The sequence below is a fragment of the Diceros bicornis genome, chromosome 5 (genome assembly GCF_020826845.1).
Source record: "Diceros bicornis minor isolate mBicDic1 chromosome 5, mDicBic1.mat.cur, whole genome shotgun sequence".
In the NCBI taxonomy this organism is placed as follows: Eukaryota; Metazoa; Chordata; class Mammalia; order Perissodactyla; family Rhinocerotidae; genus Diceros; species Diceros bicornis.
In genome coordinates this window covers 37,468,414-37,731,243 of record NC_080744.1, presented here as the reverse complement: position 1 = coordinate 37,731,243, position 262,830 = coordinate 37,468,414, and the positions used below count along the sequence as shown (strand labels likewise).

Sequence of the window (262,830 nt, the reverse complement as noted above, 5' to 3'; positions counted from 1 at the left end):
TTGAGAGATGTATGCTGAAGGCTGTCATTTCTTCTGCCATTATATTGTCTTTTTAATCTGATGAAGCTACTGGAGGTTAACAAAATGAGGGTGTCAACCATGAAAGAGGATGATGTGCAGTCCAAGAAACAGGGAACTCACTTAGGATATAAGCCAAGGAAACTCCTAGGATAAGAGTAGAAGAAAATCCCAGGATGGTGTGCAGTAGGCCTAAGAACAACCAATCCAGAGAGAAGGAGAGTGGAATTCTTTAGGAAGGGTGTCTCCAAGAAAAGAAAGTAACTGATAGATTACTTGTTGCTATTGACCTGGTGCAGAGAGGCCTTTTGGGGGGTATGGGAAGAATTAGCACTGGGTACAAGGAGAACTAAATAAAGGAAACAATGAGGCAATTGTTAACTTCAGGAAAAGCAAAAGGTAAGAGAGGAACTACAATTAATAATAGATTGTAATTTTTAGTGGTGAATAATATTTGCATGCGCATATCAATGTAAACACTGAACGTTGATTTAATAAAAAATTATAATGATATTGGGAAGGTAGGAGGAGAAGTAGAGGCGATAATTGTGCAAGAGAGCAATATCCTCATCTACCGTGACAAGATGCAATCAAAGTATGTCCGAAGTGGATGATGCAAAGGAGAGTAGAATACACATATTATTCAGAAACATGGAGATGTGTGAGTGCCAGAAGAGACGGCTAAAATTACTGCAGGTCCTTGTCTCTGAGACTGTTTTTGTTTGTTTATTTTATGTCTTTTTGTTATATTTTGAAACAATATACACGTACAGACAAAAATCAAATTAACTTAAAAAAGCTTCTGAATTTTGCAATGTACCTTCAGATTCAACAAAGGAACAAATAAGAAACAATATGTAGCATTATAGGAAATTGAGAAAATAAGGCTATTTAGGCTTTCAGGGGCAGAGTAACCGATGGCTTTTTGCTGATATGCTCAAGTGATGTCAATTTACTCAGATCATTTCTTTGCTTTGGCTGTATGAACCAGGCAATTGTAGGATGTTCTGAATTCTATTTATTCCCCAATATCTTCTCAGTAAGCAAGAAGAAATATTTCTTCTTTATTTTTTTGTATATTTATTAAAGCACTTTTAAGAATTATTGCTACTTTTTAAGAGTAAGTTTAATTTAAATAATGCTAGTTTGCTTCAGAAATTAATTTTGAAATCACATAATATTTTAGATAAATATGTATAAAAATATTGAGTTTAACAAATTATACTATCCTAGAATTTATTTATTTATAATTTATGTTCCTATCTACTTAAAAACATATCTAAAGTGAATGCAATATAAATACCTTTGCATTAACTACTTCAAGTCATTAGAATATTATTTAGAAGACCTTAATTAATTTTAATTTGTAATACTCTCTGCCTTAAAGTTTATTCCCTTGGTAGCATTTGGCTTCTCGTGCCTGCTTTGTATTTGCATAGGATGTTCCACTGGAGGATGTTAAATCACAGCCCACAGACTTTCTGTAGGAAAGGATATGATCTCTATTTTGCAGATGGGGAAACTAGAGGCACAGATGGCCACGTCATTAGCCCTAAGAGATGAAGCAAGTTAGAGCAGAGCTAAAAACAGTACAGATGGCATTAAGGCCCAATTCTTCCACTGCACCCTCCAAAGTACTGATGATCGTTATTGTCTATCGTTATTATGACTATTTTTTGAATACCCATTTGGCACATATTATTAAATTGTACTGGGGACTAAATTAAAATCCTTAATGCCTGGCAGCTGTTTTTCTCCATGTTATTTCCCACATTTCCTTCTGCTTCATGATTTCCCCTGGATCGTTGTAGAGGCATTCAGTTCAGAGTGAATATTAAGAAACTCTTAATGGAATGCCAAGATTGAGGCTGCTCGGCTGAGAGTACTCACGGGCATTGCTTCTGCCTCATGTCCTCCTCGTTAGTTCTGCACCATGTTTACCCTGAGTTTAATTTAAGAGTCATTGCCATCAAATCACTCTCACCCATTGCCCACACTCCCACAGGGGCACTTGATACTCTTCCCTGCAAATATATGAAATATTAAGAAGATTCATTCATTCATAACAGTAAATATTGTTGCATTTAGTACACACTATTATAATGGAGCATGAAGTGTTCAAGATATAGTCCCTGCCCTCTAGACAGTTTAGAGGAGAAAAAAAACCCCATAGGAGACAGCAGTAAATGATTAGGTACTGACAAGAAATGCTGAAGGAAAAGGCAAGTTATGTTTCATTGAGAGTGTGCATCTTCCTCAATAATTTTGTTCGACGGATGGCAAGGTTTTTCTTTAAATCTAGGAAATTTCTTTCTCCATAAAATGCCCATTTATTTCATATAGTCATAGCACTTAGAATTTGGAGGATCTTAGCCTAGTTATATACCACCTCTATAGTTGAATATGAAGAAATTGAGGCCCAGAGATTAAGTGATTTTTTCAAGACCTTGAACCAGAACTCATGATTTAAAAAAATGCCTAACCCATAAGCAAGATGTGGGGAGCAGAAACCAGTGCTTTTAAATGTCTTTTTCTTGATGAAATTTAAGTAATTCAATAGATAGTAGGTTGAGAAGATGAAAAAATATTTTCTTAACTCAAGTAAAGCCTTCCATTTTCTTCCAGCTAGTTATTGTGAATAGATAGATAACTACTACATAGTTAGCAGTCAGAAATCCCCCTTACTCCTGGCACTTGCTGTCTAAAATGAGTGGAGGTGAGGAGTTGGAGATTCATGTGACCATCGAGCTTCTGCCCCTGTCCAGATCTCTGGGCAACTACGCATGATTAGAGAAAGGCTGAAAAACTTACTTGTCCAGAAAGAGCTTGCTAGAGGATTGGACTCAGAGTAAGTGACCAATGAAAGGTAGACAAATGAATGCATGAATGCAAGTATGCCACCTGAATACTAAATTCCCATAAATTTGGGCCAAGGTAATGATCTTTAGATTCATAACAAAAAATAGTTGGCAATTTTCACAAAAATACCAAGTCATCTATAGTAAAACATAATTGAATCTGATAATTAACCTTTTTTTCATTCTCCTTCATAGATTGGAAGGCTGCTTTTATTTAAAATAAAAGTACTCATTTTATTAACAATTGCATTGTGAAACATTGTGAAACATTCAATATAGAATCTCAAGAACATTTTAATTTCTCTATTTCTACAAAGTAAGGAAAAGTGCTTGGGAGTTATCTTTCCATTATTTAATAGATGAGCTGGTACACTGGAGCCTGGAGAAGTGAAGAGGCTTGTCCTTCTAGAATCAACAATAGAGGGGGATGCGAACCCAAATCTCATAAAACCTAAACCAATTTTCAATTCATTCTATTGTATTGTGATGTAAAAAATAGGGCACACCTATTGTGGTTTTGCTTTGTTTAATTCTTTGTAGATAGCAGAAGACAAGACAGATAGCTGTTACCATTGTCCAGATGTTTCTAAACAGGCATTCGTGTTGCCCAGCCTGTTGAGCAGGTGCGTTTTACACCGATATGAATATTGTTGCAATTCAGGCTGGAACACATGAGCAGGTTGTTTCCAGAGAGAGCCAAGCCTGCTTAAACTGGATGATCACAGAGGCTCAGAGCTGAAAGCAAGCTTAGAAACCTTTATCCAGCCCTTTATTTTACTAGATGAAGAAATAGATTGAGAGAGGTTAAGAGATCAGGCCCAGGTCAGCTTTTTACAGAGACCAAATGAGAAACCAGGGTTGCACAATTTAAAATGGTTTGTGTGTCAGTGTGTGAGTTACATAACACATTTGGAGCCAAATTAGAATATTAATTCCAGTTTGTCTGTTAGGATAAAATGAAGGGAAGATAAGCCAGCCTGCTAAATAAGGAGTTCGGATGATCAACGAAGAAAAAGATTTAAACAGGAAAGCCAATAGTCATCAAAATGATGACTCATTCCTAGTCTAATAAATACATTGTATGTTCAGATAGAAACATTACTTTGAATTTGGACTAAGAAAAAAGATGTGTAAGAAGTACATGAGATGCTAAGGCGGCCAGGCTGACAGCCTGACTGCTGACTGCTGAACAACCCCCAATGGTTTTTACCTATTTCTTCTTTATCTCTGAGATGTTAACTCGGAGAAAAATCATTTATCTGCGTTGCTGCTTAAGACCCTTCAAGTTGGGTCTGAGTACATTTCTAATATGCTATGTGAATTGCTTTTACCTTCCTTTCCTTTGTGTTAAAATAAATATAAAGGTTTACATCATAATAAAGATTTACATAATTAAATACTAAAAATGCATTTTAATACATAGATCAGGAGACCCAATTTAAAAGAGAAAACAAACAAAAAATGCCCTAGAGGATCAGCTCAATACAGACGTTATGGTTTGGAATAAAAGTGCACTCAGTGCACAGTGTTCAGAAACTGTGGGTTTCAGTCCAGGATTGATTGTTGAAATGAAATTACTAAATTTCTCTTCAGCCATTTCCGCAAGCAGTGCCTCGTCCATCCCTCTGGCACAGTGAAATGCCAGTAGTAGAACTCTGTAATCTCAACTGGTGTCCAGCAACGGAAACTGCAGCTCAGCCTTGGGAAGTTTCTGGCAACTCTTTAATTCTTTACAGGTAGAGAATTGCCGCAGGCGACCAAATTTTAGAGCCAGCAAAATAACGGAGCTTAGTGGTCTGTTACAGTGAGGGAATTCTCTTAGAAAAGAGGAGAAACAGATCTCTCTCTTTCTGGAGAGAATGACTCACTGGGCAGAGCTGATCTCTTGAGGGCAGAACTAAGGCGACCAAAAAAAAAAAAATCATTCTGGATTTTAGAAGATATCTTCATTTTCTTTGATTTACTTTACTGTCTTTTAAAAAACAAACCTCTATTAGATTTCTGGGTCATAAACTGCCCTGTTTATGCCCAAACCCAAAGCTCCACTGTGTGTGTGTGTGTTTGTTTGTGTCACACATGCTTGCAATGATTTTTATGCATCTCCACAGTCTCTGGCACAGTTGGCACAGTTATAATTTTTCCACACTGATATTCGTATCACTTGAACAAGTTAAACACGGTCACATGACAATGCCTGGGCTAACTGCTTTCACTTAAAAAATTCAGAGGGTATCATTATGTGTTTGGGCTAATTGATATTGAGAAGTAGCAAGATTTTTCCCCCTGGTTTTTTAAAATGGGGACATCCTGTGACTAGCACTCAATTCTTTGTAGCAGTCCACAACAGACAGGAAGAAGAAGAAAAGGGTGCAGAATCAAGGAAGTGGAAAGGGAGATTTTTCAGTTTCTAGCTCACTACTTACAAAGGAAGGACTGGGTATCTCTGTTCAGAGCCAGGGGTCTGCTCCAGGGGTCTCTGTGGTGCCTCTCAGAGCAGTGACCTCTTTACTATCTACCCTTTAAAACACAAACTGGAAGTCAGTGTTTTTCAGAGCATGCTCGGGTTCTACAGCACCAGAATCACCAAGGTGCTTGTTAAAATGCAGATTCCTGGGATGGATCCCAAACCTACTAAATCAGGGAATAGGGACTAAAATCAACATTTTATTTTATTTATTTATTTTCAAAGAGTTTTTTTTTTTTTTTTGTGGTAACATTGGTTTATAACATTGTGTAAATTTCAGGTGTACATCATTATACTTCTATTTCTGCATAGATTACATCGTTCTCATGTTCATCACCCAAATACTAATTAGAATCCATCACCACACACATGTGCCTAATCATCCCTTTCACCCTCCTCCCTCTCCCCTTCCCCTCTGGTAACCACCAATCCAATCTCTGTCTCTATGTGTTTGTTTGTTGTTGTTTTTATCTATACTTATGAGTGAGATCATACAGTATTAAAATCAACATTTTAAATAACACCTGAAATGATCCTTACAAACAACAAAATCTGAGAACCCATTTTTAGCAGATTTATTTCACAGCTTTTAAGTACTAAAAGATGTACTAAGCACTAAACACATGCTAAACTTATAGTGCATTCTACTTTGAAAAAAATAGGATTACCTGTTCCAGACCTTGCTTTTTTGTTCTTTAAAACTTTATTTACTTCCCTGTTCATGCCTCTTGATTATATGGACGGCACTGTAGCCAGGCCGGATTGGGAGGCATGGGAGGGAGCGCAGTTGGTAAGAGGTAAATGAAATAAAACATGTACTTCTTTTTAAGTCTGCAGATTTTATATAAATACAAATGTATGAGAAAAAATGAAGTGAGAACTTTGCTCTGTCAAAGTCACCAATGGTTATCTGATATTAGGTATTTATCATATGTACCAAGATATTTTTAAAAATCCATTCTTTTTTTTTGAGATCTAATTTTCACTTTTCTATTTAGATGGCTATTTAGAGATGTACCTAAGCACAGTTCAAACATATAGGATATTTCAGTTCAGTGGTTTCTTGAATCACACCTAAAATCCAAGGAAAGTGAGAGTTTCTGAAAGAGCGTGTGCAGTTTTGTTTTTAACAGAAGACAATCAGCACCATCTAGTGGATACAAATCACCTCTTTTCTTGAATTCAGTCCAGCGAGGAGGTAAGGAGACCAGGCTTTGGAACTGGGTTGGAATCCCGGTACCGGTTAGTTCCTAAATGACCTTGGAAAAATTACTTAACCTCTCTGTGTACTACTTCTCAACTATAAATCTGGGTAATAATAGTGCTGCCTCACAGGATGTTATGAAGTGAAGTGAAATGAGGCATCTAAGGCGTTCCTACTCAGTAAATGCTATTTTTTAATAACGCTAAGCCATAGACTCACAGGAGGTAGGAACTGTCCAGTGGCACACACTTTTAAGTGCTCTTCAAAAAAAATGGCTATTTAATCTAGTTTGTAGAATCTATGATATGAGGCTTAATGAGGTTCCTCTCCTAGTATGTTGTTACATTTGGCTGAAGCTTATGGTGAGAAAAGGGAAGTTGGGGCGACAAGGCTGGAATGGTAGTTGGATCCCAGATGGAATGCAATGTGGGCTCTTTCTCATTCATTCAAATCTGACTCTGCTCAGAAGGAGAATGTCAAGAGTAGAGAGAGACTGAAAACGAAAACAAAACCAACTCTGAAATCAACACTGCCATATGTCACCAACCTGGAACAAGACCAGGGAAATTTTAGCTTAAAATATCTTGACTCTAGAAGAAATCTTTATGAATTATTTTGAAAGGCACACTACTTTCTAGAATATGTTTAGGGTTTTTGAACACAGCACTTCAGAAAACACAGCATAGAAAAATGTGGTGCTCTCTGACATATCTGAATACTAATTGTTTTGAGGGTGTCACCTGCAATGGTGTCACCTATGTCACCTAAAATAGCTGACATAGTCAGGAAATTAAAAACAAAGACAATTTATTGTGTGCTAATACACAACAAATACAATTTATTAAAGTTTGCCCTCAACGCACATACAGCCTCTCAGCAGTTTGCAAAATGGAAACAGTGGGAGGTGAATAAAGTGAGAATGACAGAAAACAATTCAAAATGAGATGAGTTTTATGCAAAATGTAATCATTGGGGACTTAGTTTGGAAAGGTTACGAACAATGAAGAGACACTAAATTCCTATTGAACCTGAATTTTTTTCACTTGCTATATATGTATCTTGTATATATTTTAAAAGCAACAGTTAAATGAAAACACCAGTTAATCATGGTCACTGGTCAAAGTCCTGCTTTTTCTTACTTGTTTTTTTCCCCCACATCCCCAAGAAATCTGAAATAAATTGTTCTCTTAATGAGCCTCCTTAGTTGCCAAAAATAAAAATGGAAAGAATGGCCTTTCTTCATGGAATATTAGAATTGTGTTGACATTTGGAGATTATTTAGTCTCTGGCTACTCCGAGAGTGGTCACTGGACCAGAAGCATTGGCATCACCTGGGAGCCTGTTAGAGCCTTGGCTCCCACCTGACACTGAATCAGCATGTTGAACAAGATCTCCAGGTGATTTATCTGCACACTTAAGTTTGAGAAGCCCTAGAGTTTCAGGTTCATTTGCTCTCAGATACAGCCCTAGGATCAGTGGTGCATGAAATCTCCCCCAGGTGATTCTAATGCAGTAGAGTTAAGAACTGTAAAAGTAGTAGTCCAGCTGCATTTTTCAAATGAGAAAATTATAGCCCACAGAAGTTTATAGAGTTACCCAAGATCACTCAGCTATTTAGTATCAGAATCCAAATAATGGCATTTCTTCTCCTTATATGAAAATAAAGCAGTCAAGGGAACAGAGGGTACAGAGTTCGAAGATGGGGATGTTGGGGAAGAGGGAGAATCCCCCTCTGCCCTTTCCCTTAAGGTTCTTATGGCTGGCCAAATAATTAAAAGACAGGTTAGCAGAAGAAAATAATACCAAGTTTAATTACATGTATACATGCAAGAAACCAGGGAAACTGAGTTTCTCGACAAAATGGCAGAGATTCTCATCTTAAATACTATCTTCAGCTAAAGACAAACGCAGATGTTGGGGGTGGGGGGTTTGGGATCTCAGAGGGGAAGAAGACAATTCACATGGAGGGGGAAATATAAATGTTTGCCAGACAATTCTTTGCAGGGCCACCTATAGAGAATGTGGTGGGAGAGACAGAAATTATAGTAATCAAGAGTATGTAAATTTAAGTCCTCTTCTTCTGTCCTGATAAGAGTTTCCAGAGATAAGGTCATCGCCCACCTCTTCCCAGTACACAGAGGGAGATACCTTTACAAATGTAAATGTTTGGTAAACAGAATCTTGAAAAGAATGGGCTTAGCGACCCGGCCAGTCTGTCCATACCCAGAGTTAAATTCCCTTAGACAGTTAGTGGGCGAGGTCAAATGTCTGTCAGAGAAAACAATCAAGGTCAAGAGACATATTTCAGGGTGGCCAATTTTGATCTCCCACAGGGATTATTATTTTATATAGGGTGGTTAGGAAAGGCCCGCCTGAGGAAACAGACACCTGAGGGAAGGGAGGAAATGAGCCTGACAGATAACTGGGGACCTGTATTCCAGGCAGAGAAAGCAGCGGGCTGGGGTGTGTGTTTTTTGTGTGTGTGTATGTGGGGGGACTTATTCCTATTGGAGGAACAACAATGAGTAGTGTTTCCAAATTCCCAACAGATATTAATCTTTGGAATACAGACACAAGAAATCATAACTGCTGGGAGTTCTCAAAATCTTAAGTGATTCTTAAAATACTTCCAACCTTCTTCATAGTCTTTACTCGTTATCATGCTATCTGAAGCATTTGTTTAAAAAATAACTATTAAATTTAGAAGTCTTTACAAGAGCCGTAACCTCAATATTCAAATACTGGAGAACACAAAGAACATTATTGGGTACCATGTGAATCATGTAACATACAAATCTCCAAGCAAGGTTAACAGCACTTCACAGAATCATGGATTGGAAATTGCCAATTAAAGGACTTACTCTGAATCAAAACTTATTTCTTGAAACACGACTCATAGAATTTGTATAAAGTGTACAATGAGTATCAACTTATTAATACTTATTTTGTTTGCAAGAATGACACACTGTTAGCAGCAGACAGGGCCAGGAACACAACGCTTACAATATGGCACCAGCTCTAAGCAAGATGGGCCAATCAGATTGTGACCACGTCTCTCCCAGGTGCTCCCCTGCTTCCCGGAATGTTGACCTCAACTTCTGACTCAGAGCCTCAGCATTGCTTGCTTGATATCGGTATCAGTGGATTTCTTCAGTAACATTTCTCTGTTGATTGCTAAGGTTTAATTCTCACAGGAGAATTAGAATACTTTCTACAATTTTCCTGATTTCTCCACTCATTTTTTTTTTTTTTTGAATTTGGAAAAACATAAATTTCCTGAGAAATTCCTGCCCAGAAACACTAACGAAGCAGACAGTGAGGCTGCAGCGGTCGCCAGGGAGAGGGTGGTAGGACTGCAGGTTGCAGAGAGAACGGAGGGCCTGGTCATTTAGGACCTGTGGGCATCGTTAGGACTCTACATGAAATGGGGAGCCACGGAGAGATCTGAGCAGACGAGTGACATGGGTTGACGTAGGTTTTGAAAGCATCATTCAGGCCGCCATTTGAAAGTAGTAGTGGCAAGGAAGGCAACAGTTAGGAGGTTATCACAAAAATCTAGGTGAGAGATGATGGCAGTAGGGATCTGAATGGAAGCCCTGAAGGTGGTGAGAAGTGGTTGGACTCCGGATATGTGCTGAATGTAGAGCCAAGAGGATTTAAATTGTAGAGTGGGAGAGGAAGCGGAATTGAGGATGACTTCAAGGTTTTTGGTCTAAGCCTGGCAGGATGGAGTTACCAATTACTGAGATGGATAAGAGGGAGGGGAGAACTGTGGAGAAGTTTGTTTTTGACATGTTGTTTGAGATGCTTCTTACATCTAAGTGGGGATGTCTGAGTGGAGATGTTACATAGTCAGACAAGAGGGTGGACTTTAGGAGAGAAGTCTGGGCTGGTGATAGAAATGCAGGCTTTAGCAGTAGATGGATAGCATTTACAACCAGGTTTTTACACCCAGCACTGCCCTAGATTGTGGCTGTGGTTCCTTGAGCATCTCACTTAACCTTTGTCTATTTGCTCCACTGAAAAACATTGAAAGAATACACATCCTACGTACCTAAAACAACGAGGCTAAAGGGGCCATGTATACGAAAATGCCTTGTAAATTGAAAAGTGCTGTTCGGACTGGAAAGAAGCAGATGTTTGATGGTATTGGGGATGAGGAAAATCAGTTTGGGGACCCAGGAAAATAGTCTCCATGCTCTGAGAATTCGAGAAACCACAAATAAAAGAAAGCGCAAACAGCAATTATTACCCTTTTTGGACGGTAGCCCAATCTGTGCAAAACTAGTATTTTTTATTTACATAGCATCCAAAATTTACCCAAACCTTCACATACATGATCTTTTTGAGCTGCACAACAATCCCGTGAGCAAGAAATTATTACCCCCATCTTACAGAGGAGGAAACTGAGCTCACAGAGAATCGCGGACCTGCAGGGCATCATATTAATAGTGAGGGACAGAACCATACAAGCATCCGGACATCCTCATTCCAAGTTCAACCCAAATACGAACAAACCATTCCCCACCCACACCGCCTCCCGGGAAGACGGAGACAGCACGACTGCCCAACACCCGGGGCTCAGTCAGTGTTCTTCGCCGCCAGTGGCCTCCACATCTCGTTTCCAGATGGTACAGCCCCTTCCACCTATCGCGAGGCTGGAAGCGTCGAGCTTCTGGTTGCCAGGGGAACAGCCTTCCTGGAGGCAGGAGGGCTTTGCACAGGCAGTTCCCTCCAGCTCCCGAAAAGCTGTGGTGGCAAGAAAGACCCCTCCCCTTTGGGGGACAGTGGGTGACGCTGCGAGTGTCAGCAGTGCGCTTCTGCGCCCATCAGTGCTCTTACGACTCGCGACTAGTTCCCAGCGTTTCTACGGGAAGGTGAGGCACAGGCTAGGAGCCGGGCTCCACCGCCGCACGACAAGCCAGTGCGTGAGCGGGGAGCAGTCGTGTCAGGCTGCTGGGCCCGGAGATGGGCTGTCAGGGAGAGGGGCAGGCCAATGAGAGGGCGGGGCGGAGTCGTGTCAGGCTCCTGGGCCCCGGCTGGCTGTTAGGGAGAGGAGGCAGGGCTCATGAGAGGGCAGGCCCAGCAGCGGGCGGTCTCGGTCCCCGGGGCGGGTTCCGCAGGGGTCGGGCCGGGACTGGGAGGGCGCTGGCGGTCTGACTCTCCCGGAGGCTTCTGCCTTTGCGAGGAGTGTGCCGCCAGGATTTCCTGGACCGGGCGGCAAACGTTCCTGACGCTAGGAGCTGGTACCAAGGACTCCCAGCGTCTTGTGCCTTCTGGCCCCTAAGATCTAGAACTGATAGTAAAAATTAATCACCAACCATTTAAAATAGACGACAAATGGCAAAGGATGCAAATAGGCATTTCACAGAAAAAGTAAAAATAAAAGGTGGCCAGAAAACCTCTGACTAGAGACTCAACTTCGCTTGTAATTAAAGAAATGCAAATCAAACTCTCAGATACCTTTTGACGCTTATCACATTGACAAAGATGAAAAAGCTTTGCCGATAACCAGATTGACTCCAGGCCCGTTTGGGGAAACTGGTAATAGCATAATTTGGTACAACCTTTTCGGAGGACAATTTGGCGGACTACCAAAATTTGAAACGCAAGTGTTTTTTGACTCAGAAATTCTAATTTATCTTCTGGATATATAAATATAACTAAACAAAGATTTGTACAAAGAGGTTAACTTAAAATTGAGGTATTCCTTACATATGGTAAAATTCACCCCTTTAATGTGCAGTTCTATGAGCTTTGACAAATGCATAGTTATGTAATTACCACCGCAATCAAGATACAGAACAGTTTCATCATTCCCCCCAAATCCCCTGCTACCCTTTTATAGTTAACTCCTCCCCACCCCCAGCCCTGGCAACCACTCATCCATCTTCTGTCCTTCCAGAATGTCCTATAATTGGAAGCAAACACTATGGAGCCTTTTGAATCTGGCTTCTTTCAACTTAGCATAATGCGGTTGAGATTCTCATGTTTTGTATCAGTAGTTTGTTCCCTTATATTGCTGAGTAGTATTCCAGTGCATGGATATACCACAGTTTGTGTATCCATTCCTTAGGTGAGGGACATTTGAATTGTTTCCAGTTTTTGGCAATTATTAATGAAGCTGCTATAAACATTCATGTACAGGTTTTTGTGTGAGTGTCACTTTTCATTTCTTGGGTAAATATCTAGGAATGAGATTGTGGAGTCATATGGTAATTGTATGTTTATAAGAAACTGCCAAGCAGCTTTGCAACACAGCTATCCCATTTTGCATTCTCACCAGCAGTATATGCAAGTTCCAGTTGCTCCTCAACTTGTTAGCACTTGGTATTGTTAGTTTTTTTAAAAAATTAATTTTCACCATTCAAATGTGTAGTGGTATCTTATTGTGGTTTTAATTCACATTTTTCTGATGACTAATAATGTTGAACATCTTCTCATGTGCTGGTTTGCCATCCATACATTTTTGGTGATGTGTCTGATCAGATCTTTTGTTTTACTATTGTTGAATCTTGATACTTCTTTATATATTCTGGATAGAAGTCCTTTTGCAAATATTTTAATTTTTTATGTTAATTCAAGTTTTGCAATTATTTTCTCCCAGTATTTGGCTTTGGTTTTCCTTTTCTTGTTTTTTTAAATTTTTATTTATTTATTTTTTTCCTCCGAAAGCCCCAGTAGATAGTTGTATGTCATAGCTGCACATCCTTCTAGTTGCTGTATGTGGGACGCCACCTCAGCATGGCCGGAGAAGCAGTGTGTCAGTGCGTGCCCGGATCCAAACGCGGGCCGCCAGCAGCGGAGCGCGAGCACTCAACCGCTAAGCCACGGGGCCGGCCCAGTTTTCCTTTTCTTAACAATGTCTTTTGAAGAGCAGCAGTTTTAAATTTGGATGCATTCCAATTTATCAAGATTTTCTTTTATGAATCATGCTTTTGATGTTGTACCTAAGAAACCTTTGTCTAACCCACAATCACACATATTTTATAGAAATTTTATAGTTTTAGGTCTATGATCCATTGTGAGTAAATTTTTGAATTGCTTTTAATAGCAAATACTCCATATACACCTAAAGGAGCTGCTTTAAGGGCCAGCCCCGTGGCTTAGCGGTTAAGTGTGCGTGCTCCGCTGCTGGCGGCCCGGCTTCAGATCCCGGGCGTGCACTGACGCACCACTTCTCTGGCCATGCTGAGGCTGTGTCCCACATACAGCAACTAGAAGGATGTGCAACTATGACATACAACTATCTACTGGGGCTTTGGGGGAAAAATAAATAAATAAATAAAATTAAGGAGCTGATTTAAAAAAATGCTATGTCTATGCAGTGGAATACTATGCCATCGTTTGAAAGTATGAATTATATCTGTATGTAGTGATGTAGAAAAATCTCCTAAATATATTAAGTGTGAAAAAGCAAGTTGCAAAGCCCCATGCCATTTATCTGTGTTTGTGTTGGGTAGGAGTAGGAAGGTATAAAGGATAGAAAGTTTGCATATGCCTAAAAAAAATGAGACCTACAAAAATCTGTTAACAGTGGTTCTTGGGTGAGGGGAATTTTAACTTTAAAAAAACTTTTACAGGGGCTGGCCCGGTGGCACAAGCAGTTAAGTTCACGCTCTCCGCTGCGGCGGCCCGGGGTTTGCTGGTTCGGATCCCGGGTGTGCACCAACGCACCGCTTGTCAAGCCATGCTGTGGCAGCGTCCCATATAAAGTAGAGGAAGACGGGCATGAATGTTAGCCCAGGGCCAGTCTTCCTCAGCAAAAAGAGGAGGATTGGCAGATGTTAGCTCAGGGCCGATCTTCCTCACAAAAAAAAAAAAACTTTTACATTCTTTTGTATTATTTGATTTTCTTCCATCCCATGGGCAAGTATTTCTTACATAATAAATATGTAAAGTAAAAAAAATCTACAATAAAATAATTTTTAGACATTAAAATTCTGAACATAAATGCAATTCCACTTTTTCTTTAAGACTGGCTATTCATTATTACTAAACAAAAGAGGATTCATTTTCTTTTGATTATTTCAGTCATTCAAAAATATCAAATTACAGCAGCCATGTGTCCCTATTTTGGTTTTAAACCATCCACGGTGGTTGCATTTCTCATAAGCCTGTATGAAAAAGTTTAAATTAGTCTTGTTTGAAATGAATGTTATAAAAAGTGGGTATGCATTAGTAATGATTTGTTACAATTTAGAATCTGGTCATATATCCATCTATATAATGGACTATCATGAAGTAAATAAAATTCTATTTTTTGAGTGTCTTTAATGTAATAAGAAAATGCCCATCATATGATGTTAAGTGAGAAATATACAAGTCCAATTTTGTTGAAAAGACATAGAGCAAAGATGGAAAAGAAATATGCCAACATTGTTTAGCTGAGGATGGTGAATATTGAGTGATTTTTATTTATTTTTGAATATACTTTAATATATTCTGGAAATTTTTCCACAACAAATACATTCTTTAATTATGAATTCAAGATATACTTAATAGAAAACCAGAAAATACACATAAGCAAAAGGTAAAAACCGGACACAAGAAATCCGTGAATCCAATCCAGAACCCACCTCTGTTACTTCCTTGACTTGCAATTGTCTTTCAGGTTCCTTTCTGTATATTCCTTTAATTAGAGGAATTAGACATTTTTTTAAGCAAGACATTGATAATTTGTCTTTCTTTTTCTCTTTCTTTCTTTCTCTTTTCTTTTTTGACAGTTTTTGGCTTCATGTACTTGTATGTCTGGTTCCTTCCCCATGTTTGGGAAGTTCTCAGCTATTATTTCTTTGAAGGAGCTCTCTGCTCCTTTCTCCATCTCTTCTCCCTCTGGGGTACCCATAATCCTTATGTTACTTTTCCTAATTGAGTCAGATATTTCTTGAAGATTTTCTTCATTCTTTTTGAATCTTAGTTCTCTCTCCTCCACCTGGAGCATTTCTAGGTTTCTGTCTTCAAGGTCACTAATTCTCTCCTCCATAAGGTCTGCTCTATTTTTTATGCTTTCTACATTATTTTTTATCTTGTTAATTGAGTTCTTCATATACAGAATTTCTGTTTCTTTTTTTTAGAGCTTCAGTCTCTTTGGTGAAGTATTCCTTCTGTTCATTCATTTTATTCCTGAGCTCATTGAACAGTCTTCCTGAGTTTTCTTGTAACTCCATGAGTTTCTTTATGATAGCTATTTGGAATTCTCTGTCAGTTAGATTGTAGTCTTCTGTGACTTCAGGTTTGGTTTCTGGAGAGTTGTCATTTTCCTTCTGTTCTGCAGTGTTACTGTAGTTCTTCTTGGTGTTTGATGAATTGATCCTTTGCCAGTGCATTTGTGGTAGTAATCACCGTTTCTTGTTTGGATACAACTTTGGTTACTTTGGTTCTGGTCACCCGGGTCTTGTGTTCCTCCACTGGCTCTCCCTGGGCTTGGATGCTGCTGTCCCGTGCACCACCTGTGCTGCTGTTCTCAGGTTGTCTTGGGGTGCTGGTTGCACTGCTGCCAGGGGTGCTGGGTTCATGGATGTCACTGTCGCTAGTGGGGGCCTGGGGACCCAGGGACTTTTATATGAACCCTGCTGCTGGTGGAGCTGGTGTTGGGGTTGCTGCCTCTGGGGGCTGGGTCGTGAGTTCTGCTGTTGTTCCTGTTTGCAGTTTCCATCTGCCACTGTTGGGTGGGGCAGGGGCGTTTTTTCCTGTTCCTGCTCCATCTGCTCAAGGTTGTGCCGGTTGCTGCTCTGCATTCGTGCCAGCAGGACGGCAGCCACTGGGCAGGGTGCCTTCATGTGGGCCTGGCTGCTGCCTTGCTGCTGCCTCTAGGTGTGGGTGGGGACACTGCTCGGTGGGATGCCTTCATGTAGGCTGAGGTGCCACCACTCAGTGGGGAATGTTTATGCAGGCAGGGTTGCTGTGGCCCAGTGGACACTCCTGCAGGCCGTGCTACCACAGCTCCACAAGCGTTCCTGGGCGGCCAGGGCTGCCCCCGTCTCCACTCACAGTTGCCCTGGCTGCTGTGTGAGGATCTGCGACCTGGATTGCTGCTGCTGGGGAGGGGGAGGTGTTGGCTCACCTAGTTCCACTGCTTCCCAGGACTCCAGTCCACCCACCTTCAGATGTATGGCTGTGTGGATCTCTCAGGCATCATGTTGTGCTGTATGGGGAGTCTTCTGTTGGTTAATGGATGTCTGTTTAGTTGTAACTTAGAGAGGGGAGACAAAGGGAACAGATCACTCTGCCACGATGCTGACGTCACCTTTTCTTGCTCTCTTTTTTTTTGGTATGTGAATTCCTTGTTTATGCCCTTAGCCAGGTTTCTATTGGGATGCTTCTTTTTTTATTGATTGGTAAGAGTCTTTTAAATCTGTAAACTTATTAACCTTTTGTGTATTATCTATGTTGCATATATTTTCCCTAGTTTCTCAGGTGCCTTTTGATTTAATTTAGAGTTCTTTTTGTTTGTTTGACACTCAAGAGCATTAAATGTTATGTAATCAAATCTATTAGTCTCTTACTTTTTGATTTATGCTCTTGGTGTCACATTTAATAAGTCATTAACCTCATTATATGAATGATCTTTATATTTCCTTCTAGTCCCTTGGAGATTTCATATTTTAATTCATTTATTATTTTTGAAATTAGTTTTTACTTTTATTAAAATAATATAGTCAAAAATGTCAAACTGTACTATAACGTTTACAATGGGAAGAAAAAAGAAGTAAACCCTAGTCTCACTCTCTACAGGCAACTATCTTAAACTCGTAAATATTATGCTTGTCTAACCATTGTTTGGCTTTATCATGTTTTGGACATTCTCTTTGATTTCCTATTATGACAGATTAGATTTCTTATACTATCTCTTCTTTTACATACTCCTCCCCACATACCCTCAGTATAATTAAGGTGCAGTATTTGGTTAAATCAACATTCAGTGCTTATGTAATTATAAGTATTTATCATTCAATTGCTTTCTTTCTTGTATGATGCTTTATTTTTCTCGTGGAATCTCTACGTGGCTATTGAGATTTCTTCTCAAACACTCAAATACATCTATATGATCCTAAATCAGTGTCCTTTATCCATACTTTTTTCTACATGGCCAAATTCATAAGATTGTTAATTACATCCCCACCCACCCTGGGAACTGTATTTTATTTAATTTATTATTTTCAGGAACAAACATAATAGGACAGACCTATTTCTAAAGCAAATTGGAAGATTTCTGCAGCCTTTTAGCTGATCTGTGTCCCTGACGGTTCCCTGTGCCTCTCCCTTTATTGACATGTATTATACTGGCTCTGCACATGTTTCCATCTCATTGTTCCCTCTGTAAGCTGCAGTAAGCTTCCCTTGACAGGCTGCTTAGGGCATTTACAAGACATTTGGCCTTTTGGTGACTTATGCTTTTTGATTGTGATGTGATGGGCCAAGGTGATCCATCATCCCACAATAATAATGTCAGTGCCCTCCTGAGTGAACCCAAACCCTTTTGCAGAGTTTGAATAATATTGAGATCAATGCCTTTTTCATTTGCTGAGATGGAAAGAGTTGACCTACTGGTCCCCTAAGCATCAGCTTTGGCACACTGAATGGTTGGAGGCCAAATCATGTTATCTCTCTGTGTGCCTTGGAGGAGCATTGGGTTTATGTTTGTGCTTCCTCCTGTGTCTAAAACTTCCCTGAACTCTGCCTCTGCTGTTCAAGAAAAGAAAGAAAGATGAGTCATTTTGTAGGGTAAGAAAAGGACATTTTTATACTCTATGGGCAAGAGGCAACTGCCTTGCTTCCTTCTGTTATAAGAGAAATGGTTTAATTCATAAATGATAGGAATTTAGGAAAGGATTTGTTGGGAGATATCCATTCACATGTAAAGCTAAGTATCAAGAAGGCAAAATCTGGAATTCTTCCTGTTGCTTCCGTTTTACTCAGCATGCATGATACCTTAACATTACTGAAGACATCTGGAATGGTCCTGATCAAGGGCACAGTTTGGAAGGATCAATCTGCCTACAATGCCTAAGTTCTCCCCCTAGTTTAAACCACCCTGCTTAATATTTCCTGCCTCTGAAAACAGCACAGGGAATAGAGCAGCCAGAGTGATGAGAGGCCTGTGGATGGTGTCATACACAAAATAAAGACATTGGCTGTGTAGCCAGATAATGAAAGTCTGTCCTCTAGTAGAGAAAGTAGGTTTTGTTCCCTGTTGTTTCAGAGGGCAGAAGTTGAATCATGGGTTTTATTTTATTTTTTTGTGAGGAGATCAGCCCTGTGCTAACATCTGCCAATCCTCCTCTTTTTTTGCTGAGGAAGACTGTCCCTGGGCTAACATCCATGCCCATCTTCCTCTACTTTACCTGGGCTAACATCCATGCCCATCTTCCTCTACTTTATATGGGACGCCGCCACAGCATGGCTTGCCAAGCACTGCGTCGATGCGCGCCCGGGATCCGAACTGGCAAACCCTGGGCCGCCACAGCAGAGTGCGCGCACTTAGCCGCTTGCGCCACTGGGCTGGCCCCAGAATCATGGGTTTTAGACAGGGAGGGTTGATTGAAAAAGAGCAGTAACTTGGAGATAGTTACTCTATGAAAATGTGGCACCAAGGAGGAGAGGAGAAATCAGAGCTGAGGGGAAGCCCAGGCTGAAGGCTGAGCTAGAATGGGAAGGGCTAGAATAAGGAAGGCCAAGCCGGAAGAAACTAGAGGCCTTAGCAAATCATAACCATGAAGCAGAAATCTTGCTTGGTTGAGAGGCATGGTGCTCCATGAGTGTCTTTTCAGGCCAAGGACACAGTAAATGTTTCTCTTGGAGGCACAGAAGCCATTGAGATGTCATTCACTCTGCATTCTTTTTAAGCCACTTTCAGAATCTAACATCCTGGGCAGCATGTTTTTCACCTATGGGGACATAAGATTTAATGATGCAAGGACACAGATGCAAGGACCCCAATGATGAAATTGGGGTACTGTGACTTTGGTAGCCACATAATCCGTATAACAAAGGCTCTGAGTTAACTGCATGTTAACGCTAATGAAACATTTAAACATACAAGTCATAACTTGCTTAAACTTTTTTTTGTTTGTTTCAGGATATCAATGGATGTTATAAAGGGAAGCTTAGATGGAATTTCAAAACCAGCCTCAAGTTCAAGAACACGTCCTGGGAGCAGAGGTTCAAATTCTTCTTTGGAGGTACTCTCACCAGAACCAGCGTTTTTCAAGGTAAACTTTGCTGTTTAGAAATGCTTTAAACTCCTTCTGCTGACTTCTAGCAATTGATAAACCAAGGCTGCTGTTAACATCCCATGTTGTTGCATGTATCAATAGTTCATTTCTTTTTATTGGTGAGTAGTGTTCCATTGTGTGGGTGTACCACAATTTATTTATCCATTCCCCAGTTGAGGAACATTTGGGTTGTTTGCAGGTTTTGGTGATTATGAATAAAACTGTTATAAATATTTGCATGCTGAATTTTTTTTTTGGGGGGGGAAAATAGGTTTTTATTTCCCCTGGGTAAATACCTAGGAGTGGGACTGCTGGGTTGTATGGTAAGTGTATATTTAACTATAAGAAACTGTCAAACTGTTTTCTATTTCCATCAGAAATGTATGACAGTCACAGCTGTTTTGTATCCTCACCAACAGTTGATATTGTCAGTTTTTTAAAAAAAGCCATTCTAATAGGTATACAGTAGTATCTCGTTGTGGTTTTAACTTGCCTTTGCCTGGTGATGAATAATGTTGAGTATGTTTTCATGTGCTTTTTTGCAATCCACATATCTTTTTTGGAAACTGTATGTTCAAATTTTTTGCCTAACTTGTTTTTATTGTGTTTGTTTTCTCATTGTTGATTTTTGAGAATTCTTTATTTATTCTAGATAGAGTCTTTTGTCAGATTTATGATTCGCAAATATTTTTCCCCAGTCTGTAGCTTGACTTTTCATTCTTTGCGTCTTTTGAAGAGCAAATATTTTTAATTTTTTTAAGTGCAATTTATCATTTTTTTTTTCTTTTGGGAATTGTGGGTTTTTTTTTTTTTTTTTGGTACCTAAGAACTCTTTGTCTAACCCAAAGTCCCAAAGATTTTCTCCTATGTTTTCTTCTGAGAGTTTTATATTTCACATTTAGGTGCTTGTGGCCTCTCTCGTTGCCCATGAGAAGGCTTTTATAAGCCTAGTATTCATTCTAGTGTGGGTTGTCTAGCTTACATATTTTTCTCTGGTTCCTTTAATTTTTTTCTCTTTGTCTTTGCTATCTACTATTATTCACCTAGGTATGGATTTATTTAATTTATCCTTCTGGAGACTAGTACTTCTTCATTCTAAGGATTTGTGTGTTTTGTTTATTTTGAAAAATTCTCAGCCATTCTGTTTTCATATTTCAAATATTACCTACATTTTTTCCTGTTTCGTCATCCTGAAAGTCATATTAAGTGTGTGTTGAATCTTTCTCTTCTATGCTTCATGTCTCTCATCTTCTTTTTAATATTTTCTATTCATTTATTTCTCTGTGCTTCATCCTGGGGAATTTTTAACATACATTTTCTAATTTTTGAATTCTTTCGTATACTATGTCAAATCTGTTCTTTAATCAGTTCATTGAATCTTTTAATTTAATGATATACTTTTAATTTCTGGAAGTTCTTTTTAGTTTATTTTCAAATCCATCTGTCCTTTACAGTATCTTGATCTCATATTTTTTTATTCTTTTTTATACCAATTAAAATATTTATATGATTATCTTTATCAGCCCTTTAATATATTAAGTTCTTTTGTTTATTGTGATTCTTGCTTATTGTTGGTCATATATTCATGGCTTTTGAAGTTTTGGAATGTGAGCTTTAATTTGGGAATTTTATGGAGCCTGATTTGAAACTATGTCTTCCAGAGCAAGTTTCTGTTTGCTTCTACCAGATATGTCTGGGATATCACTGGCGTGAATCTTTTTTTGCTAGTTTTTCAGCTTTAAGCATCACAGAGCACAAGAATAATATAAATTAGAACCCCAGCTTACATGAAGCATGACCTTGTGGTTGCAAATTCTCAGGGAAGACTTTTTCCCACTTGTAACCCAGGCACATTTTTTATTCTTTCCCTATGCTTTTGGATTGATTTGTTTTTCTAGTCTACCCTCTCATGGAGGATGTGCGTCTATGAAGGATCCAGCTTTATGGAGCAGAAGAGGGAGGGTTCCTTTCTATCTCCTTGTCTTGCTTGGGCCAAGGCCTAGTCTACTCCTGCATGGGGGTTAAAACCCAACCCCACAGCTTTCTGAGGCCAGCACATCCTTGTTTGCCTCTGCTTGTTGCTCCTATTCCTACCTCCAACCAGGGCTTTAAGGATTTGCAAGGTTCCTGTTCTAGTTTTCAGTTTCCTTTTAATTTCTCTCCACTGGCAATTTTCCTAATGTTCTCATGAGCTCATCGATGCATTTCTAAGTAGATGGAGGATTTCAGTTTATTCAGTTTTCCATATAGCTCAAACTGGAATCTAAAAACAATTTTAGATTCTTTAGTCTCAAGCATAGTGATAGAAGCCTAAACTCTGGAGTCATGGGTTCAAATTAGAGCTCTGCTGACCACATTTTATGTGATTTTGGGCAAATTACTTCGCCTCTCTGTGCTGGTTTCCTCATCTGTTCAAAGGGGTAATAATAGTAGCCACCTCATGGGCATGTTTTGAGGATAAAATGAGATAAAATATCTACAGTTCTTAGAACAGTGACTAGCACCCAGTAAATATTCAATACTAACTCAGTTGGGCAGTCCTTCCTGTGTTAGTCACAGCATTGCGTGTAAAGTCTGGCACGTATAGTATGTATTCACAAAATATGTGTTCAATAAATTCAGAGTGAGGATTTTCCCTTTTTACATAGGTAGGATAATACACAAAGACCTGACAAATTTTAGAGTACCATAGAATTAGTATTTCTCCTTACATATTCCTGGATGATGATTTTTTAAAAATGACTTCACAATATTGACATACATGTTTTAATACATAGGTTAATATTGCTTCATTCAAGACTTATTTAAAAGAAAAATATCAGCGATGACTTCAAGTCGGATTTTATTTGAACTCACTAAGCTATAGGTCAAACTGTACCGTATTTATTAGCCAACAGGGACTTTGATGATATTTATATCAAAAGCTAAGCCTCCTAAAAGTTGTGATTTGTGTTAATAAAGTTCATGGAAAGTCAGGTTGGGGAAGAGATGCCACAGGTACACTGAATGTTGACTGCTGATTGCAAATGATTCAATGTCTGTAAAACTCTATATATTGTCTGAATAATAAATCCTAGAATTTTGATTAGTTTTATTGCTCAAATTTGTCTTTTATTAATTTCTTACCAAAAATTTCTATATGGCATAAATTGAGTTTAAAATGCTAGAGTTTTAATGAAATTTCCGTAGTAATAATACATTTCTCATTCTAAAAATTTTGGTTTATTTTTGCTTATGAATATTATTTTGAAAAATCCAATAGTTGTAATTTGTGTAAAATCTCATGACTTTCAGGTAGGAATCTAATTTTTAGGAAGAGTTTTTATAGGGCATTTACCTTTTCTGAGACTAATATGGAGGTATGAAGTGGGGGTTATGGGGCAATGAAAAATGGAGGTGGAATGTGGCTTTGAGAATGAAGAAGAGAGAAAAATCATACACATAGGCCACAGAGTAGAAGAGCAGGAGGGTTAGGAACAGAGGCCTGGGGACAATGGGATGGGGAAGATGGTCGGTGCTAGTGGGGTGGGGAACTGTGGGTAAAATGAGCAAACTATGGGTGAAATGGGCAAAGTTTACCTTTTGTTCTCCATTTCATCTTTTTGCCTTATTGCTTCCTGCTCATTATAAGAGTTAGGATCATATAGAATGATGTATGTGAAAGGTCTTTGTGTGTCCTGAAGTGTGCTATCCAAGTATGTTGCTAATGTCTAGCTATGTTTTGCATATTCTATATTCCCCCATATAAAAACTCATTCTCAGGGAAAGGTCAGCCACATTCATTTATGCCAAGATATAAGTGACTGACAGGGTTCATGTGACCTCTGCCAGCAATTTCAGCATTTTCACAGAACTATATAGCCTTAAGGATTTACTGGATATTATGGAACTTCAGGCTTTACCCGGCTTTTGACAAGTATGTTTTTGAACAGGGAGCCCTCTTTGACTCCTCCAAGGGTACATAGAGTAGGCATTGTTTATAAATTGAGCCTCACTAGTTTTATTTTTTACTGGATTTGTTTCTTCTCTGTTAAATCGGGATAGTAATGCCTATACCATAGGGTGGTTGTAGGGAGTGAACGAGGCAGCGTGTGTAAAGTACTTAGCACGGGGCCTGGCCAATAGGAATTCCTCAGTAAATGTTGGCTATGATGATTATACCACTGACTCAGCTCAGTTCTGCTGGGGCTTAGGTCCTAGTTCAGGCAAACAGAGATGCTTGTGCAGTCCTGCATCCCTGGCAGTTTAATTCTCAGCATTACCTGCCTTCTGCCCTGGAGGTTCACAAAGGGGCGCAGATTACCGTGGCAGAGAGTTGACCATGTGGCTGCAGTGAGAGCATAAAACCCTCCCAGAGCTGAGTCCTGCAGACAGTTCCTCCCTTGGAGGGGAAAGGTGCTCCTCTCAGAAGTGGCTGACTGTCTCTCTCTCTGAGGTTTTGCCTCTCCCTTGGGCTGTGTTCCCTTCCACCATGACTCTCACTGCCATGAGCAGCCCCCAGGGCCCTCTGATGCCTGTTTTTCCCTGATGCAGCCGTGAAAGTCTTTTTTTGTTCTCTCTCAGGAAAACACATCTGCACCAAACTGGTGTTTTCAAAATGAACTTTGCTAAAATGGGAAGAGAAACCAAAATGAGATAGAACAACTATGTATAGCATAAAAATAACTTAATTACCAAAGCACATGGTTCTGACTTGAAGAATCTCATTAGAAGCACATCTCAATTTGGACTATTCACTTTTCAACTGCTCGGTAGCCACGTGTGGCTAGTAGCTCTCGTATTGGACAGCACAGCTCTAGACCTGTCACTCTCCCTCTGTGTGTTAGCTCAGGGAGCAGGGACCGCCATGCCTCATCCTCTGAGCCTGGCAGAGAGCGGTTCTTTTCAGGAGTGATTCCTGGCCCTTCTCCATTGCTAGAAATTGCTGGAGAATGGTGCATATTTCTTTGGTGCAAATGTTATTAAATTTAATTGTGTAGTTAAATTCTATTTAATTATAAAGTGTTATATTTCTAGAATAATGCTAGTGTATGTATGTCCTCACATATTTACATTAGTGTTAAAATAGTCTAGAAACGTACAGTTTTTAAAAAATACATTATTTTTGAAAACTGTTTCTTTGGAAATAATTTTTAGGTTGATACAGCAATCAAGTTGCACTCTGGTAAAGAGGGCCACTCAGAAAGCAGTAACACAGAGGAAAGTAGAAACGATAATGATGATAAAGGGGGAAACTACTCTGAGAAAATAAAATTGGCTGAAGAGGGGTCAGATGAAGATCTGTTGGTTCAACATCAGATAATCTCTGAATATTCAGGTGGGATAATTACTACCTAGTGACGGCTAATGATAATTACAGATGTTGCAGTTAAAATATTAGAATTACATGTTTTTTAATCAGCTAAGTAGAAATAATAATAATAATGATAAAAATAATTGCTTTTTGTGAGCAAGCAACCACCAGTTTTTATTTGGAAAAATATTAAGAGTCCTTAAATACACTTAGAAAAATAATAAAGTATGTCATTTCATAAAATTGTTATTGTTGTCATTTTACATTAATCAAGCAGAAAGTATTTCTGCATTGTATCACATGATTTATTGATCTTTTTGATGACTAAAATTGTACAATAGAATGTATCCTGTAATTTATAAATGCCTTTTTAGGGATAATCCTACTTAATCTTAATAATTTTTGGATTTTACAAGACTCTTTTTTTCATGATTATTAAATTAATACTGGTCCGAGTGAATTAGAACAACAGTTCTCAAAATGTGGTCTGCAGAGCCCTGGGGGTCTCTGAGACCCTTTCAGGAGCTCTGCAAAGCAAAAACTACTTTCGTCATAATACTGATATATCAGTAATATAACTCATAATAATAGTGAAATAATGCTATTTGCCTTTTGCCCGCTGAATGTACATGTGCACTGATGGTACAACAGCAATGGTGGGTAAAATTGCTGGTGCTTTAGCATGAATCAAGGCAATGACACCAAATTGTACTAGTAGTCACTGTATTCTTCACGACCAGGCACTGGCGGAAAAAAAATAGCCAGTGTCACTCAAGAATGTCCTTGATGGAGCAGTAAAAATTATTAATTTTGTTAAATCTTGACCTTTGAATACACATCTTTTTAATATCCTGTGTGGTAAAATGGGAGGTACATATAAAGCAGTTCTGTATACTAAAATGTGAAATTGTGTTAAGGAAAAGGACTTGATGATAGTTTAAGTTGAGAGCTGAACTGGCCACTTTTTTGATGGAACACCTTTTATATTTGAAAGAATGTGACTGATAGACAAACTATTATTGTTCAGACTTCGGTATTTGGCAGATTTTTTTTTTTTTTAAATGAAATGAGCTTGTTACTTCAAGGAAAACAACTGACAGTATTTTTTGTCAAGGATAAAATTTGAGTTTTCAAGTGAAAATTAGAATTTTGGAAAACTTGTATATTCACTTTGGGTGTGACAGCTTCCCAATACTTAGACTTTTCTGGTAAAAATGGTGGCAATATTAACAAATGTGAGTTTTTGATATTGTATACTGAAATGTGTTAACATTTGGAAGGTCTGCATAATTCAGTGAACCACTGTTTTCCAGACGACCAGTGCAGGGTAAAATATCCATCCAACATGAAAGATAGATCCATGGATTTTAATGGAACAAATACAAAAAGGTTGCTGATATGGTTACAGATTTCACATTATCCCTTGTCGAGTTTTGATGTAGTATCAAAGAAGAATATCCACAATCATGTAAAAAGGCTATTAAATTTCTCCTTCCCTTTCCAACTATATGTCTATGTGAGACCAAATTTTCTTCATATACTTTATCTGAAACAACAGATTGCAATAGATTGACTGTAAAAGCAGATATGAGAATCCAGCTGTCTTCTATCAAGCCAGATATTAAAAATTTAAAACAATGCCATTCTTCTCATTAATTTTTTTTTGAAAATATAGTTATTTGTTATAAAAATGTTATATTTATGTTAACATGTAATTGGTAATAACATGTTTATTATTTTAAAATGAATAAATAAATATTAACAATATTTTTCAGTTTTAATTTCTAATATGGTAATTATCAATACATATAACTCACATAAACAAAAGCTACTTTGGGTTCTTGATAATGTTTAAGGCGGTAAAGGGAAGCTGAGATCATAAACTTTGGGAAGTGCTGGTTTAGAATATGTTTGGGGTGAGGTCAGCTCTCAAAGTTAGGCCAGGTGACTCAGGATTACAGTATTAATCCTGTGTTTTAGTTGGTATTAGCTATCAGCCCAGTTTACATTGTATTTATGTTGTTTCGGTACTGCATGGGTTACTTCAAAATGCCTGCTGTACAGACCACCTGTGTACCTGAAGCGTGAGAATGCTAGGGTTGGCAGTTGGGGATTAGAACTAGAGACTGTTGCATTTGAAGTACATAAGCAATAAGATTTGCAGAGCCTCCTTGTTAATAAGATCAGTATTCTTTTTGGGTAAGCTTATTCCCTCTAAAATATCTCCTTTTCCTTAAAGAGGAAATGATATACAGTATGGGGAAACATCACTGGACTCTTTGGCCTTTCAAAAGTTGTAAAATTTGGCCTTTTTTAGCATAGTATGCCATTCTAATGATCTACCCTGAGGAGGCTGAGACTTTCGTATTTGAGCATTTATAAGCAATTGCCAGCTTGTCATCTTTCATCAGACTTCACAGAGGAAGTATTGCCTGCTGGTGAAGAGCTTTGGCTCTGGAGTCAAACAGATCTGGGTGGAAATTGACTCTGCCATTTACTAATTATGTTATCTTGGACATGTATGTAACTCAGTTACAAATTAGCCTCAGTTTACTAATTTGTAAAATGGGGACAATAATTATACCACTTCACAGGGTTATGATGGGGATTAAATGAGATAATGAATATAAATAAAGCACTTAATACTGTGCCTATCAGGAAACTCTATAAATGTTAGCTGCTGTTGTTAACATTATCATTAATCATGGGTTAAAAGTTGGATGATGAAAGTTCTAAAGAGTCCCTAATTTCAGATAAGTTACTATTAATTATCCACAACTAAGGAGCATTTTGAGGTACTTCAAAGAAATTCAACAATGGAAGGGGCATAGATAAAAGGAGTCTAATTATATGGAGTACTTTTCTGAGTTTGTTTCTATATATTGGAATGACTCTGTGTCACTTATGCTACATTTTACTGTAGCTATTTGTATACGTGCCTTCTCCTTCAGTTAATCTGAAGCAGCTTTGGGATAGGGTCTTAGTCCTTATTTCTTGTTTGTTAGTTATGAATATAGAAGGTATAGCAGAATGAAGGAGAAAGAATTTGGGATTTAAAATCATATGAGACCCACTTCTGAGTTCAGTGCTATAATTTATTAGCTGTTTGAAAGAACCCAGTTATCTCAATTGTAAAATAGAGATACGTGTCTATTTCACAGGGTTGTTTGATAATTACATGAAAAAAATACGTGTGAAAGCACTTTGTAAATCAAGACACGTGTCACCAATGTTAGTTATTACCATCAGCCATGAACGATTGTTGAATGAAAGAACAAATAGTTAAAACAAACAAAACAAAGCTTTATGGTTTTATTAAACTTCAAGCTCATTCTTACTTTCAACACAATATAGATGAACCCGAATTGAAAGAATTAGATTCTCAACTTCAAGATGCTATTCAGAAGATGAAGCGGCTTGATAAGATATTGGTGAAGAGACAATACAGAGAAAGAGAAATTAAGAGGCAAGGTGTAGAAATGAGAATAAAACTGTGGGAAAAACTTAAGGTAAGAATTGTATAACTGTATGCTGACATGTAAGAAACAATTTCCTTGAAGATGAATAAGAAAAGCATGGACTGTGGTAGTGTTAATGTGCTCTGCCTGTATTGATTTGTTTTGTGGAGGTGGAGCAGTGGTGTGTGTATGTGTATATGGGGGTTGGGGAGGGAGATAGGTTTCTGGAACTGGAGAAGATAACTTTGCAGCATTACAGATTGAGGCACTGCACTGGAGTGTTCATTCCCTGTGGACAGTGGACAGCGCCATAGGCCTCTCTTACTAGTGTCAGGCTGGGGCTCCTCATCTCTGGAACAGAAAGGGATGTGGTATCTGCTTTCATCGAGTATGCCAGTCTGCTTTTTCTTCAGCAACCTTATAGTTTGGAGATAAATATACAAATACACAAAAACTTAACCCCCTGGTTACTGTTATTATATGAGTAAGCTTTGTGACCGACAGGGGGAGTTCACTGTTATACGCTGGTCAAGATCTCTTTGGGAAGCTGTAAAGTGCTTGGGGTCTGGGACCATGCTCTATTTGCTTCTGTCTCAATACATTTCTAGTGCTTGATTAACTTTCCTTGGCCTTCTTGGACCTTTTATTCTCTGTGGTATTGAGGGGTGGATGTTGACCTGATGTGGGCCCTGACTTGATGTATAGCTATTGGCTCATATTTGAACTTTGCCCCTCATAGGAGAATGCTTTTAAGGTAAGGAAAATTATAATAACAGATTGGTTGTTTTTGATAAATTCCTCCTTGATCAGTTGACTGACTTCTAAGTAAATTTCCTAGATGATAATATGAATTAATAGTGAAGTAATTAAGAATACATTTTTACAAGGTTCCTAGGAAGACCACTGGCATGGAAAGAAAGCAACATGCAAAATGTGGTGCTTTAAAGTAGAGAAATAATATGTGTAAATTTGAGCAGAAAAAGTTAGCCTATCACTTATTTCCGTTGAATCTCAAAGAAAATTTTTGTTTGCTTGTAATTAAGAATTATAAATAGAAACATAATAAAATACAGTATCAATCTTGAAATGTCTGTAATTATAATTTGATGATATTCCTTTAGGTTACTCATTAGTTATAGAAATATTAAATAGAAACTCAAGAAACTTTAAGCAAGGTAGTTATCATATAATGATAGACATATATTCCAACTCTATCTGGGAATACTCCTTGACAGAATTTTGTGGGAGCTGGAAACATGAACAGATTTCCTAATTAAAGGAATAGAAATGACCTGACCCTTCTTGTTTGTATGTACACAATTGGAAACCACGCTGAAATTTTAAAAAATATCAATGAGTATAGTTGCCTTCTCTTCCTATGTTTAAACTTTTATTTCTCTTGTATTAGTCTGCAAAAACTAGTGAAGCTTTGCAAAGTAATGAGGAGACGGAAAATACAAAAACGTTTCTGGCTTTGACTACTGCATCAGAAGAAACTGTTGGTGAGTAAAATTTATTCATCTTTATCTCAGAGTCACTGACTATTTGGATTAAAGTAAAATTCCCAATTCAGTTATTTTTTCTTTTTCTTTGTGAGTTTAACTCTTCTTTAGGGGAAATGATCACATTTGGTAGGATTATATGGAACACCCTGAATTTAGGTATGTTTCAGTCTTTTAGCATTTGTATCTGCTCCGGGGTGAGGGGGACAGGGCAGGGAAAAATCAGGAAATAGACAAGGCATGTCTTTGCCTTTACTTCCTATGCCTCTTAGATGCCTCTAGATGCCTAGTTGATGCAGACAGTCCCCTAACTGCCTAGAATCCTCCCACGAGGTGTCTCACTCAGGCCTCTGCAGCCTCTTTCATTAACTTCCATTACTGATTTGTCCTATTTCCTGTTCTCTCACAGTCTTGCTTTTGAGACCAGCCAATTAATTCTGAACTATGTTTCTACTTCCCCCGCTTGTGTGTATGTATATTTGTGATTCTTCTTCCCCTCCTCCCTCCCCTTTCCCTCTTGTCTCCTCCTCCTTTTCCTTTCCCTCTTCTTCCCCCCTCCTCCTCTTCCTCTCCCTTCCTCTTCTTTCTCCTTCTTCTTATTCTACTCCTCCTCCTACAGAAGTATTATGGAGTCATGTAACCTTTAACCTACTTATATAGCAGTAAATATTTTAGGGATTGGGAGGTGGTTGGTATGTTTTGGCAGGACACTTTTGAAATCCTTTAACCTACATCACATAAGTGGTCATCTAGTACTGCTTGGGCATTAGACTGACTCTAAGCAGGGGCCTCTGATTTCTCTGAGAATCTTGGGATTCATTTTTCTTTTACTAAGTGAATGTCTAACATTGTAGAACCCCGAGAAATTGGTTCAGGCTACTGCAGCTGTTGAGCATGAGCTTTGATGTGGATGAAATTCCTTCAGGTTTGTTTCTTTCTGGACCCAGCATTGAGAGCCCAGAAGCTGCTTGGGACAGAGGGATTTGGGTTTAGAATGCACCAAATGTTTCTCCTCAAGAAGGTGGTGCCCCATCTGGGTTGCCCTTTGTATGACTAAGGACTTGTAAAAAAATGAATCTTTCTGAGTTTCTATTGGATAGATCTTTGTCTAAATTCGCCTTATTGAAATATCGTAATTGAAACACCAAAAAATATTTGCTTGTTAAAATCATAGATCATTTACTGTCTACTTCTTCTGTGTTGTTACAGAAGTAACACGTGTAATCTATATTAGAAAATATTGGTAAACGAGAAGAAAAAAATTACAATCACCTACATTCTCAACTTGTAGAGATAATCACTATTAATATTTTGGTTTACTCTTTATCTTTTGAGACATTTTTAGTGCAAATATCCATATATATTTTTAAAAATAAAAATGAGATCAAATTATATGTATGGTGTTTTGTAACCTGTTTTTCACTAATTTGTAGCTCATGAGCACCTTTACTTATCAATCAGAACAGATCTGTGTGGTAGCTTGTTTCCATGATGGCTGCCATCAATTCCTTCCCTCTATGTATGTTCATTTCACTCCTCATTTAGAGATGGAGTCTATTTCTCCCTGTTTTTTCAGTCTGGGCTGGCCTACGAATACTTTGACCAATATATTACAGCTGAAGTAATACTACACCAGTTCCAGACCTAGCCAGTAAGAAGACTGGCAGTTTCTGCTTCTCTTCTCGGAAGCAGAGGACAGCGGGCCATCACGTAAGAGGTCAGACTACTCTGAAGCTGCCATGCCATGAGAAAGTCCAGCCAAGCCATATGGAGAGGGTGTGCAGAAAGAGAGTGATGCTGGCTGGTTCCCACCTGTAGTGAGTTGAGTAGTGTCCCACAAAAATTCATGTCCACCAGGAACCTTAGGATGTGACCTTTTTTGGAAATAAGATCTTTGCAGATGTAATTAGTTAAGATGATGTCATACTGGATTAGGGTGGGCCATCAATCCAATATTTGGTATCCTTATACGAAGAGAAGACACATGGAAACACAGAGACACAATGACACAGGGTAGAAGGCCATGTGAAGATAGAGGTAGAGATTAGAGTGATGTAGCTACAAGCCAAGGAACGCCAAGGATTGCCGGGAGCCACCAGAAGCTAGGAAGAGGCAAGGAAGGATTCTGCCCTAGAGACTTCAGAGGGAGTGTGGTCCTGCTGACACCTTGATTTCAGGTGTCTAGCTTCCAGAACTGTGAGAGAATGAATTTCTGTTGCTTTCAGGCATCCATTCCATAGTAATTTGTACAGCAGCCCTCAGAAACGTTATATTGACTATTCCAGCTATCTCAGTGCAGCACCAGAGATGTGAGTGACGGAGCAAGCTTGGACATTTCATTCCTAGCAAACATCATGTAGACAATACCCAAGGCTAGACATATGGCTCCAGTTGAGCTGGTCCAGACGTCAGCAGCCAAATGCAGCCACCCCAGCTTAGGCCCCATTCATGGTGGAGCTGAGACAAATTATTTCTGTCATGTCCCTAAAATTACTGACCCGCAGAATCATGAGCATAATAAAATGGTCACTGTTTTATGCCAAGTTTTGTTTTTTACTTTTTATTTTGAAATAATTTTAAAATTACAGAAAAGTTGCAAAATAATACAGAGTTCCTATATGCTCTTCACCCAGCTTCCCCTAATGTTAGCATCTTGTATAACCATAGTACAATGATCAAAACTAAGAAATTAAAATATTACAATACTACTAGTTAAACTGCAGACCTTCTTAACATTTCACCAGTTTTTCCGCTAATATCCTTTTTATTTTCTAGTATCCAATCTAGGATCCCATATTGCATGTAGTTGTAATGTCTCCTTAGTCTTCTCCAATTTGTGACAGTTCCTCATTCTTTCCTTGTCTTTCAGAATCTTGACACGTTTGGAGAGTACTGGTCAGTTATATTGTAAAATATCCTTTAATTTCAGTTTGTCTGATGTTTTCTCTTGGTTAGATGGAGGTTATGCATTTTTGGCAAGAATACCCCAGAAGTTATGTGCTCTCAGTCAGCCACACTCAGGGTACCTGATGTTGATATATCTTATTACTGGTGATATTAACCTTGAAAACTTGGTTAAGGTGGTGTCTGCCAGCTTTCTCTACTGTAAAGTTGCTATTTTTCCTTTAGCAATTAATAAGTATTTTGGGGGAGCTACTTTAAGACTATTCAAATATCCTGTTTCTCCTCAAAATTTTGCCCACTAATTTTAGCATCCATCAGTAGATCTTGCCTGCAATAATTATTACTATGTGCCACTAAATTTTGGGTGATTTTTTCACATGTAACAATGGATAACTGGAATGTTTTGCATCAGCATTATTATTTTTTTTTTTTTTTTTTTTTTTTTTTTGTGAGGAGATCAGCCCTGAGCTAACATCCGCCAATCCTCCTCTTTTTTTGCTGAGGAAGACGGCCCTGGGCTAACATCTGTGCCTATCTTCCTCCACTTTACATGGGACACCGCCACAGCATGGCTTACCAAGCAGTGCGTCTGTGCGCGCCCGGGATCCGAACCAGCGAACCCCGGGCCGCCGCAGCGGAGCGCGCGCACTTAACCGCTTGCGCCACCGGGCCGGCCCCTGCATCAGCATTATTTTTAATGACTGTATATTCACTATATGGATGTACCATCATTTGTTTAACTAATACCCTGGTATTAAACATTTTGATTATTTCCTTTGTTTTTCAATTTTTTACTTATATTTAATGCTGCAATAACATCCTTAGGCAATTATTCCATTGTTATCTTCTGTGGTAGACCAAAAAAATGGCCCCCCAAGAGATATCTGCATCAAATTCCTAGAAGCTATGAATGTTACCTTGTTTGGAAAAAAGGTCTTTGCACATATGATTAAGTTACAGATCTTAAGACGAGAAGACAATCCTGCAATATGGAGGTGGGCCCTAAATGCCATCATAAGTATCCTTATAAGAGGGAGGCAGAGGGAGAAGAGGTACACAGAAGAGGAGAAGGCAATATGAAGATGGAAGCAGAGATTGGGGTGATGTGGCCTCAAGCCAAGGAATGCTGGCAGCCGCTAGCAGTTGGAAGAGTCAAGAAATGCAGTCTTACCTAGAGCCCTGGAGGGAGTGGGGCCCTACTGACGCCTTGATTTTGGACTTCTGGCCGCCAGAACTGTGGGACAATAAATTCCTATTGTTTTAAGCAACCAAGTTTGTGTTAATTTGTGACAGAAGCTACAGGAAACTAATATACCTTTGAATAAATTCCTACAAGAGAAATAACTTAGTCAAAGGGGTTGGACTTTTTAAAGATTTTTATCCAAATTGACTTATTGAAAGGTTATACCAATTTAGACTCCCACCAACATTGTAGCTGAATATTGTTTTCCTATACCCCCAACAACAATGGATTTTGTAATTGTTTTAAAGCTTTGTTTATTTAAAATAAAGTCACAATAATTTGTATCTCTCTGGTAATCAGAGAGCTTGAATATTTATTCTTTTGTTTAGCCATTTTGTGAATTACTTGTTCTTTTATAAAGTGAGATGTTCCTTTTTATTGATTTGAAGGACTCCTTTACATATTAAGGATACTAATTCTTTGATTGTTGTAAATATCAAAAACATTTTTTCTAACTTATTTTTCTTTAATTTTGTGGTATTTCTTGCTTTAACAAAGTTAACATGTTTTATTTAATTAAATCAGTCCTTTATATTATTAATTGTTGCTCTGCCTAAAAAGGCCTTTTCCAATTTAAGATAATATAAAAATGTACCTGTATTTTCCTTTGGTATAGTTATTATTTTATGAAACAATTTTAAATGCTAGTCTACTTGGAATTTGTTTTGGTGTCATTTATAAGGTAGAGAGTTGATCTAGTTTTTTTTTTCCTTCAATTTGATAGCTGTTTATCTCAAGACCTTTCACTGAATAATCCATTATTTCCCCACTTATTTGAAATGCTAACTTTATCATGCACTAATTGGGTCCATTTCCAAATTTTCTATTCTATTCCATTAATGTTTCTGTCAGTGCTGATGTTAGTATTGCACTGTTTTGATTATTGTAGCTTCATAATACATTTTATTAGGGCAGATATGTTGTTGTCTTTTTAAAAAGTGTTTTGGAATAACATGTTTTTCTCAAGCCTGTTTTTCTCTTTGAGAATTGTTTAGCAATGACTACATTATGTAAGAAAAAAGACTGCAAAGTACCTCTAAACCTATAGCTTATAAAATGCTTTTTTAGTAACTTAAATGTCTAAGGACTATTGTATGAAGATAATCTGTCTTGAAAAGTACTACTTCTTATATTTTCTTTCATGTCTATCAGTAATTCTACACCTTCACAGAATTGAGACTACACTCCTTATTCCAAATAAAAAACATGGGCAGTGTCAGGAATGTGATGCTGGATGTGATAGTATCTCAGTATCTATATTTTAGAAAGCAGGAGCCAAATGCTGATTTCTCTAATGGAAGCGCCATTGCTAAGAGGCCACACCTGCTTGTGGTTGACTCTGCAGCAAGGACTGTAAGACGGGCTAGTCTGTAAGGGGATCCCTGGTGGCCTTTTGACATTAACATTTTCAGTCACAGAGTTCACTACCGAGTGAACTTTTGGCCCTGAGGGGCAAGACTTTTGTTTTCAGTTGCCCTTTCTTCAAAATCAAATCAGAACTATCAAATAGATGTAATTTTTAAAGCTCGTGGCGTGTATATTTGGCTTAAACTAGAGCTCACTGTTGTATCTCTGGAGTCGTGTGACTTCCGCAGGCTCTGTAGACATTTACAGTAATATTAGATTAGCATGAATTTTCTACGGTGGAAACCAGTTGGACTTAATGAGCTGAAAACTGGAGTGACCAGGGGCTTGAAAGCTTTGTTCAGAGATAATCATTGCTTTAAACATTATCATATTAGAGTTTCAATTTTCAGATTTCGAATTCCTAGTCAATGCTTGTGTTTTAGCAGTATTTATTGTGTGCAAAGCAGATAAGATGCAAAAATAGAGTTGATGTTAAAGGAAATGGAAATAAAAGACAACATCAGGTGAACAGAATGTCTGTTGCCCTGTGCTCTTGCTACCGTCTATCTTGATTAGCTCACACTTGACCCGTTCACCAGAGTGAAGAGACAACGTTATTGTATTCCCGGTTCTTCAGATTTAATTATTTTTTTTTTGATGACTGGTCTTTTATAAAAGGCGAATTCCTTAATGAAATTTTCTGCTGGCTCTTTATATTATAGGCACGTATTTAACAACAACACATATCTGAATTTTAAAAATCTTAAAAACCAAAAGAGGTAGTATTTACTTTAGACTACATTGTTAGCCTAATTACACATTTTTTTTTTTTTTACATTTTACATAAAATAATTAGTACCTTATTTCAAAAGAGGAAACTTTTGGATTCTTCAGTTTAAGAAAGGTATTATTAGCAGAGTATTTTCACTGCATGTATGAAAGAAATGAATAGAAATGCAAGAGTCCAATTTGAGCACATAGCACTGATTTTTGAAAGTCTCATATTCCTACTATTACAACATAGCTGCATACTGTAGAATAGTGTGAAACTGCATATGTCTGTTCCATTCTGAGATTGGTTTCTTTCCCATGTTACTCACTGAACTTCGACTACTTCTCTTAATTAAAAATATAAAAAATTATTTTGATCAGCCTATATATTACCATAGGTTTTAAAGTAAAATGTTCCTATAAGGCTTATTATGAAAACAGAAATCTTTTGCCCTTTTTCCCTCCATGATCATTTTTTCTTTGTTCCCAGGAAAGTGCAAAGTCCTTGTAAATTGTCCAGTAGGTGGCAGCATCTAGTTAAAATACATACTTTAAAAAGGATCTCAAAGAATTTGGAGCCAGATTTATTTGAACTTGAACTTTAAACACACACCTATGAACATACCCAAACCTACTTTCTACCTTTTTTCTTATTTTTTGTTTAAAAAAAGGGAGAAATTCTTAGGATGAGTATTCTTCCTTTTCTCTCCCAGTCATTTCCTTAACCTCTTATTTAGGAGTAGCTTGAGGGACTTTGGGCTGGTGGCAGAATGGCAATTTCCAGCCTGTTTTCCAGCCCCCCAAACACAAAAGATATCCTAGTCTCCTTCTAACATCACAAATAACTAACAGCAAAAAAAGAGAGAAAAGATACTTGTTATTGAGTTGTGTATTTAGTTTCATTTATAGGTACTAAATACAAATGGAGCCTTGACTCCAAGAGAAAGGTAAAAACGACATTAAATTGATTTTTACCGTGTTTTGACTTTACAATTCAGAGATAATAACCTGAAATTTAAATACTGAGATTTTGAAGTAGACAATATTGCACTCGCTAGAGATCTCAGAAATATTTTAAAAATCTGTCCCACTCCATTTTTGAGGGATTACTTTTAAGTTTTTTTGGGGAAATGTTGTGAAAATCAACGCTCTTTGTCATACCAGTTTTCCCTTAATTTTCAGCATTTATCTGATGGATAGAGATAGAATTCAGTACTCTGTGGGAAAATCTGTATAGTGATGGGATTGTTTGTTATTAATGTTTTGATGGAGTTTATTCTTTTTTGCCTTTGTCACATTTGCCTCTTGTGACTCCAGCTCCAAATTTGTAAGTGGGTATAAGCACAAAACAGTGACATCTTAATTAGGCTTCTCAAAATTTGTGAATACCTCTTTTGAAGTGCTTTTCTGTGAAATTCAGGTATGTGATACTTCTGCTCTTGGAGGTTAAGATCAAGATTCCAAGAACATCTGGTAGTCTTTTTCTGCTCTGATTGTAGAGGACTGAAGGAGAAAATCACATAACTGTGCTGACTGATACAGCTAAGGATTTTTGGTCTTTAACCTCTGTTTGGATTCTCAGTATGGCTTAGCAATTTCTTTTGCATTCTCCAAAATGGCTATTCCAGATTGTTACTGTGTGCTTAACCTCCTGTCCTCTTCTGCAAGTCCTTCACTCTGGCAGTCTTACTGTCCAGAGAAAATGGAACAAATGAGTGGGAATCCCTTCCACATTCTTTCTTTCTGTCTCTAAATTGCACTCTGACTGTTCTCCTCCATTCTCCTTCCCTCTTACCTTAGATGGAGGGAAGGTGCTCTTCTTCTCCAAGGCCAAAGTCAGTAACATCCCATTCCTTTCACTCTGCCTGTAGCTCCTGGTCCATCAATCGTTCTGTGTTTCACCTAGAGCTTCAGTCTTTCTTGTCTCTTCTGGCTCCTTTCCTTCAGTTTGCCATGTTTAAATCTTCTGGTCCTAAGACAGAATTGAAGAGTTGTAAAACCAACCAAACATACAAATAAAACCTCTTCCCTCAGTTCTTCACCCTACTCCCAAATAGGTACCACTCAGTTCCCTCTTCTGCTTAAAGGTCAAACTTCTTGAAAGAATAGTCCACACCTACTGGTGCTATCTCGTCAGCTTCCACTTACTTCTCAACTTAATGGTCTGTATTTGCTCCTATCACACTGTAGAAACTACTTTATCAGTGGTCCTCCTAAATTCTAAATCTAGTGACATACTTCTAATTTTTATCCTACTTGACATCTCTGTAGCATTTGACACAGTTGACCACTCATAGAATAGTAACATCTTTATTGGATTCATTATTCCCTACTGGTTCTCCTGCCCCCCTGCCCCCTTACTTCTGTTGACCTTCAACAACTAGACAGCCAGTTATTTCTCTAGCAAAAATGGGTTTATTTGGGATCAGCAAAGAATTGCAATTTGGCGTCTGCAACCATGGTGAGCCATGTGCAAGTCTCCCTTGACAAGGAGAGGAGAAACTCTTTTACAGAGGGGAAGAAGAAATTGGGAGGGCTATTGTAAACGAAGAGTCCAATGGAGGAGACAGAGGGTTTGAAGTGTAGTGGCTTCTCATTGACTAAGTTGTGACAGTCTCTCATTGGCTGACCTGTTGCTGGGCAAGAAGAGGAAGTCTTTCTTCTTCCTGTTGGGCTCTGCAATCATAGTAGGGCATGAGAGCTCCCCATTCTGGCCTCCCATTCCATTTTAAATGAAGTTTCTGTTTATTAATTTTCATACTTCCCGTTGTTGAAACTTATTCCTCCTTTTGTATGTTTTCTCTATCTTGGTTAATGGTTTCATCATCCATCCAGTCCTTGTGATGGTTAATTTTATGTGTCAACTTGACTGGATCGTAGGATGCCCAGCTGTCTGGTTAAGATTATTTCAGGGTATATCTATGAGGGTGTTTCCTGAAGAGATTAGCATTTGAATTGGTAGACTGAGTGGAAGTGCATTACCCTCCCCAATGTGGGTAGACATCATCCAATCTGTTGAGGACCTGAATAGAACTAAAAGGTGGAGGATGGGAGGATTTGCCCTCTCTGTGCCTGACTGCTTGAGTTAGGGCATTAATCTCTGGCCCTCAGTGATAGTTAAATTACCTTATTCTAATTATCTTTAGTTGTTTGCTTTGAGTCTTGTTGGGGTATGGTCACCTGGAAATAATGTTAGTTTTTGTGTCTTTTTAATAGTTATTCCTATTCTGAGAATTTTATAAGGACTTGGTGTTCAAATTTATTGAATGCATTTCAATATCTATTTAAATTATAAAGTTTTTCTTTCTTGACAAACTCATTTAATGTTTTAAAATTACTAGATTTAAAGACTAAATGAGTCTTATATTCCTGGGTCAATATTTCTTGGTTATAGAGAATTATTCCTTTAATTTAGTGTCAGATTTGAAAGGCTGAATTTTTTCAGAATTTTTGTATCTATATTTATAAGTGAGATTAGCTCTGTGTGTGTGTGCATGTGTGTGTATGTGACTGTGTGTACTCATGTGCATGTATGTTGTGGTATTGAGGGTAGAGGTGGGTTTGGGGGCATGTGTGTGTGTGTGTATGCTTTGTTGGGCTATGTTAACTTCATAAAATGAATGGGGCTGGCTGTTCATTTATTTCTATACTTTGAAACAGTTTATATGACACGAGGATTATCTGGTCCCTAAAAATTTGAAAGATTTCACTGGAAAAACCATCTGGTTCAAATAATTTCTTGGAGGCAACTCTCTGACTCTTTTCTCATCTTCTTTCATATTTACTATTTTATTTCAGTTTACTAGTCTTCTGGAGTCAATTTTGGCAATATGGCCATGTCACTGAAATTTTAAAGAATCCATTTCACTGAGATTTAAAATTTTACTAGTAAAATTTCATGTAGTATTTTAAAATAATAATTCTCCTTCTTATTGTTTATATGTCCCATTTCTTATTTCTAATTTTGTTCTTGTTTTTCTTCTCTCTCTTTAATCTAGAAGTTTTTTTTTTAAGTCAACTTCTATTTTAGCACAGTTTTAGATTTACAGAAAAATTGTGAAGACAGTACAGAGATTTCCCATATACCTGCAACCAGTTTCCCCTGTTATTAACATTGGTATGGTACGTTTGTTACAATTAATGAACCAATCTTGATGCATTATTATTAACTAAAGTCCATACTTTATTCAGACTTTTAGTTTTTACCTAATGCCCTCTTTCTGTTCCAGGGTCACTTCTAGGACACCACATTACATTTAGTCCTCATGTCTCTTTTGGCTACTCTTGGCTGTGCACTTTCTCAGACTTTCCTTATTTTTGATGACCTTGGCAGTTTTGAGGAGTGCTGGTCAGGTATTTTGTAGAATTTGCTGCAATTTCTATTTATTCATGTTTTTCTCATGATTAGACTAGGGTTGTATGTTCTTGAGAGGAAGACCACAGAGTTCAAGTGCCATATCCATTACATCACATCATACTATCAACATAAATTATCACTGTTCATGTTAACTTTGATCACCTTGCTGAGTTTTGGTCAGATTTCTCCACTTTAAAATTTCTGTATTTTTTCCCTTTTCCATACTGTCCTCTTTGGAAGGAAGTTACTCTGTGCAGCCCATACTTGAAGAGTGGGGGGTTATGCTTCACCTCCTTGAAGGCAGAGTATTTAATAAATTATTTTGAATTATTCTGCATGGGAGATTTGTCTATTCTCCCCATTTATTTATTTATTCAATCATTTATTTAAGTATAGACTCATGAATATTTATTTTGTACTTTGAGTTTTAACCCAATATCACTTTATTTTGTTGCTGAAAATTTTTCCAGCTTTGGCCATTGGGAGCTCTTTTAGTTGACTCCTGTGTCCCTTTATTGTACCTCCAACATTGTGAGTTTTGTTTTATTGTTGTTGTTGAGCACTTTCTTACTTTCTGGCACTAGGAGATGCTCAGACTCGTATATTTCCTACCTGAGTCCTAGAACTAGCCATTTCTCCAAGGAGCCCTGGTTCCTCTGATTGGAGAATGGTACTGGAAACCAAGGTCTGGACACTAGGCGTGCTTGTTGCTACTGGGGAGTTGCTGATTTTAGGTCCTCTCAGAAAGGAAATATTTGTGTATATACTGAACTGTTATATACATATCTATAAATATTTCTATGTGTAATCATCTATATCTGTATTAAGCTACCCATGAGTTCATACTGATGTCTCTCACTTTACTCTGTTACCACATGGATCATTCTTCCCCTTGCTTATCTGTAACCTCCGCTCCAACAGTAAGAAACCCAGCTCTCACCATCAGCCCTCCATTTACTTAATTGTTTAATTCCACTATACAAGTATAATGATATCACTATTATTACCCTGTACCCCCATAGGAAACAACTGAACTGGAGTACAGTGCTCCAGTGTAGTTTCTGGTGCCTTTAGTCTTACAGACTCTATTCATTTCCAAAGTTACTTAAGATGATCACCTTTTTCCTCCACTCCCTGCAGTGAGATTGTTTAACCCCAAACAGTTAGATTGTTTTGTCACATTCTGCATTCCATCCTGGGATTCTATGACATCCTAAATAACGTTTTGAAAATTTTCACACATTAAGGTTCACTCTTTGTGCTGTGAAGTTATAGGTTTTCAAAAATGCATAGCGTCGTGTAACCACTGTTACAGTTTCATATCATACAGAATAGTTTTACCACCCTAAAAAATCCGCTGTGTGAATTCCCATTAAACCCTCCCCCCAAACTCCTAGCCACCACTGATCTTTTTACTGTCTTTATAGTTTATTTTTTCCAGAATGTTGTATAATTAGAATCATACAGTATGTAGCCTTTTCAGATTGGGTTTTCACTTAGCAATATGCATTTAGGATTTATCCATGTCTTTTTGTGGCTTGATAGCTCATTTCTTTTTGTCACTGAATAACATTTCATTCTATGGATGTACCACAGTTTATTTGTACCTTCATCTATTGAAAGATATCTTGATTGCTTCTAGTTTTTGGCAATTATGAATAAAGCTGCTTCAAATGTTTGTGTGCAGGCTTTTTTGTGGCCCTAAATTTTCAATTTATTTAGGTAAAGGTCTAGGAGCAGGATTGCTGGATCATATAGTAAGACTGTTTAACTTTGTAAGAAACTGCCTGTCTTCCAAACTGGCTATACCATTTTGCATTCCCACCAGCAAAGAATGAGCATTTTTGTCACTCTGCATCCTTGCCAGCAATTGGTATTGTCAACTTTTTGGATTTTAGCCATTCTAATAGGTATATAGTGGTATTTCGTTGTTTTAATTTGCATTTGCATTTCCCTAATGACAAATGATGTTGAATATCTTTTCAGATGCTTATTTGCCATCTGTATATTTTCTTTAGGGAGTTGCCTGTTCAGATCTTTTGCCCATTTTAAAAATTTGTTTGTTTGTTTTCTTATTGTTGAGTTTTAAGAGTTCTTTGTATATTTTGGATACAAGTCCTTTATCAGATATGTGTTTTGCAAATATTTTCTCCCAGCCTGTGGCTTGTCTTTTCATTCTCTTAACTGTCTTTTGCAGAGCAGAAGTTTTTAATTTTTATAAAGTTCAACTTGTTAATTTTTTCTTTCATGGGTCACGCTTTCGGTGTTCTGTATAAAAACTCATCACCAAACCCAAGGTCACGTAGATCTTTCTCGTATGTTTTCTTTTAGAAGCTTTAAAGTTTTGCATTTTACATTTAAGTTTATAATCCAGTTTGAGTTAATTTTTGTGAAAAGTGTAAGGTCTGTGTCTAGGTTCTTTTCTTTTATTATTTCTGATTATGGACATCCACTTGTTCCAGCACCATTTGTTGAAGAGATTATCCTCTCTCCATTGAATTGCTTTTGCTCTTGTGTTAATGATCAGTTGACTATATTTTTGTGGGTCTATTTCTGAACCCTCTATTCTGTTCCACTGATCTATGTGTCTGTTCTTTGCCCAATACCGTGCTATCTGATTTACAACTAGTGTTTCTCTTTTTAAAATTATACTTGCAGATTTTTCTTTTTATACCTTCAAGAACAAGTTTTGAATTTCTTTGCTAATTCTAGCTCTTATCTTTATTATTTCTTTTCTTGAACTTCTTTTGTTATTGTTTTCTCTAGCTTCTTCAGCTAAATTAGTTAAGCTCATTTTATTTTCTCTTAAAATATGCGTCTTAGTCTGCTAGGACTGCCATAAAAATATACTGCAGACTGGGTGGCTTAAACAGCAGAAATTTATTTTCTCTTAGTTCTGGAGGTTAGAAGTCCAAGATCAATGTGCTGGAAAATTCATTTTTTGGTGACTATCTCTCTTCCTGGCTTGCAGATGGCCACCTTCTCCCCGGGTCCTCACATGACCTTTTCTCTGTGCACAAGGGGAGGAGGGGGGGATAAAGATATCTCTGGTGTCTCTTCTTCTTCTCATAAGGACACCAGTTCTATCAGATTAGGACCCCACCCAATGACCTCATTTAAGTTTAATTACCACTTTAAAAGCCCTATCTTCAAATACAGCCACGTTGGGGGTTAGGGCTTCAACATATGAATTTTGGAGGGAGACAGTTCAGTTCATAATGATATATGATAAAAAGCATCGTTGCTATGAATTTATTTCTGAATATAGCTGTATCTCTATACTACATTTTTTGGTATGTGGTGTCGTCATTATTCTCTACAAGTTGTTATTCTTATTTCCTCATTGCTTTAATAGTTAATTAGAAAATGATGACACCTTGCCCTTGTTCTCCAGAATTTTTTATAAGCACTATATTTTAAAAGCTAATATAGAAATTTATGATATTGTGTCATTGTTTCGATATTTTGAGTTTATTGAAATTTTCTTTATTGTCTGATAGAGTGGTTCTCAATTGTAGGGGACATTTGAATATGTGCATTTTTGGTTGGCATATGATGTGGAGTGGGGGGAGGGCTTCTTCTAGTTCACGGGAGTGAGAGAGAACTTCTGGATCTCCTCCATGCCACAGACCAGCCATGGAAATTGTGTGTGTGTGTGTGTGTATGAGAGACAGAGAGAGAGAGAGAGAGAGCGAGAGGGAAGGGGGAGAGAGAGAGAGAGACAGTGAGAGAGTGAGAGAATATTTCAGGCCCCACCTCCCTCTAAACATGCCACACCACCATTGCTGCTTTGCAGCTGTCATGGGGAGGTGTGGAGCATGTATGTGGAGTCTCCTCCCCGAGTTCCAGGTGTGTGGCGAGGCAGAGCCTGCTCTGCTCTGGGTTGCCCCATTCTCTTTGAGGATCTCTATCCAATTCCGGGATTTCACCTCTGAGGGGATGTGTGCCAGGGAGCAGCCTCACGCTTGTGTCACTTGCATATACTCTACACTCATCCCCTCTGATGCTCTTCTGGGTCCTTCCCTATTGTCTGAGATGGGCATTAAGTTCTTCCCTAGGTGGCAGGCAACAAATTACATCCTGCAATCTTCCTCTTTCAGGACTCTTATTAAAAATTGTGCTCAGTCCTTCAAGCTCTGGCTCTAGATGTCTGAAGTGAGATTTTTTTTTTTTTTAAAAATAGGCCCACTCTGTTAGAGAACTTTTATTTTATTTATTTTTTTAAATTATTTATTTATTTTTTTATTTTTTCCCCCAAAGCCCCAGTAGATAGTTGTATGTCATAACTGCACATCCTTCTAGTTGCTGTATGTGGGACACGGCCTCAGCATGGCCGGTGAAGCGGTGCGTCGGTGCGCGCCTGGGATCCGAACCCCGGGCCGCCAGCAGCCGAGTGCACGCACTTAACCGCTAAGCCACGGGGCCGGCCCGAGATTTTCTTTTTCCAGAAAGATGTTTGTAGTGAGGAGAGGACTTAAAAAAATTTCCTATTAAGTTTTTTGTTTTGACATAATTTCAGACTTAAAGTCTCAAGAAAAGTACAAAGACTTCTCAAATACCCTTTATCCAAATTCTCCAGGTGTTAACGTTTTACCACACTTTCCTTTTCTTTTTCCATTTGTGTATACATATATATCTCCCCTTTGTCTCCCTCTCCACATGCTTGCACATATACACACACATACACACAAATCAGGAAATTAACATTGATACCATACTATTGTCTAATCTACAGACTTTATTCATTTTGCCAATTGTCCCACTAAAATCCTTTATAGCAAAAGAAAATCCCAGATCATGTATTGCATTTAGTTGTCATGTCTCTTTAGTCATTCTTTGTGTTTTATGACACTGGCAGTTTTGAAGACTATAGTCCTGTTATTTTGTAGACTGTTCCCCAGTTTGGGTTTGTTTATGTTTCCGCACGATTAAGTTCAGGTTATGCATTTTTGGCAGGAATCCCATAGAAGTATACTGTGTCCTTCTCCATGGATGATATCAGGAAGCACATGATGTTGATTGTCCCATTCTGGTGATGTTAACCTTGATGACTTGGTTAAAGTGGTATCTGCCAGGTTTCTCCACTGTCAAGTTACTATTTTTCCTTTTGTACTGAATATGTTATCTTGTAGGGAGATACCCTGAGGCTCTTATCTTGTTATTCTTCAGATTTTCACCCACTGTTTTTTTTTTTTTTTTTTTTTTTTTTAACTGTAAGGAAGAGCTTTCTAAAGGAGGAGTTTTAGCATTCAGAAAATGCTTTTTTTTCCTCAAGGAGTTAAGCTCCTGCAATTGAATGCCTGACTTTCAAAACTCTTGTGTTTTAAACTCAAACTGAGCTATGAGGCCTTTGTTCTAGGCTGTACCCCCTGCTGTCTGAGGCAACAAATACTACTGAGACTATGGGTGAAGAGCCACAGATTCACAAGAATGATTTTAGCCTAGGACAAGCCCCTAGGTTTAAAATCTTCAAATAGTGTCTTGCTATAATAGTTTTTATTATTGCAAGTTTTCATATTTTTGTGTCTTTATGGGTGCTTTGGTGTATAATTGAATGAAATTGCTATTAAAAAGGAATTATGGGATCAAAAATAAATATATTACCACTTTAGGTATATGACATAACTTAAACTCAGAATAAAATATTGCCAAATTGCTGACTTGCTGAGCCTGCTATAATGAATATTTAAGACCCCTAATAATAATGGTTGTAAAAAAATTAAAATTTAAAAGAACTTTAAACCTTTTTGTCTTTTGAATAGCTTACCCCTCTCCCACCAAGGCTTACACTACTAATTTGCTAGATTAACTCATAAAATATTGTACAAGGATTAAAGTTGTAATGTCAATCCCAATGATGCTGTATTATTATGAGTTCCAAATTAAGGAGTTGGAATTGATGAATTTGTTTTTACTATCAGAAGTTGTATGTGTGGAATTGGGTGATGTTTGTCTGTTGGGGTGAAAATGTCTTCTGCCTGCTTCCTTTGTCTGTATCATCTCAGAGGGGCTATTTGAACCAGGTTTGTTTCAGAGATAGGTGGTGGGTCCCGTAATACCTTCAAGACTTGTCATGTTTTCTGAAGCAAAAACATTTCTTTCTTTTTTTTTTTTTTTTAAAGATTTTATTTATTTATTTTTTCCCCCAAAGCCCCAGCAGATAGTTGTATGTCATAGCTGTACATGCTTCTAGTTGCTGTATGTGGGACGCGGCCTCAGCATGGCTGGAGAAGCGGTGCGTCGGTGCACACCCGGGATCCGAACCCGGGCCGCCAGCAGCGGAGCGTGTGCACTTAACCGCTAAGCCACCGGGCCGGCCCAGCAAAAACATTTCTGTGCCACAACCTGGCAGATTGTCTTATGTTAAGGCATAGAGAGAGAATTAAAAAAAAGGATGCTTACTTATGTTAGCAGTTTCTTGCAAATATACAGTGTCTAAATAGGAGGACATAAAATAGATTACATTAAAACAAGAAAGAGTTGAAAAACGTAATTTCCTAATTTCTTTATGAGTTTTAGCCCAAGAGAATAAATCACAAAAGAAAGCTAACTGCTGAGTCCCCTCAGTTTTCTTTTCAAATACATTCTTGTATCCTGTAGAATATATACATATAGAATCTATCTTGACCTTATATTTGAAATCATCACCTTGGGGATCTACAATAAAAAAGACAAACACAATTACAGTTAATCAGTGTACAGATTCTCTGTATTGTGAATGTTGGAATTTGGAGACTATCTCAGGAGAGTTAATGTGATATTTTAGCACATGCCTCTACATCCTCTTTGCACAGAAGTTCTAGGGAACTGCTATTTGACTATCTTGATTTCTGCTGTTTGTTTCAGTGGCTTGTGTGTACAAAGGTGATTATCATTTCTACCTGGATGTGACATTGTCTTAAGAAATACGTGTATGGAGGAGATTGAGGAATATTGCAGAGAATATAAAATCTTATTTTTTTTAAACAATTGTTCATGTAGACAATTGCTTATTTATTTCGTGTGTCTTGAACAAGTGATTTTTTAAATCAATAGATCCTTCTTGCTATGAGCATGAAGACTCAGTGTTTTTCTCAGTGTTTCACACCCAAGTCCCTCCAGAAGAATATGAAAATCGTATACAGATTATCAATCAAGGTATGTTTTAATTTGTGTGATTACACATATTGTCACAAGAAAATGCTAGCTGTATACAGAAATATTTACAGATGAAATCATTTGATGTGGTTTAATCTAGAAGTGGTGGAAATAGGTGAGGTCCTAGATGAAACAAGATTGGTCATGAGTTAACCATTGTTGAAGTTAGTTGTTTAAGGTTCATTATACCATTATTTCTACTTTTGGATGCTTGAAATTTTAGATAATAAAGAGTTAAAGAAAAGCTGGCTGCAAGTAATGGAAACCTAGCTTTAGCGAAAAAGAAAATTTATGGAAAGAATCCTGGTGGTAGACAGCTTTCTTTGATGACCAAGAGCATATTCTGTGGTTAGTCATTGAGAGGGAGATTCAATTCCAAAAATCCTGGAGAAGAGACCAACTGACCCACCTTGGGTTAGATACCTACCTCTGGACCAACCAATTTGTCCAACCCAGCAAGTGTTGGGGTCAGTATAGGAACATGGCAGCCTCTTCTGTGGATCACCACCAGGACAGAGAGGAAAAGAGGACATTTCTAGTGAGACAATTCTGGCCAGACAATCCAATGTTTTTTCCTATAATTTATTAAAGGTATATCTTAAAGAAACTCTATTATAAATGGAGATGTGAATGCATTTAATTTGGGTTATTTTAATGTCGTATTGTCTAGGAATATATGAAACTTCAACTGAATGAATAAATCTCATATTTCAACTTAAAAGACTATATGCAACTTGGATTATGGGAAAAAGTTATATCTAAGGAGGCCATTCACCAAAAAAGTCATTCATACTTTAACTATTGGTAGTTAATTTAAAAAATAATTATGTTTGGGACGGCCCAGTGGCATAGTGGTTAAGTTCGCATGCTCTGCTTTGGTGGCCCGGGGATCACAGGTTCGGATCCTGGGCATGGACCTACACACCACTTATCAAGCCATGCTGTGGCAGGTATCCCCCATATAAAGTAGAGGAAGATGGGCACGGATGTTTGCCCAGGGCCAATCTCCCTCAGCAAAAAGAAGAGGATTGGCAACAGATGTTAGCTCAGGGCTAATCTTCCTCAACAACAACAGCAGAAAATTATGTTATTGATTAAAAAATAAAACCTAATTATAAAGCACAGATTTATTTGCCTAGAAACTTATAACTTAAATTTGAGTAAAACGTTTTTTTACTGAAATTTATTTTTTGTTTGAAAAAAACTTAAATCCAGAGATCGTACTCTTTTCCTGGTTCTTTCCAGCTATTATTATCAAAATTTATTCTTTAATTTTTAAATTTGTATGCAATCTTTGGTAATTAGCTAGGCATACACCAATTGGCTAGCTGCCTTAATCCTTTTTATTGAAGTAACCTCTCTTATAAAACAAAGGTAACTTTTAAGTAAACCTTGTCTGGATTGAGCTACTGGCTGGTGTTTTTACCTTTTGGACTCTAGTGTGGCAATTTGTCCTATTTTGTAGGATAGACTCCATTTGTCATTTAAAAAGACTCTTCTTGGGCTGGCCCCATGGCTTGGCGGTTGGGTGCGCGCGCTCAGCTGCTGGCGGCCTGGGTTCGGATCCAGGCGCGTGCCGACGCACCGCTTCTCTGGCCATGCTGGGGCCGGGTCCCACGTGCAGCGGCTGGAGGGATGTGGAACTGTGACATACAACTATCTACTGGGGCTTTGGGGGGAAAAATAAATAAATAAAGTTTAAAAAAAATAAAAAATAAAAAGACTCTTCTTTATGCATATTTTTAGAGCTTTAATGAAGAGTTCACGTGGTCTTGTTTTAAATGCTTTGAATGCGACTACAGTAAAAACAAGACATTTAATAAAGGGAATAAGAGTCCACAAGTATTTTTCTTACCTTGTTTTGAGCACTCGGGGTCTGAACAACTCAGAGGGTGACGTAAGCCTCTTTTGAAAGGTTGAGAAAAACTGACAAACTGAGATGGGCTCCCGGGCTTTGTGCGGATGGGATGTAGACCATCCAGGACATTTATGCCCAGAGCTTGGTTAAAGATGGGTTTGAACAGAAAGTTTATTGTTCAGAAAGGGTGATGGCAAATTAATAGAATAGTGGTAAATGACTCTAGTCTTTAGGGAAAGTTTTGTTTCATATAGAGACTAAAATAAAATATATTTTAAAGTCCCCATAACATCAGAGATTTCTCCTTCACGTATGTCACTTGAAGTTTTTTTCATATTTCCCGTGGAAATATGAAGGAATCAACAGCAAGAAGATTGGTACATGATAATGAATAACAAAAAAAGTTTTATGAGAACTTCATAGCAAATTGTGGTAGCACATTTATCTTTTTAAGAATAAATCTCCATATATATTGGGTTTCTGGAGCTGGAATTTAGAAGTTCTTCTATGTGTATTTTATTTCTTATATATTTTAATATATGCTTAAGGTAAAATTTTAGCATAATGGACAATTATAATTATGAAAAAATTTTGAACTTTTTTAATATTAGATTTTACCTATGATGTGGAAAGAAATGAGTCGTTGATCAAAGCAGAAAAGAAACCTTTCTCAAATACAGAAAAGATTGAGCTCAGGGGTAAACACAGCCAGGATTTTATTAAACGAAACATTGAGGTACGTACTTAGAAATTTAGAAGCGAATGTCAGACTAAATGAGTTGTGTTCAGTATCTTTAAATATTTTTTTGACTATGATACATGTATATGTAATTGAAACAGTATATATAACTGAAAGAAAACTTTTATGAGCCAGTACTTTTGACTTCACTATTTTCTATTCCATCCTAACCTATCCTGTCATATCCTATCCTACCCCTTTTAAAAAATGCTAGCTGCGAGAGAAGGTCAAATACCGTATGATTTCCTTCATTAAGTAGTAGATAATAACAACAATAAACAAAAACTTAGAGACAGAGATTGGATTGGGGGTTACCAGAAGGGAAGGGGGGAGGGAGGAGGGCGAAAGGGATAGTTCGGCACACGTGTGTGGTAATGGGTTGTAATTAGTATTTGGGTGGTGAACATGATGTAATCTATGCAGAAATAGAAGTATAATGATGTACACCTGAAATTTATACAATGTTATAAACCAATGTTACTGCAATAAACAAACAAACAAACAAAAATGCTAGCTGCAACTTAATATGTTTATTTCACTACCCAGAAATGAATCTACCTCCTGCAATTTAGAAAACTTTTATTTGGATAATAGCTTTGCACAGTGTTTCCCAGATTTTAAACTGCGTATTAGTAAAATTGGTTTTTTAAATTAATGAGACTGATTTTATAGCTGGCGCATTTAGAGATTTGAATGGGAAATGCTCCTGGGAGAGCTGGAGAGGCCAATTGGTTGTCTGCCCCCTGGCTCCCTCGCCTCCCCCAGCTGAGCCTCCTGGCAGCCCATCACTTGCCTTGAGTAGCCCTCTGCTTCAGGGGCTTGTCCTGGGTCTTACAGGCTTTGCAGCTTAACTTGGTTTGTACTCAAGGCAGACTCCTGTATTAGACCAGATGCTAATTAATAATTTACAGCAAGAAATGTAAGTGTGGTGGACAGAAAGTTCGTGGCAAACCACTCAGGCAGATAAGTCACTGGAAAACTCCATTGGTAAGTGTGGAGTATTAGCAAGAGGAAAGAGTTAAACAGTTCCTCACAGTTCAAGCCTGAGGCTTTTTCCACCATTGGCACATCATTTCCAGGCCAACTAGATTCATGGGTCAGCCTGCCTCTGCCAAGACTGGCCTCGGGGACTGTCAATTTTTCTGTGCTCCTTGTTTGTATGATCGGAAGGAAACCTTCTTCTCTAACTTTATCTGATTCTTTGCGCTGGCATGCATAATATGTTGATTTATTGTTTAATTTTCTAAGAGCGGTAGCGTTTTTTCCCATATCCAAGTTCTTGCTCACACAGATGGCAACTCCAAGATAGATTTCGTTTTTCCCTTTTAATAATAGTAACTGAATCTTTATTTAAACTCCTGGTATGATATTCTTGAAATTTAAAAGTAGTTTCATTTAGTGTATATATGCCACATAGCAAGTGGCAAGAAGATTCCTTCCAAATGTCTCAGCAAATATGTTTTTGCATTGATGTATATTATATAAAGAAAGGTTTGCAAACTGCCTGTGTTTTATTGTTTTATTTTATTTTTTTAAATAAAATATTTGTTGAGATGGTAACATGAGGGCCTGCTTATAGTGGGAATATCTTCACTTGGAGAATGGACCTATGCCCAAAATTTGACATAAAATAAAATTACCTAGCAAGTGAAAAATGCCTAATCTCACAAATTTTACCTTAGTTTATCTGTACTGTCGAAGCCTCAGGTCCCATTTTTATTTTCCTGAACTATGAATTGCTTTGAGTATTTAATGTTTTCCATTAATACATTCTGTAGTTGGCCAAGAATTCAGGAAAACCGGGGGTTATGACCGACAGAGAGAAGAAAAGGCTGATTGAGCTTTTGAAGGACTTAGATGACAGAGATTCGGGACTGTCCAGTTCGGAGGTATGTAGACTCTGCTAGTTAATGACCTCTGCACTTCTTAATTTTTATTTTTTTATCAAGTTATTGATCCATTAGCACAAATTTACAATAATTTTTCAAGTTATGAGATAATATTCTTTGATTTAAAAAAATCTTCTTTTGCAAATCTATTTTTACTGAAATTTTAAAATTTATTCTTGGTCAATTCATTATTGACTCTCAAAGGATTATCTCATGTTATTATAAGAGTGACTTTGCATTGGCTATCACAATAATAACCACTGCCTGTGATGTAATGGGCTTAGTCACTGATGGCATATGAATGTGTTTCTCTGTATCCTTTTATTTTGGACTTTTCTTGTTATCCCTAAATTGGCTCTATGATATTTCAGTATAGTCTTCAGTAATAATCCTAAAGAACAGTGAACCTTGAGCATCTAGTTCCCTGAAGAGTCTGAAGGGATCACAGATGAGCCTAAGGAGGAGAACAGCATGCAATCCGGGGTATGAATGTGGGTATTTATAGGGCCCAGCATGTTGCACATGGAGTGCAGTGGCCCAGCATTTGCACGTGTTTGCATACTTACCTTATAGCACTATTCTTTAGTCCCACAAATGAAGTACACTCTCCTGTGTTCCTTACAGCCCTTATCCCTGTTATCCAGCTTTTATTTCCCTATGTTTAATAGAGACATGATGTAGTGAATGCTGCTGGCACCCTGCCCAGATCCCCTTTACCTGGCACCTGTCTATGCATCACCCCCCTGCCCGGTGCCAGGGGTGCACAGCTGCCCCTGCCCTGGAGAACTGCCCTGGGCTAACTGGGAGCTGTACAGGCCAGGAAAGCACCCCCTCCCCACCATGCCCCTCACCTCAAGATGGGATTAGCCCTGTGGTGCAGTTTGTCCTCCAGAGTTTCCCAGGGGTCAGCTGTTCTTCAGCTGAGACTGCGTCTTTGCCAGGCTCTGTTCCCTTGTCCTAGTCTGCTTCCCTCATGCCTCTTCTCCTGAAAGCACTCCCCTAATAAGTCACTTGAACAAGAATCCCTGTCTCAGGCTCTGCGTCTAGGGAACCAAACCTAAGTCACATAGATTCAGAGGGTAATTTTTGCTTTGGGTACAGAAGCAGTGCACGTGCAGCAATGCCTTTGGCCAGTGCAGGAGGACATGCCAGTCCCTGGAGCCAACACTCAGCATCAGCTGCTGCTTGGAAATCCCAGCCCAGGGCTGCCTGGATCCTCCAATTTGTCAAGAGAAGCTAGAAATTCAGATTTTATGGGAAACATTCCTTTTTTAAAAATGTTGACAACTAATTCCATTTAAAAAAGTGCTGTGTGGACAAACAAAATCTCTACCCGCTGCCTCACCCCAAACCAAAAGCAAGTCTGCAGAACATTACAGACTAAAACCACTAAATACTTTTTTCTAAGATGGTGAAGGTCTGGGGCTGGTGAGATTGTCCTGCCAATCCAGAGAGACCCTGCACCTCTTTGTATCCAGTGTGTTTCGCGAAGCAGGGGCAAGGAGTGGGTAAGACAGACTGCTAAATGCCCACATAATTCTGAGATACTTTAGCTTTGGGATTCATGGTAACTTGTTTGTTTTATTATCAAAAGCTAAGATAACAGTAATCATTAAAGGATCTTGGTCTCATGCATAGTTTTGTATTAATTATGAAGTTGGGCAAGCTGCTGCCCACGGATTCTCTGGGTACCAAACTAGGGCGTGATAGCTCTTCCTTAAGTATTCTAGGAATGCTTTAACAATGAATTTTTGTTATTAATATTCCCTTTTACATATTATTTTTGTTAATATTTGTCTTGTCTCTCTCTTTGTTTTAAACTCTGTCATTTAGGTAGAGTTTTAGATAGAAGTTTTTTTTTTGTGAGGAAGATCAGCCCTGAGCTAACATCCATGCTAATCCTCCTCTATTTTTGCTGAGGAAGACCGGCTCTGAGCTAATATCTATTGCCAATCCTCCTCCTTTTTTTCCCCAAAGCCCCAGTAGATAGTTGTATGTCATAGTTGCACATCCTTCTAGTTGCTGTATGTGGGACGGGGCCTCAGCATGGTCGGAGAAGCAGTGCGTCGGTGCGCGCCCAGGATCCGAACCCAGGCCGCCAGTAGTGGAGCGCGCACACTTAACCGCTAAGCCACGGGGCCGGCCCTTAGGTAGATCTTTTACAAATACCATATAGCTGGATTTTTATTGTTTATGTTGTGTCTTTATCTTTGGTTGTGTCTTTATCTTTTATTGTTCATTTATCTTTTGTTATTATTTCCTATTCTTTATCTTTTAATGATGATATTTAATTTATTCATATTTCTTATGACCACTGATAATTTTTGGACCTTTTCCTGACATCCTATTTTATATTTCATTTATTATATTTGTTTTTTTTTCGTAACTTTATCCCATTTTCCTCTTGTCACTTGAAAATTCAGTATCCTATTTCTTATCTGATACTGTTAACCTTCAAGTTCTTAAAATACATTAAATACTTTTCAACTTCAATAATTAATTAACCTCTAAAATCTTGTATCTTAAAAAGACAGGATCTTTGTTATGCTTTTATTTCCCTTTTCTCCCATTTCCTCTCCTCTAGAATGTATTGAAATCAACTGGAGTTTCAGTTGCAGAATATTATAAGTTTTTACTTTTAAAAATTCTTCTTGTATTTTAGGAATCTTTCAGTCTCAACAGTGGCCAGATTTTTAGCCATGTCATTAACTGTGTGTTTAGGCTCATCTAATTGTTTATTTGTACAAATTACTTTTCTTGAATTAGTCCTCTGGAACTTTTCCCCAAGAAATGATGGTGTGTAGGTATGAGTGTTTGCATATTCAAAAACTTATTTTTTCCTTATTCGAATGATGGCGTGGGTGGTAACTAAATTCTAGATGCAAACTCCTTTCTTTCTGGAAGCATGTAGGATTTTCTCTTTATTTTTGAGTTCAGAAATTTTATCAGAACATATTTATGTATGTCTTTAAAAACCTTTTTGTTCCTGCATGGCACCTTGTAGGCGCTTTCTATCTGAAGGTTCAAGTCTTTCTTCAGTTCAGAAAATTATCTTCTATTATCTCTTCCCTTCCATCATCTCTTTTCTCTGCTTTTGGGCTACCTAAAATGGGATATCAGTTGGGAACGTGATTAGCTGCAAGTAACAGAAAACTTTATAAACAGTCCCTTAAACAAGTAAGGAGTTTATTTATTTATTTTTTTGCTGAGGAAGATTCACCCTGAGCTAATATCCACTGCCAATCTTCCTCTTTTTGTATGTGAGCCGCCGCCATGGCATTGCCACCGACAGATGAGTGGTGTAGGTCTGCACCTGGGAACTGAACCCAGGCTGCTGAAGCGGAGCATGCTGAACTTAACCACTAGGCCACTGGGGCTGATCCCGAGTTTATTTTTTTTAAGTAATGAGAAATGCAGGCGTAAGCAGCTAGTGTCTTTCTGTCTTCCTGTTCCACGTTCTTAGTGTGGTTTTGTTTTTAGGTTTGCAAGATTGCTGCTATATCTGTAGGTAATGTGTCTATTTTCCAGGCAGAAAAAAAGGGGGAAGGGTAAGAGGTAAACAGACACTCCTCCAAGGCTTTGCCTTTTTATTTGGGAAGCTGTGGTGTCCCCAGGACTTCCACCTGCATCTCATTGGCCAAGCTGTGTCGCTTAGCCATTTGTTTCATACATTGCTGCAAGTGAGACTGGGGATTCAGGTATTTCACTTTCTAGTTTTTGTAGCAGAGGAAGGCAAGGAAGAAGGAAATTGGAAAAGGAGAGCAGGTCAGTCAACGTTCAAGTGTCTGCCACAGATGAATATAGAACCTCCTGGATCTCTCCTCTAGATATTAAAACATTTTTCTGATCATTCATCTTTTTTCATTTTGCTCATATGAGCTCCTTTTACAGTTTACCAAGTTGGGTTTAAACCATATCTATTCTGCTGTTTAACTATGCAGTCCTCTTTTGATATCATTGCTATTGTTTTTACAGTTATTATTGTTTTCTAAGCTAATATTTGCTGAGAGTTCTTTTTGCAAGTCCTCTGAGACTGTATTTGCTATATTCTTTCAAACTTCCATGTGCCCTTTTCTTTATGGACTGCCCCACCACTTCATCTCTGACAAATGCCTATGCGACTTAAAAAGAATGACTAAAACGATAATTATGTTTTAACTAACCAGAACTCTTGCCCTCTGGTTAATCTTTATGGTGGCGTGTTTAATTGTATGGATGTAATATTCTCTTGAATCTCTCTAGGATACTTACTTTGAATTTTTTAAAGATTTCCTCCTATGTTGGGAACTCACACTTACAAGTACTGGCTACCCGAAGACAGATGCCTCTACTGCCACCCTCCCCAGCGAAATGGGTTTTGCATCAGATCTGAAATTATTCACATCTAAGTCAGTATTGAATGAGTGAGGCCAGTTGTGGACCCTCAGTTACTGGCCTGAGTCCTAGTGTATAGGAGGGTGGTGAAGAGCATTTTCTGGGTTCTGTCTTAGGGAAGCAAGACTCCTAAAAGCTAGAAATTTCCCATACATAGCGAGGGTGTCTAGAAGGTGTTAGACGGGAAAACATGATACCATGTACTACATATTAGTATATAATTTCCTTCTGTAACTGCATAGTGCCTGAGACATTTAAATTTCTATTAAATTGATCTGATATGCCCTTTTACCTCCAGTGTCATTAAAAAATTATTCGGGGGCTGGCCCAGTGGCGTAGTGGTTAAGGTCGCGCGCTCCGCTTTGGTGGCCCTGGGGTTCACAGGTTTGGATCCCTGGCACGGACCTATGCACCACTTATCAAGCCATGCTGTGGCAGGCGTCCCACATATAAAAATGGGCATGGATGTTAGCCCAGGGCCAATCTTCCTCAGCAAAAAAAAAAAATAATTCTATTCAGACAATAATTTAAAATTTATTAACCAATATTTAGTCATTGATTCCATAGTTTTACTTTTTTGTGATTTTTTATTATTTCTCATTTAGGTCATACAGTATTTACATCCCTTTTATTTAGGAAAAATTAACCAGGGTTTCTTATTTGTGAGTAATATTATGTTTTTATAATTATGTATAACTTTCGTATACCAATTAACAAGTGTATTTAAAAAAATTTATTACTATATCGTATCTTTGTATGGATATACACAGTCTACTCACTTTATCCCTATTTTTAGACATTTGGGCTTTTGTAGTTATCCTTTATTATAAATAATATGGCAAAAAACATACCAGTCAGTGTTCTGGGTTGCAAGAAACAGAAATGGACTTTGGTTAAAAAAACAAAAAATGAATTTATTGGGAGACTTGGTTAGCTAACAGACTCATTGGGAAGTTTGGAGAACCAGGTTTGTAAACCAGGCAGATATCAAGGTAGCCAGAAACATGGCCATAGAAACTCCTCAGAAACAGGCTGGTTAGGGGCTGTACCTAGGCCACCAGACACCCCCATAGATGCTCGCTGCTGCCACCTTCATCATGGCCCATACTGGATTCTCACTGCCACTGCTGTCACTAGTAATCATTTTCCCACTTTTCCTGCATCTTTACTTCTCCTTCTCTCTCCCTCAAGAGTCAAAGTCCAGGGTGTTTGCTTCTGATTGGCTGAATCGAGGTCATTTGCTTGTCTTCTTGATGCCAGTATGTAGGGGGAGGAGTGTCTGGTGGTGACCTGTCCCCTACCAAGACTGATGCAATGTTTGGTTTCTCTGAAGCAGGAAGGGAGATTGGATGCTGAGGGACAAATATGTCTTTCTGTGTAAGTTTTTGCATGGATTTCTTCTGGTTACCATTTAGGGATTGATTCCTGGTATTAGTGTCATGAAACCAAAGTGTATGAAATTCTTAAGCTTCCTTGCCCTCCAGCTGCCCCTTTATTCTTAGTGTTCTTCATGATTCCTCTGTCCTACATACTTCCCTGTGTGACCTCGCCCATTCCCATGGTCCAAGAGTGTGAACCACTATAGATATATGGGTGAGTCCAAAATACTTATTTCCAACCCAGGTCTCTACCTTGAACTTTAGACAAATATATGTAACTCCCTAACATAACCTGGATATCCTAGGGACATCTGTGAATATCAAAAAGTGCTGAACGGAATCCATCATCATCTTCCTCCTCAAACCTACTCCGTCTCCTATATTCCCTAGTTTGGTCGATATCACCACCATCTCCTTAGTTGGCAGAATCAGGAATTTGGTTTTTGTCCTTGATCCTTATTCTTCCCTTCCATCAAATTATCTCCAGATTCTGTAAATTCTACTTCCTAAGTATCTTTGGAATCTGTCCTATATTCTGCATTCCCAGGAAACATTCTTTAGTTCAGGCACTCATCGCTTTTGTTCTAGATTATGGCTTTTTCTTCTTAACTGGGTTTTCTGCCTCTAGTCTTGCCCTCACCAGCTCCAGTTTTAAAGTCATAGCTGATCATGTTATTTCTTTGATTAAGATGTGATTGAGATTGATTATTTCCTCCAGAAAGCCTTCTCTAATCACTGTCTCCCTTCCCAATGCACAGAGGTTGGTTGACCCTCCCTGGTTCCCATGGCGCCCTGGGCTGACTAGCACTCTTCACACCTTGTTAAAATCTCTGCTGCCAAGAGACTGAGAACTCCTTCAGGGCAGAAACGTGTGAATTCATATTGAATCACCAGTGCCCAGTATAATGCCTAAACACAGTAGGCACTCAGAAGGAGATTTTTGAAAGAATGTTATGAGTGGGTTTTAACCCGTTATGAAACTAATGTTAGGTGAATAAGGATTTAGATGACCAATTAAGCTCATGAAATCCAAACAACTGAGTTTAGAGACCTTAGCTACTTTTCAGGGACAAACTTTGAAAATACCATGTCCATTATAGGGTAAATATGATTCTTCCTGTTCAGCATATCACAAACCACTTTTTCAAAGTGGAGAAATGATAATATTATGGGACTCAGACTGTGAGGCTAAGAGATTTATTCCACAGGAAAAAACCCCACAAAATGTAAGAAGATACTTTACACAGAGTTGGCAGATAATGAAACCATAAATGATTTAATTTTTTTCTTTTACTATCCCAATGTTAATGCTGTACTTTTTGTTTTGTTTTTGTTTGTTTGTTTTTGTGAAGTCCTGAGCATTGATGTAGCAGTTTGAAAGGTATGTTTTGGAAAAAATGTAGCATGAGAATGACCTGGTGACCCTTGTTTTCTCTTAGGGCGATCCGTCTGGCTGGCTGCTCCCGGGAGAAGGCTACACACTTGCAGTCACTCAGCATCAGCAGCTTGCTGAAATCGATGCCAAACTCCAAGAACTCTCAGCAGCCTCCCCAACAATTTTCAGTTTTTCTCCAAGACTTGGAAATCAGAATGATCAGGTATATTTAATTCAAGAGTGCATAGACAGTTCAGGTTTATGTGTGCTAAAGCTAGTTCACATAATTTGACAATCTGCTTGTTAACTAAAGAGGTTTCTTCCCATTTGCTTTTTCCGTGGCTACAACTGTAGTGATAGTAGTTTCCATGACAGTGTGTATTTTCCTTTGGAGACTTCCACTTCCTATTCATTTTTCTTTCAGTTGGTGATTTGCTGGGATGGGGTCACTGAAGAAATATTTATTTTAATATTATTATATCTTTATGATTTAAGCTAATTCTTGATCATGATCAAGAGAGAGGAGAAGGGAGAACGTTGATATAGTATTCAGTAGTCCTTTGGGAGCCTTATTTCTTTCTATTCCTCTGGTTCTAGGTATTAGGAATGGCAGCCGCTTGTCCCTTACTCTGCCACATTCTTCTAGCTCTTTCAATTTAACATCAAGCAGTGAAGCTCATATGTTGATAATTTCTCACCCATGAGGGTGTTGAAATAAATGTGTTTCCTCTCTCGATAGTTCCCTCAAAGATTCCTTTATAAAGCTGGTAGAATGTGTAGAAGTTGTAGTAAAACAGAAGAGTAATAGCAGCTTTGGAAAAGTAAAATTCTCTTTTCCCCTCTATATTTCAGTACCTCATAGGATCTAGTTTGGAGTTGGGTGGTGGTTTTCACCTGAAGAGAAAATGGCTGGTCTTTTGTGATTCTACTAACCCTCTACCAGTTTTGTAAACATTTCGCCAAATCATTTTCTGTACAATCTCAGATGCATGTGATTTTCTTGGTCCTTAAAAAGATTTAAATATCAGTAGTCTATAAATAATAATTCTGCTTTATAGTGTGTCTTTCTTCCAAGCTATCAATTGAAGTTTAGGGATCTGGCTTTGGGCCAGTTGAAACTACCTTGGGGGAAAGGAGCAGTGTTAAGATGTTCCAAAGAAAGTCCCGTCACTGGCAAGACCTTTATGAAGCCATCTCATCTTCCTTAGATTATGTTTCTAAGGGCCAGGCACAGCTTCTTCTGACCCCTTACACAACAGTAGTGGTGGTAGTGAAAATCACTGATTTCTGGATTGAGATCAGAGTTCTTGGGAAACAGAGAATTGGAATCTCTGTCCTCACCCAAATGTACCCCAGGGCTTTGACACTGGTTACACTACAGTTTGTGTGTGTTACTGGGTGCCATTTCCCAAAAGGAGGAAGCCCCCAGATGGGGGAATAAAATTGCTCAGGGATATTCTTTGTGCTTTTCGTGTTACAGCTCATGTTGTTTTGTTATTGTTGTTAGAGTTCATGGGTAGCTGAGATCTCGAAGCTGGATAAAGGTCCTAAAGATAGAAAATGTCTTTTTCATGGCTGTCAGATGTTATTCTTGAAAGAGAGACTGAGAATTTAGAGATTTGTTTAGCTATTAGGACTTCAAATAAAGCATGACTATGGTCAGATTCTGTCATTGTCATCTAAATCACATTTTCAGAGTTCACATTTATGGTTCAGATAAAATATTTAAAAAAATTATAAAAAGGAAAGCTAGCACATTACTTAGTTGTTACATACTGAGATTATATATTTTTATGTAAAACAGTATATATTTAGAGAGAAAAGAGGAAACTACATTTTGGGACTCCCATTAGGTATAGAAACAGAAATGTAACATTGTAGTTATTGAAAAGAAATAATTAATGCTTCTTGCATGCAAAAAAGAATATCTTATTAGCTTTTGTTCAATTTCCTCTTGGCTTTCCTCCTTTCTAACTAAAACCAGCATTGCATATTGAATTTTCAAGCCAGAAATGCTAATGTGGCAACTTATTTTATGGCTAATATTTTTGGATTGAAATTGTTTTCAATAAATACACTGAAAAGTATCTCAGATAAACCCTGCATATCTATTCAGTTGATGAATGGGCTCCAATCTATTGCTGAACCACAAATATTCATAGGGCATAGTCACATCATTTTTATTTTTAACTCTCTGCAAACCATTAACCATCAGTAATTTTTCTCCATGCTCTTTTAGAAAGAATGTCTTTTAAATGATATATAAATTTCTGTTTTTCAACAATCAATTCAACAAACATTAATCAAGTGCTCACTGCATGCAAAGAGTAATAGGGAACCTAGAGACGAGTCAGGCAAACATAGAACTGTGGGGTCAGAAAGCTTCGCTTCAAGTTCTGGCTCTTCCACTTACTAGGACTTGGGCATTAATTAGAAGCTCTCTAAACCCTAGTTTCCTCCTCTATAAAATAGTAATAATATTATTCTTTAGGGTTCTTTTAAAGGGTAGATGAGTTAATATATGTAAAGTGCTTAGCACAGTGTGTGACCCAGAACTCAACCAATAATGTTATTATCATAATGATAAGTGACTTAACGAACTTATTTCCTTATGGGAGGCACAGAATATACATAGATAACTATGGTACAAGACAGCATAGGTAACACCATAGAAGGCTATAAGCAAAGTGCTATGGTGGTTCAGAGGAGAGAGAGAAAGCACATCCAGAAGGAATATCAAGAAAGTCCATTTCCACAAGTGAGGGACAGGCAGAGGAAGAGGAACTAGTGAATGAGGCAGAAGGGGTCAGTGGCCCAGGAGAAGACTGCCATTATACAGCATGAGGTTGAAAACTGGTGGCCTGCAGGGCAAATTTGGCTCACAGATGGGTTTCCTTTAGCCCACATAAAGTTTATAATTTTTTTTGAGTCAACATTTAAAAATTGGGTGAACTCATATAAAAGTTCAAATTTCTAGTTTTTCTTGAAAAATTAGAAAATCTGGCAACATTAGGTCAGAATCCTTCCATGGCACACTACAATATTGAGCTGAGTGGCAACTGCTGCTTTATATAGAGCTCAAATTCTCCTGTTTGCTATAGTATCCACCATTCCGTATTGTAGTACAGGCCCTGAGGCCTACTTCATGCATTTATGTTACTTGCCCAGACCCTGCACAGGCCATCAAACCATCTCTGAATGCCTGCTTATTTCATAGGAGATGCTGTGGTGGTTGGTGTTGAGTATCCAGATTAGTATGTTACTTCATCTCTGACCTTAAAGCAGATTGCAGGATACTGGAGGATAGGATGTAAACATAGAACAAATTGTGGAGTGACCATACAATTAAACAAGAAGTACCACAATATGGGAACTGATCATATGAAAAGTACAGAAAGTGTATGCTGTAGGAGCACAGAGAAAGGAAAGGTTATTTGATGAAAGTATGATATTTAACAAATTCCTTTGGAGATTTGTTTATTTTGTTCAAAAAAACCAAAAAACCAGTTTCTCAAACAAGTTGAAACACACAGGCTTTCTGACTTATCTGACTACGGCAAGTTCAAGGTGCTAAGTTGATAGGTACATAAGCCTAGGATATGATAAATGTACCCGAGTCAGAGTAATTTGAGGGACTCCAGAAATGTGACTCAGAGATTAAGGAAGTATTTGTTGCTGTGAAAGGGGCAGATAAGAAGTCTTTTTTTCCTTATGAGCTTGCTGATTACGATGTTCTCATATAGATGCCCTGGCCTGGCTCTTAACTTTTTGGCAATGTTTTAAAAGCAGCATTTGGCTTTTACATATCTGATTTCCTTAGTGTAAAACAAAGCATGTGATCACATTTAAAAGAAAGAATGGCATATTACTGCTATTGCTGTGATGTGAATATTATAATGTGATTGCAGTTTTTACATCTGTTTTTTATTTTCATTTCATCTTAGCAAAAGAGAACTAATTGAAGCAATTTTTTTCTTAAGATCTGTGGTTTAACTGTGCATACCTTTCGGTATCCATCCCCTAACCCTCCAACAAATCAGTTAGTTCTTTCCATGTATTCTAAATCCCACCATAAAATTGAGTGATGTTCTATAATTTAGTTACCGTATATCTTATATGTAGCTGTGTTAGATTCCAGCTTTCTCCAGAAATATCTAAGATATAGGAGTTATGTAAGCATTCAGTTTCTTAAATCCTTAGCAACTGGATTCAATAATAAATTCTATTCAGTTTGGCACTTGTAGAGAAGTGTAATTTATTCATCTCTCATGCAGTCTTACTAAATCTAGAATTCCAGTTTATGGTTAGATTTTTTTTTTCCGGTTGGGAGAGGGTCTTCAGAAATGCCTCTCATCGACAAGAGGCATTTCTTTGTTCTAAAACCAACTAGTTAAATTGAATATAAAGCTCCTCCTTTACTTGATTTATCTTCTTGTTTTTAAAATATTGATTTAGTTGTACACAATTTGGTAAGAAAACAAAAAATTAACAAACATTTGATTTAGGAAAATTGTAGTTGTATTCATCTCTTTTCTTGTCAAGAGCATACTATTCCTGACAGCAATAATTAACTGTTTCTTAGTCTCTTCCTGTTTCAACATTAGCTAAAATTGAGGAAATATAAATGTTGTTTGACATGTATCCTGAAAAATGTTTTATTGCTGAGTCCAGGGATTTGCAGAGTTCTAATAATGGCTATGTTGTTCACTTGACATCAAGTTACTTAATATGCTGGTTGAGGGCAGGAATCTAGGAAATTTTTTTGTGTGCTAGTCACAAGCACAGAAATCTTATTGACCATCTGCTCATTTCCGAAAACCATAGAAGTATACCACAAGAGCATGGGTTTCTGGATTGAGGAATAAATAAGAAGTTACTTCAGAGGCCCTTGCCTCTAATGCTAACCTGTCAAATGTTCCCAATTAAATCTGGGGAATTATTCTTGCCACTGATGTTTTACAGATTGCTTTGAAGTTTATATTTATGTTTCTTTGTTTTCTATATTAAGCCTCCTGTGTAGTCAAGGTTTCTTTCGTTTGATGGCAATATTCAAAGATGATAAAAACAATCTGGCTGAAAGATTTTTTTCCCTACTGTTAGTACTGCCAGGCCAATGATCTATCTGATGACAGGAAATAGCAGTAGCCTATGGAAAAGTGTAGCATTAGCTTGAAAACACACGGCAAGCTGGCTTTATTTAAGCAGGTTTGTATTTTTCTGGCCGTTAACTTATGCCTTTTTGCATATCAGGTAACTTATGAAGATGTGAGTAATTTCCTCTGTCTTTGGCTTTTGTGAGTTTACTTAGCTTCAAAGACCCCTGTTGGCTCAGTCAACACCACAGATATTTTTCTAAGGATGAACTTAAAATCCCTTGGCAATCAATTATTCAAGTCAACAAATATCTATTGACTTCAGGAACAGTTCTCTGCTTGTGACTCCTTAGATATTCTGTCTTTATCATGGAGAGCTTTTATTGAACTGAATTTTACTTTTACTGAATAAAAGGATTCCTGTATGACTCAGAAACACAGAAATCATATGGATGGTCAAAGAATCTGCTCAAACATTTCTACCTTAGGAAATCGAGATATTTCCTGATGATCATGGAAACAGACAGTATTGGTTGGCACTTTGATGTGACAAACTCTCCTGGCACCACAGAGCTTCTTGAAAATGCCACTGGGCAATTTTTGCCAGAATCAATGACTACCTTTTCTTGTTCCCTCTTGGCCTCTGCTTTCATCACATGCTATCCTTCAAATATTTAAACTATATGGTTATGCTATCAGAGACCATGATTGAGGAAAGATATTAACATATCCTTGGGTCTAACTGTAGAGAATTGCAGACTCATAAGCCATTGGAGTTGGAAGAAACTTTCTCAGAAAGAATCGAGACCCAGGAGAGAAAGTGACCTGCCCAGATGTACTCAGATGATTATACCAGCAGAACTGGGGCTAAAATCTAATCTTCAGGCCAATACCTTTTGGGTACAGAGAGTCACATTGTTGGAGCAGAACAAAAATAGCCTTGATAGAATAATCTTGTTGTTTTCTTAAAAATAAAAAATGACTTTTTCTGCTTATGAAATTAATACATGTTTATTGTAGAAAATTCAGGAAATACAAAACATCAAAGAAAAATGAGATTAAATAATCAAGATTTTTACCATCAAATTTAATTTCTTTCCAGTTTATTTCTCTACAAATAACATATATACACACTCATATATACATAGTATACCAGTTAGAGTTCTGGGCAAGAAACAGGAAAAACACTCAGCTTGGATTTTGAAGATAATTAAATGAAGGAACTATTTATAGATTTAAAGAAGCCAGTAAGAGGTTTTGTGACACCCAGGGACTAGCAACAGTGGGTAGGGGGAAGAAAAAGTGTACTGGAGCTTGGGGAGAGTTAGAACTGTGGTAGAAGAATCAGCCACCCAAAGTTGTAATCATAGAGGGTGTGGACAAAGGATTAGCCAACCCTTCCCCCTTCAGCATGAGAATTTGAGCTGTGGTTAATTTCCTAATGGTTTTCCTGGCAATCTGATGAAAGTTGGAATGTCTACAATGTTTGGAGACAACTTTGCTAATGCTGAAATTGGCCCCTGGACTGGGAGAATTATATAAACCTGATGGGGAAGCCATACTTTGGGCTTGCCTAAGTGCAGCGATTCTTGTGGCTGAGCATGTCTATTGTTGGGACCCTGGACTCAGTGCCTATGCGGTCATTTCAAGAGATGATGCTCCTATGGGATATGAAGCTTTTAAGCCAGAGTAGCTTCCTTACCCCTTGTACCTGTACTGGTATGACATGGACTGCAGCAAAAACTCCCATTGAAGAGGGGTACCTGACTCTGCCCTGCTGTGTTTCTTGTCTTATATCCATCTGAGTAGACTGGCTCCAAGTGTGGCCTCTGTTTGTCTTTGTGAATATTCAGTTGAATCTAAGAAAACCCTCCTGATGGGCACCTCAGGGATACATCACTGCCAAAACCATAATGCCACAGCAGGGAAGGGAAGGGGAAAATACCCCAAGCTCTGTCTCCTCCTGCCCTCCAATCTCTTAATACTCCTTCCCCCACATTGACTAAACCTAATCACAAGACAGAGGTAAAGGAGAAAGAGTCTGATTGTCCCAGCTTGGGTCACACCTTCACCACAGTTTATTATTCTCGTGTTGATGGACATTTGGCTATGTGCATAAAGCTGCTATGAACATTTGTGTACAAGGCTTGAGTCATACATTTTCGTTTCTCTTGGATAGATTCACAGGAATGGAATTGCTGAGTCATCAGATAGATAAATGTTTACCTTTATTTTTTTTTCTTAAGGAAGATTGGCCCTGAGCTAACATCTGTTGCCAATCTTCCTCTTTTTTTTTTCTTTTTTCTCCCCAAAGCCCCAGTACGTGGTTGTAGGTCCTAGTTTTAGGTCCTTCTAGTTCTTCTATGTGGGATGCCACCTCAGCATGGCTTAATGAGTGGTGAGTAGGTCTGCGCCCAGGATCCAAACCAGCGAACCCCGGGCTGCAGAAGTGGAATGCACAAACTTAATTGCTATGTGACTGGGCCAGGCCCAAATGTTTAACTTTTTAAGAAACTGCCAGTTTTCCAAAGTGGTTGTACCATTATATACTTCTACCAGTGATGTAGGAGAGTTCTGCTTGTTCCACACCTCTCCAACATTTTGTGTTAACCAACTTTTTCATCTAGGCCGTTCTAGTGGCTGTGTAGTCAAATCTCATTGTGATTTTAATTTGCATTTCCCTGATGACTTAATGATGTGGAGGACTTTTTCTTATTTGTCATTCACATATCTTCTTTCATGGAGTATCTGTTCATGTCGTTTTAGACCTGGATTGTCTTTTTTATTATTTATTCTTGTTTATTTTATTATTGAATTGTGTAAGTGCCTTATATATATTGGATACACGTCCTTTGTCAGATTTGTGTGTTATGATATTTTTCTCTCAGTCTGTGGCTTGTCTATTTTTTTAATGGTGGCTTTGGATAAGCAAAATTTAAAAATACTGATGAAGTCTGATTTACAATATTTTTTTCCTTTCTGTCTTTTCTTTGCCTACCCCAAAGATTAAAAAAAAAATCATAGTTGTAGATTGTTAAAATGATGTCCTTTTTTTTAAAAAAGAAAAAAAATGATTTCCATTTAAAAATGAAATCTAATTCAGATATTTTTCAGATCATTATGTTCTATAGACTGAATGTTTGTGTCCCTCAAAATTTATATGTTGAAATTTAATCCCCATTGTGATGGTATTTGGAGGTGAGGCCTTTGGGAGGTCATGAGGGTAGAGCCCTCATGAATGGGATTGGTGCCCTTATAAAAGAGACCCAAAGAGCTCCCTTGCTCCTTCTGCTGTCTGAGGACACAGCAAGAAGATAACCATCTAGGAACTAGGAAGCAGGCCCTCACCAGACACTAAATCTGCCAATGCCTTGATCTTGGACTTCCCAGCCTCCAGAACTGTGAGAAATACATTTCTGTTGTTTATAAGCCACTCAATCTGTGGTATTCTGTAATAGCAGCTCAAACAGACTAAGGAGCTGTGTATCCTACTTCATAGTAGGTGTATCTTCATAAAAGTTCATGAAATGCTAAATGCTTAGAGCTATGAAGAGACCTTGATACTATCTATTCCAAACTCTTCCCTAACATTAGGTTTCCTTCTTAAAAATATTCTTGATAATAATTCACCCTCTGGATGCTTCTAGAGATTGAGAGCTACCAGAAATGGGGAAAACAAAATGTAAAAGAATCACTACTTGAAGTTGATATACTCTTTTAATAGTCTCCTCATTAGAATTTTATACTATATGAATTTCTTTGAAACATTAGTGTGATCAGAATTCTGAGAACCAAAATTACAGTCTATTGGCCAGTGCTTATACAGCTTTGGAATTATAGTTTATGTTAGGATACAGAGTGGGATCAGTTGTGGTCCCTGTCTGGGCAGTGACAGTGTGGTAAATGCAATGAGGGAACATGTGGAATGACCAAGAGAATAATTGCCCTTCCTGGGTATGTTGGGGAATATTTTATAGTGGAAATATGTTTCTGCTGGGCTCAAAAAGAATAGGAGTCTCCATGAGGAGTTGGAGGGAAGAGGCATGGAGTGGTGGAGAACTAGCAGTAGTCAATATTGCTGAGCCTTTGGGTCTGACACCCAAACAATGGGAGATGAGACTGAAGAGACAGTCAGGGCCCAGGCCGTGAAGGGGTGAGGACTCTGCTCCTTGCTCTGTGGCTTCTCTGCAAAGGATGGAATGAATGGGGAGACTGGTGGCACCAAGATCAGTTAAGAGGCTCAAGCAGTAGCTTAAGTGTATAGTTCTCAAATTCTCAAGTAGTTGTGCTTCAGGTTGTCAGTCCCCAGTCCCTGTCTTGAATCAGAATCTCTGGGGTGGAGGCTGGGCCTCTGAATATTTTCACAGGCTCTGTGGGTGAGTCTGAAGCACACTGGAGTTTGAAAACTGCTGTTTGAAGTGAATAATGAGGAGGCAGTGAGCAAAAGAGACGGGCCTTGATTAAAGAGGTATTAGAAAGTAAAATGACTATTCTTGATGACCAGCTACATGTAAGGAATGAGAATGTGGGAGGATTCTGGCTTGAGCAACTTGAAAAATGTCATTTCTGCCAGTCACCTACATGGCAAAACAGAGTAGGAGATCCGTGGGAGAAAAGATAAGGGAGTTTAGTTATAGATATAGGACCTACTTACTGTCAAGAAATACCCATTTATATCACCTAGAAGTAAGATTAACTTTGGGAGGGTATGGGTCTGTCAATTCAAATATTGCTGATAATAATGGAATACTTTCATTATATATTGCTTATTCTTTTCAGAGGACATAATCAGCTCACATTTGTTAGGCACTAAGATTTGTTGCATGCCTACTATGTACTGTGATGACATTTAGGCTAGGTCCTATTATTATTATCATTTTGCAGATAATGAAACTGCAGCTCAGAGAGGTTAGTTGATTTCCCCAAGGCTGTCTTGGTCTGGAACCAGACGGAGCCAAGATTATAAACTCCTGACTTTGCCAAGTCCAGTTCTCTTCTCACTATTACACAGCTGCCTCTGGTAACATGGATAGGCAGAGTTTTTTCTTATTATTTGTGTATGATGAACTTGAAGTCCAGAGAAAGTGTGATTTGCCCAAGATTCCAAGCTGATAAGTTCAGAGCAGGGACCAGCATCCAGGTCCCTGCTTCCGGCCACTGTTCTTTTCACCCTAATTTCCTGCTTTCCAGATGATTGAGCTTATTTCCTACATGTTTTATGTACAGTTGGACCTTTTCCCCTCAAATAGGAAGAGTTTGGAGAATTATAAATATCATTTTGAAGAGCAAAAGTATTGTTGGAGAAGCAAAGCCAGTCTTCAAGGCTCCGTTGCTTTGGAGCGGTCTGTGATGGTACCTGTTCAGCCTGTGCGTGAATTTGTTTTCTTTTTTTAATTAGGAACCTGACCTTAACAGTGACGACAGAAACACGGAAATAACTCCGGGAGAAAAGGTACTTCGGGAAACCAAAGAGCAACGGGATCAGCAAAATCGGCTGAGAGAGATAGATGAAAAGCTGAGAGAGATGAAGGAAAGTGTGGTAAGGGTTTCTTTCTTTCTTTTTTTTGTGAGGAAGATCAGCCCTGAGCTAACATCCATGCAATCCTCCTCTTTTTGCTGAGGAAGACTGGCTCTGAGCTAACATCTATTGCCAATCCTCCTCCTTTTTTCCCCTTTTTCTCCCCAAGGCCCCACTAGATAGTTGTATGTCATAGTTGCACATCCTTCTAGTTGCTGTATGTGGGACGCGGCCTCAGCATGGCTGGAGAAGTGGTACATTGGTGTGCGCCCGGGATCCGAACCTGGGCCACCAGCAGCAGAACGCGTGCACTTAACCGCTAAGCCACGGGGCCGGCCCCTAGTCTTTCTTTATTTAAAGTTTCATTGTAGCCAATGATTGTATGAAAAAAAGCTTCCAGTTTCCTTTGACTCTTATGACTGTTTTTAAATCCGGCAAGAAAACCGACCAGGGAATTTGTCAGTAAGAATTTGAATACAAACTAAAAATATGATTCATAGAACTTAAAGTAGTAGTATACTTAATTTATGTAGCATAATAAACCTGTGAAATACTATCTGAAGTCAGAATAATGATCCACATGCCTAATATTCTGTGTCTGATGGTGACATAAATGTTCTTTTTTTTGTGGAAAAATTTGGCAGTTGTTCTCCACAAAATCGTTTTTATATACTAACTTGTAGCTTAAATATTCCCACTTTTTGTTCAGAATTCGTAATATATTATTACTCATTAATTTTAATACATTCTAAATCCGTCTTGAGCCTATTTCATGTTTTAATTGCTTGCCATTTAAAGACATATCATTGCTGATGAGAGAAGGCTCTTAAATCAACTAAATGGTGAGCTGGTTGATATTCTGAATGTATGAGAAATGCTCTATAATAATATGATTTTCCAGCTACTCACAGGATGTTTCCAACTGGATATTTGGCTTTTCCCTAAGGTTAAACATGACAAGGCTGAACTTGTGATTCTCCCTACATCCTCTCTCCCAGGGCTGATCCTGTCATAATTGCCAGTGCCACCTACTTTCTGTCTTCTACTAAATCCTGTTATCTTGGGTGATCTTCAAGCCTCATTGAGTTTTAACCAGTGTGTCTAAATTGTTGCCATACTTTACCACAGTTCCTTATGACTCTTTGAAAATCTTCCCTTTTTTGTCCCTACTTGTATCACCGTTCTCTCAGCATTGGCACCTCCTGTCTAGCCACTTATAACCTGGTCACTCTCTTCTCTCATGATTCCATTTTATATGCTGCTCCATGGGAGTAAGCATCAGGTAAGTGATTCTGACTGAATTCCAGTCTCCTCAGAGCCCTGCAAGAGTGTGCACCCATCCCGCTGGAGAGTCTTCACCCCTCATGATTGCATCCAGCTGAACTGCTCTTACATTTGCCAGCCGTGGACAGCAGCACTGACTCAGAGCCTAAAGGATACCTAGGTCTGCCTAATGAGAGTCAGGCAACAGATCTAAAGGGAGTAAATGCATTGTGCTTCTCTTTATAATTTGTTTTTGTTTACTTTTCTTGGAAATTTAATGAGGATTATATTTCAAGGAGAACTCTGTTTTTATTTTCTGAGGGATTTTTTCTCCTTGAGTCTGTTGATATGGGGAAGAAGTAAAAGAAGTAGGAATGGTTAGGAAGTATAAAGGAGCTCGTGGCCAATAGTTATGGTGGTGGTGATGGGGCATTGCCAACCTGATGTGGTCAATAAAATGTTTGTGGTTTGACTGGTTTTGAAAACTATTGGCACTTCTCACCTCACACCTGCCAATTCAAGGTAGACAAAGCCTGTCATTCTCCATGATTCAATTCTCCTGATTTCTGACCACTTACCATATGCCTTGGATGTGTATCTATTCTTTTCTATCATGTCTTTATCATTATTTAATTTTTGACTCAAAACCTGGGTCTTTTAGGAAATCTTATATTTTATTCCAGTGTCATATGAAGGTTGGCTAGACTTGAAGAGATAAGATAAACATCAAGAGTTGGTTGCTATGTAAGTGGAAAAGAATAATATATAAGTAGAGAAGAGCAATTATTGTGCCAGGCACTGTTCCAAGTACTTTACAATTTATTAACTTATCTAATCTTTACAACCCCTCTATGAAGTAAACACTACTATCCTCATTTTATAAATGAAATGGAAGCATGGAGAGGTTGAGTAATTCCTCTAGGTTATATAGCTAGTGAGTGGAAGAGAGAGGATTCAAATGGTTAGCTTTTAATGAGTGTGCTATACTGCTTTTCTGGCACTTATTTGCTTTTCTTTTAATGATTAATGTTGCTTTTTGTTAATTAAAGTGTGATAAATTTGTTATAATCAGTAATATTCATGGGCAAAATATTTGGAATCTCTCATATAAATGATAATTTCACAATTTTGTGTTTTATAGTCAACACTTTCAGAAATTGGTGTCTGGTCAGTAAAGGCACATGAGTATTATCTGTATTGTCTTTTTGTTTTAATTGCTTAGTGTTTCATAATATCCTATGGATCATATTGTATACTGTGTGTACTTTTGAGGGAAGATACTGTGTCTACTTCAGACTCTGTAAAGCCCGTTTTACCTCATAGACTTCTAGGTACTTTGTGGATTGGGAATCTGGAGACCTGAGTTCTTCTTTCAATATTGTCAGTAGCCTTCTCTGTTACCTTGAATAAGTCACTTAATCTCTTAGAGAGTTGGTTTTGTTACTTTAAAATCAAGGGAATAGGGCTAGATGACCTTTGTCTTTTTGCCTGTGATTCTTGGCATACTTATTTTTGGTGAGAGACGACGTTATTTATAGTATCTAAAGCTCAGTTTGTATGTTTCCTAATTTAGTATTAATTGGTTTAGATCTTCTACTGAAAGTTACTTTTGGAAGTATTAAAGTATTTGAGAAGACTTAAGTTGTTTGTTGGTTGGTTTGGTTTCATTTTCCTTGGGTGTTATTTCTTTGGAAATATTCCGAAAAGTGGAATTATGCAGGTCAAAAATATAAATAATGTTATAGCTGTCACTGTAACCATTGACCAGTTGCTTTCCAGGGGGGGAAAAAACAGTTTAAAAAGGTACCAAAAAATGTTCAAATATTGCTGTCCCCGTCTCCACACCACTCCCACTAACATATAATTATATCACATTTATCATTGTTTTTGCTGGTCTGATAAATGTATATAGTGCAAAGCTTGTTTTAATATGATTTTAATCACTGGTAAGGCTGAACATTATTCCTTGTAATGACTCTATTTTTCTAAATGCATAAAGACCACTTATTGAGAGACAATAAGTAGGGATCTTTTGTATGCATCAATGCTTTCCATATTTTTAAACATTAATTTTGTTTACAAATGCAACATATGTATATTATGGAAAGTTGAGATATAGAGAAAATTATGAGAAATAATATAAAAATCATCCATAATCCCAACATACTTTTCCCTTTAAATCATATATGTTATAAAAAGTGAATTTCATTTTTTCACCTCCCCATCCATCCCCATCCCCACTAAAAGTAATCACTGTTAAGCATTTGCTATATATTGTTCCAGGATTTTTCTATGACTTTTTTTTCATATAAAAATGGAATCATACTGCTTACTTCTTATGCAACAAGCTCTTTTTCCTTAATAATATATCATAGACATCTTTCCAAGATACATAGATCTACCTCATTCTTTTGATAGCAGGATGGTATTCTATTATGTGTATATATATACACAGTAAGTTATGAAACCAGCTCAAAGAAGGGCTAAGGGGTCCCAGCTGATATCTGAGGTATACACATTACATTTGTTTCTTTTTTAATTTTAGTTATGGTTTCATAGGTACCACAATTCCCTTGCCTCCTTGATCGTGCACTGCAATTGCCCAGCCTCTCCTCAGCCTCTCCTCAGCCTCTCCTCACCCCTGCCTCAACTCACTACCCATTGTCTCCATTTTTGGTGGATTGCTGAGGGCTGTCAGGGAAGAGGCCAAGCCTTGCTGACTGGCTCTGTTTCATAGCTAGGGTCTCCAACCTCAGCTGGGCTGTCTTCACTGTTCATCATTGCTTTTTTCTCATCCTCGCAGGGTCTATTCCAGTCCTTTCCCACCCCGCTTCAAGACCCCATCCCCACTCTACTGTCTCATTCTGACAATATGACTTGATCTCTAATTTACAGAGTAAATAGAGGACATTCAGACATGACCTCTTTCACCTTCTCTTCATCTCTAAATCTGCCTTTCTAGGCATCCTTCCCTCCTTTCATCCTGAGTCAGAAAAAGAGCATCTTGATTCTTCTCCAAGGCTTACCCCTCCGCCTTCAATTTCACCCTCTATACTATATTCTTGCCTTCCTTATCATAAAAACAAGCTTATGTATTAAAAATGTTAATAACAACAATACTAATAATAAACATTTATATAGCACTTAAGGTGTGCCAGACCCTGTTCGAAGCACTTTATTTATAAATAATTTAATCTTCATAACAGCCTCTAACGTAGGTATTAATGAAAACTATCCCCATTCTACAGATCAAGGAACTGGAGCACAGAGAGGTTAGGAGACCTGCCCAAGATCACACAGCTAGAGTTGAGATTTATGTAATCTTAACCCATTTAATACTATAGTAGGATAATAAAAATGGCAAGTATATGGATTTTGTCAATGAAGAACTTTTAGTTGGAAATGGGCGATACAAAACATAAAAATAAAAATTCTAGATAGATTGTAAGTATCAACTATATGTAATGTGCAAGTACATATACTGACAACAATCTGAAGGGAAATAGAATATAAATGTTAATAGCTTGGCTTTATTATTTTCCACTTTCTATTAAATTGCCTTTATGCCTCAAGAAAGGGGAGTCATAATTGAGGCAATTTTATTATTTCATTGTTTTATTTATGTACATTTTAACCCTTTAACATAAAGATGGACTTATTGAGTAATTTAAATAAATAATAAGAATAATTCATGTTTGGTCTAATTTTTCTGAGGTATTGAGTGTTCCATTGTGATAATAAGACTGAGGGGAATTTTGTTTTTTAAATAAAGAACATCTTTAACTTCTAGAATTAGGTAAAAATGCCTTTAACGAAGTTGCACTATAATTCTAGCTTTCATAAATCAAAAGAATTCAATTTTAGGTTTTGCATTTTGCAAGGAAGAATCATCAATCTGATTTCATCTCATGGACTCTGTTAATGATAAAATATTCTCAAAGATGTTTTGTTAGTATTGTTAGGAAGAGCTTTCCACGGTTCCAATCATTCTAAATGCATTGACCACACTTTTTAGGTTTGTGTTGTGTCTCTTTTTGATTCTCAGTTTGAACTTCCTTCATTTTTTCCATCATTTGAAGTCTACTATTTCTTCCCACATTCTTTCCCTTTTCGGTTTCCTGGAAACCACTGAGCTGGGCCTTGTTTGGTGAACTGCATTGTCATTATTGCATCAAAATGTTTAGCACTCTAAGCCTTGTTGCTGAGCATTGTGGATAAGAATGTGGTTCACAAAGGATGATAAATCCTTGTGTTCTGATTCTTATTTCGACATGCTTCTGCCATTTAACCTAGTATAAGAATACATGGACCCCAATCAGAAGACTGGAGGGTTTCTTCTGCTCGGTGAATGGATGGAGGGTTTACCTTCAGTTGCTAAACATGCCATAGGATCAGAATTATAGAATGTGAGAGCTGAAGGGTCCTTAGAGGTCACGTGGGCCAGTTCCCTGGATTAGAAACCAGAGTCTTGAATGGCTAAATGATTTTTCAAAGACTCACAATTACTTAGCGGTAGACTTGGGCCAGTTCCCAATTCTTTTGACACTTCAACCTGTGAGCTTTTCATTAAATCCAACCTCTCTAAGTCATACCTGCATAGTTCAGCCAATTTTCAGCTAAGATTTGGGGCCACCCACGAACATGGACTTCATTCTAAAACCTTTTAGCTGTTACCGACTGTTTACACATCTTTTCCAAATTCAACAGAACGCCAAACAAACCTGACATGTTTGTGGTTAAGCTGGAAGACTAAGTAGTGTGCTTTGGTATTCACACATTACCTAAGGCCTGAGTTGGAAAAGCAGTTATATTCTCTCTGTGGCAACATTGTTCAGAGCTGTAGAAATTATTTAATCTTTTTTTTCATTTGTAACAGCTTTTATAAAGATGGATGAAATGATAACATTGACACATGAAATTGGTATTTTTATAGAGTTTACAACCTTTACTTTTCCTTCTGCAGGTAATGGCGGGTGTGTGCCATAACGATGCACAATATTTGGCTGTGAAATTTTGAGAGTGGGATTTGCATGTTAACAGTTAAACAAACCTTAAAAAATTTGTTCTCATAATCATAGGTAAAGAAACATTTTGAAACAAGTAAGTAGAACATAAAATTGTCAGAAGCACTTATATATTTCTACACAATCTGATGCAGAAATCTTGACAAAACTTCTTGCAACTGAATAGTATCATTTAATGGTTGAGAAATAGCATGTAGCAGTTACAGGTACATGGCTGGCGTTCAGGAATTATTCTGGAATGAATAAATGAGCTAGTAACCTTTTTAAAGTTATCAGCTATGTATAATGTTTGAATATGGTATAGGATAAATTGAAAACACAATTAGCTATATTGTTTTGGGAATAAAATGTTAAGGATAATTGGATGTTTTTTCATTACCTTATTTTGTTTCAACTATCATTTTTAATCCGTTTATAAAATACATTAGTAGATTTCAGTTTCAAATACATTTTGGAACAAGAGATGTTATAAATATACCTTGTATTCTGCCTATATAAAACATTTTAAAAATTATTGAGGGTATTTTCTTCTGGATTATGAGTCTTCACATGTATTATGATAATGCAGACTTGATACTGTTATAGAAGGTGTGGGTATTTTGAGTAGATAATGTGCCATATCTTGAAAGTCATCTTAAAAATGAAAATTTTGATGGCAACTTTGTTTTATAATATTACCTGTTTTTCCTTAAAGCTTTATTGTTGAGCAGAATCTCTAGAAATAGATAATAAGGCTAGTTAGGTTTTAGCATAACTCACCTTTTGCTTTCTGAATTATTTTTCAAAAGTCATTGGTTAAGGCCATGTGCCATGGGTGTTGTTACATGGAACAAGTGCATGTACATACTGCAAGAAATAAGCAAATAATATCTCACTGAAGGATATAATTGCATATGATTATATAAAGTAAAATGAGTATTGTAAAAAATTATAATATGTTACAGGCACACACATACACAAAACATTTAACCAGGATTGACATAAAATTAGAATGCAAAAATAATTAAAAATTATGACAGTTTCAGAGGTTGAAATTAAGCCTGTTATTTGGATGTTAACATGAGGTGGTAATACTATTTAATTTTTTCTCCAACGCCTAAGGTCGTTTTTAGTGTCATTCTTTTAGTATGATAAATTCTTGAATTTATTCCCAGTGGAGATGATGGATTCCTAATGGAGATGTTATTAGTATTCATATGTAGTCTTTAATCCTTTCACTATTTTCTTAACCAGCTACAGCTAGTTTTTTGACAGACCTTCAGATCCTAGATCTACTTCCTGTGACCATGTAAGGCTACCTCTGGCCAAAGCTGGGATTATCTAAAGCAGTGATTTCAACGTAAATGGTCAGAGAACTGTTTGTTACTGGTGGGGGTAAGGAACTTTTACGAGAATGTAAGTCCATGCACTTTTTACTTCATCAAGAAAAGCTTGCTTGGTGACATAGTTGATTTAGATTCTGGCGGAGCTCCTTGTTGCGTGGCAGACCTGTAAGAAACATTCTGAGGACCGACACTGGCTGCAGGCCACTGTTTGAGGAGCACTGAGTGCAGACCCGTTCCTGATCTGTGATGTTGAGCCCATGGTTCTGAGCAACCTACCTCCTGGATCTCAGTCACCGAGATGTGGCTGTCCTCTCCCTTTACCTTCACCCCGTGTCTCCCGGATCTGTGTCCCTCCTCCCCTTTGCCTTCACCCTGTGTCTCCCGGACCCATGTCCCTCCTCCCCTTTGCCTTCACCTCGTGTCTCCCGGACTCGTGTCCCTCCTTCCCTTTGCCTTCACCTCGTGTCTCCCAGACCCGTGTCCCTCCTCCCCTTTGCCTTCACCTCGTGTCTCCCGGACCCGTGTCCCTCCTCCCCTTTATCTTCACCTCGTGTCTCCCGGACTCGTGTCCCTCCTCCCCTTTATCTTCACTTCGTGTCTCCCGGACTCGTGTCCCTCCTAGGTGGTGGTGTCGTGATGTCACTGGCTTCTACCCTGGTCTTTGGTTTCCAGCTCTTTGGTTCTTCTATATTATAGGGAACTACAGAGGCCTTCATTTCTGGTTGACTGGGCTCAGAAATTACCTTTATCTATTAAATTCTTGTTCCCAGCATCCTGTCTAATTAACATGATACCATTGGTCACTGACACTAGATGCTAGTGTTTTAGGAGGAAACATGTATGATCCTTCAAAAAAATGCCCATAAAATTCTACCTGAAAATTCTATTTAAAAAAAATAGCTTAATCTTGATTTTTGGTCAAGATTATGTATTTACCTAAGTTTATACTACCTTGGCTTCAACTATATAGAAAATTTAAGAAGACATAGTGTAATAATAAAGCAAGATGTATATCTCCATGGAGCAGAAATGCAATAGAAACACAAAACTTAGCAGATCTGAAGCTACAAGTTTGACCAATGTGATGTCAAAGTGATCTATGTGAGGCCGGGACCAGAACCAGATTCACTGTGTGGAACTGGGGCCAGTGTGAGGTTTCCATGGCCATGAAAGGAGGTTGGAAAAAGCTGAAACAAACTAAAAATATTGCTTGGGATTATGAATTATATAAGATTCATACTTAGAGATAAGAGAAAACATCGCCATGCAGCTGGCCCCGTGCTGAGTCTCTGAGTAGGAGAGTTCTACTTCTAGCTATATGGCAGACTAGATGTTTAGAGATACTCCTCTTTTTTTTTTTTTTTGTGAGGAAGATCAGCCCTGAGCTAAAATCCATACCAATCCTCCACTTTTTGCTGAGGAAGACGGGCCCTGAGCTAACATCTATTGCCAATCCTCCTCCTTTTTTTTTTTTTTCCCCTTTTCCTCCCCAAAGCCCCAGTAGATAGTTGTATGTCATTGTTGCACATCCTTCTAGTTGCTGTATGTGGGACGCGGCCTCAGCAGCATGGCTGGACAAGCCGTGTGTCGGTGCGCGCCCGGGATCTAAGCCCAGGCCGCCAGTAGCAGAGCGCGCGCACTTAACCGCTAAGCCATGGGGCCGGCCCGAGAAACCCCTTAGTAAAGCAAATCTAGATATGTTGCATAAAATGTACTTTTTTTGTGTGAGGAAGATTAACTCTGAGCTAACATCCGTTGCCAATCCTCCTCTTTTGGCTGAGGAAGACTGGCCCTGGGCTAACATCCATGCCCATCTTCCTCTACTTTATATGGGACGCTGCCACAGTATGGCTTGATAAGTGGTGTGTAGGTCCAAGCCTGGGATCCGAACCCATGAACCCTGGGCCGCCGATGCGGAGCACACAAACTTAACCACTATGCCACCGGGCCAGCCCCAAAATATATTTTTTTAAAGTAGTTTTTAAAGCATGACTGAGGTGGCAGAAAAGGGAATTCATTGGAGGACAGAAATGACAAGATAGTATGAATCAGGAGGGGTAAGTGACCACTGGAGCCTGCATTTGTCTCTAAGTTATCTGTTGATCTCCGGTGGCCTAAAGCCTGGGTTTTACCAGGCCATGTGGAGGGGGCTCAGGAGACAGAGCCTGAAGATGAGGAGGTCCAGTCAGAACTTCCACATAGAGTTGGTAGACCAAATAGTTAAAACCTCAGTGGATGAACTAGGAAAAACTTGCTGTAGAGAGGGAATGGTAGATTATCTATCTGTCTGTCTATCTATCTATCTATCTTTGCTTTTGTTGTGGGTAGAATGGAAAAAAAAAGTCTCCCAGGAGAATTTCTAACTACAAGCCTGTATGAAGGTAGGTTTTGGGTTTGAGTTCACACTACTTGTAGGGCCTGAACAACCTCCAGTTGAATGTGTAGTTGAAAGTTGTCTTAGGTTGGCATACTCCTGGATCTTGGTAGAAGGAAGGGAACATCTCTCTGGAAGAATACAATTTAAATCTAGGTCTTAAAGAACACCCACAAATAAAATTTACAGACTATGAATTCACAATAAAAAACTCCTCCCTCCCCAAACACATAAGGAAATAAGCCACCATAAACAAGAGTTAATAGAAAACATGCACTAGAATCAGTTCCATATAGACTTCAGCTTGGTTTGGTCTATTTCAGAATGTAGAGTAAGTCTGCTTAATATACTTAAGGAAATAAAAGGGGCTTTTGAGAGTACAGCAAAGGAAGATTTGAAATGGAACTGATTAAAATTCGTAGAAATGAAAGTATAATGAAAGTGGAAATTCTTGGAGTTAGAACTTCCTTGATCCCTGTACAGGATTCTGGCACTTACACTTATTTTCCCCCTCATTTTTCTGTAACTTTTCTAAAGCTTTACATCGTCCCTCTAGTGAAAATAGGATTAGTATTTTCAAATCAGCCAGAGAAAAGTTGTTACATAGCTTTTCTAGAACAGTACATCAGCCTCTGAACCCTAGGGCAGAAGAAAGAAAAAGAGACATATTATCATATACAACCTGCACGTGCAAGAATACATCTCTGTTATTTTTGCCCAGTAAGATGGATTTTTTCCAACTGTTTATCTGCCTTTCTTAACTATAGCTTTTTAAAGTGTTAGCTCTTATTACTCGACCTTTTTACGTTGAACAGTTTCTTAATTGGAACACATACCAGATTTAATAAAGAAGTGTACTCCCTGATAAATTTAAAAATTTTAAAATAGACTTTATTTTTTAGAACAGTTATAGGTTTATAGAAATATTGCACAGAAAGTACAGAGTTCTCATATATGCATCCCAGTTACCCCTATTGTTAACATCTTGCATTAGTTTGGTACATTTGCTACAATTGATGAACCAGTATTGATACATTGTTATTAACTAATGTCCATATTCTACATTAGGGTTCACTCTTTGTTTTGTACAGTTCTATAGATTTTAACAAATGCATGTCATGTTTCTACCATTATGGTATCATGCAGAATAGTTTCACTCCCTAAAAATCCTGTGTTCTACCTAGTCATTCCTCCTCCTTTCCCTCTGAACCCCTAGCAACCACTGATCTTTTCTCTATAGTTTTGACTTTTCCAGAATGTTATATACTTGGAATCATAGGATATGTAGCCTTTAAAAAAATTAGTAGATTATTTTTTGAGCAGTTTTAGGGTTACAGAAAAAATTGAGCAAAAAGGACAGAGAATTCCCATATACTCTCTCACCACTTACCCCGCCCCATTTCCCCTATTTTTAACATTTTGCATTAGTGTGGTACATTTGTTACAACTGATAAGCCAACATTGATACATTATTATTAACTAAAATCCATCACTTACATTAGGGTTCACTCTTTGTGTTGTACATTCTATGGGTTTTGACAAATGTATGACATGTACCCATCATTACAATATCATGCAGAATCATATTTTCGTTGCCCTAAAAATCCCATGCTCCACCTGTTCATCCCTCTCTTCCTCACCATGAATCCCTTGCAACCATTGCTCTTTTTACTGTCTTCATAGTTTTCAGAATGTCATATAGTTAGAATCATACAGTATGTAGAATTTTCAGATTGGTTTCTTTCACTTAGCAATGTATATTTAAGATTTATTCATGTCTGTTTGTGGCTCAATAGCCCATTTCTTTTTATCATTGAAAAATATTCCGTTGTATAGATGTACTACATTCATCTACTAAAGCATATCTTGTTTGCTTCCAAGTTTGGGCAATTATGAATAAAGCTGCTACAAACATTTGGGCGTAGGTTTTCAACTTATTTGGGTAAATACCTAGGAGCATGATTTTTGGATCCTGTGGTAACCTATGTTTAACTTTGTAAGAAGTTGCCAAACTGTCTTCCAAAGTAAATGCACCATTGCATTCCTGCCAGCAATGAATGCGAGTTCCTGTTGCTCCACTTCCTTGCCAACATTTGGTATTGTCAGTGCTTCCATTCTAATAGGTGTGTCATGGTATCTCGTTGTTTTAGTTTGCAATTGCCTAATGACGTATGATGTTGAGCATCTTTTATATACTTATTTGCCATATGTGTATTTTCTTTAGTGAGGTGTCCCTTCAGATCTTTTGCCTATTTTGAAATTGAATTGTTTGTTTTCTTATTGTTGAGTTTTAAAAGTTCTTTGTATATTTTGGATACAAGTCCATTATCAGATATGTGTTTTCCAGATTTTCTTCTGTGGCTTGTCTTTTCATTCTCTTAATTCCTGATCTATTTTTCACTGTTTTAAGGATTGTTTTTTTGTTACAAATCAAAAATTTCTAGAATATAATTTTAAAATAGTATGAAATACTAGAGTTTAAAAATATTAGTTTGAACCATATATAATTGCTCTTTTCATTGGTCAAAAAATGATCAGGTGTTGGGCAATTTTACATAGCACAATCTACTAAAAGCCAAAGCTCTTTCTCCGCAGTTTTCTGTGTGTGCACTACCCATCAGGAACAAACCATTATTATGTCTTTGAGATGATTCTAGGCATAAATTAAGCTCATATTGGAATCAAAAGCAGATGTAGATGTTATTATAATCACACAGCTTCAATTTTTAAAGACAGCTATGGTTCCAATTGCTCTGGTCACCAACCATTGAAATGTCCCAATTATTCTAAGACTTCTTGACACTCAAAGCTCAGTTTTACATGGGAACTCACCTGGAAATGACACAAAAATCCTGTGTCCCAATTTTTAGCTCAGGAAATCTGTTCATCCTCTGTAGAAGCTCAAGAAACTTTGCTTTACTGGATTCTGCTGCTGAATTTGTGTGGGGCCAGTGGGCTGCAGAGTGGAATAGTGAATGCCTTGTGTAGCTACCCATAGGCAATCTTTCTTCCCTGCTCAAAGCCATCCATTCAGATATTTGTAATAGTTTTCTGTGGACCTCCAAATTGAAAGCAATGAGCTAATTATTATTTTGAGGGTCATAATTCATGATCAGATTTTAAAAACCATGCCAGTCGATGTTGCAAGATTAGTTTAAATTGTTCTGTCACGTAGAAAAAGCAAATCCAGATTTAACTAAATGTAAACAAATTTCTGTGTGTTTGATATGTATAAAACTCTTTTTTAAAGGTGGGGTATGGAGTCAAGCTTTTGATCTAGTGGGAGAGGATAGGACTAGTAAACAAATATGATAATATAAGGCAGAGTAAAACAAGTGACATAAGAGAAGTGCAAAGAAAGTGCTATATTTGTTCAAATTAGTGGCTGAGTATAGTGGAGGGATCCAGAAAGGCTTTGTGGAAAATTCAAAATCTAAGTTGAATCTTGGGGACTGAGTAAGGCCTCGCCTTGTGTAGATGAGGGTGGGTGTTAAAGAAAGAGGATACTTTGAGGAAAAAGGCCAGATATGGGAAAGCTTGGGCCATTTTAGGGAACAGTAAGCAAGATCAGTAGCATTTATGGACTAATCCTATAAATTCTGACTTTATGCTAATGACACAAAGATATATGACATTTTAGAAACTTGAATTTTGCTGATGCAAGAACTTGGGCCAGGCTTTCTGCAGGGCTCTTGTTTGGGAGCGAGTCACCTAGTGAGTGAGTGCTCCCGGCTGCCAGCACAGCATCCACACAGCTCTCCTAGTCTCAACTTGGCATCACATGGACCTTAACACTTGTGAGCTATTAAAAAAGCTATGTTTCTAATTGAAAAAGCTCTTCCAGTGGTGGAGATTGAGATTTGCAAAGAGGGCAAGGAGAGTGGTGCTTAGTAACACTCACCCAACAACAATAACCGCCTCACCCCTTGTCTGCTTACCTCTGACCTATTTCTTAAGTTAGAAAAACAAACCAACCTTGGCTATGTCAGGCAGGTCACATGGTTTCTTTTATGAAAGCAATCCTAACTGAGACAGTAGCCTGCTTCCAGTCAGGTATAAAATGGTAATTTCATGCTAGTGCACTGGGGGCATTGTGAGTTTTGCTGGGGAATTGCCATGGCATTTCAATGTGTCTACCTTGTGGGGTTGAGTTTGAACCTCATACTGAAAGTTATACCTTCAGGCAGTGGAAGCAGACTGTAACCTCTCCCCATGGCTGAAGTGTATGTGGCCCAGAGGGCAAGACATGGAGAGGGAGAACATTGATGACGAGGAGCGCAGAGTGCTCAGATTAAAGTAGCCTGGGAGCTTTCAGTAAACACAGAACTCATTTTGGGGGGAAACGAGTAATTAGTGATAAGCATTTTTGCAGAATGTGGTGGAGGGAACAAATCTGCTGCAAAATGCCACTGGTGAAGACCCATAATTTGAAGAGAACATTGAGTGTTTGCGGAGTTATAGAGATGAATAAGAATCCTGAAATGATGGACTAACATTCTAGACCAGCACTGTCCAAAGAAATGCAACGCAAACCACATATGTAGCTTTAGGTCTTCTAACAGTCACTTTAAAAAGGTAGAAAGAAACAGGTGAAATTTTATTTGACCCAATATGTACAAAATATTATTGTTTTAATATGTAATCAATATAAAATTATTAATGAAATATTATAAAATCCAGTGTGTATTTTACACTTATAGCACATCGTGATCTGATCTAGCCCCATTTTAGGTGCTCAGTAGCTACGTGTGGCTAGTGGCTACTGTATTGGAGAAGGCAGTTATAGAGAAGAACAAAGTGATTTATGTGCTGTACAGATACATTGGTTTATTAAAAAAAAAAGGTAAAAATTGTTACCAAAATTCTAACTTTCTAGGGTTGTAAAAGAAATAGGCATTAGTAAATTTCTAGGAGAATCTAACAGTGTGAGGAAAAAGGTCCCATGGAAAGTGTCCAACTATATTTTTAAAGTGGGTCTGACCTGGGTTGTTAGATATGATCTAAAAAGAGATGGCAAAGAAGTGAAAACTGAAATAAAAGATTTATTGAAACCACATGTGTAATCTTGGAAACAGAATCCTCTCAATTTCACCTCTTGAGTATATTAAGAAGTAGGAAAATATTTATGTCTTTTTAGAATTATTCACAATGTCTATCTAAAATGGTGAGAATTTACTTAAATTGTTCTACCATTCTGCTTTTACAGGCTTTTTCCTTCCTTAAGCTGGGAAAAGATGAGAGATTACAATTTGGGGAACACAGGGAAGGCTTTATTACTTCCTTTTTATAGCTATTGATCTTGATATCAGCTTGGTCTGTGTTTGATTCCTGAAGTTAGAATATCTCAACAGTCTTTCTTTGGGCATTGTTTGCTAATGTGGTTGTTATTTATCTCAGTTCATTTAGTGAATGAGGTATTCCAAAGGGTATCTGACTCTTGATTTTCTTTTTGGTCAAGCAGCCTCACACTCTATTTACTAGTAGTCACAGTCGGATGTTTCAGGTCCCACCTCCACTGAAGTGCCTCCCACTGGAAGGACTAGAGAACATTTTTCAAGTGTCTCGGCGGACATACAAGAAATTTTAGTTTTTTTGGTATACCTAGAGACACACTTTGTAAAGACTAAGGATTCTTCCGTGCCGAAGTAGAAATGAAGATAAGGAAGGAGAATTCGTTGAAAGATTTCTCTAATTATGAAGTAATTGTGCAAACCTGGTTATGATTTACATTTATTTTCATGGGGAAAATGGCTTTTTAGAGAATTCAGGCAAGCTGAAAAATATAAAGAAGAAAGGAAAAATCACCCATAATGTCACCTCTTGGAAAGGTGACCTGTAATACAACTGTAGTTAACCCTTGGCCATTATCCTGCCTGACATTTTTCCTATTAACATGCTCCCCACATACTCACACCTCCCACTAAAACCTACACACCACCTCCCCTCCTCTTGTTTCTTTGTCTTTTTATAAAACTGGGATCATACTCTACATACATTTTATAGCCTGCTCTTTCATTTAGCAATACATTATGGGCAAATTCCTATGTTAATAAAGTATATACCACCTCATCATTTTAAATAGTGTGCTAATATATGAGTGTGTATATTGGGCCAGTTGTCTATTTGTTTATTTCTAGTTATGTTCATTATTTTTGTTATTATAAACCAAGATGCAGTGAGCATCCTTGTCTGTGCATTTGTTGAATTATTTTCTTAGGGTAAATTCCTAAGTGGAACTGCTGAGGCAGAGTTCATGTGTAAAGAATTTGGCTATATGTTGCCAAATTCCCCTCCAAAGATGATATTTAATTTACAATTGCCCGAACAACGTTCCAGAGTGCTATATCTATGTCAATAGTGTTATCATTTTAAAATGTTTGCCAATCTGATAGTTTAAAAATGGTATTGTTGCTTTAATTTGCGTTATTTGGTTACCACTGAATTTGGACTTGTTTTATTTATTTTTATTTTTATTTTTTTAATTATATTTATTTATTTATTTTTCCCCAAAGCCCCAGTAGATAGTTGTACGTCATAATTGCACGTCCTTCTAGTTGCTGTATGTGGGATGCGGCCTCAGCATGGCCGGAGAAGCAGTGCATTGGTGCGCGCCTGGGATCCCAACCCGGGCCGCCAGCAGCAGAGCACCCGCACTTAACCGCTAAGCCATGAGGCCGGCCCTGGACTTGTTTTAAATGTTTGTTGGCAGTTTGTATTTCTTCTTTGGTGAACTGCCTATTTGTATCTTTATTATTTTTTTATTAAGGTGTTTTTCTTTTCTTTTTTTGAAAAGTTATCTTTATATATTTAGAATGTATGCTCTTTGTCATATACGTTACAGATTTAACTGTTTCCAAAATGTTAATTCTACTCACTGTTTTCCGGTATTAAAAAAATTTGCAAGGTGCTGTTTTTCTAACTTATTATCATATGGAGTCATTTGTGAGAAATATGTGTTGGCTGTTGCAACTTGCTTTGTGTTTCTTGAAGTGATCCATCAAAAGTATTTGTATCCTTTCATGTCTAAGCCCTGCATCATTTCTAGAGTATGTTTTGAGTAAGTAATGTCAAGGAAATCACCATCTAATTATGTTTTTGCTAAAGTGCATGTTACTAGCTTTGAAGTTTGCTGCTAATCTCTTCTTAGCTACATTTCTTTGGATCTATGGTTTAGATAAGCAGTGACAAGTAAAAACATAGAAGAATGTAATTTCTTTTCTTAAGGGAGTCTGCTTTTAATATTTTAATTTAATTTTAACAATGGAGAATTAGCAAACTCACTGTTTTTATTTTTATTTAATCTATTCCTACATTATATGAAAACAGAGATAATCAATATCAGTGGTCTAAGATTATCCTTCAGAATTTTTTTTTTTTTTTTTTTTTGATGAGGAAGATGATCCCTGAGTTAACGTCTATGCCAGTCTTCCTCTATTTTGTACTTGGGATGCCACCACAGTGTGGCTTGATGAGCGGCCTGTAGGTGTCCGAACCCGTGAATCCTGGGCTGCCAAAGCAGAGTGTGTGAACTTAACCACTACACCACCAGGCTGGCCCCCGAAAATTTTCTGATACAGTTACTCAAGCAATATCCAACAGTCAGTGAACTCTTAACAGTGTATTAAGATTTGAAATACCTGCTACCCAATACTGTATCATATACTTGAATGTTGAATGTGCTCACCACAAATAAGAAATGGGAAGAATGTGATGGGATGCAGGTGGTGGCTGATGCTATGGTGGTAATCATTTTGCGACTTATGAACTTAACAAATCAACACCTTAGACTTGTACACCTTAAACCTACACAATGTTATGCGTCAATTATATCTCAATAAAGCTGAGGGGAAAACAAAGATTTGAAATACCTGTTAAAAAATAGAGCTTTCCGTAGTGTGACAGTCTACCCACTGAGTGGTGTTTTTACCCACTGTAATACTTTTGGGTATGATAGTAACATGGTAATATTAAGTTTGAATATGAAATATAGTAATATATTCAATTCATGTCTTAAAATTTAAAATAATATGGGGGGACAGAAGACAAATAAATATATAACTAGTGGGAGTGTATAAACAATAATTTAAAGATTTTGAAGGATAAAGTATATGAGGTGACATTTGATACTTTGACAAACAGGAAAGAAAACTTTACAGGTAGAGCTTGAGTTATTCAGAAGGAGTGGAGTGAGACAAGCAGAGGAGGAACAGTTGGGTACTGGATGCCACAAGGATACAGATGGGGAATGGCAACTGTGGAGGGCAGGCTGGCTGAGAAAACCACAGGCGGTGACCAGCAATATATCCTGAAGTAGACGTCAAGGACTAACTCCAGGTAGGCAGCCAGACCCTTGTCAAAATAGTGGGCATGGCATGGCTATTAGTTGCAGTCTGAGAAAATGGGTAACATGCTGGTGTATGCAAATATTAGAAAAGCACAGCCGACACAAAAGCAAGACAAAGCTCTCTGAAACCCTATGGTTCTGTGAATCTGTATGCTGGGAAAATATAAACCCCAGTGACAGTGCATCTTTTTACCAATTTATGGGAGAATAAATGGATTAAGTAAGAGATTATACAATTCGTTATGATTTTTCTTTTTTTTTTAATTTTATTTATTTATTTTTCCCCTCAAAGCCCCAGTAGATAGTTGTATGTCATAGTTGCACATCCTTCTAGTTACTGTATGTGGGACTCGACCTCAGCATGGCCGGAGAAGTGGTGCGTCGGTGCGCGCCTGGGATCCGAACCCGGGCCACCAGCAGCGGAGCGCACGCACTTAACCACTAAGCCACGGGGCCGGCCCCGTTATGATTTTTCTATGGTACCTAACTCACGTTAGGCATATTTTTAACTCTTTAATGTGTTGACTAAAAGTGCCTTTGAAAAATGGGTCGTAGTGTAATCCAAACTTTGCACATAAATATGTATGTGCATAAGTCATGAACTTATACAGTTATTGAGAATTTTGTGTATATAATTTGGATCTTTTTAAAGCTTATTTTGTTTTATAATGCTTGGTGTTTTTTAGCCATCCATTTAAAAATTTTGTAATTTTATTTTGAGGTCATATTGGCTTTTAACGTTGTGTAAATTTCACATGTACATTATTATATTTCAGTTTCTGTATAGACTGCCTCGTGTTTACCACCAATAGTCTAGTTTTTATCTGTCACCATATGCATGTGCCCCTTTACTGCTTTCACCCTCCCCCCACCCCCTTTTCCTCTGGTAACCACTATTCTGTTCTCCTTATCTATAGCCATCCATTTTTAACCATATATTCCATTTAGACGAATTTCATAATTCTTAAAACTTGCATATTCTAACTTCTATATTGCTGACAGTGGGTTAGGGAACTCCCAGTGAGAACTCATAGTAGATGGAGTGAGGTCAGAAGGCTTCAGTGATCAAGATGGCTACATCTAAAAATCTTTGAATTGGAGTGAAAAACAGAAAGATCTCTGTCATTTGCAGAGCATAGTCATTCCCTTTATTTTTATAGTGTGTCATAGATTGCAAAGTGCTTGTCCCTGTGGTTTGATTTGATCTTCATGACAACCTTGCAAGTAGGTGGCGTAATCATCATTACCTCTGTTGTTACAGGTAAGGGCACCAAGACATGGGACTTAGGAGACCTGTCTGTAACCTATTCTTTAAACTTATATGGCCTCTATCATCATTCTGTGATCATAGCTCCTCAATTAGATGATATTGGAAGGCAATACTTTTGATTTTCTTTTTCTTTGTATGTACCATGCTATTTCAGGCTTAGCAGAGTTGATATTCAAATATTTGAATGAATTCTTTTCCCTGATAAAGGTAATAATACAGTTCTACCTGAAATAGATTGTTAAAATGCTTAAATCTTACTCTGGCAGATGTTTGAAAAAATTAGATGTAGGGATAGGTCAACAGCTGTGCACTCAGCTTGATTCTTTTGCAGAGATTTATTGTAGCGGTTAAGCATGGAGAGTAAAGTGGGCAGACAAGTCTTTTAATTAGCCCGTGATCATGGAGCTTGCCTCATTCATTTAATAGATCTGCAAGGGCACAAAGAAAGGTTGTCTCAAATCATTTTTATACTGTTTTTGTGGCTTGTATACTTGACTGTTCAGGAGCTACTAGACCATAAAATCCAGCCAGTGAGAGCATTGGAAGTCACAGAGCTCAAAGGTTTATTAAGCGGTGTGAAACTCTATTGTTTTGTGCATGTGTTAAATAATTGCTGTCAGTGCAAGACTTAAAAATTCCCAGCTAGTAATAACATGAATAGTACTTTATGGCTTCAAAAGGAGATAAAAGAAATTTCTTAGTCAGCACTTTGGCGATATCACAGCATATGTCAGTTTTGTTATTGTGAGGACTTTACTTTTGGCAGATGCTCTCCCTTCTGGCAGCAGAGCTCTAATTACCATATAAATTAAGCTGGGAAATGAGCGGAGGGCACAAAGCCCGGCCCCTTCTGCTTGTACCCATGTTGAGGGCTGCAGTGCCAAGCAGGCATAATGTGGGCTGATGTGATGGAGAGGGCGCCACCTCCCCTTTCTTTCCATTCAGATCCATTAGAGGAACATTAAGCTGCTTAGCTGCTGTGCAAACACAAGGATCATTCTCTTTCTTTTCTTTTCTTTCTTTCCTTTTTTTACCCAGGATCTTCTCTCCAACAGCATCCTGTGAATTAGCCTAATCCACCCTTCTTTAATTTACAGACACTAATTATATCTCAGTATACATTCTTATACACTAAATTATAAGTGTCCTTACTTTAATCGTTGTTAACTAGTCCTTAAATTGAGGGTTTAGTACTTTCCTTTTATAGGATAACAGGCTTTGCTGTGTTATGTGATGGGATTAAACCCTTTATTTAGGACGTGGAGTTGAAGATGTGGATGATGCATTATTTTTTTCCTAAAGAGCTCTGTATTTTCTTCTAGCCAGAGTGTGATTCAAAACTTTATAATGTCCTTTTAAAATTTTTAAAATGGTGTTCAAGGCTTAGGTAGATTTGGGATGTGAAGTAATGAGCACAATTTGTAGGGACATAATTATAATACAGATGAATGAAGTTTATAGTTGCAAAGCATTTCCCACATAAACTGTCTTGTTTGGTGTTAAATTACCTCAACATGGGTAATTTAGGGATTAATATGAGGTGGTTGCTGAAGGCCACACAGTTAGTCAGTAGCACAGCTGGTGTTAGAACGAAAGTCTCGTCTCCCTTTGGGGGCTGTTTCCTCTCACTTTATGCTGCTTGTTGACTGCAGGTCCTCCCACTGTTAAGCTTACACACTTGCAAAGTTCCTGATGAAATTACTCTTTCCTGTCCCCATTCTTTATTTGTATTTTTATTAGACTTTGTAGAAAATCATCGTAGCGCTCAAAGAGAGCCACTTATGAGCCTTCTGCAAAATTTTACATTTTACTGACAGCATACAATAAAAAATTGTATTTTTTCATTCTTTGGCAAGTAAATGATATTCTAGCGCCTTAAAACAATTATACTTAAAAATGTATATATACCGCAGAATTTTAAGCCTCTTTATAGAATTGTAAAGAAGGTAGTCTGATGACTATCCCCCTGAGCACTGGCTATTCAGAGTAGGTGAGAGAAAGACAGAGATCTTCTCTTTTCAGAGTAGAGCTAGGTAAGAACCACATCAGTTGAGAGACATCTCAACTTCCAGTCTGGTGCCTCCTCTCCCCCAGTGAAAAAACTGTGCCCCCGTCAAATCCCTCCTGCCGTCTTATCTTACCTCATTGGGACTTCTCCTCTGTAATGGATGAGACTGGGTGGAAAGTACCTTAATTTGCCAAGGTCAGAGACTCATCTTGGAATTTAACTTCTTGAAAAAGAACATTCTGCCATGGCAGTCTCAGGGGGGCTACTGGGTCCTTGTGCATTGTCCAGAGGGACGAGAAGGGGCTGAAATCCTCTGTGCTCCGTTTGCTGAGTTGTGCTCACTGGCATGTCGCTGAGTTCATCTGGAGGAAGGGAAGATTTCTCTTTACACAAAAGGCTCTAGTCACTGGCCAAGCTCTTCAGGGGTTTTTTCCATTGAGGGGGCACCTTTTCCAGTTTGCCCAAAGGCATCCTATATGTAGGTGCTGCCCTGTTGATGGGACTCAGAGCAGGGGCAGTTTTATCACCATCTACCTTGTCACCAAGGCTAGGCACTTCACTTCTCCTCTTCTCTTCTCTCCCCTCTCCTCTTCTCCTCCCCCTTTCTTCCCCCTCCCCTCCCCTCCCCTTCTCTTCTCTTTCCTTTTTTAAATTGAGTGAAATGTCCAGGCACCTTGCTCTTTAGGTGGACATGGAAAGCCATCCTTTCCTAAACACTTGACTGGACCGTATTAATTATGCAAATGTAAGACAAATAAGTAACCACTATTCTGGGTGAATAGTGACAGAAAATTCGTGGCCAGACAAAGTTACCACTGCTAATCCTCTTTCGTATGCACTGCTGATTGCTGGCACGGGAGCCAGTGAACCTCCTGTGAGCAAGGGGAACAGGACTCTAACCCCTTTCTCTTTTTTGGCTCATTTCTACCAGAACCTCTCTGATGGATTGATGTTGTCCCAGCTGAGTTCCCTTGGAAGGAAAGAATTTCAGGGGGCCTAAAGGGAAACTCACCATGGAGGAAGGAGGAAGTTGAACTGGTGACCCAGGCTTAACATTAGGGCCTTTGGATGCTCATGGGGGAGGTTCTAGTGATTGAGCCTGGGTCCCTGGCACAGCACTGGTCCTTTGTCAGAGTATGTGAGTGACAGTAAACAGCAGTCCTCTGGGGTCCTAAGTGTGAGGCACTGCTGTAATCTGTGCAGGGATTTGGAACACCAGGGTTCATGGCAGTAGTGGACAACTCTGTGGCTTTACCAGGAGACACGGCAGCTAGAAATATGGACCATCGTGACAGATCAGACTTTCCATTCCCTTTTGGCCTGGTATTTGGAAGCAGGACAGACGACAAAGTTTTTGAACATGGAGTAGGCATGGGGAGTAGCTTCTAGAGGGAGATACTAGAATTGCTGCTAATAATTTTGGGGTCTCCAAAAACGATGAGTTGGAAAAATAAGAGACAGGAACCATATTTTTTACCCCACAGTTATGAAGGGAGTCATATCAGGAGATTCTTCCTCATCATTGTCTTCCAAATCCTTCTTCTCTGCCTCACCACATTGACTGGCCCTCCTACAGCCAGTCTCCCCAGTCCATTTCCACACTGCTACAAGAGTGATCTTTCTAGAATGCAAATATGATAGGTCACTGTCCTACTTAACATCTTATAATGCCCCTGTAACCTTTAGGGTAAAATCCAGATCTCTTGGCTGGGTATGTACGGGCCTTTACCCCCTTGTCAGAGCCTCTCTTCCATCCCATCGATTGCGGTAGTTCCCAATTTGCCCAGTGCACCCACCACTATGAACTAGTTGCTGTTCCCCAAACATATAAAGCTTCTTCAAGCCACTGAGTCTTTGCACAAGTTATTTTTGCCCCTGTTTCTTACTTTCTTATGCTTAAAGGCTTATTCAAATGTCATATCCTTTATGAATCTTTCTCCTCCACGTGTCTGTTTTTCCCGTGAGGCTGTGGACAGAGACTATGTCTTATTCATTCTTTTTGAAATGAATACACCTGATACCCACCCCATGACTAGCAATGGTAAACCCTATTAACTTTGTGAAATGAAGAATAAATGTGGAGACTAAGTCTTTGGCAGGAATAGAACCTTCCCAAGTACCTCTGAAATCAACCTAGATAGATTTGTCCTCAAGGCCTCTTCCCTGCTCCATCTAACAATCTAGGGAAAGATACTCCATTCCCACAGAGGAGGAATGTTGTTCTACTTCAAAACCCTGACTGGGCCACATTTTCTAGGGATGAAGCTTTCACGTGTGAATGTATGCTGTTTTCTCCTTCTTTCTTCCACTGGCTGGAGTTGTGTGGAATGACTTTGAAATGAAGAGGCCTGGCCTGGTCCCTCCTCCTTTCTCTTTCTCTCGACTTCATCCCTCTTTCTCATCCAGAGGCACGTAGGTTCAGGGGCTGTGGTCTGGCCGGAAGAGGCCTGGGGTAAGTGGCAGTGGGCTTTGGGTAACTCTTCTCTTGCTTGTCGTCTGGCTCTATGGTGCCTTTTCCTCCCCTGCTGGTGAGCATGCCCCTTTGTCCCCATGCTGTGGTAAGTTCTTCTGAGGTTTGGATTTGAGCATGGCAGAAAATAGGGCAGCCTTGTGCCCTGTTGGAAAAAGGCCTTTTCCGTGAGTCCATTCAAATCTCAGCTGACATTAAATTGTGCCCTTTGCACACGACTAACTTCCTCAAGGATCTCTTAGACTGGGCCAAGGCAGAATTTTGTAATTCGTCAGAAAAATTCCACTCTAAACCACCTGAATCCAACTCTGAAAGCCTAATACATAGGTACTAGCCTCCTACCTGTAAGGCTGGTTTTGGCCGATGGTTTCATGTTGGTTAAAGGAAGAATGGAAGAATATATTTTCAACATGAGAAATGAATGACTTAAGAAAACCCATCCTGGAAGAAGAAAGTAGACATAAAATAATAATCCACCCAAGTGATTCTCCATTTACTCCAAATATTTTCTCTTGGAGGACTTTGGTGACTTACACCACTTATTTGGACATTTAGGTAACTAATCTCTTTATTATTGTAAATATGATAACTTGAACTAAGTATGGCTTTTTCTTTACGATGAGAGGGTTTGCTATATATATATTCTAATCATTATGTTCTGCCTATAGTTGTGGTTTCTTTAAAGTGCTTATTTTGTGAATACATATAGTTGCAACAAGCTTGGAACAAACTGGTCTGGTTTTCTTAGTAGGGACTGGTCTGTCTACTTTGTATTCAGGAGACATTACCTATAAGCAGAGTAGGTAGCTGCCTACTGAAATGGTTCTGGGGGTGCTTGGAAGGCCTCTTTGCCCAATAACACACCTCCTTTCTGATTCCTCATACCTGAAGTTCTTTAGCATGGTTTGGTTCCAAATTTGGGGGGTTAGAGACCCCTTTAAGAATTTAATGAAAGCTATGAACCTCTTCCCTTGAAAAATGCTCATATACATGTACATAAAATGTTGTTCTTGAACTCTAAGAACTCCCGCATTAAATGGAGGGAAAGGCTTTCTTTCCACAGTTAGAGAAGAGGCTTAAAATGTAAAGGCAAGGCAAGGGGATGCATTCATTAAACAAGCATCTCTTGAGGGCTTACCATTTACAAACACCATAGTAGGTTCTGGGGATACAGGTTAAGACCTGGTCTTCTTTCTTGACAGACTTTTAGCCTGGTGGAGGAGACCCTCATGTAGACGGTTACAATGTGAGGTATTAAGGGCTAAAATAGAGGCAGGTAACAAAGTGTTAGGGACCACATGAGATGGAGGGACCAACTCTGCCAAGTGACCAGCACGTATTTGCCTTAGAGTGGAAATGGCTGATTCTAGACCCTTGCTTTGGTGGTTTAGAGAGGAGAAAGGGCATCGAGTGTCAAAAACAAGAGGTGTTGTTGAGCAAGAGGCTGAAACGAAGGGAAAGACACAGGTTGGGGAGGCAAAGGAGAGGCTGAGGTTGCCAAGGAGAAACCACACACACTTTTAAATTTTACTTGGAACCCAGCCTATTGGTAGCCATCTGAAACTGAGGTCATATTATGCAAATAAATAGAAATAAGTAGGCAGAACTGCTTGCCTCATGCCAACAACAAACAGAACAAATTTAAAAATTCCAAATAAACAAAATGCCCATTATTCAGACTTTCCTTTTCAATCTAATTATGCCATTCAAATCATGGGAAATTTGCTAATTGTGAATGCTGCAAGGTCATAGTCTAGACCTGTTTTAAAAAATCTTTAAAAACCTCAACATTGTTTATTTAAAATGAATGAAGAAATTATATACACTCTTCCCTGTCTGCAGGGTTACTTGACATTTACTATCATCAGCTGGGATTCTACAAGTATTAGAGGTCACCATTTATTTTTTTTTCAGTTAGACACAGCCTTATATATTAATCACCTTATATGGGGAGGGGCAGAAAGGATTCCTGTCATGTGCATTTAGAAGATATTTATGACAAAAAAGAATGAAAATAAATTCGTCCCAATTCTATATCGTAATACTGGAATGATACATTGCCAAAGAGCGAAGGAGACAGAATATCAATTTATAGTTACAGCGTGGTGAGCTATTCTTGGATGACTATATACCAAGCATATATGTAGAAAGTTACAGGAAGCATTTTCAATTAAAAATATGTTTTCTAAATTTGTTTGTATTTTGTTTTCTTTGTTAAAGTGAGGTACCTGTGTTTTGAATTTTGTACTGCTGATATTTTGGGAAAGCCATAGTAAAGGAGAAAATAAGGTTTCAAGATGAAAGAAACGGTGTGGAGGTGCCACCTAGCGGTCACCTCGTCCTGTATGTATGTTCTTTCTTGCCAGTGGAGATTGGGTGTCAATCGTGGATTGCCTGAGTGTTGGGGTTTCCTAGAGAATCCCTTTAGAATATAAGTGGTGAATTCCATAGCATATTGTTGTCCTTCATAGGATAATGTTTTTAGCTTTGTTTTATATGGTCACTAGAATTATTCTGCTCCAAATTCCTTATTTGAAATTAGTTTTATTAGCTGAATGGTTTTTATTTTTGCTGATGTTTTTAGCTAATTCTGTCAGCAAAGATTTGAGTTAAACTTGAAAATCATAGCTTAGTGACAGTTTACCATTTAATTGAAATGATCTCACATGTAAATATACAGAAGACATGGAGAGTGTCTGGACTGTATCGTGGGACCTAACCAAAGTCTGGTTGATGGCCAGGTGCAGTGAAATTGCATTAGAAGCCCTTCTTGTTCTTTTAAAATTACTCTGTCTTTAGAAGAATGTTGTAGAAGAAAAAGATCAATGGGAAAACTCATCTTTTGGATAACAATTTTTTTTCAGATAAGCCGTGTTCAGCAAATCCACACCTCATTAGAGAGACAGCCACAGATGGCTGATAAAATCGTTTCTTTTCTTTACCCTTAGACCATATGTAATCCAGAATTGTGTCAAGTATTGAGGTTTTCCAAAACAAAAGTGATAGAGATCTTAAGAATAATCAAAATTCCCAGAGAGCATTGTATACTTTGTCTCCTCAGTGACAAGAAATCTTGGAAAGGTTCCTCTGTGTGTGTGTGTGATGGGGGGCATAGGAGTGGGGGTATCGTTTGTAGTAAAGGACTTTCACTGGGATATAAAATAAATTTCCTCAGGAGGATTTTTACTTTATTAGTATTATTTTGGTATCCATTTTGGGCAATATTTACGTAAAGAATCTTAAGATCTGATTAAGTACTAACATTTTGTCTTTATTGCACATGAATAGTTTTGTCAAGGAAATTCTCATGGTAGAATTAAATAAGACATTAAAGAAACTACAAGAAGGCTCTTCAGAACAACATAGACTTTAACTAAGGACTTTGCCTAAAGATGCTCCCTGAATTTGCAAAGACAGCCCAGATAACTCACCAGTCGTTTAGACTGTGAAGGGTCTGCTGCACGTCCACCGCTGTGCTAGGTGGTGGTTGCTGAGAAGAATACAAAAGTATGTGTGATGGGTTCCCAAGGCCCTTGTAAGAGGCACTGCTGAGACAAGTGTGGAGCCATACTGCCTGTGTTTGAGTCCCTGCTCTGCCTCTTCCTGGTAGTGTGACCTTGGAGAAGTTACTTGACCTCTCGATGCCTCAGTTTCTTCATCTGTGAGTGGAGATAATAGTAACTGACCTTGTAGGGAAAGTGCTTAGGACAGACAGTGTCTGAGTATATGGCGAGGACTCAAACCACGTTAGGTATTTTCATCCTCATCACCTGGCGAGGAAGCCAAAGCTTAGGCACTATACGTAAGAGGACAGTTCAGCACTGTATTATCAAGTAAGAAGTTGATACGAGCATTTACTGTAGGGATTCACAGAACAGAAACCAATGTGGGCTGCGATATTTTGGGAAGGAAGGAATAAGGAATGGATCTGGATTTTGAACATTTCAAAAAAATAGATTTTAAGCCAGTTTTCTCTATTTGGATTTCAGTTGAGAATAATTCATTATGATTCTTGGTGCTATTTCCTTCTATAGGGCTAAGGACAAAGAATAAGCTCTCCATTTGTTTGCTCACCATTCGTTTTTCATTCATTCAGCATCGATTTATGGACTATGTCCTATGTGCCAGGCATTGTGTTTGGCACTGGGGATACAATGGTGAGTGAGGCAGAAAAGAATCACAGCTGTAGTTTCTGTCCTCCAACCTTTTAATAATGTTCCCTATGCGCCTTGGTGTCCTCTCTGGATCGGGTTGCTTTATTTTTTATTTTATTTTTAAAAACCATTTATGATGAAAATTTCGAACACATACAACATAATCAGAAGAGTATAGTGAAAAGCCAGGTGCATCTCACCCATCTTTAGCTTCAACAATGATCAGGTCTATGTCCCCCTTCTTGACCCTACCCTAGTGGGAGTTATTTTAAGGCAAACCCAAGACATCATGTCATTTCACCCATAAATACATCAGTATGAATCTCTAACCGACAAGGAATTTTTAGAAATATAACCACTGTACCATTATCCACCTAACAAAATGAGCAATAATTCCTTAGTATTAAATTACCTCATAGATGTCTGTTAAAATTTTTGTTTATTTTAATTTAACATACAGAAAAATGGACTTTTTCGCTCAAGGTCCTTTGAATTTTAACACATGTAAGAATATAAAATAGTTCCATTGCCCCCCAGAATTCCTCATGCTATCCCTTTATAGTTACATTCTCCCCACATCCATAAGAGAACCCCATATAAATGGAATAATGCAGTATGTACTCTTGTGTCCAGCTCCTTTCACTCGGCATAATGCCTTTGACATTCATCCAAGTAGTTGCAGGTATCAATAACTCTTTTCTTTTTATTGCTGTATTCCATTGTATGGAATATAATGAATAGTGTTCCATTGTATGGATGTATCACAGTTTATCCATTCACCTGTTGAAGGACATTTGGGCTATTTCCAGTTTTTGGCAGTTATAAATAGAATTGTTATAAACTTTGTGTGCAGGTTTTTGTGTGAACATACATTTTCATTTCTCTGGGATAAGTACTTAAAAGTGGATTGCTGAGTTGTATGGTAAGTATATGTTACCTTTAAAAGAAACTGCCAAAACTGTTTTCCACAGTAGCTGTACCGTTTTGCATTTCCCTCCAGCAAATTGTGAGTTTCAATTGTTCCATACTCTTGTCAGCACTTGGCATTGTTAAAATTTAAAATTTTAGCCATTCTAATAGGTTTTTAGTGGTATCTCATTGTTGTTTTAATTTACATTTCTCTAGTGGCTAGTGATGTTGAACCAACTTTCATGAACCCATTTGCCGTATGTACATCCTCTATGGTGAAAGGTCTGTCTTTTGCCCATTTTTTAATTGGCTGTTTGTTTTCTTACTGTTGAGTTTTGAGAGTTCTTTATATATTCTATTTACAAGTCTTTTATCAGATATTGTGGTTTGCAAATTTTTTTTCCAGTCTGTGGCTTGTCTTTTCATTCTCTTTAACAGTGTCTTTTGCAGAGCGAAAAATGTTAATTTTGATGCAATCCCATTTATCATTTTTTTCTTTTGTGTCATGTCTAAGAAGTCTTTGCCTAACCCCAGGTCATAACAATTTTCCTTTATGTTTTCTTTTAAAAGTTTTATAATTGTATGTTTTATCATTAGATATATGATCCATTTTGAATTAACTTTTGTAGAGGTATAAGGTTTAGGTCAAGGTTCTTTGGTTTTGCACATGGATGTACATTTGTTCTAACACTGTTTGTTGAAGACTGTTCTTTCTCCATTGCATTGCTTTTATACCTTTTTCAAAAATCGCTTGGCTGTATTTGTGTGGATCTATTACTGAATTGATCTATTGTGTCTATCGCTTTGCCAATACTGCATTGTCTTAATTACTGTAGCTTTATAGTAAACATTTACTTAAAATATTTACTTAAAATCAGGTCATATGATTTCTCCAAATTTATTTTTCTTTTATTAAAATTATTTTAGCTATCCTAGTTCTTTTGTCTTATCATATAAATTTTAGAATGACCTTGTCTATATCTATAGAAATTCATGCTGAGATTTTGACTGGGGTTACATAAATCTATAGATCCTAGACATACTTTTTTAGATTTATGCTTAAGTATTTCATTTTTTGGAACTATTATAAATGGTATGTTTTTTGGTTTCTAATTGTACATGCTAATATATATAGAAATATGATTAATTTTTGTGCATTGACTTTAATCCTCTGAACTTGCTAAAATCACTTATTTGTTCTAGGTTTGTTTTTTCCTCCTGATTCCTTGGGATCTTCTCCATAGCCAATCATATTGTTTGTCTGAACAGGATTAGCTTTATTTCTTTTTTCCATTCTGTATGTCTTTTATTTCTTTTCCTTGCCTTGTTTCTTATGCTGGCTAGAACTTCCAGTACAGTGTTGAGTGGGGGTGGTGAGAGTGGACATTTTTGCTTTGTTTCTGATCTTGGAAGGGAAGCATTCAATCTTTCACTGTTAAGTATGATGTTAGCTGCAGGTTTTATCAAGTTGAAGAAGTTCCCTTCTAGTCCTTCTTGGCTGAGAGTTTTTATTGTGAATAGATGTTGAATTTTGTTAAATGCTTTTCTTCATCAATTGATATGATTATGTTGTTTTTCCTTTAGACTGCTAATCTGGTAGATTATGTTGGTTGATTTTTGCTTATTAAACTAGTCTTGCATTCCCATGATAAAACCCCACTTGGTTCATGTCAAGTTTTGAAGTTCCGACTGGATCGGAGATCAGCTAGCAGAGAACATATAGACTTGTGTTGGGGCAGATGTATTGGAAGTCTGTCAGCTATTTGAGCTGTTAACCACCCCACTAGCTTCTGCTGATCTGCTTCCTCAAAACCCAGTCAGAGACCAACGATGCCTCTGCTCCCAATATACTTTGCCTCCACCCTGTTTTATCTACTTATATGTGGTTTCATTCTCTTTCCTTGCCTGTATTGGACCATGAACTTCTAAATATTGGAGTCATTTCTGAACATCTTCCTGCATTTGTGCTTGGCATTTTTAATTTATAGCAGGAAAGTTTGGAGATAAATAGTATTTTAAGAAAAAAAATTTACTTAAATATAAACACATCTATGATTAGAGTGTTAAAATTTAAATGATATTAAACAATTGTTTTCACAAATATTTTCCTTTCATGAGGCAAGAAAAAAAAATATGGATGTCTTGTCATGTGTAGTCTTCTAAGATCTGAGTTTAAATTGCAATTCTTTTTGGAAGGTAGTGGAAACAAACCAGAGAGTAATATAAATGTTTGCATGTGGTTAACATAATTTGCTTGCCTTTCCAGAGGCTAAATTCCAAAGAATTTGTTTCTGTATTCTTGAGTCTGGAGACACAATGGTACAGAGAACCCTGTGAAAACAAGGCCTCATCTGGGGAGCCTCAGCAGGCATGGCCGCCCTAGTCACTCCCTTCTTGGGGAGCACTGAGAATGCCATGGGTTGTGGCATGAGCTCAGAGTGCTGCTTTCTGTTCAAACATAGTCTCAATTTTTTTGAGCAAGCCATTAATAGATGTCAAGTTCACATTATAGGTTTTAGTCCCAAGCAGTGTTAAAAGCAAATGTGTGGGGTTTTATATTTCCAGCTGCCTTTTTTTTCCAAAGTAAAATATGTGGGTTTTGGTTTTCAGCAGGCCACATTTCTTCTAATAAAAACAGTTGGAACAAAATGTGTTTTATAAGCATATAAAAATGTCAGACCATAATGATTTTAGTGCTGCATATTTAAAAATGGGTCACTAATATTTAAGATATTAGTATCTGCAAAGAAAGTAAATTATGGAAAGTAAATTACAATATATCACTTATGTAAAGGAGAAGGTGGTTGGAAACTAGTCCAGCAACTTTATTGAGACCATTTTGTTTCAGCTTCTATATAATATGCATGTCTTTCAGCTTTGAGTTATTCAAATTTTGGCCTTAAAATTATTAAACTTTTGTACTTGAAACTGGGCCACAAAGTTTCAAAAATCTTGCTTGTGTTTGGAGGGACAATTCATTATGTGAAAAAGTACCTTTCTTCTGTGAACTCACCGGAGAAAGCATCTCAGTAGGTTCTGGTTCCAGAATCAGTTGTGCTTCCTTCTGGTGGCTCACTTCCTATCATCTGATTGACACTCTGAGCTCCTTTTTGCCCTGTCTGCTAAGTAGCTCAGAAAAAAAGTTTCAGCCCATTTCTAACAAGGCTAAGGACTTTAGCCCATGCATTTGCACACTGAGCGTACATCTGGAATCATTTTCATCTTATTTCTTTCACCTTCATTTTTCTTTTGCCTAAATTTTTTCGCTTACCTCTCCTCCCATGGTAAGTGTAGTTAATGTTATAAGCTGATGTGTATCCATATTGGAATAATATGTTGGAAATAGATTTTTAAAAATCTGATTTCTTTTTCTTTGATCATTCCATCCGCATCATTACATTTCTCTTGCACTTTGGCCCTTTTTCTTTGTAACTTACAAATATATATTCTTAAATGATAAAATTCCAAACTGGAAAATTCCTGGGACATGTTTTAAGAAATCTTTACTGCTTTTTCAGATAATAAAAGTAGTACTAGCTTGTTATAAAAACTTCAAATATTACAGAAATATATAAGGTAGAAAATAAAGGTCCTCCATAATCTCCTTCCAAAAAAACCCACAAAAATAAAAAACCAAAATACTGTTAACCATTTGGTGTATAGCTTTATGGCTTGACTTTAAATTGTTTCATATTGGAGTGGCAATGGGAATGATTTTTTCCTCTGTGAATCTCGGCTATGTATCATCTTATTTCTATGCTGTGATGTGATACATATATATATATCTAGTTTTTTTTATCTTCTGTGCAGTCTTGAAGATATGCCAGTCAAATCTGAGGCACATAGATGGGGGCTGGCCTGGTGGCCCAAGCGATTAAGTGTGCGTGCTCTGCTGCAGCGGCCCGGGGTTCACAGGTTTGGATCCCAGGCGTGCACCGACACACTGCTTGGTAAAGCATGCTGTGGTGGCGTCCCATATAAAGTAGAGGAAGATGGGCACAGATGTTAGCTCAGGGCCACTCTTCCTCAAGAAAAAAGGGGAGGATTGGCATTGGATGTTAGCTAAGGGCTAGTCCTCCTCACACACACACACACACACACACACACACACACAAAATCTGAGGCACATACAGCACAGTGTTCTTGGAATGCTTTGTAGGAGGGGATCATGGTTGCTCTCTATACCAGGCAAATGGAATTTAGGTGTAGAGGGTAGTGGTTCTCAGCCTGGCCATGACATCAGCATCAGGTAGGCCTATGTTCAAGCTCTGATAGCTGAGTGTCTACAGGCAAGTTACCTTTCCTCCATAACGCCTGGTTTTCTGGGGATAGTAATAATTGCTTTAAAGTGTCATTGTTTTGAGCAAATGAGAGATTGTATGTAAAGCACTTAGTACAGTGTCTGGTATGTAGTAAATGCTAAATAAATGTTAACTGCTATGTTATTTTGACTTATAATCGATTTCTATTTATAGAGAAACCCTAAATAATCGTGGTGCAGCAAGACAGAGGTTTATTTCTCTCCCATATGTATGTCTAGATAGAAGGTCCAGGGCTGACTGTGGTTTCACAGTTACCAAGGACCCAGATTCCTTATACCTTGATGCTCATATATCTTCCATCTTATGGTCTAAGATGGCTACTGTAGCTCTGACCATTTATCTCAACTGTATTCCAGACAGGAGGAAGATCATGACTGAGAAGTTGCATATAGCGTGTATACTCACATCCCATTGGCCAAAACTTAGTCATATGGCTCTACCTAGCAGCAAGGGAGGCTGGGAAATGAGTCTTTAGCTAAATGGCCATATGGCCAACTAAAAATACTGATAACCATGTCAGAAGAGAACAGACATTGGGAGGCAACTCTCAGTTCTGTCACGGCAGCTGTCTCTGAGGTAAGGCAGGTGCTCTGATTATGTTCTCTTTAAGAATTCATTCCTGCTCTATTATCTATGCATTTATCAAATACCTTTGTAAATTTGTTTATATTTTTATCTTTTACTAACTCTTTGGGATAATAGTTGCCAGATGTTTATTAGCTTTTGTATAAAGAACTATTTCCTTTCATTCTAAAATTACTTTTTTATGCTTCAAGACCTCACCAATGTCTAGGATTCTGGGTCTTATTCTTAGCATTTCCCCAGTTCCATGTTTGAAGAGATACACTTTATTCATTGTAATTAGTCATGTACCATGGGAGCTTGCTCACGAGTTTCACTACTTCAGATTAATGTGGTATAGACTTCAGTTACATGATTATAAACATTCAGATGAATGGTGAAAGATTCAGACTTGGAAAAGCTGAAAGTTTATTATCATAAATAATAGCTTTGGTACCATGTGGCTATTTCAAATAGTAATGTTAAAATTTGTTCCTGTGACAGATAGAAAATTATATAGCCAGGGAAACACCTGCGATGACATTGCCTGTGATGACATTGTTTAGTTTTTTCCCCTTAATAGAGTAATAGTTCTTAGCATTGACTAATCATTAAAATGCTTTAGCATAAGTGATCTTGCTGGTGTCTGTGATCCTCTTGCATATGGTGGTAAAGTCTCCTGTTTGATTAGGTTATCTTTATACCAACTTCTCTGTCATCTCAGATACAGCAGAACTCTTATTTTTAAAATAGACTTCATGGTTGTCTCAGCTGATTAGTAGGCTGAGACTATGACCAAAATTTGGGTGTTACTTGTGGCAGACATTCTTCTCCCCATGTCAGTGTGCCAGGGCAACAGTTCAGAAAAATGGACATGGCCTTGTAATATTTGTGCAGATTTGTTTGGTTTCTAAAGCTGGGTTTAAGATATTCAGGGTTCTTGGTGGATTCGCTTTTAGCCTCCTTGGACTCCTAGGCTACTGCAATAATTATACTGAGCTCTTATCTATCTTTCTTGAAATCCTAATGTCGGTTGTCTGAGTATAGAACTTCCTAAAATTTCAAGAAAATCTATTTAGCTTGTTTTAATAAAAAGGGGAAAAACTGATTCAAAGACACTAAACAGCGTAGTAAACTCGACTGAAGAGTGAACCTGCGCATATGGATAGTCTAACACCCAGACAAGATCCACCCTTGCTTTTGAATTCTGTTTTGAGACCTTTATAGTGGGAACTTTTCCTAGATTAAAAAAAAAAAAAAAAAAAAAGAGACAACAACAAATGAAAAACTGAAAAGCCTCTCAGTCTGGTCTCCACTGTCGAATTGTAGCAGCTTTTGTGGCTTGGTGGTGATGGATTACACAGGGAGGCCGACTCTGCTATGTGATTTCAGATGGGATTCCTCTGGGGAGGCAGCGTTTCCATTAGATGAGTCCAGGATTCTGTTACAGTCGTTGACAGTAGGTAGCGGTGACATAAAACAGTATTAAAGAAGGAAAATCCCACGCCCTTGATAAGAATTGGTGGCAGAATTTTATTTTTAGAAAGCAAAATTTGGAAACAACTGTATTTATTATTTTAAAAGATTTTAGAGTATTTTTGTAAAGTGTGTTTCACTGTTATCATTACTCTAATATGAATGCTTCTATATTTCAAACAAAATATTCTCTAATATTTACCTTTCCAATGAGGTATTTTATTTGTGTGACTAATTTTAAAGCATGTGCTCATTTTGGTGGAGTTGTTCTTGTGGTGTTTAAACTATATTTACATATTTTCCTCTTCCTTATGAATGTCTCGTTTCTGACTTATAAGATTAAATACCAAATGCTTTTTTTTTATGGTTGTTGGATAGCTTACAGATAGAACACACACAAAAAAAGAGTATGTTTATTATTAAATTCATTTATATTTCACTTATTAAGTATAATTTTAGTAAGCTTTTTTTTTTTTTTTTTTTTTTTTTTGGTGAGGAGATCAGCCCTGAGCTAACATCTGCCAATCCTCCTCTTTTTTTTTTTTTTTTTTTTTTGCTGAGGAAGACGGCCCTGGGCTAACATCGGTGCCCATCTTCCTCCACTTTATATGGGACGCCGCCACAGCATGGCTTACCAAGCAGTGCGTCGGTGCGCGCCCGGGATCCAAACCAGCGAACCCCGGGCCGCCGCAGCGGAGCGCGCGCACTTAACCGCTTGCGCCACTGGGCCGGCCCCTTTAGTAAGCTTTTAAATATATTGACTTCTAAGTTCTATTTATTAGCAAAATGTGTTAATATTTTTAACATTTTGGTGTATTTTCTTTCTACAAGTTCTTTTTCTGTGGATACAAATATACTCATGCATACTTATATGATAAATTAGAATCTAGGTGTGTGTGTATATATATATATATATGCATCATATAGATTGTATATATATTTTATTGTGAAAATTACCCTTGTCAGTAAGTACACTTTGTAAATATGCTGTTAATAACTGTCTGATACTATATTACCTTGTGTGATATACCACATTTTACCCATTCCCTTGTTGAACATTTAGATTTTGTGCTAATATTAGAAATAATGCTGCAACAAACATCCTTATACATTTATCTTTGTGTCTCTGATAATTTCCTTATGTTAAATTCCTAGGAGTAGAATTACTGGTTTAAAGGGGTATGAAAAAATTTTAAAGGCTCTTGATACATAATACCAAGTTCATTCATTCATTCAAAAAATATTGTCTCATGCCCTTGGGATACAACAATGAATAAGACATTCCCTGCTCTCAACTCACAGTCTAGTTGGGGGACAGACATGTGTATGATTAAACTCAAGTCTGTGCTCTCCAGAAAGGTTGTATTAATTTACATGTCACTAACATTGTCAATACATACAAATAGTTTTGGAATGTGTCTATGTGTTCTTTTGAAATTAGAGCATCATGGAATACTCTATAGAAAATAAAAATATTTGTGTTTTGGTTATTGCATGTCATGAATCACATACCTAAAAATTTTTGACTTTATTGATTTAGAAAACCTAGTCCATTTCAATATCCTCATTTCTGTCAAGGTATTTATCTACATTTGTATTGTGTTCTCATTTCCATAGCTTTATGGGGGCTTTCCTGCTGTGTTCTCCCAGTGTCTTGATACTTTCTGCCACTGGCAAATAGAACAGTACTCTGACACTTGGAATGGTTGATAAAGAACACTAAACTCATATTGCTTAAAATTATCTTACCACTATTTTGTTCTCCTTTTCAAAGGAGAAAGACCCTTATTTTATATGTATTCTTTATAAATGTGGATAAGGCATGTAAGAATGGAGCCTAAATACCTATAGTAGTTAAAACCCGTGGTAATGCTACGATATTTAATTTGTAGATTCTCCAATATCTGTTAAGCACTGCCTTAATATTTAGGACAGAAAAAGCAGTTTTTCCAGTTTTCAAAACAGTAAGTTAATTGGTTGTATCCATAGAACTAGTATATTAAATATTTGTCAATCAAACGCAATTATTTGTCATTGGACTAGACCAATGACATTAAGGAGGGGAACCCTCCTGCATTTTTAGTGTGATCTGATAGTTGGGAGGGCAAATGTGGCTTTCATGGAGCACTGAGCTGCATTTCCACGTCTGGAACATACAGTCCTTGGAAATAATTATTTTATTTACTGCTCAATAGGTTTCCCTTATGTGAAGGCTGCCAAGCTTCTCTGGCTTCTAATTTAGGAGCTAAAGAGATTTCCTTACTGGGCTCAAAAATGATCTTTGAGCAAATGTATGGCCTTCCTCATTCACTCGAAAATGGCTACAGATGGACACCATACCAAGTGTAGCAAGATAAATTATGTGACAGAGCTGTTTTCCAAAATGTACCTTTTTACAATAATATACCTAATATTTTCTAGTCCACTAGAGTTCTTCAAGATCGTCTTTGTGACTAAGTGTATGATCTCCACCCTTAAATGAGCAAGCAAATTATTCCTAATAAATAATTAGAGATGGGATAACATCTGCCACTGGACACTTTTAGTTTTATCCATTGGTATTTCATTTGATCTTGATGAAGTACATAATTTTATTTATCAAATGAAATAAGTAAAGTAAGTCACATATTACACCATGGAAATTCTGGAGATAAGTTTTAGGATAAGTTTTTAGTGAAGTAAGGGTTTCAGTTTGATTGTTATTTTGATTCCTGGCTTAATATATCCTTAAACTTTATATTTGAGTTTATATTTGATAAAAAGATATCTTGGTATTAGTAATCTTCTGGGACTTAATTTTTCAGGCAGTATTGTGTTGCCAAGATTTGTCTTTATTTTTTCATGCATCAGTAATGCACTCTTTTTGAGGGCTGTATAACATTCCATAGGGAGAATATACCTAAATTTATTTAGGAATTTTCCTATAAATAGACATCTGGGTTATTTCCAGACTTTTATTATGAAAGCTGGTGCCATGAACATTCTTGTGCGTGTTGTCTGCTCTACATGAATAAGAGTTCCCTCTAGTTTCCATCTAGGAGTGGAATTGCTGGGTCATAGAGTATCTGATCTTTTCAAAGAACCAGCTCTTGGTTTTATTAATTTTTTCTATTGTTTTTTTGGTCTCTATTTCATTTATTTCTGCTCTGATTTTTATTATTTCCCTTCTTCTACTGATTTTGGGCTTTGTTTGTTCTTCTTTTTCTAGTTCCTTTAGGTGCATTGTTAGATTGTTTATTTGAGATTTTTCTTGTTTGTTGAGATAGGCCTGTATCGCTATAAACTTCCCTCTTAGAACCGCTTTTGCTGTATCCCATAAATTCTGGCATGTCGTATTTTCATTTTCATTTGTCTCCAGGTATTCTTTGATTTCTTCTTTGATTTCTTCATTAACCCAGTCGTTGTTCAGTAGCATTTTGTTTAATCTCCATGTATTTGTGGCTTTTCTGATTTTCTTCCTATAGTTGATTTCTAGTTTCATACCGTTGTGGTCAGAAAAGATGCTTGGTATTATTTCAATCTTCTTAAATTTATGAAGACTTGTTTTGTGGCCTAATATGTGATCAATCTTGGAGAATGTCCCATGTGCATTTGAAAAGAACGTGTATTCTTCGGTTTTTGGATGGAATGCTCTGTATATATCTACTAGGTCCATCTGTTCTAGTGTGTCGTTTAAGGCCAATGTTTCCTTATTGATCTTTTGTTTGGATGATCTATCCGTTGGTGTAAGTGGAGTGTTAAAGTCCCCTACTATTATTGTGTTACTGTCTATTTCTGTTTTTATGTCTGTTAATAATTGCTTTATATATTTAGGTGCACCTACATTGGGTGCGTAGATATTTACAAGTGTTATATCCTCTTGTTGGATTGTTCCCTTGATCATTATGTAATGCCCTTCTTTGTCTCTTTTTACAGTTTTTGTTTTAAAGTCTATTTTGTCTGATATGAGTACTGCTACCCCAGCTTTCTTTTCATTGCCATTTGCGTGGAGTATCTTTTTCCATCCCTTCACTTTCAGTTTGTGAGTGTCTTTAGGTCTGAAGTGTGTCTCTTGTATGCAGCATATATATGGGTCTTGTTTTTTTATCCAGTCAGCCACTCTATGCCTTTTAATTGGAGCATTTAGTCCATTGACGTTTAAAGTAACTATTGATAAGTATGTACTTACTGCCATTTTTTAACTTTTTTTTTTTTTCTCAGTGTTTTAGTAGTCCTTCTCTGTTCCTTACTTCTTCTATACAGAATTGATGGTCACTTTAGTTTGACCTCTGTCTGAAAGCTGTACTCTTTAATTCCCCTCCTCCCTCCTTTTATGTTTTTGATATCATATCTAACCTCTTTTTTGTGCATTTGTATCCATTTCCCTCTTATCATGGAAATAGATAATTTTTCCTATTTGTGGTCTTCTCTTTTCCCCTTAAATCAGTCCCTTTAACATTTCTTGTAGCACTGGTTTCTTGGTGGCAAACTCCTTTAATTTTTGCTTATCTGGGAAAATTTTGATCTCTCCTTCCATTTTGAATGATAACCTTGCTGGGTAGAGTATTCTTGGCTGTAAGTTTTTTCCTTTTAGCACTTTAAATATATCGTGCCATTCTCTTCTAGCCTGTAAGGTTTCTGCTGAGAAGTCAGCTGATAGCCTTATAAGGTTTCCTTTGTATGTAACTTGACATTCTCTTGCGGCTTTTAGGATTCTCTCTTTATCTTTAATTCTGGACATTTTGATTATGATGTGTCTTGGTGTGGGCCTCTTTGGGTTTATCTTGTTTGGGGCTCTCTGTGCTTCCTGTACCTGGATGTCTGTTTCCTTCCTTAGGTTAGGGAAGTTTTCATCTATTATTTCTTGAAATAGATTCTCTGCCCCCTTGTCTCGCACTTCTCCTTCCGGGACACCTATAACACGGATGTTAGTGCGCTTGATGTTGTCCCAGAGGTCCCTTAGACTGTCCTCACTCTTTTTAATTCTTTTCTCTTTTACCTGTTCACCTTGGGTAATTTCTTCTAGTCTTTCTTCCAGCTCACAGATCCGTTCTTCTGTATCCTCTACTCTGCTTTTGAGTCCTTCTAATGAATTTTTCATTTCCAGTATTGTATTCGTCATTTCTGATTGGTTCTTTTTTATATCTTCCATTTCTTTGTTGACATTCTCACTGAGTTCATCTATTCTTCTCCCAGATCAGTGAGCATCCTTAACACTCTTAGTTTGAACTCTCTGTCGGGTAGGTTGCTCATTTCTGTTTCACTTAGTTCCTTTTCTGGGGTTTTGTCCTGTTCCCTTACTTGGAATGTATTCTTTTGCCTCCTCATTTTGCCTCTTTCCCTGTGCTTGTGTCTACGTATTAGGTAGGTCAGCTATGTCTCCTGCTCTTGGATAGGTGACCTTATGTAAGTGATGCCTTAGGAGGCTTCCAGTATGCTTCCCTCAGTTCTCAATGTTCCAGGGGTGGCCCCTATGTGGGCTACGTGTGTCCTTCTATTGTGGCCTGTTAGCTCTCCCTGTAGGCACCCAGGGAGACTGAGTTATGCTCCTGGCCAGCTGTTGTAATGCTCAGCTGCTTGTAGTTGTTGTGGGCCCTTCAGTCTCTTTATCAGGTGTGGGGAGCCCCAGCACAGTTGGCTGTAAGCTCTAATACCACATTTATGTTGCAGTATTTCTTTTAAGTGAGTAGGCCCCCAGCGTGGCAGGTTGTTAGGCTCAGGGCCTTACAATTGCTGTAAGCCTCTAGCCTATTAGGTCTCTTGTCAGCTCTCTGAGGATTGCAGCTGGGTGGGGCTGGCCTCAGGCACAGGAGCACCCAATTGTTTCAGGCTTTGGAAGGTGGGGCAAACCTCCTATGTGGGTCTTTGAGAAGCACAAGTCTTCTGCAGCTGACAAGCCCTGCTGCCCACAGGTCCACACACACAGTCAACACAGTCCTGCCCCGTGTGAGCGCCCCGACCTCCCCAAGCGGACCCAGTCTCTCCACGGCGGGAGCCCCACACACTCCGCCACCGCCCCACACTCTCCACCCGCTCCTTGTGCACACCCTGCCCCGCTCAAGTTGGCTCAGTTGCCAGGCTGCAGAGAATCCAGTCACCAATCTATGCAGGCCCACAAGTTGCCTAAGGGCTTGTTGTTGGGTGGGGCCAGTCTCTAGGGTGGGCTGCCTGCCCTGGCTGAGCTGGATTAAATCGGTGCTCTAGCGGGTGGGGCAGACCCTGGGCTAGCAGGCCTCAGGGAGAACTCCAATGGCGTCTGTGTCAGCACGCCCACACCAGGCCACAACAATGGCCGCCGCCAATGTCCCAGTCCCTGGAGAGGTCTCACCCCTCACGGAGATGCACTCAGGGCCTATTAGGTGAGTCTCTTGTCACCAAAGCACTGTGCACCTTTCTTTCTGGTGATTTTAGGATGCTTTCTGGAACGGGTGAGTTTGTGCGCGGGCCCTTTAAGAGCCAGTTTTAGTTTCTTTGTGAACCGGGTTTTCTGGGGGTGCTCCCCAGTGTTTTAGTAGCAGGCAAAGTCAGATATTATGCCGCTGGTCTCGATTGTGCTGGGTCCACAAAATGCCCACAGCGGGGGCGCTCCCCGGCTCAGGGCCCCGCGCCTCCAGGGAGGCTGCGTACCTGTGAGCTGCTCCCGGCGGCCGTGAAGCTGGTGGCTTGTGAAGGCGGCGTTTTTCCTCTCCGGAAGGGAGTCTCTGCCTCTTCTACCCCAGTTAGGATTGTCCGTTGTTGCAGGAGTTCCTCTTATCCAGTTTTCAGTTCTGTCTCAGGGGTAATTTTTCCACGAGTAGTTGTAAATTGGCTGTGTCCACGGGAGGAGGTGAGTTCAGAGTCTGCCTACGCCGCCATCTTGACTCTGCCCCTCCGGTCATAGAGTATCTGAATGTTCCGCTTTACAAGATAATGCAATACTGCTTTCCAAAGTAGTTGTACATTCCTACCAGCAATACTTAAGAAATCTTTTTCATCCATATTCTCTCTAAACACTTGGTATTATTAGACTTTGTAATTTTTGCTAATTTTGTGGGTTGATAATGGTCTTCATTTTCATTTCTCTGATCAATAATGAGGTTAAATATTTATTTAAATACTTATCGCCATATGTATTCCTTCTTTTAAAAAAACACCTGTTCATGTCTTTTGCCTACTTTTTAAAAAAAATTAGATTGATTGAGCTTTTCTTATTATTATAGGAGTTTTTTATATATTCTTGATGCTAATCCTTTGGTGATTATATGGATGGGAGATATCCTTTCCCAGTTTGTAACTTGTTTTCTTACCCTCTCTAAGGTGATTTCTAATGGTCAGATGTCCTTGCTTTTTATACAGTCAAATTTATTAATATATTATTTTATAATGATGACTTTTGTGTCTTTTAAAGAAAGCCTTTCCTGTCAAGGTCAGAAAGAATTAAAAAAAAAATGTTTTCCACTAACCTTTTTAAAGTTTGCTTCTGATATTTTAAGTCCTGATCCATCTGGAATTAGTTTTTGTGTGATGCGAAACAGAAGTTCAGTTTTCATTTTTATCATGTAATTCATCACCTCTGTCGTATATTAAAGGTATATATGTGTGTGGAATTTTTCTTCTGAGCTCTCTTCTATCCCGTAGGTAATATATGTCTACCCTTGCCCAGAGTCATATTCTCTTAGCTTCATAAGAAGTCCTAGCACCTGACAGGGCAGCTCCCCTCCTTTTTCAGCTGTGTCTTGGCTATTCTTGGCTCTTTGATCTTCCATGTGAATTTTTAATTCAGCTTCTGAAATTCCATGAACAACCCCTCTTAGGATTTTGATTAGCATTGAATTTTTAGGTCAATTTGAAGAGAATGTCATCTTTATGATATTAGGTCTTCCTAATTATGAACCTGGTATATTTCTCTATTTAGGTATTCTGTAATGTCTCCTAATAAAGTTTAAAAAATTTCCCTGTTTGAATCTTACATCTATATAAAAAATATTTATTCGTAGTTACTTGATATTTTTAATGCTATTATAAATTATATCTTTTAAATTGTATTCTAGCTGCTTATTGCTGGTGTATAGAAATGTGATTAGTTTTTGTATATTGATCTTATATCCAGCCATCTTGCTAAACTCTCTTTTTATTTTATTTTATTTATTTATTTTTGTGAGGAAGATCAGCCCTGAGCTAACATCCATGCTAATCCTCCTCTTTTTGCTGAGGAAGACCGACTCTGAGCTAACATCTATTGCCAATCCTCCTCCTTTTTTTCCCCAAAGCCCCAGTAGATAGTTGTATGTCATAGTTGCACATCCTTCTAGTTGCTGTATGTGGGACGCAGCCTCAGCATGGCCGCAGAAGTGGTGCCTCGGTGCGCACTTGGGATCCAAACCCGGGCCGCCAGTAGCGGAGTGCGCGCACTTAACTGCTAAGCCACGGGGCCGGCCCTAAACGCTCTTCTTTAAAAATAATAATTTATTTGTAGATTCTTTTGAGTTTTCTATGTATTCAGTCATAGTTGACATTTTTATTTCCTCTTTTCCATTCTTTTTAGCTTTTTTCCTTGTACTATTTAGGAACTCTATGATAACATTGAATAGAAGTGATGATAATGGGCATTCTTTTCTTGTTCTTGATTTTAAAGACCATGCTGTTAGTGTTTCCCCTTAGGTGTGATGTTTGTTATAGGGTTTTTTTAAAAAATTAAATCAGATTAAGGATATTCCCTTTTCTATTCCTAATTTACTACGAGTTTTTATCAAGAATTTGTATCAAATACTTTTCTGAATCTATTGGTGTATCTTTCTTCCTTCATTAAACTTCTAAAGTGTTATAATTAAAAATAAAACTAAACAATATGCTTTTAAGATATACATAAATATGATAAACTATACATTAAAAGAACAAGTCAATGATAAGTACATGGTTCCGGATAACAGTTAACACTAATGAGATGGGGAGAAACACTTGGTAGAAGTAAATTGTTGTTAATTTTCTAGTTCTTGTGTTAGCTGGTAGGTTCATGAGAGTATAGTATATTATCTAAACATATAACTGTTTACATAAAAACACAAATTATTAAATATAAAAGCAGATCAGGGGCCAGCCTGTGGTGTAGCGGTTAAGTTCACGTGTTCTGCTTTGGTGGCCTGGGGTTAACCACTTTGGATCCTGGGCGCGGACCTACTCACTGCTCATCAAGCCATGCTGAGGCGGCGTCCCACACAGAAGAGCTACAACTCTACAACTATGATACACAACTATGTTTTGGGGAGAAAAAAGAAGGAGAGGAAGATTGGCAACAGATGTTAGCACAGGCCCAATCTTCCTCAAAAAAAAAAAGAATACTGCTTAAAAAAAAAAAGCAGATCATGCATGGACCATTAAGGAAAGATAAGTGTTTGTGTTCTGAACTAAAAATTATGATTAATCCCATTCTGTGTTTAAAAAAATTTCATATTTGTCTTTATGAGACTGTGTTGTATTTGGGTTAGTAAAAAGAGTCTTTTTAAAATTCCCATATTTTTCATTGTTGTTGGTTAAGTTCCTCTTCTTTAGAGAACTTTTGGGCAGTTTTTGGTTGTGAGACTTAATGTCCTGATTCACATGTGCTTTAGGGTCTACACATTCTAAGAGTAAAAATTTCATGATTATCTTGTGCTCTCTATTGTTTAGTCCTAAAAGTACCAGGTAATTAAATGCTCCTCATTTTGGGTTGACACTTTGTGCAGAATGTCCTGTAGTATACAGAGGGCCTGACTCTTTCTTTTGGTTACTGAGGCCGCACACTTCTGTGTTGAACATGCCATGAATTTCCGTCCTACCCCATCCCATTCATCTCATGCCATCATGTAGTGCTGTTGTGTGAAGTTTGTAGCTTGCGGGAAGGACAGTTGGAATATATTGTAGTGGTTATGAGCATTTCGAATGAAACAGACTTGGATGTGAACCTTGGCTGTCCTCTTTATCAGCTGAGTGGTCTTTAGAAATTTTAATAACCACTCTGAGTATCAGTGATCTGAAAAACTTGCATGACATTTTCTCCAAGGTGGTTGTGAGTGTTAAACTGTATCTGTTATTACTATGATTATTGTCATATCATCATCATATATAATTAATTTTTGTATCTCCAAGTATACTGGAAGCAGTTTCAAGTTACTGATCTAGATTTTCCCTTGACTGTGCTAAAGGTGCCGATTGTTTTATTCCCTAAGTGCTGAAAAGAACCACGGTGCCAAAATATCCTTACCCTTACTTTTCAACCAGAGATTTTTCTATTTTGTTTGTACTATTTCTGGAGAGAGGGGGAGACGGGCAATCATGTCACTCACAGCCAGGCCTTTTCTAAGCGCAGCTGACAGATGGAGGTGTTTGGGCTGATCTCAATGCTGAGAACAAGGTTAGCATGGATCACCCCTGCAGTGAGCGTCTGTGTGGCAGCCACTGTACTGAGTGCTTTACCCTCAGCATCTCACTAAGATTCTCACCCCAGATTCCCAAAGCAGATCTTTCACCTTCATCTTGACATGAGGAAGCTGGGGCTTGGAAAGATTCAGTAACTACCCCAGTGTCACACAATTAGTAATTGGCAAAACCAGGTGGCGCTCCTTGGTCTCTTTGACTCCAAAACCCTCATAACCACTGCCTATGCAGATGCTATTGCCTGGAGAGTCTTCACATCCCCCTGTCTTCTGGATGCTGACTTGAAAGTATGTGGAGCCCAGAACTCAGTGGAACCTGCTGGGTGGATGACTAGTTGGATTCTTTGTGCTGTTCCTGGAAGCCAGCTCCCTGCTGAGGCAAGACAGGCTCTGGAAACCTGGGGGGCTATTTGGCCATTTTTCTACTGAAAATTAAATCTAAAATGATTTAATGCTGGGATTGGTAGGTTTAAGAGATTTTTGCATTCACTTTGGATAAGGAATATTTAGATATGTGGCATTCATGGCTATATTTTAGATTTTTAAGTCAGAAAACTAGAGGGTTTATGAAAACCTTTGGAAAATATCTGTAGCATGCTGAAATAAAGTGAGAGCTTAATAAAAATATGCATTAATGCAGGAATCCACTGCCTTCACACTAAGTACAAGAGATCTCTGTTGAACCTTGGGAAAAATAAACCTACTCCCTTGGCTTTTATGGGGGTGGCACTAAAATTTGGTGGTTGTGCCCAGGAGTGGGGTAGTGGCATAGAATGAAAACAGTCTGCAGGAGCCTTCAGGTTCTTTAAAACACAACCAAATTAAACATTAACCTAGTCTTTACGGAATGAATCCCTGATTCCCTCATCCCACACAGCCAGTTGATTTTTTGACAGAGAAATTCAACTTAAAAATTTAGTTTACTTTTCTACCTTTACCGTATATTTAATTAATCATAATTAACCATGGGATAAAAGAATAAAATTTTCTGTTTAAAATTCTTTCCTTCTGTAGCATACCAAAAAAGTGATACAGATTTCAGGAAGAATTGTTAAATTTTGTTTTTCGCTCTTTTGCTAGTTTCCTACCTTGACCCAGTTAATATTAAAATGCTCAAAAAGCAATTATCATTTATCTTTCAACTTGATGAACAAGTATTTTCATTGCAAATGAAGTATGTCCTGTAAATGATTAAACGTTAATGAAAACAAGAATCAACCTGATTTGTTTCAACACCTCTATTTCTCTGCAGGAGGTGACATTTTTCTGTCAGTTTGTCAGAGTGTTATTTTTGCAGCCTCCCTTTTGCTCAAGTAGCATATATTTGGCTTGGTTTTGAAATTCAGTAAAGAATATGACTGAATTCTAAAATGAAGAATAATATTATACTTCTCAGATTCTGTTTATAAAAATGTTGCATAAGTGCTTACAATACATTTAGAAGTTTGCAACTCCCAAGAGTTTCTGTGGCACCCCTCAATATTCAGTATTTACATTGTATTTAAGTTATTGGTAATATTAGATAACATGCAGTATAGCGTGGCAGCCCTATTAGGCTTTCTATTTAAGCAGCCTTACTAAGATAGCAGTTGACCAAAAACTAAGAGTTGTTTCTGCTTATGCAAGAAGTTGGGTTCAACACTTCAGTTGAACCAATTGACCAATTCACATTTCTTCGATATTCTTTTGTACACCATTAAGAGAGTAGGAATCATTACACTTTAGTTTATATCTAATATATGGTTCTTGAATTTACTCCTAATATATGGGAGTACATTTTCTGCCATTTTCACATGTGGGGATTTTTAGGTCAAATTCCTTTCCTGAGTTCCTGTTTCTGTTCACCAAACAAGGTAATCCCTGTTGGAATAGATTTACCCACCCAAGCATTGACTGGCACATAGAAAGTGCCCAGTAAAGCATGTTTGAGTGAATAAATGCTAGGCAGTGAGTGCAGGGCCTTTTGGCCTCTCTGCATATCTAATTAAGTCGTCATACATTTAGGGCTTTTGAGTGAACATTTCCTTTCATATCACTGCTATCTATGTAATGTTTTAAAAATTATTCTTACTTGGATGGTTTAAAATTTTAGTCTTTAAACATTACCTCCAGATTTAGATAGACGTAAAATTGTGGCATTGGCTATAAGCAGGCAAGGAACTATATTAACTTCTGGTTTCCAGGAGGGTTGGAAAAAAGACTTTCCTAGAATGAGCATGATTCCACTCTAACAGGAGAACGAAAATTAAGTGGCTCTAGTTGCATAAAGCCTTGGCGGTAACTCATGAGTGTTCTTCTTTTTTTTTTTAAAAACCCTTGTCGGTTTTTTATGTGCTTTGTTGGCAGAAATGCTGATTGTTAGTTTATTGACGCTGAGCAGTTATAGAACCAGCTTTGTGTACTATGTTGAAAACTAGACTAAAGGATATCACACGTCTTGGTTTTTGTATGTACCCTTTTACATCGTGGAATTGCATGTGCACATACAAAAATAATGCTATTGATGTTATTAATTCTTCTTCTTTTTTTTTGTGAGGAAGATTAGCCCTGAGCTAATGTCTGTTGCCAATCCTCCTCTTTTTGCTGAGGAAGATTGGCCCTGGGCTAACATCTGTGCCCATCTTCCTCTACTTTATATGTGGGACGCCTGCCACAGCATGGCTTGGTGAGCAATGTGTAGGTCTGCACCCAGGATCTGAACCTTGAACCCCGGGCTGCCAAAGCGGAGGGCGTGCTTGACCACTACGCCACTGGGCCGGCACTCCATTAATTCTTTTTATATTTCAGAATTTGTTTTTCAAGATATAGTTGAAACTGTGTGCTCTGTGAGGGTAGAATAAGTCCTTTGACAGATCACCTGAAATACTCTATTACGAGAGTACATGTTTTATTGCTGTTCTTTTGAAGTATACATTTTTGTTTTGATATGATATGTGATATTAAGGGAAATGTTCACTCTAAACCCATAAATATATGTATTAGGTATGCAGAGAACAGAGAGGCCAAAAATTCCTTTCTTTATTGGTTACAGAAAGAATATCGTCTATTTTTGACACAGTAGATCTCTGCCGTATAGTGGTGCTATAGCAGTGTCACTCTGGTGACAGTATCATTCTATTAGGTCTGCGACTTTAGTGTTATTCTTTTATTTTTAGCTTCATAACTTTCTTCCAAAGTTATTTGGGATAAAAAGTCAAATGTTCAAACTTTGGCATTTAATTATATTAACTTGAGATTTTTTTTTTAAAGTATCAAGACTTGATTTGCTTAAAATATGAAATAAAAATATACTTCTATTAATTAATACAACAATTTCAAATCAAGTTACTCAACAGGCCTGTTCTTGGCACGTCAAATATGTACTTAAGTTTCATGTTGACCTAATTAATATCTCCAGTGTAAGTAAGAAGAGTGTGGCAGATTGGATTCTCTAGAAGCAGGGCTGAGATGGAATTTGGGGTGCCAGATGTTTATTAGGAACCATCCTCTGTAAAAGGGAGGGGGAGGAAGCATGTTTGGGCAGAGGGAGAAGCTGAACTGCCTGCAGACCTGGCAAGCCTTCGCGGACACAGTGGGGAACTGTGGAGCAAGGGTTTCCAGTCAGCAGTGTCCTGTCTTGGCTGAAGTGGCTGCCCTTTTTATCCCCCTTGCTCAGTCACTGAATGCAGGCCATCCCGGAAAATGTGTGACCTCAGGCAAGCAGCTCTCAGCAGCTGAGGCCAGCTCTGAAGGGCTGCCTGCTAGCGGCTGTCTGCTGACCACACTCCCCATGGCTGGGCAGAAATCCTTGAGGAGGGTACTGAGCTCTACCACATGGGGCTCTCATAATTGTTATTAACAATAATGTGTGTATTTTATATACTTATATCATTATCTTCATCTGACCAATGAAAAATGGAGGCAAACCAGTTTGCTTAAGATCTTGTGGTTAATTCTGGATAAAGCTAGAAAGAATAACTAGTGTGTCCTACTTTCTTAGCCTTCAGCAAACTGACATCCCACTGCAATGGACATATTCATTATTTTTAAATCGGTGGTCAATGTATGTGAGAAAAAAGGAATTACAGCTGCTTAAAACCAAGTGTGGTAAACAAAAAAGGGCACAGGTTTAGATTTCAACTGACCTGGCCTCCCAGTTTGTGTTCTCTCTGGCTCTGTGACAGGCAAGTCCCTTGGTCACTCTGACCTTTAGGGTTCTGATCTGTCAGTAAAAGGAATGAAGTCGATGTGTTGAATAAATAGTGTAGATGAAAGTACATAGTATTGGTGTTTATAACTGGAAATGCAATACGTCCTAATTTTCTGAAATACCGAAAACAAGTTAAGCTATAGAATGTTGATAGAGAAAAGAAGATTTGAACTTGAAGGCAGAGAGAACTTTTCTCCCTAATATTTTTCTTTTGTATCTCTCTTATGCCTTTACTGTTGATGTGTTAGGAAATGAATTAACAGATTTTTCTGGAGAAGTTGCTTCTGCAGTGTGAGGCCATTCTAGACGGATATGGGGAGGGCACTTTTTAAAAAGAGGAGAGGAAGAAGCAAGGAATGAATAAGATTGACTGAATCAACAATTATTCATGAGATGCTTATTATGGGTCAGGCATTTTTTTTGAATTTTAATGATATAGTTCATTAGAAGATCAATGAAAGTACCAGATCTGAGATCATTAAAGACTCCGGACTTCTCCGTTTTCCAGGGCTACCCTCTTGGTCTAGTGTCCCGTTATTATCCTAGGTTTACTGCAATAGGCTGGCAACTATTTTCCACCTACCTACTGTAGGCTCGCCTTCTCCACTGTACAGAAATTCTGATCCTGTTGCTCTCTACTTCCCGTTACTTTCATAAAGGCCAAAATACTTGGCATTGACTGTTGCCTGGAGCCCGCTAACCTCATCTCTCACTATTTACATTGCTAAACCCAAACCCACAACCCACACGCCTTTCCCTCCCCATCCATCTGCCTCACTAGCTCCTCCAATAGGCTTCGCCTCTCTTGCTTTAGGCCTTTGCCCACACTGGTTCCTAATCTTGGAATGTTCTTTCCCTCTCCTTCTACACCTGGTTAACTTCTACTTGGTGTACACGTTACTCCCTTTGGGAAAGCTTTTGCTGCTCTCTAGACTAGATTGGGTCTCCCTCTTAGTCTCCTCTAGTACTCTCTCTTAGAATTGATCACAGGAGGTAATTATGTGTTTATTTGTGTGATTGTCCATTTTTCTCATCAGACTGCAGGTCCATGAGGGCAGTGACTAGGTCTGTTTTGGCTCGCAGCTGCCAAGCACAGTCCTGGCACAGGGTAGGGACTCAATGAATCCTTGAATGAAGGACTTAGGAGGCTCACAGAACCTCTCCTGACCAGCTTGTGCTTCCCATTTCACTGCTGGGACCATCTAAGGATGGACATAGGCCAGTGCAAATCCCCCTTACACGAAGCTACACATTTGTCAGCACAAAGACTAGGAACCAAGCCTTTACTCTGATGTCTACACTTAAAAAAAATTTCTTATCTTTGCTTGAACCTAGTACTCTTCATATTTTAGTGTATGCTGTCATGTCACGTTAAGAAAAATCATGGTACTTTTGATTTATTTAAAAAATTATTTTCCTCAATCAAGTCATTGAATTATGAGGAGTGATGAGCTTTAAATATTATTATTCAAATCACTTGTTTTAAGGACCCATTTTTTGGGAGGAGAGAGAATCAAGCATTTCACCTACTTTTTCTCCTGAAAGCTTTCCTAATCTAACGTTTTTCCTTAGACCAAAAACTCATCTCCTTATAGCATCCACTGTCTTGTACAGAAGAGCTGAGGGGAAGAGTAACGATGGAACTGAAGAGTGGAAATCTCTAGTTTGCTTACAAGAGCAAATGTAAACCTTCTCCTAATAGGTGCATTTCTTGGCCATTTTTTGCTGGTGTGAGTTCAGGCTGGCCTACTTTAAAATGGACATCTTCTGTTTTTATAGGAAACCCATGGAATGTCTGGAATTCTGCTTAGAAAAAGGAATCTGCGTCCTGCTGTGAAGCAGCAAAGTACTTGCTTTTTGTTAGCTGTGGTCTTAGACTTTGATTCTAAAGGCATCCTAAAAATTGGACATGATTGACTGAAGTTCAATATTACATCTTAAGAAAATGTGAAAACAGTTAGATGTGGAGCAAGTGAAAATGAGAGGGACTATATATATTTAGTTTAGAAAATTTGTGTTTCATTCACTTTGATAGTATGATTTAACTGTGCATTTTGTCTTTGTGTTTTATTTCGAAATCATATACTTTATAAAGCTTTTCATTTATAAAGCTTTTCAAATTCATGTGTAATTTTGAATAAATTAGAACAATTGGTCATTTAATTTAATTATTGCCTCTGACATTCCAGTGGTTCCTATACATGAATGCCAGAACTAATGGACTAAAAAAATAGTTCATAATCATTCATGCAAGTAATAATATTGAAATTATAATAAGAATAGCTTTATTTGGAACCTTTTCTTATCTTTTTTTTAATCGCTATTAAAACTACTTCTTGTATATTGCAAGCTTATAGATTTATAAATAATGTTAGTCTCTCTAAGTCTTGGCCATGTCATTCTGCATGTATGTTAACGGTACCAGAAACTGGGCGGCTGAATTTTTTAGTCACACAGACATAGCTTTATCTGATTTTATTTTTCAGTACAGTGTACCATTTTCACTTTGAGGAAATGTGGATTGACAGATTGACAGAGTTGATTAACATGGAATCTCTTGTTTCACTGTTTATCCCCTTCGTGATTAACCAGAGGCTCCAAATTACTGATATTTTATTTAATTTTTAAGTTTACTGGAGTTAAGTCTGTGAGATTCTTCTAAGAGCATCAGTTTCCACATTGTGAATGTAACCCCTCTTGGGAAACACAAGAATTCAAGAAAAAAAGGAAATTAGGTGTTTTTCTTGTATAATCATTATCTTGTAGGAATCCACACAGTAAAGTAGCTATTGTACTCTGAGGGAGTTTTTAAAAAGTGGCTCTTTTTTTTTTTTAGCTCTGTGTGGTATGGCCCAGAAAAAAACCTATTAATAGCTTTTTCCCTCCTGTGTTTTATTTAGTACAATTAGTTAATTAAAACTTTGCTTTTGTTGATAGACAAAATAAAATTATCAACTACCTCCATAATAACAGAAATCTTGAAATCTAAGGATGTGGATTGGTGGAAAATGAAAGCTCTTTTTGGTGTTGGTGAGATAAAGAGTAGTTAATTGACTTTGCCACAGACTTAGTCTATGCCATTGGGGAAGAAAATATTTTCAGTTTTCTCATTACAGATTGAGACAATCTTTCCATCATACTAAGTGGTACTCTACTTGTCAACTTTATGTGTAAATGACTTTTGCAAATAAAGTCATTTTTTGTTATTCATGAAGTAGCTATTTTACCTTACATATTTCTTGTGAAAAAATACAAGATGAGTTGGAAATGAATTCTGTAGCACTTTTGGACCTTCCCTCAATTCAAATAAAGAAATTTACTGAGCTCATTCAGGCATTGACTTAGAATCCAATAAGTGGTAAATAATAAGGCATAGTCTTTCCTCCTAAGTACCCTGTTTTGTAGTGTGGAATGAGAATCAAAATAAAGAATATATTTTTAAAAAGTCCCTCCCATGTTGTAGGAGGAATCCAAATATTATGGGAGAAATTCATTTCTCCTGGATGTAGTTGGGGTCATGCTAATTGGTAGTGCTGGCGATGGGAGTGGTGGGAGAAGAGGATGTATTTTTCAACAAATATTCAAGGAATTTTTATTGCACACCTACTGCATATGAGCACTCTTCCGCATGTTGGAGAGCCAGAGTGAAAAAGATAATATCTCTGCTCTCATAGAGCTTCTATTCTAGTGGGAGGAAATAGCTACTTTTGACAAATAGGGAGTATTTTTAAAGATAGAGTTGAGGGAAGGTATTTCCGGCCATCCCTGCTCTTTCTCCCCTTGAATGGATAAAAGTGCCTGTGGAGGGTCAGCAGCACACGTGGTGGGGGGTAGCCTTGATTGGAAGAGGGGCACCTCTCCCTGGTAAGAGGAGGGAAAAAGGGGAAATGGGAATCGATGCAGAGGTATGTAACTTGATGGTGGGACTTTTAAGAGCTCTTATCTAAAGGCTTTTGTTTTCCCAACAAAATTGAGCGAGGTCGTCAGCTGAGGTTGAGGTCAGGTGTGTGTTGAGGTGGTTGAAGGAGAGAAGAGCAGATGTGAAAGTGTCTGAGAGGGGAGGGCACACTTATGAGAAATATAGAGGATTTCTGGGCAGCGTGGAGGTGAGGAATCATGAATTGAAAATAAAATAAATCTGCTTGGTTTGATTTTTCTGTACTAATAGTCTACTAGTGTTCAGTTCCTGACCACAGGTTGATGTCTGGGTTCATCCAGGACTGAGGTTTTGATACACTGCGAATAAATTTGATGAATGGATGGATTTTATATAGGTCTGATAGAAGATGTGCTCGTTTATCCAAAATTATAGTAGATTTCTTAATTCTAATTCTTTTCCAGCATAAAGACTTTTGCAAATTGGTATTAAAAATATGCCTCACCCTTTTTCAATTGACTTAGCAATTTATTAGACTGCTTTTCTAAATGGAATAAATTGCATCAGGTGAAACTGTGATTGCTGAACATATTTTAGTTTTTGAAGAATAATATAATTTTAGTAATAAGAAAAAACCCTGCTTTTTGCCAGTGCTGTCTACATGTGAAGACCCCACCCCAACCCTTGTGTGTTATTTCATGGCTGCACGGCTCTCTGCATTTGTTTCTCTTAACAGCCCTTTAATGTCTTCAGTTCAAAAAGCTTTTAGTTACCATTAGGAATGAATCTAAAATCAGTGACAGAAATTAATAGACAATACCTTTAATAATGCTTTGTTACATTCCATTGCACAATATCTATCTCCATAAAATTCTTTTCTTGCCATTGAAGTAGAGTTTAAATAGAGCATAGGATTACTGAATAAAGCCTTAAGAAACATTCTTATAACCTAGTTATCCCTTTAAGACTTTCGTCTCTTTCCTCTTTGTCTCCCCTTGGACAGTGTTTTATCCTGGAAATTAATTCTGCAACCCCTTTTGTTTCATACTTTATTTTTCTCAGTACATTGCACATTGTTACTTCTGCTCAAGTTACTTTCAATGAAAATGGTTGAGTCCATTTTCATACTGTACAATTCAGTAGGTTTTAGTGTATTCTCAGAGTTGTGCATCCTTCACTACTATCAAATACTAGATTTCTCTTACCCTGTACACATTAGCAGTCACTCTCCATCCCCTCCTCCCCCAAACTATTAATCTATATATCTCTATGGATTTGCATAGTCTGGATATTTCATATAAATGGAATCATATGTGGTCTTTTGTTTTTGGCTTCTTTCACTTTGCATAATGTTTTCACAGTTCATCCATTTTGTAGCATGTGTCAGTACTTCATTCCCTTTTATGGACAAATAATATTCCATTGTATGGATATACAACATTTTGTTCATCCATGCATCAGTTGATGGATATTTGTGTTGTTTCCTCTATTTGGCTATTATGAGTAATGCTGCTATGAGCATCAGTGTTTTTTTGGGACATATTTTCAGTTCTCTTGGGTGTATATCTAGAGGTGGAATTTCTAGGTCATATGGCAACTCTATGTTTAGCTTTTTGAGGAATCCATTGATACTTTTAATCCTTTTAATACAACTTCTGAATAGGAAGCAGTCAAATATAAGCAAGATTTTAGAATTAGATATTTGGAATAAGCTAAGTATTGCTATAACTAACTTAAAAATCTTATTTTACTGCAACATTCTTCTTTTGTAATTATAGATAATTTAGGGAGACTTGTTTGGTTGCATAAGTTATGTTGATTAAAGGAATAGACTATCATGTCTGCTGAGGCTGAAAGAAGGATAAAATTTCCTGGGAGAATATTGGTTGATTTGTATTGACCCTTCATATTTCATTGCCTAAAATGGTAACCTGATAACTGATGTTAATAGATTCCTCATTTTTTAAAGGATAGAGTAAAATAACACAGCATATGTATTTAAATAGTGGAAATATATCCGTGTGTTTTATTTTATGTCAAGGTACATAGTCAATAGTCGTTTGCTAAACTGTAAATGAAGTTAATCAATATTCCAGCATTTTTGTGCTGACCAGCACTAGTTCTACTGAATACACTGTTCTTGAATGAGTGGCCAAAACCCTAATTAGGCATTTTCAGAATTTTTTTGTTGCTAATGTCTTTCCTATGAATTTGTACAGTCATCTCTTTCTTTGATAACTTTCTTTTTATCCACAATTCATGATTTTTGGCACTTTCTTGTACTCGTGGATGAAATCACTTCAGACAATGTCTGCTGGCTATGATTTTGTATTAATATTTTATGATCAGAGGGCAGAGACTTCAGTTGTCGTCATTTTTATGTCCCCTGGGTTAACGTAGCACTGGCACATTGTAGGTGCTCCCAAAGTGTTTGTTTTATGAGTAAAGGGAAGAATGAATGGAATTTGATACTGAACTATTTTATTTTCAAGAAGGTGGAATGGTGAGGTAAAAGTTTATTTGCTATTTTTATAAACATTATTTAAGCCTCCCCAAACACAGGAAGTTCACTACTTAATTAAAAGTGTGCCAATTTTTCTCCAAGAACAGAAAAAAATAAAGATTTGTTGCTTAAGGTTAATACAATAGAAATCAACATGTCATTTTTTGTTTGCCAATATTTTTTGGTCATAATATCAATTTAACATGATGACCATGTGGATCAGTTATGATGTGTTAAGCCACTTTTGTAAATTGTGCAACCTTGTCCCTGCTTTTGTGTTTGACCTCTTCTTCAAGTTGAAGACATGAGATCATTGGTATGAAATTGATCTACATAGAAGACTGCTTGGTTGATCCTGTTTCAGGTTACTGCTCTCCTTCGCTCTACTTAAGATGAGGTTTCTCATATGATAAACATTTCGTGAACTTCTGGACTGAATCTGGATTTGAAAATCCAAATTTCTTATTTCTTCCTGATTTTATTACCAAAGTTCTCTTTTGTTGCTTTTCATCGTAGCAGGACCTCGGATTATGGTTTTATTCTCCAGTTGTTTCTCAAAGTATAATTTCGTATATTTAATCTTAGTGTGAGAATTCTTTAAATATATACTGAGGGCTACCGGCGGTTGGTAGAATTATGTTCACACATGAAATTCATGCTTTCTAACGGATACTGATTTTTCTGATATTTGCTGTTTGTATTTGAAAGCTTTGCCGTTTATTATTCTGTGTTTTCCTTGTGGCTGGGAGAGTCAAAAAAGGACGTTTTGTGCTAACTCCTCCACTTTCTCACTGATATCGTTTCAGCAGTCAGAGAAACTGCTTCTGCATTTTTTGTTTAGCAGATGCCCCTGGTGCTCTTCATTGTACTACTTTGTAGAGAGCCCATTCTTGGATTTAGCAATCTTGCCATTATTGCAAGTCTCACCCAGGTGCTAGAGTTTGCTATGTGATCCTCCACTGAGAAGATCTGAGAACTGAGGAATTACTCTAACAGCTACGGTGCTTGTTGAAGAAGAGAGTGGAGTCCCTGGTGAACAGGGACAGCATAACTGACCCTAACTGTTACTGTTTAAAACTTGGCCATCCCAGCCAACAGTGCCGAGCTCCAGGACATGGGAGCTGTGATGCGTGCTTTCAGGCACTCGTGGCGCACAGCCAGTGTTCGCAGTATCAGTGCTGAGGGCTTTTTACAGGGTGTGCCAGATACATTTGGTCTGTATCTGTGTGAGGGGTCTGTGGGAGGCGGGCCAGCGAAGCACCAAGCCCAAACTTCAGAAAGCAGATTTGGCTCTGGTGACTTCTCTTAGAGATTGTTTCATTAAAAAAAAAAACAATACTTTTGTTTAGACTTTTTTTTTTAATAATCCTTCATGGCTGACTTTTAAGTGCAAAACTTACAAAAAAATCGCCCAATATTTTGAAAAAGGAATAAAAATATATGCAGTCTAGTAGTTCATAGGATTATGGAAAGTACATGCTTTCATTGGTGCTAATAACTCTGCGCTTAAGGGAATTCTCTTTGAAAAAGAGTGGGGGAGAAAGCCAATGTTTAGGGAGTTATAAATATGATAAGCTTTGCCTGAGAAATTGTTCCAGAAAAGAGAGTTATAGGAATTTGGGGGCAAGTGTGGAATCATGTTGCTGGTCAGATCAGAATGTGAGAGACGTGGGTTGGCACTCAGGCCTGGTTAGGGTACCAGCCCTCTTCTGCATGACATGTTGGGGTGAAGAAACAGCTCTGACCTGGAGCACTAGTGCGAGTCCGAGGTATAGTGACCCTGCATCTTCCCTGGGAATTGCCGAGTCTTCTCTGAGACCCACTTCAGCTCATTGCAGAGTGTGTGGAAGGGGGTGTGGGGGAGGGGGTGTGGGGGAGGGGGTGTGGGGGAGGGGATGTGGGGGAGGGGGTGTGGGGAAGGGTCCCAGGTGATGCTTTTCACATAAGGTGCTATTTTGTTTTTTCTCAGCATCACTGACAGGACTTCTGGTTTGTAATTAGTGAACAGATCTGGGATCCAGGAGGCCTGGACTCAGTTTGCCTTTTTCATCAACACAAGTGGGCCCTCAGCCTGTCTGCTTTTTCTCCTCTGTAAATAAGGGCATGAGATGGAGGAGCACATGATCCCCTGAGTATAAATAGTTAAAAATAAATGATTACCTCTTTCCCAGAAAAATGTAAGCTTTGATTATTCTCTCCTAATAGTTTAGAACACTTTCAAAAATGTCACTTAATTCAGCAAATTTTGGTTGTCTTTGCATATTAATATAAGTCCACAAGATTGTGATAGTGAGAACTTCTGAGAAAATACTTTATACATAACAGAGTCCTTTCCACATATTTCTTTTGATTCTCATAAAAACTGTGTGAGGTGTGTTATTTTGCTTACTTTATAGATGAAGAAATTGAGGTTCCCGTTGATGAAGGAATTTGCCCAGTTCTCCAGCTAGTAAGCGGCAGAGTTGGAATTTGATCCCAGGTCCCCTGCTTCAAGCACCACAGCCTCAGACAGCTGTTAGCTCTGCAGGGAAAATGTCGAAGTCCTTGAGAAGTGCCCATAGCACGAAAGAGGACAGGCTTTAGAACAAGGCTGTCTAGGTTTGTAACTTTGTTTTGGTTCTTAGTTTCGTAGGAGATATAGGTATAAGAAATTTATACCTAATTCTATGTTGTACACATTTAAGTAACATTATGATAATAATAATAATAATTTAATTTAAAAAATCATCGACAAGCAGCCTGTGCGATACACTCAAGGAAGAGCAGCACTGTGGTGAAGGCTTTTGCTGTTGAAGGATTTCCTTCCTTACCTGCTCGGCTGAACTGTTGTAACAGACTCTCCACTGGCTTCCCAGCCTCCCTGCCCTCCGTGCTCCGGTCGAGTCTATGTGGTAATAGCAAGGCATCTTTTTAGGGTTCAAACCTGTTTACGTCCTCCCTTCCTCTGTGCACAGATGTTCTCGCCTGGCGTCCAAAGCCCTTTGAAATACGCACCACTGCCCTTTCAGCCTGATCTAATCTATACTTCTTATTCTAGTCATGCGATTCTATACTGAATTCCCCCCAAACACCCTCAGATTAATTACCCATTGCCTTTGGTGGCACCTTCTCTATCCCCCATTTCTAACTTCTGTTTGTCCTGTGCTCCCCAACTTTTACAGCCGGGTCAAGATCCTTCTTCTATATCAAGCCTTCCCATAAGACCCCAGGCAGAAACACTCTCTCCTCTAGAGTTTTTTTTGTGGTGGTAAAATATACATAACATTTACCATTTCAACCATTTTTTTCAGCTTTATTGAGGTATAATTGACAGATAAAATTGTAAGATATGTGAGGTGGTGGATGTGTTAATTAACTAGATGGTGGGAATCCTTTCACAATGTATACGTATATCAAATCATCACAGTGTACACTTTAAATGTCTTACTGTTAACCGTTTTTAAGTGTACAGGTCCATGGTATTAAGCACATTCACGTTGTTATGCAGCCATCACCAGAACTTTTTCATCTTCCCAAACTGAAACTGGGTACCCATTAAACAATGACTCCTCATTTCCCCCTCCTCCGGCAACTACCGTTCAACTTTCTGTCTCTATGAATTTGACTGCTCTAGGTACCTCATATAAGTGGAAGCATACAATGTTTGTTCTTTTGTGTCTGGCTTATCTCACTTAGCATAATGTGCTCAGGGTTCATCCATGTTGTAGCATGTGTCAGAATTTCCTTTTTAAGGCTAAATAATCCCATTGCATGTATATATCACATTTTGTAAATCCATTCATTTGTTGATGGACATTTGGATTGCTTCTACCTTTTGGCTATTGTGAATAATGTTGCTATTAACATGGGTGTGTATAAATGTCTGTGCGAGTCCCTGCTTTCATTTCTTTTGGGTATATACCCAGAAGTGGAATTGCTAGATCATATGGTAATTCTACATTTAGTTTTTCGAGGAACTGCTGTTTTCTGCAGCAGCTGCACCACTTTATATTCCCACTAGCAAAACACAAAGGTTCCAATTTCTCCACATCCTTACCAACACTTATTATTTTCTGTTTTTTTTTTTTTTTTTGATACTAGCCATCCTAATGGGTATGAAATGGTATCTCATTATGGTTTTCATTTGTATTTCCCTAGTGATTAGTGACGTTGAGCATCTTTTCATGTGCTTATTGGCCATTAGTATGTCTTTGGAGATGTGTCTATTCAAGTCCTTTGCCTGTTTTTCAATTGGGTTTTTTTTTTGTGTTGAGCTGTCCCTGTTGTTTTTAAGGACTTAGTTTGTTTTTGTCTGTAACACTTTCCATAGTCTGGCTTACGTTAGCATTATTTATGTGTGTCTTCGTCTCCCTTCTAGACTAGGTGAGCCCCTAAAAGACAACTATGGTTATTTATCTCTTTTTCCAGTAGTACGGAGCACAGGTATTGCTTTGCACATAGTAAGCCTTAAATGAAAATTTGTTAAATGAGTAGTAGAAGACAGTATAGTCATTCATTTAACAAATACTTGAGTGCCAACTGTGGTCTAGACTCTCTTCTAGGCACTGGATCTGAGCTTGGGGTGCAAGGCCAGAGTGGGTGGAGGGTAGCAGTGGAGGTGGGGGAGGACTGGGGAGCAGTTGTTCAGATAATGTGGTGTGAACTCTCTCCATGAGATCATGCCTTTTTTTTTTTTTTTTTTGCTGAGAAAGATTAGCCCTGAGTTAACATCTATGCCAATCTTCCTCCACTTTTTTTTTTTTTTGGTGAGGAAGATCAGCCCTGGGCTAACATCCATGCCAATCCTCCTCTTTTTGCTGAGGAAGACTGGCCCTGAGCTAACATCCGTGCCCATCTTCCTCCACTTTATGTGGATTGCCACCGCAGCATGGCCTGACAAGCGGTGCATCAGTGCGTGCCCAGGATCCGAACCTGGGCCACCAGCAGCAGAGTGTGCGCACTTAACTGCTACACCATGGGGCCAGCCCCTTCTTTCACTTTTGTATGTGGGTCACCACCACAGCATGGCTGCTGATGAGTGGTGTAGGTCCATACCTGGGATCCAAACCCGCGAACTCAGGCTGCCAAAGCAGAGCATGCCAAACTTAACCACTATGCCACGGGGCTGGCCCCCTATTTTTTTAAAATAAGTACTCTTATGCAATAAGTGGAATCCTGACTTGTGCTTCAAATTTATACAGGTGATTTCTTATTCCCTTACCTTTCTGCCTTGTTTCTGACAGTTACTTCCCTCCAGCCCCCTTCACTTTTGGGGTATAGCTGATTGGGGCATTAACTGGAAGGCTGAGATGTTACATGGCAACATTGGGAGCCATCATGGAGGTATGAGTCCCTTTTCACCATCCTCCCTTCAGTAGGAAGCTTAGGTTTCTGAGATCCTGTGGGTATTCTAGCTTTGTCCAAAATCTCCAATATTGATATCAACTCAAGCTGGGAAAAGGGACAGTTTTTAGCAAGGTGTTACCAAGGTACTACTCAGTGGTGCACCAAATTGTATATGGTAACTCATGACCGTGCTGTGACATCTGATAACTGAGTCTTCCAGATGTAATTGTGACAAGAGATTTTCATGTATTGAAGTATGGTGTAGCTCTTCTGGTTCAAAACTTTTTTGGCTTGAATTAAAGAAGCCTGACTTATGGCCTATCAAACGTACATTGTACGTCTGCTTTAACCATTAAAGTAGAGAATGCATTAAACATTATCTCAAAGTAAAAGAATGCGTTCTTTGAAGAGAAGAATGCATACTTCCCCTCCTATGCCCACCAATGTCATAATCAGTAACCGCCAGTGTTAGTACTCCTGAAGATAAGTTCCCTTTCCTGGACGTCAGGGTCATGTTGACCTGCTAATTTGCAACTGAATAACTTTCGATGCAAATAATTCATAATCAATCTATAAATCAAAAATTGGGGTGAGTTTATTTTGAGCCAACCCTAAGGACCATATAGCCTGAGAGAGTACCTTCATGAAGCAAGGAAGCACTCCAGAGAAGTAGGGTGTACAGAGTAGTTATATACCATCTTGGAACAAAGAGCATACATTATGTGTGATAGGAATGTCCCTTTTACAATAGTCACAAGACTGCTTTGCTGGCACAGCAGATCCATGAACACAGCAGGTTGGTGGTCATAAGGTGAGCACAGCAGGTCAGTAATTAATCCTTGGTTTTTAGAGAGAGATGCTTGTCCTAAAGGAAAGGCCAATATGGGGGACTTTACATCTCTATCTTTAGGGGCATCATTCTTGTTTTTGGGGCATAGTAAGTGTTTAAAGCAGATGTGTAATGCATGCTCAACTGGCCACATCAGGCCCTTTTGGAAAACTAAGGTCAGGCCAAATTAAGTTTTAACCCAAATGGCTTCCTCATATACTCCAATATATCCTATTGCTGGTCATTTATTCATCAAACTCTTTGAAACTTTGATGGATATGTATCCTGGGTGTGTTTAATGTATGTTCTTTGGTCTAAAAATGTATAAAACTGACAACCATGTTTCTTGGAAGGCTTTCTTCCTTTGTGGAAATTGCCTTCCTGGGTTATAATCTTCAGCTTGGCTCAAGTAAAACTCACCTTATCTCTCTTAGCTCGCTTATCTATAGAATGGTTATTGGTTATTTTGCGTCAACAATTGTGACTTGTGAACTCTGACTTCCTGGGTGAGGGTGTGTTGTTAGCTCCAGGGGAGCCACATATGTCTCTAGTACTGCAGTTTACTCTTGGTTTTCCAAATGTATCCATATGTATCCACTTTAATGAACTAAATTTCTGAAGTTTTAGTAGCAAAGTTATGAACTGTGCTCTGGAGATATCCTTGGGCCTCTTCACTATTTCCATAGCAACTACCTTTTAAATCCTAGGAATGATAGGCATTTATAAGTGTTCTCAGTGTTCTCATTTATAAGTGCTATCAAATTACTTCAATTGAATCAAATACAATTGCATTGTTCTCTAATAATATTAGTATCTTTGCTGCAAATTTACAGTTTGGACTTTATGTAAATTGAAAATTCTTTAAAAGTTAGGAGTTGGCTGAACACACTTTTTAATTATTTTTTATATCTTGTTAATTTTCTCTGTAACCTATTTAGATTGTATGTTTTTCTAATGCATAATTCCCCATGAAAATGTTGTTGAGGGGTCAGCCCCATGGCTTAGTGGTTCAGTGCATGTGCTCCGCTACTGGTGGCCCGGGTTGGTATCCCAGGCATGCACCGACATACCGCTTGTCTGGCCATGCTGAGGCCGCGTCCCACATACAGCAACTAGAAGGATGTGCAACTATGACATAAAACTATCTACTAGGGCCTTGGGGAGAAAAAGGGAAAAAAAGGAGGAGGATTGGCAACAGATGTTAGCTCAGGGCTGGTCTTCCTTACAAAAAGAGGAGGATTGGCGTGGATGTTAGCTCAGGGCTGATCTTCCTCAAAAAAAACAATGTCGTTGAACACATTTTTCTGGTATGCACTACATTTGTGTTAGGAGGAATATGTAGGAACTAAGGAGAAGGGGTGCGTGTGCATTTTTGTGGGTTAACATCAATTGCCTGCAGATTATCTGTGACAAATGATAAAGTTTGGACCTATTGTCCACTCATGTCCAGCATACCTTCTTGGTTCCCATCCAATCGCTATTTGGCCAATATATTTAGGTATTTTAAAGAATTTAATTTTAAGCAAAATTATAGAAGATAAATTTGTTGAAAGAAATAATGAAATAATTCATTATTCTAAGACGAATGCTAATGTTTTCTGCATTTACAAGTGTTTTAGGTTTTTCTCATGGGCAAATAGTTGCCACACACACGCAAAACCTAAAACACTTGAAAATGATGAGGAATTGGAAGCATATAAACAGTAAGACTACGGGAAATCATTTTTCATTTGTGATTATTGAAGAAAGTTGAATCACTTAAAACCTTTAGATTTCAGTCATTTCAGTTTTGCATGTTTGTAAGTCAGTGTTCCTACAGGAAATAGATGGATTCTCAAATGAGATAATTGAGGAGAGATTAATAAAAGGACTATTTACAAAGATGTGAGCAGAGTAAAGTGAAACCAACAAAGGATGGTGCAGCCACACCCTGGGGGAACAACTGTGGGAAGCTGTTACCTTCCTGTTTCCACCCTTGCCAGAAAGGGTCAAGGAGGGAGAGGTTACTAGAGACCACAGGGTAGAGGCTTCCTGGCAAGAGCTGTGGCCTTTGCTGAGGGATGCTGCCAACTCCTGGTGACCTGGCAGGGAGGAGATGGGATATAAACACTTGACTTCACTCTCTTCCCTGCCTTTAACCTCCTGCTCATGCCTCCTATTGGCTGAATCCAACAGGAAGCTAGAGGGCAAGGAAACCCATACACATCAGCCTCCCAGGGCACATAGCAGATAGACAAGGGTACAGAGTGGATTTCTAAGGGCAAATGGAAAATATCCATCCCAAGTGTGTTATGCCCCCTCCCCCCTTTTTTTTGCTCCCTATCATCCCATCATGATATTGTGTATTCGATCTCTGAAGAAGAGCTGTCTAGCTGTCTGGGCAATGTAAACTATTTAATAGTGGAAGTTATGGTTGCTGCTTCCCCAGAAATCCTGAGCAGCTCAGATAAAAAGTAATATTGAGCCTTGTTGGATCACAGCCTGTTTGTCCTACTGGAGAAATATCAGGGGCTGCCTCTAAACACAGCTCAAGCACTGCTTGCCCTGCATCCCTTGATTTCACACTGGGGAGTCTTCATCAGGACTGCCTAAGTACTCTAGAAAATTGAGCACACCCAGTGTGCCAGGCATGGACTAGGTTCTGGAGTCAAAGACAAACAAGACATAATTCCTTTCTTAAGGAGCTTATAGTCTAACAAAGGTGCCAGACCTTTAAAAATTACATGCTATAAAATGTTATAGGCAAGGAAGTCTTCACAGAAGAAATTAATCTTGAAAAATGAGTAGATACTGTCCAGGTGAACAAAGGTTTGAAATGATCTGACATACCTCAAGACCTCATCAGGACAGTTTTGGACCAGCCATCTCCTCCAAGCCAATCAAGGCAATCTCTCTTTAAAGACAGAGAAGTCAAATTCCTAGCACATGACCTTTCCATTTGGGAGTATGCTGGTAGCAACAGGTCAGGAGTGACAGAACCCCACCTTCCACTCATTCCCACAACCAGCTATGGTATTTGGAAGTTCCTGGGATTTTTAGGTGCTACTGTCATATTATGCTCAATTTCTGCAGTCTTACTGTCCTCTTGACCAACTTCCAAAAATGGAGTGAGGGTCTACCTGGACACTGGCTGTGTTTGATGCCTTTAGAGGTCTCTTCGTCTCAGGTGCTCTCTAGTCCTACATCTATCCATATAAATGCTATAGAAATGGTTGCTTTTAGTGTCTCAAAGGGTGATGCTGTTCTTGGATCAGTAGAAGGGTCTAGAGCCACCTGCCTGAGATTCTGAGTCCTATCCTAAAAATGTTCCAAAATGTGTCATAGTCTTCCTCTAGGTTGACCCATGTACCTCCCCTCCCAGTGGGCCATCTGAGTAAAGAGGATAATGTTCCTCTAGTTTGGCTCTTAAAAAGTAGTTGCATGCCAGCAACCAGTATATTAGAGACAAGGACACTGAAACTTGAGAGTTTAAGAAACTTATTCAAGGTCGCACAGGTTTTGAGTTTCGGAGCCAGAATTTCCAGAGCCCATAAAATGATACTACATTGAGCTTGGTAGTCGGCATTCAGTAAATGTTTGTTGAATAAATGCATGAATAAATAGATTGTCAGTCTTGTTGGAATGTCAGATCAGCAGAAGAATTGGTTGTGTGATTGCAACTAAACAGAAGAGTTGCATTTTGAGATATGTTTCTCTGAAAAAACTTCTAGGATAGAAATGCCCTTTTGACATAATAGGTCTCTAGTTCAATATATTTGAGCCTAAAAGACAACTGCTGCTGGGGAGAGGGACGGTGTATATCCATGAAGACCCTTAGAAAAAGATTCCCCGTAAGTTTAAATTTCTTTCCAGAAGGACAAGTTCTCATATAACATAGTCTTAAATCTCTTGTTACAGTATTCTTTCTCACAAACAGGTGTTGGGAAAACTTTAGTTTGAGGAACACAGACGAAGTGGAATTTCCTTGAGATTTTTCTGTATTCAAGTTTTATAAATTTCTATACCCTGGTATACTTTGATTGATGAAACTGATGAGAAATAGAGAATGTCAGTTTAAGCAATAGCACACGATTATAAATGTTTTGATGTTTTTCACTTGGAGGAACCATCTTTTTATCAACTAATGTGTCTTTTTCTAGAACATGGGTGATTTCATGATTCACCTTTAAGCCTTTGGGCAAACAACCTCCCTTTAAAGGAAAGGAATTTACATGGTCAGAAGAGGCCAGATTTTTTTTCTTGTCATTCATCATTTACCATACTTGGGGGCCGTGGAATTTTGTTCCCTGTTTAGTCCATTAGTCATGAGAGTCATTGGTCACAGGCCTTCCTGACTGATGTGGTGCCCTTGTGAACTAGCTCCAGTGAGCCAGTAGTCCCCGAGACTGGTGAAAAATGAGTACACTTGTTATGTCTAAGAGAACAAGTGTTCTTGCCTCCTCTTTTAAAACTTCTGAAGGGGCTATCTTTGCTCTGACTGGGCAGACTGAATTGGATTGCTTTTGTCTCAAAGGGCTCTAGCAGTTTTTCTTTGTGGATGATCTTTTTAAAGTTTTTTTTTTAATTATAGTACTTCAGGCATTCAATATTCTCATTTAGTGTTCTTTTGAAATTTTCTATCTTTGTGAGCAATAAATACAAGAGAAAGGCTGTAATTTTCTAATCTAATGAGGGACAAGACCAATCCTTCTGGTTTAACCTTAAGAAACATGCCTGTCATAGGATTTATGTGACTTTGAGACCACTTCCTGGGCCCACGGGCACATGAGAGGATAGCTTCTCCTCCATTCTTAGGCAACCTAGGAACTTTGGCTTAAACAGCTAAGGTAGAGCAGATTATCTTATCTATTGCACTAATTAATTTAGTGATTTATATGATCTCTCTTCTAGTGATAGAATCCTTTGGCATTAGTAAGACTTAACTTGTTATGAATATGAGTGAGAGGAAAAAGTAGTAGGAAACACATACCTTAAATTATTTATTGGTCATTAGGAACATTAATTCTTGACGTTCCCAAGTTTACACTTGGACTTCTAAAATGTCTTTCAAGAAGCTTGAAGTATTTTACACATGACATCTTATTAATCTGTATATCCAAATTCAATTTGGAATGAGAGAAGGAAAATTGGAAAAATGGAAATTGCTACACACTATATACACAGAGAAGTAAAAATATAGTATTGAAAAAGTACAGGTCCTCATATCTAGAGTTGGAAATTTATAACCCTCTACTAGGTGAGCTTCTGGAGGCCAGAAACCGTACTTTCTTTTTTTTTTTAATACGTGATTTCCTTTTTCTGTTTTATTTATTTTTTGTGAGGAAGATCGGCTCTGAGCTAACATCTGCCAATCCTCCTCTTTTTTGCTGAGGAAAATTGGCCATGGGCTACATCCATGCCCATCTTCCTCCACTTTATATGGGACGCCGCCACAGCATGGCGTGACAAGCAGTGCGTCGGTGCACGCCCGGGATCTGAACCGGCGAACCCCAGGCCACCGCAGCGGCACACACGCACTTAACCGCTTGCGCCACTGGGCCGGCCCCCCATAAACCATGCTTTCAATTCTGTAACATCTTTAGTTACCTCTGGGATGCTTCTTTTCATATCAAGTTAAAGAGAATGGAATATTCTGAGCTCCACTGCATTTCTAGTCTACATCATCCAGGTTACTCAAATTGTTATAAATCATTGAGGGTGGGCCCTCTAAGGAGTCTTGTTCTCCCAAGAAATCTAGCACAACATACAGTTAATGCTTAATAAATTCTTGTTAATAAGTTAGTTATGTTTGACCCAATCTGAAAGAGGATAGGATCTATTTGAGGAGCTTCCATTAGTTAATAATTATTAAATATCATAACAAATGAAATGTGCTGAAGACTTAGAAAAAAGTGAGCAATTTCATAGATAAGTTTATTTTTCCTTTAGTTTCTGAAGTTATTTAAATTAAATTCAGTAGAAAGGAAGCCTGCTTAGATAAGTAGGATCCAAGATTAAGAAAAAAAAATGGAAGGACAGGTTTAGGGTAAATAAAATCTTTTCATTGTTAATGTGCATGGGCAAACTCTACAACAGATTTTTATTTCAACATCCCTTAGTCCTGTATAAGTAGAATTTGCTTCTATAAACACAGATGGAATTTCAAAATATATAACTAACAAAGTACTAACTCTGAATGTAGAAAACGTTTAGAATTAACTTTTAACCAAAACATTACTTCGTGTTAACCTAATCTGCATTGGAAGCATTTATCTAAGTAAATGAGTTGAGGTTGTACTCCTCAAGACTGAGTTATGCTTCCTTCTTGAGTAGTACCAGGCTTCTTTTTCAAATGATAATATTTTGACTGACCCTCCCCATCAAACTTGACTTTACGGAAAGCAATAGTGTGGCCTTTGAGGCTGGCTGAGTTGGAAGGGAACCACAGAGGTCATCTAGTCTAGTGGTTTCTTGACCCACTTACAGTCACACAGCTGGTTATTGACATTTATGAGAGTACAATTCATGCCTCCTGCCTGGGGAGGAAAAACATCTCTTCCTTTCACCCCTTAATTTATCCTCGCATCTGTGTGTCGAGAATTGAGCTGACTGCTTCAATCTGGTTTCATCCAATTTCATTTTACTTCTTTCCCCATTTAATTGTATTAAGCTTCTTGGATGACGTGAATTGAGGGAGGCAGACACTTACTGGTTGAGAGGGGGAAACTATTAAACGCAAAAGAGACCACATGAGAAAGATTTTTCCGGGCTTTTCCAACTTGGATCTATTTTATAGGCTGGTTTAGAACAGTGCAGAAAGATTTTGGCTTTCAAATCAAAGTGATGTAATCTCCTCAAGAGGCTTAATAGAATCCTTTCTAACTGTCTTTTTAAAGAATAATATCAATCAAGCCATAATTATAATAATGACAACAACTGTAATAAAACAACAACAATAACAATAGCAGTAATGATGTGTCAAGTGTTTTGAATACATTATTTTCTTGAACACTAACGGCAACCCTATGAAGTAGGTCCCCACTTTACAGATGAGAAAACTGAGGCATAGAGAAGTTAACTTGCCTAAAGACACACACCTTAAAGCTTCTTGAAAGAAATAATACACTTTCCATTCATTAGAGCTTGAACCAAATGTAGTATTTATCCCTTTTTAATAGACGGTTGAAAGAACAATATGAAAATTTGAGTTGCTTATCATTTTGCATTAAACATTGTGAGAAAACCATATCAATGATGCAAAGTTCGTTAGAATAATGGAATGGAGACTATTTCAACAGTCATCGTTTCTGGAATCTTGGATTCATGATGAAATTTTTTTCAAACGGGCTGTTGAAGTGTAAGAAATTTAATATTTTTAACTTAGAAATCCTCAAATTCTGAAATGAACTGTTTAGTTGTTAACCCACTAGAACCTGAACTATAACTAGACAGAGAGACTTACTATAGCTGTTTTTCACAGGTTCCTGCCCACCCTCCCCCTTAAACCAGTTCTTGTCTCCAGGGCCGGTGCCCTCTGGGGTTCCATCCGCCAATGACTGGGATGCGTATTGTAAATTTAAGAGCACTAGGAGTGCTGCTGTTACTATTATTGCTGAGAGTCTAGTAAAACCTTTGTTAACTCAAATCCAAGTCACAAAAAACCTAAACTAACAGAAATAGCTTTGATTCAAAGGAGGCAAATAATAAGAAAACATGTTAGTTAGTATTATAATACAAAGAAAGCAAAGTATGAAGACTTCTTAAGAATGGTTCTGGGGATGAGGAATTCAGTCTCATATCTGATTGTTTCGCTCTTACCTTATAGGGTGGTACAGTGAGTACTCATTTAAGGAATCATAACACTGAGATGCTGGAAGATAGACCCTTAGAACTGGGAGGTTCCCCTCATTATTCACATGAAGACACTGAGGCCCAGGGAGGTGGTCTGCTTGAGGTCATTCTAAGAGTAGTGCTATTGTCTTTTTGTTATTTCACCCTGTCTCAGTCATCAAAGTTTCATTCCTTGTACTGCTTACAAAGTCAGGGAGGTAAATTAATGCATTTTAGAAAACTTTTACCAAGGATTGAGACAAACAGTATTTTCTCCATTAACCCTTTGCTTTTAGTTATAATGGAGGAAGGACTTAATATTTTGGATATTTAAAAAGGATTAAGATGTATAGAAAGGACAGAGGAATAACAGGAAAATACCATAGAGCCAGCACAATTAAGTGGTAAATCATGTGGTGCCAATTTTAAATAATAATGAACAACATTTTTCAAACAAGATTTCCCTGGGATATCAGTAGTTATGCTGTAAAAAAAAATATGCTCCATGCCCACGTAAGTTTGTGAAATGCTGACTACTATTTACCCTTCTTAGGAATTCACAGTTGATGTTAGCCTTTTAAAGACTCTGAGAATTTCTATAGTAGAGAAACATATTTAACTTCATTTAGACCAGAGTTTCCAATTTTATTTGAGGAATGGAATCTCTGAAAGTGTTCTAGAGCAGTGCTCTGTGAACCCAGATTGAGAAATGCTGATTTAGGGATCCTGAGGATAAGGAAGCTGAGTAGTGGGTCAGCAGAGTTGAGGAGAGCTTTGTGGAGGACAGGGCATTTGAGCCAGGCTTTTAGGAATGGGTGAGATGTGAATACACAGAGAGGAACAGGAATGAGCAGAAGTGTGGGGCCAGGACCAGACCTGGCACTCGGTTAGTGCTCAATAAATGTTTGCTGAATGAATGTGTGAGTGAAGACTTGATTTCCATGGAAGGCAGTCAGGATGTTGGCTTGATTGGAACGAAAATGTTGGGAGAGGTGGAAACACCGTTGAAGATGCAGAATTGTCACATTATGGAGAGCCAAGCTGAGTATTCAGGACTTGATCCAACAGGGAGCTCTTGTTGGTTCCTGGGCAGAGGATGACACAGTAAAATAGTGTTTAGGAAGAGTAACCTGAGAGTGGTGTGGGGCCAGGTGGGGATGGAAAAGACCAAAAATACAGAGAAGAGCAAGGAGCCTTAGAAAGCGATGCTAACCTCTGTGGGTAGAAAGTGGGTCACATACTGGTATTTATACACACCTAAGTAAAAGCAAAAACAGGAGACCTTTTTAAATGTAAGAAATAAGCTAGACTATTCCATCACAACCATCTTTGATAGCTTGAAGAAGAAAGGGATAGTGAAGTATTATCATAATAGGTAGAAAAAATGTCCTTGGAGACAGCAAACTTGAGGTGTATTCTACTTGGAAACCTGTAATGTCTTTATTACTAAGATGTATTTATCCTTTATTATACTTGCAGGGTGTGAAATTTAGGATAAATTAGTCAGGAAACGTCACCAGCTAGAGATCCTGGAGTGGGACTGATATTGGATTTCAAAGTGTTTTTGGAACATTTTGCATTCCTCATACTGCGAAACTGTTTACGTGAATAAGCATGTAATTTCTCTTTATGCATCTCATTGTTGCTGAAAGCTACCAGATCTTAACATACTTCCCTTTCTTAAAGAAAGAAGACTAAAAGAGTGTTCAGTTAAATGTTTATGTGCTTGTCCTCATTTTGCAGTTGAATTATTGGTCATTGTCTGCTTGCTCTGCTTAGTTATCTTTCGTTCACTCTTAGGCTAGACAGAATTCAGTTCTCTTTGGATTGAAATATTTTCCATAACAGTGATAAAAATCAACCAAAATAAAAAACTTTCCACAAAAAAATCCCAGTCTTAAATAGCATTCCTTTTTCAAACAATGATATAAAGATAAGACACATTATAATTATAGCCATTGTTGCTTGGTGGCATGAATGCTCAGGTTATTTTAAGGGGTTATCTTGAAATGCCTGCCCCTTTATTCTGTAATTCATTGACTTTCTTGACCTTGATAATTCAATTTATAATGTATCTTTTCTAGGAAGTCTCCCCTGATAGGCCCCAAACCACCTACTACGTCACACAGTCCAGGGTTTCCAATCTACTTTTACTTTTGTGCACACATTTTAGTATTTTATTTACATGGTTAGTACTTTCTATTTGTGTACTTCTTCTGGGTCATTAATCATTGCTCATGTCTTTTCCTAAGAAGGTAAGTTCTTGGAGCTCAGTGGTCTGCATTCAGTGGTTCTCAACAACTGAAGGTGAGAATCACTTGGAGAACTTTTTAAAAATTCTGATGCCTAGGTCTCACCCTCTAAAACTGTGATTTAATGTGTAGAACCACTGATCTACATAAGACCTAAATTACGAAAACACTATATTGTAGCGAGTAGTACAAAGCCGTGAACTCTATGAACATATGGCAAATGTTTTATATTAAGGTAGGGACTAAAATTAGAATTGTCTACGAAATTTCAAGCTGCCAGTATGATGCCAAGTTTCTCTCTTTCCTTCTTTTGTTTTTTGGTCACAATCTTATACATTTAATGCTAGTGACTAATTTCTTACTTTTAATTAATTCAAGGGTAAAACATAGCAATAATAACTTTATTTTTGGACTCCAGACTTTGTATGTCATTCAGTATTGTTTTTTACCAATATACCGGTTCAGTATCATGTCCTATGTAGCAGATATTGTTAGAACATTTGAACATGCATTTTTTAGTTAAAGTTAAAAAAGAAGTCTTTTTGAGAATATCCCTCCCCCCCATTCTTGGTGCGTGTGTTTTCAGCCTTTAAGTAATAAGTTTTTTGAACGACTGTTCTGAAATTTTAACTATCTCACTCATTAAGTAGTAGATAATAACAACAACAAACAAACACATAGAGACAGATTGGATTGGTGGTTACCAGAGGGGAAGAGGGGAGGGAGGAGGGTGAAAGGGATAATTGGGCACATGTGTGTGGTGATGGATTGTAATTAGTATTTGGGTGGTGAACATGAGAACATGATGTAATCCATGCAGAAATAGAAGTATAATGATGTACACCTGAAATTTATACAATGTTATAAACCAATGTTACTGCAATAAACAAAAAATTAAAAAAAAAAAGAAATAAAATGAATGTGAAAAAAAAAAAAATTATTGTCCCATGGCCTGAGACTGTTAGAAAACACCCAAACCAGAGTAACACACCAGGGGACTCATGGGGTGGTGTGGAAATGTGTGGAAAGAGCAAAGGTGTGGTGTGCCCAGGGCAGGAAGAGGTGGGACAGACACCTGAGCCCCACTTAACGGGAGACAAAGCCACGTATTCAGGGGGGAATAAACCCCAAATTACACATCCATGGGGGCTTTTGCTCTTATACTTCTTAACGGCAGCTTTGTTCTGAAAAGCTTCTTTTGCATATAACTGCCTGCTAATTATGCAGCTTGCGGATGCCTGGATGGGAAATGTAATTACTCCATTTTACATGAGCAATTTGAAAACTTGAATTAAATAATTTCTTTTTCTCAACTTTTGAGGGCAGCAGACCTTGAAAAGGAGTTTCCTGAATAGAAGCTAACTATAAAATAGTTTTACCTTTAGTTACATATTCAAAACATCCTCTCTCCTAAGTTCATTTTTCAGTACTTGCTTGTAGATCACAGTGCCTTTTGAGAGGTTTTGAACAATATGCGTCTAGATACTGTTTCTCAGCTCTAGTGGAAATACTCATTCTTCCCAGCTTCTGCATTTGAGACTACTTTGCAAAGTTCTCTTGAGTTCTTGGAAGCTATAAAGCCAGTCACGGGCAGTTAAAACAAAGGTCTCTCTTCTTGTTTGTGTCTCAGATGCACACCTGAAAAGAATCGTTTTGGCAGATTTGACTGATAAATGAGCGCTTTTTAGAAAGGGAATGCATGATATGCCGGTTCAGCAGGACATTTTGACTGGTGACAGTAACAGAGGGTCTGGGGTGACCTGTCACCGGGGAAGCAAAAGGGCTGTGCATTTCCAGTCATTAATTACCTCTGGAACAGCTGTTTTAAACCCTCAAGCCTAACTGATAGGGACATAGCACAGGTGGCCGGGGGCTGGAGGTTAATGTACTTTCCTGTAGTGAGGGGAAGTGTTTCGGATACTCACAGGCATTCAGTTGTGATAAGCATGAAATTCCAGAAGGAGGTGCATTTGGAGGGGTCAAGTGTATAGGGGAAATTTCAGAAATTGGGATTTTAAAGTACTAACAGCCTGATAAGAAATCTAAAGATATAATAGGATGTGTTGCAGACTATTTTGGTTGATAGAGAGTTTCAGCTAAGGAAAATTACTGTCACCAAGTTTTGTTACTCATAAACTTCATGACATTAGATCCTTTGTAGGCTTGTAAACCATGTAGTTACATTCTGCTCCTTCAAACTTCATTTTAATTTATGGTTGGCACACTTCCTTAGATCTGCAGAATTTTCCAATCATACCACAGCTAAACTGGAAGGTTGAAAAATGTGACATTGATTTTTAAAGCTTAGATCCAATTTAAATAACTTGCTTATGAAAGAATATTTATGTTGAAGAGTAAATTGCAAAAGCAGTTTTGTGAACTATGTAGCAAGTTGCAGGCAAATCCAGAAGTAAGGGCCAGACTCGATGTTCCCATGTGTAGGTAACATCCACTGGTTCTTGCAAAAGTTAGGAAGCACATTGTCTAGATTTTTCCGTATATGCTCAGAAGTGCCAGAATAAATTCAGGCAAATTTGAGGCTGACAGGCATTACCCACTCTCTCATGGTGGTAGACAGGCTTGTTCCTGATCAGAAAACAGGCTCTGTTTTTCACCTGTTCATCTGGTTCTCTATCCACTTTTTTTTGCATCAACTTTTCTCAGACCACTCCTTTTGGATACCTCAGGATTTGGTAATGCCCAAATTAACCTAGTTGGGCAGCTCCACAGAGGACCATCATCTGCAATAGGCCCAGGTAGTATTTGTGTGGGCAAATATTTTCCAGAATTACTCTCAACACTTAAAAATTCAGTTTTAATTTTCTCTAATGACTTCAGTTTTGAAACCCATAAAAAGAAAACAAAACTCCTGTGATTTCATTGTTGTCTACTTGTGTTTTAAAGATTTTCTTATACATCTTATACATATAATCACTGTTCTAATAAAATAGCAGTCACTTCATATATTGGACCTTTTTTTTCTTTTCTCTTTTCCACTTTATAATTGAACTTTGCTCTGCTAATCCCTAAAATGGTGCCATTATTCTGCCACATTTTTTTTTTTGGTGAGGAAGATTGGCCCTGAGCTAACATCTGTTGCCAATCTTCCTCTTTATTCTGCCACATTTTTGACCTCAGGTGCAAAGGATTAATTACACTGCCACAGAATTTTCTCCAAAGGCAAAGTTTGAGTATGAATTTGTTGATTCAATCTTATCACTACCACCTAAAAATGAACTACTTCAAGGACTAAATCAATTATATAAAGAAACTGTCTCCCTTAGAGGAATTTTATTTTCTCTCTAAAACTCCTGGGAAAAAATTATAGTACAAAGTTATTATAGAGATATGCTCAGTGAGGGTCAACAAGTACAATGACAATCAACAGCCAATTTATTCACTTTACTAAAGGAATAAACTTATATATTATTTTTCATTTTTAGATACACTTAGTGGATCTTAATAGTTATCATTTCGTGATCCTCACCACTACTTAGAAAAATCTAAATCATTTTGGAAGTTTATCCCACATCTCCCTTAAAAAAAAGGTTTCGGATTTTCTTAAGTTTTCTTGCTTTTACTGAGACGTCTTTCCTCAAGAAATGAAAAAATGACTTTATAACTTTGAACTTGCAAGCTGAGTCACAGCAGGCCTGAATATAAAATAGCTGAAAACATGTGTGTGCATTCCTACCACAAGCAGCATTCTTTATTCTGTAGATCACTGTCACTAAGGAATTTAGTTAAATACAAAGACCCTCAGGTAGAAGAGGGCTGTTAAGAGCCACCCTGAGTCTGTGAGTCTGTGAGTGAGCTGGAGAGAGCCACTCATATGTGCAAGCCCTGCTGGAAATGTCATTAGCAAATGCCTATCACTCCAGGCTAGGAAATGGTTTCGTGGACCACAAGCAGGTTAAAAATAATAAAATAAATAAAAAATAGGGATAGAGGGAGGGGAGCTTGCATTAAGACTCTTCTGTCTTATTAAAATTAGCAAGAATGCTTAATATTTTATTCATTATAATGAAGGGATCAGCAGCTAAGTTATAATGCCGTATCCTACGGCATTCTGCTTCTGCACCATGAATACTTGCAATATTATATAATGATGATATTATAATAATGGAGTCATAAATAGTATCTATGACTCATTTCCGTTTCACTAACTGACAAGTATAACATTAAAATTGGAGGCTTTATAACAAAATACCAAATGTGAGGTCGAAAAATGAAGGTTGATTCAAGGGTCCCAACCCACATCCTATTCTTCTGACTGCAATTTGTATTTTTATAGCATCTGTAATCAAGGACTGCTCAACAATTTTGTGAATATTGTTAAGGCGTACAGGCTGTTATATATTTACGCTAGCAGCTGGGTGATCTATTCAGAGTTGTGAGTTTTTCCTATTTTACATTTGCTCGTTGCTGCAAATGCCCTAGATTATGGGTGGTGGGGCTTGTGTTTTAATCCTGTGGAATTTTGTGGTAATATAGAAAGGAGAGCAGATTTTGGCCCTAAAGGTAAATGTAAATGGTAAAGCGGCAGAGACTGGAAGCCGTGACTCATAGTTCTTCCACTGTGCCTCTGAAATAACATTTCATCAGGTAAACCAGGAAAATGACTTTCATTGGAAAGTCAAATAGAACACCATGTTGGTTTTACATCATTTTTATACATCATATTTTATGGTATTAGTCATAGTGCTTATTTGATTTCAAATACCATAAACCCTGTTAATTATAGTCAATAAACAGTCTTGAGGATTTTTTTGCCCACTTATACAGCTGATTACTATATATGATGTGATGAGAGGCAAATGACAGGCATCCAGGGGAACTGTGTACATTTACCCATTGGTGCAATTGACAGTCACCAGCCACTCGTGTTGCTTCTAAAGTGAGGGCTTGAACTTTGCTTTTGTGCTCTGGTGGTGGGTAATACACTGATACCACAATTTAGACCGCAGAGATATGTGCTGTTGAGAGAAACTCCTGCTTTCTTCTCTCTGGAGAATAATGAGAATTAAAAATTAAAAAAAAAATTTTCAGTTTGAGTTAGAAATAGAAAAATTTAGTGTACGTAACTTGTGTTATCCTCCTTACTTTTACCCTTCTATGACTATTTGAGGCATCTTTGTCTCCAAAGATTTCCAGATGTCTAATAGATCTTTATATGTAGTAATGAATTATTTCTGTCCATGAGCCTTGTGGGGATGAGAAACTTGAATAAAATGATATACAGTTTAGTGTTCTTTGCAGTACCCCGGTGGATGACGTCCAAATAGTTCTCTATAGTGCCAGATGAGAAGAGGAGTTTTGAAGGATAATCTTTTATTGATTGTTTATTTTTAGAGTTGGCTCTCCCAACTTTATTTCCTCTCATTTCCTCATAGCTTTCATTTGTACCACTTTTTTAGACTCCCCTGTGCATCCATTGTGGGAATTGAGCACCTGTCCTTCTTCCAAGCATTTGGTTCCTGCCACTACCAGCTGGATTGAGGGGGCCCTGGTATCATCATTTAAACAGTTTAATAAGTTTGCCTATTAAATTTTACCTAACTGTAGGATAAAAAGTATGCCAGAGAAGGGAAAAAAAAGCCTAACTCATGAGTGGGAAATGAGAGACTAGAAATCCAAGTATTTGCTATAGAGCTATTTCTACCTATCCTATACACATTCTGATACCACAGTGAAACTGTCAACCCAGGAGTTTTGTAGAGAATGACATTGTTATTAAAGTGGAAGTAGAGGGAGTTCAAACCAAGAAGTAGTTTGAAAAGTCTTGATTTCTTAATGAATGGTTAAAACTGTGGTCAATGCAAGCTAATAGATATCTTGACTGTGTAAGACTTCAGGACTGCGGGACAGAGGTTCCAGTTTTCACTCTGCTGCCAGGGCACTGGGGCAAGGCACTCAAATCTTCTGGGAAATTCCTCATCTGTGAATTAATGAGTTTGGATTAGATGGTTCAAATATTTCCTTCCAACTCAAGGTTCTCTGATTCTATGACACTACCACAGGTCCCCAAAATAATTGCACAGCCAGATGAGACCTCAGTTTATGTTATTAGGCATAATGGGGCAGAGGAGGAGATCATTAATTATTTTCAGAACAATATTATCTCCTTGGAGGTTCCTGTAGCTATTCTATTTGAAGAAGAACCTCTATTAGTTTAAGGATGCGAGTTTTCAAGGTGCCGTCGTCAATGGATAAACTGCCAATAGGATTTTCCAAGACAAATGATATTTTTCTTTCTTTCTATCTTTTTGTTTTTGTGTCTCATTTTAAAATTTTCTCCCCTTTCCCACCTCTGTTTATTTCTTAATTGACGTTATTTGGAGTCTAAGTATATTTTAGTATACATTATGTACATATATGAAGTCAACACTTAAATATCCATCGAATTATTGTTTTATGTGTTGCATATTCATTTATTTAATCAACATATATTTATTGAGCATCTTCTCTGTGTCGGACACCCCACTAGGTACTGGGATTACAGTAATAGAAAGACAAACTTGACCCTTGCCAAATGGTACTTACAGTCCAGTGGGAATAAAATATTATTCTTTTAATTTTGATAAGAATTTGAAATGACTGTTTTATAACTAAATTAAGTTGCTCTTATTTGTGGACTTTTTATTTATTGTTTTCCCTTCATGGGTTAGTGAGAATTTCTATGAAAAAATAGTCCCTATACTTCCCTATAGTATACTGTCAGGTATCCAGAGTATGTTGTTGATTATTCAACCCTTTACAATGTGTTCTTGTTTGCATTTGTGATGTCAAACAGGAAAAATGCTCTCCATATATTGCTGTATTCTTGAGAATAGAGTCAAAAGGATTACTTGGAGGAAGAAACCATCTGAAAATCATAGGATTCATGAGAAACCCTAGCATATTCATTGTGTTGCAAAGTTCCAATACAAAATACAATTTATCCAATTCCTGACTAGGACCTTTTCAAAAGCATAATTGTAGAGTTTTGTATACCAACTTCTAATTCTTTTGTGTTGTTACTGCTTGTATTGCCTTTAACTGAAATTGTTCGTTTAATTACAAACCAAGCTTGTGGTTTCCCAGCTTTCTTTTCACTTGCTGGCAAGGGCTTGTAAGCAGACTTAGGGGAGCTATGTTAAAATCATTTAAAAAAAATATCAGAGAAATAAGGAAAACACTTTCTCTGCTTCATCTCCTCCAGTGCTCAGAGTCATTCCTCCGAAATTCCTCTGGGCCCCCCGCAGGCCTTCTGGCTTTGGCAGTGACCACTATAGCTTCAGCTTTAGAAAAAAGGAAAGTGGTGAACTTTGGTCTTAGTTGTCGGTTGAGAACCAAGAGAATTTGGTAAATTTTTAACCTCATATTTTCAAACCATTTGCTCTTTTTCTTTTCTTTTTTCCTCTCCAGTATTACTTGTGATTTCATAATATCCCTCTGACTTCACAGACTACACTTAAAATCTAAAGGTACACCTTTAGATTTTTCTCAACATATAGCATTGGGTCTGACCTGGCATTAACTGGTTTTTCCCCAGCTTTATTGCGATATAATTGACATATAACGAGTAAGTTGAAGGTGTACAACGTGATTTTTTGATATATGTATGCATATATTGCACAATGATTGCCACAATAAAGTTAGTGAACACCTCCATCACCTGATGTAATTACCTATTTTTTTGTGTGGTGAGAGCATTTAAGATCCTCTCTCAGCAAATTTCCAGTATATAATATAATATTGTAAACTATGATGTCAGTGCTGTGCGTTAGATCCTCAGAACTTGTTCATCTTATAATTGGAAGTTTGTACCCTTTGACCAACATCTCCCCTTTTACTCTACCCCACGACCCCTGGCAACCACCATTCTACCCTCTGTTTCTATGAGTTTGGCTTTTTCAGATTTCACATGTAAGTGAGATCATATAGGGTTTGTCTTTTTGTATCTGACTTACTTCACTTAGCATAATGCCCTCAACATCCATCCATGTTGTCACAAATGGCAGGATTTCCTTCTTCCTTAGGGCTGAATAATATTCCATTCCATATATATACCACATCTTCTTTATTCATGCGTCCTTTGATGGATACTTAGCTTGTTTTCATGTCTTGACTATTGTGGATAACTTGCATTAGTTTCTATACTTAGAAATAATAAAAAAAAATTGTGAATTTTAAGGTTTCTAGTGAAATGGAGCAAATTTTCTAGTCAACACCCCCCCCCCCCGGCCCCTGCCACACACACACAGGAAATAGTGAAATATTATAGTTACTTCACTTCCCTCTTTGTCTCCTTCCTGCTATCTCCTTTTCCCCTTTTCTCTTTCGCTCCTCTTTATGGTCCATCTAACTACATTTTTATTAACTGTTTTGTCTTTTGTCTACAATCAAAACACACATAGTGAACTGGGTGTAACTATTCAAATGCTAACAAGCAATTAAATTAAAGGACTTATATAATACTCAGGAGATTTACAGCAAAAGGGAGGAATACATCCCTGCTCAAGATGAGAGATCACTGTGTATTTCTGTAGCTTCTGTTTTCTTAACCTGGAGGAAAAAAATGCCCTGCTTCTCACCAATGGCAAAATATCTAAAATGACCAAGTACTCACCAATTCCCTTGCCAAATGGCATATTTTCTCCTCTCTCCCTCCAATTAGATTTCTGGTTCTCCATTGCTGCTCTGTTGTGTTCCATTGTTTCTCTTCTTACTTGTACTTTTTGGAGGGCAGATTGCTTTAACATACTCTGCTGTAATGTGCTTTAAACACACTTATAGGGAAGTATGGAATCAAGTTATTATAAGAATTTTTCTCTTCTTTGATGCTCATATACATTCAAATTGGTAGCAAATGTTCTCCTGTAGGTCCTCGTGGAATTTTATAACATTCTTGAGAAAATATTAGCAAATATTTTAAATACTTTTTATGAATCAGCCTTAGTGAGAACTGAAAACAGCATGAGGATCAAGAGTATTATTTCCAGATTCCCTGATTTGCGTGGTTAAACTCAAGGGAAGTTTCACTCTTTACCAGCTTTCCTTTTCTTCATTATAAGACATTCCTCTCCTCCCTACATGCCAAACACCCCCAAATAGATGAAACTTTTACAACACTCTGTTTTCCCTCTAGCATGGAAAATTTCTAACTTTGGTTCACATAAAAATCTGTCTTCTTTTGCTGTAATGATGCTTCCCAATAATATAAAGAAGATACCTGTAGGGTATATTTGTCTTTTTTTTTTTTTTCCACTGGTTGCCTAGCATATGATTCCTCTTCTCTTGTTTGTGAAATTCCCCACTTTGTGAATCTTAGCGGGATTCAGACCTTGCCTCTCACCACAGAATCTGGGAAGTCCCACTGTTCAGTTTCCCAGTGGCCTTTGCCACAGGACATGTGTAAGACCTAGCCTAAAAGGCACACCCGCTCTGAACTAACGGATGGAGCAGGAAGAGTGTAGAATCCATTCATGTCAGCAGTGGTGGTAGAAATGTCAGTTTCCTGAGGCAGCCTCGGCAGCAGTTCCAGCCGTGGCATCCTGTCTCCGGTGGTATGAGGTTGATCAGTAAGCTCAGCTAGCAAGCTGAGTGGTCCAGTGGAAGTAGCAGCCTTGAACTCTGTGGCATGATTTTGGTTGTGGTTGGTAAACTCCTATTGTTTCTGATTGTTTTCCAAAACCCTTCTCTAGCCTTCTCAGTGATTATGTGAGAATATCCAACATTGTTTCATTTAATTCCATTTCTGCTTAAAGCAGCCGGTCTCAGTTTTGTTATTTCTATTGTATGCAACTAAGAACCCTGATTGGTATGAAATTTGACACCAGGAATGGTTGCAGGAAATGCAACCACAGAGAAATGGGGGGAGTGGGGAGACTGGGATTGGTTATCTGGCTTAGCAGGAGCTGAAGGTAGTGAAAAATCCAGCTAAATAAGGGATGAGACTCTGGCATAACATTCAGTGGCAAGTCAGCAAATAAATCATCTGTGAACTTCTAGAATGAAGTGCTCATTGAAGGAAAAAGCTTTTGGGAACCAAGAGGGAGCTTCCATAAAATAATGTGAAGGGATGAGGATTCAAAGGACTGGGGTGCTAGGGTGTCTGCTTCTAACAGTGCTGGAGAGCTTAAAGAAAGAGAATATGAGCTCAAATTCCAATTTTTTTTTTCTCTAAGCATGGATTAAAAACTAGGGACTTGCTATGACTGCACAAAAATAATCTTTTATCTTTTGTAATTCAGGGTTGAAAAGGTCAAAAGCCAAATGCAATCATGTGGGTTGCCAAATTAGAGAGTCAGTTGAATTCACAGCCAGGTCCCTTATGTTAAAGTCTGGGCATTGAGGGAAAGCATGGGACCCTGAGAACTAGAACAGGGGATATGGTAGGATTTGGTGAACTCAGGGTACCCTGAATCCCCAGAGTCATCAAGCCACCCTTGCCAGTGAAGTACCACTTGTGCCCCTCTGTAATGAGACTACTCCTGTCTTGATTGAATTTTCTGTCACCTGAAGGAGTTACATTACAAATCAGTTCTTATGCCCCTATGCCCCATTCCCAGGTCTGTAACTAAACTTAGAGCCCAGGATACCCCAAAACACCAATGACAAAGTCAAAGCTAGGAGGAGATGGCTAATGGTGCTGAGAAGTTGCAAGACTTTGCTAATTGATATTGAAAAAAATCTGGGGAATGCATATGAGAATGGATTTTGAAGGTTTTATGTCAAAGAAAGAAAAATACAATTTTAGATGGTTGACTTTATTGCAATGGGAGCTTTTAATCAGAGGTTCTGGATTCAAGGTACTAGCATGAATAGGTGGCATTGATTCTAATTGTTTCCTTGATTGGTTGACCAAAACTTAGACTTGAGCTCCACTGAGATGATAGAAATCCCTTTATAGGCTGTAGGAGCAAGGTAATCAAACACTTAGGGAGGTAAAATTGTTGAAGGGTTATATCATGGGTATTGAATCCCATATTTTAATTATATCCCTTGAGAGGGTCCCGATGAGATTCTCTTCAACTAGAGCTTGAGAGATATAGTGTGAGGGACCCACTAGCATCTTTGGGACAAAAATTAGTGGCCATTCTATGTAGGCCAGTGGTGCTGATGGAAGATGCTCAAGTTGAAATGGGCTCCTGCTGTTACGAAGGATACTAGGATCCTAGGGTAATGGAGTTCAAGTGGTAGCACCTTACCTTCAGAAGACAAGATGGCAGCATGGCTACCATCACAGGCAGCAGGATGGGCATTTTAATTGGAATGACCAGCAGGGATCTTTGGAAATGGCTGTTGATGATGACATCCCTTCATTGAAATAGATAGGCACTTAGCTATGCTACTTGATTTTTTACAACCAAAATCTCTGGGTCTTCTGGCAAACAGATGCTTGATTTTAGCCATTACAGTAAGAAATCATAGATTCTCTCCTAATTCCAAAACAGAGATCAGATCATAAGCCCAACATCCTTTAAATGTAAGCAAGGTCAAGTACTTGCTAGATAGGGCACTGTGAAAGAGACTTGAGTATATTTTTTAGAGTAACTGGGGAAAAGGACATGTTAAGACCTTGCTGAGATTAGTGGACACTCCTCTGTTCAAAATACAATCTCTACACTGGAAAGAAACTCAACACATGCCTTGATATTTGCTCTGTATTTTTTTTATCTGGCAAGTGCTTTTTGCCTCTAGGCAAATAAGCAGAGAATAAACAATTTGCTTTTGCCTGGTAGGAGCAGCAGAATAACTTGACTGCCTTGCTTCAGAGTTATTATATCTTCTTTCTGGCTCTGTGTCACCATTTTGTCTGCAAGGTTGTTAATCATCTCATAAGACACCATGCTAATCCATATATTGTTGCATACTAACAAGATCTGGAGAGTAGGATGTAGCAGGTACCACTTAGGTCTCGGTGTAAGATCCGTGTGCACTAACTAGCAGGAAGGAGAGGATCCAGACAGTATCCCGGCATCCACACAAGAGTGAAGCTCCCTTCTCTGTCCCTCATTACTAACGCAGTAATGCTCACTGTGTTCTAGATACATTATGTTGTTGTGAGAAATAGTCCTGAAAGGGTATATGCTAGTGTGGTGATGAAAATGAATAAAGGGAAGAGTAGTTTAAGAGATTTATGGTTCTTGGCCAAAACATGGAATTGCTGGATAAATTAAAGTAGAAAGTTGCATTTGGAAATAAGTCTGGTTTATGAAATCTGTAATATGCTCTATGCAGGTGTTGCCAAGTAAAATTCCTTCAGAGACCAAGAAGGTTACATAAATGTATGAAATGGATGAGGGTAAGACAATAGAGAGAAGCAGTGTTCTGGCTGATTAGAAGGTGTACACATTCTTCATAAAGGCATTTAAATTTAAAAAATTTTAAAAGCTAGACTCTCCAAAAGAAACGTATTGGTTTGTGATATTGGTATGACATAGAAGTAAGAAAAAGTGATTTATGAAATTATTTGAGCAAAGATTCCAAATAGTGCAAATATCACTCATCAAGTAGAAGATGCAGTTTTACCAGAGACTAAACAAGGATGCTTAAATCATGGTATGAGCACATACATAAGCAGCACGTACCTCTCTAAGAAAAAGTATTTCATTCCTTAACCAAATATTTGTTAAGTTCCTACTATGTCAAAATACTTTTCTAGTCTCTGAGGATAGATGAGTGAAATAATCAGTCAAAATCTCTGCCCCCATGGAGCCTACATTCTAGCAGGAGGAGGCAGGCCGTAAACAAATAAGTAAATTATAGAGTATGTAAAAAGTGATGTGATATTCATAGAGCAAAAGAAAGCAGGGAAGGGACACAGGGAGTGCAAGTACAGGTGGGAGCTGTTGTACTTTTACGTGGGGTGGTCAGAGAAGGGCTCAGTGAGAAGGAGATGTTTGAACAAATGCTTACAAGAGATGAGGGAATATGTTGTGAAGATATCTGGATGAAAAGCATTTCAGTTAGATGGACAGCAAGGGCAAAGGCACTAAAACAGGAGCACGCCAGTTATGTTCAAGGAACAGCAAGGCAGTGAGTGGGTGGGAGGAGTGAAGGAGGAGGGAAGTAGGAGATAAGGGCCAAGAGAAGATAGGGGAACCAAACTCCTAAGGATTTTGACTTTTACTCCACGGGAGCAGGGGACCATTGGAGGATGATAAGCAGACAAGCATTCAGTGATTTAACTTACATTTTTAACACGATTACTCTGGGTTGAGAAGACTCGGTATGGCAGCAAGGGGAAGCAGAAAGAACAGTTTGGAGGCCATGGAGCAATCTGGTGAGAAATGATGATGGATCAGGGTGGTAGCATGGAGGAAGTGAGAATGAGTTAGATTCTGGATATATTTTGATGTAGAACCAAAAAGATTTCCAGATATATATGTGGTGTGAGAGAAAGAATGGAACCAGGAATGTCTTCAAGTTTTCTCATGTGAGCACTGGAAAGCTGGAGTTGCTATTAACTGAGATGAAGACTGTGGGAGGAGCAGGGTTAAGGGTGAGATCAGGAATTTGGTTTTGGACTTGTTAAATTTCAGGTGCATATTACATATCTAAGTGGAGATATTAAATAGGAAGTGGGATATACGAGTTTAAATTTAGAGGAGTGGTCCCAGCAAGAGAGAGAAATTTGGGAGTCAGCACTGTATAGATGCGTGAGATGACCAAGGTAGTGAGAATAAGTAGAAAAGAGAATTGATCCAAGGACTGAGCCCTGGGGCATTCCCCAAGGTAAAGAGATTGGGGAAATGAGGAAAAACTGGCCAGAGAGACCGAGGAGGAACACTCACTGAAGAAGGTGGAAAGTCAGGAGAGAGCAGTGATCTGGAAGCCAAGTGAAGTCATCAGCTATGTCCTACCCTGCTGAGAGGTCCAGTAAGATGGGGACTGAGAATTGACTGCTGCTTTAGAATGTGGAGGACATTGGTACCACGACAAGAGCAGTTTGAGTGGAGTGGTGGACTAAATCCTGATTGGAGTGGGTTTAAGAAACAATAGAAGAGAGAGATTTGATGACAGTAAGACCACTTAAAGAAATTTTATTGTAAAGAAGAGAAATTGAGTGGTAGCTGAAGAGAGGAATGGGGTCAAAGGAGGGCTTTTTCTTAAGATGGGAGAACAACAGCCTTTTTGTTTAGTCCTGCAAATAATAGAGTAGAGATGATAAAAGTGGTGGTACAGAAGAGAGTGGGGAGAATTGCCAAAGCAGTTAACTCAAGTTACCTTGAGTAGGTAAGAAGGGGTCCTCTCTAGGGTACAGGTGGAGGGGTTGACCATAGAGAGCAGCATGAAGAGTTCATCTAGTGACACGAGGGACGGCACGGCACGTGGTTCAGATGCTGGTAGATGGGGTGATGGAGTTTGTGGAAGAACTGAGGGGAAAGTCAAGAGCCCATATATGCATTTCTGTATTTGCAAATTCGGGGGTCATGAGGGTCTCAGGTTAGATCTTTTAGGAATGGCAATGGTTTACTCTGCTGTTACAGTTTTTTCACCGTTCCTATAGTAGTTGTGGCAACAAACTTGAGTGTTTCAGCTTACATGAAGATGATGTAACTGGCCTCTAACATTTTAATATCTAGCCCTTAAATATGAAATGTATGTTGAAATAAATTAGAATGATAATATGCAATGGTTTCAGTTTTAAAATAGAATATTAAAATCTTTAATAATCTTCAATTTCACATAATTATTAAAGTAATTACATCTAAAGAGTTTCATCTCGGGGCTGGCCTGGTGGCGCAAGCGGTTAAGTGTGCGTGCTCTGCTCTGGCGGCCCGGGGTTCACCGGTTTGTATCCCGGGTGTGCACCTAAGCACCGCTTGGCAAGCCATGCTGTGGCAGCATCCCATATAAAGTAGAGGAAGATGGGCATGGATGTTAGCCCAGGGCCAATCTTCCTCAGCAAAAAGAGGAGGATTGGCATTGGACGTTAGCTCAGGGCTGGTCTTCCTCACCAAAAAAAAAAAAAAAAAAAAGAGTTTCATCTCCACTGGCTTCACAGTTATATATTGTTAGTTTAATATGATTAAGTCACTTGTAACATAGTAATTATACTATTTATTGTTAGACTCATGGTAATTTATAACTGCAAAATTAATTTTAACAAGTTAGTCATGAAAAAGTCAACTTGCATAATTAACTAGTGAATTCAGTTAAATAATACATTTTAATAATTTTTTAAAAACATTGATTAAGTCAATCATGTTGGCATTTTGCAAGGATAGACTATGTGGGGAAGATTTTGGACGTAAAAAATAGTAATTATAGTTAGGGAATTTGCACCCAGCAAATGGAAGCACTTATCTGAATACCCCTCTGTGTGGATTCAGATGTGCATTCTTATGCATTTTGTATTTCAGCCTATCAGTCATCCTTAAATTAATTGTTATTAACTGATTTAGGGGAAATTGTGTTTTTACCCAGCATATTTGAAGTTAAAACATTAATTTGAAATTTGATTAAAAGGAAATAAAGGCTGTTCATTATTTTACCTGACTTCCAGAGACAGTATTTTCTATATTATAAAATCAGCAAGTACAAAGATTTAAAGCTCACTGCTTTTTAAAAATTTCTTCAGCTAAGATATTTTAACATATTCCTTTAGGTGATGTTTCCAACACCAGCACATTGCACATCAGTTGTCCTTGTCAATCTTAATACCATCCATCTTCCACTCTAAATGAGTGACTCAGCACCCCCACCTGATGCAGAGGCTGGAGCTCATCCTAGTCCATCACTGGAAATCAAAAGAGAACGTTAGCATGACATTATTAGAAAATACTCACATGAAAGGTGGGGACCCTATTTTGGTTTGTTTATTTGAAGTGTTTATTTACTAATAAAGAACCTTTTGAGAAGGCCCTTTCCCTATAAATACTTATGAAAAGAAATGGTTTTCTGCCGTGCTTGTAGGGCTTTCTATATAAGTGTATGCGTGGATTTCCATAATTAAACCTAACCACAGTCAAAAACTGTGCTTATTATTCAGTTCTATTTTCATGGCAGACCAAATTAAACCTCTATGTCAGACTTGTAGTGAATATCACAGTGATAGGCCCGAAGGTAGACTTTTTATTGTAGTTAGGGATTTTTCTGAATCTGAAGCATTTTTCCTTGGTCACTGGGCATGAAGTTGGTGGGGGTAGGGGGCCAATCCTTGTTAGCATCATCTTTGCCCACAGGTAGAGTGAGTCGTTGCCTATGGAGGATTATATGGAGACTATGATAAGTACCCCCTCCCTTCAAGTAATTTGTGTGTCTGTCTATACTTCCTGGAATCTGGGATGTTAGGGAACTCTTCAGGGGTTAAAGTGTTGTTATCTGGTCTGCCCAAATCATAAGTGAATGTTCATTTATTGATTAAACCATTATCTTACAAAGCCATGTGAGGAGAGCAGGGTCCGAAGAGAACAGGACACAAGGGAGAGAGGAGGGGCTGGGCGTAGACTGGACCACTAGATAGTAAAAGGACAGACTAAGAACACTGAGTTTAGTTTATAGGAGTGTGGAGCTGCAGCAGAAGATGGAAAAACACCCAAAGGAGCGCTCATGCAGCCAACAAACCTTTGCCTTCTGTCCATCTTGTGCCAAGGCTCTGTGCTAGGCATGGGGACACAGAGATGAGGAGGACCTGGTCCCAGCCTTGAGAAAATTAACATCTATCAGAGGAGGCAGACACAGAGGGTGCCGTGCTGATGTAACATGGCACTCCAGGTTTGGGGGATGCAGAGGGCAGCTGTCACTCACTGGAAAGGGCCTCTTGTTCACACTTCCGCCTCTGGTAAAGTGAAAGGGGCTCTGACTAATATGCTGCTCTGCTTTATAACATTTTCAGATGTAAAATAGAGCATGGAGGGGGCATGTCATGGTACCATGCTGCTGCCAGAGTGCTCTCTCTGGAAAATGGAGCTTAATCAACTCTTCTAAGCATCTGTGTGAAGATAATTAGGAGTATGAAAAGCCCTGGCTTTATAGTCTGGCTTCATTTTTAATTAGTTCTGGCCCTTGGATCAAGATGTTTAATTTCTCTGAACCTTAGTTTCCTCATCTGTTCAGTGCAGAGAATGATTTGCCAGTTCCCCTCATTGGGTAGTTGGGAAAATGAAGTGGAATAATGTATGTCACCATTCCTGGTACACAGTGGATAGTCAAGGACTATAAACCCTGTCCACTCCAGGCCTCAACCCCAGTGCAAGTGACTAATGACCAGGGGCTGGTCTGGACACCTGCCTAGTATAGGGCTCAATGACAAGGGAGGGTGATGGAAAGAGTTATCCCTCTCCTATAGCCTCTTGCTCTGTATGAAAGGGAAAATTAAATGCATCATTTAAGAGAATATACATCAAGCTGTATAGATCCTTCTGAATTTGGATCCAATTCACTAAATGGCTTTTTTGTTTGATTTCTAAGGAATTTAACTCCCACAATTTGGGTCATAACAAAACCTGGACGTTACTGTTCACAGTATGTTATCCTTATTCTCAGTGGTAGCGTGATTTCCCTTTCAGATTGCCAAATGTGAAAGGACAGTTCACTGAGCAGCAGGGTAAGTAGGGAGCTTCGTGTTTATGTAATGACGTCGGCCTTTGTGTGCTGTACAGAATGTACAGGGTAATTAGATGTTTCAGATACATGTCTAGACAGGGTAAAGCTTCAGGAGCACTTACTCAGCCCTGGGAAAACTACAGGTCACCCTTTGTGACCAGAGAAAGCTCTCCTTGATGAGCAAGTTCAATGTAGAGTTAACTCCCTGGCGCTAGATTTACACCCAAGAGGAAAATCAGGTCTGATGAGATTTGACAGGGCCGATCATCTGTAGAACCAGACGAGGCCTAACTGTGGCCTGCTTTGAGGGTACTGGAAAGGGTATCGCCCAAATACCTCTCTCCCATCCAGCTGTGGGCCTGGATTCCCATTCTTAGAATCACCTCTTTAGATTAAGTCATCTGATTCAATGAGGCTCCTGTAAAATGTGAGCTTGTTCCTCGGGAGGGTTCTTCATTGACCTAGATTGCTTGGACGTAGGGACAGTAATGAGGAAACACACCTCAGGAGAGGTAAGTTTTGATGTGAGGGCAATGGGACATTTTAGAAGGTTTGGAATTGAATATACTTTTTGAGGAGGGTGTGCTCAGGTAGAGAGGGCTGAGGAGGCAGCGTGAGGTCTTTGGATGCTGTAGGGAAGGGAGTAAAAAGAGGAGAGGGGACTGGTGAAAGGGAGAAGTGTCCTGTGCGTGCCTGTGTGGGTGTGCACATGGAGCAAGGGGTAAGCCCATTTCACCTACATCTCAGCTTCACAAGACTTGTCTTGAGCCCTGGCGTTGATTCTTTTGAGCAAAGATAAAAAGATCTTGAAACCAGTCCTTTTCTGGGTACTTTCTGGTTACTACAGTACTTTCTGGTACTGAAGACTTAATAGTGTCTGCCCTGAAGTGTAAACCTTCTGCAGAGATGACAGAGATTCACATTCCACCTTTCCCTCTTGTGTGCCCCCTCCAGCATCTAATGGCCTCTGTAGCCCCCACACTAACCCACTAGAGTACACGTGATAATTTACTCATTCCAGATGGTTAGCTGTGAGATGATATGCAAAGCTCTATTCCTGGTACCCCAGAGAGACCCTCAAGGGTGGGGGCCAATTGAACTTTGAATGTACAGACTTTAGTCTGTAACTTCCTAAGAGGGATCATCTAGCCACTGCCGCTATCAGCTGCTCAAGTTGAAGCTTAGTGGTACTATTGATGTTCTGGCGTTGATTGAAATCCTACCTACTCTGCATCGGGCACAGTGTGGGCAGCTTCACACGTGTATCTTATACTCATTGCAAATTGTTAGTTGTTAGTCTTCCTCACAACTAATTGTTAGTTTCTATTTCATAGTTTAGAAATTTGAGGTTTTGAGAGGTTAATTTGCCCAATACGAAGCAGCTGGGGAGTGAGAGTGCTGGGATTTACACTTAGAAAGGTCAGCCTCCCACTACTACTCTATGCTGTTGTTAAGGGTATTTCCTCTCCATCTGAGGGTTTCTGTTTTTCAAAAAGGTAGCACGCAGCCTAAGGAACACTTAACTTGGGGACCTTTGCCAAATGGGATATAAATGGCTGTGGGAAAACCATACAGAGAAAGGATGCTGGAGACACATCTAAGATGTGGAGGAATGTCACATATTTGCATGACTCGCCTAGCCCCTCATTTTGATCCCTCAGTGGGCTGATGTGCTAGGGTCTGCTACTGCTGAACTCCCTGTAGTCCTCGGGTCTGGTCTTGTATTTGGCCCACCTAGAATGGAGGCTGGCCTCTCCGGTCTTTGCAGTGGAAGTGACTTAGTACTGAACACCATGACCTCTTTTGCACCTCGTGTTTGTCATTTTTTTTTGTTTACTTGACACTCAAACCTAAGTTATGACTTTGGCTTTCTCTCTTGGCTCCAGCTATGCTGCCTCTGGCTCCCTGGGCAAATGTCCTCCCAGGACTCCAAGGGATTTTCTCCTTTGACCCTGCCCTTGGGCAGTGCTCTGCTGCTCTCGCCCAGCAGTGCCAGGAGGAACCAGCGAGTATGCTATTGAGCCCTAAGGATCTTGAAGCATCACTTTGCCTCCTATGCCCTTGCCGGTGCTGGCTATAGCACCCAGTGTAGTCCCTGCACCCAGCCAGCACCACCCTGTGAGCCTTTGACCAGTTTGCAGAGGCTGGGGTGGAGCTACTGGCCCTGTGCTCCCAGGCGCACCCTGTACAGCTCAAGCTGCCACTTCTAGAGCCCTGCCAGGACTTGGAAGCTGCTGTTTATTGTGACTGTCTTAGTTTGGAACAGCGGAGCCTGAGGCGAAAGCTTATATGCTACCACTTAATTGGTGAAAGCAACATCAGAGAAGCAGAAGTGGGGGAAAAGGAGGTGAGACCAAGAAGAAGGGAGAATAAATATGAGAGATGTTTTATTGATCTGGCCGCTGCTTGCTAGCCAGTACAGCTGATTGTTTGATCTTGTGGGACATCTTCAGAGAGAATCCATACGGGTGACTACATTTCAGGGCAGTCCTTTCAGGTGGAGGAAGGGCAAGGATTTTATTCACTGGCCCCTCTGCCCTGTTGGTCAAAGTCTGCCCCGAGGGCAGACTTGCTCACTTCTAGTTTGCACCAGCCTAGAAGTGGTAGCTGACCATCTCACACCTCGTTAGCAACTCACAGCTCAGCAGCAATAGAGAAGTCCTGGATGGGAGGCAAGAGGGCCATGATGAGGGGGTGTGGCAGTGTCATCAATAGTAATACCTGGATCCACAGCTGTGGGGGCAGCACAAGCCATGTTAGATCCGCTCAGCCTGGCAGCAGGCAAGTGCACAGATGTTAGTGGTGGATAAACCACTGAATCTGGTCACATTGAAACATTTTCATGTCAGTGCAGTTTGGCCCCTGGGCTTGTTTGTGCTGCTAGGAAACTTCTTGTTCCTTCAAGGAGATATTCGGTTTCCCTTTCCAGTTCCCAGAGTTGAGCATCTCTCTGAAGGATCTCTCTTGTGTGGGTGGGGTCCATCTGAGTGTTCTCTCTGATTGGGTGGGGGGTCTCGATAATGTTACAATAGTGAGCTACTTCTCATAATGAGAGGCAGAGCTGTCCTCGGATCAGCTGATGAATGTGGCATTGATCATGTATCAAGGGCCCATGTCTCTGGAAAGCAGTAGTACTCATGGTCAGAGCCTGGAGGCCTTGTCCCACCCATTGACAGGTACTACCTTCTAGGCCGCGCCATATCTCCACCTTGTTTCAGCGCCAGTAGATGGCTTCCTCCCTGCCCTCCTGGACTGGGTGTGAGTGGTGATCATTGATCTTTCTTAACACCTGTTGGATATACTCCCCTGACCTGGCCTTAAATGAGCCCCTGTTGGGTATGGTCCTGTAGTGACCACAGCACACCACCTCCAGGCTAGCCCAGAAAACACATGTTGACGATAAGGGAAACAGAGTTCTGAGGTCACCTTCCTTTCAATTGGGAGGTTTACATGATGTCAAGAGAAGTATTTAAAGTTCTAGAGAGGCTGCCCTGTGGGCATGCAGAGGTTCTTTAGGTTTGATTATACTGAATTTCTCTAACTTTTTCATCTCGCAGCTGACCTCTGACAAAATGGTGAGGCTTGATCAGGAGTCTGGCCATGGTTAAGGCATTTAAATAGCTAATGGCCTTCTTGACTTCTGACTCCACCGTGGCCTCCCTTGACCTAAATTATCTGTATATAGTAAAAATAGACTTCAAACTGAGAGTAGGGGAGGTCATGCAAATGATTTCCCTAAATGTTACTATCCAATAAACCAACAATCTTATATTAGTTGGGAGTTAGTTGCTCTGAAAGTGACGTACTGTATATATTTCCCCAGGGAATGGGGGTTGGGTAGGTGGTCCAGCCCCTGGTGACTAAAAATTGCTCTGTATACGAACTTGCTTGCCTCATTTCCAACAACCTCCTGGCCAAGCTTTGTTTGGCTAGGAGTATGTGGGGCAGGGGTGCCAGGCTCCTACAGCTACAGAGCTGGAACCCAAGCCTTGGTTCTGGAAAGGAAGTAGAAGATGTGTGAGAAAAGGGCCATACCAGCCACCTGCTCAGAATAAGGGGAATCTTATCCAAGTGGACTTGCTGTCTCTACTGCTAGAAAACAACAACTGCTAGCATTACTCAAATGATAATTTTCCCACAAAATGGAAAAATTAGAGCCCCTTTTCACCAGTTATCCTGTTAGAAATCAAAGCAGTGAAGTCAGTCTAGCTCTCTCTGAGCACATCCGCACCCTTCTTGACTATGTTACCAACCAAAGCCTAGTCCCTGGCCCCTTTTCAAATTGGAGAAATTGAGAATCCCATACATATCCTACTTCTAGCTCTTCTTGTCCATGGCCATCCTTCCCTTATGCACCGGGATCCTGCTGGCATCTCGCCTCTCTCATCCTCCTAGATACAAACATAAAGCTTGGATTCCTGATGACATGGAGACCAGCTCTGGTACCTGGGCTGAGAAGAACCATCAGAGAATGCTGAAGGGCACAGCAGCGTTTCAACAGGCAAACCTATCAGGCAAACCCTTCTAGGCCCTGCCTTGCTCAGCCGTTAGAGGAAGATTGGTGGCCTGGGCAAGGGTAGTGTCCTGTTCTACATGGTTACTTTGACATGCCAGGCCCCATATAAAAGTGAGCTTCCAACACCTCCACAACATTCACGAACTCACTTCAGAGCCACTTGCCTTGACCTATTTCACACTCCCTGTTATTCTATCCACAGATCCTCCTGACTTCTGACCTGGGAGATGATTCACTTTCCTGTTTACTGCCTTGCCTCAACCCTCATTCCTAATATTTTATATGGTTTCTCTGGCAATGACTTTTGCTTCGCTTTTGACAAGAGTTCAGATTCTCCTCTGGCCAGACAACCTCTGACTATTCTGTGTAAAAATATGCCAGATCTTGCCTGGCCCCCAGGACCCTTGGTCCCTGATGTGGCCTCCTAAGACATTGTACCTGCCAGACTTGCCTTTATACGATTGGGGTAGCCTCCATGTCAAGAGAGGAAGGTGGAAGAATAGAATAGGGAGGGAAGGAGGGAGAAGGGGAAGGACGAATAAGCCCATTCCTTCTCTGAATCCTGAGTACCACCGATGCAGACATTAAAATGAACACCTATTGTTTTACCCCCATGATTTTTAGACTTGTTTAATCTCAAAGAGCCACAACAAGTGATATGAACCTATTGAGCCTATGTGAGCCTATTGGGAGCACATTGACTTTGTAGTGCTGCCTTGTAGTTCAACTGGAAGTCCAACTTATCATTCTATCCACAAGTGAATATTTTTTGGCAAGTAATTCTACTTTATATCTCAATTAACTATTTAATGAGTACTCAGATTGAATGATATTGGTGAAGTTTGGAAACACCTTGATTGCTAATCCTTCAGTTGGCTATAGAACTTCATTTGAAGTGTCAGGTCCCTTCTGATGGTTCTCTACTTCATAGCCGTTGTAGTTTAACAATGTGGTAGATTTATTTTGGTGTCTCTGCTCTGCTCATTCCACCTTCTTTGGGAAATCTCCCTTACCCGCATCCCTGCCGGAAGCCTCACCACAGGTGATTGGACTCGTGGTGAACACTTGAAACTGACATTGTCAGTTCATCACCTGGTCAGTGACCAACCAGGTTATCTTGCTTGAAAATTTGAGCTAAAGGACGTAGAGACCACTGTCAGTCATTGGTGGGTGCCAGGCTCTTAAGGTCATGTTGAACGAGGACCAGAGTGAATTCATGCTGCATAGGCAAGCTGAGGGTGTGAGAGAGCAGAAACCATTGATAAGCGGGGAAAGCTTGTTTGCCGATGCATTGGACGAATGGTGAGTTAAGAGACCACAGGGACTCGGTCAGAGAATGACGAAGCACATGACTTTGGTTCCTGGTGGCTTCTCAGCTCCAAATCCCAAAAGGCCTGTCTATACTTCGTTTCCTGCTTGTTGGTAACTGTGAAATGACTTTTGAGATCCTACAACAACATTCACCGTTACTGCCTGAGAGAAAGAATTTTCCAGAGAAGCAAAAGCTAGAGGAGTTCATCGCCTGCCTCTGTTTTTTTTTTTTTTTTGAGATAAGTATTTCTGTTCCTTATGGCTAAAAAACCTTGACTAGAATATAGACTACTACTAAGGTGTTGCCAGCAGTGGCTGCAACAGAGAGTTGTAAACTTCTATCCTGGTAATTAAGCAAAGGGTGGAATGCCTATTTTAGTTGCTTATTTTGAAGTAGTACTTGATGTCATTGAAAACTATTTACATCTATATTCTTGTTAATCATTTAGGACATTCTGGCTTTCCACCCTTTTCTCACTTGTGATAATTGTATTGGCTTTGTAGGGTGGGTCTTTAGGAACTCAGCATTTGTGGGGAAAAAAAAAACCCCAACATCGGACATAAGCTTACATCAAAGGACAAGATTGCCTCTGCGAGTTTATAATGGTGGACTTTCTGATTATCTGTACCAGAGGCATAATCTTGATTGCCTTGTCAACAAATTCAGTGCCCAAATAACTAGAGATTTTTATGGCTGGGGAAACTCTGGATGTATAGCGTAGGAGACGAGGCAGGGATGAGGGTGAGGTAATCTACAGTCTGTGATCCATTTCCAGCAATTGCAAGTTGCACTCTTCCTCAGATTTAGCTCCTACACCAAACTGGTATTTATCTGGGTGGAGAAGTGTAAACAGTGGGCACCCTGGGAATGGAGCTGGGGTTGTTTTTTTTTTTCTTTCCTGAAATGAGCTGAAAGAGGGGGCACTATGTAAGTTTGCATTAGACACTAAGCTATTCTGGGTAATAAAATCCAAAGTTAAGTGAGATACTCTATAGGAAGAGTTTTTATATCTGAGGGAATGGACAGAAAAAAAATGTCAGTTGGGAAAAGGATACTTAGAGAATGGTAGAGGGAGAAATCGTTTACTGTGAGAGGCTGTGTAGCCTAGTAGTTAGGCACATGGGTTCTGGACTCATGCCACCTGGATTCAAATCCACCACTTAGTTGCTGTATGACCATGGACGGGTTATTTGCTTTCTCGGTGCTTTAATTTATTTATCTATAAAATGGGAATAACAATAGTACTTGCCTCATAGGTTTGTTGTGAAGATTAAAGGAATTGATACTTGTAGTATGCATAGATCAGTGTCTGGCCCCGAGTAGGTGCTTAATAAATGCTAGTTATTAGTATTCTGTAAGACATCACCTGGTGTGCCAATAAGACCAGCAAGATGCATGAGAACTAACACCACAGGTGTTCTATATTCTTCTCCTGATGAGAAAATCCAATACATTTACTCTTTGGCTATGAAAAGTGTGTGTTTTGGTTAAAACAAGAAAGAAGATCCATAAAGGGGCTACTAAAATGAAGATGGGAAGAGAGGGGCTTTCATATAAGGAGAGAAAATAGATTGGGCTCTGGTCTGGAAAAATGAAGACTGAGATGCACTATGATGAATTTTATGAAGGACAGGAATGGCATGAATAATAACTTGTTTATGAAATACTGGAAAATTAGAACTGGCATGAAAGACGAATACTTTGAGGTGAATACTTGAACAGATGGTTACTTGACTTGCTTGCACAGTGAGTTGTTCAGTTAGGGAGCTCATTAGCACAGAAGTTTCAAAGCCATCTGGATAAAGGGTATGGGTTGTGGTCCTTTAACTATCAAGGGTCGTTAGGGATGTTTGTGATAGAGCCTAGTTTAGTCCAGTTTAGCATTTGTAAATAACTTACATTAATGTAGTACTTAGCTGTTTCAAAACACTCAGCAACCTTAATTTATTTGATTCCCACAAGAGTGATTTTCTGAGCGTGTCCTGCGGGCAAGGCCCTGCAGGGAGTCAAAAGATGAGAAAGATGGCTCGTATTGGAGGTTCTGATCTGTATTGCCACCCAGAAACACTGTAATTAATTTAATTTAATTTGAGGGCTAAATATATTTGGTTTACTTTGATTTATAGCATTTTGAGAACAGAGAATTGTTAGTTATTTTTTGAGTTCAGGATTGGTATTGTGAAGAAATTAAAGAAATGAAAGTTCTCTTTTTGTTATTGTTTTGTTTTCATAAATTCTACCCACGCGACACTCTTATGTCAATAGAACAACTTATTCTTGTATTTATTTTTATTTTTAGATTGGTTATTCATAAAAGGCCATTTTAGAGCTAGAAGTTAATTTAGAGATCATCTTCTTTTCCTCGTTTCACAGCTGAAGGAGATGGGCCCCTTAGGTGACATGCACAAGGTCGCAAAGCCTGGACTGAAGCCCAAGTTCTAGTCTTCTGTGTTTTCTTTCCCATCAGGCTGCTTCGCCCAGAGGATCAGGGTGATTGTATTTGAGCTTATTTCTGTGTACACACAGACTCAAATGTGTCATGGTTTATCTTGGAGCACCAGAAGCAGATTTACTATGAAGCCAGTGAAGCTTAAGCCTCAGGGCCTCTCTCTTGTCTTTGCCTTAAGCGGGGAGAGGGAGCTAGGTTGCAATCAGAAAACATTTCTATATAAGCATTTCTGGTAAATGACCTAAAGCGGTAATGTAAGAGATGGACTTGACTTTCCAAGGTTCCAGTAATTTGTTGTGATCTTTTTCACATTCTAAAAAAAAGTAACTCACTTTTGTACCTGTTTTCTATTTGTAATTTTGTATTCTTTTTCTTAAAGAAGTACCCTCCCCCTGCTCCAAGATTATGTAAATTTCAGGCTCCATGAACCCTAGATCTGCTTCTGATGCCCAAAGATATGATCAGTTAGGAATCTCATTTTAGTATTTTAGATTTTTATTTTTAAATTAATTTTTATTTAAAAAATTTGAATACATTTATTTTTATATTTAATTTTAATTTTAATTATAGTAATAAAATAGTTAAAGAAAAAGTTGTGTTAAAAATGTTTTAAACGAAAAGGGCAGCTCCTTGCTCGATCCTTCCCCACCCCTCCCACCCCTTAGTTTTACTCTCCAGAGTCAACCACTTTTAATTCCTTTAGATGTTTTCCCCTACGGTTTACCTCTATGGTAGTCCTGTCTTATCCATGGGGAATACGTTCCAAGACCCCTAGTGGATGCCTAAAACTGTGGATAGTACCGAACCCTATGTATATGTTTTTTTCTATACATACATACCTATGATAAAGTTTAATTTATAAATTAGGCACAGTAAGAGATTAACAACAATAACTAATAATAAAAATAGAACAATTATAACAATATACTGTAATAAAAGTTACTATAGACCTTAGCAACCTCAGCATATGTTTTTTTTTTCTTTCCTTATTAAGTCAAGAACTTTCATCTTTTCCCTTAAAGAAGCGCTTTATGGCTTCTCTTTGGCATATCTGAATTGCCAGCATCACTACTCTTGTGCTTTGGGCCATTGTTAGGTAAAATAAAGGTTACTTGAAGACAAGCACCGCGATACGGTGACAGTTGATCTGATAACCCAGACAACTACTGAGTGACTAACAGGCAAGTAGCGTATACAGCGTGGATAGGCCGGACGAAGGGATGATTCATGTCCCTGGTTGGACAGAATGGGACAGCATGAGATTTCATCACTCTACTCAGAACAGTGTGCCATTTGAAACTTATGAATTGTTTATTTCTGGAATTTTCCATTTAATATTTTTGGACTGCAGTTAACTGCGGGTAACTGAAATCATGGAAAGTGAAACTGTGGATAAGGGGGGACTACTGTATATTGTTTCTTAATAACTTGCTTTCTTAATTGATCAGTATTATATCAGTTTACAATGATATAAAGTTTTATATCAATAATACAATAACATTGTGTATTATATCAATTATATATTGACGTTCTGTAATGATAGCTAAGGATTTTACTTTGTTACTGCAAATGTCCCTTCTCTCTTCTCCCATCTCCGCAAAAATAGTTAAATCACAATTTTTGGTTACCTCAGTCATCACTATTTATATTATGATGACTGTGTAAATATTTACAGCAAAAGCAAGAAGTATCCTATGATATCCTTTCTTGTACAACTTTTTGTTTGCACAAGAGCTAATAATTATCTTTTCTTTTGCTTAATTTTCTGTGTTATCTATATGAAACACTGTTTCCTTTCTTTTTATATAGCTTTTTGTTTTTCCTAGAGTTCATAATTGCTTTGTTTTTCCTTTTATATAATTTTCTGTGTATCTAGTCAAATACACCATCAGAACTGCCAAGCATCTATGCTATCAATATTATTTGTGGAAGTGGTCAAACATATCAGATAATCTACCCATCTTCCACCTTCCCCTCTTTTTTTTTTTTGTCTAGAGATCTCCTTCCATAATCCTTCATTCTCCTGCTCCAGTATAGACTGATTTTTTTTTTTTTCTAGTGTCTGGAAATTTCATATGCTAAGCCTTTGGTGAGGATGTTTGGTGAGGATGACACTCAGTGGATCCTTTCTAAATTCTAGGGAATTGTCTACTCATTCTAAGCAATTTTATATAAGCAAATTTTGAAAGTGTCTTTTAAGTATCTAGTACCAGGCAAGGACTGCCTTCATTTTCTAGTTGACTAGGTTTACATAGTAGGGTGAAGAGAATGCGCCTAATAATGAATAAGTACCACATCTGGATTCTTGAAATCTGCAGTGTGATTAAAAGTGGGATTTGCTAATATATAATTCAACTTCTATTTTTTGACATGTATATTAACTTTAGGGTGAATTACCTGAATTTTGAATCCCAGATAATTATTAAGAATATATTCCCAGACAATTTCTTGTTACTCTCAAACTCATAATGGCACTTGCTACTATGAAAACTAGTTTTTAATATGTAGAAGTTAAATATAATTTTAAAACACATGATATACTTTTAAAGCATGTTACAGAATTTGTTTTATATGCTATTTTTTGTTGGCTGCATTAGAAGTGTTACACAATAATGAGGAATTAACTATACTAGTTCCAATAACAGCTTTTTTCCCTCCAATACTTTATATATGCAGAATATTTGGTTAATTCTTACTGTGTACTACAAAGTAGGCCAATAGCATTGTTTTACTTTGCTGAAGTAGAAATTAAGGCCACTGCAATTCATGATTAGGTTTTCTTATGGGGACTTTTTGTTCTCAGACATTCATTTTCCTGTAAAGGAGGATTAGTATTTTCCTAGTAATCCACTATGTAAATCAGGGATGGTGCTGATTCTTTAGAGAAGAGAAAATCTTTTTTAGTGTTTCAATATATTTTAATCTCATTCCTTTTTGAGATTGTTGCAATTCAAGTGGTATGCTGTTTAGTTGAATTCTTGTAGAACATAGGTCTATACTTGCGTATGATTTATTTTATTTCCTCAGAACATCACTAGAAGAAAACAATGTTTTTAAATCCTTAAGATCTTGGTTGAAACACTCAGCTCTGATAACCTTTATAAGCAGAGATTAAATGTGTATGATCAAATCCTCTTCCCAGAATGGACTGCTATTGGAATGCCCCTGGCCTCTGTCTAGACCTGTAGCTTTGAAGCAACTACACATCTCAGGATGCACCAACCCTTCACCTTCCTTTTCTGTCTTCAGTAGTATTGTCCACTGAAAGTTGTGGACAGACATAGAGTGGTGAATCCCCAAGGGCAAGTGTAGTCTGCCCTGTTTGCCTGAGATTTTTTTTTTCCATTTAAGGAATTGGGTGATGATGAGGTCTACACTGAGGAGTGGTGGGAACAGAAACCTACTGGAGATTATGGCAGGATTCCTGGGTGTTTATCAAAGAGGTGGTTGCTTACTTCCCTGCTTGATGTTCCAAGACTTGTAAAATCGAAGGTGCTTTTCTAATATCTCCATTTCAGGTCAAGTTACTTCTATGTGTAGAGTGTTAGTGGTTAATTTGATGCAGTAATTCATTTCCATCAGTGTTGTTGAACTTTTCCCTGGATTTTAGTATGCCTGGTTGATTCTAAACTTATTCTCTAGGGATGCTGTACATTTCCTGTGCAATTTTGGATACTTTAAAATGAATGATTTTGCTATTTGGGTGTTTTGGGTAAGGGGTTTCCTGGCACTTGCATTTCTATTGTATTACTGAAAGCTTACCAAAAATAAATGTGTTTAGTCAATCGACTATAAAAACTTTTGGTTTGTTTTATCAGTTAGATTCAACATCACTTCTCTCTGAGGAACAGTTAAGGTGTCTTCTGGAAGAATGCACATTCAAACAAAAATCCATGACTAGACTTTCTTCAGAAAAAAAAAAGAAAGACATTGAGGATATAACACCTGAGTTCCCCCAGCTTTCCAGATCTATTCTCTCTGAGTTACTAAATGGGTCAGAAACAACGGTCAAAAGCACTGAGATGGAAGATACAAATATGCCTGAGAATACAGAATGTGAACCGTCTGGAGGCTACTATCTCACCAAAGCCTTGACTGGGCATTACATGTCACAAGCTCTTGTCACAGAAGCAGAGAATATGAAATGCCTCCAATTTTCCAAGGACAAGGTTATTAGTGACACAGAAGACTATTTTATGTTGAAGACTGTTGGCATTGGGAGACTGAAAAAGCCCTCTTTCTTGGATGAGCCATTGTGTGGTAGCAATGTAAGCCTTTCATCTGAAGACCAACATCTGAAACTCAGCCCTCCAGAGAAACCAAAAACAGGTAAGGCTTGGAGAATGTTTTGGTGAGTAATTCTTACTAAGCATCTCAATATAAAGGTATTATAGTTTAAAGTAGAGTAGGATAAGGAGGTATGTTTGTAAGTCACAGATGGTGTCAAGTAAGAGCATGCAAACGTAAGAACATATTTATCAATGTTCATATGAGATCAAGGTTGAGATTAGTACTCTTATGAAATACATTATTCTTAATGGTAATTAATACATATTCTTGATGGTTATCAAGAAAACAATGTTGATTTCAGAGGAAAAGAGAAATTAGTTTGAATGGATACAAAAATTTGAATAGATTTGCTTGGCATTTCAACTTCCAAACTTCAGTGATGAAAATTTTTTCCAAGGAATGAATTTGTAAAATGCCATATATCATTGTGGTTTTATTGGTTTCTGTGTGCAAACTTCCCAACCCAGCTACTTGTATATTCTCAGGTATTTTGTCTTGATCCAGTATTGCATCTTACAGTGGTAAATGGTACAGGATAAAAATACTATGGGCAGTTTTTGACATAAACAAATATTCAATTATTTGTCTATTTTAGAAGTCTAACATAGTCTGTGTTGTATTTGATGAGTCTATGTAAATAGCTTCAACTTTTCCTCTAATGTAGATTACTCTAAAATATGTTGTCTATTAAATCTGTATCTACTATTACCTATTAAATCTATAGTCTATTAAATCTCAGTCTATTAAATCTCAATCTATTAAATCTATAATCTGAACTAATTCCTCAGTCCTGTATTTCTAAATGCCTGCTAGACAACTCCATCTGGATATGGCCTCAAACTGATTTCCTCATCCTTTGCTCTCAACTCAAATTTTCCTCTTGACTTCTGTTTCCTCCATCACCCAGGCTCAAAATCTGAGTTATCATCGAATCTTCTCTCTTCCTTGCTTCCCACTTTCAATCTTCAGATATCATTTGTTCTGCTCCTGCAGTGTCTCCCATGCCCATCCCTTCCTCGCTCTTTCTATTGCTTCAACTGGACCAGTGCGATAACCCTCTTATCCGGCCTCCCTGCCTCTGATCTCTCCCCTCCTCCTGCCGTTGTCGACCACCGCTAAACTAATTCTCCCAGAGGACAGCTTTGATAACCACCCTTCGGAGCTCAAAAAGCTTCTGTGGCTCGCCACTGCCTATTGAATGAAATCTGAATTCTTTCACTTGCTGTTCAAGGCCTCCACAGTCTGACCTGAGTTCTCTTCCTAATCAGTCTCTAACCAGTCCCCTGCATGTTATTCAGGTTATGGCTAATCTGGTCTCAGGATTTCCAGTGCTTTCCTATGCCTCAGCTCTTGCCCAGGCCCTTTCCTTCTCAGGAATGTTCAGGTACCCCTTCAATGGTAGTTGAACTCCAACCCCATCCTCTCTGAATGTAACCTGCCCTGGTCCCCTCTTTCAAAATTTTATTTCTCCTCTGAATGTCCAGGTGCTTTGGTCCACATCTGATCATTTTACATCCACTGTCTCAATGTCATTGTACACAACCACACCTTCTCTTCCTTAAAATCCTTTTTGAGGACAGAGATCCCATCTTCTGATTCATTGTTACATCTTCTGTGAGGTCCAAAGTGCTGCCTTAAACAAAGTGCCTGTATAATAAGTGAGAGAATTTAAATTTATATCTAGTTGTAGAATAATATGTTGAAAATATGGGTCATATTCATTCTTCACCTTATGAATGAAAGCAGGTGGTATTGCTTAAGTATTGTTTAAGCCACACATTCTATATAAAGATTTGGAACTTTTTTCTTTTTTTAGTGAAATTTCACAAGCTATAAAGTTTTTATCCAGCAGCGGAGTTCACTTGCAGCATGCAATTCAATTAGATGAGTGTGGTCTGCCTTCCCTGACCAAGGATCTTATTTAATAAACTATGGAAACTTTGTTCTACTCTAAAATTTCAGTACATTTGTTTCTTTTTGCACAAAGGGTTTTTATTAGAGAGAAAATACTTGCATCTCTTCTTTGTCTACTCTAATCAAACTTACTAAATTGGATGTGATTTATTGTATATGGGGTTTCATTCCCATGGAGTCAGTGTGTAGCACTTTGCTAAGATATGACTTTATTTCCATGTGAACATGAGTCGCACTGATGTATATTTGTTGCTGAGTAGAACATGCCAAGATGGAATGATCTAGGACATAATGTGACTTAATGGAAGCTATGGTGGCTTACCTATAACTTCGTGGAACATGTCTGATGGCACCAGATAATCCTAATGTATGATTATAACAACCCTTGTGAGCATGGAGGATTAAGATGGCATAGAGGGGAATATGTGAACCATACTTTGTTTTTTGTTTATTACATAATAAACCTTAAGGAATAGGTCCTACATTATCATTTTGAGTACATGTTAACATGTCTGAAGTTGGAGCTTTTCTTTTTATTTTACTAACCTCAGCTTTTACAGTTATTAAAATAATTTGCTAATCAATTTTATTCTAAAATACCAAATTGTACATTATGTGCTTTCTACAAAAGTGAACACCAAAACCGAATACTCAACCAGTTTTCTTGGCAGAAAGCTGTTTAATGTGTAAGTGTAGTGAGGAGTTGCAGTGTGGTCAGCTGTGACAGTATATTCCGGCTCTTTCTCAGGAAACAGATACACATGAATGTGATTAAGAGTAGATTTCTATGAGCAGACAGGAAGGAAATAAGAAAAAACCATTTGTCATTTTCTTTTTCAATAGCAAATATTATTGATATGTAGTTTTGTTTTCCTTGATAAACTGAGGTCTGTTATAAGTATTTCAGTTCTGCTTCTAAAAGACAGATAAAACTTCAAAAAGAGGACTAGACCTAATGACATGGAGGGCCAATTTAAATTGTGGTATTGAAAAATAAGAATTTGCTTCAGAGCTGTATTAAAAGTTTCCAATGTGAAATACTTCATTTTTCATGTTTGTGCTTTAAGCTTTGTGGTAACTACTGTTATTTGACTTTCTGGATACGAGGTCCAGTAAATTCCGTGTTGTACTCACTCACTGTTTGGATGTTAGGGGATTGATAAATAATATCTTCTCTTCCCCACCCAGATCAGAACCCATTGAGAGATAGGTGGATTGCAACGAATGGAGATGAAAGAGGTTGGCTGTATTGCTGATGAAATGTAGAGGATTGTTGTGAGCCAAGTAGGCAACCAAACAGTCTTCCTAATGCTGTGGCCCCAAAATAAACTTATGCACCCAGGCACTGGCAGAGGTGGAGAACCTCAAGCCTCACCTGTGGAGCCCTGTCTCTGTGGAACCAATAGTATGGAGGAGCAAAGAAACACCCTTGTGGGGGGCACTGACTCCCTCAGAGGAAGGGGCTGAGCTGAGCATGCCCTCAACTCACCAATTAGAAAACCGGCTCTTCTTCCTGTGGGGAGAGTTGAGGGTGTGTAGAGTGAGGCTGGATGCTTCCCCACTGTAAGTTCCTCCACATGGACGTGTGAGGAGAGTGAAGAGTAAGTGTTCCTTGGCACCACTTAACCTTGGAGACACCGCTGTGTACACTGGCACTTCAGAAAGAAAACGCTTCAGGTCTGTGGTTGGTCTAGTATTTAATCAGTTTATCTTATGCTGGATTGCTTTCTAGATAAGCAAAACAAAAAGGCATCTATGCATGTACAGTATTCTCTCTTTCCTGCTAAGCATTTGAGCTACTTATCAACAGAAATTCATATAGTAAAAAGGAAAATATGATTAACAAAAACGGTAGAATAGGGCAAAAAGGGACACAAAGTCAGTCACGTAGTAAAGAAGGGGGACAGAACTATACTAATTCTTCAGGGAAAACAAGGTGGAATTTCCCATAGGACCCATTTAGTGAATAGTGGTCTTAAAAATTTCTGTGACAGATGTAACAATGAGTCAGATAAGGTTGTTTTTAAAATAACACCCCTAGGAGCCAGCCTGGTGGCGTAGCGGTTAAGTTTGTGCGCTCCGCTTTGGGGGCCTGGGGTTCGCTGGTTCAGAAGCTATGCACTGCTCATCAAGTCATGCTGAGGCGGTGTCCCACATAGAGCAACTAGAAGGAGGTACAACTACAACATACAACTGGCTACTGGGGCTTTAGGGACTAAAAAAAAAAAAGGAGGAAGATTGGCAACAGATGTTAGCTCAGGGCCAATCTTAACAAAAAACAAAAAACACCCCTAAATGAAAACTAGGGCGACCAGCTGTCTTGCTTTGTTTGGGAGTGTCCTGGTTTTACCACTGAATGTCTCTTGTCCCGGGAAACCCTCAGTCCCTGACAGACTGGATGGTTGTTCACTCTAAATTCAAACTGAGAACGTAAAACCAAAGAGCAAATTAATTATCCAAAGGAGACAGCTAACAGAGTCCAGGTAAGTAGCAGGATCCCAGGCTAGTGCCTAGAGGAGCAGAGGGATGTGAGGCCCACCCACCAGCATGATCTGGCCTAGTGGTTAGGAGTGTGGGCTCTGAGTAAGGCAGACCTGGGTTTGAATCCCGGCTCTGCTATTAGCAGATGATCTGAGGTAAGTTACTTAATCTCTGTCCTGTACAGCTTGGTTTACTTATCTATAAGATAAGATGGCTTTAATTCTTACTCTGTAGGGTTGTAATAAGGATCAAATGAGAAAATCCACATAAAGTGATTATGTCAGAGACTGGGCTTGGTTGGCTTACATTATATTTATCATTTAATCAGGAGATTTCCTATAAAAGCCTGGATTTCTGACTTTTCTGACAAATCAAGAGGTCTTTCCACCAGTAAGGGGAGCTGAGTATAAGATCTTCCCTTTAGAAGGGGCATGTCCTCTCCAGGAGGACAGGGCTCCCTTCTGGCCCCTCTCTGCTTCATGTGGTTGGCCATTTGGAGCCATGATTTCCATCCCATGTGACAAACCTCTGCTGCTTAGAGTGTGGTCCAATCACTGGGGGCTAATTAGAACTAATTAGCAGAGCCTAAGGCCCCACCCCAAACCTACTGAATCAGAATGCACTTTAATAAGATCCCCCGGTGATATTTACAGTGAAGTTTGAGAAGCATTGTTACAAACCACAGAGCATTATTCCTAATCAGGATGAGCCTTGGGGTCATCTGGGGAGTTTTTTGCTTGTTTGTTTTATACCTATGTCCAATGCCCTAGCCAGACTTAAATGAAATCAGAGTCCCTGGTATGAAGCATTCACTCTGTCAAATTAATATAAGCTACAAGATATTGCTGTGCAAAACTGAGAAATGTGAGTTTCAGTTTAGATGTAAGAAAGCTAATTATGTCATCCTATTGGGGTCCTCGGATAGAACAAGTCCTACTAACAATGACAACTATATAATCTGAATATACTTCATCTTGAAATTCTGCCCATGAAAAGGTCTATTTGATTGTAACTTGCTGGGGAAGCCTGGTTGCAGGTGGATTGCCTTTTGGGCAGGATGTTGCAGTGGTTTGAAGCGGGTGTGTGTTGGTATATGTCATTACTCCTACCACCTGAACAGTTTCAAAGGCACTAGATTGTTTTGAGAAAGTTTTCTTTGTTGTAATATAGTCTTACTGGTTTGCAGTGGAGCAGTGAGATTCTAAAAATAGTAACACTATTAGCTGATTTTTTTTTCCATTAAAAAATATTTTGGCTTGCTCTCAGGGAAATGCTTAACTCAGCATTGCTCTGATGGAGTTCTGTTTCTCTCAAACAGTGTGTGCCTTCAGGCCGTCTGGTTATTATTTGTTAAATTACTTTTCCAAGGCTACTAATCGCTTCTCAGATGCTCTTAGTAACTTAATCAACTCCCCTCCAAAGTTTATTTGATCAAAATATCAGAGCTGCTATATTAGAAATGTCCAGTGTTAATTCTTTTTTTATATAAAACTTCCGTATATAGTAAGTTTGTATTTAATGAATTTATCTTTTCAAGTTACGTTCAACTAATTTTCTTTAATCCTGTTCTTCTTGAGGTAGACTTTTCATCTAAATATTTGCCACTGATTATTTTCTCTGTCTACTTATAAAATATTACTTCCTCTATCATTTTTTTTAGTAGTGTAAAGTGAACAATGGCATATTGGAGGGTTTTGATATTTAATTGTAATATACTTGTCACTTTATCAGTCATTGGAAACCTCTGATTCCATTGCTTCGTTCAAATTGGGTAAAAGGAAGAAGGTACTGAAGATCATGACTGTGGACTAGTCCTGTGGACCAGCAGTACTGGCATCACCTGGGAGCTTGTTAGAAATGCAGAGGCCCAGGCCTTGCTCCAGACCTGCTGTGTCAGTCTGCGTTTTAATAAGATGCCCCCAGCAGGTGATCTGTGTGTCTTTCAAGTGTGAGAAGCTCTGGACTAGATGGTTTACCAGTCGCTCTACTTTAGGATTGTAAAAAATACTAGCATATATTGTGGTGGTGCAAATAATGTCAGAAAGTATCTTCTTTCCTAACTGCTCAATCCCTGCTTTTTCTTCTTAAATTTCATTTTAATGAAGATACTACCTTCTCCAGATTGTCGTCTTGTCTCTCCAGCCATCCTTACTGTCCTTCTTTTGGGTAACTTTCCCCTTAGCCACTCAGAGCAAGCATGCCCTAGCTTGAGTTCTCTGCTCTTTCATGGTTAATGTTTTATTTGGAGACACATATAGCCAGTATGGCATCATCTATGCTTTGTATACTTTTGATTTTCAGATCTCTCGACTTGGCATCTGCCTCAAGTCTGTCTGGCATTTTAAGCCACATTGAGTCCATCCCTGGGGCAGTGCTTGCAATCTCTGGTTGCACATTAGAATCACCTGGTGAGATTTAAAACAGTTTAATGACATGGTTCCATCCCATGTTAATTAAGTCAATTTCTAGGGATTGGCTCTGGGCATCAGTATTTTTTTTTTTTTAATAATTTTGTTTATTTATTTTTCCCTCCAAAGCCCCAGTAGATAGTTGTATGTCATAGCTGCACATCCCTCTAGTTGCTGTATGTGGGACGCGGCCTCAGCGGAGCGCACGCACTCAACCGCCAAGCCACGGGGCCGGCCCTGGGCATCAGTATTTTTTGAAGTCAGTTTCTGAGGATGGGGTCTGGATGATTCTGTTGTGCAGCCATGCTTTCAAACCACTGCTCCAGGGCTCCATCTTATTCATTGTGTTCAAACATTAAGGACATTTTTCCAGAATATAAGATGAGTAGGACATAAGCACTGTCATTTCATAGTCTATTGATGGAGGCAGACACTTAAGCAGATAATCACGAAGGGTGGGACAAGTATAAAAAGAGCTTTGGGACAAAGTACATGGCAACACTACAGGGGGAACGATGAACACTGGAGAGATGGGGAGGTGGGATTTAAGTTGAGCTTCCAAGGATGAGTGGTCATTTACTGGGTGGGCAAGTAGGAGAACACTCCAGAGAGAAGGAATAGCACTTGTGAAGCATGGGGTCATGGTCCTATCATTCCTCATCTCACGTGTGTGATATTGAGGTCCACTTCTCATCCATCCCACCTTCCTCTACATCTTCTTTAATATTTCTTCTCCATGTGTTGATAACGTCACTACATTTCTCACTTTACTCTCTGAAACTCCAAATCATTTGCTCTTAATTAGATTGTTGTTTAAAATAACAGCTTTATTGACATATTTTATATACCTGTATTAGTTTCCTATGGTTGCCACAACACATTATCACAACAGAAATTTATTATCTCATGGTTCTGGAGGCCTGAAGTCTGAAATGAAGGTGCCAGTAAGGCCACACTCTGTCTTGAGCCTCTAGGGGAGAATGCTTCCTTCGGTCTTCCGGTTTCTCAGGCTGTTGACCTTCTTGGGCTTCCTTGCTTTTTGGTGTCTGTCTTCACAGTCTCACAACCTCTGCCTCTGTCTTCACATTGCCTTTTTCTCTTTCTCTCTCTCTCTGTATGTGTGTGTGTGTCACAAATCTTCCTCTGCTTCTCTCTCATAGATATTTGTGATTGAATATAGCACCCACCTGGATAATCCAGGATGCTCTTTTCCTCTCAATATCCTTAACTTAATTACGTCTACACAGACTCTTTTCCCCAGTAAGGTAACTTGCACAGATTCTAGGGATTAGGATGTGGATAACTTTTTTTGCAGCCACTGTTCAACAGTACTATACAATTCAATGGTTTTTAGTATATTTACAGAATTGTGCACCCATCACCACTGTCAGTTTTACAACATTTTCCTCACCCCCAAAACAAACACTGTACCCGTTAGCAATCACTCCACTTTTCCCTAACCTCCCTAGCCCTAGGCAATCAACTAATCTACTTTCTGTCTCTATTACTTTGCCTAGTCCAGACATTTCATATAAATGGAATCATTCAATACGTCACCTTTTGTGTCTGGCTTCTTACACTTACAGCATAATGTTTTTGAGGTTCATCCATGTTGTAGCAGTTATCAGTACTCCTTTTTTATTGTTTTAAATATTCTGTTGTATGGATATACCACATTTTCTTTATCCACTTTTCAATTGATGGACATTTGGGTTGTTTCTACTTTTTGGCTGTTGTATATTTAATGCTGCTATGAATATTGGTGTACAGCGTTTTGGGGGGATGTATGTTTTCATTTCTTTTGGGCATATACCTAGGAGTAGAATTGCTGGGTCTATGGTAACCCTTTGAGGAACTGCCAGACTGCCTTCCAAAGCAGCTGCACCATTTTATACTCCCACCAGTGGTGTATGAGGGTTCCAGTTTCTCCTGATTCCCTTTTGTTATCTTGTTTTAGTTGGTTCTATTGTCAATTCTTTCTTTTCTGATAACCTTCTCACTAAGATTCGAAGAATATTTGCATTTCTGTTAGTGTCACAGATTTTTTCTCACATTGAAGAAATGAAAGGTGACCAGTTTTTATCTACCCTAAATATAGCATTTACTTTTGGTTTCACCCTACTTGCCAGAAACTTAGTACAAAGCAAAATAAATAAATAAATAAATAAATAAATAAAAAAGCCTATCTCCAAATCCGTAACCATTTTAGTTCTCAAAACTCAAAAATTTCTCCCTCAACTGTAAGCTTAATGGAGGCTGGCACCTTATGTTTTGCTCTTTCTTGTAAACTTTGTATGCAGCTTGTGGTGACTGTCCAATAAATATTAAATGAGAACGTGATTATTGTCTCATATGTAAAAGGATTTAATGTTTTATAGGCTGAATGATTTTTCTTAATTATGCACACATTTCTGATTGCCTAACAACTTTGGTTATTGTTTTTAATGTGCAGATGAACAGAAGACTGAGGATGTGACAGAGGAATGTAGAGAATCTTAAGCAAAGACTTGCTGGAGTGCGCTTTTAAGAAAGTTGGTAAATTAAGAAAGTTGGTAAAAAGTTAGATGTTTTCCAAATTCTTCGAGTTCAATGAATGCATTATAGAGATCATTCCTCAAATAATGATTTTAAAATTTGGATTCTCTGTTTCTGAATTACACTTCCTTGGTATTTTTGAGACTTCTGGTATAAGGGTTCAATGGTTTTTCTTCATTGAAATTCCTGGGGAAATTGTTTTTTATGACTAATCTTGCAACATCAGGGATACATTATGGAAAGCACATTTTATGTATGTGTGCTGGGTTAAAACTAATTGAAGTGCTACGATTGTTTTGTATTTGATTTTCTATGTTACAACTTCATTGTGATTCAGACAGATTTAATCACTATGAATTTTTGTTTGGCCCTGTTTTCCTTCTTTCCTTCTTTCTAATGCTTGTTAAGGAAGTACAACTGCCATAGAAAGCAATGAATTTTCTCAACAAAGCAATGTTAGGATAGCCTTTACTATCTTATTAGCAAAGATACTTGTCTTAAGCAGAAATTTGACTGAATTATTTGATATATTACTTTCAGTTTGTTATCTTCTTTTGGAGTTTGCCTTTTAGAATGCAGCAAATAAAGATCAGCTACTTAAAAGTCTGCAGTACTATTTTAAGAGAGAGAGTTTGTTTAGTTACAAGTTAGTAACCTGGATTCATGAGAAAATTTTATGTCAACACTCCATACGATGAATTGGCATTAGAACTAGAAGTTCAATTTATTTCTGATTCAAAAAAAATGAACAGGCTGCTGTGCTGCCTTTAGTGAAATTTGGAGTAATGTATATGTAGCATTATTATTTTTTGCTCACACATTTTCATTTACTGATATTGAATAATGTTAGTGATTGCTTACATCAAATTTCCTTGACTTTTTTTTTTTAATTTTTTTGTTTATTGCAGTAACATTGGTTTATAACATTGTAAAAATTTCAGGTGTACATCATTGTACTTCTATTTCTGCATAGATTACATCATGTTCACCACCAAAATACTAATTACAACCCATCACCACACACATGTGCCGAATTATCCCTTTCACCCTCCTCCCTCCCCCCTTCCCCTCTGGTAACCACCAATCCAATCTCTGTCCCTATGTGTTTGTTTATTGTTATTATCTACTACTTGATGGGCACTTAGGTTGCTTCCAAGTCTTGGCTATTGTGAATAACGCTGCAATGAACACAGGGGTGCATGTACCTTTACAAATTGGTGTTTTCAAGTTCTTTGGATAAATACCCAAGAGTGGAATAGCTGGATCATATGGTAGGTCTATCCTTGATTTTTTGAGGAATCTCCATACTGTTTTCCATAGTGGCTGCAGCAGTTTGCACTCCCACCAGCAGTGTACGAGAGTTCCCTTCTCTCCACATCCTCTCCAACACTTGTTGTTTCCTGTCTTGTTAATTATAGCCATTCTGACGGGCGTGAGGTGATATCTCATTGTAGTTTTGATTTGCATTTCCCTGATAGTTAGTGATTTTGAACATCTTTTCATGTGTCTGTTGGCCATCTGTATATCTTCTTTGGAGAAATGTCTGTTCAGGTCTTTTGCCCATTTTTTAATTGGGTTGTTAGTTTTTTTGTTGTTGAGATGCATGAATTTTTTATATATTTTGGAGATTAAGCCCTTATCAGATGTATGGTTTGCAAATATCTTCTCCCAATTGTTAGGTTGTCTTTTCATTTTGTTGATGGTTTCCTTTGCTGTGTAGAAGCTTTTTAGTTTGATGTAGTCCCATTTGTTTATTTTTTCTATTGTTTCTCTTGCCCGGTCAGACATGGTGTTTGAAAAGATGTTGCTAAGACCGATGTCGAAGAGCGTACTGCCTATGTTTTCTTCTAGAAGTTTCACAGTTTCAGGTCTTACATTCAAGTCTTTAATCCATTTGGAATTAATTTTTGTGTATGGTGTAAGGTAGGGGTCTACTTTCATTTTTTTGCATGTGGCTATCCAGTTTTCCCAACACCATTTGTTGAAGAGACTTTCTTTTCCCCATTGTATGTTCTTGGCTCCTTTGTCAAAGATTAGCTGTCCATAGATGTGTGGGTTTATTTCTGGGCTATCAATTCTATTCTATTGATCTGTGTGTCTGTTTTTGTGCCAGTAGCATGCTGTTTTGGTTACTATAGCTTTGTAGTATATTTTGAAATCAGGGAGTGTGATACCTCCAGCTTTGTTCTTTTTTCTCAGGATTCCTTTAGCTATTCGGGGTCTTTTGTTGTTCCATATAAATTTTAGGATTCTGTGTTCTATTTCTGTGAAAAATGTTGTTGGAACTTTGATAGGGATTGCATTGAATCTATAGATGGCTTTAGGAAGTATGGACATCTTTTTTTTTTTTTTAAGATTTTATTTTTTATTTTTTTCCCTCCAAAGCCCCAGTAGATAGTTGTGTGTCATAGCTGCACATCCTTCTAGTTGCTGTATGTGGGACTCGGCCTCAGCATGGCCAGAGAAGTGGTGCCTCGGTGTGCGCCCTGGATCCGAACCTAGGCTGCCAGCAGCAGAGCGCGTGCACTCAACCGCCAAGCCACAGGGCCGGCCCTGGACATCTTAACTATGTTAATTCTTCCAATCCAAGAGCACGGAATATCTTTCCATTTCTTTGTGTCTTCTTCAATTTCTTTCAGAAATGTTTTATAGTTTTCGGTGTACAGATCTTTCACCTCTTTGGTTAAGTTTATTCCTAGGTATTTTATTCTTTTTGTTGCAATTGTAAATGGTATGGTATTCTTAATTTCTCTTTCTGCTACTTCGTTGTTAGTGTACAGAAATGCAACTGATTTTTGTATGTTGATTTTGTATCCTGCAACTTTAGCATATTCGTTTATTACTTCTAAAAGTTTTCTGGTGGATTCTTTAGGGTTTTCTATATATAAAATCATGTGATCTGCAAATAGTGACAGTTTCACGTCTTCCTTTCCAATTTGGATCCCTTTTATTTCTTTCTCTTGCCTGATTGCTCTGGCTAGGACTTCCAGTACTATGTTAAATAGGAGTGGTGACAGTGGGCATCCTTGTCTGGTTCCTGTTCTTAGAGGGATAGCTTTCAGTTTTTCACCATTGAGGATGATATTAGCTGTGGGTTTGTCATATATGGTCTTTATTATGTTGAGGTACTTTCCTTCTATACCCATTTTATTCAGAGTTTTTATCATAAATCGATGCTGTATCTTGTCCAATGCTTTCTCTGCATCTATTGAGATGATCATGTGATTTTTATTCTTCATTTTATTAATGTGGCGTATTACATTGATTGATTTGCGAATGTTGAACCATCCCTGCATACCTAGAATAAATCCCACTTGATCATGGTGTATAATCTTTTTAACGTATTGTTGTATGTGATTTGCTAGTATTTTGTTGAGGATTTTTGCATCGATGTTCATCAGTGATATTGGCCTGTAATTTTCTTTTTATGTGTTGTCCTTGTCTGGTTTTGGTATCAGGGTAATGTCACCTTCGTAGAATGAGTTAGGGAGCTTCCCTCCCTCCTCAATTTTTTGGAAGAGTTTGAGAAGGATAGGTATTAAGTCTTCTTTGAATGTTTGGTAGAATTCACCAGGGAAGCCGTCTGGTCCTGGACTTTTATTTTTGGGGAGGTTTGTGATTACTGTTTCGATCTCCTTACTGGTGATTGGTCTATTCAAATTCTCTACTTCTTCTTGATCCAGTTTTGGAAGGTTGTATGATTCTAAGAATTTATCCATTTCCTCCAGATTGTTGAATTGGTTGGCATGTAGCTTTTCATAGTATTCTCTTATAATCTTTTGTATTTCTGAGGTGTCTGTTGTAACCTCTCCTCTTTCATTTCTGATTTTACCTATTTGTGCCTTCTCTCTTTTTTTCTTGGTGAGTCTAGCTAAAGGTTTGTCAATTTTGTTGATCTTTTCAAAGAACCAGCTCTTGGTTTTATTAAATTTTTCTATTGTTTTTTGGTCTCTATTTCATTTATTTCTGCTCTGATTTTTATTATTTCCCTTCTTCTACTGATTTTGGGCTTTGTTTGTTCTTCTTTTTCCAGTTCCTTTAGGTGCATTGTTAGATTGTTTATTTGAGATTTTTCTTGTTTGTTGAGATAGGCCTGTATTGCTATAAACTTCCCTCTTAGAATTGCTTTTGCTGTATCCCATAAGTTCTGGCATATCGTATTTTCATTTTCATTTGACTCCAGGTATTTTTTGATTTCTTCTTTTATTTCTTCGTTAACCCAGTCGTTGTTCAGTAGCATTTTGTTTAATCTCCACGTATTTGTGGCTTTTCTGATTTTCTTCCTATAGTTGATTTCTAGTTTCATACCATTGTGGTCAGAAAAGATGCTTGGTATTATTTCAATCTTCTTAAATTTATGGAGACTTGTTTTGTGACCTAATATGTGATCAATCCTGGAGAATGTTCCATGTGCATTTGAAAAGAACGTGTATTCTTCGGTTTTTGGATGGAATGCTCTGTATATATCTACTAGGTCCATCTGTTCTAGTGTGTCATTTAAGGCCAATGTTTCCTTATTGATCTTCTGTTTGGATGATCTATCCGTTGGTGTAAGTGGAGTGTTAAAGTCCCCTACTATTATTGTGTTACTGTCTATTTCTGTTTTTATGTCTGTTAATAATTGCTTTATATATTTAGGTGCACCTACATTGGGTGCGTAGATATTTACAAGTGTTATATCCTCTTGTTGGATTGTTCCCTTGATCATTATGTAATGCCCTTCTTTGTCTCTTTTTACAGTTTTTGTTTTAAAGTTTATTTTGTCTGATATGAGTACTGCTACCCCAGCTTTCTTTTCATTGCCATTTGCGTGGAGTATCTTTTTCCATCCCTTCACTTTCAGTTTGTGAGTGTCTTTAGGTCTGAAGTGTGTCTCTTGTATGCAGCATATATATGGGTCTTGTTTTTTTATCCAGTCAGCCACCCTATGCCTTTTAATTGGAGCATTTAGTCCATTGACGTTTAAAGTAGCTATTGATAAGTATGTACTTACTGCCCTTTTTTAACTTTTTTTTTTTTCCCTCAGTGTTTTAGTAGTCCTTCTCTGTTCCTTACTTCTTCTATACAGAATTGATGGTCGCTTTAGTTTGACCTCTGTCTGAAAGCTGTACTCTTTAACTCCTCTCCTCCCTCCTTTTATGTTTTTGGTATCACATCTAACCTCTTTTTTGTGCATTTGTATCCATTACGTTCTTATCATGGAAATAGATAATTTTTCCTATTTGTGGTCTTCTCTTTTCCCCTTAAATGAGTCCCTTTAACATTTCTTGTGGCACTGGTTTCTTGGTGACAAACTCCTTTAATTTTTGCTTGTCTGGGAAAATTTTGATCTCTCCTTCCATTTTGAATGATAACCTTGCTGGGTAGAGTATTCTTGGCTGTAAGTTTTTTCCTTTTAGCACTTTAAATATATCGTGCCGTTCTCTTCTAGCCTGTAAGGTTTCTGCTGAGAAGTCAGCTGATAGCCTTATGGGGTTTCCTTTGTATGTAACTTGACATTCTCTTGCGGCTTTTAGGATTCTCTTTATCTTTAATTCTGGACATTTTGATTATGATGTGTCTTGGTGTGGGCCTCTTTGGGTTTATCTTGTTTGGGGCTCTCTGTGATTCCTGTACCTGGATGTCTGTTTCCTTCCTTAGGTTAGGGAAGTTTTCATCTATTATTTCTTGAAATAGATTCTCTGCCCCCTTGTCTCGCTCTACTCCTTCCAGGACACCTATAACACGGATGTTAGTGCGCTTGATGTTGTCCCAGAGGTCCCTTAGACTGTCTTCATTCTTTTTAATTCTTTTCTCTTTTACCTGTTCAGCTTGGGTAATTTCTTCTAGTCTTTCATCCAGCTCGCAGATCCATTCTTCTGTATCCTCTACTCTGCTTTTGAGTCCTTCTAATGAATTTTTCATTTCCAGTATTGTATTCTTCATTTCTGATTGGTTCTTTTTCATATCTTCCATTTCTTTTTTGACATTCTCACTGAGTTCATCTATTCTTCTCCCCAGATCAGTGAGCATCCTTATCACTCTTAGTTTGAACTCTCTGTCAGGTAGGTTGCTCATTTCTGTTTCACTTAGTTCCTTTTCTGGGGTTTTGTCCTGTTCCCTTACTTGGAATGTATTCTTTTGCCTCCTCATTTTGCCTCTTTCCCTATGCTGTGTCTACGTATTAGGTAGGTCAGCTACATCTCCTGCTCTTGGATAGGTGACCTTATGTAAGTGATGCCTTAGGAGGCTTCCAGTATGCTTCCCTCAGTTCTCAATGTTCCAGAGGTGACCCCTATGTGGGCTACGTGTGTCCTTCTGTTGTGGCCTGTTTGCTCTCCCTGTATGCACCCAGGGAGGCCGAGTTATGCTCCTGGCCAGCTGTTGTAATGCTCAGCTGCTTGTAGTTGTTGTGGGCCCTTCAGTCTCTTTATCAGGTGTGGGGAGCCCCAGCACAGTTGGCTGCAAGTTCTAATACCACATTTGTGTTGCAGTATTTCTTTTAAGTGAGTAGGCCCCCAGCGTGGCAGGTTGTTAGGCTCAGGGCCTTACAATTGCTGTAAGCCTCTAGCCTATTAGGTCTCTTGTCAGCTCTCTGAGGATTGCATCTGGGTGGGGCTGGCCTCAGGCACAGGAGCACCCAATTGTTTCAGGCTTTGGAAGGTGGGGCAAACCCCCTATGTGGGTCTTTGAGAAGCACAAGTCTTCTTCAGCTGACAAGCCCTGCTGCCCACAGGTCCACACACACAGTCAACACAGTCCTGCCCCCTGTGCGCGCCCCGACCTTCCCAAGCCGACCCAGTCTCTCCACGGCAGGAGCCCCACACACTCTGCCACCGCCCCACACTCCCCACCAGCTCCTTGTGCATGCCCTGCCCCACTGAAGTCAGCTCAGTTGCCAGGCTGCAGAGAATCCAGTCACCAATCTATGCAGGCCCACAAGTTGCCTGAGGGCTTGTTGTTGGGTGGGGCCAGTCCCTAGGGTGGGCTGCCTGCCCTGGCTGAGCTGGATTAAATCGGTGCTCTAGCGGGTGGAGCAGACCCTGGGCTAGCAGGCCTCAGGGAGAACTCCAATGGCGTCTGTGTCAGCACGCCCACACCAGGCCACAACAATGGCCGCCGCCAATGTCCCAGTCCCTGGAGAGGTCTCACCCCTCACCGAGATGCACTCAGGGCCTATTAGATGAGTCTCTTTTCACCACAGCACTGTGCACCTTTCTTGTGATTTTAAGATGCTTTCTGAAACGGGTGAGTTTGCGCGCGGGCCCTTTAAGGGCTGGTTTTAGTTTCTTTGTGAACCGGGTTTTCTGGGGGTGCTCCCCAGTGTTTTAGTAGCAGGCAAAGTCAGATATTATGCCACTAGTCTCGATTGTTCTGGGTCCACAAAATGCCCACAGTGGGGACGCTCCCCGGCTCAGGGCCCTGCGCCTCCAGGGAGGCTGCGTACCTGTGGGCTGCTCCCTGCGGCCGTGAAGCTGGCGGCTTGTGAAGGCGGCGTTTTTCCTCTCTACAAGGGAGTCTCTGCCTCTTCCACCTCAGTTAGGATTGTCCGTTGTTGCAGGAGTTCCTCTTATCCAGTTTTCAGTTCTGTCTCAGGGATAATTTTTCCACGAGTAGTTGTAAATTGGGTGTGTCCATGGGAGGAGGTGAGTTCCAAGTCTGCCTATGCCGCCATCTTGACTCGAGATCCTCCTTGACCTTTTAAGATGAAGAATTCTATAGCTACTGTTTTTAGAAGAGTGGATAGTCAATTTCTTTTTCGAGCCTCCTCTTACAGTTTACATTAAAATAGCAATGGTTCATGCTGATGTCAATGTGGTACAATGTAATTTATCTTGATACTAAGAGTTTTGCTGCGGGGTGCCAGCAAAAGTTAAAAGTCATGATTTTAGACTCTCATAGCCATGTCATGTGTTGTAGGGTTTGGATCAGAACAATCAGAGGGGAGAGGTGATATGAGTGGGAATTTGGTGTGGACAGAGAGGAGCCATTTTTGCCCATCAGCCTTTCAGAGGGGCTCTGCCTTCTAAACCCATGTGCTTCTGGTATTTGACGTTTGTGTGTGTGTGTGAATGTGGGTGAAAGAGAGAGAGAGAGACAGAGATTTTGGGGTGGGGTGGGGAGAGCTTATGGCTTTATAACGTGTTTCTGCAAATAGTATTAGGGGCATAGTGAGCCTTTATGTACAGGAGTTTAAGAGAGGGGAAGGAAAACAGAATGATCTTAAGTAATGAATTTTGCCGTTAAAAGAGGTGACACCATTCCATAGCATGTCAAGTGAGGCTAGCTCTAACAGGGACCGGTAAGCTGAATTTGTAATATAATTCAACACAAAGTCTCCAGATTTAAAAAAAATATGTTATCCTGATGGGGAAGGGAAGTGTACTTATTAAGAATCAGTGTTTTTATTTTAAGGTTCCCTCTAAACCTAAGCGTTTGCTCCAGAGCAAGACAGAGAAGAAAAAGTATGAAAGACTAAGAGCTAATTCATTTTGGGAATGAATTTAGGATCTTAAAATTTGAGGTTTTTCTATTTATTATTCTTCCTTCAAGAAAACTACTGCTACTGCCTTTATTGTTAATTTCCGTAGAACCTAAAGTTTATTGCCCTTCAGTCTCTCTCCGAAACACGTGACAATAAACTCTTGTAAGAGGAAAAAGCTATCACCTTGATGGCAAAATTTAAATTTTTAACAAGTTGTTTATTTCAATATAACCTGCTGATTTGAAGGTCAGTCCCGGAGTAAATGTGGAACATGCCTGGGAAAAAAGCTCCTGCTCCCAGATCCTTTTTCTGTCCTATCTTGATATTTTCAGTTACTTTTGGTCTGCTCCTTAAAAGTGAATTAAAATTCTCTCCCAAGACTTCACATATTGAGCTACTCTGAGAATGAATGATGTCATGTTTCAAGGAATTATTTGTTTCAAATCAGTTTTCCAAACTCTATAACTGTTATGAATACCTTCTCATTCTTGATTCTTCACCTGGGTACCAAAAATGATTTCGCAATTTATACTTATCTATCTAGGGTAGCATAATCATATATGTGTTTTTAGCATGAGAGAGAAAAAAATCAAGGGAAGAAGATTCTGTCTCACTCAGCCAGTCCTTTCTGGTGTTAATGTACCTCAAAGCCAGACCTTAACCTACTCATAAAATTTCTTATTCTACCTGTTATTAAAACTGGAAATTGGTCAGTGTTCTAGACTCGTGGTTAGCCCATCTCAAACTCAAGGTCTGCTTATTGTAATGATTTGGCCTTCTCTTCACAAAATAATTTGATATTTTATGTGTATTAGGATTTCTTCCAAATTCTTTCTCTTTAGTCATCTGTTTTTGACCAAAGGTATATTCATTCTCCAAAAGGTGATAGCTATAAAGTTTGGCCCAAGTTTTCAACGACAATTCCTCCCGCAATAACACTTACTTCTAAAGCTTCTGCACAACATGCAATCGTGTTGCCCCCCCTCCCAGTGCCATCATTCATGGGTCAGAAAATGTGGCTATGAAAATTGTATGTGCTTCACTCCTGTTTTTCCCTTTGTTTTCATTGTTCTTTTTAGAAACAGAACTGGACTTTAAAAAGGATTTAATACATGACACTTAATGACAGTAAAATATGAAATTGTATCCTTTTTGGGGTCTGCATCTTGGGGGTCATGTCTCTTTCCTGTTTTTAATGTGGCAGGCTAATTTGTTGTTTTGTTCTTTTATTCCACAAGTCCAGCAAATGTGTATTCTTAAGCTTAAGCAACTCAGTCTTTGTGAATCATATAGTAACTGTGAATGTTACTATTACTATAATTTCTTTTTGTGTATGCTATATTGGTTTAAGACTAGAGTTTACCCATACCTCATAATCTAAAGCCAGTAGAGAACAAATCAACATGGCTACAGTAAGTATAAATATAAATTCCCATATGATTTATTGTTGTTCCTTGTACATAAGAAACAGTAATATACAACTTACACTGCTTTAGAATGTAAAATGGATAAAAATGTGTACAAAAAAAGCACATTCCTAGAAAAAGGTATTGGCAAATAGTAAAAACTAGGGGGCAGCGGGGGGTAACAAGCAAAAAACAAATCAAAAACAAAAAAGAAACCAACAATTCTTCAATTCAGTGTGCAAACATTTTATAAAAATAGAAATACTAACTCTACAGGCAGTATTTCCTGATAAATTATTTAAATAGCATATCTACACAATCTGAGATATCTATTCCAATGGCAATGAGAAAATAATTTATAAAAATAAAGCAATGGCATACAAGATGATAGAAAAAACATAACTTTCAGAAAATGTATTGAACATTTCAATGCTATTTCCTTATTGGGAATACTTTTCTGCAAAGAATTTTATACTATGTACAACATTGACTTTTTTAGGTACTACAGTAGCTAGTTTGTTAGACACTTAAACTCTTTCTGTTTGATCCAAAAATTCTTTACTCAGTCACACAACAAATGAGGTAATATTTGTATATAAGTTTCACCTTTGTTCTTTTTTTCTCGTTTGGAAAAATGAAAAAAAAAATATAAGCGTAGATGCTTTTCTTCTTCCTGGAAATAGGCACAAGGGATGGGGTAAAACAGTATCGAAGACCTCCTGGCTTTCTTTGCAATCTAACAACACTTGCAAATGGACAACCAACTAATTCCACTTGAAAAGACAAAACAAACAAGGGGAGAAGAAAAAAAGAATCCCAAATCATTCATTCTACGCACAGAGTGAAGAGCAGCTGACTGTGCTGTTCTCCTTGTACAGCTCCTGTGAGAGACTTCCTCGTAAATCTCGACTACCTGCTCTCAGATACTTTCCATACCAAACCTAGATTCCAGGTAGAACAGAGTTAATAAATAATCTGTATTTACAATCTTACAGTCATGAAGACTCATAACAAAGATGACACGGATAATCCTCCTGCTTCTTCCTGTTCCATGAATAGTCTTTCAGACAGATCCTCCAGAATAGGTAAAAAATAAATATTTTACATTGTAAAGCATTTGTAAAACAAAAACTTACAGTCCAAAAGAGAACTGGAAATCTATGATATTCAGGAGAAAAAGAGAGAAGAGGAATGTTTTAGTTAAGTTGATAATATTTTTGTGCCTTTCTAACCATAAAAATACAAGCCCGGCTGCCCCTCCCTTGGGAGGCAGCCCGGTGCTCACTGAGATGGTAGGTTTTCTTATTTTCCTGCTACATCTGCACGAGCTACATCTGGAAGAAAACCAACAGTTTCAATGTAACCAGGCAGAAGCAGCCAGCACTGCCTTACACTGGTTTACTTCTGACTCCCTCCTCGGTCACTAAAGGTGATGTGTAAAGGGTGGGGATCCGAGAGGAAGTCCAGAAGCCAGTCTTTCCCTCCCTTCCCTGCTTCTATTTAAGTGCCTATTTACGTGGGTTAGTCAGCTAACACCGGTCAGCATCATGAAATCCAGCCATAGTCTTTCGATCCCCTGAAAATGATTTAGTACCAAACATGTAACAGTTCCTCCATATTTTCTTCATACAATCATCTCTTGGGTACGCGCCCACCCCTCAGGGTTTGGCCCATGTTCCCCCTAGTCCTGAGGGAGTGTGTCGGGGTGGTTTGGTTTGCTAATTCTAGTGAGTCCTCCCTTCTCTCACATGCCTGAAAACGCTTTTGAGTCCACTGCTCAGAAGGGCCTCATAAGAGCACCCTGCACCGTGACAAAAGCCCAGTGGAGCGGGCACCTTCCCACTGAAGCAAGTGGATGCTTTTGCTTTTTCAAAAGCACAAAGTTTATATTTTTGTAAGAGTCTCTTCTCATTCAGAGGCTGAATGCTGAGTCTGATTTGGGAAATTGCATTTTCTTGAGGCAAGTCACATGTTCTAGGAGTCCACACTGATGCAAGCAGAGAAAAAAGGAAGGCAGGGAGGAGAGATCCTGGGGGTTTTCTTAAGCCCATGGTTCCAGAAGGTGCAATACCAGCATCGGTTATGATCAGTCTTTTGATCAACAGTTGGATGATTATGAATCTGTTAAATAAACAAACAAAAATATATAAACAAAAACGAATTCAAAGGCATTGTCATCTTAATATCAGTTAATAAATTAACAGCATAATTTAAGATTGTTTGAACAAATTAACGTTTAATTTTATAAGCTGACATTAGGCTAGGAGATTGATACAGCATGACCTTCTAGAACTTAGGCTATGCTTTCTAAGGCACTCAATGTTTAGGGAGTTTTATTTCAATTCAGACTCAAAGATTACATTATAATTTAAGTTTTGTTGAGTAAAACCAACCATCTTTTTTTTACTCTGACTGATCTTGTAGGCATCAGGCCTTGGCCCAGGAAACATTTATTAAGCACTTATTTTGTGGTAGGCCCAATGCTGGACTCAGTGAGAGCTTAAGTAACCACTGAGTGAAAAAGAATGGAGGAAAAAAGCTAAGGTTAGTACTGAAAATTAATTTAACACGCCATATGAAGGCAGTACTCCTTTCCCCTCCTTGCATGTGGGGAAAGGCTGTGAAAGACAACTTATGCTATAATGGCATGACTGAAACTATAAGCAGTGTGAAAGACAGAAACATGTACAATTTTAAAGAATGTGGTCTCAACTGTACAGGAGCTTGTCTGCCATTTCTTTGCACAGTCTATGAAGAGCATGGAGATTGCTAAGCAAACTAATACTGTTAACAAGGACTCAGGATTTCATAAGCCACAGTTCATAGGCATCATTTCATTTTCATCATTGTATCAACAGCAAAATATAAATAACCCTATATCTAAAATAGTCTTTAAATTGTTCTCCCATAATTGGCATTCTTGATAGTAGTCTGAATTAGAGATATCAACTGTACATTCACTGTAATGTGGCTCCTACCTCTGCATTCATATTTCAGGTCCGAGAAGAACACCATTTCTTGAGAGAAGACAAACAACCCTAGCCTGCCACCAGCATAGGTTTTGTCATAGATGGGTCCTGAGTCAGCCATGATTTTCTTCCCTTCATACATCACCACTCTGCAGGAAAAAGAAACTCGCATTAGTGACACTCATACTTTTTGGGCTCCTCCTTCTTGCCCATCAGGGTGACTATAAGTGAAATTGAATCCTTGCAATCTTACCTAATGAAACCTGTCTTTGGCCTGTGGCTGAGACGCCATCTGTAGGCGGTGAAGTCTTTCCAGCCTATGTGACGAGGGTCATGCCACAGGGTGCGCACCTGAAGGAAAAGGAAAAGAGGAGGTTGAAACACAGCTCCATCGTGAGAAGGTTTCTATTTCATTCCAGAAGATACAGTGCTTTAGAGGTATCAAGTTGACCTAAATTAGAGGGCTTTGATGTAGGATTTTTTCCAAGGCCTCTTTCATTTGATGTGTCCTTGAATGTAGACAAAATGGAAGGGAATGAAACAAAGAGGGAAGGGAAGCAGCTTTTTTGTTTGAAGAGGCTGAAACTGCCTTTAGATTTGAAGGGTAACTCTTGGTGAAGGCGAGCTCCCCTCTCACACACTATTATGTTTTTACAAAGCACAGCTTAATGCTGCAATTGGTGATGTTGAACTTGATGTCTAAGATTTCCTGTTGGGAGTCTTGGCCAAAGCACAGCATCCCTAGTACGAGTCAAGCACCCATCCATTCTCTCCCTTCTGCAGGGCGTTCTTACCTGGCCAGGGGTGTTTCCTGTGTGCCACAGGGCATTCCGCAGGTGCTCGCCAGGCCCCGTGGTGGAGTTCACGACTTTCACAGAAAGGCCTGAGTATCCCTGAGCCCTTGTAGGGTTGGTGTCCCAGTAGGACTGGGTGACTTGCTTCCACATCACAACATAGAAGCGGCTGCTGGACTGGTAGCCAAACACAAACCCAGCGTAGTCATCGTCCCTCTCGGTGTTGATGAAGAAGGTGCCACTGAAGTCCACAGCATTAAACTCATCATAACCTGGAAGATGAGGCCAGACCCAGGTTAAAACCTGTAGCCTTCAGAATGTCCTCTGTTACATTCCCAGACATCCTTAGTGCCCACAGGGACACATGCAACTGTAGGTTTTCTATTTGTTTCTTTCCCATGTATGCGTTAGCCTTTTGTTTGAAGAACTCATTACTCACCTATAGCAAGTCCAGGATCACAGTTGACAGTTTGGACGAGTTCTTTACCCTGATGGCGTACAACCCAGTTAGGATCATTTTGGGATGTCCCTTTGGGATCTAGAGGAATCATCTGGAATCGGCGGAAATCGGTTTCACTGATATCAACGTTTTCAGGACAGATGTCATCAACATCTGGCACATTGTCATGGTCAAAATCATCTTTGCAAGCATCACCTCGACCATCACCTAAGGTCAAAAAGGCAAGACTTCAGTGAAATTCTGAAAGGCTATTACTACTGGTGTCAGAAATTCACTATCTTGTCCAAGTTGGCATTTAGTCTCTTCATCCTTTCAAATGCATGCATTTAGCTTTGTTTTTATTTCCTCAATCCAGACAGCCACGGTTTCAGTTACTCTCAAAAAGTGACTCCAATGACTTACCATCAGAGTCCTTCTGGTCGGGATTGGGCACGAGTCTGCAGTTATCCCTGTCATCAGGAATGCCATCATTGTCATCATCGTGGTCGCAGGCATCTCCCTTGCCATCTTTGTCATGGTCAGCTTGGTTGGCATTGGGCACATAGGGACAGTTGTCCAGGTTGTTCTGGTGGCCATCTTCGTCAATATCCTGATTGTTGTCACAGGTGTCTCCAATGCGGTCTGAGTCTGAGTCGAGCTGAAAGAGAGAAATAGAGGGTAAATTGAAGTATAAATCAATGTTAAAGATAACTTATGGAAGATTCTCTAATGTTTGATATGGCCAGTGGGGTTTCATGTCTGCGTACTACTGCGGGAAGATAATATCAACAAATTTTAAAAGTTTCTTCTTGATCCTTGTTTTCATAAAGGGATATTTAAGAGATTTTTTTTAAATATAAAATTTTAAATAACATTAAGTAGAAAGCATTATTTAATCACTAAGGACAGAATGCAATATCTGCTTATATCTTAATGTTAAATGAAATTCTTTGGGTACATTTTGTTATTTTCTATTGAAGGTTTCAATCGTAAAATTGTTGACATGTCAACTTCTACTCTTAGGTCATGAACTCATGGAAATATACTGCTTTTTGTGCATACTGGGTAATGTGTATAGTCGTGATTGATTGTTTTCTTCTTTTTTAGGTATTTGGTTTTATACATCTAGTCCATAAGGATTGTCACCTGTTGGCTCAGGTCAAGTCAAAATTCTAAACTTTTTCAAAACTATATTTCTTAGAGTATTTTTACATTACTCAGTGTGCGTGGGATGCTTAGGAATTGTCTATACACAAAGTGGAATTTTTCTTGCCAGTATTTATGCTCTTTACTAGTATGATTTTCACATAATTACTGAATTTTGTTATAAATTTTATTACAATCTGAGGAACCAGAAACTCATCCAGGGAGATTAAATGATACTTAAGTTGTATTTATAGTAAGGTCCAGACTCAAAATAGATGACCCTCAATGCCATTGATCAGCACAGCTCTCCCACATCATTCACACTTTCTTGTTAAGGCCCCAAAGCTATTTGTCCTGGTGCTTTTGTTTTTACAGGACCTCATAACAGCAAATATCAGGAGGAAAAGCTGGATTTCTAATTTCTTGAATCTTATCAAAGTATTTTTAAACAGCTGGTTTCTAAGCTTCCAGAACAATGCATTTTAGGGAAAAAAAAAAAGCAAAAGCCTTAACTTTTATCCCTAGAAAATAATGATGGGCAATTACACAAGAAAGGAAATACTTCCAGACATGGAAGCTGTTCTGGCTAATGTCTACTTGTAGCACTGCCTAGCACAGGCAGAGAGTGATGTGTTTGCAATGCCATACACTTTTGAAGAATGACCAACAGGGATTTCTCCAGTTTTTGAAAGTATTTTTAGTTTGATGATTTTCTTACAGCCAGATTGTATCATTAGCCATGAAAATGGTTGTTTATTTTGCTTAAGGATTTTTTTTTTTCCTAACCCTTAGTCTTAAATATGATTAATATCACTGTAGAGTTGTTAGTCACAGATTTCTGCTTTGTATAATTTATCTTAGTAATGGTAGCTCACACTGAGCAAGTCACGTAGACCTGCTTGTAGAAGACAAGACTGAAGCTACAAGATTGTCACGCTGAAGATCCCTATGGGACTCTGCAAGGAGCTCATATCAGGCAAACTGTTCACATGAAAATATTGCAGTTGGCTATGAGACCACTTCCATTCCATGGTAATGGAAGTGTCTGAATTTTATTTAACTCCTTTATTTTCTCGAGGGATATTTCAACACTTTACTGAAAGATTCTGAAAGGAGTCCACCTACCTGATCTGGATTGTGTTCCAGGGGGCAGTTGTCACACTGATCTCCAACCCCATCCATATCTGTGTCCCTCTGGTCCACGTTGTAGACATACTGGCAATTGTCTCGCTCATTGAGGATACCTGCAGAGACAAGGGACAAATAAGAGCTAGAGTCTTCAGCCTCGGATGTGTCAACCAAACCACACACTAACAGCCAAGGCTGGAGAGAAGCAGGTTGAAAGCTGGGCAAGGTCACCATGGCCTAGGGCCTGCTGGAGTCAGGGAGCGCCTTACCATCCCCATCAATGTCTGCAGCGCAGGCGTCTCCTTCTCCGTTGTTGTCTGTGTCAGCCTGATCTGGGTTGTGGTTGTAGGGACAGTTGTCACAGCGGTCTCCCACATCATCTCTGTCATAGTCGTACTGGGCTGGGTTGTAATGGAATGGACAGTTGTCCTGCAAAGAGAAGACATGGAGCATTTTACAACATTGCCGCAGAAACCAGCTCAAGCCTCAAACCACAGGCATAATGCATATACTGATTGAGTACCCAGTGTAAAGTGATCACTGCAAGAATTAAGAGCCAGGACATAAGTGAAAAATGCATTCCTGTTGGTTACAAGTCAGTGAGATGTAAATATAATATTTCAGTTCTCAAAATGCCCAAAGTAAGTTTTACTATAATTAAGCTGGGACCCTTGAAGAGAATCTGAGGAGCAAAGTGTCATTTGTTTATACATTGTAATTTCTTGCTCAAATCAGAGGGGGGTAAGTTGTGATGAAAAACAAAACTCATTTAGAGATTCTCTTGGCAACATCTATGTCCTCAAACTACTGAAACACAATGAATAATTTCTAATTATCTTATCAGTTTGGTGTATTTTACCCTATAACTCTGTAGTTTCATTGACTCTCAAAGTGTTTCAAGCTGTTGCTGAATAGAAAAGATGAAAAAGGAGTGGAAAACATTTTGTTCTTACCCTATCATCTGGAATTTTATCATTGTCATCATCATCATCACAGGCATCGCCAACTCCATCCTTGTCATAGTCTTCCTGCCCCGAGTTGGGAAGGTTGGGGCAATTATCCTAGGAAAGAGAAGACGCACATTACAGCCACAGTCTGCATGGCCTCTGCTCAGCTCATGCACAAGGGGGTGACACAAATGTTGCAAACAGAAAAAGAACCGAATGCTGCTCTGTAACAGCATACACTTTTTATGGGAAGACAAAAAAATTAAATGTTTTCTTGGGAGAGAGAGAGATATAATTTGTACAAATGCTCTAGGCTTTACACATGCGGGAAGACAAGTCACACTCTACTGGTATTTGGTAGAGCAGTGAACTTTTTTTTGGACAAAACTGACTATGGAACACAGTTGCCAAAAGGGCCTGCCCCTTTCATGTTCTTGGCACCAAGTGATTTAATATTAATGAGAATTAGTGCTTTTGGGTGATTTAATCGTTCAGTTGCATTTTCATACTTTAAGCAATTCCTCAGCCTGTTCCTTTGATAAGGGTGAGGTGCCTTCTTTCTGGAAGCACACGAGGAAAGCCAGCTGTACCTTTTTGCAGTGGTAAGTTGCGTTGGCCACGCACACCAGGTCCTCGTTGGGCCAGCCGTCCAGGTCCGTGTCCTCCTCGCAGATGATGCCATTGCCAGCGTAGCCGGGCTTGCACTCGCAGCGGTACATGGGGTCACTGTAGTGGCCCAGGTAGTTGCAGTTGGCGTTCTTGTTGCAGTCGTGCGTCCCGTCTGTGCAGGGGTTGCGGGGCTTGCACACCTGAGGGTGCAACATCCTGATGTTAACACAGAGCCTTCGAGGGTCCTCAGATACGCGGAAACAAGAAGAACCCAATCCCTGTCATCTGAGTGGACAGAGGCTCCGCAGGGAGGAGTGTGGGTTACCTCGGTCCTGCCCTGTTCTCCCCCTGAGGATGCCCAGTTTAAAGGCTAACACTGCTTCATGTCTGTTTTTCCTGAAACTGCTCAGCACCTAGGCATGTACAAGTCCATTGGCTCACAACTAACTGCAGGGCAGCATTTTCAAATGTGATGGACTATTTCTCCCCTGCAGGATTTACCATGGATTTTCTAGTCATGTTTCTGAAAACTAGATTGTACATTCACCCCCTGCCCTGTTTTTTGTGAAGGGTACAGATGACATTCCTCCCTCTCATGGCTGTAGACTCTGGTTTACTAGTCCGGTCTACTCTACCTGCTTGTTGGCAGCGGCGTGTTCCACGCCCTGGCCAAAGGGCTGCGAGCCAGTGAAGCGCGGCGGGCAAGGCAGGCAGTTGTAGCCGGGGTCTGTGTTCCTACACCTGTGCTCTCCGTTGTGGGTGAAGCAGGCGTCAGGCACTTCTTTGCACTGTGGAGGAGACAACAGTTAGCTTAACGTTTAGCAAACACTGCCACGAGGAAGTGACAGGACAGGTCGGCTGCTTTCCTGGATCTAGTACTGAGCCCTCGGTCCCTCACCTCATCGACATCTTCACACTGGATGCCATTTCCGCTGTAACCAGGGGGACACGCACCACATTTCCAGCTGCCGTCAGGGTAGCTAGTACACTTAGCACCAGCAAAGCAGGGGTTGGACAGGCATCCATCTGAGATGAGAGAGACAGCAAACGGTTGGCCTGAGCTGCTGTTACTGCCATGCTGGTACTTAAAAAACACTACAGTGTACAGTATTGTAGGGTCTGTGTAACAGACAGCTTGTTGAGATTATGTGGTCCGCCTGTAATTTTAGAGTACTCAAACCACTCAGGACCATTTAAAGCTGGAACCCCCTTGAATGCTGACCATGGCATTCACTTAAGTAAGAAACTCCTGAGGGTGGTCTTGTCCTGGGCTGCAGGACTCACCAATTGGACAGTCCTGCTTGTTGCAGATCTGGTTCTCTGTGACATCACCAACGCAGTCCTTGCCTCCAAACTGGGGTGCGGGGTTGTTGCAGAGCCGGCTACGTTTCTGCACCCCTCCTCCACAGGTGACAGAACAGATGTCCCACGGGGACCAGGGTCCCCAGCCTCCATTGACTGTAGGAAAATGAAGCATATGCAAAAATTAGGGTCAATTTTCAAACATCTTACTGTCACAGAAAACTCTAAGTTTGTTCAAGAAACTTCTGCTACTGGCACGAAAAGAATGTTTGGGAAGAGGGGGAGTTTGAAATGGTTTTCTTTCTGTGTTTCATTAAAGAAGCTGCTGAGCACGCAGGACTTTGCTTCTGTTTGTTTCCCTAGGAAGTAACCTTCCCCTCCGCGACCCACCAAACCGGAGGCAGAAGATGCCAGGCAGCCAGCCGGCCGAGCTGCCGCTCAGGTGCAGCTGCGTTCACACTTACTGGGGCAGGCGTCTTTCTTGCAGGCTTTGGTCTCCCGAGCTTCGCCTGCACAGGGTTTCCCATTCATCTGGGGGCTGGGCGAGTTGCAGAGCCGGATCCTTGTGATCACACCGTCACCACACGTCACAGAGCAAGAGGACCACGGGGACCAGTGGCTCCAGCCGCCATCCTGTTTAACTGAAGTACAGAGCTGATGGTTATCAGGTGTTTACCAAGAGCCAAGCGTCGTGCTAACTGCTTTAAATGCATTATATAAATAAAATTCTCAAAATAACCCTATCAAGAACTATTATTATCCCTAATTTGTAGATGAGGAAAGAGCCTCAGAGAGGCTAAGTTGTGCTCAAGGTTGCACAGATAAGTAAGAGAATTGGGGTTCAGATCCGGAGAAACTAGAACCTGTGCTCTTAACCTCTGTGCTATGGAGCTGCTCTTGCTGATGACAAGGTCACTTCTCCACATTCCTAAGTGGCCAAGATGCTCACATCTCTTATCACACTCCTGAATGTGGCAGGTCCGCGTCTGGACGGAGGATCCCTCGCATCGGTTGTTGAGGCTATCACAGGAGCGGCCACGCTGCTGGATTCCATTGCCACATGTCACGGAGCAGGAGGTCCACTCAGACCATGGGGACCAGCCATCGTCTGCAGAGTCGCTGGCTGCAGGGGAAATGGGCTCATTTAGTGCATGATCATTAAGACAAGCTATTCTTTAGACTGCTCTGGACTGGTTCAGACTAAAAACTGCTTTAGACTGTTCAAGACTTTCTTCTCTTGCCAGAGGGTGAAAATCAATATATTTCTTAGGCCAGCAGCCAAGCGGTTTATCCCAGGTCATTACTGTACAGTACTGGGGCAATGGAATGCTTTGCCGGGGTCAGTACAACTGCGCCTTCTCCCGGTGTGTGTGCTCCTCATTGTTGCCTCCTTTCTCCTCTCTCAGCCTTTCAGATGAATTTCCCTTTCCCGAGTAAGATATCTGGATAGACATTTCCAGCCACTTCTGACTTGCAGGGGAGCCGCAGGCCATGTGTCTGGCAGACGAGCTTGAAGGCAGCTCAGCTGCTGTTGGCTTTGGCTCCAGCTCTGTCATGAGGCTGATCAGTGTGCTGCTCTCTCACCCTAGCATGGGGGGCCTTCTCTGCACGCATTTTCATAAGAGGAGGACGTGTTTGTTTACCATCTGCCCAGGCACCATGACTACAATATCACATCTAGCTGTAGCAGACACAAGACAGAGAACCTGTTTTCTCTTGCCATCAGTTGGAAGTTCTCATAGCAAACCCTGATTCAAGTTCAAAACTTCACTAGTCTCCAGCTACTTTGTTCCCTTTAACCCACATGTCAGGTGAGTGCTGAACAGAAACAGATATACAGATGGTTATTACCGTGCCAACACTGCTAACATGATCCCTGGATGGGACTCGTTATTCTGAGCTGTGTGTGTGTGTCCGTATGTGTGTGAAGGGCAAGTGCTACTTTCCTGTTTTATTCCTGATCTTAGTTGTGATGAGTCATTTTTATGACCTGTACCTACTACATTCAAAGTAATTAACTTATACTGGCAGCAAAAACCAGGGATAGTGTGCCAAACAATATTGTGCCTTATTTCTTTTAGTGCCCTGAAACTCAAACTGCTGATGTTCTTAGGCCTCTTGTTCTTTCAGATAAAATGGGTAGAACTTTCAGGCCCAATGAAGTCCAATGCTCGCACTATAGCCCATCAATTTCTCTGGTGAGATTTTAACTCTGGGCCATGAGGTCAAATTCTCAAAGCAGTCAACTTAGAGCTGCTGCTGCTACATATTCATCGCTCCTTAACTCAACGCATAAAAACAGAATCAGTAAGCTATACCAAGATCATTACTGCCTATACTGTAATCCAGAAGGGTAATTAAGATTTAGTCATAATGGAATTTTGGGCTCTATACAGCAGATAAGCCACCAGTTAACCAGATGCTGCAGCAAGAAACTGAATGAAGACATGATGGAGATGAGGGTGGGGTTCCAGTGTTGTGTTCAGCTGTCCAGTGTTTATGTAGAACTGACCTAGTCACTGAAGAATGGTTATGCAGTTTTAGGAACTTACGCCAACACCGTGGGCAGCATTCTCCATCAGGAACTGTGGCATTGGAGCAGGGCATGATGGGGCAGGACACTTTTTTGCAGATAGTGACTGAGTTCTGCAGGGCAAGAGTGAGGGAGAAATGGGTTACTGAGCATACTGCAAGCAGAAGTTGACATACTATAACGTTTCAATTCCAAGGTGACACATGGTCAGGGCTGTAGAGGCTCCAGTAGAAGATCTGTCTCTGCTGTATTTGCAGCCACCAGTATTGCCGAGACAGTGCTAGTGCTAGGTACTTGCCACTCCATTCCTTGGAGAGTTCTTGCTTAATTGCTGCTAAGTCAACAGTGGAAGTTATGGCATGAAGAATTTATCCAGAGGGAACTTAATCTAACATCTGAAATTGAACTCAAAACTCAGCCAGGACTTTTTCAGTTTTATCTTTATGTGTAAAGAAGATCAATGAGCATTTTTTCCCTCATGTATAGATCTGGCTTTATACTATATTGGAGAAGGATGGGAATTTGATGAAGTTGGCTCCCAAATCCAGCAATCCATGATTTGTATTTAAGCTGGACTTTGTTCAATGAGCCAGGTAAATTCTCAAACTCACCTGCCCCAGGCGTTGGGGAGGGCTAGTGTGACACGCACGCTGTGGCAGTGCCATCTGAGCTAAGGAGACAGTTACAGCCTGACAATGTCAGGCTCAGTGATTTGAACAACAATCAGTACTGTATTAGCATCTCTGTGTCACAGGTGAATACAAATTAGGGCTGGGGGAAAAGAAAAGGAATGTTCCAGGTTTTATTCCTGACATTCAGCACTTAGCCTTTGAACTAAAGCAAGTAAATTATTCAGATGTTTCAGTACATTTGTTCTTTTAGATACTTAGCCTGAGGTATAATTAAACATCTGAAAAACTTTCTGAGAGTTTGACGAAGATTTTATAGATGTTATAATTGCATCTTAAAAAAACCACTTGGGTATCAGGCCATGGAACATAAAAAGAGCTTGTGTGGCCATCTGAGTATTTCCCTGGAGACTGTGGCTTCAAACACACGCCATCAATTCATATTTCGGCTAGTAAAGACCCCTTACCTGACAGCGACACTCAGTGCAGCTATCAACAGTCCATTCCTCGTTATTCCTGTACTGAACTCCATTGTGGTAGCAGAGGGGAGGCCTCCTCAGCTCATTGGCCAGCTCTTTGTTCTCTTCAGTCTAAATGGGGGAGAAAGGTCATTAGTGTCCAAACTCATTTTCAGTCATTCGGGATCATCTGTGATTCCTTCAGGGGCTCATGCTAAAGGGCTGGGAGCGGAGGCCACTGACCACTTTGCGGATGCTGTCCTGAAGCGTGGTCACGATGGTACGTAGGCCCCTGAGCTCCAGGACCATGTTGGACAGCTCGTCACAAGAGATGCCGCAGATGGCTTGCAGATCCTTTGTCTTGTGGCCAATGTAGTTAGTGCGGATGGCAGGGCTGGAACCATTCACCACATTGTTGTCGAGGGTGAGAAGGACATTGGCAGCTGCCAAATAAAGAAACACAATGAGAAAAGTGATGGAATATCTTCAAAGAGATGCTCTCCCCAGCCTGCCCCTCGAGTTCCCAAAAGATTTCATTTGGGGCAAGAGATGCAAGTGGGGAGGGAGGGGCAAGTAGGGAGGGAGAGGGGAGAGGGGAGAGGGGGAGGGAGGGAGAGAGAGAGAGGGTAATGCCCTTTGAGGTCACTTTTGTACACCTCTTAACTATGTTCCTTGGGGTAATTTATACACAACCTCCGTTGCTTAAATTTCTCAGCTTGTTTTGGGTGCAATTCCCCCTGATTTCCCTATAGTCCCTAAAAATAGCAGAACACTCACAGCTGGAGCAGCCTTTGTTCCTGAGGATGTCCTCTGGTGTGGTTCCGAAGACAAACCTCACGTTCTGCAGCACCCCCTGTGGGCAGAGGACACACATTACTTGTAGAGTGTGTGTGTGTGTGTGGGGGGGGGGGTGGTGTGAATGGGTGGGGGAGACTGTTTATGTTAGGAAAAGCACACAACAGATGTTCCACAAGTTTGAAAGAGCTCCCTTTAAGATCACCAAGTCAAAATAATACACCAAGATAAATTGCCAAACAACTTTAAAATCTTAACTGTGTCTTCTGCCAAGTCTTCAGTATTTCACAAAGAACTCAGTTATCAGCCTACTGAGAACAGAGGAAATGGAATCTGACACTAAGGCCGGAGGATTTGATGACAAAGAGTTAAATGTGGGAGTTTCAAAGCCACAGTTGCAAAGAGCTAGAAGTGTAAGGAGGGAAAAAGCTGCAGCAGTGAGTATTCACTATTTTAACCTTTTGAAACCCACCACATCCCCGTGAGGAATCAAATAGCAAAGTGGTATTTATTCAGCTCATGCAAAGTATCCATCCATGTCAAGCAATATTACAGTTGGTGGAATGCATTTGAAATAAGTTATTTTCCTAAGAAGAGGATAGAGAGTATCTAAAGCTGGAACAGGCTGTTATAGGAAAACTATTTCTTGTTTCCTTTGGTGGTTTTCAAAGTGTGGTCCCCAGAAAACCAGCACCAGCCTCACCTGGAACTTGTTAGAAATGCAAATTATCAGGCCCCACTCCAGACCTACTGAATCGGAAACTTGGTGTGTGTGTATGTGCAGCAGTATGCGGTTTAAGAAGCCCTCGAGGTGATTCTGGTGCTCTCTAAAGTTTGAGAAACACCGCTTTAGTCCACAAGCAGTATTTCCTGTACTGGAACCCCTGCCTCTCCTGCTATAGCCCTCCTGACAGATCAGCTGGCTAGCAGTGACCCCATGGACTAGGAATCGGAGGAGGGGACCTCACCTGGAAATTGTCATTGACACCTCCTTTTGCGATGCGGAGTCTGGCGATGCTGGCTAGGTCCCTGGTGAAGATGCTTTGGATGGGGACGTCCAGCTCAGCATTCTCCATCTTCTCACAGTCGATGTACAGCTGGGCCCTGTCCTCCTGCACAAACAGGGTGATACTCTTCCACTGGCCAGTCGCCAGGAGCGCTTCTTCCACGGACACCACATGCTGCTTGCCCTGCACGGTCAGGCTAAGGTCAAGGGTGCCCGCCTTGCCATTGGAGACCACGCTGAAGATCTGGCCAGAGTGGTCTTTCCGCTCCACGGCCAGCAGTGTGCCCCGAGTCTTCTTCATCTGCCTCAGGGAGGCCAGCAGGAGGAAACCTTTCTCGGCCCGCACAGCATCCACTAGGTCTTGGAACTTGTCATCAGGCACAGGGGGGATCAGGTTGGCATCCTCGATGCGGAAAGCTGGGCTGGAAGGATCAGGACCCTTCACCAGTCGGCGCCCAGAGCCCTTGCGGGCAGCGCCCGTGAGTTCAAAGATGTCGAACACGCTGTTGTCTCCTCCAGACTCTGTTGCACAGGAGCAAGACAGGCAGTGAGCCTTCTAGGCTGGGGCCAGAGGGGAGGGGCTCAGCTCTGAGGGGTGGGGTCAGAGGGACAGGGTGAAAATGGCAATCACTGAAAGAGATGAATAAACACCACAGTTGCAGGGAACCTGCATCCTGATGTTGAATCAGGGCTCGGGGAGAAACAGCTGGGAGAGGAGAGCATGGGAGGGAGACACAGCTGGGGTAACCAGCAACTCCTCCTCTTCCTTCTCCCCCAAAAGGTATTATACAGACTCACCTGGAATGTGGTTGGAGCCACACACATGTAACAGGAACAGGACACTGAGTGCCCAGGGCAGCCCCATGGTGGAGCTGTTTGTGCCCAGCAGGGATCCTGCAGCAGGAAGCACAGAGCCCAGGGTCAGAGGCAGCCAAGCAAGGAGGGTGGGCAAAAACTGGGGAGTGGGCTTGGGACCAGGGCTCTGGGGATCCCTCTTTGGTCCCACATTTGCTGGGATAAGGGGACAATAGTATTTACTTTGGAGAGAGCATCCGAAAGAAAATGGGAGAGTTGAGGGGAGGAGATTGCGGTTTTAAAGTGGGGGGACCGCAAAGACCAGCAGCCTAAGGGCTTTTCCTCGGGAAGTCGAGGACCAGGAGATGTGGGTGGGGGCGCAGGGAGGGCACGGGGAAGTAGCGACTCTTCTGGAGGACTGATAGGAAGGTTTAGGGAGGACTTGGAGAATAGAAGAAAATCTTGGGGTGTCCTGAGAGTTGGTTTGTTAACTCCAAGGCTGGAGAGGATGGCTCTGGAGCCCTTCCTCGAAAAGAGTGCTCCAGTGTCTGGGAGGGACAGGATGGGGAAGGTAAAAAGTGTGAGATCCGGGGCCCCTGGCGGGCTGAAGCCTCGGAGCCCGAGGTAGGTGGCCAGGGCAGCATTGGTCCTCGGCAAGCGCCCAGAGACCCCTTACCTGTGTGCACACAAGTCAGCGGCCGGGAGTGGCGGCGAGGGCGCAGCGGCGGGCGCCGAGTCCGGGAGAGCGCAGGGAGGGCGGTGCGCCCGGGCAGCAGCGACCGGAGTCGGAGGCTGCGGGGTGAGCTCACGGGAGACCACACTCGCCGGCCGGCTCGGGTGCTGTGGCTGGCGAGGCGGAGGAGCCGCGCGCTTTTAAAGGGCCGCTCACATTCCTGGAGATTCCTCTGGCCAATGGGAGGCGGCCGGGCAGGAAGCGGGAGGGGGGCCAGTCTGGGTTCCTCTCTCCGCCCCCCGCTGCCTGGCGCACAACTTTCCAGCTAGAAAGTGAAGGGGGGGCGGTCGGGGTCGGGGCCCAGGAGCCCTGGAACTTCTCAGAAAAATAGGTGCCCGCCCACGCAGCCGTGGCGCACGCGGGCTCAGTACTTTGGCTCTTGCGCCACGCGGTCCCGAGGCGGTCGGTGTGAGCATCCCAAGCAGCAGCGGAGCTTTGGCCAGCCACCCAAGACCCTGAGAGGGCCTTTCAGGCAAACCCGTCTCCTTGAATGCCTAGAGGATGGCTGAGGGGTGGATACTTGGAGACCAAGTCCTTTGGTGAAAAACAAATGAGCCCGCCGGGGTAAATGGGACCAAGAGAGAACCAGTCGTTAAAGAAGGTCCCTCTTCATACTCGTTGACCCTCATCCATCCGTCCCTCCGGGTGGGGGACCACGCGCCCGGCTTCGCGCCGCGCACCCGCCCTCGCCCCACGCCTGCCCTCCGCCTGACCCACTGAGGGAGGCGAGTGCGGTGTCGTGCCGGCCTGCAGGGCGGGGGACAGAGCTCGCGTCCCCGCAGCCCGTCGGGGCACTTTTCTGCGGCTGCCTGTCTCCCAGGTCTCCACGAAGACCGCTGCTCCCAATGGCTACCGCGCTTCCACGGCTTGCCGCTTGGGGGCGGTATGCGTATTCTGATCAAGGGGACGAGAGAGGACAGCTTCTTTCTAGTCAGGAATGTTAAGAAAACTTACTCGTATCCAGTTCCCTCAAGCCAAAATTGACATTGTGTCTTGAAAAACAGTTTTTGTGCCCACTCGTGCTTCTTAACGTGACTCCTGGTTGGAGAATTTGCAGAACCATCTGGCTCCAGGGTCTTAAACTATTTACAGAACAGACCCATAGAGTAATAAATTACCCTCTGCCTATCATTTTATTTCCTTTTTTTTCCCTCCCTAAACGTTCTTTTCATTTTTCGGCTCCTGAAACCGAGGTGTGGGTTACATTTCTGTGGGTGCACCAGTTGCCACGAGCGCTGCCGCTTAATGCTTCTGTCATTGGAAATCTGGTCTCCAAGCCACTGTCCCAAGCCAGCATGACTCCAGCTGCCTGGAATTCCATTCATCTCTTTGGGCTGAGACGTCAGCAGCCACACTTCCCCTGCTGTGGTCCGGCACGATCAGGCTGGCCCTGAGACACAGGGCGCAGGTAGTGGCTTCACCAAATAAGGATGTCAGCCACAGGCCGGGGGAAAGCCCTGGGGTTCACCTGCCTTCTTAGCTCTCCCACCTGGCAGGGCTCCTACCTGCGGGAAACACCCACCGTTTTACATTCATTACACAGCAATTTCACTTTTCTTGTGTGGGAGTGTCGTGTGACAAAGTGCATGTGTGTGTGTGTGGATTCCGGGTGAGTGTTTTCTAGTTGCTTCATATACGTCAAATACCTCTAGAAGATGACAAGTATGTTCCTAAGACACATGTGTGTTTGTTGCTTAAGTAATAGCTAAACCTGACAGATAGATTTCACATGTTGAGAGACAGAAATAAATGTCTCTATCGGATGAGTAGTCAAATCAGATTCCTGTCGTGGAACTCATAGGAATGATTCATCCAAACAGATCTGAAGATTCCAGAATCAGCAGCCACGCATGTCCCTCCCCTTCCTTCTCCTTCTCTAGCATCCTGTTTGCTCCCTTGAACGGTGATTTTTTTTTTTCACTTGCTACTAGTAATGCCAGTTACTTAGGTACAGTTTTCAGAATGGTGGTCACCTGATGGCCCTGCTCCTCTGGCCCACTTGTTGATTTTATACAGACCCGCTGAGGGCTCGAGGTCCACAAGAGACCCACAAAAGCAGGATACGTCTCTCCTTTTATAGAAAGATCCTCTTGCCTAGGCTTAGCCATATGGATAGAGTAGAATCCCACTGGAATGCCCCTCCAGGCTTGCCGCTTCCTGACCAAGGGACTGTAGGAATCCCTTTAGAGTTTCCTTGGAAATTGGCTTCTTTCAACGAAAAAAAGGGGAATTTTAACTTTCTACATGCTTTACAAATAGGAAGGTGACCTATATGGTGGCAGGGAAGAGCTTTCCTGTCAGAAAGCTGACAGAGGTACAGAAGTTATTGACTTCAAACACAAAGGCCTTCCCCAAACCCCGGTAATCCCGTTGTTCTGGTAGAAAGGAAGGATCACAGTGAGGACGTGTCCGGGCAGCTGTTAGGAATCATCCATATTCCTGCCGAGCATCAATATATGCTTAAAATATTCCCCAGAAACCTAAATACCTCTGGGAAGCTTTGAGAAAAGCAGGGATGGGAAAAGGGGAAAGAAAACCTACACCTTTCATGCAGGGGATAGAGTCTTTCTTGTATGTGTGTGTCCTCAACATACAAGAGCTGAGATTTCAGGCCGGTCATCTGACATGGACCCAAGTGATGGGCCTTCCAGGGAGCGGGTCCAGTTCTCTCTTTGCCACGTTGACACCTTCGAGATTATGTATTTAAAATAAAATTTTAAGGCATATGGCATTTCGCTGTAGGATTTCCTTTTTCCAAGTTCCCTTAATTGGATGTGGGATTGAGCTAAAAACTTTGCCAATAAATAGGAGGAAAGGACTGTCAGCAACAGCCAGTTTAAAAATGGAATGTGATTAAGAAGAGCAAGATAATGGAGAAAAAAAATTTGTTTATCCAGCAAAAAACAGCAAGGTGGGCTGTGATTTTCTGTAGCAATTTTAAAAAATGTTGGAAATGTTTAGCCGTGGAAAATTTCTTAGAAGTGAGCAGAAACCGAAATTCATCGTATTCTAGAATAGTCCCAAATTGTAGTATCTCTAAAAGGACGACATCATAATTTCATTCCCTCTGAATATTTTCCCTAGATGGTGGTTCAAAGTTGTTTTAGTTTAGCTACCTCGACGGTCAGAGCCAAAGGGAGTTCCTGACAGATTTTTCTTATCCTTCAGTCAGATACCAACTCAAGCTCCCCCTCCTCCATGAGATGTTCTCCAGTGGCTTTATGTTGCCTTGTTTCTTCTTTCTGTGAAATTTTGAAGCACGCATTATCTCCACCACATAATTCATCATCTTACACTTTTTACTAGTTAGTTTTTCAAAATCAGTTTTATTTTCTCATGTGTAAGGACTAGATTGTACGTACCCAAAGGCTTGGGCCTGGGAAGAGCTCTAATATTTGAATTTCCAAATCGCTTTATGCTTAAGTCAGTTTTTAGCATAGAGGGACTAGACTACTCACCATATCCCTACCAGCGCTGCCATCTCATGCAGTTATGCCTTAGCTCTTGGGGTAGACGAGGTGATTGCCTCCCAAACATTGCACCCTTCCCCACAGAATTGAACCAATATTCTCAGGGAATTGATCTTAGTGGGAAGGGGTAGGACTATTGGTTTAAGGGTAGCTACCTTCTCCACCTCCCACCCTCCCTTCCCTGCTAGTAATTGATTTGTGAATTACCATGTGACCCAATTCTGGCCAGTGAGAGGTTTGCTGAAAGCTGCTGGGAAAAGTTCTTTCTTGCTTTTAAGAAAGAGTCATGTGAAATCAGACTTTCTCCGTCTTCATCTGGACATGAACAAGAATGCTGCTAAGCGCTGTCTGGTGCTGTTGGCCACTAGGGGAACCAAACTTAGCATGAGAGCAGTGTTGGAGAAGGAAGAGCAGAGAGTGGAAAGAACCATCTTCCATGGTATGTTAACCACATTTTTGAGCAGCTAAATCCACCAACCCTAAAGGCCATTGTACCTCTGGATTTCTTCGGACATGTGCTTATTATTTAAGCCAATTTATTGTTTTCTGTTACTTAGAGCCACAAACATCATAACCAATGCAGCTCTTTTTTCTCTGTCTGGATTGCCTTTCACTCAGACTTTGCTTGAGCCTCTTCTGATTTATTTAGGATAAGAAACATAATACTAGGTCATGGGATAAAAATGTTTTAAAGACTCTTCACTTACATGATTAAAGTGCTTTCCAGATAAGTTGCCCTGTTCTCTCTCCTCCCTGTTCCTTTGCCCACTGGCCACTCCAGTCCCAAACACTATTTACTGCTGATGGGTAAGAGTGAGCATTGCTTCCTACTTTACTGTGTCTTTATATCCATCTCTTGGGAACTTTGAGATATAGTCCAGTGAGTTCACAAAGGAAAGAATATCCAGGATGAGCTGATCCTGAGTGAAGGAGCTGGGAAATCCACTTGCTAGGAAATTGAGGCTGTGGGGGCAAGAAGATGGAAAAAGGAGATGGTGAGATCTCAACCTGGCCTAGAGTGGAAGTGGGGAAAACTAGCCAGAAAGGGAAGTGAGGACATGGAAACAGCCTCTTAATATGCAGTAATGATAAACCCCTGAATGCCATCCTTGATGAAAGACCCGGTGGTACCCTGGCTGAGGAGGACGGCTTACTCAAGGTTGATGATGAAAAGCCCTATGACTGGGAGCTGCCTCTCTGATTCCCCTTTCATCACTTTTTTCTCTAGTCAACTTTTTGTTTTTTCAGCTTTATTGAGGTATAATTGACAAATAAAATTGTAAGTTATTTGAAGTGTAGAATGCGATTAGTTGATATACATATACGTTGTGACAGGATTCCCACCATGGAGTTAACACATGCATCACCTCACGTAATTATCTTTTTTTTTTTTTTTTTTTTTTTAGTGAGAACATTTTAGTTCTACTCTCTTAGCAAATTTCAGTTTTACAATATGGTATTATCAACCATAGTCACCGTCTCTATTCAACTTTTATGCTTTATCATCTCATGCCCTTCTGGGCCATCAAGTATGGGCTGGTTTGGGTTTCAGTGTAGAAGTCTTTTCAAGTGTTTGTCACCTCACAAGAAGGCCACACATCCAAAGGCAGCCTTATAAATAAGGCGAGGGAGCTGGGAAATCATCTATATGACTTAAATTGAGTCTGAAGCACGCCTCCTGCCTCCCAGTTTCTTCTTTCTCCACCCAAGCTTGAAGTTTCTCCGAAAATAAAGTCATGGAAATTTTTAAGCTAGAAAGAGACATCTAGTCCAACCACTCAGTTAATAGATGAAGAAGTTGGTTCAAAGAGGTGAAGTGACTTGAAAATGGTCACAGAGCCTGTCGGTGGTAGAAATTCAGAAAACAACTCAAGTGCCCTGACTTCCAGCTCAGAGACCTTCCCCCTATACGGTTCTGCTCTTCGAGATTCATTTCATATGGTTTCAAAGATATTTCAGTATTAAAATCAGCAGAAATGCTTTTCAGTTTGCCAGTTGAGAGCAAGGTATGCGCCCAGGATAAGGAGATAGGGAGAGGTGGAGGTCTCAGTTGAGAGGTGAAGGGCAAGGAGGGAGGAAAGACAGAGGAGAAGAGACTGGAAGTAGCTTGTTAACCAAAGGCCAGCCTGCATTATCTCATTGTTTCATTCCCTCTGCTCCCCTTCAGTCAGAGTCTTAACTCTCCTAGTCCCCTGATTCTCTTTGGAGTTTACTGAAACACTTACTGCTGCTCCTGGGGGTGGAGATGCTACGTTTTGGCTTGAGATTGGGATTGTCAATTGCTTTAGAATTGTGCTATCACATCAGGTTACCCAGCCTAGGACACGATGGAGAGTCACTTTGATTCTGAAGCAGGTTTTATGGAACTAGAGGCAGTCTGACCTCCTAAGTTTCTAGGAATTGTGAAATAATCCCTCAGTCCAGCTGAAGAGTGAGATGTTTAGCTGTGCAGCCCACAACTGAAGGGCTCAGGGAGCACCTCGGTTATGTACAGGAGGCACACCGATGGTTAAAGGACTGAAAAAAAAGTACAGATGAGTTAGTTTGCAGATGAGAAGAATGCACCTTAGTTCTGTACCTTTTGTCTTTTCTTTTTTTTTTTGTGAGGAAGATCAGCCCTGAGCTAACATCCGTGCTAATCCTCCTCTTTTTTTTTTGCTGAGGAAGACCAGCTCTGAGCTAACGTCTATTGCCAATCCTCCTCCTTTTTTTCCCCCCAAAGCCCCAGTAGGTAGTTGTATGTCATAGTTGCACAGCCTTCTAGTTGCTGTATGTGGGACGCGGCCTCAGCATGGCCGGAGAAGCGGTGCGTTGGTGCGCGCCCGGGATCGGAACCCAGGCCGCCAGTAGCGGAGCACGCACACTTTAACCGCTAAGCCACGGGGCCGGCCCTGTACCTTTTTTTCTTATTGAGATTGTAAAGGTGTTGATCTTGGTATTTTTCACAAAGGATGTGGAGCAATAACAGTATCTTTGGAAATAATGAAGGATTTCCTAGAAGCGAGGATTATAACACATTGGAATGTTGCTGAGATAGGTTGTGAAATGTCTTCTGGATGCCTTCACCAATAGTATGGGTTAGGTAGGTGGTCTGGAATTGAGTGACCTGCAGAGGTCCCTGTTACTGAGGAAGTCTCTGAGTCTGTAAATCCATGACACAATGGAGTTTCCGGGACTCCCGTTGGGGGAGTTTGCTTCTGATGCTGATTAAACACGTTCCTCTGAAAGAATTTAACTTTTCTGAGATTCAACATGCTCCTTCAAACCACCTATTTATAAATTATAATTTTTCAAATTTTCTGAACAGTTTTCACATGTGTAGTCCAGATTAAGTGATAGTTCCAAGTTTTCTGTTATTATTTTTTTTTTCCTGGAAGAAAACTACAAGTGTCAGTTAAAAGAGTAAAACAAGTGAACATAAAGAAAACTCCAACTATTGTGTGAAGAGTTTTGAAGATTGAATATGACACGGAGATTGGCACCCAGTTTAAATCTGGATGAAAGACACATGCCACTGGGAAATGTGGATGGCGACCAAATGGCTGGGGTACCGGGTGTTTGTTTTAAGTCATATCAATCTCTTGGGAGGTTGTTTTTCCCCTTTTCCCCTTTTTAACAGTGAGATCATGACAACTTGCATTTGGCAGAAATGAGCCAAGAGCATTGTCACTCTTCCTAATTTAAGAGGATGAGTGTATAGTCTGAAAAAGGCTTTGTTTAATTATGACACTGAAGATACACACTGCTGCTTCCCAGTGAAGAGGTGTGCATGGAGGAAACTCTCTTTTTTCTTCTCTTACCCCATTTTCTTCTTTATTCATTTCCTTCCTCTTCTTTTTTCCTCTTTCATTTTATCTCCTCTCCTTTTCTTCTTCCCCTCCTACCATTCCTCCTCCTCCTCTTCCCTCTCTCCCTCTTCTTCCTCCTGGTTCTTCTTCTTCCTGCCTTCCCCTTCTCATTCTCTTCCTCCTTCCCCTTAAAGCTGTAAGAGGATGAACTGCAGTAACACATGTAAAGCATTTAGCTCATCATTATGCATCCGCCCAATGTCCACTTACTTGAGTTCAAAATCTTGACTTTCCTCAGAACTCCAACCTCTGCCTCCATGGCTCTTTGTCAGAAGACTTGAAGGCAGAGGGCGTCTGTATGACTTCGCTCTCCCTGTTTCCCTTGTCAGTCTGTCCATTCTTCCCTAAGGCATGGTGCGCGGCATCTTGAGTCCCATGGCCTTGTTCAACCCGGTGGGTTTGGAGCTGGATTCCATGCGAGGAGGCACGGGAGGCAGGAAAAGGTGGATTTACCAACAAGCTGATGGAACTTAAGCTTCAGGCTTCCTCATGTGCCTGAGCTCCTTCCAAGGCCCTAGAGGGGCCCTAGCGATGTGTTCGCATGGTCATGTTTGGTAACATTTACAAAAGTAAGACATTTTAACCACAAGTGGTTAAATTCGTTGATTTTTCCATTCTAACTTGCCTCAGTCACACTTCTTATGTTGGAGAGTTAGAATGACTTTAGGCATTTTTTTCATCTGACTAAGGGGACATAGAGAGATGTATTTCTTTGGTTCACAGTCACTTCTACATATAGTGAAGTAATTGCTAGCTATCCTTGCACTGGAATGGCTTCCATGAGTATTCCCATTGCCTACCTGGTGTTCTAACATAGAGGTGCAGGATTAGAGGTCGTATCGTGATATACGTGCCCTATAGTGTCTGACACTGGATGCATGTGTGCAATGGAGGAGAAACAAAGTTTGAAAGGTGTGGAGCCAGAAGGTAGTCTGTGGAAAGGTGTTACAGAAGTGTATAATATAAATATTCGGTTATTATTCTGGATTTGTTGGTGGTCTTTCTTACTTGAAATATTTTTTAGTTTGTTGTTACTTTTCTCATTTTAAATAAACACTCATTTTTACTTAATTTTGAATTTATAATTTTATATTATTTTTCTTCAATAAGACCCCCTAAACTGTATACATTTCAGGCCCACCTACCTTGAATCCTTCCCTGGAGGAGGGATGTAAGAGGAGATTGAAGGGGGACTGCCCAGGACAATAACAGAGGAAGGTGTATGAAAGATGATCAGGGTTGGGGTGCACAGGATTTCTGTCTTTTGGTGTCTGTGCTTATGTGTATGTGTGGTAGGCGTTGCTAAACACATGATATCAGGAGCACTGTAGACACTGAAACCTCTACAGATATTGGAGGATAAATTAAACCAGATTTGGGAAAGGAAAGTGTAACTTGGATGTGCTGATGATCATAATAATCTACATAAATTGCTTACTACAGGTGACTAATTACTATATAGCAGAATAATAATTATGTACACCAATTAATGTCTCAGATTAACTTGTCTAACTTTTATTTGATTGTAACCTCACACATTCTCTACATGCAATAATCTTGCAAAGTTTGAAGAGTGAGCTCCAACAACTAAAGCTTTAATTGGTCCAAGATTTTAGCAGCTCAAATCATGGCACTTTCAATGTGTAAGTGTGTCAACATCCTATTCTGAAAGTCTCCCCACTATTAAAAATAAATGGACCCCACACCTTTAGCGGTTAGAGTGGAGAGTTACCTTTAGGCTAATTACCTCTCTTTTAGCAATTTGGAGGATGTAGTGGGTTACGTATACCCTGTGATATAGGTCATTGTTTATCTTCTACTATATGCCAGATTTTTTTCTGTTTATAAATGTCAACTGCACTTAATATAGTCTTTATTATTTAAATTTACACAAAGACTATTTTCTTTTTATGTTTTTCTTTAAATGCATGCTCTGAAAATTTCATAACCTTTGTATTACGGATCATTTAGTAAGTGCCTACTATGTGCCAAAGACATGACATGTATCCACCAGGCCTGTGAGGGAGAGGGACCCACAAACACACAATGCTGATGATGAGGGATGAGCTGGGATGCTCTGTGAGGGGTAAGCATGGATGTGTGGGAGTCCTGAGAAGAGACCTAGCCTGGCCTGGTTGTGCGTGCGGGGTTGGGGGGGTGGAGAGATCCCAGGAATTTTTCTTAAAGAGATGTTGTCTGAGCTGAGTCTCGAAAGACTCTGTTCAGAAAGGCTTGGACCTTTGGATACACAAGAAAGACCAATTAATGTGTTAACATTCACAGCCACCATTTTTGCTTCCACTAAGCTCTTTTAGCATCTGGGCAAGAGGATCTGAGCAGTCACAAGGGCCCCAGAGAGGAACATCTGTGTTTTTGATTCTCCCCACTGTATTTTGGAAGGATTTGTTCTTTCAACTCCTTCTTGCCTTCTCTGTTAAGAAAATACTGCAGAACCAGGAAAGCAATTAACCAAAGCCAGTAATTAACTTTCTCCTTGGATGGGCATAATGAATTGAGGTTTCCTGGCTGATGAAATTTACTGTGGATTGTTCTGCATGATATCTCTTTTGTTGGCAGTTTTGCAAGCAACATAGATGCCACTTTTCCTGAGCTTTAATTAGTCCAAAATCTCGGAAGCTCAAGTCATAGTCCCTTAAATTTGTATGTGTATCTATATCGTGCTCTTAAATGCACCAGGCTCCTTCCTGTGTATTTCTCTCACAGTGCCTTGAATATGATAGGTACACAGTCAACTTTTGTGAATGAAAGAGTGGATGAATGAATGAATGAGTGAATATCCAGGACAAGCTTTATTATTCACATGAGTAAGTTTCAAAGTATGGGGGAGTAGGGGAAATAGTTAAATTATTTTCTTTTTTTTCTTGATCTGCTTAATTATGCTAAACTTCCTCCCTTCCCTCTTCCCCCACAAAAACAATACCCACTCACAAAAACTCTTTAAATTTCAAAGAGAGGGGGCTTAGGAAATAGTTTGTAGTCTATTTTTAAGCTCACAGGGGTTTTAAGACTAATTCTCTGTGAAAATGCATCTAATTCAGAAAACTTGCTTTGTTGAGGTCCAAGAACAACATGCATTTTCTTTGAACAGTTTAGGTTTAAAACACACACAAAAAAACTCAAAGAAAAAAAAGTCCTTCCAACCACAGTTATGGCTGAATGGCAAACACAGAGGAGTAAATTACCCCAGATGACATTTACAAAAAATAGCGGTGCTCCTCCTGGCTGGCCTGGCCTGATTGGGGACATGAGGACCAGGTTCAGGCATGAGGATCTTGTTCCCCTCCTGGTCCCCCAACCAGGCAAGCTTCCGCTGCCACTTCAAAGAATGCTAATCTAAACCTAGCTGAGTGTTGTCTGAAACAGAGATGGAACAGAGCAAGACATGCCCAAATGACCCTGCTGTGAATCACTGGCAAGGCCGGGTGAGTCCCTGCCCAGGTGAAAGTTTGCACAGGCAGCACACCCTGGCTCTAGTGTGTCTCTAGTGAAAAGCCAGCTCTCTCCACCGCCTTGGGTTATGGGTCTAAATAGAAACCGAAAATTGTTCTCTCCTAAGTTACAGCCCCAACAACTAGAAACACCTATTGTATTCATATTCCAGACCTACATTGATAGGTTTAGAGATTAAATATAAATAAAAATAATCCTTAGGCTCCAAGAGTTATGGATTGAGTTATAGGAATTGCTTTGAAACATCCTTTTGGAGGTACAGATGAAAACGGGTGTGACCGTGAGCAATCTTTTCTCCCTAGGACTCTGTTTCTTGTCTGCATTAGGTGATTGTCACGGTTTCTTCTAGTTCTGATGTGATATGATTCTCTAATTCCTGCCCTCCATTCTTTAGGTCTAAAACGTCTAAATGTAGGCAGGTCAACTGGTTCAACCTGTGATTTACTTGTTTGTGTGAGAGAGGAGACCACTATACCACATATGCTTTCTAAAAGTACTATTCGCTGTGTACTCTATACTACATACGCTTTCTGGAAATCCAAGGATTGGTAAGTGTATCAGTCAGACGACTGCAAAGAAACTAATTCTGGCTAGTTTAAGCAGAAAAGGGATTTATTACGAGAATTATCTGCGAGGTAACTCACAGGATCTCTGGGAGGCATAGAACCACTTGAAATAATGAGATATGGCCAAACCTGGCCGGAGGTTCTCCAGTAAGGACACTGCTCAGTTTGTGGATAGCTGGAGCATTCGTTGCAGCCTCCTGAGTGTTGCTGCATAACTAACTTTTGAGTGTAGATTCTCTATTGAGGTAATTGGCTGCCCCTAGAGTTGAAGCTGGCATGCACACAATATCACACTGTGTATGCTGAAATGTGGAGAGGAATACAGAACCTGCAAAAAAAGAGCCCAATTATATGGTCCCCACCTCCCAGTATAAAAGCCAGAAACTTGCTTCTCCAGCCTCTCTTCCTACTAGGCTCTGTCAATTGGGTGCCCTTGCACTTGACTGATTGTGAAGCTAGTGATACAAGGAAGCAGGCAACACTTTATTAATTAGCATAGTAAAAATCAGAAACAGGTTTTCACTGTGAAATTAGTGACGTATGAATTAGCAAGATGAACATCAGATGTGAGATACCATTTTGATAAAAATCGATATTTAGGATATTATTGTGGGCTTAATTGTGTTCCCTCAAAATTCGTATGTTGACTCAGTACCTCAGAATGTGACTGTATTTGGAGATAGGGCCTTTAAAAAGATGATTAAGTTAAAATGAGGCCATTAGGATGGGTCGTAATCCAGTGTGACTGGTGTCCTTACAAGAAGAGGAAATTTGTACACACGATGAGACACCAGGGATATGCATGTGCAGAGGAAAGACCATGTGAGGACACAGAGAGATGTCCGTCTGCAAGCCAAGGAGAGAGGCTTCAGGAAAAACCAAACCTGCTGACACCTTGATCTTGGACTTCTAGCCTCCAGAATTGTGAGAGAATAAATTTCTGTTGTTTAAGCCTCCCAGTCTGTGGTATTTTTTATGGCAGCCCTAGCAAACTAAAATGGATACGTAGATTGTTAAAATAGTAAAGCCATTCCATGACCTTTAATGAAGAGGGCATGAGAATCCAGAGAAGCCTGCAGCCTTTCACTTAGGGATAGTGCCTGAGACTTGATCCCGAAATGGTGCTGTGTCCAGCCACTTGAAGGATTTCTAGTTGTCTGATGTGGACTATGAGGCTTCCAGAATCCTGCCTCTGGAATGTTGTCGTGTTTACCTTGAGGAAATGCTTCACTCAAGGTGGTGGTGAGGGCACCTAAAAAGACAGAAAACTAGAACTTCTCTGAGGTTACCAAACGTGTTGTATGAGCTGTTAATAAATGTCTGTGTGTGGAAAAGAATTTGGTCTAAGACTTGTTTTCATTACAATTGGTAGTGAGGTGATGGGGAAGTAGCTAACCTCCACTCACTCATGCAGGACCACACTGGCTTGGGTCAGTTTACCACAGGTATTCACAGGTGCTGAGCAATCCTTACAAGGACAAATCTCTATCTTAGTGACCAAATGGGGAAATGGGCTCCATGGCGGGTGCGAGGCCTTAGCTTCCTGTGACTCAAACCATGGCCTTTCCTTCATCTGCTCATTTTAAATGAGGTGGTCATTTCGTCTAAGCATTTATTCACATTTTTCTTTCCTTTAGAGTGGAGATTTCCAAACTACATGCCACAAAACGTTTCTCAAAAATAGGGTTCTGAGATTAAGTCAATTTGGGAAACAGTTAAATGCATATTTAAGATTGCATTGGAGATTCAGAGTGCATATTAGCATTATATTAAACATATAGAGAAGTCTATAGTAAAGAAACTTGCTTAAATTTACTTAATCCAGCATTACCCACATGACCACAGATTTTTTTTTTCCCTTTCACAACACCTGTTAATATCCCAAGGAACTGTTGTTCCTAAAGTGTGGTTCTAGATAGTGTGATTTGATTTGCTCATTTTTTTTTCACATAATAGAGTTCTGTTTTTCACTGTCCACACATTCAGGCAAGATGAGGCAGGACATAGTTCTAAATCTATGATGAGGGCCGGCCCCGTGGTTTAGCGGTTAAGTGTGCGCGCTCCGCTGCTGGCGGCCCAGGTTCGGATCCCGGGCGCGCACTGAGGCACTGCTTCTCCGGCCATGCTGAGGCCGCGTCCCACATACAGCAACTAGAAGGCTGTGCAACTATGACATACAACTATCTACTGGGGCTTTGGGGGAAATAAATAAATAAATAAATCTATGGTGAACCAAATAACTGATAGAATTAATTACATACCACCTCCTCAGAGTCCGTGGTTTATTTTTGAGTGGCCAAGAACTTGCTTGGGAGTAATAAAATGTTTGATATGTTGGAACCTGGCCAGACATCCCTGCAGAGCATGCTGGAAAGGCTTTTCTGGAGCCTGTTGATAATGACTCTCAAATGACAATCCTATGCTCTATAGGCTCAATTCCACCCTTTAATTGTTTGACTTTAAATGCTTATTCTTTTAAATTCCCATGATTTCCTAAAAGTCAAATGAACTAAAACAAAAAGGTATAAAATCAAAATGGTACAAACCAGACATTTCTGGACACAGGTCAAAATAACCACAACAGTGAAGGAAACCCTCTGACAATTAGGAGCATGCCTTAGAATTGTCATCCAAGATGGGGCACTTGTTCAGTATTAGTAAGATCCTGGGCTGGCAAAGAGTGGTTGGGTTTCAAGCGAGGAATGTGCTCCAAGGGAGAACAGACAAAGAAGAGCCATTTCTAGACAGTGCTGTTGCTGAGGCTCAGAGAAACCAAGGGGGGAGGGGCATTCAAGGGCGGCTTGATGCTTTGTTTTCCTTCAGCCGTGTGTGCCTTACTTCAATGGACCAAAACATTAACCAAATCCCAAACCAACCAACAAACAAACTTCAAAGTCCTGGTTGAGTGTCTCCCGTGATAGGACAATATGAAAAACAGCAACTGAAAGAACACTCTCCTCCAGGATCATGCTTAAAAAATGTGTATATGCAGATATATGTGTGTGTATGTATATTATATGTATTATTGTTATATATACATATATACCATGGTTACAAAATGTTTTTCTTGAGAACACATATCAACTTATTCCTCTCCTAATCTTTCTCATGTAAATAAACGCCATCATCGTAGTTACTCAAGCCAGAATCCTAGCAATCATTCTTGTTTGCTGCTGCTTCTTCACCTGTCACCCTCAGTCTATCAGCAACGGCTGGTGCCTGCAAAGTTTATCTCAAATCTCCTCCTTCTCTCTATTTCCACTATCATGATCTTGTTCAAGCTACCAACAGTGCACTAAGAACACTGCAGTCCCTCCTAGCTGGTCTTCGTGCTGAGGGATTTGGGTAAAATATTTATTCTCTCTAGACTCAGTTTACTTCTGGTAAAATAAAGGTACTAGTTTCTGCTTTGCAGGATATATGAGAGGTTTAAATGAGAAGATGATACCCAAGACTTAGCAGAATCCCTGGGCTATGCTAAATTCTCAGCAAATGTTACTACTACTACCCTCAACACCAAGGAGAATTTCTACTGGGATTTGAGTGTCAATAGATAAATCTCTTAAGGAGTATGCTACAAAAATATCTGCTTTTCCTGTGTTACTAATCAGTGATTAAATACTATAATTGCATATTTCCAGGCTCTTAGTTCACTGACATGTTTTGGGGATTCACAAGAGAATCTCTATGTGATTTCATGTCTCAGGTATGACAACCACATGGGCCTGATGGGGGCCATGAAAGTGGAAGATCCTGTTCTGTTTGGGATGGTGAGGGTTGAATAACTCCATTTTCTTCACTGTTGAGTAAACAGTTGCCCTATATGAGAAATGCAATTAACCCCAAATGAGGAAAGATTGAATGATACCTTTGACTTTTGATACAGTTGGAAATGATTTACCAGACTGAATTATTTAGTAATTACTTGGTATTTATTGAATATGTGTCCATCTCTTTATTAACCTGTGTCAAATGCCTTTCCTAGAACATCGAATACCCAAATTTTCTGAAATGAGTAAGATTTGAAAGTGAACTATAGTTTCTTAGGGATCACTTGCATTTATAATTAAATTACTAGCTATGCTGTACATGCTTATGAATTTAAATCTGGAAATCAACCCCCAGTAAATCATAGTAAAATTTAATTAATTTAGACTCTCTAAGGGGATTAGAAGAAGTAAGTAAAAGCCCTAACAATTAATAAATTTTAAAAAGTCAATCTTTGAATTCACTCTAATATTATTGGAAGGGAGCGTTATTGGATTAGAGAATCTATTTAAAAATCATCTAGTTAGTCAGCACAATTAACTTAGATCATGTCTGTTCCCTCCAAAAACCCAAGATACATTAAAAAACTATCATCAACAATGAAGGAAGCTATTCATGTATATTTGTGGTTGTGTATACAGACGTGTGTGCTTCAGATTGATATGGTAATTTGTTAGTGCTGTCCACCCATATTTCCAAGTTGTCTTCCTTTTGGGCAAATGGTAGGACTGAATTTCTATGCCCTTTTAAAGCCAGGCATAGTTATATGACTTGATTTGGCCAATAAAATATGATTGGAAATGAAGTGTGTCACTTCCAGACAAAGGACTACGAGTGCCAGTGCATAATTTTCCGCCTCCTTTCCCCTTGCCTCAACCACAGTAACTGACAGCATTCGATTGTATGAGCTCTAGTGGAATGGGTTCTTGAGTCTGGATGACATGGAACTGAGTCTCCCATGATCCATGATAAATTTGTAGCTAAGTGAGAAATAAACCTTCATTTTTCTGAGCTTTTGAGATTTTATGGTTGCTTACTAAATCAACAAAACTTAGCCCATCCTAGCAAATATATATGATAATAGCAACTCCAGAGGCGGCATTGACCATTCTCTTTAAGAGCTGGAAAATATTTTTATTATGATTAAAATGCATAAGTAATGCTAATTATAAATCTATCACAGAGAAAAATGGTGGTTTATTTAAAAGTAATAAAATATAGACTAAAATAAGAGTATATTATTTGGAAGCGGAGGATGAAATTATCAATATAATTTATAAAGATGATATGATTGTCCATCTAAAAGCCCAAGATAATCAACTGAAATATGATTAGAAATTTAACAAGATGAGTGTGTTCAAAATTAATGTTCTGAAATCAACAGTTGTCTTTGATATCAACCATAACTGGTGGGAAAATTTAGTGGAAAAAACTATTCTTTTCAAAATGCAATCTCCTATACAAATTCCAGGAAGATCAAATAAATAATTGTTTTAAAGTTTGCAAAAAGAAGCACTGGTAAGATAAAGAAGACACTAATAAAAATGATTACCTACAGGGAATGGGGTGCTGGAGTGAGGAAGGTACGGAGAGAGGCAAGACCCCTCTGTATATGTCTGTCTCTATAGATTTGGCCTTTTAATCATGTAAATGCATTACCTTCTCAAAATATAAAAATTAAATCATATACCAACTTGAAGAAAATGAACATGGATCTTGGATCATGTGGGGAAATAGTTTTTATTCTTAAAAACATAGGAAGAAACTGAAAAGGAAAATGTAGATAGGTTTGACTAAATAGATATTACAAATTCTGTCTGTCAATTAACACCATGAACCAAATCAAAATAAAATGACAAACCAAGAAAATATTTGTAATATATATGTACGACCAAAGAAATGTTATTATACAGTCACAATCTTTTCAACAAAAGGAAAACTATGCTTAGTCCAGCAGAAAAGTAGGAAAAGATACAAAAGATAATTTATATATAAAAAAAGACAAGTGGCCATTAAATTAAAGGAAAGCAAAGACCAATCACAATAGTGATCAAATAATTTATTAAATTTAATAAATTAAATTTTAAATTAAAGTTAAGATGAGACAATTTTGGTTGATCAATTTGGCAATTATTAAGAAGAAAGTTAACATACAGTGTTGATGAGATTGTGATAAAATGGACAATTTTATAGTAAAAAAGTGAAAAAGTAGATTACAAAAATGTTTACATTTTCTAATTAAAAAATACATATGTACATGTTTAGAATAGAAAACTTAGGCAGTAGTTACATCATGTTGGCCATGCATAATCTATATTTTTTACTGTAATTTTTAATATATTTTTTCAAAATTTCCATAACAAACATTTACTATTCTTATAAAGAGAAAATGTCATTTTTTAAAAGAAGGTGAGATAAGCATCTGAAGTCCTCCTGAGTCCAGATTTCCTCGTACTTTCTATAAAGATCTCCTCCTTTTCATCAAATTCTAATTAAACGTTATTTCCTCAGGCTATTATTAATGATAATTATTAAATAATCATTAAAAATTAATTTAAAATTTTTTGTTTAAATTATTTTAAAGTCAATTAGAACAACATAGCAGAAATGTTTTCGTGGCACATGCATGATCTGAGCTGCAATATGAATTCATTAGGTTTGGACTCCACACCTGGTGATGATTTCTAACACTGCCCCTTTGAACAAACGTGTTCGCACCTCTAAACAATGAATTTAGAAAGAAACTTCAGGGATACCACCCATTTGTAAGTAGCTAGTGCTTGCAGATCTTGTAATTTGAATTTCTGATCATTTATCATGGTTCTTTACAAATCCACAGGGGACTTTACTGTCAGGTGTCTTCTTATCTCAAGTGTGGGACTGAATGCTGCTGTGGAGTGACAAGTACACTCACGCCAGGCAGAATGGACCGTTTCACAGCATTTCCAAGGGTACCCATTAAACATTCAACAAATGCTAACAGAGCAGAATAGAAAAGAGTCTTGGTTTGCAAGAAGCTGGGGCATCAGGTTGCTGCAGAGAGGAGAGCTCGATGCTGATAGACTGCATTCCAGCAGTTTCCAGGTGAGGGCCTGGCATTGTCTTTCTGGTCCCCTCGCCTGCACACAGTGAGCAGATTGCATTTCACTTCGGAGGATTCAGGCTGAGAGCTAAGCTCACCAGTTCCTCCCCAGGCCTGTTTGGTGTCTCTCACTTGAGTACACCTGGTGAGCCCCAGGGAGGGGCTGTTCCCTGAACTCTGAGTTCTGTGTGTCTCAGACTTGAGCCTTCGAGGACACACCCCTCCCTGGATCATTCTGCTTTCCGTGGAACATCCCTCAATTCTGAAGAATCTTGTCTCTGTCAGAGTACCCAGAGGAATGCCTCATTATTTTGTTCCTCCTAAAAATCCATCATTAGAATTAAGCCAATAAGAACATAAAATTAAACACTTATGATATTTTGCAAGATACTGAGCTTTCAATTTACCCATATTTTATAATAACGGAGGGATTGACCCTGTCTTCTTTCTAAAACTAAGCAATAAAAACCGCTACGTTTTCCAGGACTTTTCTCTCCTAGGGACACACGCTTTTACGCAGAAGCCACAGGGATTTTAGTGGGGCGGGGGCTGTGGTTCAGACAATGTTCCTCTCCTTTGCTTACCACTCAGCCCCACCAGCAACTCCCCATCTGGTTGACCTGGGCTTGTTTGCTGATGAGGAGGTTTACATGCTGTCCCCTCCAGAGCATTTCTATCTGCATTTAGGTCTTGGAGGCTGTGGCGTCCACTAATTTTTGAGACACTGAAGAGTTCCCCTGGGGGGAAAAGGCAGCCAGTGCTCTGATCATCTTTGAAGCTCAAGGCTCCCAGTTAAGTGGGACCTAGAGCAGTTGTTCCTTAACCTGTGAGCCACAGACCACCTGGATTGAAATCACCTGAGGAACTTTTTAAAAGAAGCGAATTCTTGTGTGCCACACTAGAATCCCAGTTCCTGGGGAGTGGAGCTCTAGGATCTGCATTTTCACCCAGAGTCTTGGGAAATCCTTTCATATACTAGTCCGGAGCCTCGATGCCAAATCTGGTTCTCTTTCTACCATGCTGGGCTGCCTCTCATCGTTGCATGGCTTGTTGAGTGAAATGCTTTTCCCCTGTTTTCTCTGGGAGTGGGTTACAGTGACCCAGCCACCCCCTCACGTGCATTCTTTCATTTTTTTTCACTCTGCAGCTATGTTTTGAGAACTGACTATGTTCTAGATATTGGCAAATCTCAAGAAATCCAAGGATGGTGTGCAAAGCTGCCTTTGGGGCCAATAGCTGTCGTAAAACAGAAGGTATTATCATTGAAGAGTTCCTGCCTTTTCCACTGCTCACGTTGCAATGTGTGTGCTCATGTGTGCTGGGAAACCCTTTCATGTGCAACCCACCCCACTGAGTAAGCTGGGCCCTCATCCAGTCCTCTCTCCTTTGTGGCAGAAGCAGTGTTGGGTCACACCCACTTTGTATTTTGGCTGCAGCAGTGGTGACAGCTATCACAGCAGAGGGTGTTTGATAGATGGTGAGACATGGTGGGAAGAGGGACTGGCGGGCTTGTTTGGACTTGTTCATCTGTTTTTTCCTTGGGTTCAGTCGCCCTGTGCTCAGATTTAATTTTTCAACATCTCAATAGCTTCTCAGTTTGCCCAGGAGGTACAAAACTTAAAAGACTTATCTAAAGTCAGCAGGAAACATATTATTGCCGGAAATGTTGATTGGACCTTTTGGAATCCAATTTCATGATCATTTCTCCTTCATTCCCACCCACAACCCCTTCCTTCCATTTTGCCCAAAGATGCCCATTGCTGGCAGCCACCCAACTTCAGTGCACACTTTGCTTGTTTGTTATTTCTCATCTTCCTTGGGATAAATAGTTGCAAGAACAACTTCAAAGATACATTGGTCTACACAAGACAGGAGAAACAAGGAATAGTCCCTGAAGGAGTAAACAAGGGAAGTAAGTATGTAAAAAGTCTTCAACTAGGGATGTTGAGAGTGCATTTAGAGGCTTCTGGAATCCTTTCCTCTTTTCCATTTTTGTTTTTCTAGCATCCATTGAGCATTTCTAAGTGCTTCACCCTGAATGCTCACCACAACCCATTTTACTGATGAGGAAAGTGAGGCAGAGAGAGTTGCTCGAACTCACATAGAAAGTGCTGGAGCCAAGCTTTACACCCAGACACTCCAGCTTCAGCAGCTGCACTCTTAACTGCTCTGCTATTTGCCCTTCTCAAGGGATCCTGCCTTTCCTTCCATGTCCTTTTAAATGCCTGACTACTCTATAACAGCTTTTCAATCCCTTCTGCCTGGTTCTGGACCCATTGGGCCAAAGGTTGACTTACTAGAAGTCAGAAACACAGAATTCTGCATAAGGTATTTCCAAGGAGTACAGACACTCCCGGAACAAGGGGATCTTTGCTTTTCTGGGCTCGGTAGTACCCCAGAGTGGCAGTGAGATTGGTGGAAACCATCAATATATGTGTACAAAGGAGAGCTTTACTTATTGGCTGGGCCATGGTGAAATGGTCTATGTGCTAGCACTGTCCAATCACGCTTTCAAGGCTCTAGAAGCAGAGAGGCAGAATTGAGGCTAGGAAGAAAATGGGGAGGAACTCTCTTAAAGAGATCAGTGATCAGTGGGTGATTGTGCAACAGAGGGAAAGAGCATAGATTGTGGAGCCCGAGGGACACAAAGTCAAATCAGACGATTGCAATCTCTAGATGTATATTCTCCCCAAGTTGCCTAAACTCTCCAGGCCCTAAGTAAAATTCTACCATTGTACTTAAATGGAACAATATGAATTAAGTGTCTGATATAGGGCTAGACCCACAGCAGGCACTCAGTACGTGGTGGCTATTGGAAATTCCTTTCTCCCCATGACCAGCCAACCCAACCTCCCTTTTTTCCTTCTTAGATCACGCTGCTATAGAAGTATGCAGGCTTTTTAGATTTTGGCTATTTGTACATGCTGATCAAAGCAAGGCAGTGGTTGGGAAAAAGATCTTGAAGTAGATTATTTGGCTAACAGACGTTTCTTGTAACATCTTATTTTTCTAGAAAGAAATCATCTGTAGGTGGTCTTTGTCCACACTCTGGCTGATACTGATCAGAAGGCTGGGTGGGACGAGTTGGGGTGGGGCAGGCTTGCTGGCTCCTGCACAGCCTGACCTCCTCACCAGGGTGCTCTCCACTCATACCCCTGTCACTTTAGACTTTTTAGTGGTCTGGGTGCTTTTGTTTCTGCAGTATAAGGGATTCCAATTAATGTCCCTCCAATGAGCTACGTTGCCTTTTTATAAATGATCTCACCTTTCTGTTGTTTTGTCTGTAGGTTAAACCTTGTGGGCTCATCCATCTCAATTTGCTCTTCTCCCTGGGGTTTGCCAATATCCCTCTTTGCAAATCTTCTTCAGATTTCTTCCAGGGGTTTTTTGTACTCTCTTCCACGTTGCTAATTAGAATGTGAAATTAAATCTAAAGTGAGCAAACACTGACCCCAGGGCACCCTGCTAAGCACCTCTTCTTGCTGGAGACTTGCCAGAGAGCCTCACCTTTCCTTCATAATCTTTTGTTGGTTTTCTACCCATGTGACTTGCTCTCCCTGCCAATTTGAGCCATGTTAGCAATTAAAATTTTATGAGTTGCTGTATGAAATGCTTCAACTCAGGTCCAAAAATGCAACATCTGCTGTATTTCTTTTCTCCTATCATTTGCTTACCCTTTCCAAAACAAAAACAAGATATCATGTGGTTTTGCATTCTTTATCCTTAAGCAAGTCTTTTTACTTATTGCTTGAGAAGTCCACTGTCCTAGATATATTTATAAGTTATATTTTTACCTGTAATTGTCCTTCCTTTGTTAATTACAGACCTACAGGTGCTGGTTAATTTCAGGACAAACGTTCAGACATTTTCTGTTTCCACTCTCCTCCACCCCTCTGCTTGCCAATAAATTCTGAGAGATAATGAAACCTTTCTCTGGTTTCTTACCCAGGTCTTTGAACAACCCAAACTATTATTACCTGGCCCCTTTGATTTGTAAATGTTCAGGTTGTCCAACTACTGCTTTTTTGTTATTTTCCATCAGCTCTATTTGTAAAGTCTTTGAAGTAATACCATGGTATCTAACTCCTTTTATATAGAAAAGTCCTTATCTGAGAGCAGTGGTTTTTAGCTAAGGCTACACATCAGAATCCAAGGTGGAGCCTTTTAAAAATACAGACGCCCAGGCACCACCTGCCCCCAAGGTGTTCCGATTTAGTAGGTGTGGAATAGGCTCTGGGCGTCTTTTATATGTTTTTAAAAGCTCCTGAACTGATTCTAAGGGTGCCCTGGTTGACAGCCACGTTCCAGAGTGAGTCCCAGGTCTGCAGTGTCCAGACCACCACCCCAACTGGCCCCAGCAGGCCCCTGCGCCTGGATCCTCGGCTCTGACTTCTATTACCTCTCCTTGACTGGAGAAGGGCCCATTTGAGCTGAAACGTGGGTATGTGGGGAAGGGGAAGGGGAAACATGAAAGAAGGGCTTTCTAGGAGAGAAGAGCGAGATGAACAGCTGGAGGCAGGAAAACAGAAGCTCAGCGGTAGTGCAGGGAAGACCTGCTGAGCTGGAACTGAGCTCAGCGCCCGGCAGACAGTGGTGGAGGTCAAGGCTGGATGTGGGTCATGGCCTTTCCTTTACCAGGAGGTAGTGATGGAGGCCAGCCCTGAGGGATTGGCAGGTAAGAAGCTGTGAATCTCCGTGACGTCACCCTGTAAATAAAGCCAAGTTCCATCTTTCTTCTCTTCATTATTTCCAGGATGGATTATTTAGAACCCAGAGCTTTCTGAAGCACCTAAGAATGCACTTTGCTTTTCATGCTCCTTCTTAGGGGGATTCTAATACTGATGGTTCTTCCACATTTTGCCCAGAGGTCTGTCTCCTGCTAGGGTAATGCCCTGAAACTCTGCACTCTGTACCAGGAGCCCCCCTCCCCACTCCTAGTGAAGGAAACCAACAACAGCAGACGCAGGAGGGGCTCCCTATTCAGGATGGGGTGTCTGCCAATGTCTGTTTTATTTTATTTTTGCTGAGCTTTATAGGTTCCCCTTGCAAGATAAGGAAGGATAAAATAAGGAATGAAGGGCTTGTTTGTATTTTAATCTTTCCCAATATGTATTTGGGCAGGCATTATTAACTACATTTTATGGACAAGAACACTGAGGCTTAAAAGAGGTTAGATAAGTTGCCTGAGGTCACAATATAGTAAGTGGTGGAACAAGGCTGGAGAACCAGGTCTTTCTGGCCCCAAACCCATGCTTCTTCTATTAACCACTTCTGCCTGTCTCGGTGGAGGTAGGCTGGGGGCTAATGTGCCATCCCTAGTGAGTTAAACCTCATTTGCATTTTTAATCAGACACTAGCCTAATGGCATGTCTAGGCTTATTGGAGGATTTAGGGCAGATTTAAAGCAGCTTAAGGGCAAGTAGTGTCTGGGAGATTGATAATGAGGCAAAAGTTGGGATGAGAGGGTTGCAAGACCAACTCAGCCTGCTTTGCAGTTTTGCCCAGAGCTGTTGATCAAGCTGGGATATCAGCAGTATTTTGTTCTTTTTTTTTTTTTTTTTTACAGTTTTTTATTGAGGTAACATTGGTTTATAATATTATATAAATTTCAGGGGATACATCATTATATTTCCATATCTGTGTAGACTATATCATGTTCACTGCCCAAAGACTAATTACCATCCATCATCACACACATGTGTCCTATCACTCCATTCATCCTCCTCCCTTCCCCCTTCCCTTCTGGTAACCACCAATCTAATCTCTATATCCATGTGTTTGTTTGTTGTTGTTGTTTATCTTTTATTCACTATTAAGATCATACAGTATTTGACTTTCTCTGTCTGACTTATTTTGCTCAGCATAATACTCTCAAGATCCAGCCATGTTGTTGCAAATGGCAACATTTCATCTTTTTTTTATGGCTGAGTAGTATTCCATTGTGTATGTATACCACATAGGTTGTTTCCAAGTCTTGGCTATTGTGAACAACGCTGCAATGAACATGGGGTGCATATATCTTTATGCATTGGTGTTTTCATATTCTTTGGATAAACACCCAGCAGTGGAATTGCTGGATCATATGGTAGTTCTATTCTTAATTTTTTGAGGAATCTCCGTGCTGTTTTCCATAGCGGCTGCACCAGTTTGCACTCCCACTAGCAGTGTGTGAGAGTTCCCTTTTCTCCACATCCTCTCCAACACTCGTTATTTCTTGTTTCTTAATTATAGCCATTCTGATGGGCGTGAGGTGATATCTCATTGTAGTTTTGATTTGCATTTCCCTAATAATTAGTGATGTTGAACATCTTTTCATGTGCCTCTTGGCCATCTGTATATCTTCTTTGGAAAAATGTCTGTTCAGGTCCTTTGGAGTTCTTAACATCTGCTCTCTCCAATTCAATCCTGTCTTCCTGTTTGGCAGGGGACAAGAGGGAAACAGGTGCAGCTTTGCAGATTTTCTTGAGTTGTTCCAGGTAAACTTTTACTCAGGATGTTTCTGGCTGGTATTTCCCTTTCTCAGCACCCCTGGGAACATCTAAAGGATGGATGAGCCCATAGCACTGCTGTGTCTGACAGTGTTGGTCAGTCTACCAGGTTTTGTGGGACAATCTTCTTAAGAATCTCTGGGCTGCTGGAATATCACTTCCATGCGGGCAGGGTCTATGTCTATATAGCACCAGCATCTAGTTTAGTGCCTGACACAAAGCAAGGGCTTTAAAAAAATTTGTTGAGTAAACACAAATGTTCTGGTTCCACATGGGCTTTTCTTCAATCAATGGTTCTGTATCAAACCCAGTTCTATGCCCAGAGTGGAGAGGAACTAAATCCATACTACCCCTATTTTTCACTATCAGCTTTCTTGTTTTACCATGTAGTCACTTTAGGGTCCCTTTGTCTCTTTTAGTTCTCCAACCAATTCCCCATGTTATATTCCTGCATTTTAATCATGTTATGGAGAAAAATGAAGTGAAGAGGGAAAGAAAGGCTATCAGCACAACTTGGTGGCTTATTGAGAACACAAAATCACGGGAGCCATTTGCTTTGAGGGAGTCCTCATCCATGGCCAGGCTAGGACATCTTTGGTTGGAAAGAGCAGGACAAGAACACACAAGAAGTGACACTCATCACTGAAGGGAGGGCACAAAGAAGACAAAGCCAGGGCTCATATCTCCTTGGAGCGTAAGCGTAGTCTCCTTCTACAGCAGAGACTGGAGTCACATGAAGCGTGGAGTAATGGTTGGGGATGGTATGTTGGCCTTAAATTTCACTCCTTAAAACCTTCAAATTACCCATTTCTGGTGTTTGAACTGTCTTGGGGGTGAGAGTAAGGAATTGGGAAAATGAGAATATTTGATTTTTATTCAGACCTAGAAAAATGTCAGGGGCTTGGCGGTGGAAAGGAGTCAGATTCTTCAAACTGCTTTGGTGTGGTTGGGCTCCGCTGAAAGTGAGAGAATATGCCCAGGGGATTATTTAAATGTGAAACATAACTTAGCATCGCAATTAGTTTATCCAAATATAAAATCTTATTTTAAAAAGGACTGCCATTCCCTTAATCTTAGGGCTGGGTTACTCCCTCCTGTTGTCTAGAGATTCTTGGTGGTGTCATCTTAAGTCAGTTTCTTTCGCTTGAATTCTTCTCCTCTAAGGCTTGTGATCAAGGTTTGAGGATTGTAGGGTTTTGAGGTGTGAATGATCAAGCAAATTCCTTCTCACTGAATTGTCAAAGTAAGCCAAAGAAATCAGAAGTCTTCAAGAGTTAAGTTGTTAACTAAGAAAAACAAAGCAAAGCAAAGCAAACCAAGGGAAAGCAGACCAAAACCACACATCTCTAAGACACTTGCCCATTGTGGGATGGAATTCCAGGGGGCCAAAATGTATCTTACAAATTTAAATTAATACTAAATTCCCCTCTACATCAAGCTTGCCAAGTGGTCACTTATGGTAATCTTGAAATATCCAGTGCTGGGGAACTCACTATCTTTTATTTTATCTAGAAATCAGTCTGGCTGTGAGACAGAATTTTACTCAATTAAACAAAATTTGACTGTTTTCTTGGGTTTTCCTCATACGTTTGCCATTGGGTCATTTAATTTCTCTTACACTTGACAGTTCTTTCAGTAATATGTTTGTGAACCATTTATAGTTTTATAGTTCTGTATCCTGCTGTTTTCACTTAAATTATATTGTAAACACTTTCCCATGCCACTATATATTTTTTAAAAATATGAATTACAATGGCTGCAAAGAATTCTATGCCATTATTTAGTTATCCCCCTCTTACTGAACATTTAGGTTCTTTATAGTTTTTAAAATTATAATGTCACAACAGCAAACTCCAAACTCTGATTTCATCTCTCATTATTTCCTTAGACTATCTTAGATGTGAGATTATTACGTCAAAGTGTATGAATGTTTTTTGGGATTTTTATGTATATTATGTTTCAGATCATGCTCCAAGGAAATAGACTCTGAGATAGAGATTTGTGTGTTGGAAGTTTGCTAGGGAGTGCCCTCAACATCTGTGAGAGAGTGAGGGGATGGACTGGGCAGAGGAAGAAGTTGAACTCTGATGTATTACAACAATGGCCTCAGCTAACCCTGGGGAACTCTGGAGTTTGGACATCCCTTTAGAATTGTTCCAAACTGAGGCAAAGGGGCTGAGCCTTTGTGCCCTTTCATTGACCACTCATTGGCTACAGGTTGCCTCCAGGGAGAGGGATGACCTTAGGCGAGGCATCTCCCTTTAGCTAAGAGCAATTCCTGGAGAAGGACTCAACTGCTGGCTGTCAGTAGCTAACGGTCCTGGCAGCTGGGGGAGTGAGTCCTCAGAACGGAAGAGGGGAATCTGGTGATGTATCACAGCCTCCACTGAAGTCACCCTTTCACCTCTTGGACCCACTTGTTTCTTATAAAAAATTCATCCTATCTGGGAACAGAGCCTCTAGAATTCTGTCAGCTTCTTTTCCTAGGGAAAGGTACAAGAGGAAGTTCAATGGGACGAACTATAGCTCTCATTGATGCAGATATTATCAGGGACACCTGACACCCATCAAATCCTTCTTCTACAACCCATTGTAGATTCCCCTCCCCCTTGGCTAGCAGTTCTGCTGGTCCGGGGGGCTTACCTCATGGGTGACCCAGATCTTCATCCTTGAAGGTTGTCATGCTCTTCTCAACCATGACTACTGCTCTTATCCATTTAGCATTACAATTGGTTAGGGAATTACTAACAGATCCCCAGAGGTTCTTGGTGCCAAACATAGTCTTCTCTGGCCCCATGTGTAACAACAGCCCAACCTTCTTCTGACAACCAGGGTCAATTGCCCATGCAAGGATGGTGATGCCTTTCCTTACCTGTTGATCTCTTGGCACAAGAAGTCCAAAATGCCTGGATAACAGCTATAGCTTAAAATTTAATGGGATTCTTACAGTGCCCCTGGTAGAAGTATTTCTATTCTTGGAACCAGAATCTCTAGATCCACAGAGCCCAGAGCTGTGGGAATGGAAGGCATAAATTCCCTGGGTAGGTCTTTGGGTGGCAGGGTAAGTGGGACTGCTCCTACTTCTATCCCAAACCATGTGTTCTATATAGAGAATACAGAACCATATAATACTCATTGATTAAGGTGTTCACTGCCTCCTGAAGGATGATGCCCCATTCTTAAGCACCATCTCTAATGTGGTGCTTCAACAGCACCTTCAAAAGACTATTCCATCACCCTGCAAAGTCAAGAGCTGGTGAGTGGTACAGTTTGTGATAAGACCAGTGGATCCCATGGTCATGTGCTCCCTGCTGTTCCTCCTTTGTTTTAGTGAGTTTCTTGGTGTGACGTGATATTATGTGGGATCCTGTGTTAGTGAACTAAGCGTGAGGTAAGCACTCAGATAGTGATGCCAGTTGAGGCTCTATGGGCAGGAAATGCAAACCCATTCCCTGAGTATGTGTTGCTTCCATTCAAGATGGATTGCTGGCCCTTCCATGGAGAAAGGTGTTCAATGTAATTAGTGCATCATAAAGTAGCTGGTTGGTTTCTTTGAAGAATGGTTCCGTACCAGGGGCTTGACATGGTCAGGACATGGTAAGATGGATTCATGCATAGCTTCTGTCCCTGCCACCAGCGATATACCAGCATCCCTGTTGTATCAGCACTGGGGTGGCTAATGAGAGAGGCTGTCTGACATCAACTGGCCAAGTCATTCTGTCTACTTGGCTATAAAGTGCCTCTTCCATGGTGAGTGCTTTCCGGTGGGCATTAACATGGGACACAAAGATCTTCACACTTCGTGCCCAGTTCCATATTCCTCTTTCTCAGAACTCCTTGTCCCTCATCTTTTAATCTCTCTCCTTTCAGGCCACTAACTAACCAATCAAGTATTTACCACTGACCATAAGTTCCTATGTATTTCACAAAGTGGGTGAATAGCCTTCAGTCTGTTGGGAGGATGTCCCCTCACTGCTATCTCTCAGGGTCACTCTTGAGTGGGACTGAGAACACTGAAGTCCATTTCTGGTTTGCCTCCATACAGCAAGCTGACCTATCTGTGAACAAAGCTTGGCTTTTTCCCTCCTCCATCAGGCCCTGGGCATCAGGGCCTTCATGCAGTCGTAGGGGTGCAATAGTGCTGAATGACCCTGTATCCATCAGTCTTCAGAGTATTGGAACAGTCCCTTTTCCTCAGACTGTGGTTGCTTGAGTTAGTGGGCACAGGACCCTTTAGAGAAGGCTGAGGCAATCGTTATCTTAGATGCTTGCTGTGGCATCGCAGGGTCATTCCTTCTGGGTACCCGGCCTCTCCTTCAGTCAAAAGGTGGAAGATCTGACAACTAGTTTAGTTCTGGAAACTGGGCAAGGGATCACAACTTTTTATTAGGTGGTTTCTCTTAGCCTTCTAATCATCCAGTCTTGGTTTCTTTTTTTTTTTTTGTAAGGAAGATTAGCCCGAAGCTAACATCTGTTGCCAATTCTCTTCTTTTTGCTGAGGAAGATTGGCCCTGAGCTAACACCCGTGCCCATCTTCCTCTACTTTATATGTGAGACGCCTGCCACAGCATGGCTTTATAAGTGGTGCATAGGTCCGCGCCTAGGATCCGAACCTGTGAACCCTGGGCCGCCAAAGCAAAGGGCGCGAACTTAACCACTGTGCCACTGGGCCAGCCCCCAGGCTTGGTTTCTTTTGGCTATACAAATTGAGAAATACCCTTGGTGACAGCTCAGCTTTCTTGCTCTTAGGGATGCCATGTATTGTTAGCCATTCCACAGCTCCCTGCATCTCAGGCACCCCTGGCTGCCACTCCAGTTTTGCTGCTCAACACAATTATTACGCTCATCTTGTTTCTAACAGTTAAGTGCTGCCATTCGGCCTCTATTATGTTTATTATTTCCTTTCATCTCTATTGCTCTCAGGGAGCCCAGTTCTGTAACACCATGTGTGATGGTCAGCCCAGCCTACAGAGGACAGTAGCCACCAAGCCTCTTGCTGCTGCTGCAGCTCTCCCCAGTGCATTTCTCATCACTCTGGTGAATGCAGTGTCCTCCTGGCCTCCTGCAGGACATAGTCTGCTGGTAGGTTTTCCAGCTTCTATTGCATGCCCCACCTCACGCCCACCTCTTTAAACCTTTGGCTTTTCTATTTTACTAATTGTGGGCCATTGCTTTTTCCTAGTTTCCAAGAGCCATCCTAGCAGAATGTTAACACCACCTGCATGGCTGCTCATCAGGGTTGATAAATCCTCCATCAAAGAGAGTGCTTTCATAGCAATGCTGTCTCCCTCATTCAAATTTATATTCCACCCCCCTTGACGCAGCCCTCTCAGGATTCAGTCCCGTTTAGAGTTTACTGACTCCTGCTGGTACATGTTGCCTGGAACCTGCAGCTCGTTTGGTGTATGGTCTCTCCTCTCATTGTAGACCTGGAACTTTTCTGGCCAGGTTAGGTTGCAACTTGACCCTCTGGTGGGCAGGAGGAGACATGAGGCTAGATCCTGAGGGAGACCATGTTCATGTTATCTTGCTAGGCTGAGACCACCACATTGCCTTCAAGTAAGGGAGGAGTGTTAGCCTTTAACAGGAATGAGACTCAGGTCAATTGTGTATCTCCAAGAAAGCAAAAGTTTTCTTTTTCCCCTTCACTTCTATGCCAGTTTCTTTCATTCATCATTGTCCTGTCTCTGGTTTTGAGTCCCTTTTCCTTTTCAAAAGTTTAACTTTCGGTTTTTCTGATGTATTATTTTATCTACTGCAGATAGGGATTCTTCCTCTCTAAAATAATTTAGAGAGAACTGAGGCCTTCCTCAATCCTTTAACCTTCTCCTCCAATAGAATGACCTGCAGCCATATCTCACTCCCTCTCTCTCTCTCTCTCTCTCACGCACACACACACATGGTCCTGGTGAAAATAAACATAGCACATTACCTGGCAGGTTGCTGGGACAGTTTCTCAGCACCAATATCCTACAGTTGGCTTCTCAAGTGAAATTATCATCCTTTGTAGCTCTGATTGACACTACCCTTGGCTAATTTCCTTACTGCAGTAGCAAGATATATTTTAGCTGTGCTGTGTACTCCAACCTTAAATTGCCAAGGGCACCAATAAATCATTTTTCACTTTGCTCCCTTCTTACTCCATTTCTGGCACCTCCCTCCCTTAGACCATGCATAGTTATTTGGAAATTCTTCGAAAATCACTGCCAGCGGGCTAGCTCCTCCAAACAGTTATTGGTTTGTCTATCCAGTAAATAGAAAACTTGGAAACATTTTAGAGAATTTCTCACCTTTGCTACCTTCCAGTCTCTGTAGCAAGGCCAAACTGGGATTCCACTCCAGAATCTGAACACAGGAAATAAGCTTAGGAACCACCTCGGTCTGTTGGTTCCTGGGCATTCTTGGGATTGGAGAATGTTTCTGTCTGGCCAAAAATGCTCAGCTGGCTGCAGGCCTTGGAGGGCAAGGCAAGGACAGCTCTCAAGACAGAAGCAAAGCTGTACCCTGTGTTCTGAGTCTGCCATTAAAACAAAACAGGAAAAGACACACATCTTTCAGGCCCTGTGTTAATTCTGTATGAAGATGAAATGCTGTAAAGGTCACACATTCATGAAGAAAAGTTTCTCCATGAGCTGCCAAACTTCTTGTGGTTGCCTTTCTGTTGAGAAAGTTAAAGTTCATTCTTTGGGATATTGGGTGGCCATTCAGCTCAACAATGCAGAGTCTTTGTTTCTTTTACTTTATGTTTGACCTTGTGGTCTTTAACTCAAGACAAGGCAACTTTCTCTTCTCTCTGAGATCATATCACACCTGCTTTGCCAGAGTGGCAGACACTTTTCTCTCTGGGAAAAGGTGCTATTTGGTTTCCTTAAATTGTTGACAGGACACAAAAAATTAGGGGATTGGAAGACTGGCCTTACAGCTCTCTTTTTGAATCAATGGTTTTCTGGGAGAAGTAACATGTTGCCCTATTCAGAAAAGACAAACTATCAGAGAATAATTTACCAGGAAAGACAACATTTTAGAATGAGGATCCTGGTTCTCTCCTGCTTGGAGGGCTTTCTGTTCCCATAAGGTTTTCAGCCAAGTCTGAGGAATCTGGAACTCAGGGGCATTGGCCCAAACCCTGGACAAGCCCTGATGAAAAATGTCTCCAGGGACCTCTCATCCTCATGGAAAGGAGGCAAAGCCATAGACCTATGAGCCTTCTCCGGAAGTCTGTGCTGATACCCGATGAGGAGGGAACTTGCTGTGGCTCCCTCATTATGAAAAGTGAAGGGAACAGTGGGGGACCCCAAACCAACACTCTCTGCAAGTCTTTATCATTGAGGGATTCCTGGGGGAAACCAAGACTGGCTTTTCTACCATTTTATAGAGCGGGTAAAATAGAAAATTCTCACCTATCCTTACTTGCCTAACTACTGCCACCCTCTCCAATCAAGCTATAGGTCTAGGCTACAATGCCCTAAACCTCCAAGGGTTGGACTACGGCCAGTGACTGCTGATTGTTCATAGATGCTGTCATGGAAACTTAGCAAAAGGCATGAGTAGGGAGCTGCAGGGCTTGACAAATCTCTTTTAGCCCCTTTGCTTGATTAATTTGAGCCTGTGAATTAAAGTGCAGATGGACACATGTGGGACTACGTTCTTATGAAAGGGACTCTGGAGATACTCGTACTTGGCATCCTTCATGGATTCTTCCATAGGACAGATTCTCAGTGGTATTGCTTATTTTAACATTATGAATCCTGCTCATTAGCACAGTTTTTGAAGGCCTACTGGGTGCAAAGCATTCTCCAGGTATTATGGAACATACAGTACGTTGAGGAAGGAATAGTCCTTGCCCTTAGGCAGTTTAAAGTCGTGTGTGTGTGTGTGTGTGTGTGTGTGTGTGTGTGAGAAAGAGAGAGACTGAAAATGAGAATAAAGAAATCATATGAACAACTCTCTAAAGCTTCAGATTTGTTTTCTACCAGTGGTACTGCAGCAGGGTGTTTAGAAGATAGGTTTTTGAAAGGGACATGATTTGTTCTTTGATCATAAAGCCAGTTGGGGATTATATGGAGACTACACTTCAGAGTCCCCATTGGTTCTAAATGCCCAAAGGCTTTGGGGCTACAGATGAATCTCAACAAGAAAGAGATTCCCACGATCTGGCTGTGGCCCAGATCAAGCCAGGGAACTGAAGTTCTTCCACTAATGGTCAACTCCATGAGACTTTCTTTTACATGGGAGTTATGCTTCCGACTCCACCTGCCCGTGTGATTCCATCAAGATGTAGAAGACTGTGCTTGGCTGGTGCTTCAAGCCAAAGATTTCCTTTATTAGACTCCAGAAACAACCGATCTCTCCTTTCCCAACAGAGTAGTTGGGATTAGGAAATATTCTGATTCAAAGGGAGGACGTTATCACTGATCTCAAATTGTGGACTCTCCTCTCTGACTATAGCTCCTCACCTACCATCTTTCTTTTCTTCCTCCATACTCACCCTACTTGCTCTCTTCATGAGTGTGTGAATTCTTCTCTGGAGCTGGAAAAATCCCATGGAGCTACTGCCCATGGAGGCTATGCCAAAGTACAAGAATACAGGGATCTGGGGGCGGGTTGGATCAGGAAGTATGTTTACGCATCCAGGGTGGCAAAAGACAAAGTGGCTAGAGGGAGTTTGCAATCATCATTGGGTTGAGAGTGGGGAGAGAGGGTAGTAAAGGTCAAAAGTAGAGTGGTCTCTAATGTCAGGTTCAAGCGTATAGCAAGGCCTTAACAGGGAAGATGGATTACCAGAAGCTGAGAAGAGTTGGAACAGGGCAAGAAGCCGCATGTGGGTTGCAAAAGGTGCAAGTAGGCGAGAACTGATGCTGTGAGGCGTACCAGGGTGCTGAGGTCTATTTTTGTCTAGTCTGGCCTGCATAGAACAGGATCAGGCCTGCTGGAAAAAGAGGCCAAACAGGAATGATTGTGACTTTAAATTGCTCAGTCCTGACCCTCTGCTTGCTCTGTGAGCTTCTTCCTGGCCTCATTGGACCCCCTTTGCACTCTAGATTGTGGTCAGCTACTTCAATGTTATCCAATATTGGTGCTTTCTTAAACAGCCATTTTTTTCCTAAAGTGCTTTATGTGTTAGGTTTGTCTCTCTAGCTGTGGCCACAGAGCTGTGTCATCTTCTTTAGAATCTCTCAAGAACCTAGCATCATCCATGCTCAAATAATAGATGTAGAGCAATTGAACTATGGTTTCCTTGCAACACCTATGTTTACTACAGATTTCTGCTGAGGGCAGGTACAATTCCCCAAAGGACCCATGGTTCTGAAGGACTGCCCATTAATTCTAGATTTGGAGGGGCCAGGCCACTTGCTTAGGTCCCTACCTTATTTTCTTATATGTGATTTGAACTGTGTCTTTAGGGTTTACCTTATGTGTGCCATCTGCCATTCCATTGGCTTCCAGATGCTCCTATGAGGCTTGTTTACCCCAGTGATTGCCTTGGGACTTTGGACTTGTGCTTCCTTTGGGCCTCCAGACCTAACCCTCAAGCTGCGAGTGCGTTCATGTCCATTCCTCCAGACTCTGACCTTAGATTTGTCTTCAAGACTTTCAGTAAGCACATTGTCTCTACGCAAATTACTTTGGCCAATGTTTCTAACCAAACTCATTCTTCATCAGTGTTTCTCAAATGGTAATCCAGTGACCATCTATATTAGAATCAGCTGGGAAACTGGAAAAATGCAGTTTCCTGCCTGGTCTCCACCCCAGGTCTACTGAATCGGAATCCCTGGGATTGAGCCCAGGAATCTGCATTTTAACAGACCTCCAGGTGGGTTTTTATACACACTAAAGGTTTGAATAACCACCTGTTCAGCCTTGCCACTTCTGGATGGCTCAAAGTTTCTTTGCCCCTCTGGCTTACCCTGTTCTTCAGCTACCCAGGATCTGGCCTTGGAATGTCCTCATCATGGTACATCAGACACCCCTCCTCGCTATCTGCAAGGAGGGAGCCTTACCTTGTGGGATGCCTTTTTAGTTTGCCCTCTTATCTCTGGCCCAGCTCTATCCTCAGGGACCCTTCGGGGGGACCCACCTCTTGCTGGAATGTATATCACTGTTTTCAAAGGGACTAAGAGACGCACTAGAGTTGGAATGCATTAGCCATTGTTTTCCTTTCACTGAAAAAGGGATGTAACCATGTGACATACAGCATGGTAACTGAAAACAAGGGGAGGTTTCTGCAGCTTCAGTCACCAGTGGGAAAGACTTCTAGTGTCCATTTCCAAATAGAGGAGTGTGAGGAACTGGAAATGCAGCAGCCCAGTTGTTGAACTGGAGAGAGGATAAACAAAGTAACTCCTGACTTTTTCCTGCTCAGTTTTGTGATTTTATGAAAATGAAATGTAGAGATTATTAAAAAATAAAAGCAAGCTCTGCCAGTCCCATTATGAAAGAGCCTTTACAATCTTTCATTCCGACGGGATCTAACACGGGAAGCAGGAGGCGAGGAGGCCTGGGCCTCTCCCGGTGCTTCTGCCGGGGCCTGGCTCAGCCACCAGGTCAGAGGTGGGAAGCTCCCCTGTGCAGCCTGGAAAAGGGAGAACAGACTCCTCTGTTAGTTCCTGCAGATAATAACGCAGACTGCGTGGGCAGCCATTGCTCATTGCCTGACGGGAGGGAGCCCTCAATGCGTGGTTGTTCTTCACCTTGTGTACAGTGTGGCTTGGCAGGCAAGAGGGCATCAGAGGCCTGTTGACTGAAATCCTGGGAGAAGTCCATGTTTCACAAACCTGCCCAAAGGTGATAACTTTGGGGCTTTATTGCTGTCTTAGCAAATCCAAGGTAAACATTCTTCAGAGTGCGGCCCCTCCTTCATGCCCCGTGTTCCTATCTTTCTCCAGTTTTGTGAAAGCAAGGAAGAGCTGGAAACTTATTCTCAAAAGAGGCTTCAGAGAAACAGTTCCCAGATTAAACTCTTTGCTCTGTGCTCACACACATACTTGTTTTTCAAAGGCAGCAAATTAAAAAGAAAAAATCGTATATGTTCAAACAAGTAGGGACCAATTGACTTGTGAGGTGGGAGAACCACTAGCAGCGAAGGAGCTCAAAGGACTGGGAAGGCGGCTCAGGACAAGGGCTAGCTCTGGCTTCTCAGAGTGTGGTAGCCAGCCCATTGACCCTGGAAATCTCAGGCCCTTTGGCAAGGATTTTAGGGCCTCTGTGACAAATAGCCTGGGGAAGGATGTGCCCTTAGCTTTGCATCTCATGCAGAACCTACCATGCTTCTTGCATATGGTTGTTGCTCAAAATATAATTGCTGAGTATCTATCATTGCCTTTTATGGGTTTTTCGGTTCATTAACCAGCACAGAACTATGCCTTCTTTGTTTCGTTCATTCACTCATTTGGCAAACATGAAACATTGGTTCGTAGGCATCCTATTCTTTCCTCCTCATAATGCTGAGTCAGAGGTACCCCAAGGACCAGGTCTCCTGGCCTCTTCCAAAGAGGATGGTTCCCTCAGGGTCATGGGTGTGTTCTTCCCGCGCACAGACTGATTTAAGGAACGAGTGTGTCTGAGACAAGACCAGCTATCTGTAGAGTATTGCCTTGTTCCTCATAAATTTTCATGACTTTTGAAAAATATGCTGTTTAGTAAGCAGCAAATATCCATCCTCCTCTGCAAAGAAAACCTTAAAAAACCAGCTAGCCTCAAGATGGTTTCTATCCCTATTGTACTAGGAAAACAAGTCCTTTCATCTAGGGTTTTTCTGAGTATTTAGGCTTACTTGGCATCCTGTAGCAGAGAGAGGTCAGGGCTGGAGACGTAATGTTGGGAATCATTAGTGGTGTCAGAGTCACAAGACGGATGAGATCACTAGAGAAGTGGATAAAGAAAGAAAAGAGAGGAGATCGAAAGACCAGGGGTACTGTAACATTAAGTGGTTGGGGAGACAGGGAGAAACCAGATAAGGAGAGAGAGTAGGAAGCGCCATAGAGGTAGGAAGAAAACCAGGCATGTGTGTGGGCATGCCCTAGAAGCCAGAGGAAGAAAGTCTTTCAAGGATGAGGGTCAACTGTGAAGAATGCTGCTGAGAGGTGGAGTAAGAGGAAAATAAGCTGTGCCACTGGTTCTAACAATGTGAAGTCATTGGTGATCTTGGAAAGGGCATTTTTGGTGGAGAGGTGGAGGTGACAGCCTGACTGGAGTGGGCTCAAAGAGCTCATTCATCTTTGCTGTTAATGAAATGGAACAAAACAAGAACCCCCCAAACTTCTGGTCGGAGATAGTACCCCATCCTGCCTGTACGGTAGTCCTCGCTTATCCGTGGGGGATATGTTCTAAGACCCCCGGTGGATGCCTGCTTCTGCAGATAGTACCAAATTATGTTTTTTCCTAACTTACCGGCTAACAGATGGGTAGTGTATACAGTGTGGGTACACTGGACAAAGGGATAATTCAAGTCCTGGCAGGATGGAGCAGGACGGCACTCAGAATGGCATGCAATTTAAAACTTATGAATTGTTTATTTCTGGAATTTTGCATTTAATATTTTCAGACTGCGGTTGACCATGGGTAAATGAAACCACAGAAAGTGAAACCGCATATAAGGGGGACTACTGTATTATCTCCTTTTACATTATCTTTGGAATTTTCTATGCCTTCCTGTTTGATGGGAATATGGATGAAGCACCAACCATGAGGAACTGTGTCATCAGATTTTGGGATTGTAGAAGTTATTAAAAGGCTATGAAATTAAAGGTTCAGCCTTTAGGTAGGACATAGAATGTTTAAATAGGAGGTTAGAGATCACCTAAATGAGTCCTTCTATTTTACATATGGGGAAACTGAGGCCCAGATTAGAGAGGTGACTTATCTAAGGTCACATGACTCCTTTGAGGCATTGCCTCTCTTCTTCTACCCAAGTGTACTTGGTGGATGAGTATCTGTACTTTTAAAAAAGATTACTGTGGGCATATGCTACCATTTCCGTGGACCCCCATTTGGGGGCTGTCAAAGTCTCTTTATAAATAAATTAAACTACTCAGATTGCAATGTAAGCCAGTTTTCATACAAAGGATTAAATCGACTAAGGTCCAATAATCTGTAAGGCCCTAGTCAGGCAGCCCCTTCCTTGAGAAACGAAAGGAATCCTCTGGCCTAGTAATAGACTTGCATTCAGGAAACCCTGAGCTGGGTCTGCCTGTCTCCTTCTTGGACTTTTCCAGGAAGGAAGCAGTGTCCCTTTGGGCTTATTCCTCCATAGATAGTAGCTGGCTCTCCTTGCCTCCTGCTGGTTGGTGTTGTCATTCTTGGAGGGGCCCAGGTTGGACGGTGCTCATGTGATTGGAGCTTGCTGGTGTTACACGTGTTCATCCAAAGTGCATCACCTACTGGGCTTTGATCCAAAGGGAGGAAGAGAGCTCACCTCCTCCTGCAAGGATTACAGATTCTCAACCGGGAACAGCAATGCCTTCGGGCCAGTCATCTGCCTAATTCGTCCCTGAAATTCTCCTTCTGTCCAGATGTTAACGGACAAGTTCTTGCTCTGCTCTCTGAGAGGATTCCTGGTTGCGGTCAAAAAGCTGTCAGTTCCTGGGCTGGGTCTGTGTCTGCTGCCTCATTCCCTAGACCTGCCACCTCCATGGAAGACATAAGATGTAAACTTGGGACTCATTAGAATTAGCAGCACTGAACATTGATTTAAAATTTATTTATAACTTAGTTGATTATAAAGAGAGCTTATTATTGTTTTGTTCAATAACTGGATATTGAATGAATGATAGAACATCCAACTGGAGAGATGCTAAAGCAGTGGTTCTGGAGATGTGCTTCCCGTTAGAATCATCTGGGGGCTTTTAAAGCCTCAGCATCTATGTCATACCCTATACCAATTAAATCAGAATTTGGGGAGGTGGGGCCTGGGTGTCATTAGTTGTTAAAACTCTAGGAGATTCCATTTACACCCAGTTTGACAACAAGTCTGATAAATCAATGCTTCTCAAACTTTACTACATATGACAATGACCTTGGGTTCTTGTGGAAATGCAGATTCTGATTTAGGAGGTCTGAGGCAGGGCCCATATTTCTAACAAACCCAGGTTCTGCTGAGGCTGCTGGTCCAGGGACCACAGTATGAGTAGCAAGGTGCTAAAGGATCATTAACAATAAGCTAAGGTGCTTGCTGCTAAGTGACAAAGGAGAGGCAGATGTGGAAAGAGCTGTGAGAGTAGGGAGAGCTTCAGGGGGCACTCAGTCCCTCTGCTGGGCCCTGAAGGAAGATCAGACCCCAAATGAGAGAGAGAGAGACAGAGACAGAGAGGAAGCTTCCTCTGCTGCTGCTCAGGTCTGAGTCTTTGAGGACTTGGAACGCAAAACGCAATGGCCTACTCAGCAGAAACCTTGAAGATAACTTGTGGACGATGACAAATCTATTCCTTCAGCTTTACAATTTCAAGACTTCAGTGTCAGAAGGCCCTGAATGACGGGTTCAACCCAGTCCTTTTGCTGCAGATGAGACCCCTCGGGTCACTCAGCCTGTGTGGCCTCAGGCACAGAGCCCACCAACAGTGGGCCCAGGACTGCTGAGAGCAAGTGGGCTCCCTGCATGGCTGCATCTGTGTCCCTGCGTCATGGTGTCCGGTACGGCTGCCCCATATGGATGGAGCTCAGCCCATAGCAGAAGAAGGGGGACCAGGATTCTCCCATGGGGAATCAGGAGTAACATTTCTGCAGGGACCCACTCTCTGCCATGGTCTGACCCTGCTCTCTCTTAACAAGTTTTATTTATTCTCTATAATCCTGAAGTAGCCTGCCCAATCGTTATATTTCTAGGTCCCAGAATTCCCCTTGTTACTTAGCGGGAGATACAAGATATGGAAGGAGATCCTCCTGGAAAACAAAGAGGGGCTTTTGCCTCCACATTTCTCTTTGAAAAGAGGTTCTGGGATAGTGGCTCAGAGAGAGGCCTCTGCACACGCAAACCTCTGCAAAGACTTGTCTCATTGCAGGAGTGCCCTTTCACTTCTAGTCAAGGCAAAGTGCATGACAGGTGGTGGGGGGTGGCGGGATTGGGAGGGGGTCATGTCTGCCATATAGTAGCAGAAGCACCTGAGCTGGCTGGTTGGACCCTGAGAGCACATTTGTCGTATGAATGGTCATGTGATGTGTCAGCTGCCCAGGGTGGTGGGGACACATTGACCACACATGCTAGGCCTTGGAAATGCAGAGATGAACAAGTCTCCCTTTCTGCCGTTGAGTCACTTCTCTGGGCTAGAGGGGAGACAGATAAATACAACAGCATTTACATTGAGACACAGCGTTGGAGGCTAGGCTGTCCCTGGGCACAAGTGTGAAGTCTGCAAACTGTCGTTGTGCCCCTTTCTTCTTGGGTTCCTCTCCTCTGGTCCTCAGGTCCTCTCTGTTGCTCCCATTTCCTCCCTTCTCCTCCCTCTGCTTCCCTGTCTTCATACCTGGTGGATGTTCACACTGAGTGACAGATATGCTGACTCCACAGGGGCATCTGCCTGTCCCTCAGGCCCCAACGCTGGTTGTCAGAAAGGCCAGGTGGGCTTTGGCAGAGAGCAGTAGATTCCACAGCTGCAGAGCCACAGTCATTGCCACAAGGAGCCCCGTCAGCCTGACACTGAGCCCAGCAGCAGGACCTTGTCTGAAGGGAAAAGTGTTTTGTGCCTTGGAGGAGGTGGGAGTGAGAGGCAGGGACTATGGACCTCCCAGTCCACAGGTTCCTCATCTGTAAATAGGGACGGCCCAAACATATAAGCTGTAAGCAACAAGAGACACAGAACTGGTTAAGGGTGTTTTCAGCCCTCAGTTAGCATGAGAGGAAAAATATCAGGCAGGAACAAGGGAGAAAGTCAGTGCTTGTTGTGCTGCACTGCCTTGGAGGTGAGCGCCCTTGGAGGTGAGTGCCCTTGGAGGTGAGTGCGCATGGGCCGTATCTTCAGAGCTGAGCTCAAAGACCTGCAACTGCCTCCTTGCTCTCCTGGCTCACTAGCCCACTGGCTTCCATTTACTTTTCCATAAATGGTGCTCTGTGGCTTGAGGACGTCGGTGCCAAGGCAAATACAGAGTCACTGCAGGCCTCGGGGCTCTATGCTGAAATATGGCATGGGATCCACCATCAAATCCTGATGTTATCACTTCTCCAAAGCTTGTTGTCTGCTTAGCTCTTGTGCTAGTAGAAAGCTCCCTTCCAGGGCAAGGGACTGTCAATCTGGAGAAAGCTTTTAATATGTGGTTGTTTTGAGTGCATTAGGATTGTGCTCTTAGAAGAGTAAATGCACAGATTAATGGAGAATGGCTAAAATCCAGAGGAAAGTTGGGAGGCAGGAGGAGAGGTTGAGGAGGAAAACCACGGTGGACTTGAGGTTTCACAAGAGAGTGCTTGTGAAGGGGTTGGGGGTGGGGAAATTGGCCAGTATTGTCATGGCCACATAGCTGAGACATTACATAGGGCAGGTTTTGGTAATAATGAAGGTATCTTCTCATGTACATCAAAACACAGTCTAACATCTGTACAGATGTTTCCAGTCCCCAAACACCCATCCACCTGTCATGGGTGTTCATCTCATTCTTGATTTCATCCCCTCCTCTGTTCAGGGGTCAGATTTTCAACTGCTCCCCCAAACATTCCCTTACTTGGTCCCTGTACTTTTCCCTCTGCAGTAGGAAGGGGGTTGAGAATTTCATCTTATTAATTGTATGTGGAAAGAAAATGTAATTTTTAATTTTTTGTAATGGATATAATCTTGCTCCAGCACCCTCACCCAGCTGAGTAGAAAAGAAAACACTTTCCTAGGATTTCAACTTGCTAATTAAAGCATCCAAGACTCTGCTGGTTGAAAAGTATCTTTCAGTTTAAAATGTCTTTTAGTGTCTTTGGGGAAACATTTCTTTTGGGTAAATTCTCAGTTTTTCAGATTTCCACTCCTACGTTTTCTCCTGTCCAAGAAGGTGGAGGTGGGGCCTCACAGGGGTGGGGAGGGGACTTCAGATGCCTGCATTTTGGCTTGCATTGACCCCTGGGTTCTTTCTGCCCTCTGCAGCCAAGTGGTAGAAGGGTCTTGTCCCTGGGTCCCTGTGCAGGGCCTGCTCACTACAGCTGACCCTTCTAGCATTTTAGGGCCATTTATTGATGAAGGCCATTGGTCTGGCTATTTGCTAAATCACACTTTGTGGAGAACCCAGCACCTTCCCTTTCCCCCAGTGGGTTACACAGGACCTTCTCCCCCGACTGGATTTTTCTCCAGAGCCTATCCACTCTCTCTGATTCAATCCCTTCCCTCAGCCCCCCAGTGTGCTGTGTCCATCAAAGGACCTTAATCCTGGTGTTCTGCCCCTCCTTTTGAAGCCATGGAGCTATCTTTTGTGAAAAGGGAGGTGTTATGGGTTCAGTTGTGTCCCCTCAAAAAAACATATGTTGGAGTCCTAACCCCTAGTACCTCAGAATGTGACCTTATTAGGAGATTGGGTCTTTACAGATGTAATCAAGTTAAAGTGCAGTCATTAGCATGGGCCCAAATCCAATATGACTGGTGTTCTTGCGAAAAGAGATAAAAAAGTGGGAAATTTGGACACAGAGACACATAGAGGGAAGATGATGTGAAGACACAGGGGGAAGGCAGCCATCTCCAAGTCAAGGAGAGGGCCTGGAACAGATCCTTCCCTCACAGCGCTCAGAAGGAACCAACCCTGCCGACGCCTTGATCTTGGACTTCTAGTCTCCAGAACTGAGAGGCAATAAATTTCTGTTGTTTATGCTGCCCTGTTCGTGGTACTTTGTTTTGGCAGCCCTGCCTGAGTGAGTAGTTCTCCAAATTCTAGTAGTCAGCTTTCCCGTCAGTCAGTCTGGGTGCTCTTGATACTGAATAGTAAAACCTCCTTGGAAACTTTGAGGATTGCAAATGGCTAGAGATTGATGTCTTTCATTTGTGTTGAACAAAATAATTTAGGAGGGACTAGGAAGGAAATTTTGCCTCCCATTTCAAGGAGGATGTATGGTTCCAGGCCTCTCTATGAAAATGAAAATTATTTATCATTGTTTTGGCTTAAGATGCATTTCCAGTTAATCCAGGCTCTTCCTTGATCAGATCAGGCCTCTCTTGTTTCTAAAGCAGGCTGGCAGGACCATAGGCACCAGCTCTCTGCTTGCCTCCATGTCCAAAGAAATGCCTCTCCAGCTTTCTGCAGCCAACCAAAGGAATACGAAGTGACAATCTGACGCACATCAGCCTACCTATCACAATGGGTGCTCAGGCCTTTACCGAAGTCAGGGCATCATTGAAATATGGACTTTGGAAATACTCTCCCCAGGGATGGCTGCCAAACGCTGGGTACCCTCAGATGTGGCAACTGTGCAGCCACATCCAGCCATCTAAGGTGGCATTCATTCTGCTGGCCTAGTTCATTCCACAAAGACCTGAGTTTAAGCTATTTCTCCTTACAGTACTTCTGTGGTTTTTGAACATTTCAAAACATTCCTACTAATCTTGCTGAAGGAGACGGTAACTCTAAAACCATTGATAGAGATTCTCGAGCTGAAAGGAGAAGATTGAAATTCAGAAAAACAAATCTGGCATCGGATGACACATTAGAATTCTGTGGCCCCACTCTTTGATTTTACTGATGCTGAAATGAGGTCCCAGATGTCGTGTGATTAGCCCAGGGTCACAGAGTAAGTTAGAGGCACAACTGGGAACAGGACCTAGATCTGCCTCCTGAGCTGAGGCTCCTTCCTCTACAGAACAGGTAAGATGAGGCAGCTGAGGTCGTTGACTGAAAGGTCAATAGCCTCTCAATTTAGTGATCTTTTTCCTTTACCAAAGCTAGTTTCTTTTTCTGACGCATGAAAACCTCAAGGCTCCCTCTCTCCAGTGCCTTTCCTGCCTCATTCACCTGCCCCTAACCTACATTTCCCCCCTACTATTTCCATACATTTGCCCCAGGTTCTTTGGGTCAAGCTATGCCATTCCCTGACCATGTCTCCTGCCAATATCTCCCAGATTTCAGTGTTGGCAAAAATCTTCTGGAGAGACTGTAAAGATGGAGATTCCCTGGGCTGTGTTTCAGCCCCAGACATTCTGGATCAGGAATCTGAAGTTTTAACAGGAATCATCTGTGATTCCAATGCAGGGGAGCTACAAATCATGAGCTCACTGCTTCACAATCGCCGACCTCCACTGGGGCAGTTTCCCGCTAGTGCACTGAGGGCTTTGGAATTCCCTCTGTCAATTACTAGCTAATTTGAGCTTGGTCAAAACACTTGATCACTCTAAACCTCATTTCCTGTCTGTCAAATCTGGATACCAGTTCCTATATTCTGGCGGTGTTGTGGATGATTAAAAGACAATGTGTAGAGTAGTAAACATTAGCTGTGACCAGTTAGTTGTCACAGAGAACAAGGCGTAAAGTTTGCTTCTTTGGGGTAGGTATGGTCCAAAAAGTGGTCTGGAGAAGACCACAAAGCTCTCAAAGTTTAAAGAAATTAATGGCAAAATATTAAGCAATAGGCTATATAGAGAAAAATGTGGAATTTTGACGAAAACTTTGCACAGTCCCCGTAGATCCAGGGGTTGGAGACCCAAGCCTGACCCGAGCTAGGTGACCTAGGGTAGGTCACGTGGGCTCTCTGAAGCTCAATTACCTCACGTGTAAAATGGGGACAATAATAATAATGCCACTGTCCCTACCTGCCCTGTGAGACTCCAGTGCTGATGAAATGGGACACACCAAAGCATTTTGTGCATTGTAAAATTCTCTAGGAATATAAGTAAGCTATTTTCACATCAAAAAGGTAGGTGCCTAATCCACTAGATATTTCTCTCAGGATCAGAATAAAGTGACCAGTTAAAGCAGATCATTGGGAAAAATACCAACTTAAAATAGAGCTGGAATTGGATCTGTGCCTCATGTGGTCAAGAGAAGTATCCAGTGACGGTTTCTTTTGTTTACCCGTTTCTAGGAGCTGTGTTGCTGCTTTATCACGTGGTTAAGGCTTTGGAATCCTATCCTCTTCTTCAGTAGCAGCTACACAACCTGTAATCCCTTCTACTTTTCCTTATTGCTGACAAGATCATGCTCAAATGGCAGGGACCTCAAGGTAAACCCTATGGGCAATAAAGAATACCCTGAACAAATAGAAAACCAAAGAAACAGTCCACTAAGATTTCCTGAATTAATGCTGACAGAAGTTTGATGAAAGTTTAAGGTAGCTTCTGATTTGCTCTTGGTGCCCACGAGCCTGCTTTCATGACTTCTGTAGTCTGTGCCTTCACTTGCCTTTCTGCCTTCACCTCCCAGGTGTGTCCTTTGCAAAGTCTTTCACCCCGCTTAATGGTCTGCTTTATATCCTCAATCCACTGTGCACGTTACAACCACTGCCTTTGTTCAAATCATCAAACCACCACACCAACCATGAGTCTCCTCTGCTGTGCTGTCCATTGTCAGTGACTCTCTATTCTTTAAGGGCACAAGCTTCCTCCAGAGAGCCTTTCAGAAGGCCTCAGCCCTCTCTGGAGGATCTCTGCCTGTACCTCCCGTGTTGTCATGGGTTAGAGTGCCCAGCATTGCAAGTTGTCTATTTGAACAGCTGTTCTAAAGACTGTCAGGCCCTCAGGACTGGCTTTTTACCTCTGCATCGCAGGGTCCAGCATAGGTCTTGCAAACATGAGAGCACAATCATTATTTATTATTGTTGATAAAGATTCTGGAATAATGTCTCCTTTGATGAGAAAGAGTAAACAGGGATGCGTACTGACTTTTAAAGAACTACCTGATGTGTGACAAGCATGTGCTAGGCGGAACGGTCATGTGCGTGGGCTCTGCAATCAGCCTGCAAGCCCATTTCTTGCTTCCAAACATGGGTAAGCATTAATTAAAAACGTGGACACCCCACCTCTCTAATAATAAAATTTCTTTCTTCCTGACTTAGCATTCAAGTTTTCACATTCAATGGCCCATGAACCAAAAATGTCTTTCCATTTAAGTAGTGGAAACAGACATAGAGGTGAATATTGAACCCATTTAAAAGAATTTGGAACAGCAGATATTTTGTAAAAAAAACATTTTTTATCCCAGAAAGAGATGCTATTCCTTCAAAGGCGGTAAACTCATATCTTTCACAAAGAGAATTGGTACGTGGTTCTTTTTTGTTCGCCATTGTGACCATAGTCAGATTTAAATAATTTCATCAAGTGAAGGAATTTTCTTATGAGACAAACTCCAGGCACTTAGGCCAACCTATGGTGAATTTCCAAGGGAGGCCAAGTCGCCCAGGGATTGGGGATCAGGGACTCAGAAATAAATGTATTGACACCATGAACTTATAAATAGTCCTTCCACAATCCAAATGCAACTTGCAGTACCAAAAAAAATTATCTTTTTTTTCAAGACATTAGAGATCTAAATTAAGTTGAGGAAACATACACACACACACAACTCTTGAGTTCAGTTGCCCATCTTTATTTGATAATACTGCCAGCTGAACCTTATTTTAAATACGTATTGTGAGACATCAGACAGAGGAAAGTTAGACAAAGAACAAGGCTGCCATGGAGGCGGCAACTACCCATCTCTCCAGTCCACTGCTGATGCGGACACTTGGACAGGAATTCTGACTGCTGCTGATTGGTGGGGTGGAGGTGCGGCAAAGAGACGCCTGCTGGCTCTCCTATTTTCTACGTGGCAAGTTGGTCTGGTCCAGAGCCAGACATGAGGAAAAAGTGAATTTCTAACTAGAGAAGAATGAAACAATGAAAGTATTTGACCTAGCAGTTCTTCACCACTCATGAGCCGGACAGGCACATTTACAAGTCGATTTACCAGGTGAGGACGAATGGAGACTGATAAAGCTGTGCTGAGCTGAGGGTGCTATTGGTGGGATAGTCTCACTCTCGACCTGGAGCTCCATTTGACGTACCGCTGAGCAGGGAGCAGGATTCAAATTCGTGCTTTAGCAAATGACAAATGACTAAAAATGGATCACGGGAATGGATCACGAGCAGTTTACCTTTCGAGTACCAAGAAGTCCTGTATAGAATATTTCCCTCTCAATTTGTTGCTGGAACAGGATGCTCAAGAGTCAGCCTGTCTTAGCAGCCTAGAAGGCATGGCGTCTTGTCTTGGCTCTAGGATCAGCACCAGAAGGAAGACTTGGGCAGTCACTGAGCTGTATTTGTGCCTCACTTTCTCTGTCTACACACTAACTGCTTTAGGCTTTGGAGAATGTGGTGTATTTGGTAAAATGCAGCTGACCTTGAACTGCTTCTACCAGTGGCTGGAGTTCTCAGTGATGCATGGCCTTCAGTTGTTCTAACCTACTGCCAATCACCCCTATTCAGAGAACCCTCCCCAAAGGTTCTGCATCCAAGGCTCTGTGAGAAATCCGGCAGTCTATACCCTGGGGAAAAGCTTTTTTTAAAAAATAAAAAACACATTTGAGAAAGAAACAATACTGCTCTTTCTCTCTGCTCCTCCTACCTGGCCAAGGCAAGTGAGTGCTTTGCATTTTACTCCATGCCCTTTTCAGGCAGCTGGAAAACAGCTGAAAAAATGCAATGGCAGCTGTGTGCGGAGTGGGGTTGTATACAAGCTGTCCTGAACTCAGGGCCGAAGAGCTTTTTGAAAGCCTGTGATCCTCAGCAGGAGCTGGCGAGATAAGTGTTGTTGGAAATTTTCTGTGTTTAGCTCTAAGTCTTCCTCTCTTACTTTCTTCCCTTAAGGAAAGGAACACAATAGGAGAAAGCAAATTTGTTTACTTTCCTGACATTCCTTCATCTGCAGAGCATTAGCGGCCCATTTGTTATGATCCTGGTTTGCTACTGGGCCAGAAGGGAGGAAATTGGAGGTATAGGCGGAACAATTCCTTGATTTAAAAAGACAACAATGCAACCAAACAAAATCCACAGACCAAGCCTCCGGCCTGGTGCTTATTGAATGAGACTTTGTAAACAAGAACCCAAATCGTCCGCATCATCACCTTACCCAGCTTCCCTTCTCACTCCGAGATGCATGTACAAGCAGACAGGGGAAATTAGCATCCTGTGTTGTGTGTCTCTGTTAATCGTCACGTCTCATCACGTTTCTGACCAACGACCCAGGAGAGCTCAGGCACCTTGACTTCCTCTGATTCTTGAAGCCTCTCTCTACACTGCATCTGAGTTTAGTGAGAGAATGAGTGAGCATAAGCATTGTAGATCGGGGCTCATGGAAACTCTCCAGCCTCAGCCCAGGGTAACTGAGATTGCTACCAAATTAGTAAAGCTATGTATGTGAATTGGCCATGCTAAGCTACTCTGTTTTCCTACAGGATGGAAACTCATTTAGGACAGGAAACATGTCCCTATTGAAAGTATAACCCTCAGGGCATATTCTCTCTTCCCTCCAGTGCACACATCCTAACTGTCTGGGGTGACCAGTCTCTAAGCTTCTCATCTGGGTCAGACATAGGAGGGTTTCCATCCTAGTTGCCTCACCTGGGACGGAACTTGTTAAATCTAAATCTGTTTGGTGCTGAGGGCCCATCAATGGAGATTTGGGTAGTAGCCAGAGTCCCTGTCACCTTTGCTACTCTTTGCAAAATGATTTTTAGTGGGAACCCGTGTGTTGGTTAATGGATTGAGGACAATTTCTTTTTAGACTTTTAAAATGAAAAGTATCCTTATAGGTCATTGTAGCCAACTTTCCACCTCCCTATGCAGACGTGCTCTTTCTAAGATCCCTAAAAGAAAGGTTCTTCTCCATGTCTGAGCTGAAATCCCCCACCCTTATTAAGGGCTGCCGCTAGACTGTGTACAGATGACAAATGCATATTGATGTCCCGGGAGTACCTGGCGTGCGGTAGGTTTAGATTTGTGTTAAGCACTTCCCCTTGCCTCTGGGACATCGGAGACTCTCCCAGGATGTTGGTTCCTCTGAGTTTGTTGAATCATATCATCATAATTTGTCCTTATCTGTTTCTTTTCTTCCCAAAGCTTGGATAACTGACAGCTTGGTTGTGAATTAACGTAAATTTTGACTACGATTGGGGGGTAAGAATCACAAGGCAACCATGATTGGCTTAACATAATTTCCTTTTTAATCGGGAGGGAAGACAATATTAAGAAAGAGTGAGGAATTATTAGCAGGAACTTCTGCTCACACTGTGAAAATAACTTAGAGTTGCTCTGAGAATTCTCCTTGAGACGCAGGGCAAATCCAGGCCGTAAGTAGTGTTTTTGTCTGATAAGCTAAATGGCAACATGTGGAGGTGGCGATGTGGTTCAAGGAGTTCTAGACCTGGTGTCTGAAGATGTGGGTTCTTGGAATGAGGCTGTCCCTTATTAGCTGTATAACTAGCAAGTCACAATCTCACTCAGGCTCCGTTTCCTCATCTGTCAAATGTGGATAATAATACTTGCCCCAGCCACTTCGTGGGATTGTTCTAAAAACTGGAAGAGATACAGTAAAATTTCATCTTACATGAGGGTTCTAAAGTCAGCACCAATGATGAAAATCAAGTATAGCACAATTACTCTTATGATTAGGAAGATTCCAACACAATTAGCATTTTCTCCAGTTCTGGGACAAGTCATTGTTCCTTCAGTTGAGTGTAAGATGAGCAGTTGGTTTACATTTAGAGGCTGTGTTGTCAAAAAATGTGTGTTTTAAACACTAAAATCTTACTTCAAATGATGAGTTTCTCCTAAAATGAGAGACATACGGGAATGGGTCCAGCTGGAGAAAGAGCACAGCCACTTCACTCAACTCAGACGAATGGAATGGAACGGCTGATGGAGCACGCAGCACAGCGTACATGGTTTCTCTTTCTTGTAAATACCGTAATTGCTTTCCTTTATTGCCTCATGTCTATAGTTGAATTCTTATAAGCTGAATGCCTATGTGTGACTACACTGCAGTAAAAGCTTTGGAAAAAAATCAAAGGGCTATACAAATGAAAGATCAACTTGTAAGGCAAAGAGCACGATAAGAGGGATTCCCGGAATGATAAATCAGAACTTCCATGTTAAGCCCAGGAGAAAGGAAGAGCAAATTAGGGGGCTGGGTGCTGAGCCTACCATTTCTGTTTAGTTCCTAAAACCAGGAGCTCAGCAGAAAAGATGTTTTTTTTAAGCAACTATGCAGATGTACAACAATCTGCATATTTAAAGTGTACAATTTGATGAACTTTGACAAATGTATATACTCATGAAACCATCACCATAGTCAAGACAACAAACATTTCCGTCACTCCCAAAAGCTCCCTCATGCCCCTTTGTAGTCCATCTCTCCGTCTACCCTCATCCCCAGGCAGCCACTGATCTTCTTTTTGTCATGACATATTAATTTATATTTTCTAGAATTATACATAAATGGAATCATACAATATGTATTCTTTTTTGAGGGGGGTTTGTCTTCTTTTACACAACATAATGATTTTGAGATTCATCCATAGTATTGAGTGTATCAATATTTTGCTCCATTTTATTGCTGAGTGTTATTTCATCGGCTAGATATACCATAATTTGTTTCTCTTTTCGCCTGTTGATGGACATTTGCATTGTTTCCAGTTTTTGGCTCTTACACATAAAGCTTCTATGAACATTCATGTAGAAGTCTTTGTGCGGACATATGTTTTCGTTTATCCTGGGTAGACCCCGAGGTGTGGAATGGCTGGGCTATGTGGTAGGTTTATGTTTAACCTTTGAAGAAACTGCCAAACTTCCAAAAAAAATTGTATCATTTTATATTTTCAGCAATAGTTTATGAGAATTCCAGTGACTCTGCATTCTCACCAGTACTTGGTATGGTCAATTTTTTTAATTTAAGCCATTCTAGTGGATGTGTAGTGACATTTCATTGGGCTTTTAATTCACAATTCCCTGATGATTAATGAATGATGTTGAGCATCTTTTTATGTGCTTTTGGCCCTTCATATTTCCTCTTTTTTGAAGTATCTGTTCAATTTTTTGCCCATTAAAGAAAACAGGTTGTTTGTCTTCTTCTTATTGAGTTGTAGGAGTCCTTTATACATTTTGGGTACAAGTGCTTTGAATATTTTCTCCCAGCTAGTGGCTTGCCTATATGTTTTCTTAATGGTGTTTTTCAGAGAATAGAAGTTTTTTATTGTGATGAAGTAGGGTTGATCCAAAACCTTCTTTTAAATGGAGCTAAGGGTCAATCTTCTTTTTTTTTCCCCCTAAGGATATCCAGTTGATCCATTATCATTTGTTGGAAAGGCAATTCTTCCCTTATTGAATTGCCTTGGCACCTTTGTTGAAAATCAGTTGACCATACATATGTGGGTCACTTCTTGGCCTCTATTCTGCACAGGGTTTGTAGTAGTAACCTGAGAGAGGAATGGGCCTTGGGGGAATCATCCTTCCCTAATAGAGTCAGACCTCTACAATGGCTTTTGACATAAAGTTTATATTTTTCATTATGAAATTAATATATTGATTCCTAAGTAAAACCAGGAAAAGAGCAAAAAAGTAGAAAAGAAAAAAATTCACTTATTATCCACTCTCTGAAGAAAGCTGCTTTTAACTTGAAAAGTGCATGTTTTTTCATTTTTTCCCTCTCTGTGAATATTTAAGAGATGTAATCAGAGGCAGAATTGCCCAATGGTTAAAAATACAGTCTGGAGTTAGATTACTTAAATTCCAATCCCAGCTCTTCCACTCACCAGCTTTGTTATCTTGGGCAAGTAACTTAATATCCCTTGGCTTTGTTTCCCACATCTATAAAATAAAATATACAACACATGCTTATTTGGGGGGTTGAGATAGCCTGTGTGAAGCACTTCGTGTAGTTTCCAGAACAAAATAAATGCTGCATAATTCTTTGTTCTCCTCATCATTGCCTTCATTGCCACCATTCATCTCTAACACTGCTATTTTCTTAGGGCCAGGTAGCCAGATTGAGGCAGGATCCACAAAGAACTCACCAAGCCTCACTGTGCTTGTGCCTTCATTTGAATATGGTTATCGTCTTCCTGTCTGCCTCTTTGCTTACACTTACCAGATGAAGCTGACCCTGAAGAGGGCTAGTGCGTGTTCAGATCTCAGCACTGTGAGGTGAAGGCCTTGGGACTCCTAGCAGCTGTTGGGTAGTAGGGCTGGATACCAGTTAGCAGGACATATACCCACCTAACTGAGCAGTATTGGGAAAGTCAACACTTCTGGCCTTAAAAGACTGGTGGTCTCTGCAGAGCTGGCCTCTCATTGCTCACACAGCTTATCCCCTGCCACAGATATACCAGCACTTCAAAAGTGAACTAATTTAGTTCTTCAAGTGTAGGATTTCCTGAAGTCTTGTCATAAATAGAATATGCAGCCCAAAGTTGATATGCAAATGTGGGTAGAATTAAAATATTCTATCTATTAATGGAGTTAATTTTTATTAAAAAATTACCCAAGTATTGCAAACATTAAAAAAAAATTTACTTGTAGGTGACTCATGCCTGGATTCACCTTCCACCTTTTTCCAAGCATGTGCATGTATCCATTGCTAGGTTTTACATGTAGAAACGCATAGTATGAGGAAGGGCAGCAGAGGCATGATACAGCTGTAGAATCAACTCCACGGGACAGCTGGGCCCCAGATGTTTAAACTCCTCCAACAGGAAGAAATACAAGGTGAAATTTCAAACTTTCCTGTTGGTCTCAGTTTTTTTTTTGAGAAGATCTTGTTTTCTGTAGTATAAATCTGCTGAAGAACCTTTGTAGATTAGGAAAGATGGCTATGAACATAAACCCTTTGGAGACTTCATGGCTGTCCTGGATTTTCCCCATTTACATCACCAGATCCAACCCCACCCTCTCCACTCTGCTGTGTGGAAGCTGACCCACATGGACCTCATCAGGAAGCGTTGGGTTTGGCATGGGGAGGCATCAGCAGGAGACCAGAGGGTGGGAGGAGAGAATGGGTGGGGTTTTCATTCTCCCATCTCCCTCCGTGCTCCTCTCCTCCACTGAAGGAGTGAGCTCCTCTGGAGCTGCCCTCTTGGTTATGGCTCTCTCTCAGGGTTCTGGTAGCAGCTCCCCCCTTGACCCTTGAGGTCTAGAGGAGGGGGCATCTTTCTGTTGCTGCTGGTTCTGAAGGGTTTAACCATTCCCTGCTGGTTCCCTTAAACCTGCCCTCACCTCTCCAAACAGTTCCTTCATGAAGCTCTCCTTAGTTGGATTGCACCATCTGTTTCCTGCCAGGACCCTGACTGATATAAGGGCCAAAATAAGTTCCTCCACGTGAGAAGAGGCAGCGAATAATGATAAGGAAGATAGTACTATCCACTTATTGCAGCCTCCTATGTGCTAAACACTGTGCAAAGCGTTTTGCATGTATTCAACAAATATTTACTCAGCACTTACTGCGGGCTAAACATTGTTGGATAAAACAGATCCTTCTCTCAAAGAGATGATACAATTGAATCCTCGTAACAACACTGTTATTGTTATCCCTACTTCAAACATGGGGAGGCTGAGTCTCAGAGAGTTTAAGTTACTTTCCCAAGGTCACCAGCGAGTAAATGCAGAGCTGGAATTTGAACCCTGGCCATCTGATCCCAAAGCCCATGGCCTACCCACTTCCCTGCAACAATGGTTGCTCAAGCCACCTCTCAAGTCAGCAGCTGGATGAATTCCTGGGAATGCAGCTGTCTTGTTCTGCTTAGGGGTGAGAAATGCATAGGGAAAGCCTGGAGCCTTCACTAGAAAAGGCTGGGGGCTGAACTTGCGTGGGGACGACTGCATCACGGATGAGTGGGTGGAGGGCAGAGCAGGAAGGGTGCTGACGGATGAAGACAATGCTGGCCCGGTGGAGGCTGAGGATGAGGCATTCAGATTCTCACCAGGCCCTTCCCAGTTCTGCCACGAGCTGGCGGTTGACAGCAGGTAACGACAGATCTTTTGTTCAGGTCCAGGCATCTTTCTCTGCCTTGGCACAGGCACTTGTGTGCCATGAAGGGACTGGGTCCCTCACATGCAAGAACCTTCCCTAGGAGGTCACCGTCCTCTGCTGTTTCCTGAAGGACATGCTAAGCCCCGAGAGGAAAAACAAACTTGTTGGCATATTGTTTTTGGAGTCAGGATTCAAACCTTGGGTCCCCCTCCATTCTTCTGAGGATTGCTCATCAAATTCTGAAGAAAATGTCCTTGGAGTGAACCAGTTCCTGGGGGCCATTCCTGACCAGCAGCGGGAATGGTCTGAACCCCCAGAGGGCCCTCCAGGGGCCCCTCAGAGCAGCCACACTTGGATTGTGGCCCCCAAGCCACAGACCATCAAGACTGCAGGCTGAAGCCCAGATGGCTGCTCAATTCTCCTCAGTTTTGAGGCTGGCTCGGCCAGGAAACAAATCAGGGGGGAGCAGGGAAGCCTTTTTCATTCTCTTTCATTTTCGGAAGAACCAGTTTTCATTATTTCTGTGACTTATTTATAAAATCCAATGGGCTCCTGACTAGCCCAAGTGTTGTCCTTCCCTCCCTCCTTCCCTGTCTTCCTCCCTCTCTCTTTTCACTTCACCTCTTTTCTCTCCCTTCCTGTCTTGTCTCCTCCCTTTCCTTAACAAGCCTCCCCAGTCAGCTCCAGTCATTAGATTAGCTGGTATTCAAGGTTTGAAGGGGCTTCTTTCTTTCAGGGTACATCTTTCTACGGTACTTACATGGGGGTCCCTGAGACCTCATCTCATTGGGCAGATAAACACACACCTCTTGACATAGAAAAGGCTGAGCCCTCAAAAGATTCAAATGAGGAAATTACAAGGAATTGAAATATGGGCATCAAACTAGAACCTTTTCTCCTGAGGGGTTCAGAGAAACACATTGGTTTTATTCATGCCCATTTCCCATCTGTGTTGAGAAGCAGGGTACAGTCAGGCCAACTGTATCAGCAGCTGGACAACAACTACAG

General features: G+C 40.0%; 2 protein-coding genes across 2 annotated transcripts; one reads left to right on the top strand and one right to left on the bottom strand.

Annotated features, from left to right (window-relative positions):
- Nucleotides 1-19,632: 19,632 nt before the first annotated feature.
- Nucleotides 19,633-182,059, top strand: FSIP1 (fibrous sheath interacting protein 1). Its single transcript, XM_058541202.1, has 11 exons — nt 19,633-19,758; nt 24,898-25,078; nt 28,409-28,563; nt 29,921-30,014; nt 47,672-47,773; nt 50,243-50,367; nt 52,149-52,259; nt 59,452-59,610; nt 69,879-70,019; nt 172,286-172,796; nt 182,013-182,059. The coding sequence occupies exons 1-11, from the start codon at nt 19,633-19,635 to the stop codon at nt 182,057-182,059; spliced, it is 1,752 nt and encodes a 583-aa protein (XP_058397185.1).
- Nucleotides 182,060-191,976: 9,917 nt separating this feature from the next.
- Nucleotides 191,977-208,351, bottom strand: THBS1 (thrombospondin 1). Its single transcript, XM_058541201.1, has 22 exons — nt 208,192-208,351; nt 207,519-207,614; nt 206,683-207,242; nt 205,697-205,772; nt 205,163-205,362; nt 204,929-205,051; nt 203,852-203,945; nt 202,249-202,422; nt 201,764-201,940; nt 201,282-201,455; nt 200,896-201,023; nt 200,633-200,785; nt 199,979-200,197; nt 199,395-199,502; nt 198,711-198,870; nt 198,439-198,557; nt 196,591-196,825; nt 196,168-196,395; nt 195,729-196,000; nt 195,188-195,285; nt 194,944-195,083; nt 191,977-194,086 (listed from the first exon to the last, which is right to left on the bottom strand). Exons 2-22 carry the CDS (start codon nt 207,583-207,585, stop codon nt 194,079-194,081), a joined length of 3,513 nt encoding a protein of 1,170 aa, XP_058397184.1. The 5' UTR covers nt 207,586-207,614; nt 208,192-208,351; the 3' UTR covers nt 191,977-194,078.
- Between the last annotated feature and the right edge of the window lie 54,479 nt (nt 208,352-262,830).

Bases quoted from the DNA above. Each gene is read 5' to 3' on its own strand.
- FSIP1 (XM_058541202.1), top strand. From the start codon at position 19,633: ATGGATGTTATAAAGGGAAGCTTAGATGGAATTTCAAAACCAGCCTCA. The intron at 50,368-52,148 runs GTACGTACTTAG...TACATTCTGTAG, and splicing joins TTATTAAACGAAACATTGAG to TTGGCCAAGAATTCAGGAAA. The intron at 70,020-172,285 runs GTAAGGGTTTCT...TTGTTTTATCAG, and splicing joins GAGAGATGAAGGAAAGTGTG to TTAGATTCAACATCACTTCT.
- THBS1 (XM_058541201.1), bottom strand. From the start codon at position 207,585: ATGGGGCTGCCCTGGGCACTCAGTGTCCTGTTCCTGTTACATGTGTGT. The intron at 201,456-201,763 runs GTAAGTGTGAAC...ATTTTCCTACAG, and splicing joins CAAGAAAGACGCCTGCCCCA to TCAATGGAGGCTGGGGACCC. The intron at 196,396-196,590 runs GTAAGTCATTGG...TTTTGACCTTAG, and splicing joins CGACCAGAAGGACTCTGATG to GTGATGGTCGAGGTGATGCT.